Source organism: Cupressus sempervirens, chromosome 6 (genome assembly GCF_028749045.1).
Source record: "Cupressus sempervirens isolate cs-2001-9-10 chromosome 6, ASM2874904v1, whole genome shotgun sequence".
Taxonomy (NCBI): domain Eukaryota; kingdom Viridiplantae; phylum Streptophyta; class Pinopsida; order Cupressales; family Cupressaceae; genus Cupressus; species Cupressus sempervirens.
The window spans coordinates 668,100,900-668,389,257 of record NC_143123.1 but is presented as its reverse complement, the minus strand read 5'-3'; the positions used below and the strand labels follow the sequence as shown (position 1 = coordinate 668,389,257).

General features: G+C 36.3%; 1 protein-coding gene across 1 annotated transcript; it reads right to left on the bottom strand.

Annotated features, from left to right (window-relative positions):
• Positions 1-66,007: 66,007 nt before the first annotated feature.
• On the bottom strand, positions 66,008-260,005 carry LOC149553958 (DNAJ heat shock N-terminal domain-containing protein). Its single transcript, XM_089789292.1, has 12 exons — positions 259,854-260,005; positions 259,164-259,624; positions 210,593-210,951; positions 182,390-182,467; positions 182,148-182,250; positions 181,202-181,290; positions 179,163-179,274; positions 128,993-129,046; positions 128,797-128,845; positions 67,086-67,180; positions 66,852-66,964; positions 66,008-66,767 (listed from the first exon to the last, which is right to left on the bottom strand). Exons 2-12 carry the CDS (start codon positions 259,614-259,616, stop codon positions 66,413-66,415), a joined length of 1,860 nt encoding a protein of 619 aa, XP_089645418.1. The 5' UTR covers positions 259,617-259,624; positions 259,854-260,005; the 3' UTR covers positions 66,008-66,412.
• Between the last annotated feature and the right edge of the window lie 28,353 nt (positions 260,006-288,358).

Below are 288,358 nucleotides of genomic sequence, written 5' to 3'. Positions count from 1 at the left end.
CTTGAAAGAAATAAAAAATGTCATGACTTGCAACCTGTATGAAGATTCTAAACCTCACTTGCAGATAAAGACTAAGACACCAAATTAGGGATTCAAAAATAAATTGCAAGAGTATATTAGATCATTAGATTACACTGCAAAATGAACACAATAAGGGCCTTGAACTATTCTTTTATTTAAGCCTCCAAGGTAGTTCAACAATATTTTATCCAATAGTTACAAGTAATATACAAAAAAGTATGAAGGACTCCTAAGAGATCATGACAAGCTTATTTCCTACAAAAAATTGGAACCCCTAGAAAACATTTACAACTGCCTTTTATAGATTCTAGGCATAACTCAGATATTACATTGAGTTCAAATGCTAACTAGGTAGAGTTGAGATTGCAACTAATGAGTAGATGAGATCACAATTAGATGCATGTCTCCATACAAGAAGATTTGATATTTTATGTGTAGAACTGGTTTTGAATAATAGAAACAATGGCCATTACCACCTTGATTAGGTAGATGGATGAACCAGGTAGTTTGAGAAATGTCCTTTACACTTACCAGGCATGGAGAACATCAAAGAGTGGTTACAAGAGATCAAAGGATTGATTTACCATTAAAGAGTTACCTTTCTCATTCTTGACATGCCAAGTTAGTCATGTCATCACTTGAGTGCTCACCCTCATCACTTGGCCTTATATCATTGGAATACATCACCACCTTTCCTAGATCCTATCTTTATGTTGACTTGTGCCTTTTCCTCATTCGTAGCTTTGCAACTAATTTTCTTCACTAACTGTATGTCTTTGCAAAACTGCGACCTACCTTGTTTTATACTTATCGTTGCTTTACAAAATTTTATCTCTTTCACCCTTTAAACATTGAGATCATGTGAACATCATGAAATTGGCTTTTTTGCACTGTCATTTTGGTTTGGACTTAAGCATCCTCTAATTGTGAGAAAGTGCAAAACCTGTATCTTTGACCACATCACCCCATCAGAACTGCTAGCCATGGAGATTGTTTGGAACATGCAATGTTGCACCAACCACTAACTTAAATATTTCATGCCTTTGAATCTCAAAAATGTCACGACCAAAACTCAAAACCATGGAGGAAACCTTGCAAAGCTGCACCTAATCATAAACTACTTCAACATTTATATTCATAGCCTCACAACCCTATCTCTTAGTCAAGCATTTAACCCTATAAAAATGTGATCAAAGCATTTCACGTCATCGCTAGTTTAACCCAAGGTAAGCCTTAATAGTCTGTGATGATGCGATAAATTGAATTTGACTCTGACCTATTTGACTATCGCATCATCACAACTTGAAACATTGAACTATTATGGATTTAGTGATATCGATCAAATTAGTCTACTTTCATTTGATGAACAACTTCTTCAAAATTGACCCTTGTGATGATGCGATGAAGAGAAATCAAGTGCACCTAACCCACCATGACATGCATTGCATGCTCGTATTCCCACATTAGCTAAACATCAAGCATTTTCAAAATGTAGGGATATGCTAGATGTTGATCTATTGAGATATGATGGTAGCTATAAAATTGGAAAACCTTTGGCATAGTTAGCACCTTCGACCAATCAGACATCACCCCTCTGTGACTCGCTTTGACAGATCCTTCATTTTTTAGCCCACATATTGGATTTGGTCCCACAGGTCCACATGCATCTTTAGAAAGCATGAATACATCTATCGTTGATCCTGGAAGATTTGATGACCATGAAAATCATGGACCCGAGGTTGTTGATGCAAAACTTGATCTACGATCATGGGACAAACTACCTCCACATCTTTGCAACTTGAAGCTGGATGTTGGCATTAATAGCTGCAAAGCTATGTTGATGGTTAATTTGATTGCGTCACACCCTAACAACCCCTCTAATGGTTAAGCCATAAAATATAGTGACAAAGCGATAAAGGGCTGTCGCAAGGTCACAACTTGAAATATTCATAAGGGAATTTGTTGTAAAATAAGAAAATATTAAGACTTAGGGATATAATGGGAAGATGTGTGATCAATATTTTATGTGTCTCTCTCATGCTTGTATGACAATTATGAATAATTTAAAAGGCATGACTACCACCCTGGGTTCTATATAAGATTGGTCAACACCTTAGAAATGAAATCATTCACACTCTATCTCTCTTCACAGGCACCTAGCTAGGAACAACTGTCAATAGCTCCACCAATTTGCATAGGGAGATGAAAATTGGTAAGAACTATTTATAAGGGGAGAGACTATCTTCAAATTTTTATTCATAATATCAAATTAAAAATAAAAATAAATATTTTACATATTTAAATAAAAGAAGAGTCAAAATTATTTTATACACATTACTTTGTACATGATCATAATGTATTATGATCTTCTCTAAAAATGTTAGTAATATAGAAGTATCAATGTTTATCCATTGTACCTTGTTATTGAACTTGATCAACCTTGTATATGTTCTTTATTTTAAAAATAAAAGAGGATATTCATGTAGTTCCAAATGCATGACTATTGTCTTCAAATTATGTAAAAGTTTTGCTTTATTATTTATGAGTGATCATATAATACATGATATTGTAGTAAGTATTATGTAATCACATTATAAAATTTCATAAGAGTCGAGTTGAATGAGCAAGTAAATGGTAAATTTAAAAAATAGGCAATATTGCATATAGACTTGTAATGTGTATTATGTAGGTTCACTTAACAAGAATGAGTGCAAACTATATTATTGATTGGAAAAGTAATTCTATGGAACTTATTTGTGAAGAAGATAATAATTGAAAAAAATATAAAATTTTTAGGACTAGAATTATAAAAGTTAAATCAAATGGAGTTTGGACAATGCTAATGGGAAAAAAAATGCTTTACATATTTGTTTAACTAAAATTGTTTAATGTGTCTTAGATGCACAAACTCTTGATGCTTATGAAGGCATTAGCTAAATTACAAGAGGAATTGAAATTGTAATTAAAAAACCATAAAAATAAATATTATCATATTATGAAAGGGTGCGACTTTTTTAACCACCGCTAAAAGTAAATAGAGTAAATAGAGAGAAAATAGAATAATTATGAAGAGCACATGATCAAGTTCTCTAGTTGAAAGGAGGGGCACATAGGGTGTGTCCAACTAGGAGTCCAATGTATGCTAGGGAGAAGGCTATGCTTTCAAGATGTAAGGCATGCATTCCATGTTGTGTGAAGGAGGTTCTGTGTAAGAACAATATGTTTCTAGAATGCTTCTTGCTTCTAAGCTATGAAAGATCAAGATAACAACCTCTATAATTTACAAATATGTATAAATCTATTTTACTTAAATTCATTTATTATTATAGATTAATATTATTTAAGATCAATGCTTTATATTTTATTGTATAATTGTTATTATATTTTAAATTAGTATATTTGTAATAAATAATCATAATTAGTAGTCCCTCTTTTTAAATTTGACTATTCAACCAATCAACAAGAACTAAGTATTAATTTTTAATAATTGATTATTAATATTTAATTTTAAAAACTTTAAAAATATTTTTTCATTTATTTGAACAAGCAAATTTTTTTTTCCTAAAAACAAATTTCTAACGTCTCAAAAATTTTAATTTTTTTTAAAATTAAAAGTTAAAAAAATAAACACTAGAAATTTGCTTAAATTCAACAATAGTTTTCTTTACATGCTATGCAATTGAAAAAAAAACACTAAATAAACCCCGTTTAAATAAATTATACTTAGAACTTATTACAGGTAGATTAGAGATTACACCTTATGTAATGAAAACTATATATCATTTGGGAAGTGTATGTTTACTCATTCATTGAAAAAGAACTGGCATTGCAACTATGACACAATCATAAATATTCTATATTAATATGAAAACTAGTGTTTACTTGAATAGGTGAAAGCATTACAAGGTCCATTCTCCTTTCACTGTGATATGGAGAGCGTATCTTATCACCAACCACTAGATTATAGAAAGGCTCAACAAATTCAATAAAACCTATAATATTTAACAAGTTCCTACGATCCATAAAAGAACTAAAATATCTAATCAACTTTATTCCATCTCTATATTTGTAAATGTTGAAGAATGAAAACACAACTATGAAAAATAAGACACCAAAATTTATTTCAATTTACCACAATTATGGTTATGACCACACTGAACATAAGATTTATTTTGCTAAACAAATGTAAAGTTTACAATAAATAGTCACAACGTATATAAAGACAACCAATACATGTAATATGAAGAGACATCAATTTTGAAAGGAAGAAAGGTGTCTATTGGCCTTCAATTCAATAATCTCCAACCTGAAGCTCAATAGCTTCCGCAAGTAATCATTCAATCCCATGCTCTAATTGTTGTTTCACTCCTTAACAGGCCCAAGAGAAGACCTGGGACATTCAAACTTGTCTTTGAGAACAAATTTTATCAATATATCTATTAGATTGACTTTTGTGTCTATCTTTGCAACTTTTAATTTTCCTTCTTCAATCATATAACGAAAAAAGTGAGCATGCATGTCAATGTTCTTAGAACGATGCTAAGGAGGAATGGTTATTATTCATTAAAATGGTGTTGCGACTATCAAAAAATACATCATAGTTGCTTTGCTGACATTTCAAATCACTAAACAATTGTTGAAGTCAAATAATTTTCCGTGCACCTTTGGAAAGAGCCAAATACTCAACCTTGGTAGAAGAAAGAGCAATAGAATGTTGTATCCTTGAAGCCCAACTAATGATAGCCCCAACAAACATGAAAGCATAACCAATGGTAGATCTTTTTTCATCTAAGTTTCCAACAACATAAAAATCAATGAAACCTTGCAATTGAACATTATTGTCACCAAAACATAAAGCATAATCAGAATTTCCTTTGAGATATCTTACTATCCATTGTAATGTCCCCTTTTTAGCATTCATAGCATGATGTTGTTGTTAGCCTATTTCCCCACAGTCCCGTAGGCTAACCAAGACATTAAAGGGGCTTAGAGGCCATTTGGCCTAGATGGTTTCAGTTGCAGGTCTTTCTGAGGGGTTTTGAGGCAACTTTGGGCATACTTACTATTTATAGTAAGTCATCTTGAGCATGGGTGGACATCCAGTGGCAGCGGTATGTCGATGGTAATTGTTTAAAATTGGAAAGAAGACTTGTTTATCATTGATAAGATTTTTTTTGCATTGATAAAGCTATTTTATAAAGTTAAATTTAAATATTTAACTTTATTAATGCATAGACTATAGTCTGTGGGAAATATTAAAATTAAAAGAGTCCCCTTTATTTTATAACACATTGGAGACATAAGTTACACAAAGGGAGTTATGTTTTATCCCACATTGAGAAAACAAAGGATGGAGCTCTTGTGAGAACACTATAAAAGTAATGGAAGAGCTTCTTTTAAGCATGGTTGGAAATATCAAAGAAATTGGAGAATTTTCTGGAGGTTATGTCTCAATAGTTTGAAGGATGAAATCCCTTCAAGCTGAAAATCTTGACACCATTGAAAGATATGGTCTTGAGATTCAACAGGGTAGCAATCCGAAAAAGCAGAAACGAAAAAGCAGTCCAAAAAAGCGAAATTGAAAAAGCAGGCAGAAAAAGCGGAATCGAAAAAGAAAGCAGAAAAAGCGGAACTGAAAAAGTAGGCCGAAAAAGTGGAATCGAAAAAGCAAGCGAAAAAAGCGAAACCAAAAAAGTAGGCCAAAAAAGCAATTCGAAAAAGTAAAGCAAAAGGGGCAGCATTGAAGGAAAATTATTACAGCCATCTACAACTAGGTTCCCTTGTTAGTATTGTTTTTTTTAGGGTATTATAAGTTTCAGCTGTAAGTGTGCATTATACTAGCATTGTCATTTTGGTAATCCATGTAAATGCCAAAGTCTTGGCCATATTTCATGATCATTGTATTAGAAATTTGATTGCAATCAAAAAGATAATAGTTGCTGGTGTCATTTAAGCAATTCAATCTCATTATTTATCAGTTAGATAGTTTGCATACCAACTGTTTGCAAAAATGCCAGTTGGTTGTAGGTGTTCTTTTCTCATGCTTAGATCATAATATATGCACTGAATATTGTCAAAATTAGGAGCACACTCATATTAGGTCATTGTGTAGTTCATTGTAGTCTTCTATCACTAGATTCTCATTGATGCAAATTGGAAAAAGTCATTTAAAGCAAGCTGAAATACTATATCAGTCATATGTCTCTTGCATGTGAATTGTTTGACAAAATTCTTTGAGCCTTCAATCAGCATCTCTGAGAGCAGATTTGAGGAGGGTTATTACCATGGTATCAGAGCTTGCTTGCAAAGTGTTTGACAAAATGTCAAACAACTGAAGTATAAAGATTTTTTGGTGTTTGAAGAAATTATAACCTATTGGGTTTATTACATCCATTTAACTACTTCCAAAGGAGGCTTCCCAAGATGTCTTATGAAGCTACTGCATGAGAAATTTTGGGGCAAGTGGAAACCATGGCATACATAATGGTACCAAGTGTAGATTTATAAGGAATCATATCCATAAATTCATTTTCCTTGTGTTGTTGGACACAAACCAAAGGTTAAATAGAAATGAGTAGCAAGTGGACTATATATGCATCATCCATGCCAAACATGTCAACAACTTTTTCAATGTATGTTTTTTGTGACAACATGAATCCTCCTTTCTCCTATCTCTAGTGATTGTCATGCCAAGAATCTTCTTAGCTACCCCTAAGTCCTTTATAGAAATATTATTTATCAATTTCTCCTTTTAACTCATGAATAATCCTTGTCAACATGGCCACAACATAAAGGAGAAGTATTCTAAACTTGCCATTATGAATTTTCTTGAAATAAATGCATGGATCTGATTCACATTCACATAGCATGGGTGATGCTAGCTGAGAGACATCCAAGTCTTGTTGCTTGTAGGAAAAATGGGTTCAAGCATATGAGAATCCAAACGCATGAGTTCTTAAATCTTCTTGTGATTGGTGTACAATAGAGCGTGTAATGAGAATGGGATAAATATTCACATCATGAACTACTTAAGATGGATATGACTTAAACATCACACATCATGACTTTATTTCTAGATGAAGTTCTCAGTACACCGGTACCTTTAGGTTTTAGTTTATCCTCTCCCTTCTATCTTTCCTACATAGCTAAGGGGTCCATTAGTATTCAACACACAACTCTATTGTGGAAGGATAGTGCCTTTCATTTGAGTTCCTTTTTGTTGTTGAACGATAATGAGGTGGTATTATATTTTATTGCTAGCATTTTGATGTGTCATCAAGTAGCAGGGTAGAATGCAAAATGATTCCGTTCACTTTTTTTTGTAGAACCAACTACAATTCCAAAACCATCAATGGTTCCATAGTTGTTGGTAGATGAAACAAAGATGGTCTACAACCTTCCACTGGCGTGGGTGTTAAAGAGCCCATTGGAAGAGATAGAGGAGTTTTTTCATTAGTAAGAAATATATGTGTGTGCATGGGGGTTATTGCTTATATTGGTGGTGGTATTGGCATTTGAAGATGAAGAGATAGAGGAGGATGGAGATGAAATTGGAATAGGGATTAAAAATAGAGGTGGGTGAAGAAGACATTATAGACTAAGGAATTGCAACAGTATTTCCTTAGTAGGAGATAAGGAGAAAACCATTGTCATTGTTGACAATGTTTGATAAGGGAATGTTTTCTTTGACATATCCTTTCAAATATGGAAACATAGTCTCATTAAAAATTGCATTCTACTTTATATTATCTTCTTATTAGTTAAGCTCCAAAGTGTAAAGTGAAATTGATATTCTCTTTACCTAAGAAATATGAAAAGTTGTGATTTGGGATCCAACTCACTCCTTTTCTCTTTAAGAATATGAACAAAGGCTTGACAATCAAAATTTGAAGATGTGAATATGAAATTATTCTACCTAGCCATTCCTCCTTTGAAATTCCAAAATGAAAGCATGATATAGGACTCTGATTGATTAAATACACTATATTATTATAGGCTTCAACCTAGAGCTCTTTTCCTAAGGTAGCATTTGAAAGCATACCCTAAGCTTTCTCAATATTTTTTCTAGTGAGCCTTTTTGCTGTCCCATTTTCTTGAGGGGTGAAGGGGACAACTTTCACCCTTCAAATGTCATTATATACAAAAAATATATCAAACTCCAACAAATAAAATTCACCTTGGTTATCCATTTTCAAGAATTTAATTTTGTGACCACTTTGGTTTGAAACAAGAGCTTTGAAAACTTTGATTTTAGAAAATACTTCAAATTTTCTAGCCATCATATAAATCAAAACTTTCCTAGTATAGTCATCAAGGAAAGTAAGAAAGTAACTTGTACCTCCTTAAGTAGTTACCTCAATAGGACTAAAGACATCTGAGTGCATGAGTTTCAATGGAATGGTATTCATGTAATGTCCATTCTTTAAGAAGTTGACCTAACTCTGTTTTCCATATTTATAATGTTCACAAAACTCCAATTTTTTTGACTGAAGAACTAGTAGTTGATCTTTTTTAAGCATAACCTCAAGTCTTTTCTTTCTCATGTAGCCTAGGCCCCATGCAAAACTACCAACCATGACAATAATCATGAAATCTTCTATTAATTTCCAAGAATTCAAAAGAAAAGATGTATGGAAGACTTGTGTGAATAGTTGACTAACTAGAATCAAAATTTTCATTAATTTTGGAACATGGGGAACATCTTTTGACACCCATTGGCCTCCTCCTTCTAGCTACAAAATAACATCACCTTTTTCGACTACCTCACATGACTTGTTATCACCAAGAAACACTTTTCCAAACTGCCCTTCTTGTTAGTTTGTAAAATATTGCGTGGTCGAGGTAGAATTCAAAGAAGCTTCAAAATCTAATGCCCAAGAACCAAAAGAGGTGTCAAATGTCACAATGATTAAGAAAATATAAACCATGTCATAGGTTGTATGGGATTTTATATTCCACACTTTTTCTTGTGCTCTTTTATAAGGCCAATAATTCCTCCTAGAACATCTAGCCTTTCCACAAAACTAGCACATACCATTTCTACCTCTTGACTTCAATCTCTTTGAAAATTAGATCATCCTTGATTATGATTATTGTGTCTATCATGAGTTCTTCCCCTATTTTCAATTCTAACCATATAAAGAGAATCAATAGATGAAGGTTCTTGATATTTTCTCATCATGTCTTTTCTTAGAAGAGTTGCCACAATATCATCAAATTTCAGCTTAGTTGTAGTAGCCACCTTAGTACTTACCACCATCACAACTCCTCATCAATTGTTTGGTAACGAACACAACAATAGGATGACCTTTATCTCATCATCCCAATTGATACCCACCAAGTTTAGTTGATTAACTAAGGTATTGAACTCATTAAGGTGATTCGTAACATTTCCACCTTTCTAATTTTCAAATTGTATAGTATTTTCATACTAAAGACTTTATTGGATGTGGAAGATAATTTCTCACATAATTCTTTGGAAGTCTTTAGCTAAGATGTTGAACAAAATATTGTTGGACAATGAAAGAATGATTGTTTCTTTCACCTTCTTGTTTATCTTTACCCAATCTTCATCTGATGTCGTTGTTGACTTCTTTGCTTTGCCTTATAATGCAAGAGAAAAATATTGCTTAATCAATAGAGATTTCATTTGTACAATTGAAATTCTTCCCAAAAAATTTCTCTATTTTTTATTCTTCCATCTTCAAGAAACTCAATCACCGAATTCCCAACTAGCAACTCCTAACCTACTATGATACCAATTTTAAATGTTGAAGAAAAAAAATAAAATAGGGAAAAATACTATAAGTAATTTGCAAATAAATAAGACACCAAAATTTATTGTGACTCACTATAATTTTTGCTATCTCTATACAAAGAAGAGAATTTTATTGATTAAACTAAAGTTGAGTTTACAATGAATAGCTACAACGTATATATAGGCAACCAAATACATGTAATATGAAGAGACATAAATTTTGGAGAGAAGGAAGGTGCTTGTTGACCTTCAGTTCAACAATACCTAAAATCCACCTTGGGAAGGTAATCCACTGAAATTATTACTCTAATCCAACACTCATGTAAATATACACAAGAATAAACTCATACTTTTAGGACATTGATGAAAAGATTAAATTGTATTTTCTTGAGTGATAAGAAATACAAGAGATTTAGGAGGTGGGACAAAATACTAAACACAAAATGTGGCACTACAATAGATAAAACAATGTTTTGGGTTTAGACTGTGGCTATAATTTTTTCTTAAATCTTAGTTTCATTTTTCTTTCAATGCAAAATAAGATAGCGTAATATCCATGAAATCCTTGGAATTGAAAGTTCTCCACCCCCCATGAGATTCAATTTTTCTAGTTAATTGACAGTTTAAAAAAGTAGGATAGTGTTTGACCATGTTCAATCATACACAACTTAGTCTAATGTATTGCATTTAACATTCTTAATCTTAAAATTTATAAATTTAATGGCTATTCTATTTTTTGGTGGAAAAGTACAAAATTTCTTCATAAAATTTATTATTTTATTAGAAATTTGATATGTAGGAGATATTTCACATAAGTCAAATTGTGATCCATTTTCTATGAGCACTTGATCATTTAACAATGAAGTTTGTCAATCAAATTTATTGATTTATGTTTCATGAGTAGTTATTCACAAGATGGTATATTTCATGAAAATGAATAGAACAATTAGCATTCAATATGTTTAGGTGATGCTCACAAGGATATGTATCTGGCCTTCTTGGGAGGTCATCCTTTCACTATTGCTCCAACTCAAGCACACTTAATCATGGAGTTTCCTGCAAGGTTAAGTCCACTTTTCCTGCTATCCTATTTTCAAAAATTTCATTAAGTCTTGTACCTTATCAACCATTCAATATAGAGCCCTTTAGCTCATTAGTTGATAAGTGGAAGATATTTTCCTCAACAAGTTAAATTGTGAAATTACTATTAGAATTCAAGTGTGCAGTTTGCAAGTAAAATTGATTGTTTCAAACTACATAGTAAAATCCTAGTAGCAATATCACAAGAAATTTGATGTTTCAAAATATAAAGAAATCACATATGTTTTAGTACATCTTATCTAAGATATTATTAAACAATTCCCCAATTGTATGTTTTCAATATGTTATCTTACTCTTTAAACTGAAAGATAATTTATCAAACTTATTTTATTTTTACTATGATATTAATTTAGTTTAAGGTGATGAAAGTTATTTTTGTTTTTAAACTTACAATATCAATTTATCATTTGTAATCTAGGTGTTATTGGCACAATTCTATTTGCCTTACTCAACTCTTATTTTTACATTCTGGGTTGTCCCATTTGAAATCTTCACCATATCAAAGACAACTTTTAATGCATTATAAGGGTATCTCGTCGAAGATCAGTCAAGCATTAACATAAGAGAAGTAAAAAAATGTTTTATTTGTACATTTCTATGTTTAAATTATTATAATCTTAATTTTAATATTTGTGAGCGTTGTATTTACAAAAATAAAAATTGTGCTCAATTTTATTCAAAATTTCATAGTGGGTTGAATTCTATTTGTTTGTATTGATATATCTTTGTAATTTGATTTTTTATCATTTTAAAGAATTTAATGTAATGGTTGAGTTGCACATTAAAAAGGAAAATAAAATATTTGATGACTTATGATAGGTAAATGAATATTCATTATGGACCTTGAACAACACCTCTAAGCAGTCATGATAATATAGAAAAATAAAGTTGAACTTTACATATAAATTTGAATATTTTAATAATATAATTTAGAAATTATGCCTCTAAGTAGCAATGGAAATATAGAAAAACAAGATTGAGCAACTTTACATGAAAAATTGGATAGGTTATTAACATAGTTTGGAAAATATATAGGAATGGAATTTATAACAATCTTTTGTTTTAATATAAAAGTAGCAAAACAAAGGTGTTGTCCCTTACAAAACCATAGACTAAAAGTGTAAAAATGTCAAATATTTACAACAAGGTAAAGAAAAGACCATTGACAACAAGCTAACGCTAGAGCTAGTAAGCTACATCAAATGTGGATAAATAATTCACCCACACCATTATCAAAAGAATGCGGGAATGCATATTGATTTTTCCTTTTTCATCGAATAATTGTCTAGGCATTAATTTTAGAAGAGTTGTCATCACAAAGAGGAAACTGTGGGATTCCCTTGACAATGTTGAACCTCAATATCCATACGCTAGAGCAAACCAAGAGCAAACAATCAAAAAAGGGATCACACTACCAGAGGGGACCAAATTAGCAACAAGAGGTGACATGATTTCAATGGGGAGACTAAAACAAAAGGAGTGTCACCCTTGGGGGATACATTATCAACCTAAAGAGAATCATAAAAAGAATAGTTAGAGGCTTAGACATTAAAATGATCATCATTTGCATCCTTCTACCAAGTGGAAACATCTTTACAAGCTGAAAGATAATAATTTGAAATCATATGACTGGTAGAAAAGAACCTCCTACATCTAAATGGGAGGCTCTCAGAATCTAGCTATGAAAGAAAAAATGTGAGTAAATGTAGATTGACTCACCATATTTGTAGTCTTTTCCACATTTTAGAAGTGACCAATAAAGTTGTATAGGGCCTCAAAGCAAGAATTCTCCCAAAAATGTAGGGGAAGATTTGGGAGAGGAACCCACACCAAACACATGATGATTGGTTCAATAAGAGGGCTAAAGGAGATAATGCATGGTCTGATTGAGAGAGTGATCCCTCCAAATCCACAAGTTGCTTAATATCATATCACATTCTTCATTAGAAGTACAAACAATAATAAAAAAATCATTTGAACAAGGGAAGAACTTATTGTTACCCTTTGTAAAAAATCAAATGTTGTTCATAGGTTATTGGTTTCTTTATTAAAAAAAATTGGTCAAAACTTGAAATTGGAATGCACTAGTGCTATAATCTTTGAAAATAAAATATAGTTTTTCATGCATGGATGTGATGCTTTTTTTTGAAAAAGTGCAAGTAGTTATGATCAATTTTGATTTTTAAATTTTTTTTGAAAATAAGATATTGGCCACCCTAACTTGAAATGTAAATTCGAGTTTTTTCAATCTATAATTTGTGAAGCATAATATTTTGATGCAAAATTTAGATTTAAGAAATGTGAAATCCATTGACAGCTATACAAGTCTATCAAACAACATATCAATTTAGAATTTATATATAATTTATCTAGAAAATCAATAATAATTATATTAAATTCAAAATAGAGGATACCTTATATTGGTAGAGTGTTGACAATTCCTTGAATAAACTATTTTTCATTTTATTGAATTGGGATTAAAAATAGGTACTAGTTAGCATAAACAAAAAACACTTAAAAACCAAGGAAACTAGTTGACTTCTCAAATTTGATATCCCAAGCTAAATCCCAAAGTGTTTCCAAGACCATAACAAAGGCAATTATTTTATTGCAAAAAAGTGAATATTTACTTATAATGAACACATCTTTTTCCTTGAAAAATAGACATCTATTTTTAAATTTTAAAAATAAATATCATTTTTTAAAGAAAAAAAGGATATCTATTTGAGACAACTTGTATGCTCTTTACAATGCAAAATTTTGAATGTAGAAATAGTCACACAAAATCTAAGCTATGAGAAACTCAAAATACATAATAAATAATTTTCAAAGGATTGAAATAAAAAATATAAGCCTATAGGTTATATAAGCCAACATGAAAGATAAGACATATCCCCATTCAAACCAAACTCAATCCTTGAATTATCTCTAAGATTATTATAAAATCATTTAACATCAACATTTAATGAGTTTGAAGAAGTATGTACCCTTCTTTATCAATATATGTAAATCTTTAATAAAAAGTTTGTTGGCTTGCAAAAAATCTTGTAATCCTCTTTTTAATAATATTTAACCTATACTCATTTGGTTTGCAACCTCTACTATTTTTTCTTCCTACTCATGATTTTTGTAAGATCTTGTACCTTATATTTTTAAATTATTCCTGATGGTGATGAGTTTTCAAAAAGAATAATACCATGGTTCCTCGAGCTTTCTTATATTTTGTAAACATCCATATGACGTTGACAAGTTTTTAGCAACCATTACTTCATGACTCTTAAAACTTTACGTAATACCAAAACAAGAAAAAATAGTGTTAGAAAAAAAAGAAATTAGATGTTATTTAGAATAAGTTTTGGATGCAATTAATGAAGTTTGATAATGACTCTATATCAAGTGATGAAGTACAGTTACTAGGTCCACATCTATTGAAAAATGTGCTTTACATATTTAATCTACATATCAGTCTTTTTTTGTCTTTAGAGCACATTCTTCTCTATATTGAATAATATTACAAATTTAATGTTCATAACATAATAAGAAAGACTACAATGTATTGGAAAATGAGTTTCTCTATTGGTGTTGTGGTTTGCTTAGCAATTTCTCATATTATAGCCTTCCCTTCCAAATCTTCATGTTGAGTCTTAGAATCACTTTTAATGTCGGGTGAGATTGTATTTTTTTCTTGTTCTAAAGGCTTTTTAATCACTTCCTATGCTTCTTTTGAATATATATATCTTCCTCTTAGTAAGTTGTGCGCATAGGATTTTTTTCACTTTTGATTTGATCTTGAACAACTCAATTTAACCCCCTTGTTGAACCACTCAATGTACATCCATTTTGGGTCCATCTCCATAATATTCCCATCTAGTTTTGTGTGGCTTCTTCTTACAAGACCGTTGACAACTCTATTGGGTCTTTCTTAAAGGTTGATGATTCCATTTCTTCATGCGACATTCTACTTTTATGCACATTTTAGTTGATACCAATGCCTTAAAAATCCCTTCATAGGGAAGTGGTTTGAATGGTATAGGGTAGACTATAGACTTTGCCACTGGATTATGACTACGTCTCTATTCAATTTCGTCATTGCTTCTCAATTGGCCATTTGGCTATAGATTGTGCTCCCTCACATGAGAAAGGAGAAGTTATTGTTGGGATGATGCTAAAGGTGATCGCTTGAATGTCTAAGCTTTCAAATCTTCTTTTAATAACTTCCATGTTGATGATGAATCATCCTAAGATGATGTGGAGCCTCTTTTTTCTATTGTTTCCTCCTCTAGATGCATGGTAAATTGGAATTTTTCCTTATTATCTCCATGTTTCTTGTGCTAACAAGCCCTCAAAGGGGATTCACCCTCATTCTTCCCATTTCAGTGATGTTCTAAAAGATTATATTAATGGGATTTGCACATCCTTTTGTATAGGAAAGAAATCCTCTAAATATATGATTTGTTGTTAAAAACTCAACAAACATACATATAGACATCTAAAATATTGTAAAAGTTCAAATAATACTAAGAAACCTATAAAAAATCAAGTAAATGTTTAGTAAATATAACAACACTCTTCCTTAATGACAAACCTAGAAATTTTTCTCATTACAACAATTTTAACACACATATAGTCACTTCTTTGACAACTAGGACATACAAATAGTTCATTTTGATAAATCAATCCTAAAGCCCAAAGATTGCTTCTATAAATTTATCCTAAATCTTAAGATAGTTTACCTAATAATCTCTTCTTATGGACTCATCCTTAAGTCCTCAATTTGCATCATGTGTAGAATATCTTAAAAATAGACCCATAGTTAAACATGTCAAGCTTTTTAATGATCCCTTGAGCTTTCATCAAATCCAAACAACATATAATTTATCAAAATTCATGTGTTATCTTAGCATCAAGTTAGAATACGAGCACACCTTCCACCCTCTTACCTTCCCAGCGGTTCATGTTGTTATGTGGAGCCTGATCAAACTAGGTGGTTAATTTTTTTTTGCTTCTTTTGGTCTGTTTTCCCACCAAATTTTCCTATGAGGTTTTGGGGACAACACCCCCATGATGGGGTCAAGGGGAAATGCCCCCAAAAGAGTCTTGGGGTAGATCCCCAAGCATGCTCCATTTTGTGATATGAGGCAAGGTCAAGGGACAGTACCCTGCAAGGCCAAAAATGACTTCATTGTTGTAAAAGGCATTGGGAGTGATTTTTTTACTAGATGACAGATTCTAGCCCTAATTTTTTAAGCAACATAAGTCTTGTATAAAATGGCTTAGGGTTAGGGGTTCTTTATTATGTATGATGATTTAGTATCTTCTTGTAATGGTATTGAGTTGAAAGAGATCAAATATATTATTAGCAGGTTGAAATCATTGGATAATAATATTAGACTTGTTGTTTGGTGGACGTAGCCTAGGGATTGGGTGAACCACGTTATATATTTATGTATTTTTCGTTCTCTTGTGTGTTTTATTCCTTTTTATATTGGTTATATTCCCAAGTAATTGTTATTTGTGTATCTCTAATCTTAACAATTCATTCCACAAGTCTCGACTAACATTTGGTACAACACCTCTTATGTCCTACATTGTCCATGAAAATTGGTGAATGAATTTACAATAGACTTTGAATGAAATAATAGTTGGAAAAAAAAAATAAATAAGGCACTTATACACAACACTAATAATTTAAAATGCAAATTCCTCATCGAATATCTGAGGAACATCATCACCACCTTTATCATTGTCAAACTCTTCAATCTTCTTGGATGTAATCAATGTTTCCAACTTGAGCTTCTCATTCAACAAGTCATTAGCCCTTTGGAAAAATTTGATTTCAATATTGATCAATTTTTGGTTCAATATAAATGTGGGATTCTACTTTTACTATCAATATATTGGATTGGTTGACATTTTTTTGTTGAATTTGTGTCCCTTGAATTGAGTTGCAAAACTATTATTTGTCTAAAGTGAATGGAAAACTTCAACTTGCATATGTCTTATCTCTTTTTGCAGGAGAAAAGATGGCATTGTGTCAAAGTTAAGTATCTGAGCTTTTGCAGTCAAGTGCAATGATTCAAAAGAGGTACATAAGATAATGGCAACCCTTTAAGTACTATGTCATATCTTCATTGTCTACTTTTTTCGTCATGGACACTAATTGATCATGTGCATCCTTATGAAATTTAATATCATCTAAAACTAAACCTCTTTCATACAACTAAGAGGAGCACAATTTATTGTTCAATACAAATGGCATGTTTTCTTCCAAATCTTAGTACTTATCACGTAACATGGTCCACAAATCTGCAATAAGTTTTTCATTGCAAACTTCAATAACCAAGTCATCTCTAACTAACAACTTTAGTTTCAACAAGGCTTCATTTTGACACCTATAATAATCTTCATTGTTGGTCTTTGGTATGTCCTCTATTCAAAGTAAAATCTTTATGAGGTTCGTGCATTCACAAATCATCAGAATTTTACAACTCCAAATGTTGCATGTTTTCTGAATAATTTTTGTACTCTAGTAGCAACAAAGCCTGGATATTCTTTTTCATTGACAACTTTAAGTCTATATCAAGCTATCAACTACAAATACTTAAATTCATAAGTTGAACCTAAGGTTGATAGTATGGTGATTGAAGAGAGTGATGGCACTAAAAAATGCATTCCCCTTTTGATTACCATTCCAATTTTTGAGTCACTTTCAGCCCTATAAATGCATTTTCTTGCTTGTGTACCCAGATGTTGTATTAAGGCCTAAGATGTGTTTTATGTTTTTGACACCTTACATTCAACATGTCTACGTGCTTTATAATGATAAACTGACATTCTGAGTCATTTCGTGAAGTTCAATTTTGAGCAGTGTTTGTTTCTGCTATTTTGCTTAAGTATCAAATGGCAACAACAGGCCCTATTTGACTGATTATAACTTTCACCCAGTTGACCCTACTGAGAAAAATTCTTTTTTATTGCATTCTAGAGGTCACACACTTGCTACACTCCATATTTGAGCCTATGAAGAATCCATTTGATCAATTTTAAAACGTGATTTCAAATGCAATTTATAACTTTATACTAGTGTCATAAAGTGTAGATGGGTTAGTACCCTTATTCGTGATGTTATAACTTTAAATCTATGACTTCCTGGATCAAATGGTTTGTACCACTACTTTCTACTCCAAAAATACTTCAAGCATGTCATTTTTCAAGTCTTACAAATCCATCTGCATACTTATTCAGGCCCTTTCCATTTGCAAAAAAAACTTTTCTACTGATGTTCCTTGTTCTACAATTTTGAGTACCTCACTTCGCGCACTTGCCAGATGTGTCCAGTTATTCATCATGAGCTCAAATCATAGAATTACATTCTCCTCATGGCAATCAATTGTTTTCCCGATTTTCAAGCCTTTAAGTATCCATTTACCTAGTTTTTGAAGCTCAAATCAAATGCACTTTCTAGTTTTCTGACAAGTTTATCTACAGGCTATTTCGACTAGGCAACTTTGAATGTCAATATCTTTTGATTGAGTGGTCATCATGCGAAAAGATCTAGCAAGGTGCAACAATGCAGGACAAACTATCAACATATCAACTTTCAGAGCCTTGTTATATGTTTGGGTCAATTTTTAAAGTGAGCTGACAGGCCCTATTATTAGAAAATCATAGTTTGCAAAGAACAAAATAAATGAGTTGTTAATGATCAATCAGTGGTCAAATTTGATTTCAATCAATTTGAGATGATAAATGGATTAGTCTACATGTCAGTTGTTTGAAAATGAATTTTTTTTAGCCAGACCCGCTTTGGCCCCAATTGATTCCATTAGATCAACAACATGCTATGATCATTTTCATTAAATCAATGATCCAATGAGTATACAGAAATAATATAAAAGGATACAAAGATAAATACTATTGATACTTTAGGCCAATTAGATTTTGGGGGGAAGTGGAGATTGTTAAAATCTAGGAATGGATTCTTTGTTTTCCATCTATACTTAAGAAAATTATAATGCAATCAAATTTTTCCATTTTATTATGAATCTCTTTCCATCAACATGATCATGAGTTTTCAGTGTTAAAGTGGATTGTTTCATCATCTAAATCCATGTGGAAAATGAGGGAGACATTTTTTTGATTATAGAGCACCCATGTTTTGAGCTACATCCCATGCAAAGTGAAGAGTTCCAAAGCGTCCTTGGTGGCAAAAGAAAATGTGGAAGGTAATATGACCATGGTTGTAGCATTTGAATGAGGCCATCCATGTCCAACACGTGAATGAATTTGGAGCTCTGATAGATGGGAGAAAGGGTAGAACATCTCAGAGCAAATGATGCCCAAAGCAAGGTCCACATTCAATGAGGAAGCCACAACCAAAGGTGTTCATGACACACTTGAAGAGGAAACATTCATGGCATAGGGGATCACAGTCCATTTGCAAGGTAATGAGAGGGAAATAAGGAGTTCCACAATGGTCACAGGTAGGACAACCCATGGTGGGGTAATCACGTTAAATGTGGAGCTTCACGACATAAGGGTCAGTTGACTTTGCTTGAATGACTATTTTCCAAACATTACAATTTCTCCCTCCAAATTATGCTCCACAATGGCATGCAGTAAGGCATCATTTGAAAGAGGAAGCTCATGAAATTGGAGGCTTTGTAGCAATTTTTAGCACTAGAGGAATAAGGTCATAGTATAGTACAGAGGGAGCCATTTCCTTTTAATCCCCAATGGGGGACACGTAAGTTTCTTTGGCTATTTATAAGCCAACAAACACTAGTGTTAAGTGTCTTCAAGGACACATGTCTTATATGACGTTGATCTCATTTCTTGGAGGGCCCCATCGTGGCTAGTTGGATGATGAGGTCAACAAAATTTTGACTCAAACCAAAGAGATGGAGGATGTTGGGAGATCAAAGGAAGAAGTTAAGGGTGTCCCAATGTCTCAAGAGATCGTGAGTGATCAAATTGGGTTCTCCAATATTATGCCAAGGTAATATGGTCACTGGATAATTTTTGATGTGCTAGGATGCCACAGAATAAGTGAGAATCATAGGATTAGAAGGGTAAAAAATTCATGTGGAGATGTTATGACTATATCATGAGATCGAGATAATTTTTGATGTGCTAGGATGTCACGGAATAATTGAGAATCATAGGATTAGAAGGGTAAAAAATTCATGTGGAGATGTTATGACTATATCGTGAGATCAGGATAATTTTTGATGTGCTAGGATGTCACGGAATAAGTGAGAATCATAGGATTAGAAGGGTAAAAAAATTCATGTGGAGATGTTATGACTATATCGTGAGATCGGGAGTAAGAAATATAAAGCATACAATATTATAATTTCATAATGCATAAATTTCAAATTAAATATTTCAAATACATGAAAGATGTGGGGCCCTCACTGGCAATTGACCAACCATATTTTGACAAGTGTCATCCAGTGGCAAGGAGAAATGGAAAAGAGATAAAAAAAATTAAAATTCAAGGATATTTAATGAATGATTTTCAATTGATGAAAGTTTTAAATAATTTAAGATTTTATATAGTTCAGCTATGTAAAATTTTAAATTTTTCATTTTTAATGACTGTTCATGGCCCAGGGGCTGGAACTTTGAATTGATCTCACGGGCACAATTTTTGTCTAAAATGTGCAGTGTAATATACTGACAAAACTAGGAAGAGATGAATTTTCCATTTCTATAGTTAGTTTTTATATAGGTATTCACCAGATGTAGCTACAAGAGGTTTTGTGATTTTGGGGCATGCTTAGTAAAAAATGCAAATTTTATTGTTGTAGATGAAATTGAAATCAGATATAGCCAGATTTTCATCAGATTTGATTTCATTGATAGTTATGAGGGATCATTTGATTGCTTAAAAGGTAGTTGGAAATAATTAAGAGTTTGCTGACAGTACAATTGAATTTCACAGCAAAAGTAGAAGTGACAAGCCAAAATCATATTTGAAGCTCCAACACATTCTATGATGTATATATGATATTTCTTCAGAGGATATTTTGTTGATTGTTTCGAGGGATATATCATATATTTTATTACATCATTTATGGTTTTGATTGCAAGTAGACGAAGGAAGATCAGTTTCAACAACATCGGAATGAAGACATTTTTAGTGGGATACATGTTAGTTTCAGAGGGCAATTCTAGAAATTTCCTCTCCTCTATAAATTCTTCTTCTCTGCTCATTGTATAGGTTCTCGATTTTGGGCATTTTTCATTACTCTGTGACCACTCTGTTGTTTTCAGAGTTGGAGAATTTCTTGACTGCTATGATACCATTCTTAGTATTCCTTTGTTATAAATAGCAATAGTGTATTTTTTTTAAGCATTCTATACTACATAGTCATTCCTTCGTGTTATTTTTTAAGTTTTGACATACAGATGATTCATTTTTCTTAGTTTCATTTTGATTCTCATCTCCTTCCCTTTTTATCTACAATGTTTTATGTTTAAGAATGAAAAGCTTAAACTCAATTGTAATCCCTTAAAATTGCATGTTCGGATAGGTTTGCTATTGGAATGAAGAGCCAAGAAAATGCTTATTTACCTCAACAGGGTTGCAGGTTTCGCCAGGAGGATATTACCATAAGTACGAGAGTTTTTATGAAGATTGATGTCTATTTGAAAGCCATATAGTAGATTAGATGTCTATATATACGAGTATACTTTAGTTGTCCATGTGTGTGTTAAAGTTTAGTTGATGCCCAATGGATAAGGGACTGGTCAGCTTAGAGGTTACATGTTTTTACTGCTGCATAACTGGGTTATGTTGATGATTCAATTTTTAATTGAATATCTTTTCCCTTTATGTTTAAGGTTTCAAAGAGTTTCCTCACTTGGTTTATCAGGTTCATGTGCTCTATTATTAGCTATTTCATGACCATGAATGCTTCCATAAACATAGAAGATTAAGGGGTTTTATCTGTTATCTAGATTCAATTGTATGCTTTATACTGGTACCATATAAAGAATCTAAGGTCCACCTACCTAGGTCTTGCAAAGCCTAAAGAAGAAGAAGGAGAGTTAAACATCCTTATAGTTGGCCCAAGATTGCAGTCAAGTGCATCCATCATAGGAGTCTGCTAGCCTTACATGTATTGGTCTAGTTTATTGGCTATCTTTAATTTGTTAGATTAGGAACCAACAAAATGGCAACTCTACTAGGGAAATGATGGCAAATAAACCTTGTTAAAAGGACATGAATCTCTGGTGTGAATTGAATATTTTTATCCTTTTTTTTAGTATGGTTTTGCCCATCCGAATCACTAAAAAAATAGCGATTCTACTGGGGAGTATTGTAATTTGAAAGGTGATTGAATACAATTACAAGAAAGACATGTGCAAATTTTGTTATCAGCTACAAGGTCATGTTGAAGTTTCATGCCTCCCAGTAATGTTTTATCCAGGACAATAGTAGCTTTGAAGGTTGAATGAAAATTATATTGTCACTAGTCATTCCATCATCAGTTAGTTCAGCTGAGAAGTGTTTTCAAAATGCTATAGTGTTCAGAGTCAAGAATGAACAAGCACGGTTTGTTCTTTATTTTCAAGATTGTAAATCTATAAGAGTGGTTTGATGATTTGTATTTCTCCTACATTTGAAAGTCTGGTGCAAATTTTGTCAAGTAACAAATCTTGTTTTAGTCTCATGTTTATGAGTGGTGGCTCTATTTCTTGACCAGTGTATCCTAGTTGATTTCATGTTTAAAAGTTGAAGGACTTTTAGTTGTATGGGTAGATTTGAAGCTCTCGATAGTTTCTTGGGAAAGAAGTGTTTCTTGATTAAAGTTTAGTGGTGTTGCTTCTATTGTTATAGAAAATCAAAATGTTTGAAGGTGAATCACAACTGTGATTTATTGGTCCTCTTAAAGGAGGTGGCAACTTTACAAGGTTTTTATTAGTGTGTGAAAGAGTATCAATTCACACTTGTGCCAAAATCAGTAGAGGAAAGTTTTTACATCAGCACTTGAGGGATTTTATTTTTCATATTGTTTTTCTTGTCATGAAAGAAAGTGGTATACATATGTGTTCTCCATTAAGTGATTTTAAACACTAGGAGGAGGAGAATAGTGTGATAAGTTTTTACACTTTATTGTAGCATGTTTTAACTGCTTGTATAAAGTTTTTTGAAGTGTTTGAAGAGATTCATTGGTAGAAGGTTATAAGCTTACTGCAAATGAAAAATCAGAATTAGTGTTGATGACTGTCAAGGCTTTGAAGAATGACAAGTTTTCTTTCATCAAGTATGTAGATGGTTAGTGATGTTTGTAGATCTTTTTCTACCAAGAGATACATGCCATTATGCTTTGATGGTATCTACAGTTTCCCAAATGTCATTTCTAATGATATTAGGAAAAGTTTGACTAAATTTAATGGGAACCATATAGTTTTAGTTAGTCATCAAGTTCAATTTTTTAGTGACTTGATGGGTCACTATGAGATTGATCATGAGGATGTGCACATGAAATTATTTGTTCAAACTTTAGAAGGTGATGCTAGAGACCGATTTTCCTTTTTACCAGCATGTTATATTTCATCTTGAAGTGAGTTGCATTTAGCCTTGATGGAACAATTTGGAGAAAGGGTAAGCATATCTGGTTCATATAGTAATTTTTTAAGGATTTATATTGAGAATGGTGAACTTGTTCCTCAATTTAATAGTAGATTTGCAAGAACCTTGAATGAGATTCCTGAGAAATATAGATCCGATGATCAAGTGTGTTTAGTTGTTTAATTTGATGCATTTGACAAGAAAATGAACTATCTACTAAGGAATAAAGAAGCTCAAACATTATATTAGGCTTTTATGACCGTTATGGATATTGAAAACAATTTGAAGTATGGATTGATTAGAGGTAATTTTTCTATGAATGACTGCTGGTATAATGGTTATGAAAGAAAAGTTGAACATAGTGTTGACACTTTAATTTTGAATCAGAATATCAACACCCCTGCTATAATGTATAATCAAATTGAAATTTCAAATCAGAATGCGTGTGTAGAGAAGAATGAGTCTATTGCAAATGAAGACACATATGTTTGTGATGTTACAACAGTAAGATGTATTTCAAACTTTGATAGAAATGAGCAATGTGATGATATTATAGATCAAGGATTAACTACACCAATGAGTTCTTGTAGTGCTGATTATGTACATGATGATGATGCTAATGTTTATAGACATTAAGTTGCAGCATCTAGATCTTAGTCCTATGCAAGTGAGGAGGCTGAGAGTTATGTCTCTGATGATGAGTTTGATGTTGCTAATCCATTATTCCATGGAGAGGTAACACAAGATGAAGAATGTGAATCACATTTATCTTAGTCATAGTTAGAAGAACAGAATGCTGAAACTGATCATATAAGTGAGAATGATGAAGGAAGTAATGTTGAGATGTCTTCCTATAATTCAGATGCAACAGGAGAAAAAGAAAGCAATGATGGAAGTGAAAATTCATGTGAAAGTGAAGGTATGAATTCTTTTTCTAAATCTCAAAGTGAAAATGCATCTAAGTTTTTGCATTATACAAATTAGTTAATTGATGAAGAATTTGAGAGTGATTTGTCCTCAAGGTATGAAGATAAAGAAATGGTGAATCCAATTGATGCTAATGAATTTGAATATGAAGATCTCAAGGAAGGGTTGTCAACTGTTTTTACATTAGACAATAAAGTTATAGCATGTAGTGAAGGGTTTAGGAATGAGTCATGGTCTATCCATAATGGTAATCCTAAACAGGTTGATGAAGAGAATGCAATTATGGATACTATATGCTTGGTAGGAGAAATAGAAAGTGAGTCTTCATCTAGTTCTAATTTTTCTTCGTATGCCAAGAGTCTCCATGAAAATGAAATGGGTAGTGAGTTTAAAGCATATACTAATGCTTTAGATGATGAAGATTTTGATGATGATCAGCCCATCTTTTGTCAAAATTTTCAAAGAGGATCCTTACATGGAGTTATCAATCCATTGTTTGAAGAAGACAAGGAAGATTTAGATTTAGTTGAGCTAGATGCAAATGGTGACACACTATCATACTGCTATAATAAATTAGAATTTTGTTCTTCCATATGTGATAGTGAATATTCTAAGGATGTTGTATTTTGTGAGCTTGAAGATGAGGTGCTTGATGCAGTTTTCTTTGAAAATAAGTTGACACTTCATAGTAAGTTTTATGATGATTCATATCAGATAAAAACTAACCAGCATTTCAATTGTGATGATGATGGTGAGGTGTTAGATGAAATGGTTATTGAAAATTTGCTTGCACCTTGCAAGGAATTTTATGATGAATGCTTGCATAAACATAGAAGATTAAGGGGTTTTATTTGTTATCTAGATTCAATTGTATGCCTTTAAGTTGGTACCATATAAAGAATTTGAGGTCCACTTTCCTAGGTCTTGCAGATCCTGAAGAAGAAGGAAAGTTAAATAGCCTTATAGTTGGCCCAAGATTAGTAGTCAAGTGCATCCATCATAGGAATTTGCTAGCCTTAGATGTATTGGTTTGGTTTTTTGGTTATTTTTAAATATATTAAATCAGGAGCCAATATAGAGGATGTAGAATATTGCCTTCCTTCATTCTCACCTACCTACAAGAATTTTTCCACTTAGAAAATATGGCTTTGAGGCTAAATTTCATAATATTTCCTTGATGTGAACATGTCTTCTAAAAATTCTATGAGTGTTGGGTGTAATCAATCAAGCACTCCAATTATGATTCAAACAATTTATTTGTATTACTTTGACACTTTTTAAATTTTGATAGATATAATTTGGATTAATCTAAAGTAATAGGATTTCACATATTATTAATAACTTTATAACTAATAATGTGAATGTTTAACAAATATACCAACATGTCTTGCCTAGATTATTGTTAGACATCAAAAAATAGGCCAATTATTTTGATCTCGATGTTTTAATGCTCTTTTGTATTGGATTCAAGACCCCTCCCTACTTAATTAATTAAAAAAATTAAAATGGATTCATCCTTCATCAAAATCACATGACTTTATGATTTACAACTATGCTTCTATACTTATAAAATATGATAGTCAATTCAAATGCATGCATTTTCAACTCCCACCACATACAAATTTAGCCCTCTTTCTCCATCTTTTCCATTCTCTTGCTTCTGTGCATTTTTTTTTCAATACTTGACACAAAATACAAGGAAAGAACTAAGCCATTCCATAACACTTGTTTAGTCTACCGATGCTAGGTGATGCATATTATTCCTTTTCTTTTTAAAATAAACTAGACACTTAATATCTCATCAAAAAAATCCAACAAAGGTATAGGCTTGATGTTAAGCTTGAAGGCTGAGAAAAGATTACATGTATGAAAGAAATAGGCATACTAGGAATCTATCAAACCATTAATGTTACTGCAAGAATAATTGAAATAACATGGACACAAAGACTACATATGAAGAGAACTAGCAAATGACAAAGAACAATGTTGAGAAGCACATAAAGCACTTGATTAATAATTATTCAAAAATCTAGCTCCTAGTGTACATATCGGAAGAAGAGTCAAAGCAATCAAAAGCTCATTTGTGTCATTGTCCATGTCAGCTAATCAAATAGATCCTTCAACAACTCATGTTGATAAGTAGTAGGTATTTTGCATTGTAAGTCAAATTGTGATATTCCTATCAAAGTTAAACTATTTAGTTTTCAAGTCAAACTCATTGATACATGTGAATGTTAATTACACAAACCTTACTTTCTTAGTGTTTCTATTGCTAATGTAATCCATATTCATAGGCATTAGGTTTAAAAAAAATTAAATGCAATATTTAAGAAACATGCAACATCTTGTTCTCACTCACATCCACTACCTTATGTCCTATTTCAGCCAATCAACATAACATAATTTTTTCTATATTTGCATCCATGCTTGTGTCCTCTTTCATGCCAATAGGTATCCCTACTTAGGAAGGAAGTTTGAACTTCAAGGCCTTTGTGTTTTCTGGAACAACTACTCTACCCTCTATCCTTATTGATGTTATGGTTACTTCAATTATTGTAGTAGACTTTCCTACCACTATTTCTAATGAGTTGTGCCTACCACTTTTTCACCATGGACCCTCTTTTCGTGGGCTACTATCTATTCTACACCCTACTATTGGTGATTTGAAAGTTTCAACTACTAGTGGAAGGGTTACATAGACTCTTGTTGGTGGATGAAATTTTTCTTGCGTTACCAAATCTATTTGTAGAGTTTTCTTCAAAGGAGATATTGTGACCACTTTTCTATGTCAAGACATTCATTGTGGTGGTGTGATCTAGATATATATATAAATTATTCATGTTGCCAAATATGATGTAGCTATTACTTCAAAGGATAAATCATGATATATTGTTTGTGTCAAGACATTCCCTGTGGTGGTATGGTATGGATGTGGTGGAGAAAGTGGATTTCTACCAAGGTTGTGGGTTGGTTGATAGATTCATTGGTTTCTAGTCTTCACTTTTGGATATGTGTCATTGGATTTTCAATTCTTGGAGATCCTTTGTCTCTAGTAACATTGATATTTTTCATGTGAGGGGTTTTTATTGCTCTTTTCATTTCTTTGAAATATCGTGAGTTGGTTTTGACTTAATTGTGGAGTTGGGAGAATCACTCTCTCTCAACCAAACCATGGACAATCTTCTTTAACCTTTTTACTAAATGACTTAGTGTGCATCTAGTGTGGCGTTCATCTGCCAAATAATCCCCTTCAGTTTTGAAAGAATTCTTGCATTGAAGCCATTGGAAACATTATTGATTGTTTCTTAAAGGTGAATAAGGTTATGAAAATTATGGGCATCTCTACCTTTGCTTGCATTATAGTGAAAATTGACAACTCCCCAACCCTTCAAGGAATGGCATTCTCATGGTTGGGGGTAGATCTTGCATTCACTCGTTGCATTATGAGTGTCTCTCCTTTTAATGTTGTCATTTCTTTTCCACTAGTTATTTCACTACTAATTGTTCTCTCTCATACCATAAATGTGTTTACACTTAGTAAAAGTTGAAAATCATGAATATCATTTGACCACCCTAGCCTTTGATTCTTCCTACCTAATAATTCTTTGTTTTTTGATGATTACTCCCCTTAAGGTGATGTTCATGTTTTCTTGTCAGACTCATGGACCTAGCCAGACCTCTTCCTAGTAATGGTGTCAACTCTAACCATGTGGACCCTCCTTGGATGGTTGTACATGGTCTTCTTCAACATTTGGTTATGGAGGCACAATGTGAGTGCTAAAATCTTGGTGATAATTATTTTAAAAGAGGGTCCCACTGCCTCTCCTTGTTAATCACTAAGTCATATTGTCTATTAGTGTCAAAAAATTAGTCATTCACAAGGAAGGATTATTTGGTCATCAATGTGACTGAGTCATCATATATAGGTCGAGCAAAGGAATGAAGACTTGTAAATATTCTAAGTCAAATATTGAAAAATAGTTTATGTTAAGCATGCTAATGGTCATTGAGTACTGACATGATTGATGAGCTAATTAGAGATAACAATAGATGTGGTGTTAGTTAGAGTTTAGTAAAAGTTGAGAGTTATATATACTGAGTTGTATAGTTCATGCATAGTGCACAGTTAAGGCTGAGGGACAACATAAAGAAATAGTTTATGCCAAGTGCTAGTATGTTGTAAGTGTTGAGTAACACAGTTTTACATTTTTTCTTGACATGACATTGAAATCTATGTTAACTAGTTTTATTGAGATGGAAGCATGTTTCGAAGATTGAGGAGGTAATTGTTATCATTTCTTACACCCCACCAAGATTCAAATTTCAAATGTTTTACCACCAACAGCTAGTGTGCAGAGTTAATATTATTTTCAATACCTAATCAAACATTATAATATTTTCTATGGCCTGCAAGTCTTCCATCGTCAGATCTAAAGAATATCTACGGTTGGCACTATCTTGCCATGGGAAGTTGCATGATGAATATGTTAGCGACATAGCACCCTTCTGTCGCGTGTTCGGTGGGTCCCCTTTTCCTCAATTGTTTCTCTAGTGCCAGGTTTTTCCAATTCCACGATGGGCGCCATGGCGCTATCAAAAAATCTAAGCTTCTCGCCGTTAGTGACATAGCGCCCTTTTGTCGCGTGTCGATGGGGCCCAGGTGTGCCCCATCAAATATCAGTGAGGATTCATCAGATAGTTGGCATGTGGCCAGTTCCTATTGGCTATGCATTGAGAAGTCAGATCTATCTTGCTCGTCGTTAGATCAGTTTAGATCAACGATGGGCGCTATCTCGCTATGGAGAATTGCGAGAATTTTAACCATAGCAACATAGCGCCTCGGTGACACGTGGCATGTGGGTCCATTTTCGTCTTGTGGGCTGCAGGATGAATAGGTGCCTTGTCTTTCATGGCAGCTGTCAAACAGGTCAGAGTACATAGGCGGATCTTATTGGCCTATCCAATTAACCAGGTATGCAGTCCTGCAAAGAGTTTGAGCACCGTAGATGTGAATTTGATCCACAGTTGGCATCATGTCGCTATTGAGAGTTGCACGATAGATACCCATAGTGACATAACACCTCAGCAACACATGGCATAGATGATGTAATGGGCCCGCCCTTCTTCAAAGTGATAGTACATCTCATCCTCAGTGGCAGTTGTCAGATGGGTCAAAATACGATGGCATTTTTTTCATTAGTCCATTCAGCCAGCTCGAGTCACAGTTGTATAGTTTTTTAGATCACTGTAGATCTAAGGCAGATCTATGGCAGGCGCTATCACTCTATGGAGAACTACGAGAATTTTAACCATAGCGACATAGCGCCCTTTCACCACGTGGATCAGGGGGCCAGGTCTTGCCAAGGTATGTGTGCCAAGGATTGCCAAGTTTCATTTGAGTGTGGTGCAGTTGCCGAGATGGCACCAGGTATGATGGGCTCATGTAGGAACAAGCACAGTATTACGACAAGTCTTCACGATCGTCAAATTTTAGGAAGATCGATGGTTGGCGTTATCGCGCTATTGAAAGTTGCACACTATATACCATAATGACATAGCGCCTCAGTGACACATGCAAGGTGGGCCTGTGTTATCTTGTGAACCTCAAGGATGATGCTAGGTTGTGCTAGGTAGATACCAGGTGTGCTGACAGCATTTCACGAGCCCAGAAGTTGAAAAGCAAAGCACAAAACATTACAAGTCTCCACGATCGTCAGATTAAGAAAGATCAACGATGGACGCTATCTCGCTATGGAGAACTGTGAGAATTTTAACCATAGCGACATAGCGCCTTGGTGATACGTGTCTCGCGGGCCTAGCCAAGGTTGACAGTTAACGGCTAGCAGTTAGTGTAACCGTCGCAGCTGGAGTTTGAGGAGTTGGCACGGTTAGTGATGAAGAGATTGTCAACTATGTAGGACTGCCGCGAGGTGGCAAAATAAAAAGAGGCTGTTGGTCCATGTGGTCCATCCTGCTTATAGAAACATGTTGACTCGTTGACTCTGCTGATTCACAACCCAAAAAAAATGAAGGTAATCAGTTTTGTTGTGCAATCTGATCTACATGATCGATTCCAACTACCATGAAATGAATGCAGAACGAGAAGAACACACCACCACCCATCTTTTGATCCATCTACCGAGTCAAAGTGTAGTTATGGCATTGTTTTTGTCTTCTCAGGGCCCTATTCCAAATCATTGTGTCTGGATCCGCATCCAGATCAGATTTCCCCTTGATTGTTCTCTGCAGAACTTAATGGCAGGTAGCTGCAAAGTCACTTCAGCTAGAAGAGATCTCAGTAATGCCTGAACTATAAAGGAAACTTTTGTAGATTTTATTGAGGTTGGACCTCTCTCTGGCTTTTCTCTGCTGTTGCTCTGCAATTCTAGTGTAAATTCCCCTGTGCCTCTGAACTGTATGATTCTCTATTTTATCTCCTTCAGCCATTGGTATGAAAGTGCAAGAACTCTTTGCCTTCGCCATTGTTTCGTGAAAGTCTGTAATCTGCATGGTTGTATCTCTGTTGACTTTTGAATGGTATATAATTGAATCTCTCTTTCCTTGTGACATTCATCTTGATCATCTTGATCTACATGTGGTTATTTGATTAAAGCAAGTCTGAATGTGTATATCCTTAGTTTCATTCTAGTTCAATAGTGCATATATGGGCAGAGATTGGTCTGAACACTCTATTTTGGTGCATCGCCTCTTTAGATTAGGCTAGGTAGATTTGTTTCATGCTACCCTTCTCCCTTTTCCTTTTCAAGAGTAGTTAGGTGCACCCTGACAGTAAGAGGAAGCCAGCCTTCTCCGGAGACTCAACCTCACAGTTCAAGTCCCACAGCTTGGAGGTTGTTTCCATGTTTCACTAGGTTGTCCTCATGCATAGGCTTTGGACAAGGGTGCAAACCTAAGTGACAATAGTAATCAAGGAGGTGATTACACATTTTATTAAGGATCATTAGTCCCTAGGCAAGGGATTCAACCAATTAGAAATTGGAAGGTCGAAGTGGCAAAATGATTGATTCTAGATCATTGATTTGGATCTAGCAGGTTCACCTAATAGTCCATTTAAGAAGGGTTTATGACCTAAATCATGAGTTTGTTGTGTGCATGAGGAGTTGAAGGATTGGATGCATGTAAGATTGAGGGCGAATTAGACAAAGTGTAGAGACTAAGCAGTATAGTGAAGTGCACAGATACAGACATATCAAATTAGAGAGGTGATTAGTTAACGAACATAGGAGATTTTTTATTAGGATATTAGTACAAACTAAAGGATTAGGTACTGATACATTTTAACAGGTCTAGTCAAGGCTTAAATCTCTTAACAAAGTGGTCCTAATAGACCTTTGTAAGTCTCTTAACAGAGTGCTTACTTAGTTGTAAGGTTAAATCCTTTAATCAAGGTAGACTATATAAGTCTTGTAAGCTCTTAACAAGGTAAAGCCCTCACAAGGTAAATCATCAGAAGTGATCAAACTTGTAGCCCTAATAGGAGCACTGTATTTTTGTAGTAGTGAAGATTTGTGGGTGTCATCTCCACCATAATTTTACCTTCACCTTGGAGGGTTTCTACGTAACCAAATATTTGTGTTCATGTGTTATGAGTTACTTTACATGTTTGTGAGTTACTTATGCTATTAGATGCTAGATATGATTATGCATTGGAATAAATATTCATTTAATTTATGATATTGTTGAGATAAGGGTTTATGGTGAACTTATAAGATTTGATACTTGTTTGAAGTGTTAAATTTTAATAGATCTTGATTCTCCTGTCCTCTTAGTATCTCACTTTCTCTATTAGATTTTCAACAATTGGTATCAGAGAAGAGTTCTCTTATTAGAAGTTTAATCACTTGAGATAACAGACCTTGGAATTGGAAGCCTATAAGATTGGAAAGACTATTGAGAATAGAAAGCTTGATTTACAAATTCCCTTGGAACATGTTAAGGTTTTTAAAGAGGAACTAAGGAAGTCCTTAAATCAAAGGAAGGAGATGGAACTCAAACATAATGACACATAATACACGGAAGAAAGTATTGATGACATGTGTAATGAAGGTAGATCCAATGATATTGATAGAACAATAGCATATTTATTGGAAAGAAACAATAATCTAAATGAAGAAGTAAAAGAATTGAAGAGAGAACATGCAGTGATATCAGTAAGGCTATGTGAATCCATGGAGCAAAAAAGAAAGGCTAAGGATGAAAAAGTTTTGGCAAAAGAAAACAATAAACAATTGACTACAAGGCTGGATAGAAAGATCACTAAGGTACAAACCCTAACACACAATCAATTTAACACTGTAAATTGATTACTGAGTATTAAGGTCATTAATTGGCTATAAAGGATCTTGAGATTATAAGTCTGAAATCTAAAAAGGATTTCATGGAAAGGTTGAACAAACCTAAGAAGTCTATGAGATTTCTAACTGAATTGATCAATGCACCAAGGAGACCTAATGACACCTCTGAACTAGGCTATATTGAATTCCAATCAGGTGTCAAGCAAGGTGAATCATCAAATCAAGAAGAACAAAGGAATGCAAATACAAATCCAAAGAACAAGAAGAGTACATGCTATCACTATAGAAAACTAGGTCATACAACAAACATTTGTAGGAGCAAGATTGGAAAGTCAAACCCTAAACCCAAATACAATGGTTATTGCTTTAAGTGCAACAAAAAAGGTCATAAAGAACATGAATGTAGATGAAAGGTTAATATAGCACCAACCACTTCTATATTTGAAGTTTACTATTACACATTTCATAAGTATGGTCATAAGTCACAAGATTGTAGATCTAAGGCAAAGAACAACTGGACACCGAAAGGATAAGGCAAAGCACCTAAGAAAGGTAATACAATCAATTGAGATTACAATACATGGTACAACTATAACCTATGTTGTAAGTATAGACATATTGTAGCTAATTGTGTTAAAACACATTTCAGAGGTATATCCAAAAGTTGGATGAATGGTAGTGTAGTGTGTTATCACTATCATATGATTGGTTATTTGAGAAAAAATTGCAAGAACTAAGTACCAAAGTCTAACATTGAGCATAACAAAGGAAAAACAATAGTTGGAATTGAGAAAATGAGAAACCAAATGAATCAAACCTGGAGTGAGAAGAAAGAAGGAAGCAATAGTGCAACAAGTGATGTTGAGGTCACCTAATCCAATGGATCGGGTGATCACAATACTACAAACTAAGCATAAAGGGTATGTATGGAATTGTGTTTCAAGTTGTTAATCCTACACCAGTTCCTAGCATAAGATGTATTGAAGTCCATATCAACATAAGTGAAGATGCATAAGGATAGATGTTAATGTTTGAACTAAAGATGAACTAAAGTACCAAGTTGAAAATTTAGTTAAGATTAAATCTTAGTTTTGTATGTTAGTATGGACTGAGTCTTGATACTAAACAAGAAAAGTTGAAGGTGTTGGAATTCTTTAGAATAACTAAGAGGGGGTGGTGGGGTGGGGTGTTGAATCAATTATCCAAGGTTCAGATGTACAAATAAAAATTTTCATAGCTTAGTGAACCCATATCCATAAAACATTTTCATCATGCATGCATCCATTAGATTATGCAATCACTTAAACTTGTAGGTTACTATCAAATCAATTTACAAAAATGTAAATATGAAACATAATAGATTCAATAACACATTTGACACAATGATTTAATGTGGAAACCCAATTTGGGAAAAACCACCAGTAACATGCTACTCATTCTCACTCTTCTGAAGTGATGCATTGTGAAAGGCCAACCTTATTAAAGGTTACAATGCACATAGTTAAATGTGACCCAATTAAAGGATTTCAATCACCCTATTAGGAGTGAGCCTTGTTAGAGGACTTTAGATCATTCACTTGGAATGTCACCCAGTTAAAGGATTTACAAATGACTGTTAGGTCAACCTTAATCCAAAAGATTTACCTTAGACTGATACAATGATTGGAGAGTAACAGTAAGGCTTGATTTGATAACAACTTACAACTCCATTTACAAATTATAGATCTCTATTTCTGTTCTCCATTTTGGTTGGCTTTCACACTCGTCATCTCTGATAGCTTTTTCACCCTTCAAGCATCCATACCCTTAAGCCTTCTTACTTTTCTTGCCAATGCAGTTTCTTCTCTTAAGTCACTGAATGAAGTAGATACCCTAGACTCCTTGTCTTCCTTAGGTTCTCACACATGACAACCCTTGCTTATGACCAACCATCTCTATAAATAGAGGATTAAGATTTTTTTTCGTTCATCCTCGGTCATCCATTTTAGGGTTAGGTTGGATTAGGTAGGATTCAATGGATTTACCCCTCATTTCATTTCATTCCCTTCTAGAAATTTCTCCTTCAATCCTCTTTGAATTTTCCTCAAAATGGATTACCATGAATTTTGTGCCACTAGCTTATCAATCTTATCTTCCACATGGTTCATACAATTCAAGAAATCAAACTTGTCTACTCAGATTCATCAAATTCTTGATCTTTCTCATAATGTTGACACTTGACATTAACTATTTTTGGATGCTCAACACATATTGCATTGCTCGGTATCCTCTATTAAATCACTTGACACAAACTAAAGTTTACCGGTGCTCGGTATCAACTAAACTTTACTCAACTTACACTGTTTCAATCGACATAAAATAAAATTGACTTTGCTTGGCTCCAATTGATTTTTTGCTTGGCTTGTACTAAATTTTCTTAGCACCCACTATGCAGAATGTTAAGCTTGGCAGATAAACTTCATTTAACTTGTTCTTATGAACTTAATTAGTGTAACCAACATTTGCAATCTTAAGTAGATTATCAATGCACTATAATATCATTGTCTTAACTAATTCGTGTACTCCTTTTCATATCATAACTCAATCTTTCCTCTAGGTACTATTGTTAACTTATTTGATCCTCTTTATTAATCAAATAAATGATAGTACTTAAATCATATAAGCAATTGTCTTATCAACAACTAGCATGTTTGGCATCAGTGACAAAACAATGATTGAAACACATTTGTCATACTTGTATCAAGTTTTTTTCAACAATCTCCCTCTTTGGCATTGATAACAAACCAAAATGACCAAAATTAATCAATAAGACCAACAAAATACCAAAAAGAAAATAATTCCTTGTATTGAAATCTCTTCCTCTATCAACAATTTCATCTCCTAAATAGGTTACAAAATTCTATTCTAACCAACAGACAATCAATCAACTCATCCTTATGACTCCCTTTTGATTACTTTTGACATCTACCTCAACATTATCTCCCTATTACTAGGTAGATGTAATCTGCAGGTACACTTTCTCCCACTTTGACAACAATGTCAAAGACTTGTTATCTTCATATGCATATATGAACATTTTTAGTTTCTCCCTCTATCATCTTACTTGTGACTAATTTATAGCTCTTGCTCTTTGATTAATTTAAGCACCTCCTAAAGTAAGATCCATTGCATCAATGTGTAACATATGTCAATGCAAGGCACTCCTCATTCTTCTTAGATAGCCTTTAATAGGGGTATCACCCCTAGTTTACCTCTTAGATACTCATGTGCATCCTTAGGTAATGCTTTTGTGAAGATATCAACTATTTTCTCTTTTGTGTTAACATATTCTATCTTCACCTCTTCATCTTGAACTAATTCTTTCAAATAATGATACTTGATTGCAATGTGCTTAGTCTTTGTAAGCATCTCAACATTCTTTGATATATTTATATTACTTGTGTTATCTCAATAAAGTATCATAGGTTTAGTAATTTCTTCCTTCATACCTTTGAGTATCTATTTGATCCATATAATGTTTGTACAATTTATCGTAGTAGCAAAATATCTAGCTTCAACAATAGATTGAGAAATGTGGTTTTGTTTCTTGCTAGTCCATGCAACCAACCTTTTTCCTAAGAAAAATGATCCTCCATTGGTGCTCTTTCTGTCATCAATATTTCCAGCCCAATCAACATTAGTTTAAATTTCTAATTTTTGTTGTAGTATAGACCATAGTCTTCTATTCATTTCAGATATCTCATTATTCTCTTTACAACCATCAAATGATTCTACCTGGGATTAGTAGAGAATCTTGAAACTATCGCTACAAATAATGCAATATCAGGTCTTCTATGTACTACATATTGTAATTTTACAATCATAGACTTGTATAATGTTTGATTCACCTCAACTGAATCATTATTCTTTGAAAATTTATGTCCTATCACCATAAGTGTACTTACTGGCTTGGAATCCTCCAATCCAAAGTTTTTAGTATCTCCTTAACATACTTTGACTAAGTGATGTATATACCATATTTTATCTGATGTACTTGCATACCCATAAAGAACATGATCTCTCCAAACATAAACATCTAAAATTCTTGCTTCATTTCATTTCCAAAAGCCTTACATAAAGTATCTTGACCTCCAACTATGATATCATCAACAAAAAATTTAGATAACAAAATACCTTTGCCTTTCTCTGTCTTCAAGTACAAATTGTTGTTATCATCATTAGTCTCAAATTCAATCTTCACAAGATAATTATGTAGCCTCTCATACCATGCTCTTGGTGTTTTCTTCAAACCATATAAAGCTTTGTGTAGTCTACATACCATGTTTTTATTGTTAGCATCAAAAAATCCTTCTGGCTATTCTATATGAACCTCTTCCTCACATATACCATTAAGAAATGTAGACTTAACATCTATTTGATAAAATTTGAAACCTTTGTATGCAGAGTAAGCAAGCAGGGTTCTTACTCTTTCCAGTCTTGCAACAGGAGTGAATGTCTCTCCATAATCTATCCCTTCTTCTTGTGCATATCCTTTATAGACTAATCTTGCCTTTTTCTTTGTGACTTCACCATTTTCATCTAACTTGTTTTTGTATACTCCCTTGGTACCAATAACATTTTTGTGATATGGTCTAGGAACTAGAGTTCATGTCTTATTTTTCTCAATTTTTTCAATCTCTTCTTCCATGGCTTTACTCTAGTACACATCTTCTAAGGCATCTTTCACTATTTTCTGTTCTTCCATACTCAAAAAACATGTATCATTTCTCAACTTTTTCCATTTCATTGGTCTAACATCTTTATCTCCAATGATTTTTGTAGCAAGATGATGTCCCTTGACATACTTAGACAATCATAGTTCAACTTTGGCTTCTACGTTTGGTCTCTCAACTTCTGAATCACTATGTACATCTCTGCCAGGTAGTTTAGCATCTCTTTCATGTACATTAATCTTAGAATCAGGATGTGTGTCAACTTTATTTTGTAACTCGACACCTGAATGTAGCTTGGTTCCTGAATGCAACTCAACATTCATGGTATGTGACTCGACAATCAGTGAAACTTGTTGTTGGTTTGCATCTTGATTTACAACATCTTCTTCATCAAGCATACCTTCATAAAAGTATACAAATTATTTGTATTCTTTTGATTCCTTCATAGGTTTAGCCTCACATACTTCTATATATTCATCAAATTTCACATTTTCACTTTCCACAACTTTGTTAGTGTTAGTATTTGAACACTTATAAGCTTTACTTCTTGTGGAATAACCAAGAAATACATCTTCTTCACTTTTTGCATTTAGCTTACCATTCTTGAAATCTTTGAGACTATAACACTTGCTTCCAAATACCTTAAAATATTTTACATTGGGTGAATATCCATACCATATTTCAAGAGATGTTGAATGAGTACCTTTCTTGACTTGTACACACTTTAAGGTATGTGAGAATTTTGAGACCATTATGGATGGTTATTTTAAATATTTCAAGAGGAAGATGAAGAATAGGTCCATAATACCTAAGTCAATTGTTGATCAATACTATGATCATATATGTTTTCTTGTTGATACGGATTACACCTATATACAGGTAGTAATAATGAGATTTGCTTGGCTAAGGCTTATGCATTATGAAGTTAATGTTGATGAAGTGTCAACCTCCACCATAGCATTGTTAGCAGAAGAAATCAAGAGAAAAATTCCAAGCCATTCGAAACATATGAGATTGCTAAAATAAAGATGATGATGCAAAACAAATTCCCTAATTTGGACATAAAGAGAAAGAAGGTGATCCAAGACATGGAAGATAAACTTTGAGATACACCAGTGCATATTACTATGGGTTAAGGAAAAGATCTTAGTAGTGATGAAGGTGATGGTGAAGAAGATGAAGGAAAAGGGAAATAACTTGTTATTGTCAAGCCCAAGGAAACTAAAGGAAAATAAGTTGTAGTAGTTGAACCTAAGGTGAAGAGGAGCTTAAAGAAAGTGGCAACCTCGCCCACTTCTAGACTACAGAGAATCACTAGGAAAAGATCTAAGGCAACAAGTCATGTAACAATTGAGCCAGTAAGGAAAGGACTAGTAAAGATCACAAGGTCGGTCAAGGGAAGAAGTCTGAAGAAGAGGACATCAGAAGCTAAAGAGGCTGAGCAAGGCCAACAAAAGGAGAATCTTAGGAGAAAGCTATTTGTCAAACTAGATGACGATGACGATGATGAGACTAAGAGGATTGAGTAAGATGAGTTAAATAAGATTCCAATTGTGCCAAGGAGAGAACCTCAAGATATTGATAAGGTATGTGAAAATTTGAGGGATTCAACAGAGTTAGCTAGTTTTAAGCATATTAAGTATGAAACTTTAGAAAAAGGTAATAAAGAGAAAGTTGAATAGGTTGTTCTAGATATGATGGTGAACTTTAAATATACACTAATAGAGCTAGGTAAAGAGTTACCTAAAGAATTGTATAATAAAATTGATGCATAATGGAAATGGGCTTTGACCACAGAAAGGAAAATAAGATAGGCTAAATTAGCCCAAGTTATGCCCGATTTAGGCAAGGATCATATGAGAATGGCCATAAGAGATTATACAAATAAATTTGTGCCAGACAAAAGGGCATACAACATTTTGAGAAAGAAAATTGAGGATGTTGTATAGGAGAGTAAAATAGTATGGAAGAATGTTCTTGGATTAATGTCTGCAACTATAGAGGAAGAAGAAAAGGATGAAGGAAGAGTTGAGTTGGATAATAAACAAGACATCTATAATGATGCCAAGCAGTTGGTTGAAATAGTTAAGAAGATGGAACAAGAGAGTGTGTAGTAGGTAGAGATAGTTACCATTGAGGATGAACCCCTTGATACTCCATTGCCCAATGTGACTACATTTGAACAAGAGCCAACATCAAACAAGATAAAGAGTAGGGAGCTCCTAACTAATGTCCCAAACATAACATACTTTGTTGAATATAAACTTTATCAAATATAAAACATATAAAGAATTCAATACAAGTTTGACATTAGGATTTTACATGGAAACCCACTATGTGAAAAACCATTAGCAACATGTCACCACTTTTTCACTCTTTCAAAGTGAGCTCTGTTAGGAGCCAACCTTGTTAAAGGTTTACAATACACATTGTTAAATGTGACATGGTTAGAGGATTTAATCACCTTGGTAGGAGCGACCTTGTTAAAGGACTTTGATCATTCCATTTAGAATGTCACATTGTTAAAGGATTAACATAGATTGTTAAGTCCTTCGAATGATTTTTAGGTCAATCTATATTAAAAATATTACAATGCAAACTATTTACAATGATTACAAAGAATACGGTAGGGTTTTGATCGATATGATTACAACTCACTTTGCAAGTTCAAATCACTATTTGGTTCATGTATTGATTTATTGATAAGCTCTCCATTGCCATCTTTGTTCTTGATTTGCTTGGCAAGCCTTCAAGAAAACAATCTCACCTTACAAAAAAACTTAAGCCATCTGCTTAGATTCACTTATCAATATCAACAACATTTGTGCAAACAATCTCCTTTAGCTTCACATTCACTCTCACACACTTGTGCATCTCTAATCCACCTTTCTCTTTACGTGCCTCTCTATCTCCTCTTTTGTTTGGCTCTATACCTCTTTAAATAGGTAATTATTGCTTTTCCATTTTTCATGATCACTATAGATCTTAGGGTTTACGATAAGGTTCAACATGATTCATTGTATCTGTCCACCTTTTTGATCATCCTCTATAAACTTCTCTAAAATCCATCTATTAAGTCTTTACCTAATCCTGACCTTGAATTTAATAATCCAACTCATCAATCTTATCTTCAACACAATTTACATCTCCCAAGAAATCAACTAAGTCAGCTAGAAATTATGATTTCCTCAAATTCATTCTTAACACTGTTAGTCGGCAATCACTAAGTTTTGACACTCCATCACTGAAAAAATTCTAGCACAACATCGACTATCTTTCTCTGTCAATACTGATGCTTGGTGAATACTAGATTTTCTTGGCACTTACTATGGCTCGATTGACACTAGCATCACTTGGCATTCCCTAACTTTTTACTCTATTGCTCGGCTTAGCTTAACTTTCTTGATATAAACAATCACTTTGTCTTGTCAAAGTCTAACTAATCAAATGTCCATTGTAACCTCATTTTCATAACTCAACCTTTCCTTTAGGTACTATTATTAAGAGAAACTTCTCAAATCCTCTTCATCAATCAAATAGATATGACATTTAGATTAGGTAGCAATATGTCTTATCACTAGATTTGAAATCAATGAAAAATAACAATTATTCCAATTGTAAGTTTTCAACAATCTCCCTCTTTGGCATTGATGGAAATGTCTCAATATTAGCAACAAGTCAATATTTCAATGCATCTAACTTTGTTACCATACAATCCAAAATATTTCATTATCATGAGTGATCAATGTCCTTTATTTCATTCTGATTCTCTTTATTGATTTTCTCCCTCTGAAGTAATAGATCTCTTTCTTGTATATCTCTCCCTCTATTTATATTCTCCCTCTTTGTATATAGATCTTTAAATATTCTCCCTCTTGGACAACAATGTAAAGACACTTAGCTTTGTTGGCTTCAATCTCTTCATACATCTGAATTATGTAGATTTTGCATGTCTAGCTGATTTCTATCATCTGTCTATGACTGATCTATTATGATGTACTTGACTATCTATCTTTCCAAAAAATAGAAATATTTTGTATAAATGTGTAAGATATTTTGATTAACACATTTGATGCAATGCACCTTTTTCTTAAGTTGCTTTGTTTAAGGGAATCACCCCTAATTTACCTATAAGATATTCATAAGCATGCTTTAGTAAATATTTCAACAATTTGTTCTTTGGTGTGCACATATTCTAACTTCACTTCTTTGTCTTGAACTAATTCCCTCAAGTAGTGATAATTGATAGCAATGTGCTTGGTCTTGGTGTGCATCACCAAATTCTTTGAAATGTTAATAGCACTTGTGTTATCACAATAGATAACTACTGGATCTATAATTCCTTCTTTCATATCTTTCAATATTTGTTTTATCCACATAATTTTTGAATAATTCACTATAGCTTCCACATACTCAGCTTCAGTTGTTTGATTGGGAAATACAATTCTATTTTTTTTTTTTGCATGACACCAATCTCTTTTCTAGAAAGAATGCACCACCACTAGTGTTTTTTCTATCATCAATATTTCCTTCCCAATCCGAATCAGTGAATACCTTCAATTCAAATCTATCACTTCTCTTGTAATACAATCCATAGTCTTGTGTACCTCTCAGATATCTCATTATCCTTTTCACTGACATCATGTGAATCTCCTTAGTATTTGCTCAAAATCTAGCAACTATCCCAACTAGTAATTCAATATCATGTATGAACAACATATTGCAATTTTCCAATCATGGACCTCTATAATGTCTAGTTCATATTAGCAAGTTCATCATTCTGAGATAGCTTATGTCCTGTAGACATAGGTGTGCTCATTGGTCTTGAATCTTCCATTCCAAAAGTGTTTAGTATCTCCTTGATGTATTTTCATTGAGTAATGAAAATACCAACCTTTATTTGAGATATTTTTAATCCAGCAAAGAATTTGCTTTTACCAAACATAGAAATTTTAAATTCTTTCTTCATTTCACCAGCAAATGATTTGCACAATGCTTCTCTTACTCCAAATATAATTTCATCAACAAATATTTCAAATAGCAGTACTTCATTGTTCTTACCATTCTTCAACTATAGATTATTGTTATCATTTTTCCCTTCAAAACCAATCTTCACCAAATAATTGTGTAGTCTTTCATACCATGCTCTTGGGGCTTGCTTCAATCCATAAATGGCTTTGTTTAGTTTACATACCATATTCTTCTTGTCTAGATCTACAAATCCTTTAGATTGATGAATGTACACTTCTTCCTCAAGTATACCATTCAAAAATGCAGATTTGATATCTATTTTATATACCTTAAAATTCTTGTAGATTGAATATGCAAGCAAAGTTTTGACTCCTTCAAGTCTTGCAACAAGAACAAAAGTTTCTCCATAATCAAATTCTTCTTCTTGAGCATATCTTTTGCATACCAGACTTTCTTTGTTTCTTGTTACTTCACCATTTTCATTGAGTTTTTTTTTTTTCTAAAAACCCACTTTGTTCCAATAACATTTTTGTCTTTAGATCTTGGCACTAGAGTCCAAGTATTTTTTTTTCTTAATCTGTTCAATTTCCTCATTCGTTGCCTAAATCCAATCTTCATTGTTTAAAGCATCTTTTACTATTTTGGGCTCAAATTCACAAAGAAAGCACGTATCATATTTGAGTATTTCTCTTGTCATAACACTTGATTCAACATCACCAATGATTTCTTTAGGTTTGTGATGTCTTCTTACAAAATTTTCTAGCACATGTGATTTCCTTCTTTGTTTGTCTATAGGTTCATCTTGGAAAATAATTTGAAGCTCATTTTCTCTTTCTTGTTCAGGTTCTGGTTCATGTTCGACATGCTCACAATTTTCTATTTGATGATCGACATTGCTTGTATGTGACCTAGCATCTCTAGTCTATTGCTCGACACCTAGTAACTGTTGCTCGACAATTTGTTGTTGCACTACATAATTTCCTATCTACTAGGAAATTACAGCTTGATTTGCGTGTTCATTTAAAGTGTTCAGAGCATCATCATCCATATAGATGAATGTATTGTAATATTTAGGTTCTTTGCATACAATGTCACTTCTTTCTGCAATCTCGTCAACTTTCACATTTTCACTTTCCACAACTTTGTTAGTGTTAGAGTTCAAACACTTGTAAGCTTTCCTCTTGGTGAAATATCCTAATAATATACCTTCATCACTCTTTGCATCAATTTTTCCCTTCCTATTATCTTTAAGTATATACATCTACTTCCAAATATTTTAAAATATTTGACATTAGAAGCATACCCATACCATAGTTCAAAAGGTGTAGCATTTGTACCTTTCTTGACCTGTACTCTATTCAAGGCATAGACAATAGTACTAAAAACTTCTCTCCAATACTTCTTTGATACACTCTTCTCCATCAGCAATGTTCTTGCACAATCCATTATTGATATGTTTCTCCTTTCAGCTATCCCATTCTAAGGAGGGGTCCTTGGTGCTAACATCTATCTTTTAATTCCTCTATCATTACATAATGTATTGAATTCATTTGGAATGAATTCACCACCTCTGTTAGATCGCAAGCACTTTAGATCCTTCTTTGTTTCTTTTTCAACTCTAGCTAAATACCACTTGAATAACTGAAAAGCATCAGATTTAACTTTAAGGAACATCACAATTATCATCTTAAAGTAGTCATCAAAAAATAGAATGAAAATTTTATCTTCACAATAGATTTGAGCATCAATAGGTCCACATAGGTCAATATGAACCAATTCAAAAATATCATTAAAATTGTATGGTTTTCTCTTTTAACTAGACTTGGTCATTTTTCCCTATTGACATTGTTTACACATAGCATTGCCAAGCTTCTCCAGTTTAGGCAACCCTCTTACTTTCTTCATTTTATTGATATTCACCAAATTGTTAAAGTTTACATGACATAACCTCTTGTTCCATAAGAAAACATCTTCTTGTTGTGCAAACAAACATGTCTCATTAGATAAATCTACATAGAACAAGTTACCTCTTGTCTGATCACCACATCCAATCAGCTTACCATTAGCATCATTTATCTTGGCCTTCCTATTATGGAATTCAAATCTATAATCTGATTTTTTTAGCTATGAAATAATTAACATATTATAGTTAAGTCCTTCAATCCAATAAACATTGTCACATTTTATCTTGTTAGTCAGTTGAATAGTACCTTTACCTTTACAAAACATGGGATATCATTACCAAATTTAACACATCCACCATTGTATGAACCACTATCCTCAAAATTATCTTTATCACCAATTATATGGTTTGAAAATCCACTATCAATTATCTATCTTTCATTTTTTTTAACATATGAGATTAATGCAGTTTTCTCATCTTCATTAGAATCTTCTTTCATAACAACATATACAACTTCATCATCATTACTTTCAGATTCATTGTCAATTTCTTCTTTAGCAATATAACAAGATTTCTTATCTTTTTCATTTGTGTTTCTCTTGTAGTCTCTATCATCTATTCTTCCTTTGTACTTGATGTCCTTCTTGTCATCCTAATCCTCTCTGTCAGGACACCTATCAAATTTGTTGCATGAGAAACAAATAATAGGTAGTTTACATTTATATTTACCTTTTCCTCTTCCAAATCATTTTGCAATAAGGGCTTCAAGTTCATCAATCTCATCATCAAAACTATCATTGTCACTCTTCACATGTTTTCCTTTCCTTTTGCTAAGAACCAATTGTGAGTTAATGGAAAATTCAATAGTAGTAGGTGTGTAGTTATTGTTAGGATTAACCTCAGATAGAAATAACAATTACATGCAAATATAAACAATACCAAAAAATAATAAATCAAACAGAAGAAAAAAAAAAGACACCAAGAGTTAACATGGTTCACCCAAACCTTGGGCTATGTCCACGAAAGAGCAACTCCAATATTATTATGATCCAGTGATTACAACTTGATTACAATCCAAAATCCCTTACAACTCAATACCACTGCAAGAAGTAGTTTTTGCATCACATCTTATCAAAAAATCCCTAACCCTAAGCCCTTTTATACAAGTATTTCTATCGCTTTAGGGTTATAGTTAATTACAATATGTTGGCCCACAATTATCGATAAAATATTAGCCCAGAGAATTATGAAGCATGTACAATACTTCCTTGATCAGTTGCTACAAACTAACAATATCCCACTTGGGAACTAATCAGGCTCCACACTAGACAACAACCTCCCACTTAGAGACTGATCCTATAGCAATACCACTACCACATGGGGCTCCCACTGAATCAAACCACCCTAGACTTAACTATTCTTTTAATCTATTTAACCTAGAAGACCAACCAAAGTTGAAGAGGATTTTAATTTCTCCCTTGTCACTACCTTTGTAAACATATATGTTGGATTGTCATCTATATGTATCGTGTCCAGCTTTAACTATACATCATTCAAAAATAACCAAATGAAATAGTACCGCAACTGTATGTGTTTTGTCTTTGAATGTAGAGCTAAATTCTTTGCAAGATGAATAACACTCTGACTATCTGTAAATAAATAATTATCCTTCTAAGGGTGTCCCAATTCTTCCAAGAAGAACTAAAGCCATATCATCTTCTTGGCTACCTATGTAGCAACAAAGTACTCTGCATCTGTAGTGGATAAAGCGTTAACCTTCTACAACCAAGAAACCCAACACACTGTTGCTCCACCAACAGTAAATACATAACCTGTAGTATTCCTCCTGGTATCAATATCCCTTGCCAAATCTGAGTCAATATATCCCTGTAAATTAGTAGTAGAGCCCCCAAAGGGTAAACACTTACTGGATGTTTCTCTCAAATATCTGAAAATTCATTTGACTGTATTCCAATGCTCAATTCTTGGATGACTCATATACCTGCTAACGACTCCCACTACATGTACAATATCTAGCCTTGTACATACCATAACATACATCAAGCTTCCTAAAACTCAAGCATAAGGTACCTTGGAAATCATATATTCCTCTTCTTGTGTCTTTGGACACATCTTCTCGGTCAACTTCAAATGACCAGGTAAAGGTATGCTGACAACTTTAGCATTCTTCATAGAGAAACGTTGCAACACCTTTGCAATATAATCAGCCTAAGATAATGTAAGTTTCTTTTTCTTCCTATCTCTGCAAATCTTCATACCAAGGATTTTTTTTACTGCCCCCAAATCCTTCACAGAAAATGCATGTGCTAACTAGCCTTTCAACCCCTTAATGCGATCTATGTTAGACCTAGATACAAGTATATCATCAACATATAAACATAAAATAATGTAGTTGTCATCATCTAACCTCTTAAAATAAATACAATAATCTGAATGACACCTACTATATCCATGTTCATGCATAAAACTATCAAATTTTAGATACCATTGTCGAGGTGCTTCCTTTAAGCCATATAAATTTTTCTTCAATCTGCACATTAAGTTCTTCTTACCCTTGACCTCAAATCCTTGTTGTTGTGTCATGTATATCTCTTCATCCAAATCACCATGAAGGAAGGTTGTTTTAACATCAAGCTACTCCAAATGCAAATCTTCAGTAGCCACAATACATAAAATAGTATAGATAGAAGTCATTTTTACAACATGAGAGAATATCTTATCAAAATTAGTGTCTTTTTTCTTTGCAAATCCTTTGACTACTAGCTTGGCTTTAAATCTTTTCTTACCTCCATCCTCTTCTTTCAACCTATAAACCCATTTATTTTGTAAAGCCCATTTACTTGCAGGCAACTTGCATAAATCCCGTGTCTTATTTTTCAGCAATGAGTCCATTTCATCTACCATTGCAGACTCCCACTGAATCTTAGTATCCACCTGCATGGCTTCATCATAACATTCTAGTTCACCAGCATTAGTAAGTAAAATAAAATGCAAAGAGGGAGAAAATATTTATGGAGGTTTACTTAGCCTTGTTGACTGTCTAACATTCACTTGTGTCTATGGTATTTATTGTTGCAGTTGTTGCATATCATGAGAAAGTGTTGGGTAATCATCTTTTGGAGTATCATCCGACACTATATAATCATCTTCTTTCTTCTCATGTTGTTGCAACAAATCTTTATACAAGACTTTTTCATTGAATATGACATCCCTACATCTTACAATTTTATGATTTTCAAAATCTAAAAGCTTATAACCAAATTCGTCAATGTCATATCCAACAAATATACATTTATTTGACTTAGCTTCTAGCTTGGTTCTATTTTTAGAATCAACATGTGCAAATGCTTCACAACCAAAGGTTCTGAGAAAAGAATAACTCACCTTCTCAATAGTCCATGCTTCCTCCAGAATACCATAGCCTAAGGGAGTAGAGGGACCTCCATTAATCAAATATACAATAGTATTTATAGCCTCTGCCCACATGTTTAAAGGCAACACAACATGTAACCTCATGCTCCTTGCACACTCCATTATTGTCCTCTTCATGTGTTCAACCACTCCATTTTCCTGTGGAGTCTTTGGAACAACTTTTTGTCTACGAATACCATTAGTGGAACAATAATTTTCAAATTCATGACTGTAATATCACCACCACTATCAGATCTGAGACATTTTAATTTCTTACCAGTCTCATTTTCAACTAAACATTTCCAATTCTTAAAAGATTGAAATGCATCAAATTTCTGTCTAATGAAATAAATCCATACTTTTCTAGTTGCATCATCAATAAATGTAACATAATAATGAGAGTCGCCAAGGAAAGATACCTAAGATAGTTCTCATACATCTGTATGTACAAGCTCTAATCTCTCACCTTTATTTTTCTTCCTAGTCTTGACAAAACTCACTCTCTTTTGTTTTTTATACACACAACTTTCATAAAAATCCATATTAACACATTTCAGACCTGGTAAAACTTTCTTTGAACGAATTAATTTCATACATTTCTCACTCATGTGCCCAAGTCTATTGTGCCACAACTCTGTATCAAAATCTATAATAGCTAATTATTCTCCCTACTCAACTGCATCAATTGTTCTTGAACATTCATTTTTCTCTAAAACAATCAAAGTAGAAGGAATAGTATGACTTGTACAAAGATATAAGGTGGCTACTTTCACACATTTTGCTACTACAAGGGAACTTTTGAAACCTTCTAATTTTTATCATTAAAAGTAACTACAAAACCCTCATCAACGAGTCGCCCTGCTGAAATTAAATTCCTACTTAGCCTTGGAACATATCTTACCTCGTGTAGTAGTCAATGATTCCTATTCTGTAACTTAATCTTAACTTTTCCCTTTCTAAAAATTTGATAGGGTTCATTATCCCCCAAATAAACAAGCCCAAAATCCCCTTAGACATAATCAATGAAATAACCTCTATGAGGTGTAGCATGAAATGAAGCAACACAATATAAAACTCATGAATTATCAACACTTTCTAAAGACAGAAGAAAATCATCCTCTTCAAATTTTTTACTTACAATACTTGCCTCCTTGTTCCCTTTTGGTTTATCTCCTTCATTGTTTTGTTAAGTCCAACAATCTTTCTTCTTATGCCCTGGTTTTTCACAGTACCAACAATCTCTCGGTCCTATGGATTGAGATCTCTTCCCCTTCGAATTTCTTCTTGATTTCTCACGATTTTTGAAATTATTTCCTCTCTCAGTCATTCTGTCTCTTCTTTGTGCATTCAAAGCACTTCTTGATGTAGATCCACCTGAGGTTTTCCTATGAGTTTCCTCACTCAAAATAACACCAATCACATCATCATATTGTAGGGTATTAGATCCAAAGATAGAATTACTCATAGTCATTCTAGTTTTCAGGCAAAGAACACAAAATCAAAAGAGCCCTAATTTCTTCATCAAAATTAATACCCACAGAAGATAATTTACTAGTAACAATATTAAACTCATTTAAATGATCCACAACAGATCCACCTTCTGTCATTTCCATATTAAATAAATGTTTCATGATAAATATCTTATTTGAAGTGGAGGGCTTTTCATACAGTGTCGCTAGGGTTTTCATCAACTCTTTCGTCATCTTCACTTTTATAATGTTAAATGTCACTGATGGTGCCAAGAATAATCGAATGCTTCCAAGTGTTTTTATGTCTAAAAGATCATAGTCCTCACTTGTCATAGTTCCCTGGTTTTTGGTTTTTCCTTCCAACAGCTTCCATAAATCCTTCTGATAAAGATAATCCTTCATTTGCATTTTCCATAACTAAAAGTTCTGACCATTAAACTTGTCAACCTTCAACTTACCCTCATATGTCATTGCTCCCACTCAACCATGAGATTTTTCTGCAGAGGATAATTGGAAAAACAACCTCGTTCTAATACCACTTGTTAGGATTAACCTCAAACAGAAGTAACAATTACATGCAAATATAAACAATACTAGCTAATAATAAATCGCATAGAAGAGAACATAAGACACCAAGATTTAATGTGGTTCACCAAAACCTTGGGCTATGTCCACCAAACAAAAAGGCCAATATTATTATGATATAGTGATTACAACATGATTACAATCCATAATCCCTTACAAATCAGTACCGTCGCAAGAAGCAATTTTTGCATCACACCTTACAGAAAAATCCCTAACCCTAAGCCCCTTTTATACAAGTATTTTTGTCACTTTAGGGTTATAGTTAATTATAATATGTCAGCCGAAAATTACCGATAAAATATTACAATATGTCAGTGCAAAGAATTATGAAGTATGTACAGTACTTCCTTGATCAGTCACCACAAACTAACAGTTATCAAAGTTAGACATTTCAAAGGCAGTTTATCTACCAATTACACCTTCAAAGGTCAAAGTGTTACCTAGTGTGCATCTCAGTTCTTGAATTGCAGACACTCTAATGACATATATAGGAAGTAGGGTCCTCAATACCTTTCTTATTATTATTTCATCTTTGATTTCTCCATTTTCACTACGAATAGCAATAACAATTTCTTTGACTCTTGTGTAGTATTGCACTATATTCTCACCTTCCATCATTCTCATGTCAACAAATTTACCTCTTAGGCTCTTTGATTTGGCTCTCAAGACATTGTCATCACCTTCATATATGGTTTTCAATTTATTCCACATATTCTTTGCACTATCACAGTCTTTTAAGTCATCAAACTTGACATAGCTTAGGGCTAAGGCAATCTCCAACATTTTTTGATTGTGTTCTTACTTTTGTTTTAGTTGTTCAGCTGTCAAAGAAGTAGTTGTTACCTTCACATACTCATTATCCACAAATTTGATAACATCATCACTAATACTAGATATATGTAACCTCATCAAGGTTTATCATGCAGGAAAATTTTCCTTGTTCAACTTTGGTACATCTCTTTTGTGAGTCATGATATTTGGCTTTAAGTACCTTCAAACTTTTCTCTATAAGAACTAGGCTCTACTACTAATTGTTTGAAATGTTTAGAATAATAGAGAGGAGGGGGGAGGGAGGGGAGGGGTTGAAGTAGTTACTCAAGGTCCATAAGTACCATTTGAACAATTAAAGATAAAACACTCATTGTTCTGGTTATCTTGATGTTGCTCGATCTCTACTATATTGATAAAATTAATGTCCAAAACATAGTATACTTTGTTGAATATGAAATTTATCAAATGTAAAACATATATATCATTTAACACAATTTTGACACTAGGATTTTATGTGAAACCCAATTTGGAAAAACCACCAGCAACATGTCACCACTTTTTCATTCTTTCAAAGTGATCTCTGTTAGGAGAAAACCTTGTTAAAGGTTTACAATACACACTATTAAATGTGACCTAGTTAGAGGATTTAATCACCTTTTTAGGAGTGGCTTTGTCAAAGGACTTTGATCATTCCATTTAGAATGTCACCTTGTTAAAGGATTCACATAGACTATTAAGTCCTTCAAATGACTGTTAGGTCAACCTTTGTTAAAAGGATTTCAATACAAACTATTTACAATTATTAGAAAGAAAACAATAGGGTTTTGATATGTATGATTACAACTGACTTTGCAAGTTCAGATCATTTTTCAATTCATATGTTGATTTACTAATAAGCTCTCCATTTTCATTTTTGTTCTTAATTCACTTGGTGAGCCTTCAAGCAATCAATCTTTATCTTACAACAAAACTTAAGCCATCTGCTCAAATTCACTTATCATTATCAGCAACATTTGCACAAGCAATCTCCTTTACTTCGCATTCTCTCACACACTTGTGTGTCTTTGATCCACCTTTCTCTGTATGCACCTCTCCTTCCCCTATTAAGTTTTCCTCTATACCTCTTTAAATAGGTAATTATTTCTTTTTTTTTTTTCCATGATCACCATAGATCTTAGGGTTTACGATCAAGTTCAACACGATTCAATGCATCTGGCCACCTTCTTGATCATCCTCTAGAAACTTCTCTGGAATCCATCTATTAGGTCTTTACCTAATCCTCACCTTGAATTTAATGATCCAATTCATCAATCTTATCTTCAACACGGTTTACATCTCCCAAGAAATCAATTGAGTCGGCTAGAAATTATGATTTCCTCAAATTCATTCTCTACATTGTTACTCACCAATCACTATGTTCTAACACTCAGTCATCACTTAATCACTCGTTTACTAAATTTGTTTTAGCTCGGCATCGACTATCTTTCTTGGTCGATACAGATGCTTGATCAACACTAGATTTTCTCTACACTTACTATGGCTCAATTGACACTAGCATTACTCAAAATTCCTTAACTTTTTCCTCTATTGCTCGGCTTACCTTAACTTTCTTTATATATAAAATCACTTTGTCTTATCAAAGTCTAATTAATCAAATGTCCATTGTTACTTCCTTTTCATAACTCAACCTTTCTTCTAGGTGCTATTGTTATGATAAATTTCTCAAATCCTCTTTATCAATCAAATAGATATGACATTTAGATTAGGTAACAATATGTCCTATCAGTAGATTTGACATCAATGTCCAAAAGACAATTGTTCCAATTGTAAGTTTCCACCACAACAATCATCTCAATAGATAACAGTAAGTTTAATCGATACATCTGAAGTTATTGTTGAAAAAAATGTTCAAACTTTAGATGAGGTTGCAACTGTCAAGCAACATAGTAGGCTAGCACATGAGGAGACAAATGAGACAAAAAGCCAAACTGCATAAGTAGAGAAATCTATTATAAGCAATGAAAGGTTAAATGTCTTGGGACCTTTGAATGAGGGAGAAAAGGAGATAGTAAAACCAAGTTCCAATGGTGAACTTGTAGAGACCGAGGAACAAAGACCAACAAAGGAGCCAAAAGGTGTCGAAGGAACACTAGATATTGTCCAAAGACCCAGTCTAGAGATACAAACTCTGTGTAATTATCATTGCTGAGCTCTAGTACTCCATATTATAAGGGAACGTGAATCAAGAAGAAGAAAGTTGAGTCACCTAGAAAGCCAACGACACTGGATGAAGTTATTGTGATTCCAAATTGGGACACTAATAACTTGACATAGGAGAAGATGAAAATGTTGCAAGATCTATTGGCAAGGAAGACAAGACAAGAAGAGCTGAGAAGGGAGGAACAACAAAAAACAAGTTTTACATGAGATTAAGGGTATTTTCCTTGAATTTTTTGGAGTGGAAAACCTCCATGAGAAGGCCCCTATTATAGCTCAATCAGTTTATATTGTGGAGAAGGTCAAAATAATTCAGATGTTGACTCAAATGAGAATTTGATGCAATGGATTGCAAGGAAGTTTGAGAAGAAAGTTATAGAAAAGGTCTCCACTAAAATTGCATTAGGGAAAGTTCACCTATCAACCCTTGTAAATAATGTAGAAGAATTTCTGAAGAATGTTCATTCTTTGTACAAAACATTATGTTATGTTATATAATTTACTAAGAAAAATTAAGAGCTCATAGATAGATGACAAGAAGATTTAAAGTTAACAGGACATTGATTGAGCATGAACACAAGTTCAAGTTCATTTTATTTTAACATATTGACATTTGCCCAAGCTAGGTAAGCTCAGTTGATGGCTAATGATGGAAGAATAAGAGCTAAGCTTATCTCTATTCAAACAATGTTGATACCTCACTTAGAGGTTATGCAGAGAGAACTTCAATCAGAAAATAAGGTTGTACAAAAAGATCCAAATCTCTCTACTATTAATAGTTTGGTAGATCTAGCTGCTACGCTTGAAATAAAGGTTCAAGTTTTGGAGTCTGTGAGGACAAGTTGGGATCATGCTCTAGCCATGATATTACAGATTCACAAATCATTTTTAGACAAGTATGGCATTCCCATTACTCAAACCCAACTGCCATGAGTGACAAAAACAAGGAGGATAATGGAGATGATCAGATGAATAAAGGAAGTTTTTGCGAAGAAATTGGAAACACTTTTTGAAAATTTTCAAGTTCTGCATGTATATACTGAGTGGTAGAGTCAATGCATGTATAGTGGATACCAAGTAGGGGAAGTACTTGTGTTTCAATTTTGTATTGAATAGATTTTGATCATGAACAATTATTTTTCCACTAATGTCTAAGGAGGAGATTGTTAATCCTTGAATCATGTTGGTTATTAGTGTCAAACACTTAGTCATTTACAAGGTAGGATTTTTTGGTCATCACTACGACTGAGTCATCCTATATAGGTCGAGAAAAGGAATGAAGACCTTTAAATATTTTAAGTGTCGAGTAGTAGTTATTCCTGAGCGTGCTAATGGTCATCGAGTACTCACATGATTTTTGAGATATTCAAAGATAACAATGGATGCCAAGTTAGCCAGAGTTTAGTAGAAGCCGAGTTTTATATAGACTGAGTTATATAGTTCATGTCGAGCATAGTTAGGGTCGAGGGACAACATGAAGAAACAGTTCATGCCAAGCATAGTTAGGGTTGAGGGACAACATGAAGAAACAGTTCATGCCAAGCATAGTTAGGGTTGAGGGACAACATGAAGAAACAGTTCATGCCAAGCATAGTTAGGGTCAAGGGACAACATGAAGAAATAGTTTATGTCGAGTGCCGGCATGTTGTAAGTTCTGAGTTATACAGTTTTACATTTTTGTTCAGAATGACACTAAAATCTATGTTAACCATTTTTGTCTAGCTAGAAGCATGTTTTGAAGATTGAGGACATAATCAAGTAGGTGATTAAGCATTTTGTTAATGATCATTAATCCTAGGCAAGGGATTCCACCAATCAAAAAATTGGGAGGTCTAAATGGCAAACTGATTGATTCGAGATCATTGATTTGGATCTAGAAGGTTCACCCAATTATCTATTTAAGGAGGATTTGTGACCTAATTCATGAGGTTGTTGTGTGCACGAGAAGTGTCAAGGATTGGATGCATGCAAGGTTGAAGGCGAATCAGATAGAGTATAGAGATCGAGCATTACAATGAAGTGTAGAGATAGAGACATATCAAATCAGAGAGGTGATCAGTTAAAGAAAAGAAGAGATTTGTTATCAACATATTAGTGCAAACCCAAGGATCAAGTACTGATACATTTTAACAAGTGTAGTCCGGGTTTAAATCTCTTTACAGAGTGGTCCTAACAGACCTTTTTAAATCTATTAATAGAATACTTATTTTTAAGGTTAAATCCTTTAATCAAGGTAGACTATACAAGTCTTGTAAGCTCTAACAGGGAAGACCTCTCCTAGGGTAGATCATCAAAAGTGATCAAACTTGTAGCTATAATAGGAGAACTTTATTGGTGCAGTAGTGAAGATTTGTGGGTGTCATCCCCACTGCGGTTTTGCCTTCACCTTGGAGGGTTTCTGCATAACCAAATCTTTGTGTTCATGTGTTATGAGTTACTTTACATGTTTTTGAGTTATTCATGCTATTAGATGGTAGATCTGATTAAGCATTGCAGTCGATGTTCATTTAATTTATGATATTGTTGAGATAAGGGTTTATGGCGAAGCTATTAGATTTGATGCATGTTTGAAGTGTTAAAGTTTTATAGATCTTGATTCAACCCCCCACACCCCCCTTAATATCTCATTTTCCCTATTATATTTCCAACACTACCTACCAAAAGTAACACACATGACAATTGATCGTTGGTGAATGAAAAGTTGTCTGGCAGTCCCTTGTTCTCCTCTGTATCCAACTATTGTATAGCCCAATTTTATCTAAACAACATAAGATCATATTATCTACATCTGCATTCACATTCATGTTTGCTTTCATGCCAACGGGTATCCTTACCCAAGCCAATAAAAATTGAACTTTAAGGCCTTTGTGTTTGCTGGAACGATTACTCTACCCTCTAGTCCTAGAGGTGTTATGGCTACTTTAATTGTTGCAGACTTTCGTACAACTGTTTCTAATGGTTTGTGTGAGGCTTACCCTAGACCCTCTTTTCTCAAGATGGCATCTTTTATGCTCCCTATTGTTGGTGATTCGAGAGTTCTAACTACTAGTGTAAGGGTTCCATAGACTTCTGTTGGTAAATAAAGTTTGCTTGCGTTGCCAAATTTGATGTAGTTATTCCTGCAAGGAGAAATCATGACCTCTTGTCTATGTCAAGACATTCCCTATTGTTGTATGGTCTCGATGTGGTGGAGAAAGTGGATTTCTACCAAGGTTGTGGGTTTGTTGGTAGATTTTTTAGCTTCTAGCCTTCCCTTCTAAATCTACATCATTGGATTTTCAATTCCCAGAGATCCCTAAGTCTCTAGTAACATTGAGCTTTTCATGTGAAGGAGTTTTTTGTTACTCTTTTAATTTATTTTTAAAAATTGTGAGTTGGTACTAAGCAAGTTGTGGAGCTAGGAGAATAACTCTCTCTCGACCAAACCTTGAATAGTCTCCTTTAACTTTCTTATTGAACCACTTAGTGTACATTCGGTGTGGGTTCCTATCCCAAAAATATTCCCTTCATTTTTTAGAAAATTATTTCTTTGACGCCATTGGAAACTCCATTGCTAGTTCTTAAATGTGTATGAATTTAACAACTGTAGATTTCTCTACCTTTTGGTACAAGAGCGTCATGGATGATCTTGACCATTTCCCTTCATATTTTGGATGGGTGGTCATTAGGAAGATGCTTTAGATGTTTGAGAATGTTGGAATCATTTCATATTGAGTTGTGATCAGTTGTTCATGTTTTTTTAGAATAAGGCATTGTTTTCTCATTGGTCAAATAGGTCAATACTAGTCAAAGGTAAACTATGCATCAATTTTGGTCATTGGATGAGATTGCATGGCTTGATATGTTTCTTGTACCTTTTGATCACATTTGGATATATAGTAGTTGGGTTTGGTGCACAATTGTTGCATTTTTGCAAAAAAAAAACAGGTTGCAAAATGCAAATGCAACTTTTTGCGTTTTTGAAAAAGTTGAACAATCAAGTTCAGTTTTTGTCATGGAGATGCATCTTGGAAGCTCGAAAGCCATTTGCCACTTTGATATAAGACCCATGTAAGACATTTTGATTTGGTTAAAGAATTTTGTGCTTGGATTTAGTGTGCAATGTCAAAACTACGATATTCAATAAGTCTATTGTTTTACTACATTTCACTTCATACTAATTTATTTAACTTGGGTGAATGAACTGAGGATTCTTTGTATTGCATTTTATTCACATTGAATACATTGGTGGATACTTGTACTTGGTTTTAGAGCCTTGTCAAAAATTTGATTGTTCGCTAGCCCTATAAGGACTATGACTGGGGTTTTAACAAAAATGGGCTATCTCTCTTAATTTCATCATTGAAAAATGGAGATCTTTTGCAGAGAGGGAGGTAGCCTTGCATACAATAGGATTTTTTGATTTTGTTTTTATGCCACTCACCTTATCCTTGCAAGAAACATCTTGTTAGGTTAGGCATTCAAATGTGACTAACCTGGTATTGTGTAGTAGTATGTAGTAGCAAAAGTTATATGAAGTGTGGAACAAGATTGCAAGTGTGTGAAGGCGTGTATGAAGTAAACCTAACAAGGTTGTGAAGATTTACCAATTAGGCGTTAACCAAAATATTAAATTTGTATAAACCCGACTTGGTAGGCCTCAAACCCTTAATCCTATTGTATGGTTTGGTGATTAGCTATAACTAGGAGACATACAACTTTGGAATCCTAGAGAACTCCAAAATGGGTATCAGAATGTCAATTTTGTTTAGTGGGTACTTTCGAGAGATTTAATGTTATTTTCCAAAAACACAATAAGGAGGCCTACTTGAATTAAGTATGTTTTATGTCTAATTGATGGTTTCTCTTTGTGGGTGTTTGAATTGGAGCTTGAAACTTTAAGAATGGTTGAATCCATGTCGGTTGAGTTTCTTAATGCCCCTATTATGATTATGGGTTGCCTTGAAGGTGGTAGAGTTGAAAGATCTTGGGGGTGCTAGTGAGGATTGATAGTAAGGTGAAGAGTCATATTGGAGTTTGGTGAACCTTAGTGTGTGGGAGTAGGGATAGGTGAGATTGTGGTATTTGGTGGATGTGAGAGTACCATTACCCTCCTACCTAGTTGCCTGACCCATTGGGAAAATTGGGCATTTGCCTTCGTGTAGCTTACCTTGACCAAAGTGGACTAACCTTGTATCAACCTTACTTGCATCACCTTTGCTCACATTTTAATGGAGATTGACATCTCCACACCCCTTTAGCAGGATGTGGTTCTCATGGTTTGTGATAGGCCTTGCACTTGCTAGATTATGAGAGTTCCCCATTTCAATCTTGTCAATTCTTCTCTCCTAATCATTTTGCTACTAATTGTTCTCTCTCATGGCGTAAAAGTGTTTCCACTTGGTGGAAGAATGCAAATGTGTTAGAATATATAGTCCACTAATATAACTGAGAGGGGGGGTGAATCAGTTATCCAACTATTATCAAAATTATCAACCTTAAACAAACTTAACCATATGAGCAATATAAACAGAAACCAAAACAAGATACTCATACACAATAACACCATATATGTTAACTAAGGAAACCCTTGATCAAAGGGAAAACCTCGGTGCGAATGATACCCACAAGATGATATACTGATATAAATATTCTTTGTTAGAGGATGGACCTTGTTAGGAGTCTATGAATATATTTAGTACATATGAGTCCCTGTTAGGATACTTTGAATCCCTATTAGGAGATTCCAACCTATTAGGAGTTGTGGAAGATAGCTAGACCCACTGCCCAAACAGCTTCGAGGGCAAGACCAATGAACCCACTATCCAAATGATCTCTATATTATTCCTTGCAAAATAATAGAAATGAAATGTACTTCCTTCGTCTTCTTTTGTCATGTCAACCGAACCTCTACTCCTTCTGATCTAGTAACTAGATCATAACACTCATGTCTAGTAATCCATTGGATCGTTTACACACATTCTGTAAGCACTGTACTCCTTTTTCGAACTTTGCACTTCAATAGATTCTCCACACTTCATACTCTCTTCCACAAACAAGGAAAACATCTTTCCTTTATACCATATCTTCGTAATATTTCCTTGAGTTGGTCTCGAGGCTTTCCCAATTTATCATAATAAGATAATTAATTACAATTACAATAGCATTGTCGGCTCACAATCTATACAAAACTTCACATGTACGATACTAGGACTTGTGCACTCGCTGACATCACCAACTGACTATCTTCTATCACTATTTGACTACGCATCTCAGATGTAATGTAGCGAAAAAACATCAGGAACTGCTTTCCTAATACTCTGTCTCTGAACTGCTCTTTGTAAATTAGGTACAACTTTCATATGTCTTCGACTTAGGCTTTGCGCACTTGACTGTCATTAGGACACTGTGTAGAACATGTCCATGATTGCGCATCACTAGACAATTAAACCATTGTTTGTACCATTAAGATCTATGTCTCCTACTCAACCAATCTTTTATAAACCATGCTATGTTGACATCAATGACAAACACATTCATGAATGCAACTTGTCAATACTCTCTAATGTTTAGGATACTCCCCCAAAGTAGTATCATCAACATTCATGCTAATAGTCGCCCCCTTTGGCATTGATGGCAGCATAGATGAAAAATCATCTAAGTTCCAATAATACCAAACAATGTTTTTCTGCCGCTGTTGACTAGCATCAGTTGTCTGCACGCTAAAAAAAGTCTCAATACAACAAGTGCATACTCCTTAGACATCAATTGTTTACTTCACACTAAACAATTCAAAATACATCAGGTACATATTCATGTTTCCTCTTATGAATCTTTCTAAATCTCTCCAAAGAGATATCTCTCCTTTGTGCATATTTTCTCCCCCATACTTAGGAGTTGCTTTTCATTCATACTCTCCCCCATTGACATCAATGTCAAAGACCTCAATCTCAGTGTTACAATACCAATTGTTAAATAACAATTGTTAATATGTTGCTCCAAGCCTTTGACCAGCTCGAGTGTCCAAAGATACTATTAAAAACCAAAAACCAAGAGTCCTCAATAACTCTGCTAACACAGACACTCCCCCATACGAGAAGCATCAACATTCAATCCAGGCTAACAATAGTGCTTTGTACCATTGGATTGATGCACTCTCTACACCATCTACTCATAAATAGGCAGGTACATAACCCCAAGCATACCTCTCAAGTACTCACTTGTATCTTTAAACAAAGGCTTCATAATGATATCTGTAATCTGATCTTTAATACTCATGTACTATAATTCGATCTCCTTTTCTGATGCTTTCTCTCTCAGCGCATGATACTTAATAGATATATGCTTAGTCTTAGAATGCAATACATGATTCCTAGACATACTCATTGTACTTTTATTATCATAGTAAATGATAATAGGTCCTTCAAACTCAATTCTGATATCCTTCAGCATCTGCTTTATCCACATAACTTGATTATAGTTATTTGTTGTTACAACATACTCCGCCTCAACTGTACTTTGAGAAATGCAATCTTGCTTCTTGCTTAGCCACGAAACCAATCTTCCTCCAAGAAAGAATTCTCCACTACTTGTGCTTTTTTTGTCATCCTTATTGCCTGTCCAATCTACATCAGTATAAGCACATAGTCAGATGTTCCTTTCAAATATCTGAATATTCTCTTCGTTGTTGCAAAATGACACTCCTTAGGACTAGCTTGAAATCTAGCTACAATCCCAAATGAATTTTCTATATCTGGTCTTGTGTGAGTCAGATACTGCAAACCTCCAATCATGGATCTATACTTCTTCTACTCTACTGCATGTGTCATATTTGTTGGATAACTTGTGACTAGTTATCATAGGTGTACCAATAGGTTTACAACATTTTAAACCAAACCTTTTCAACAAGTCATTCAAGCATTTAGCTTGTGAAACATAAATACCATCACTGTTCTGTACAATCTGCAATCTTAGGAAAACTTCATTTCTCCTATTATGCTCATTTCAAACTCATTTTTCATTTCTTTAGCAAACTTATCACTTGCTTCATCATTACCTCCAAAAATGATGTCATCAACAAATATTACTATTACCAACAAACCATTCTCAACTTCTTTCAAATACAAGTTACTATCTGTCGTTCCTTTAGCAAATCCAAACTTTGTCAAATAATTGTCCAACCTTGCATACTAGGTTCTAGGTGCTTGTTTCAAACCATGTCTTTATCTTCTAATAAAGAAAACCATCAGGCTTCTCAATATATACATCTTCTTCAAGTTCTCCAATCAGGAAGGTTGATTTAACAACCATCTGATAAACTTTAAACTTCTTATTTGCTGCATAATTCAAGAACATCCTTACTACTTCCATTTTGGCTACACGTGCATATGTCTCCTCATAGTCTATGCCTTGTTGCTATGAATATCCCTTGCATACAAGTCTAGCCTTGCTCCTCACAACTTCGCCTTGCTCATTCATCTTGTTTTTGAATACCCATTTGGTTCCTATGACATTATTGTCTTTAGGTCTAGGAACTAACTCCCATGTATCATTCTTCATAATCTGATCTAATTCTTCCTTCATTGCTTGAATCAAATAAACATTTTTACATGCTTCATCTGCACTCTTAGGTCCAACTTGAGATATCAAACATATCTCCTCATTTACTTTGTTTCTTGTCATCACACCTTTGTCTTTGCTTCAAATTATCTGCTCAAGCGGATGATTCTTTGTCAAATTCCTGCTAGGGGTAGGAGTTAACATCTCAACTCTTATCTCTTCTCTATGTTCAGATCCTCGCTCTCCTCTTTGCTCAACAGTTAGCACATCATTCGACAAATCATTGTTAAGCAAAGAAAACTTTAGCATTCTGTCTAACAATTGCAGAATTATCTTCTCCTTCATTTGAATTATAACCTACCATCTTTTCCTTAGTTCCAAACTTTTCATCATTCCTTACATTTGTGCATTAAACTATTGTCTTAGTTTTATAGTTAAAACATCTAAATGCATTGGTTTTCAATGAATAACCAAGAAACATACCTTCATCACTTCTTGAATCAAACTTACCAATGTTATCATCTCTCTTAATATAACATTTGCTCCCAAATATCCTGAAATACTTAACTAATGGTGAATGACCAAAACCATAGTTCATAAGGTGTCTTGTTTATACTTTTTCTAATCTATACTCTGTTCAGAGTGTATACTTTTGTATTGACTGCTTCTCTCCAAAATGTCTTAGAAACATCATTTTCAAACGACATCGCTCTTGTTGCTTCTACAGCTGACTTATTCCTTCTTTCAGCAATCTCATTCTGCTCAGGTTTTCTAGGTGAAGATAGTTGTCTTTTGATTCCATTCTCTTCACAAAATATGTTTTACTCTCTAGAGGTGAATTCTCCTCCTCTATCTAATCTCAAACACTTCATCTTAACACCGGATACATTCTCAACTCTATTTTTAAATATCTTAAACTTCTCAAAAGCTTCAAATTTCTCCTTAAGAAATGCTAACCCACATCATTCTAATGAAATCATCAACAAAAATCATAAAGTACCTTTCACCATAGAATCCTCTTATTCTAGAAGAAATACTTAGATCTATGTGAACAATCTTCAACTTCTCTGTGGTAGTGAACTTCTTGCTAGGAAATGATACTTTCTTCTGTTTAACCAAAATACATTCTTTACATACAACATTAGTAGGTTTTGTAATCTTAGGCAAGTCTCTAGTTGTAAATGTGCTACTAACCTTCACAATATTATCAAAGTTTATGTCATAGAATCTTCTATGCCACAACCAACTGTTGTCCACTTTAGCTACCAAACATGACATTTTAGTAGGATTCAACTAAAATACATTACCTCTGGATCTTGTGTCTATTCCAATCAGTTTGCCATCTCTGTCTTTGATAATGCAGGTCTTCTCAAGGAACTGCAACTAATAACCCTTGTCCACCAACTGTCCAACACTCAAGTTATGCTTCAATCCATCAACAAAATAAACATCACCAGTGTTAGTTTTACCATCAAGAGTAATGGATCCAATTCTTGTTATATGACAGGCTGCATTGTTACTAACTCTAACAATACCTCCATCATGATTCTTGAACTTAACAAACATATTCATATCACCAGTCATGTGATGCGAACAACCACTATCAATTATCCAATCAAATTTCTTTTCCACTTGGAAAATTAGAGCTCTTTCTTCTCTAATTTCTCTGTCAAGATTATCTTCCTTGATAGCCACAAATCCCAATTTATCATCACCTTCACTTTGACCTTTCTCATCAGATTCTTCATCTTCATTTGCATACTAACAATTTCTATCTCTATCTCTTCTAGGCTTAAACTTTCCCTTATACTTTTTCTCTCTTTTAGAATATTTAGATGCATAATGACCAAATTCATCACAAGTTCAACATTTAAAGATTTTCTTACCATCTTTTTCTCTTCTCACAAGAAGGGTTATTCCTTCCTCAATCTTCTTGTCTTCATTAGATTTGCTCCTACCAACAAAATCTCCACATGTGCTTGCACTCCTTATCAAATTAGGTTGAATTTTCAAGGCACTGAAAGTTGTTTCGACTCTAGCTAGATTTTCAGACTGTCTCAAATCTACTTCTGCAAATTATAATCTTCCAAGCAACATTTCCTTTAATGAAATCTTTAGTGCAGGGCATTACTAGTTGAATCATTTGAGCTACTTGCTTGAATGGTGGTGTCAAGCTTTTCAAGATCTTCCATATTACTTCATCTTCCTCCTTGGTTCCACCATGAGACCGAATTCCTACAACATTTTCTAATATTTTACGAATATAATTCTTACAAATTCATCTTAGCATCTTGAAATACACATCCAATTCCGCAATCTCATTCGCTTTGCATGTGTATCACCTTCAAAAGTAGATTCTAATGCTTTCCAAATTCCATAAGATGTTTTAAGTGACTTTGCCTGACTGTATTCATTCTTTGGAAGAGCTGATAGTAGAGCTTCTCTTGCTCTCACATTACACATGAATAAATCTCTCTCGTCTTCACTCCATCCTTAAAGCTTTTCTTCTTCAAAGATTTTTTTCTTACTCTCTGTTAAGATCCAATAACCTGAACCCATGCACAACATATGAGTCTTCCTCTTCTCCTTCCAACTGTCATAGTTGGTCCCATCAAATCTAGGACTATCCTTTCTGAAAAGATTCACCACCAATCTCCCAAAGTTATTAAACTTATCCTTCAAGGATTTGATGCTTTGATACCAATTGTTAGAATATATAGTCCATTGATATAACTGAGAGGGTAGGGGGTGGTGAATCAGTTATCCAACTATTATCACAATTATCAACTTTAAACAAACTTAATCATATGAGCAATATAAACTGAAACCACAACAAGATACTCATACATAATAACATCAGATAAGTTAACTAGGGAAACCCTCAATTAGAGAGAAAACCCCGATGGGGATGGTACCCACAAGATGATGTACTAATATAAATAATCCGTGTTAGAGGATGGACCCTATTAGGAATCTATGAATACATTCAGTACATATGAGTCCCTATTAGAAGACTTTGAAACCTGGTTAGGAGTTGTGGAAGACAGATGGACCCACTACCCAAATAGCTTCAAGGGCAAGACCAATGAACCCACTGTCCAAATGATCTCTATATTATTCCTTTTAGAATAATAGAAATGAAATGTACTTCCTTACTCTTCTTTTGTCCTATCAACTAAACCTCTGCTCCTTTTGATCTTGTAACCAGATCACAACACTCGCATCTAACAATCCCTAGGATCATTTACACGCATTCAGTAAGCACTCTGCTCCTTTTCGCACTTCGCACTTCAATAGATTCTCCACACTTCATACTCTTCCACAAACAAGGAAAACATTTTTCCTTTATACCATATCTTCATAATAATTCTTTGAGTTAGCCTTGAGTCTGTCCCAATTAATTATAATAAAATAATTAATTAATTACAATTACAATAGCACTGTCGGCTCACAATCTATACAAAACTTCATACGTGCGATAATAGGGCTTGCACACTCGTTGACATCATCAACTATCTGTCTTATGTCACTTCCTGACTGCGCATCTTCTTACTGCATCTCAAATGTAATGTAGCGAACAATAATTAGGAACTGCTTTCCCAATACTCTCTAAACTACTCTCTATAAATCAAGTACAACTTCTGTATGTCTTTGACTTGGGTTCTGTGCACTTGACCATGTCATTAGGACACTGTGTAAAACATGTCCATGATTGCGAATCACCAAACAATCAAACCATTGTCTATACCATTAAGATCTTTGTCTTCTACTCAACTAGTCTTTACAAAGACTACGCTATGTTAATATCAATGACAAACACAATCATGAATGCAACATGTCAATACTCTTCAATGCTTAGGATACTCCCCCGAAGAAGTATCATCAACATTCATTCTAACAAAATGATGATTGTTTGGCCACCCTAGCCTTTGATTCTTCCTTCAATAATTCTTCACTGACTAATGATAACTCCCCTTAGGGTGATACTCTTGTTGTCTTGGCAGAACCGATGGACCCAACTCCACCTCTTGCTACTAGTGCGGTTCACTCTAGCCGCACGGATCCTCCTCTAACAATTGTTCCAAATCTTCTAGAACCTTTTGTTGTAGAGGAACAACATTGCCAATGCTCTATTCCTAGTGTTGTCTTGAGAATGGGGTTCCACCACCTTCCCCTACTGAAAGTATCACTACAAATTGATCATCGATGAAGGAAAAGTTAACATATGTCTTGTGATGTGAGTTACTTCTTGTGATGCTAGATTGTTGTTAATGGTTTTTTTCTAGACCTTGTTGTATTTAGTTGTTTTTATTTTTTCCTTAGAGCTGGTGTTAGGGACAGTGCCCTTATTTTGTTGCTTTTAATTATCAAAAACATGACCATCCTGAATTTTTTGAAGAATGTTTGTCAATAACCCAACAAAGTAGTCTTCTAGTGGTTATAACTGCAGAGTTAAGAGCATAGCCACACCTGAATAATAAAGAATAATGCTGTCAACGTAAATGAGCAAGGCACAAATATAATGTTTATAGAAGCTCTATTTGATTATGAAACTGATGTTAAGTGCTGTTTTTTCCCTCCAAAATTACAGATTTTAGGGAAAGTTCATTGATATTTTTTTGCAATGACAGAGCATCCACATGAGATGATAAATCCTGGCAAAATCAAACGTAGGGTACACAACTAATATGATCACAGACGTAACTTGAGAAAAACAAAATGCCCTTCCAAATCCTTTCAAAGGAATTGGTAGTTTTCCATATATTGATCCTCTTCAGAGTGAGCAAATTAAGATTACAGAATAATGGTCCTATTATTTTGAAGGACCAATATTGTGATACGGAAATCCATCATTTATATTTAATTAGGCACTCTATGATCTCAACGAATTGCTCGAACAAGTTGTTTTGACTGCGGAAAAGCTAAGAGCCAGCCCTGTTTGTTTCAGTGTATTCTATTCTAAATAGTATCCAAAAAGTTCTTTATTGCCCATACAGGATGCAGAGATCAAACATCAAACTGACCTGTCATCCAAATACAATCCAGAATCGTCTGAGACACATATGGATAGAAGAATTGTTCAAGGATTTGCTAAATATTTTAGCTTAATTTACAAGAAACTCCTCTCTATGTTTCCTGAAGAAAATCTTGAGCTTAATCCTTCAGCTGAAGTTTTAGCATCCAAGTTTACTGCCTGACGTCCAGCAGACAAATCAGTCTCTCGATCCCATGGCTTCCATGGGTGCTTGCCCGACCATTCTTCTTCGTGCTGTTTCTCTGATTGTTTAGCTTTCTTGGATCCTTTCTTCTTTTCTTGCTGGTGCTTCTCAACAAGCGACAATGAACGCTTTGACTTATTGTAATTATCCATCAATTCTGCTGCAGCAGAAGAACGTTTCTTTTCAAGGCAATCAATCCCATCGTCTCCTGCAGTAAGAGCTGCTTGTTTATATGCCTCAAGATAACTGCAAAACCAGTATTTCCAATTAGCATATTCAAGGGCATAACAGCTTATAAAACTCAACAAATTGAGGGTTTATAAACAGTACTGCATCTTTGCTTTCTCAGCCTTCTCCACTGGATTGTCGGTCCAAATACTTGTATCTCCTCTTTCAGCTTTCTCAGACTTGCTGAAGAAAGTCGAATGCATGCTCACACCAGGCTGAATATTTTGTGAAACTTAATTAAATAATATATCAAACTGGAGATTTATTTTGCATTTTTGTAGAAAAATTGAAGTGACAGATTTTGTACCCACGAAATCAACAAATAACCAAAACTACCTTCCTTTCAGGTGGGAGAGCTGTCATCCATTCATCTCGTTTGGGTGCACTATCACCGCTCCCTAACAACTCATCATCTCCTGATCTAGCCTCACCTGCAAAAAATCATCATCGTCATCATGAATACTCAATATTGGCAGCCATAAAAATATAAAAATCAAACATTATGCAAGCAAATTTGATTTTACTTTTAGATTTCTAACAATAGAAAGATCCCTACAACAATTATATATTACAATCTGTTCATATCCTCCAAAGCCTTAAGACTAAGCATTGCCATTATAGTAATTTTGTTTAATAGTTGATTTACCCTAGCAACATCTGCCCTGAGAATAGAGATTTATCAGTAATTAATGCCCTTTATACTTTCATCTATAAAAGGAACACTACAGGAAAGAGAAAACACTGAAGTCGCACGGACACAGATACGGTCCTACAAGAAACAGAATCAGATATGGATACACCCATTTTGAAGAGCTCGAATATGGATACGACCAGATGCATTCATAAGACAACACACAAATCTATATTGACCACAATTTTCTAATTCATTAGAGGAAACTTTCATTCCTTTAAAAATAACAGGCACATAGTTGCTACAGACAAAATTACAATTTAATTTAACAATTTACAATATATTCACTAACCAGAACGTATAATTAAATTAGCATAATGTCGATTAAATTTAAGCTAGGATATAACAAAATAAAATTTAAATACTAATTTAAAAAGAATATATATAAAGAGCGATATAAGCAATAATAATCTAAACATAAAAAATGAAATTTCACAACAAAAAAACACAAAAAAGAACATTGGATGAATGAATTTTTTCAAATTGTGTCAAAACTTTTTAAAATCAAATCACACAATATCCAACGCTGCTGGAAAATTAGTGTTTTTTAGTACAAGTGGATATAATATCCAACATGTATTCAAGCCATATACATATAGGATACAGCAATACATGCCCCCAAGGGGGGGTACAGGTATATCTGGCTACTCTGGAAAGCACCTATTGAAAACCAATAGTAGAGATTGAAATTGCAATGATTTCATCTCTAATGCAGCAAAAAAGTGCACTGTTGAAATATACATAATGAGTGCCACCAATGGTCAATCCGGAAACTTAAGTTGTCCTCCTCTACCTTGCTTGATCCTAAGACTAAAGGAACATGCGTTCCATTTCTTTTTTATATTATATCCACTCAGCCATTGATTATAGTGCAAAAGACAGCATTGCTAGCCAGTAAGTTTCTATACATAATCTCATCCCACTCCTGATTGATTCATCAGTTGTTCATGGAACCATTGAAATCTTCTTAAGCGAATTTGAGATTATATGCAAGAGGTATCTAAGAATTAATGAATGTCCCACTATCATGGCTAATCCTATTTTCGTGACAAAGCATAATGAATTAGGACGTATACTATGTGGCTGATAATTACTTTATAAAATGCGCACAGTGTACATGTCATGGCTATGTTGCTGGTTCAACCCCGTGAACCTGCATGTTCAGATCCGATCCATCTCAAATACAGTCCCAAATTTGGCTCGTGGTGATTCTTTTGGGTCCTGCAAGAATATTGTGGGGTCATCTGGGCTAAACCCAGCACAGATTGTCTGACATCTTCCTCTGCTGCAGCAACAAACCCACAGTCTTCAGCTGAAAATCCTGTAAATCATTTCCTTTGCTAGTTTAGTGAAGACTTTATTTGTGAATAATTCTGTTGAGGCTAGTGCTGAGATGGTGCAAGCCTGCAAAACCATGGTGCGGTATACAAGGTAGGTAGAAGAAGCGAGCATCAACTGATTTTTTTTTCTCTAATTTTGTTGGCAGATTCTGGATCTTAAAATTTTGTTGTTACCTTATACTTTTGGGCTTTTCCTATCTTCTTGACTAGGGAGCAAGGCTCTAGGAAATAAGTTACCTTAATATTAAGAATGATTTGACCTAAGTCAAGCAGATGAATACTTAATATTTAAAAGTTTAAATGGCCTATTTAAAATATTAAGTTAATTATTTTAATAATCAATATGAATGCTAAGAGTATTAATACAGGTTATAATTATATTAACATTCACAATAATATAATTTATATTAATGTATCTTTGTATTTTTTTAAATATATAATCATAGTACTTTGTTTTTTATTTCTCATTTAAATTTATATTAATGGTTACTAAATACATTATTCATTTACTATATTTATTTATTATTTATTAAAGAAAAGTCTTATATATGTAATTTTTATCTGTTTTTTTATAAACAAACCAAACCTCCAAATATTTATTGACCTAACCTATGAACCAAACAAACAAACCCAAATGCGAGCCAGCACCATAATAAGTAAAACTCGGGATCTTATGGAATGATAAACTTGACTATTTTGTTTTTATTTTAAATATTCAATCTTAGTTTACAGAAGATATCAGAGAGAGGGAATATTGCATTTTGAGGGGAAAAAACGATAGTAGCAGTGGTAAGAGAACTGCTCTAACAAACAGCTCGTGCCAGTCAAAAGAAAAAACAAAAGGAATTAAGGAACTTGCAATCACAAGGGGACAGAAAGAAAGTTAAACTTCATTATTAAGAACAAGTGGTGCCCACTTGAGACTATCCTAGATAGTAAAGTAACAGAGCACCAGTTGATTAATCCGGACATAATCAAAGGCCCACTAATCCATGCTGAATTGCCCCTTTATATAAATGTTTAACTTCCATTATTGTGTTCATTGTTCAAAATGTTGGTGGATCTGTGATGTGAAAATTCTTTGCATAATCCTTAGAAGATTGCACCAGTTCTTGCAAAGTTGTTGATCTTGGCAAAGCAGAGCACTTTGGTATTGGGGGTTTGTCCACTGAAGGACTATTTATTGATATCATTGCCCTTAGGAGAAAATTTAGATCCTTCCAACAATTTCCCCTTTAATTTCATATCATTTCAGTTGTGTCATTCAAAGAAAAAGCATCACAAAATTGCAATATCCAATGGAGGAGTTCCAGTCAACATTGCGCAAAAACTGAAGAATAATTGAAACATAAGTCACTTTGTGATACCAGCATATCACATCAACCATTTATATCTGCAAGTCAAGACCTGACAATAAAAAACTTGGAGTCACATGTATGATCTTTCACAATCTTAGTATACACAGTATTTTTCTCAAGAGAGGATAAGATACCTTGGTATTTTATTTTGTTGTTGATGTGGTTATAAAACACACATCGACACTACCCACATGGCTATCCAAGATATCATCTATCTCTTTTGTAGCTGAAGTAGGTGTTGGAATATGCCATTGTGCTTTTGCTATGTCATCTTCAATACTTTCTTCATGGCACTCTATCAAATCTGAGATATTAAACACTGGTGAAATATAAAGCTCACTGGGCAACTATAATTCATAAGCATTTCCTATTTTGCTTTTTCTAAATTTTTGCATTCTCCAACTTGATTTTGAAGCATTTCTAGGACTATTTCCATATACAATCTGGAATGGTGTTTTACTACTGCTCCTATTGACAGAATTATTATGTGCAAATTTTGTCTATGGTAAAAATTAGATCCCATCCCTTGGGTTTATCTTCTACTAAGCAACTCAATGGATTTTCCAAACTCCTATTCACTACTTTTGTCTACCCATCGGTTTGTGGATGGTGCATGGAGCTGAACTTTAAGTCAATGTTTAGCTTTTCCAACAATGTCCTCCAAAAGTACCCAAAAACATTTGAGTGTCCCAATCTTAAACTATGCTTTTTGGTAGATCATGTAATCTCACCACTTCTTTGAGAAAGCAATTTTGTCACACAAACAACATCATTAGTCTTCCTATAAGGATTGAAGTGTGTCACCTTCAAGAACATGTCCACTACCACCAAAATGGAATTAAGTCCTCTCTAACTCCTTGGTAGACCAAGAACAAAGCTCGTACTAATATCCTCCAAAGGCCTCTCTAGTACAGGTAATGGTTGATATATCATATAACCCTATATTCTACTTGAGTCTTTTTGTCATCTAACATATTCTACTTGATTCTTTTTTGCCATCTAACATATTCTACAACTTTGCACAAACTTCTTAACATCTTGCTGCAATTATGGCCAATAATAATTCTCATTGGTCCAAAGCAATGGTCTTACCTCGACCAAGATGTCCAATCAGTCCTCCAATATGCTTTTTTTATTTGGTTCTCCCTCATGGAACACTTTGGATGCACGGTTGGTTGTTGTAGACTTCTACATCATGGGCTTTAACACCTTTGATGCTCATTCTTCGGCGACGAGATCAAATTACCAACGAAGGCTAACAGGTGAACACATCCGAGTTTTAAGCCACTCCAATGAGGATGTTTCCCCCTCCAAGTTTCGCCAGCTCACCACATGTCCCCTAGGACACTCATGCTCAAAGCGACTCGCCAATATATAATATATATTCATGGAATATCCTCCCACGTGTAGACTTCCATGTGTAACAACGTTTTAGATAGTTGTTTCATTCACACCATTTCAATTGGCCCATGTAATCATGGTCATCTTTGATCAAGCCACCACAATTTTTCTTTCGACCCCAGTTGACAAGCATGTTGCAACTAGCAAATCAAAGAAATACATTTGCCAATAGCATAGGGAATCGAGTGATCCATTACAGATTCTTTGGCATGCTGATCCATTGTAATAGTAATCATGTCAATCACGAGTTGGTTTATAATGCCCCCAGGACATGTAAAAAGAAAGAGGTTGAGAGTATTAAACTTCTAGTCAATTTTTGTTTAATGTGTCCTATATTGAATTGTCATAGGTTTGATCCAATTTGTTGATTTGGGTGCAAATGTAGTCTATTTGTTTAGATGTACTTCTAAACATGACAGTTTCTCTCTCCTCATAATGCATCTAAAGTAGTGACTTATACCTTTTACAACTTGCTCCTTAGGAAGATTATATTTAGGAAGTGAGGTCTATTCTTTTGACCCTTATAAGTACCATTTATGTTTGTTGATAAATAGGGTGTCTATAAATGGTCTAGCTAAATCATCCTAAATTTCAATCAGGTGATCAAATAATATCAATTCAAGCTTATCTCAAGCATAATTGTGTAATTGAATTAGATCAATTTAATTACATAATTCATCAATCATCAAAGCATCAATGATCATATATAAAGGATCATTGTTGAGTTTCTTGGATTGTTTTTTGCAAATGTAATAGCACTGTCACCATATTGGTGTGTTCCAAATGCAGATTTGAATGACTTATAAATATGAGAGGAGGAGACATGTCTCTTTGGTTAATCATCACTAGATAATACAATATATATAAGTAGATATAAGAGTATTTGTCTAAATGGTGATTTACCAATAACCATAAAAGAATCATCTCTAGCTCAATTCAATCCAACTAAAGGTACAACCTTAACACTCCCTCTTAGCTAGGGAGGCTTGTAATAGAACACATTATGTTCTAAAGTATATGAAGAGATATCATCTCAATGTAATATTCCTGAAATGACATATTTAAGGATATCAACATATATCCATCAGCTTAAATGTTATCTTTCAATATAATCTAAAGAGTGATTTAACAAGAAATGTCAATCATATGATATTCATCATACTTATATTCTTTCGATATGTGCACTGGCATCAAATTCTTGATGCCTACCAAAAGAATATGTTATATCTTAGAAAGATATGTGTTATCTGATCTTTGGCACTCTAGGACAACAACTGAATATAGTTTGTCAGATAACAGGCATGATCACAAGGACAACAACTTAATGTAGTCCATCATGACAAGTATCATGACTTCCGACACACTCCAGGGCATCAACTTAATGTAGTTTGTCATGATATGTTCATTATCATGATCTCTAGCACATTCTAGGACAACAATTTAATGTAGTCTATCATGATAATAGAACAAGAACAACAAATATAGTATCATGATCTTTGGCACTCCAGGACAACAACTTAATGTAGTCTATCATGATACATTTGTTACCATGATATCCGACACTCAGGGACAACAACTAAATGTAGTCAATCGTGATAATAGGTCAAACCATTGTTAAGGTCATCACCTAACAATAGCAACCTCACAAACATATCAATGAAAGATTGTCACCTTTCATGACATAATCCACATATGTATAGTAGTAACTCTCATGATATCCAACATGAACCAAGTCAGAGGATAGATCCACCATATCTGCTCTTAGAGGGTGGAATAAGGACTTTCACCCAAACTTCTCTCTTAGAAAGAAGAATGAATTACAGAGAATTTCACTTCGAACTTTTCTTTTGTAGAGAAAAACTTATTATCAAGGAATTGCACCTCGAAATTCTCCTTCTGAAAAAAGATCCTAGGAAGTCAAGTCCTTTAGTTACTCCCTCTCTTCGCCAAACAATGATTGTTGGACTCCCTCTGAATCGGATATCAATCTTTTGACTTTTTCTTTGGTGATAAGTCGTTATTTCTTCATGATATACACAAGGGTAAGCCCATCAAAATCATGTAGCCACATACACATTTTTAGACTCCATCTGAGCATCAATCTTCTGAGCTCCCGCGTTGCCTATGAAGAAGTGTCAAACTCCCTCTTAATATAGAAGGATACTCATAATCTCAATCATCAAGGATATTTCTTCAAGGGCCTTACCTTATCCAGCTTGATCATTAGATGACTAATGAAATCTAGATCACAACTTCTTCGGAGCTACTATCATACGATTGAGTCTGCACAATATGCCTAATGTACCATTCTTCTTTTCCTGCAAGATCATCTTCAGATACAAAGGAAAAGATCAAGGAAAATAGCTCATATAGTACATATAGAGATACAAATAAGAGAGACTATAATGAGTAGATACTTGTAATACTTAAGAATAATAAATACTTATCTCTACATCAACATCATTGATGTTAATTGCTCCAATGAAGGTCCATATGCCTCCAATGGGAATGAAACATTGGACACAATGTAAAATTCCCACATACTTCATTTTTATAGAATTTTTAATCAATATCAAGTCTAATGAGAGACAATCGTTGATGAATGATATCGACCTCTAATTCTGTTAGTTATCAACATCTATGAAGAGACCATCACATTGATACCATTTATTTAATATTTGTTAGTTTAGACAATGTCATTTGGCCTTTCAAAATCCGATCTAATTTATGATTAGAGAGCCTATGTAATTGAAATTCAGGATCTCTAAGTCCATGTTTCTGCCATTTACAAGAGCACCAAAAAATTGGAGCGCAATTCCTTGTAGAATTTCCTTTCTCCTTCTCCATGCATTTGATCTGAAAACTAACTTGTGATGTTTTCCCATAATTTGGATTGTCGATTCAGAAACAGGTAGCTCACATTTATTGATCTTTACTATACATTCATTGTGGTAGACCAACAATTTTGTTCAATTCATGCATGTTATCATCGAGTTCTGTATGAATGAGATAGGGTACAGACTAAACTATCTTGACTATACAGTGGAAATGAGTTTGGTTGTTTGGCTTCCCTTGTATTTCAAATACTACTCCCATTTGCATACCGTATTAAATTCCATTCCTTACTTTACACATGAATGGGGCTTTTAAAAAATGTTTCTTTCTTTCCACATTACACAAGAACTATATTGCCAAATGCTTCTGATATAGTTCTCAAGGAGATGAGATGACGTTATCATATGTTGGAAGTTGTTCTTGGTCAACAAACTTCAATTACGTAATATCATGTGTTTTAGATAGCATTAATAACCACGACTTTTCTACATCTGTATTTTGACAATTTGCTTTATCTATGAGCAATCTAGTTGATTTCCATAATTGGATAAAAAATGAAAGTCTTGTTTATGGCTTGGAGTAGTGACTATCTCTTCAAGATTCTTTCACTGAATTCTTTTGCATTCTATCAAAACAATTGATACTCTTTAGCGTATTGTTGTCCTGCAGATCTGAGAATATATTTCAGACTCACAATAACAAAGATGTTTCTGTGTGAACTTATCATCAAACAGTTTGCAGTGTGAGGTGAATACTTCCGATGACATTATGAGGGTTTCTAGCCTTTTTTATAGATTAATGAGCCTGGAAGATGTAATATGTAACTACAGTTCAAGGTGTATATCAAATAACTCCAGTTCCACCTAGCCTCCACGACGCTTCAGTGCAAATGCAAGGTTCAGCGTCCTCTTATTAGGCCAGAAGAAAATCTGAATGAGATCTAGTCCTCCTGTCCAGTACATCTCTTGGACTGTTTATTCTTAGGAAAGTGGGACTATGCACAAAAGAAATGTCTCTGCCAGCTCTTTCATGTAAAACACCAAGCTCTTTTCAAAACAACAAGACACAACCATACACCATTCTTTTTTGCCCGATAATATGGAATTGGAGTGTCAACAACTGTGATTGATTATGAAAAACAGCCCTATGCAGTCCATCTGTGAAATAGAATCCCAAGTTTGTGCTCATTCAAATTCTCAAGGAGAGTTTCAAAGTTCAAACCAATAGGAAGACTCATTTATAATACATTTTTGTCCCAAAATAATGTATGCATTAATACTTGTAATGCCTTGATTATTCTGTAAAGTAAACCGATCCGTTCTGTAATTTACTCTTTTATAACAGTGGTACCTACGTGTCCCAAAATTCACAAAATCTTGCTCCTGAATCTCCAAGGGCCTGAAGTAGAATTCCCTCTTCCTAAAATAATTGATTATGCTTGTTCTTTTCCTATTGCCTGTACCAGTCAAAATCCTCTTGTGCTGTCATAGAATGGATGGTTGACTTATGCACCTAGGATGGGGGGTGGCGTCCCGTGTCCTCAGTGGCACCACCTGATGGAGCTCAAATTTTTTGCAAAATTTAGATCTCCATTTATGAAATAATGTTGAGAATTTGATAAAAGACTGGCAATGTATGAAGAAAATGAAGACTGGAAAGAATGTGCAAGATTTCAGGCACATATCAATTTGGCAAGAGCCCAGAATAATAAATTGTAAGCAGCTGGGCAGACAGAGAGATTACAATACACTAATCATAACAGGATGGATATGACTGATACTGCAAATAAAAATTTACGGAACCAGCCCAGGAAATACAAAAAGACAGTAAAATTGCTGGAGATCATGAAGTGTTTGCAACCAACGAACTTCCCGAGAGTATTGTAACACCACAAAATGTTCATGGTGCAGAATCAAGGAAAAACTTGGAACTTGATATTAAGGTGCAGGTGGAAAGATGCATGCAGAGTATAGGAAGGAGAGCAGCATTGCCGAACAAGCTCTTTCTTCTATTAGAACTGTGTATTCCTTTGTTGCTGAAAAGAAAGTTATAGCCAAGTTTGCATTTGCACTAGAAGTAAGCGTGAAACTTGAGATTAACCAGAAACCCAAGGCTGAAATATGCAGGCCTCCAATGTCATTTACTGAGAAGGCAAAGCTTAGGAAGAATCTTGAGGAGTTATCTGTTAACATGTCAGAACAAATGTATACTTTCCTAAAAAAGCATACAGGATTTACCCAATGTGATGATGAAGTTGAGGATTGATCTTGAGTGTTGCAATGACAATAACCTATGGGAGCTTCAGATTCTTGTGAGCAATTATCTGAGAGACAGAGGACTAGGAGCAAAATGTTTGCAAGTTTCAGAGCCTGTTAGGTTGCTTGCAGATTCCAAGGAAGTGACAGGTACCAGCATCAAATCCAATAGTTCCACCAGCAGCTCAAGCAGTGATTCTGAATCTTCATCTAATGATTCTGATTCTGAAAGACCACTCCAATTGAGACTTGAAGAATCCGGCATGAATAAAGACTCCTCTGTAAGACAGAAGGTGAATCTCAATAAGAGTTTGAAGACTTAATGGAGTGATAGCGAGTACAGTAGCGTTCACCATTTCCAGAACAATACCTGACTTTTCCCAGTACAGAGGGATGAACAATCATTGATAGAATCTGATAAAAAACCTTGCATTTCATTGTCTTTTCAATCTGGATTCAAGGCAAATGATATCATTTTCACAAAAGCAAATCAGTCATATTCACAACCAACAGGTTTCATTATGGAATGATATATCTGATTTCAATTATAAAGAATCTGCAACATCCTTCCAAGAGAAGGTTTGTCTATACTATCGAAGGAGCAGTAAAGTTGTTCATTTCAACTCTGTACAAGTGGCTGTTCATGTTTTACTACTTTTTGCATGTGGCTTGGTATTGAGGCAGAGTTATTGCAGTTTTGGAATCACAAATTTTGCAAGGATTGACGCAATGAGAAGTCTGCGAATGGATATCATGAAATATGCTTGCTTGTATGTGATTGTTTGCCACATCCATTTCTTGTTGAGGAATGTTGGAAAGAACTTCCGTCACCATCTTCTTTTGACTTCAACTGTGTTTTGAGTTTTTCCATGTCATATTACCTGTTCAGGTCACGAAGCTCTCCTAAGAACCATGTTTCAGAATCCTTGATAGCGCTAACAAAATACCAATGGATATGATATATATAAATGCCAATACATAATCATCAGAAGCCTTCCATCGCAGATACTCCATTAAACAATAATATGTTTGTGATCATAAGAGAGACCCGCGTCCGGAAAGAGTTGTCTTTCATGAGAAGTTGTTTCAAAATCATATACAGATATAAATCATACCATCTGCAACACGGTCTGATTCCCAGCTCAATTAAGAGATAAATGTATTGAAACGGCACTGGTGAAGCCGTAACAAATAGATATGCGTATATTTTTTGCAATAAACTGTCTGAGGAAATACGGCACCCAGATTTCAAATAGAATTCACGTTATGAGGACGGAACAACCAGACACGGTGCTTAAAAGGTCCAATCATATATGGCAACAATGTTTGATATGCCACAAAAACAGAAGCAGAGGAGCCGTCAAGTTCTGGAAAATGTACAGGAATTGCATAAAAGAGTGGTTTGGATGTTGACGGTATACGATGAAGTTCACAATGCATACAGAATATGACACCGATGATCTTCATAAGAGACAAAGGGCCATTCATATCGAGAATCACCAAATTGGAACGATTAAAAATTATCATCGGTTCCAGTGTGCGTCAACTGTGGAGTCCAAGAGACCGGAGCAATTTCTCAAAAAAGAATTAGTAATAATGTTTTAACTTACAGTATAAACGAATTAAAAGTTAAACAAATGAGAAGGTGTGATCTATATTATTTCAAATGATATGATACTTGACTTTGAAAAGTCATGTCCCCTCATGTGAACAAATATAAATAAGGAAGAATTCATTTCTCAATGGGGGAGATTCAAGACATATCCAGACAAATCCGAACATTTTATTCAATAGAAGAGAAGTATTTTATATTTATTGTATGGAGAGATAAGGGCAATATTATGATTTTGTAATAAAGTCTATTATTTTATTTTTAAATAAAATAAAAATGTCTTTTGTTTACCTTTAATGGCGTGGAGATTTAAACTGCAAGCGAATCGTCCTTCATAATTATATTTTAAAATTCTGTATATGATTTTGTTATCAGATAAGTGGACATGGCCAGTTAGCATTTTAAATTTGATCATCATAGGTGTCATGAAATATTTAATTGTTTCCGCAGCTGTGTCCAATTTGTCTCAGTGGAGTTAAAATTCAATCTGGACTAATTTAAGATTGCATTATAATTGGTTTGTCGCATCCAGATTATCAAAATTATTGGCAGTACAAGTGCATTGAACATTATGAAGTTGTATGTAAAAGTTCACCGAAGTTGACTCTATCGCCCAGATGAGCAAAGGCGCTAGTTTTTTTTTTGAAGTCAGAAAATCCATATATTCCTCCTGCAAGCATCAAATTTATTATTATTCAATTGTTCAAAACATTTAACCATTATCCAACATTTCAGTTTCATTCTAATCAAATTCAAGGACCTTGCCAGCCGAGGAACTCGCAAAGTTTAAATTCACTATAGAAAACCCTTGAATTGAGTGGTCAGTGTTCAAGGTGAAGGTTTACCCGCCTGGGTGTAGCGGAGCCCGAAGTGCAAGGGAATCTAAGCGATTTTTGTTCGTTGGCCAAAATTTGATTGAGAGATCCTACTGGAGAAGTGGCAGGCTCTTGGATTTCCAATCTGCGGTTTTGGGAACCAACACCACCAAATCATCATTGGGAGGGAGACGTCCCCGCGTCCCTAGACCCAGCTGGGGACAGCCGATCATCCCCCACTTTTTGGCATGAAAAAGTAAAAATTAAAATTAAAATTAAAAGGCTCTGTTATAATATTTTTTAATGTTTCCTAACCCTGGGGTATGTGGGGCCCATCTAAAAGTTGAAATCCCATTAAATCTCTTTGTTTTCTCATTTCTATTCATTCCATTGTTTTCTAATTTTTGCAACAGCAGCAAAAAGAAGAGTGAAGAACTCATAGAAGAGTGATTATTTGAGTGGAGAGTGTATAGAAGGCAAAAAGGAGTAAGATGGAGCAAGAAGAAGAGGAGAAGCTTGATTTTTTAATTTGTTCAAGGGATTTGTGAAGCTAAAGGTAGGGTTTTTCATGGTTTTTTACTTTTATTTTCTGATTTTTCACGTCAAGATCATTGTTTTTTTGTTTCTGATTTGTAGCTTTTAGTTCTTACTTGAATTTCATTTCTAGATTTTAATAGATGTTTATTATTTCATTTCCAATTTTTTGTTGCTAAAATTTTACTTTAAAAAATAGTTATTTTCAAGAAAGTCATAGGCTGAAAACATGTATTTATTTTATGTTTTTTTCATTTTGTGAGATGCAGTGTGAAAATGAGCTCCCAAGGTCATGACTCAAGTGGGTCAAATCACAGTGATGGTGAGATGGATTTAAAGGCCCATTCTCCTAGCAACCCAGAAGATTATAACCCTAAGGCTAAGCATGATGAAGAGAATGAAGAAACAAATTCAGAATCAATAGATAATTGTCCACCCGGTCCACCAGCTACAGATTGCCCCTCCACTCTTTCGGTAAAGTGGTCTTGGGGTAGTTATGACTCTAAATCTCCTCCTAGACCCAGCTGGGGATGGCCGATCATCCCCTGCTTTTTGGCATGAAAAAGTAAAAATTAAAATTAAAATTAAAAGGCTTTGTTATAATATTTTTTAATGTTTCCTAATCCTAGGGTATGTGGGGCGCGTCTAGAAGTTGAAATCCCATTAAATCTCTTTGTTTTCTTATTTCTATTCATTCCATGGTTTTCTAATTTTTGCAACAGCAGCAAGAAGAAGAGTGAAGAGCTCATAGAAGGGTGATTCTTTGAGTGGAGTGTATGGAAGGCAAAAAGGAGTAAGATGGAGCAAGAAGAAGAGGAGAAACAAGATCTTTTAGTTTGTTCAAGGGATTTGTGAAGCTAAAGGTAGGGTTTTTCATGGTTTTTTTTTTTTTTTTTTCTGATTTTTCAAGTCAAGATCATTGTTTTTTTGTTTCTGGTTTGTAGCTTTTAGTTCTTACTTGAATTTCATTTCTAGATTTTAATAGATGTTTCTTATTTCATTTCCAATTTTTTGTTGCTAAAATTTTACTTTAAAAAATAGTTATTTTCAAGAAAGTCATAGGCTGAAAACATGTATTTATTTTATTTTATTTTCATTTTGTGAGATGCAGTGTGAAAATGAGCTCCCAAGGTCATGACTCAAGTGGGTCAAATCACAGTGATGGTGAGATATATTTAAAGGCCCATTCTCCTAGCAACCCAGAAAATTATAACCATGAGGCTAAGCATGATGAAGAGAATGAAGAAACAGATTCATAATCAACAAATAATTGGCCACCCGGTCCACCAGCTACAGATTGCCCCTCCACTCTTTCGGCAAAGTGGGCTAGGGGTAGTTATGACTCTAAATCTCCTCTTAGACAATTTGCAACAAGGATAACTGCACAGACAGCTGCAGGTGGTGGTACAAGGAAGTGGAAATGTAACATTTGTAAGACAAAATGGTTAGGGAGCATCATTAGAGTGAATGCACGTTTCCTCTTTTGGATAGGAAAAGATGTGGGTGCATGCAAGTTCTTGATGAAATCAAAAAATTTGCATTCTAGAATTGAGTTCATCAATCTTTGGGGTTGCCCAGATGACTTGGGTGTTGAGGCACCTACCACCTTGATCGGTAGGCAACAGGTTTAGAATCTTCAACAGGCTTATGAGCAGGGGCGTCCACTTTTTTCTACTCTTAGTCCTAGGGGTAGACCACAACAAAGCCCTTTGGCTACATAATTTGTAGGGGCAGCCCCAGGTCCTCCTACATCTAGTGCTATGCCTGAAGCAAAGTCCAGCAAGGGGAAAAGAAAGGTGTCCTCTGAAAGTAACCCCACTGCTGATTTATTTAATGCCCACCTGAGAGATGAGCTAGAGGAGGCTATTGGTAGATTTCCTTTTTCCAATGGCATACCTCTTCATGTGACACAGTCTCCTTATTATAAGGAGATGATGCAGTTGGTGGCAAGGGGAGGAGGACTATCATTTGTGTCACTAGGTGAGCACAAATTGCGGACTACAATCTTGGATAAAGAGTATGTCAAGATTGCTTTAAAATAGAACTTGAGGCCTATTTGGGAGGAGTATGGTCACAGCATCATGGATGGGTTGGACGAAAATTAGGAACCATCCACTCATCAATAGCATCATTGCATGCATAGAGAGGCCATTTTCTCTCAGGGCTATTGATTGTTCAAGGCATCGAAAGGATGTTGATTTTCAGTTTCATATACTTTGAGATGCTATTGAGGAGGTTGGGCCACAAAGTGTGGTCCAACTAGTGACAGATGTGGCACCTGTGTGTAGAGCTGTAGGGAGACTTGTTGAGACAACTTACAAACATATTTGGTGGACTCCATGTTGTGTGCATGCCATGATCAATTCAGCAAAGGACATGGTGAAGATTCCCTAGATTAAGGGAGTAGTGAGTGATGCTAGAGATGTGTAGATGTTTATCTGCAATCACCACACATCACATGCCCTTTTTAGAAGCTTCGCAAGGAAGGAGTTCCTGAAACTAGTTGAGACCTAATATGCATCCTACTTCACTCTTTTGGAGAGAATGCTTGAGTTGCAGGAGTCATTGCAACTCATGGTCATGATGAATGAGTGGAATAGGTGGGATGGTTCCAGGACAGAGCAAGGGTTGAGGGTGAAGGAGATAGTGAAGAGCAATGCATTTTGGAGTGATGCAAAATACATTGTCTCTTTCATCACTCCAAATTTCCAGGTCATCAAATATGGGGATGTAGATGCAACTACTCTTGGAGAGGTGGAGGGACCCGAGTTTAGCATTTTACACTGAGCACATTCGGCCTATTATTCAACGTAGATGGGACAGCCTCAACACTCCCTTACATATGGCTGCTTATGCATTGAATCCGAAGTGGTACATGCCTAGGCCTGGGAGAGTTACACCACTGAATAATGATGAGGTAATCTATCATCAATTTCAAATTTAGTACACTTACACTTGAAAGTTAGAAGTTAATAAACTTGCACTTATGAATATTTAATTTGTTAATTTACTGATTTTAACATTTGAATTTTAGGTGAAGGATTCTTCAAGTGCATTGATAGGATGTATGATATTGAGACAGCAAGGAAGGTCCACACTAAGTGGACCAAATTTGCTACTCTTAGGAGCTATCTAGCTAGAGAAAAGGCTGACATACAAACAATGGCAGAAGAGGATCCTATTTTGTGGTGGAATTGTCATGGACCCAAATCAACAACTACCACACTAGCCGTTCGTCTCCTATCTTAGGTTTCATGTTCTTCAACTTTAGAACCTTTACTATTCACTTTCAAATTTCAATTTCACTTTTACTTCAGTCTTTTCACTTTTAGTCATGAATTTTAATTTCAAATTTTTGGTTCTCATACTAGTCATTTGATTAATGTGATGTTATCTTAGGTATCTAGTTCTTCAACTTCTGAAAGGAACTAGTCTACTTATAGCTTCATCCACTCTCTTAAGAGGAACAGACTTACCTCTAAGAAAGTAGAGAAGCTAGTGCTTGTACATTGTGCCTTGCATATCACAGATTGCAAGACACGTGTGGGAGAACCCTGCAACATTATGGGATGTAGAGCCATAAGAGCCCTCACAAGTTGATGACGATGCAAATACTTTTAATGCGGGGTTAGTTGGTGGTCCTCTCATGGCTCTTACCCTTAAAGATGCCAAGAGTTTGGAGGATGAGTTTATTGCGTGTGAGCCTCAGGTTGACAAGGATGATTAGGCAGCCTCTACTACATTTTGGCGTTCCTTGGGCCTTTAGTACTTGACATTTTGTCTTTTTATTTTGTAGTTTGTACTTGAGACTTGGATATTATCATATTTGTCATTTGAAGTTTGTAACATTGAATGTTGTGATTATATCATGGTCATTGCAATTTGATGTATTAAGTTTATGATGTCATTGAATGATTGATGAGATAATGATACTCATACTTTGATACCATTTGAATATTCAATCTTTGATTATTATAATTTAAGTTATTTGATAGAAGTTAGAAGTTAGAACTTAGATCTCTTTCATTGTTCATTGTTCAATGTTCAATACAATGTAAAACTACAATAGCAATAGTGGTCTTGATGAACTTATACTTCATATTTATATATTATATTGTTATATATCTTTTCATAATTAGCATTTAAGTATCATATGTATAGTATATACTATATAAACCCCGTCCCCAACCTCCCATCCCCCACCGCCATCCCCCCATCGTCCCCAAATTGAGGCCCCTTTGTCCCCCCATCCTTGAAACTTGCCCCTCATCCCCCTGTCCCCTGGGCTTGTGTAACTATGTTTCTATGTAACTTTCGTAATGTTCAATCTTAGACCAATCCATGCATTCCCATGGTTGATTAATTTAGGTTTCCATCTCCACTTCTATGCCTTACACTTCTTTGAATCTTACTCATAACTTATGTCTACAAGACTTTGCCGCTATCATTTTTCCCGAACCCTCTCCTCTGCTGATGCCTTCACTCTCTCCTTTTTCTGACCTCTGTAGTTGGTTGTTTGCCTGATACAAAACAAAACTCCAGATGTCGCCTATGGTAAATAACTAGACATCTATCCATCATTGTTAATAAGCGGTAATGTGTGAGTAGACACCATCTAGAGCATGTAACTTTGACATGAAGAATGATTTATGTTTGTTCCCTAGTATTATCATGCCAACATTCCCATTTGATGAGTCACCCGATAATTGATATCTTGCAGATGAGTCTGAACGTACAGACACCACTCGACAATCCATACCTTGCAGATGTACAAATAGAAGATAATACATATTTTGTAGATGGCTTCATAATATAGATGACTTCAAAAGATGACGGGAAGTGCTGTCATTATTTGTCATTGCTGCTGTAATTTGTACAACAATACACAAGTTTGATTTACGTCTTTAAGATGTCAAGAATTACCCTTAGTTCAACAATAATAATTCAAACAACAGCAAAAAGTTTTGTAGGTAGAAGGGAGTAAAATAGACAATGGATGGGATTAACTATAACATAAGGAAATGATGACTTTGTGAATCACACAACATAGGTGCCCATTGCAATATTCAAATGCCCATCACAATAATTTGCAGATTCTCCATTTCCTTATTTGATGCCACGCTGCATTTGACTCTCCCCTATGGGACATGCGGAAGACCCTCGTGTTTCTCATGTAATGGACACTACCCTCTTCATTGTATGTTGCGATCTTATATGTATATGTACTACAATCCTATATATATTGTGATTCCAATGTCAATTCATTTTGAAGGAAGCATTCCATGCCTTGCATTCTTACATTTGCAGCCTTGCTCTGATACCATGTTATATTTCTTGGATCGTTTTCTGCAAATGTAATAGCGCTGCCACCATATTGGTGTGTTCCAAATACAGATTTGAATGACTTATAAATATGAGAGGAGACATGCCTCTATGGTTAATCATCATTAGATAATATATTAACAATAGTATATATATAACTATATCTATAAATATTATATATATATTATATAATATAATATATATACATAAGTAGATATAAGAGTATTTGTCTAAATGATGATTTACCAATAACCATAAAAGAATTATCTCTAGGTCAATTTAATCCAACTGAAGCTACAACCTTAACAATCATTACTTAATTAATTATCCTAGTCATTAAATCAAATTAAACACAAAAATTCACATGGCTAGTGATAATAATTAAAGTGGATTAATTAATTGTCCTATTATTCACTCAACTCACAAAATGACAAACAAGTTAATTCCAGCTTTCCAAGAAGTGCACAAGCATAGCTATTTCCCTCTTGGAGATAGCGAATTTTGAGGTTTTGCCAGGTCGTAGGTATGCAATTTTATGTTGTGGCTGATATGCATCATGTTTTGATGCTAATAAGTCTATACCCAATGGACTGTTTCAAGGCCATTGCTCATATGCTTAGCAAGCAAGCATACCCCTTGAGTCACAAAAAACGTTGACATTGTTGCCCCCCTTTAGCCCATTACAAATAACCAATCAGAGACACCTCTCATGGGCTAAGTTTTGTTTGTTGTTGGCATGGGAAGTGTATTGTGTTCTCTTCTCAAGTGGTCAAAAACATTGTGTGTTTTTGCCATCGGTGTAGCTTGGCTTACCCAAGGAAGCTTTTTGAGACATTCTAATAGTGTATGTTATGCCGAAAGCTCTTGTCTTCTCAGGCAATCAAAAACATTGTGTTTTCATAATTGGCTAAAATGGCTTATCAAAGAAAGATTTTTGGCCCATCCAGACAAACAATGTTACTCGATAACTCCTATTGAGTAATATTTTATTTCATTTTCGACATATGCTCTTAGAGAAAACATTGTGTATTTTCGACATATGCTCTTAGAGAAAACATTGTGTATTTTCGACATGGTGGGTCACAGTCACTTTTTAAGGATTCAAATGGCGATCTTTTTTTTGAGATCAATGGCTCAAGTGAACCCATGCGAAAAGATGTTTGATGATTATTCATCACAGGATCACGCGATTCCGCCACATGTCCTCAACATGGAAAAGTAAGGAGCGTAGGGCCGAAAAGGTTATATGCTTTTAACATTTTGGTGAAAATGTTGTGTTTTTGCGCATGTGTAAATTTTTACCATTGATTTAGACATGACCCGAGAGCAGAACATTTATTGCTGAGCTACATTTTGAGGGTTCTACATACAACAGAAACACATTTACTTCCTATGTTGCCCACTTGCAGAGGATATGGATATGATTTTCTTGCCTACAGGGGCATTTATCGACCCATTTCCTATTACTTCATGAATCAAGTGTATACACAATCAAAATTTATCTGATATTTCTCAACTTGCAAGTTTTTAACTAAACTCCATTGAAGATGTAATGTCCCCTTTTTCTAGGACATTATAATTCAGTGGTGCCAACTTACTTCGCCTAGGTTTCGGGGGGCAACGAGGTTCTTTATGGGGTTCAGTTCGAGATTTGGCCTAGACATTTCCAGTTTCGGACCCATCAGAGCAATTTTGGCAGGTTGTCCGAATGCTTACTATTTTTAGTAAGTAAACTGAGCTCAGTATTCTTGATATCTCAGTGTTGGTTTGGAGACGTCTCACCCAGAGCTTTCCAATGAGCTATTGCACGTGCTTATCCGAGTTCATTTGGTCAGTTATTTTAATGACTGACGATTATATGGTTTACTGGCTAAGTGGCTTTTAAAGTTCATTTAACTTGTCACTTTATTTTAAAAAGGTACTATGTTCACTTAAGTGACTAAAGGACAAAAAGATGCTTTATTCCACGTTGCTTAAAAGAGCGTGCATCACATTGGGAAAAGTGATAAAGGTACAACAGGCACCATTTGGGATGATATGAAGATTATAATATTCAAAACAAATATTAATCTAGAAGCTGGAAACAGTTGTTGGTTATTTCTTCTAGGACACAAACCCTTGAAGAAGCATTTGAAGGTTGGACACAAACCTAACCTTCTTACAAGTTTCATCTACACTGCCAATTTGATTGTCATTTCTATTTATAAGATTGGATTACTTGAATTGTTGCACATTATTGTATTGCTGTTGTATAATACAATAACACATTTGTGGTTATTTGTGTTAATTCCTGGTTTTATATATGTACTTTTTGAATATTGGCGAAATAAAACAAAGTTTTCTGAGTTTACTTGTATGCAAATCTGCGAGTTACAAGTCAGATTAAGGTTTTGGAATTTGTATCAAATATTGGTTCATTGTTCGAATTTAAATCTACAAATATATATCACGGTTTTTGGTAAAATATCTGGAAGGGATATTACAGTGGTATCAGAGCCTAGTTCCTACCATCTTGTTGGGTATAGCCAAAAGGATGATCAAAACTTAGTCACAGATATTCAAATGGTATATGAGGTTACGCAGTTCGGAATTTTCTATTAGATATAGTTTTTGATGCAGGAGCATCTAGAGGTATAAGGGCAATCCTGTGTCACCCAAAAAAAATGTACTTAGACTTAGTTTTTGTTTCATGTCTTTTCATTTTTGGATACCCATTTGGGTCAAATAAAGGTTCCAACTCTCACAGTTCCACTATCAATGGGTTTAAAAATCCCGAAAAAATAGGAGCATGCAATTTGGCCATCATTTTGGTGACCTAGAAGGTGTGAATTAGCCAGATGAATGTAATTGTGAATTAGAGCATTCCAGAAAAAGAATCAGGTCAAAAGGCCCCACGGTTTGAAAGTTATTGCAATTTTTCGGGTTCTGGAGACCTCCTAAGAATGCTTCAAAGTCAGGTTAGGGGCATTAAATGACCTCGAAAAGGGTCGAAAAATGGGTGACGAGCGACGCTTGTCCATAGGGCTATAGAGCGCTTCGAGAGCTTTCCGAAAATGTAAACGGTTCGTCAATCGGAGCTACGGTTCAAAAGTTATGCCTCCCGGAAGTTCAGTTACCGTTTCTGGATTCTTCTAGATTTGCACCGACTTCTAATGCAGCTTCCGGAACCTTCTATTTGGTCGGTGGATGCCTACTAGCACTTTCTAGAATGTACTCCTAGTCCTTAACCCTCCAGGGTCTATTTAAGGAGATTTCTGGCATTGTAAAAGACAGTTCGGAGTGGAGTTTGAGAGGAGGTACCATAAGGAGAATTTATCTCCAGATTTATGCTATTGTAATCCCTTAGGGCATGTTTTGAAGTTTATTTTCCTGTACTATTTGTACTAGCTTATTTTCTCAGTTAATATAATTTCCCTTTTCTGTTGTTTCCATTCTGTTCTTGGGTTGTGTCCCCATCAGTTTTAGCATAAAGTGTTTATAGGAACATCAGATTCAGAGGACCTTTAGATCCAAGAGGCAAGGATCAAGCATTAAAAGCCAAGCTTCAATTTGTGGAATGTAAAAGAAGATGAACGCCTTCGTTTAGCTTCAGGTATAATCAGTCATCTTTCAATTTATCTACTTGGCAAAGCTACTAAAATAAAGACTTCTAATAGGAGTAAAAGACTATTCAGGAGCTATTGTCGAATCTGGATTTGTACTGAAAGCTAATGAAAATGATCTAGAGGCATTGTTGCTGTGTGGAAAGGCGTATTACTACCTTGCAGATCATAATGTTGCTATGCGGCACTATCAAAAAGGCTCGCATTTAGATCCAGAGCACAGTGAACTTACATTGCAGTATTCAGAGTATAAGGGTTTGGGCAATGAATATATATAAACTCAGTCATGAAGCCGTAGGCGAATAATTGCAGGTATCTGGACAAAGATCCTTACAGCTAGGTAACTCTATATTGGGTTGAGAAAGCAACTAACAGAATAGCCCTACCGTATATCTTCACGTGGTGGTTTTCCTTAGGCGAGTTCATTTATATATCGCATGATAGGTTGGGGTCATGGTTTTAACGTCCATTGATCTTGGAAACTCGGGCTGCTGCATATAATATAGGGACAGGTTTGTGACGTGAGGCTTCTACCACTCTCATTCGACAGTTTGAACACACGACAAGATTGTGGAGAAACAGTACGCAGTCGTCCGCCCTCCATACCATATCATGAACAGGTCATACCAGGCCATTGAGGCATCAACACTCACTCAAAATGACTGGAATATATTTGGCGTGGTTACCAATAGCATTGCCCAATCGGATATTACACAAGTCAACATGGAGGAGCTTACTATTGCCGTGGACTATCAGTATATACATTCACAGGCAGCCTGGTTTAGGATGGATAAAGCGTTTGGAGCAAATACTTGGTCAGAAGCACAAGCGTAATTTGCATGCTATTTATTGTCCCCATCCAACCCTTGGGTTGAAAGCTACAATTTTGGCCTTGCAACTGCTTGTGGACAAAGAGGTCTGGCAAAAGGTGGTGTATGTAGAAAGGCTTTTACAATTATTTAGATATGTGCCAAGAGAACAGTTGACTATTCCAAATTTTGTATTTCAGCATGATCTTGAGGTGAATGGAGGAAAGGGTCTTCTCGTTGACCCAAGAACAAAGTTTATAACCAACAGAATTACTGCCTCGTAGTGATCATATTGATATTTTGTATATTTTTCTGGTTAAGATCATCTTATGTTGCTGGTACATTTTGATTGCTAAATTTCAGTGGCCTTGCAAATATGTTCATTGAGTTGTATTTGGAGCCTTACAATAATCTGTTACAATTTTAGTCATGTCGTGACCAAGTCAGGATGCCTAATGGAAATTGCAGGCTTTGATTGGTGTTGTTTTAGTGCAGGTGCAAGGAGCTAAGTTTAGATTGTTGGATGAAGCTCCTAATATTTAACTTCAGCATTTTTCTTGGGCCGGGTAGAATACTGTAGTCATTGTTTCCTTGAGTTTTGTATACTGGATGCATGAGTTCTGAAATAAGCTACAATTTTCATGACAACTGTTTGTTATAAAGTCTTTATGCTTAGATTTAGTTAATTATTCAAAATTTGGAAGGTTACGCTCATTGGCTCCTAGTTTACAAATCACTAAATTGTGGTGTTTATTACTCTGAACATATATTGATTGTTGAGGTTATGAAGAAGTCTGGTAATGAAGAATATTGGGATTGATTGAAATTATTTGACGAAATTACCCAGTACAGTTTCAGAACTTTGTGATTAAAATTTTCCAAGAATATTACAGCTATACAGTTGAGTTTCCTGAAGATGTTAGGAAGCAGACATTTTTGGTGACAAGTCGAAGTATGGGAAGAAGTGAGGTGGAACCAGTCCGCCATTGAGATATTCTCCAGCTTGACTTTAAAGTTTCAAAATCGAACACAGAAATGAGACTATGTATTTCATTCAGAATATTTATAGTCTAGTTATTTCAAGTAGAGAACACTAGAGTACAAAACTTCGTGGTTAGAATTAGTAGAGTTATTACAATGGTAATATAACATTCTGAAAGTCTATAATTAGCTTCAAGGTGTAGTTTGCAAAGGTAAGACTACAAATAGAACTTATGAAACAGGATTGGGTTCATCTCAGGCACATGAAAAGCTATATGGCAAAGGCAGTGGGATGAGATTTCCAACTCAATATTAAAACTAAAGTAAGGAGAGTGTACGATGGTTATAAAATTTCCGTCACAGTTTCAAAAAGAATTTCCTTTCATTAATTACATGGACTTTCAGCTAGAGTTGCAAAACAAGATGGATATGATGTGAAACAAATATCATGCTTTGGCTAGAGATCTCCTTGCAGAGGACAATTACAGGAATTTGCATAGGGCCGATATCAATCAACTGGATAGTAGCACTAATAATGGCTCAAGTATACTAACAGGTAGTGGGGAGACAGAAATATCTTATGGAGTTGTTTACACTAGTCCTTCTGATGAGCATGTTGATGGCCCAAACAAGAGTTGACCAACCCGCTAACGTTGGCAACTCCCCATCCTATTTAGACATGGAAAACTCCAACATCTTATTTGGCGACATGAAAATTAGTTTGGATAAATTTTATGGTAATAATAGGCTGGAAATTATGTCAAATTTTGAGGAGCAAATGGCCTGCAATGTTGGCAGGATGGATGATATGGCATGCGTTGAGTTAGGACACATCTGAAAATGTTGTTCCCCTAGGTGATGAAAAATTAGAAAATTCTATGAAGAGCAGCTCACTTGTGTTTGAAGGAGATGGTCAAAAACCATTATCGCTCCTTGACTTATTGGATATGTTTTTGGTCAAAGAGGACAAGATTGTCCAAGTGTTGTCAAGAATGGATGATTCTTCCAAATTGGTTGAGGATCTCATGTGGAAGGTTGTGATAGAAGAGAGATATGGTAGTGTATGTGGTGTCACAAGTCCTATCCTACATACTATTTTTGAAACCTTGAAAATGATAAAATATGATTACTTGCAACTTGTTGATGCAAGTTTTGTATCACTTACATAACATATTAGGATTTGAATATTCGATATGGGATATCAAACATGCAACTCCTCTCTTGAAAAGTTAATGCTCATGAGACACGAGTATAACTCCAATGTTCCTTACACCATTGGATGCTCACTCAGTTTTATCGATGTGATTCGTTGGTAATCACGTTTCTGCCATACGCTGTTCATTCAAGGATGACTTGGGCTTTGGTGGAATGATGGTGATGGTGATGGGTTTTTGAAATATGCGGGTGGCAGATAATGTTGATGGTGGTGATGATGGAGGATGTGTTTGCCAATGATGATGTTGATGGAAAGTGGTGGTAGTGGAAGGTGAATGGATGTGTTCTGATACTTGACTTACTCCTCTAACTTCTTTCTCTAAACTTTGACTACCCAACTACTCACTATTCTACTCCTACTCCTATGAATGGAAGATTAGCAAATGGACGAAGATCGAACCTAATGAGAGCTGACTAGTGGCCTCGCTTCCACAGGTGCAATGATTCAAAGGAATAATAAACTAGTTTACCACACAAGGCTTCCCAACCAACCGCTAGGATGCTAGTGGTCTAGTATTGATCCCTATCAAACATTTACCAACGCTACCATACAACTATCCATCTACTTTATCGTTGCTTAAAAAACTTGAAATACAACCAATTTTAACAACTTGAAAGGAAATCTAACTATGTGGAAGTAGAAAACATGTAATAACACCCAATGTTCTTAATCACCATGCAAGTCACAACAATGAAGAAGAGAGCGATTTTGGTATTATCTTAGCAACAATTTCTCCAACACTTTACAAATGAGAGGAAATGCTCTTATATAGGGGCCAAAAATACAATGGACGGTGGAGATCAAAACAAGATCAACGATCCAGATTGGATCTTCAAAACTCTAATTAGGGTTGCCACCCCATCAGCCAATGAGAAGCTGCCACCTCATCAATGGGCCAATAAAAAAAGTGCAAAAAGTGGCAACCAATGAGAAGGCACCAAAATGGTGGCCAATAAAAAATAGACACTTGTCCGATTCTAGAAAAAAGAGAAATTGCCACTCGGGCTTACATCAAATGATCCTCTAATATAAATCTTCCCTTTCCTTTCATTTTCTTAGCTAAGGCAATGAACTTAGCTAGCCTTTCGTTAACTTCTTCCATAGGAGGACAAGGTGTGTGCTTTGCCATGAGTTCTGCTGACTTCGCCACACTACTTGCCGCTTGAAGTATCTTTTCATGATCCTTCTCATATTCTTTCGCAAATCCAATAAAAGCATTGAGAGAGGAAAGGGTGCTAGATGCTTCCTTTTGATAGCAACCTTTCCTAACTCATCCAACCTCAATCCAAAATCTGTCTCATTGATATCGTCTTTGCCAAGGGGGATTGTTCTTCCTTTAGTCGTCCTTCATCTGTATCATGTCCACTGCACCAATATTAGTGTCGGTTATTCGCTTCATTTTCAAGAAGGGGGGTGTTTTGGGCATCATATCCTCTTTGTCTTTCTTAGTGTTTGTTTGCTTGGGATTCTTACTTGCACTAACATACTCCATACTCATCACCCTATTACGGGATGGTAGAGTGGTGGACCAAAAGACAAGTGGAACCAAGGGAAGCAATCCTTAGACTAGAATGAAAGAAGGATGTCAACTTAAGGACCCATTTCAACTCTAAATGATTAAAATTCACCTTAACCAATAATCATACAGCGACTTTTTGGAATTAGGACTAGACCTCAAGAACTTCAAATCCACTTGCAAATCAAAAATTTATCATGTAATTCACCTCCAAATAAAATTACCCAACCTAGGGAAAAAATTGCAGCCCCTCTTGAAAATCAGAATTTTATCTTCTACGAATTTCGGCTCCCACAAATTTCGACCCCCACAAAATTCGGCAAGCAAGAAGAGTGCAGATTTGCACTTGCAGAATCGCCAACACCTCGAGAAGGAGAAGTGAGAAGTGAGGAGGAAATGGGAGAGAGGCCTCCTCTTATACCCAACTTTCCTACTCCCTCCAAGTTGGCCGACTTGGACCCTGAGAGCAAGAAAAACAATAATTAATGCAAAATTATGGTCCACAATTAAATACTTAACCAAAATTTAATTTTGCCAAAAGGAAAATTGCCTTTTAAAAATGCCAATTAGTTCTAAATTGCAAAAGGAAATTAAATGGTGTCTTGGAGATGTTAAATATTTCCATTTAATGAGGATTTAGTAATTAATACGTCATTAAAATTGGATTTTGGCTAACCAAAAGCCATTTTTCAAGATTAAATTACCAATTTCATTAAAAGTTTTCAAGGCAATTTTAATCTATTAAAGCCAATTTTTTTGCAATTTTCTCCAAATTGATTTTGCTAAGCAATTTTAGTTTTTTAATATAAATAAATCATTTCTCTTAGAGCCTAAAAATCGATTTTGCAATTTGATTTCATCATCACAAAATTAATCTCTCTTCACCAAAAAATTGAAGATTTTCCAAAGGACCAGATTTAACAAAACTTTCATTTTTTGAAAATTATCCAAATTTATACAATTATATCTAAATTTTCAAAAGAAAATGTCTAAGTACAAAATTCACAACTTTATCCTGCCAAATGTTGCCTGTTAAATTTTGTCCAGCCTAAGCATGAAATTGGTTGCTCCAGAAAATCAAGCTGAAACCGGGTGAAAATAAGCTAAGTCTCTCCCACTGGCCTAAAGGTGTTCAAGGTTCAAGATTCTCGAAAAATCGAAAAATTGTTGGACAATCCAAAAAATTTCCGAGGCGACTAAAAAAAGGAGGGTCCCCAAAATTTTTGGGGCGATGGTGTGAAAACCTCACAACACAATTATTAATGGATAGAGATCTAGCAGTAAAATTTGGAAGGGACAAGGAGAGTGAGGTAGATGAGTTATGCCTTCAATTGAGCTTAACACATTACTCCATCCACAAAGCTGAAAATCAAATGAGTGGAGCAGCCACTTATGAAGAAGATAATCGTGATTCAAGGGCACAAGAAATCACGCAAATCATTGAAGAAATTCATAGTGTGGGTAGATGTGAAGGCAAACAATGTAATTCAATCACGAATTTTTTGTTTGCGACTTTCCATGAGAAAATTTCTATGGACCAGCAAGTTGATGAGTCTGAAAATTTTGAATTTTATGACAACAGTTGTACATTTTCACATGAGCACATGGTTAGTGATACCACAAGTGAAGATAATTCAAAAATTTCAAGTAATGGTGAACCTTCCTTTTATGAAGACTTTGACATGAGTGAGAGTACTTATGGTGGAGTAGGAATTTCAGATTTATCATTAGCATGCTTTGAGGGATTTTTCAGCTTACCCAGAGTTTTATCACCCAGCTCATATGAGATGGCCATGGCCTACTTGTTGATTGGTGATTTTTCTTGTTGGTATATTCCAGCTATCAGTGATTTGCCTGTGTGTTGGTAATATATTTGCTGATTCTATTTGACCTTCAAGGGCCAATGAGTTATTTGCAGGAGAGTGGGGAGAACACACATTATCCTACGTTCCTCATGAGGTGTCTACATTTTTTATTCAGCAGTATCTTGAAGACAGTGTTAGCCTTCATGATATTGGTGATTCACCAACCACTCTTCCCTTTATCCAGGATCATGTAGATTGGGTGATCAGGTATCCAGGTGTTAATAGTATCTTACATCTGGTGGATTATGCCGTGTTGTTACATAGTCACAGGATTATGATCTGTGTTTCAGCCTTCTAACACATCAGAGTTCCAGAGATTAGGATTACTCCGTTGTCACCAGGGTGATATAGTGGTGGAGATAGATTGGTCGGATCTTGAAATGTTCCTTTGTTATGGTGTAATAGATGTCACACTGAAATCTCTGCGAATGTGCCCTAGGGTGAGACCCGTACGGTGTTTCAGACTGACCTGTGGTGGCCGTAAAGACCCAAACTGGAAGTGTTGTGGCAAATGGCAACCGTATGGTGGAGATAGGTGTTTGGCGTATAGTAGAAGGAAGGAATAGACCAGATGTTGTACGGTGTATAAGGCAACGAGAGGAGGGTTGCCATACGGAAAAGAAGGGGTAACCGTATGGTGATATAGAATAGGTCGTACAATGTCTAATACAAGCCGTACGGTGGTAGAACCAAAGTCCGTATGGAAGCTATGTTTGGATGTACGTGATTTCTTGTGAAGTGATGATGTCCCAATGCTGTACGGTGGGTAAGATGGAAGTATGAATGTCGTACACTATTTTGGAGGGATGCCAATGAGCCGTAGGTGATAATCCCAAGGTCGTACGGTGACGTAATGAATTAGAATGAAGGAGTTAGAAGCCATATGGTCAGACTATAATGCCTACAGTAATACTAGCAAAGAGTGACATACACAATTTGCATACGCAAAATCCATGAATTCATCAACAGGAACAGATATGCAATGAAATTCACAACTTGCCAAACACAGCAGCGACGAACACAAACGGAATAAGGTGAGGGTTGATTCCCACCGAAACCGTGGAAGCCAAATAGGGAAGGTCTTTCACTTCCGAAATGGCGAACAATGTCGAACTCCAACAGGAATCCGCAGTACAGAGATATAATCCAAAAAGCATGCCTACAACTTTCTATAAGCCGTACTTAAATACCCATCGGGAAAAACTTTCCGAGGGTGTACCAAGTTAGCCGACGACACAAACTACGAAAACTAAATAAAAATGGGCCCGAGATAAAATAAATCAATTGACCCGTTACAAAGATTAAATGAGTACATTTATATTATGACGGGGACATTACAGATCTGTCATTGTCATCAGTACAGATATTGCAAGAGTGGTACAGTGGTATAGTGGTGCAAATATTACAGGAGTTGGTCAGTGGTATCTCAGACAATGCATAAGTTCCCACTTGGGATCCAGGGGGAGCATCCCTATGTATTGCCTTTTATCAGGGAGCTAAGAGGAGAGTTCGGTCATTATCATCTTGGGGTAGATGTTGGTATATTGCCGAGCTCCTATCATTACTTAACAGTAGAGACTCGCAAGGTCACTCATGGAGTGAGGCATTCATCTGACTGAGGGTATTGGTACATAGGGCAGCAGCACATGGCAATTGGTGTCTCTTAATGGTGAGCCTTGGGATCTTGGTATTCAATTATTTGGCATATTGATTCCTATTGTACTGTTTCACCATTCTGAGTTTGGGAAGATGCATGTTGGGGTACATCAACTGAGGAGTAGAACCTCATTCTCGAGGTGAATATGGGATCCTGGCATTTGGTTTCTGTAGGTATGAGAGGTTTGCTTGAGGGCAAGCAATATTTGAGAAGGGATGCTTTGTAATGTCCCCTTTTTTTGGGACATTATAATTTCATGTTGCCGACTTACTTCGCCTAGGTTTTGGGGGGCGATAAGGTTCTTTACGGGGTTCAATTCGAGATTTGGCCTAGACATTTCTAGTTTAAGACCCATTAGAGTAGTTTTGGCAAGTTGTCCGGATGATTACTATTTTAAGAAAGTAAACTGAGCTCAGTATTCTTGATATCTCAGTGTTGGTTTGGAAGCATCTCGCTGAGAGCTTTCCAACGAGCTATTGCACATGCTTATTTGAGTTCGTTTGGTCAGTTATTTTAATGACTAATGATTATATGGTTTACTGGCTAAGTGACCTTTAAAGTTTATTTAACTTGTTACTTTATTTTAAAAAGGTACTATGTTCACTTAAGTGACTAAAAGACAAAGAGGGGGCTTTATCCCACATTGCTTAAAATAATATGCATCACATTGGGAAAAGTGATAAAGGTACAATAGGCCCCATTTGGGATGGTATAAAGATTATAATATTCAAAACAAATATTAATCTGGGAGTTGGAAAGATTATATAAACTTGTTCTTTTACAATGATTTGTAGACTACAACCTATTAGAGGCTCCAACCCCTAAGTTTATGAGCACCAACACATTGGAAGCTCCAACTACCACACTTTGCAGGCTCCGACCTATAGGAAGCTCCTGTTGTAACTAGACTAGAAAACTTAAATAATAACCATCTGCAGATATCCTGGGAAAAACCTTCTTCACTAAGGGAAACAACCCAGCCTCAAAGATGAATCCTTTATTGATGTAAAAAATTTCATTACAATATTTAGAGCTACTGCTCTCTGATCACATAAACAAAAGAGATAACTTTATCACCTCTGAATAATATCAGGTGAGACTCCATAATACTCCTTTTACAGCAAAAATATCGAATACAATATGTACGTCAATCATACACAGCAATTGAACGTTGGACTGATATAAATATATGAAGATACCCATAACTACTTGAATAAAAACGATTCAAAACAATCTAGCAAATAGTGCTCTCCCATTTGTCAAAAATTCGAATGGCAAGGAAAAGCCGTGAGCAATAATAATAATTTCATAACTGATGCCGAAAGATGTCATAAAATAATATTATGACTATCACCAATCCAAAAGACCATCGATGCAAGAAAATAAACACGTTGATAGATGTCCACGGTAACAACTAATGAATAATCTTCATTTAAGTACTTCAAGACAAACATGTAACCGACTGGAAGATGGCCGATGCAAGGAAGGTGAGCAGGTCCCAGAATAACATTTGAATTTGACATGTAATATATTTGTTGATACGAGTTTTGTATTACTTACATAACATATTAGCAATTGAATATTTGATACGGAGTATCAAACATACAATTCCTCTCTTGAAAAGTTATTGCTCATGGGATATGAGAATAACTCCAATGTTCCTTACTCTTGTGGATACTCGCTCAGTTTTATCGATGTGATTCGCTGGTAATCACGTAGGCAGCCTTACGCTATTCATTCAAGGATGACTTGGACTTTGGTGGAATGATGGTGATGGTGATGGGTTTGTGAAAAGCTAAATGATGTTGATGGAAAGTGATGGTGGTGGAGGGTGAATGGTTCTTTCGACTAGTGTTTTTCTAACTTTCTTCTCTTAAATTCTAAGTCCTAAATTATTTGCTATCCTACTCTACTCCTATGGATGGAAGACTAGCAAATGGACTGGGATCAAACCTAATGAGAGCTGACCAGCGGCCTCACTTCCACAGGTGCAATGATTCAAAACAATAATAAACTAGTTTACCACACAAAGCTTCCCAACTAGCTGCTAGGATGCTAGTGGTCTAGAATTGATCCCTATCAAACATTTACCAATGTTATCATGCAACTATCCATCTACTTTAACTTAAACAACTTCAAATGCAACCAACTTTAACAACTTGAAAGGAAATCTAACTAAGTGGAAGTAGAAAACATGCAATAATGCCCAATGTTCTTAATCAACATGCAAATTGCAACAATGAAAAAGAGAGCAATTTTGATATTATCTTCGCAACAATTTCTCCAACAACTTTACAAATGAGAGCAAATGCCCTTATATAGGGACCAAAAATACAACGGATGGTGGAGATCAAAACAAGATCAACGATCCAGATTGGATCCTCAAAACCCTAATTAGGGTTGCCACCCCATCGGCCAATGAGGAGCCGCCACCTCATCAATGGACCAATGAAAAAAGTGCAAAAAGTGGCAACCAATGAGAAGGCACCAAAATGGTGGCCAATCAGAAATAGACACTAGTCCTATTCTAAAAGAAAAAAGAAATTTGCCACTTGAGCTTAGATCAAATGATCTTCTAATATAACTCTTCCCTTTTCTGTCATTTTCTTAGCTAAGGCAATGAACTTAGCTAGCCTTTTGTTAACTTCTTCCATAGGAGGACAAGGTGTGTGCTTCGCCTTGAGTTCCACTAACTTCACCACGCTGCTAGATGCTTGTAGTATCCTTTCGTGATCCTTCCCATATTCCCTCGCAAATCCAATAAAAGCACTAAGAGAGGAAAGGGTGCCCAAATGCTTCTTCCTGATGGCAACCTTTTCTAGCTCATCCAATCTCGATCCAAGTCTTATCTCATTGATATCCTCTTCTCTGATGTCTTCAAAATCAAGGGCTGCTCCGTTGTCGCTCATCATGGTCATAATGGAAGTGTCGATGCCTGAGCTATGATGTGCAACTGCCTTTTGTATATCCTTTTATTGTACTGCCATTGGTATCGGTTATTCGCCTCATTTTCAAGAAGAAGGGTGTTTTGGGCATCATATCCTCTTTGTTTTTCTTAGTGTTTGTCCGCTTGGGATTCTTACTTGCACTAACATCCTCCATGCTCGTCACCCTATTACGGGATGGTAGAGTGGTGGACCAAAAGGCAAGTAAAATCAAGGGAGGCAATCCTTAGACTAGAACGAAAGAGAGAAATCCACTTAAGGACCCCTTTCAACTCTAAATGATTTGAAATTACCTTTATCAATAGCCAAGGGGGGTTGTCCTTCCTTTAGTCTGTCCTTCATCCGTATCATGTCCACTGCATCGATATTGGTGTCGATTATTCTCTTCATTTTCGAGAAGGGTGTTTTGGGCATCATATCCTCTTTGTCTTTCTTAGTGTTTGTCCACTTGGGATTCTTACTTGCACTAACATCCTCCATGCTCGTTGCCCTATTACAGGATGGTAGAGTGGTGGACCAGAAGACAAGTAGAACCAAGGGAGGCAATCCTTAGACTAAAACGAAAGAGAAAAATCCGCTTAAGGACCCCTTTCAACTCTAAATGATTTGAAATTACCTTTACCAATAGCCAAGGGGGATTGTCCTTCCTTTAGTCTATCCTTCATCCGTATCATGTCCACTGCATCGATATTGGTGTCGGTTATTCTCTTCATTTTCGAGAAAAAGGGTGTTTTGAGCATCATATCATCTTTGTCTTTCTTAGTGTTTGTCCGCTTGTGATTCTTACTTGCATTAACATCCTCCATGCTTGTCACCCTATTACGGGATGGTAGAGTGGTGGACCAGAAGGCAAGTAAAACCAAAGAAGCAATCCTTAGACTAGAACGAAAGAAGGATGTCAGCTTAAGGACCCCTTGCAACTCTAAATGATGAAAATTCACCTTAACCAATAATCATACAGCGACTTTTCGGAATTAGGACTAGACCTCACAAACTTCAAATCCACTTGCAAATAAGAAATTTATCATGTAATTCACCTCCAAATAAAATTATACAACCTAGGGCAAAAATCGTAGCTTCTTGCAAAAATCAGAATTTTATCTTCCACAAATTTCGGCTCTCACAAAATTCGCCTTCCACAAAATTTACCAAGCAAGAAGAGTGCAGATCTGCTCATGCAAAATCGCCAACACCTTGAGAAGGAGAAGTGAGAAGTAAGGAGAAAATGGGAGAGAGGCCTCCTCTTATACCCAACTTTCTTCCTCTCTCCAAGCTAGTCGACTTGGACCTTGGGAGAAAGAAAAACAAATAATTAATGCAAAATTATGGCCCACAATTAAATATTTAGTTAAATATTAATTTTGCTAAAATGAAAATTGTCAATTAGTTCTAAATTGCAAAAAAAAATTAAATGATGCCTTGGAGATGTTAAATATTTCCATTTAATGAGGATTAGTAATTAATACGTCATTAAAATTGGATTTTGGCTAACCAAAAGCCATTTTTCAATATTAAATTACCAATTTCATTAAAGGCAAAAGTTTTTCAAGGCAATTTTAATCCTATTAAAGCCAATTTTTGCAATTTTTTTTCCAAATCAATTTTGCTAAGCAATTTAGAAATTTTTTGACAAAAATAAAATAAAATTGCTTCAAGAGCCAAAAATCGATTTTTGCAACTACTAAATTAAAATTTTCACCTAAGAAAAAATTGAGATTTTCCAAAGCTCAAGTCTAACAATTTTTTTTTTCTTTTGAAAGATTATTCAAATTTACACAGTTATATCCGAATTTTCAAAAGAAAACGTCTAAGTACACATTTACAATTTTACCCTGCCAAATATTGCTCTTTAAAATTTTGTCCGGTCTAAGGATGAAATTGGTTGCTCTAAAAAATCAAGCAAAGCCAGGTGAAAATAAGCTAAGTCTCCCCAAATTTGGCCCAAAGGTGCCAAGGTGTGAAATTTTCAAAACTCAAAAAATTCTGGACAACCCAAAAATTTGCCAAGGCGATCAAAAGGGGGTCCCCAAAGAATTTGGGGTGATGGTGTGAGAACCTCACAACAATATCTTGCAAGCATATAAAATATAAACAAATATCTCCATCCAAATATTGCATCAATATTTAACATTGAATAATCATTTAATCGTAACTTATAGAATTACATATAAAGCTAATATATTTAACAGCTCCAACTCCCCATTGTTGTTTTCGTGAGCACCAACCCACTACACTTGAACTTCCTTTATACCTTGGCAATGTTGCTTAGTCAACTGATGATGGATATTTTGATTTCACAATTTCTCTCCTTTATTTTGAAAATTTGATGATGGATATTTTGATTTCACAATTTCTCTCCTTTATTTTGAAAATTATCTCTGTATAAGTTTTTCTTTCAGCACATACACACTCCTCTCGCTTCTAGAAGTCAGCTTTCAATATTGAAATATCTTGATTTACAAAATTCTCTTTTTATATTTGCAAAACTTTCTTGTAAACTCTCTTCTATTTCCTTATATATATATATATATATATATTTCTTAAATTCCCCCTTCTTTTTATTGTCATACTTCTTCACATATATCTTACTGATAAATATATATATCAGATTTAAAAAATCTGAATATATATTAATATTTTAGTCTTCCCTTTGCTTACTGCACTTCTTCTCTAACTCATACTTCTGACTTCATCTCTGCTTCTCCTCCTTTTCACATCTGTTCATTCTCTGCTACAATTAATTTCAATATTATTCACTATGTATTTATATCCTCCAAGCGATCATGTCTTTTGACAAAGAGACATGTTCAAATTTAATTGCACCTTTTAATTAAATTATTTTCTTTTAATATAATCATAAGTTCTGTGATTTATATTGTAATTTCCATTGTACTTCATTATGGAACTTAATCACACTCTTTAATAATGCATGATGACATCATTTTGTAATATTTCTTTTTACTAATGTTAAAATGCTCCTGACGCCATCACTATTTATTCTAAAATCTGTATACTGTCCATCTACAAAACAATGACACTCCATATTCTGCTCATCGTCATTTTATTGTTCTGATACACTGGCACCTTCGTTGCTAGGAATTCTTCCATCTCAACATTAAAGTGATATACATACAGCCTTCCTTATTATCGCTACAGACATGTCATTTGTTTAATTATTTTGTTTGTAATGTTCACGATACTGGGGACTTCACTTAATCGCTGTTTGAAAAAGACATCAGCCTGACTTGGCTCTTACAATAGGCTGACCTGTAGTCGATTTGAATCATTGTCTTTTTATATATGTATTTTTTTGCTAATATCATTCTTGGAAGTCTTTATGTTATCAGGCGCTCTTTTTCAATTTGTATCATTGCTGTTGACTCTGCATATGTCAAATGTTTCAAACGACTCATCTATAATCGCTGTCATGAGATTTCTCCTTCATCCTGACCCTTTTATTTTGCCATCAATATTCCAGGTTGTAATTTCAATGCCGCATCTTTGACGGTTTCTAGTATCTTCAACATGGCAGATAGTATATTGATGCCACCATTGCTTGCATAGTTCCATTTACATATTCAAATCTGCTGGTGCTGTTTCTCCATATACCATTGCTTGGTTCCTTCAGATACTGGCTTGAGCAATGCACACAATATGATAATCATTTATTTAATACAAGCATTACTTATCTTCCAATTTTCTCAGTTGCACACAACATACTAATTCCTTTACTCATTCCCCCAAATGTTCACTGATGACATTTGGCACATATTTACTCTGCAGACTCATCGTCCATTGGTTTCCAGTCATCATGGCTTCTACCATACGCTGTTTTGAGGAATTGCAGTCAACATACAACAAAAGATATTGTCATCCTGATAATCTTTGCTACATCTTTGTCACTGCTATATTTAGCGCTGCATACTTTTACTTGCTGATGCTTTGTCTAAGTTTCCTTTACTTGCTGATGTGGACGTGTGTGATTCGGTTACTGTAAACATTGAACATTATACTCTCTTTCATTAGCTGCTTGTTCTATAATTTCCTTTTGTATATTCAACTCATACATTGATCCCTTCTAAGATTCTATGCTTTATAGAAAGACTCGTTCATTATGGCTGACTATATATTTCATATATTGACTTCTTTAAGCATGTCACTGCCTTTAGTATACTTGCCACTGAAATAGGTATAGGTATTGTTGTGCCTAACATATACTTAATACATTAATATTTTCTCTTCTATATTGTAGTTAAATAATGCTTCTATAAAGAGCATACATTTGTCCTATATCAGGTTATATAGCATACATAATATCTTTGTATATGTATATATCTAAATCTGCATTATTCATGATAATCCATGATAATTTAATCTCTCAAATACCTTTGATATCAATGACAATCTTTGACATCAATGACAATATATCCATCACTTAGTTTGCATGCTCTATTTAATATGCTACTAAGTGTCGCATTGTGAAGATTTTCTTCCTTTTAGCATTTATTAGTTTCTAACCTACATATAAGTTCTTTGGAGATAGATTAGAGTTTAGAACTGTGTAGTTGGATATTTTATTGATGTTTAGTGCATCCATAGGGAAAGACAGTCACCATATTGCAATCAAATGCATCACATGTTTCTCTTTCAGCATCTTCCCCCTTTTTCCCTCAAAGCAGTACTTTAGGTGCATCACGATACTAAGGAAGCTGGCCTTCTCCGGAGAATCAGCTTCAAAGTGCAAGTCCCACACTTTGAGGTTGTTTCCGTGTTACACAGGGTTGCTTGAGGGTCAAACCTCAGGCATGGGTGCAAACTTTTGTGTCAACAATTTTTGGCACACCCATGAGACACAGATTCAACAACATAAGTCTATTGGATTGTCAGTACAAGATCTTTATTCACTAAGAATTTGGGTGTTATTCTCAGTTCCACCAGCCTTTGGTGGCATTTCAATCAAATGGCATGGCGACTATAACAACATCTACTGGTTTCAAACAAACCAAGAATTGATACAAATACGATGGTATTTGGTGTTTTCTTGTTCTTCAGGCTTTCTATCAAGTTGCTTGTTTACATTCTTTAAAATGGATTCCCTTCATAGAGATGCCTCTCATTTTCCCCCATATCATGAGATTTCTACCCCTTCCCCCTTATAGTTTCCATCCCAATCAAGGTTGCAACCTAGTGTTCCCCATGTTCCCCTGCTCAATCTTTTGGGTAACCACACAATGTTTTTGCCAACCTAGGAGTAAGAGAACTCCTTGATAGTATAGAGAATCTAGACCTTGGGTTTGCTAACCTAGGAAAACATTTTGATTATGTTTATACTCCATATCTGAGTACAGATAGTGGGGATTTTTCTTTCATAACACTCCTTATGACCAGCTAGTTCAAGGAGTTGTATGAAGACAAGGAGTATTGGAAACATGATCCGTAGATTTGTGAGATGTTATCTGAGGTATATAATATTTCCAATGAAGCTTACCAGGCCAATCTGAGGCCGTAGCAGGAAGAATAAATAAGACGGGCAATTTGAGGAGGACCTTGACAGAAGGATTGCTACTTCAAATGAAGAGACAAGGCTCAAGCTTGCTCAAATGCAAGCAACTGAAGCACGAGAGCCTTCAGACAAAGCAACCTTCTCCAGATTGCAATTTCAAGCTGCCCAAATCCTCAGCCTACACTTCAGACACCTCCCTATGTTGATGATTGTGAGCCTCTAAACAATTATTGTCCCTCCTTCATTAACCTTTAAGAAGTGGATATACTTTTGCCCACATCAGAGACAACACAAGAGCAGCTGTCAATTGAAGAACATGTGTTGCAGCAGGAGGTCAAAAAGGAAGAATGTCACAAGGACATCTCTATCCTTAAAGAGGAACAAATTGGTGTGCATGAAGTTGCTCCTCAACCCATGTGCAATGTCATAAAAGAGCAAACAGTTCAAGAAGAAGAGTTTCTTTTGTCTTTAAGCCGTCAGAGGGATTGCTGTGCATGGGGACATCATAGTGGATGAGGGATATTGATTTATATGAGCTTGAGGCCTCATGTTTATCCAGCAAGTCATCTTCCCGATATGAAGAAGATGTGTTGCAACAGCAACACAAAGAAAGAAAACTACTAGTTGTACCATTAGAGCCATCTCTTTTGGACCAACAAAATTCGAAGGTTGCAGAGCACAACAATGTGGTCAATGTTGATTGCTTAGATTCAAAACCATCAAGAGGATGCCACATAAGGCATCAAGCTCTGCAAGAAATCAGCATGTTGCCCCCAATCATGCTTGTTTCAAAGCATGAGGATGAAGGTTGTGAGGAAGTTTAAGTTTGTCTTGCTCAAAAGGATAATGTCCCAGTGTTGGAGAGTTTTTTTCTCAGCATTGGGAAGGTATTCCAAAGTGCAGAAGTATATCTGCCATGTTTTCCGCCCTATCTAGTTGACCACATGCATGATAGGAACAAGAAACTTGTAAGGAAGGGTAGCTACTTCAACAAGCTAGCTAATAGCTTCTTTTAAATTCCTTTGTTGTAAATGCATGTACATAGTAGGTTAGATGTTTCCAGTTTTCCAAGAAGTGCGCAAGCACAACTATTTCCCTCCTTGAGATAGAAAGTTTTGATGTTTTGCTTGGTCCTAGGATTGCAATTTTATTTTGTGACTAATATGCATCATATTTTGATGCTAACTATGCTCAATGGATTACTTCAAGGCCATTGATCATATGCTTAGCAGGCAAGCATCGTTCTTGAGTCACCAGAACTATTGACATTTTTTGCCCCCCTCTAGCCCATTATAGATAACCGATCATAGACACGTTTCATAGGCTAAATTATGTTTATTTTCAGCACAGGAAGTGTGTTGTGTTCTCACGTAGTTGAAAACATTGTGTGTATTCGCCATAGGTGTAACTTGGCTTATCGTTGGAAGCTTTTTTGAGACATTCCAATAGTGTATGTTATGCCAATAGTTCTTGTCTTCTTAGGTAGTCAAAAACATTATGTATTTTCGTCATCGGATAATATGGCTTATCCAAGGAAGAAATTTGGCCCATCCTAACAGACAATGTTACGTGATAACTCCTATTAAGTAATATTTTATTTCTTCTTTGACATATGCTCTTGGCGAAAACATTGTGTTTTCAACATGGTGGGTCCCAGTCACTTTTTAAGGATTTAAATGTCAATCCTTTTTTTTTGAGATCAATGGCTTGTGTGATCCCATGTTAAAAGATGCTCGATGATTAACCATCGCGGGATCATGCGATGCTATGCTGCCACGTGTCCTTGACATGGAAAAGTAAGGTGCAGGGGGCTGAAAAGGTTGTATGTTTTTTACCATTTTGGTAAAGAATATTGTGTTTTTAAGCATGTATTAATTTTTACTGATGATGGAGGTGCGATCCCAAGAGCAAAATATTTATTGCCGAGCTACATTTTTTGGGTTCAACACACGATTGAAACACGGTTCCTCTATTGCCCCTTGTAGAGGATACAGGCATGATTTTTTTCACTGTAGGGGCATTTATTAGCCTATTTCCTGTCATTTCATGAATCAAGTGAATACACAAAATCAGATTTTATTTGATATTTCTTGACTTGCAAGTTTGCAACTTAACTCCATTGAGGATGGAGTTTGAACTCAATTGGTGTAATCTGAGTTATGCCTAATCTCTTTCAAAAGCATTCTTGTACATATTTTGTTGGTTCTTCTCTATTTCATTTGCAGTAACATTATGCTCTGCAACTATAAATCCTTTTTCCTTTTATTAATGAAATACTCATTTTACATGTTCTTCCATTTAGCTTTCTTGTGCAAGTTTCTACCTTGTGTTGGATATTTCTTTTCTATGTTCTTAGTTTGCATGTTGTGTTTAATATGCTAGTAAGTGTCATGTTGTGAAGATTTTCTTTATGTCAGCTTTTTATTATTTTCTAACCTACATACAAGTTCTTTGGAGATATATAGTGTCTAGAATTGTGTAGTTGGGTGTTTTATTGATGTTTAGTGTATCCATTGTAATGTTCCCATCATAAAATAAATAATTAATCAAATATTTGTTAATGGGTCAATTGATTTAGTATATCTCGAACCCATTTTTATTGTTTCCGTAGGTAGGTGTGGCCATTGTCTATCTTTGTAAACCCTCGGAAAGTTTCCTCGACGGGTATTTAAGCACGGCATGTAGGTAGTAGTTGGTATGCAATTTGGATTATTCTTTGTACTCCGAATTCTCGTTGGGATTCTTTGTTGTTCACCATTTCGGAAGAGAAAGATCTTCCCTACTTGGTTCTCACGGTTTCGATGGAAATCAACCCTCACCCTATTCCACCCATTGTACATTTTTGCTTCAGATCTGGCAAATCCGAACACCATTCTTGTCTGGAATATATTTATCTGTCACTGTCTCAATATACTTTGGTGTCTTCTATACATTTTCCTTCAAGTTGTCAATTCCATTCTGGAAGTCTTAGCATTAGCGAATCGGAGAAGTAACACCATACTGCATCACTGTCGTCATCGTACGGCCTCTAACCCATCGCCATACAAACACTCCAACCACTGTATAGCCATGCCATAGCCACAATACGGCCCAATCCACACCATATGGGCATCCACACTAACCATACGGCCTTCAAGGCATTTGTCGTACGACCTCCATACAAGCATTTCCATAGAAACATTGTATGGCCTCCAAAGCATTTGTCATACGACCCCCCCACTACCATATAGCCAAACCTTCATCCATTGGTTGGTCTGTGCATCTTCCAATGCCCACCATACAGCTTATTCCAATTACTCCGTATAGCTTAGTGGACCTAGTGTACGCATTATTTGGAGTTGGATTCTAGTGCTTGCCAGACTCACACACAGGCAACCCAGTCTTTGAAGGTGGATCAGACTTCGGAACATTACAGTGGTATCAAAGCCAATCATCTTGCCAGCCTATGGACAATAAATGAGAGTTTATAGTCGGAAGAGAAGAAGATCCCATTCAATTGATAGAATGGCGGAACAAGAACCCACTACTGTCGCACTCATGGCAATACTAAGAGATTTTTCAAGGAATTAGGCGCAAATCAATGATACTCAGCGACTTATGGAAGAAACTCTCAAGAAATTGGTAGATAATATAATATCTGATGAACAAAATGGTCACAACGCGAACTCGATGTCGAGTAAGGCAAACCCTCATCCGGCACGCTCTCAACCTTCCATGTTTTTTTGCTCCACAAACTGAGGTACCACTTGGAGGAAAGCAGACAACTTTTGAGGACGTTCAAGGATAGTTGAGACAAGACTGGAAGAATGCAAATTTGGAGGAAGATATATCCTACAAAGATTATGCAGAACTGAGAATAAGATATTTTGGAGGCGGAAATCGACAATACTTTAACGATGATCTTAGAAGAAAGTTGAGTAAGCTAAATCTATCACCATTTGACGGATCCAGGACCATATTTGCTCAAGTATGGGTAACGAAGGCCAACACTTGCTTCCAACTTTATCCAATACTAGAAGAAGCAATCAAATTTGCAACACTACACTTGGAGGAGTGGTGCATGAATAGTGGCATCATAGCACCATCACACTAGGGCATGACCAAATAAATACTTATGCAGAATTCACTGAAAGATTGATAGATCGATTTGATGGAAAAGATTCAGAACTTAATTTCAAAGAGTCAACACAATTGAGGGAAACTAGATCGGTCGACCAATACATCACAGAATTTTAGAAACTCTTTGTTTTGGTCACAGACATTTCCAAAAGGAGACGGATTGTGCTCTTTGTGGACGAACTGATGGAACCATTGAGGGGTTGGGTAAAAGGTTTCAATCTTGCCACCCTTTTGGAGGCTATAAAAAAGGCACGGAGCATGGCATCATCATCATTGTCATCTTCTCGAGGTTATTCACTCCAAACCGCCAATATTTCCAAAGGACAAAGATAGCAAACCTCTGCCAAAGAAGCCTTCGCTGGACGAAGCTACCAGACAAGAGCTACGAAGGAAGAAATTATGCTTCAATTGCAAGGGACTGTGGGAGCCTGGGCACAGATGCCTTGGTAAAGGGAAAATACACTATATTGAAGTCATATCCGATGATGAGGATGATCAGGAGGATCTACCCACAAAAGAAAACCTTCTCCATGAGGACACCAAAATGGTTAATCTAAACCGTACGGAAAGAATTGTAGCATTGGTACAGTGTGGAGGAACCATCGCTTTAGCCAGGAGCCTGAGATGTACGGTATTTCGCGTACGGAGATGCATTCAAGGACAAAGAGTCATGGTGATGCTTGATAGCATAGCCACTCTAAACTTCATAAACTCATCTTTGGTGAAACAAAGAGGTCTACCTATAGAGACACACGCAGGATTCCAGGTCAAGGTCGCTGGAGGGACACTTCTGCCCTGTATACACCTTGTTCCCCAACTAAGTATCACCATGGCTAACCACACTGTGACAGAGGATTTCTTTAAAGTGGACCTAGATGATATTGAGGTTATTTTGGGCATACAGTGGATGGAGACACTTGATGAATACACTCAGAGCTTCAAACGGATGGACTTCACTTTTGTTGTCAATGGGAAGAAGGTTGTTCTCCGTGGAATGGCCAATGAGGGACCGAAGGAAGTTTCAGCATAGTGGATGGAGGCAATTTTTCGGCATGATGACATTACATAGGCTGGACATTGTTTCGTTCTAGCGGAACTATAAAAGGACAACAGACCTCTCAATGGGACAATGACCTTTAAAATATTTTGAGGGCCCATGATAAAAAATTTATAGACATTCCTCTTGGCATACCCCCCCATTGCAGGTTTGAACATACCATCAAGTTGGAAGCTGACGCCAAACCAGTTATCACCACACCTTATCGTCATCCCCAAAAATTCAAAGATGAGATCGAGAAAATGATTCAGGAATTGCTCAAGAAAGGATGGATCCGTCCTAGCTCTAACCCTTTTGCATCATCAATGGTTTTGGCAAAAAGGATGGGATGATGCGCATGTGTGTGGACTACTATGCACTGGATAAGAAGACAATAAAAAACAGATACCCTATTCCTAGGATTGATGAATTGTTGAATGGGCTACATGGGGCGATTTATTTTTCTAAAATAGATCTTCGTTCCAAGTACCATCAAATTCGCATGCAAGAAGAAGACATGAAGAAGACGGCTTTCCGTTGTCACTACGAGCATTATGAGTTTTTGGTCATGCCGCTCGGATTAACAAACATCCCAGCTACTTTTCAGTCTTGCATGAATCGCATTTTCAACAGACAACTGCGTAAGTACTTGTTGGTATTTTTTGATGATATCCTTATTTACAGCAAAACTTGGAAAGAACACCTAAAACACTTGAATGAAGTCCTAGGGATCATGAAGACTCTGTCCTTGTTCACCAAGCAATCCAAGTGTGAATTCGGAATGTCAGAAATATTATACCTAGGGCATGTTGTCAATAGATATAGAGTGCAGGTCCACCAAGAGAAGATTCAAGCTATCCTAGATTAGCCCCCACCAAAATCACTCTCTGAGTTGCGAGGGTTCTTAGGTCAGTGTAGTAACTATTGGAGGTTTGTAAGCGGTTTCTCTCAGCTCAATGCACCGTTAACAGATCTAACTAAGAAAGGTTCCTTTCAATGGAATGAAAGAGCGCAACGCACTTTTGATAAATTAAAAGAAGCAATGAGCACTTGTCTAGTTCTCACCTCACCCGATTTCACACAACCATTCATCCTAGAGTGTGATGCATCCGGAGAGGGAATTGGCACAATATTAATGCAAGATAGACACCTTATAGCCTATGAGAGTCGAAAGCTTACAAAAGCGGAGCATCTATATTCCATTTATGACAAAGAGATGTTGGCCATCGTGCATGCACTAACCAAATTCTGGTAGTATCTGGTAGGTGCCAAGTTTGTTCTTCGTACCAATCATAATAGTTTGAGATATTTTTTGGAGCAACGGGATCTAAACGAGAGGCAACAAAAATGGGTAAGTAAGATTCAGGCTTTTGATTTTGACATTGAATATGTGAAGGGGAAGAACAATGTGGTTGCAGATGCCCTGTCAAGAAAACAGGCCATCTATTTACTATCTCAAATCTCAGCTGACTAGAAAGCACACTTATTGGTGGAATATTCCAAAAACACATTTGCATGTAAGTTAATGGATGATGACACTCAGAATGACTAATACAAGGTGGTGGATGACATCATTTACTATAACATTGGATATACTTGGCGTCTGAATCCAAACTAAAGCAAAAAATCTTGAGGGAAATACATGACTCACCCTTGGCCAGGCACCCAGGGTTTCTCCATACCTATAGACAACTCAACGAGAGATTTTCATGGAAGGGACTCAAAGGAGATGTATTGCAGTATGTACGGGAATGTGTAGTCTGCCAATAAAACAAATCCGAACACACTTTACTTGTTGGGTTACTACAGCCCTTATCTATACCAAAACAGAAGTGGTAAAGCATCTCTATGGACTTCATCACTAGACTTCCTAAAGTAAATGAGAAGGATTGTATTTTTCTAGTGGTGGACAAGCTAACAAAGTATGCACACTCCTTCGCCATCCCCTCAGACTTTCAGGCCACGCAGGTAACAAACTTATTTTCAGAGAAGTCTTTCGCCTGCACGGGTTACCCCGAAGCATTGTCAATAACAGAGATGGGCGGTTTATCAATATTTTCTAGACATAATTGTTTCAGTTGGCAGGAACAGAATTGTCGCCAAGTACTAGCTACCACCCTCAAACAAACGGACAAATGAAGATTGTGAACAAGTGGTTAGAAGGCTACCTCCAGAACTACATTTTGGCACAACAATGGGCATGGGTCAATTTGATGTAGCTGGGGGAATACTGTTAGAATACCACTTATCACATGTTTGTCAGGATGGCACCCTTCAAAGCACTATACAAGTATGAACCCCTTTCATTTATCGATATGGTGTTGAGTGACGGTCACGCACCAAGGGCGAGGGACTAGCTTCAGGAAGGGCAAGACATCCTGAAATGCTTGAAAGAGAACTTACAAAGAGCGCAAAATCAAGAAAAGATGTACACCGACAGACACTAGATCAAGAGAAGTTTCGAAGTGGGAGACTTTGTCTATATCAGACTCTAGTCATATAGGCAACCTCATTGAATGCAAAAGGGAAAGAAAAATTGAAGCCACAGTTTTATGGCCCTTATCATGTAGCTCGCCACATCGATAAAGTTGCCTATGAGCTAGAACTTCCAAAAGGAAGCCACATTCATAACGTTTTTCATGTCTCCTGGTTGGAGAAAGCTACGGGACAAAACATCACAGTAACTGGGACCTTCCGCCGCTCAATGAAGAAGGGAAGCTCTTATTGGAACCGGCCGAGATCATTGATGTACGTGAGAAGACCTTGCGGAACCATACATTTAGGGTCTGTTTGGCTGCAGGAATAGGAATAGGGGAATAGGAATACGTATTCTGGAATAAAAAATGGGGCTACATATTCCTGTTTATTGTTTGGTTTAGCCAATATTTGATGGGAATTTGCGGACCCCAAAATTTATGTTTTCTAAAATAAAAAAAAGTGGAATAGGAATACGTATTCCAATAACACCTATTTGGGTGGAATTGCAAAACCCCATTTTTGGGCCAAAATTGGAATACGTATTCCTATTTTACTTCGTATTCCAATTCCATTTTGGTGCATCCAAACGAGGAATTCAAAAATTTTGGAATTTACATATGCCTATTCTGCTTGTATTCTGCTTGCCAAACAGGCCCTTAAGGAATACTTGGTACACTGGAAACAATTGTCATTGGACGACGCAACTTGGGAAGGTGAACACATTCTGCAGCATCCGGCATTGCATTTGCTTAAGGACAAGCAAAGTTTAGGACGAGAAGACTGTAATGTTCCCATCATAAAATAAATAATTAATCAAACCTTTGTTAATGGGCCAATTGATTTGGTATATCTCAGACCCATTTTTATTGTTTCTGTAGGTAGGTGTGGCCATCGGCTATCTTTGTAAACCCTTGAAAAGTTTCCCTGACGGGTATTTAAGCACGGCATGTAGGTAGTAGTTGGTATGCGATTTGGATTATTCTTTGTACTACGAATTCTCGTTGGGATTCTCTGTTGTTCACCATTTCAGAAGTGAAAGATCTACCCTACTTGGCTCTCGCGGTTTTGGTGTGAATCAACCCTCACCCTATTCCGTCCATTGTAGTTCTTTGCTTTTGGCAAATCCGAACACCATTCTTGTTTGGAATATATTTATCTGTTACTATCTCAATATACTTTGGTGTCTTCTATACATTTTCCTTCAAGTTGTCAATTCCATTCTAGAAGTCTTAGCATTAGTGAATCAAAGAAGTAACACAATACTACATCACTATTGTCACCGTATGGCCTCCAACCCATCATTGTACAGACACTCCAACCACCGTACGACCATGCCATAGCCACAATACGGCCCAATCCACACCATATGGGCATCCACACTAACCGTACGACCTTCAAGGCATTTGTCGTATGCCCCCTCCCCCACTACTGTATGGCTAGACCTTCATCCATCTGTTGGTCCGTGCATCTTCCAGTGCCCTCCATACGGCCTATTCCAGTTACTTTGTACAGCTTAAGGGACCCAGTGTACACATTATTTGGAGTTGGATGTTGCTGCTCGCCAGACTCACACACAGACAACCCAGTCTCTGAAGGTGAACCAAAATTCAGAACATTACATCCATAGGCAGCTAAACCATATTTCAATCTGATGCATCACCTTGTTTCCCTTTCAGCATTTTACTTGATACTCCTTCCTCCTTTTTTATGTCGAAGTAGTAGTTTAGGTGCATCTTGATTGTAAGAAAGGCGGCCTTTTCCGAAGATTTCGCCTTAAAGCGCAAGTCCCACACTTGGAGGTTGTTCCCATGTTACATAAGGTTGTTTGAGGATCATGCCTCAAGCATTGGTGCAAACTTTTGTATCAACTGTGATCTTGCTTGAGAACTAGTAATCTCTTAAACATCCAAAAATAATGAAAAATGTTCTGAATAAAACCAAAAAAAAGTCTTAAAATCTCTACAAATCCAAACAAACCAGAAAATCTAAAATCTGAAATTCACAAATCTTGGGCTTAGTTCTATATGTATTAGCAACATGATATCTTCCATTAGTCTTTATCCTCGTCACTTTACATATCTTGTATATCATTCATATCCTTGTACATATCTTAGTCTTTCTTGTATCTTGTTCTCATGGATTGGAGCTAGTCCACATATTGTCCTTAAGATAATCATCTCTAACTAGGGGCAAGTCCTACTCATTCTATGGAGTCAATTTCAAGTCAATCCAACCATCTTCCTAAGTGGAACCAATCACATGCGTTATGTCGCTTAATATTTGTGTTCCAAAACACATATCCAAACACACAATGGTGATTCTCGACACCCCGCACACTCAAGCAACTGTGTAACACTCATCAAATAAGAATTTATCGCAAAACATAAGCAATCAAACACAATCAATTAATGGTGCTTCTCAACACAGATACACAAATAGTCCACAAAGAGACATCAAAATACAACCTACGCAGAAACACGCTTGAACTAGGTTGATTGTATCTTTATGAGAAACTCAATAATGTCCACAAACTAGAGTAACAGGGATGAGAATATGAAATTTCTCTGTTTGTTGTCTATTATTATCGATTTTGATTATCTTGCTCTTCGAGTGACTTGAGGATGTTTGTAGGACTAGAGAAGCAAGGACAGGGGGCATGATCTTTTCTTTGATTGTTATTTGCAAGAATTGTGTTAGTGATCTTTAAATCTGAAATATTTGTTAGTGTTTGTGCATAAGTTCCTTCATATATCTCGTAAGCTATGTTCCCCCGAGTTTCTAGTACGGGGACGGCAAGGGAAGGGTTTTTGGGATGACAAATTTTTTTGGTGATTTTGGGGACGGGGGGGACGGTAAACAGGGACAGCTATATATATAGCTATATGGAAATTTTAAAATATACATTGAAATTTGCATATATACATGTCATTCATATGAAACTGAGCACAAAGCATGTCATTTAAACATTATAGAACCATAAGATACAACATTTGAATGCCATCTAGGAAACAATATCCGATTTCAATGCTCAATTATCAAATAACATATCAATATCAGTGAACAATATCATAATGATAAACATGGTAAATCTGAAAATCTAAATCTAAATATGCCCAAAGCTATACGCCCAAAGGCTAGAGGGTTGCCATAAAGTAATAAGTATCAATGTATCATAATCATGTTCAACATAAAAAACAAAACATAGTAAAATGAAGCAGACTATTGCTCCTATTTTGCCTCTTCTTGCAAAATGAAAACTCTAGCCAGCTGCAACACAAAATGAAAACCAAACAAATGACAAAACAACTAAACTATGGTGTCTTTAAACCTTTTAGGGCATTTGGAGGAAGGAGGGGCACTTGGGTGACCTAGTTAGGAGCCTTAAAATTATTTCCTTGCATAAAAAAAAAATTTAAAAATTTAAATTTAAAAAAAAAAAAAAAAACATTTGGGGATGGCTTGCCGTACCCAGTACAATCGAGGGATGTTTAGGTGCCCCCTTTCCGTACTGGGGACAGCCAGTTGTCCCCAAGTTTCGAGGGCATCCCCTGGTAATTTGCATCCTTTGGGGACGGTTGGGTGACGTCCCCTACCTGTCCCCTCGTCTCTGAGACGTCCCCATCTCAGAAACAAAGGTATTTTGGATGAGGATGCGTCCTCGGGGAACATAGCTCGTAAGCATCAAATTCTACAAAACTGCCACATAAGTGTTGGGATTATGACGAGCCACACATACCTCAACTCCATATATTTGTACACCAAGGTGAGGTTGGAACTCTTTCCTTGTCAATTTTTATCAAGTAATTTCTTAGTATTCTGCAATAACCGAAAAAATCTGCCCACATATATGAACAATAAAGGGTCATTGCAGGCACATCAAAAATATTTGGCCAAGCCTATAAACAAATGGATCATTTCGGACAACACAATCATTACACAAGAAAAGAAGGAACACAACCATGGATTCATGACTGTCATACTTTTCAATTTGTTGCATCTCCCTGCAAAGTGCTGCATAGAGTCATTATAACATTTGCATAGATGATTATTTGGTCAATCACTCCAGTCAGATTGTATATGGCCTCGTTATGGACATTTCCTCCAATTTATAGCAAAATCCAACAGTTACAATAAAAGTTATGCTTATTTTACCAAAACTTGGAGTAACTATCAAAAAAAAACTAGACAATTATAGTGTTACCCAAGCACGAGGGTGCGACAGTGCGAGGGGACATTGGGACAAGTTTCGAGTGCGGGAAACAAAAGGCCTCAATTTGGGGACGGTGGGGGGATAGCGAGGGCACAGAAAAGGGGGGGGGGGGGGGGGGGGGGAGGATGGGGTTGGGAGGTGGGGGAGTGAGGGCAATGGGGGGGCGGGGGTGAGAGGTGGTTACATAATATATAATATATATGACTGAAAATGCTAATTATGAAATGATACTTCAATATATTTTATAACATACCAAATATAGTTGAATAGAGAAAATTGAAATGTGATTCACAAACGATAAGTTCAAACTTGAAACTTGAAACTTCATAACCATTACCAATGAACATTTAACAAATTAACTTAGTTCAAGATACAAGATTCAAAATTCATTGTTCAAATATGAATATCATGTATGATATATCATAAAGATGCTCATGATGACAATGAGCCTCGAGTAGCATGAAACAGTGAAATGAAATAATATCGTAGCCATATCAAAGTGAGTACAATCAACAAAATGACAAAATGTCAATAATGAGAATGGAATCATCCCAAGTGCTCTCTAAGCATGCATAAAAATCAAATTAAAAAAGAAAAGAAAAAATTATATTTTTAAAATTTTTTTGGACCATTCAGCCAGCTGCACCCTGCGAGCACCCCCACACCCGAGCACCTGTGACGCACCCAAGCACCCGCGAACCACCCGAGTGCTTGACCGATACGGCCGAGGTGCGGCAACGCATTTTCGGCCAATGGGGTACTCGGGTGCATACGCGCACCGGGTGCTTCAAGTTTTTGACCTAGGTGCGCCCACCCGGGTTACACTAGACAATTATGACTATTAAAATTAACACTCCAAAACAAGGTAGAGCCTATGATCCAACAACCAGCATTTAAACCCACCCATTTCAATCGCCTAATACGAAAACAAATAGGATTTGTAGTCACAGACACAGAATATCAACAAATTGTTATACTAGCACTATCATTTCTCCATGAATACGAAACCATTTGTCATGAGAGAAAAACCAAATGAAATACCATTCAAAGTACTAACATATTCCAAAGTCATAATTTTTTTCAATGGTGGAACTTGCAGGAATAAACAAATCTATGTGAAATCCTTAGAAAGAGAGGTTTTTAAAACAGTTCTCACAATATTTGTTGGATCTCCCTCAATACTTAACGGCTAAACTTGAAACTTGGCTTGTTTGAAAGTAGATTCATCATAATTACTTCCCGAATCAGTTTCCAATCAAAATAAATCACTTTGAAAGAATGGCATGTGAATGAACGGTTGAATTTGTAGAAAAATAAGACTAAAATGGCAATATTTCATTGAAGTCCTTCCTCTCAACTCTCATGGTATGTTCCCTCAACCCAAAGAGGGACATTTAAAGCATTACAAGGTAGTTTTAACAATTACAACCATTTTTTTAACCAATGTACTCCCTAATTAGCAAGTTGTTTTGCAAAGTTGTCAAGCAACTTTGGTGCAACTTTTATTCTTTGCATCCAAATTGATGCTATGACCTCATGGACATGTAATTAATGCCTATTAGACCTTAGTTCCTTTTGATGTTTTGGTAGCTTTAGTAGGATAAACCTATGAGATCAAAGAGAAATTAATATAATTACAATTATTCGTGTGTGTGTGTATATTAAGTTTTCCATTATATTAATTATATTAATGAATAGATATGTCCCATGAAGGAAAATGTCTCTCTTTGGTTTATTCCTCATACAAATTTGAAGAGATCGATGCATTTGAAAAACACATACAATAAACAGGCAGTGCTATTACATTTGCAATCGCTCCTCAAAAAACAATATGGTATCAAAGTAGGTTCCCTACTTGCCTATGAGGCTTGAAGATTAATGAAAAAGAAGAGCTGGTAAAAATGAACAAAATGTATTAGCAGGTATCAATCCCTTAAATCCCCTGTTTGGGATGAGGTCGATGAAGAAATTGGAAATTTCCTTATGTATAGGTGTGGCACTACAATTTTCTATTTGTAGAGATGAAAGTAAATTCTTCTGGATCATGCGCAAACGATTCAATATTGGTGACTCTAAATCAATAGCTTAGATTTGTATTTGATGGATGGTTATGTTGAGACATTTATCTACTCAAGGATGCTATGATGGATTCTAGGCAGTTTGTGTCATACAGAAGGGGGATTATATTTATTATTATTTTTCATGCAAAGCGTGGATGAGTACTAAGTGTTTCCTATACATGTTGGGCATTTGCATTAGAAAATTCTTCATTTTAAATAATTCAATGACATTGATTATGACATACATTATTTGGCTAGATACAAATTGATATCCAACTTTTGAATCTCATTTCTAGTCTTTCAGTGGGTGCCTTCTTTTTCTAATTGATAAGGATGGGATTGTAGATAAACAATGTTGTAAAGTCATTGTCGATGAATAAGAAACAACTATGATTCATTATCCCCAGTTCATCTATAGACATTGTGATAGTTGATATGACGATGAACTGGTTGACTTGTGATCACTCACCCAAGAACTCTACAACAAGTCATGTTTCTCAAAGCCACCCTCCTTGTTGCAAACAACTTCAAGCCCCTTCCTATAGGCGACATATTTTTCAGTTGAATCACGACTTTGCATGGTCTTCAAAAGGCCTTCAAAAAATGTCTACTTGTGGATATCACCACATTTTTCAGCCTGCATCATCCTCTAAACAACATGTTGTAGAGGATATTCCATGGGTGACTTACCAATGCCTGTGTAATCTCTGAAACTTTCATTTAAAACATGAAGAAGCACTTCCTTAATAATGGTGTGTGGTCGGACAGGAATAGCAACATAGATACAATAGTGGACATCATTGGTGAGCGATCTCTTCAGAGAGCTTTAATGTTTTCATTTCAAGATATATTGGGAGACAATGAATCCAATTGGTAGCATGTGGAGCATGGATCCATTAGCGGGAAAACAAATAAAGCCTGAAAGAGGGGAGATAAATATGTTATTAATCGAAGCACACTGGTGTGGATATCCAATGTGGCAAAGGAAATTACAAATTTGATGCCAATGAAGATAATCAGTGCACCCTCTCTCTATGTTGGGCATGGAAGAATTTGTGGAAGCCACTCATTGACAAATGATCTCAGGCAACTACTCTTGCGGCCTATAAGGGCATCAGTAAAATTTATATGAATAGTTAAGGATAGAGTGTCTCATTGGTGAGAATAAGTATGTATGGAAAAATTAAATCAATATTAGAGTGGGGCATCAGTATTGAATATTTAATACAATCGCCAAAACAAATTTGAAGTTTGGTTGCACGTTCATGATGTTGGGTTAAGACAGACTCTATTCAAAGTAAGGAGTCTAATAACCACGAAGATATCGATGTTGGAGAAGTCCAAAGGCGGGGACCCGCTATTGATATCAAAAGGAAGGAATAGAGGTAAAGTTCACCTAGTAGGATATAAGAGAGGTAAGGTTAAGAATTTATTTCATTTTTATGAATTTATGGTAAAATTCACGTGGAAGGATATAAGAGGTAAGTTTATGAATTTATTTCCTTTTATATGAATTTATATTATAGACTTTTGTATATAAAACTATAATTTATTCATTTATATATAGAGATGTAAATGTTCATACATAATTTTAACAGGATAGTATGTAAATATATGTATATATGGTGAATTATATATGTATATAAAGTAAATATATTTTCTGAACAATTTCTTATGAATATAGGTGATTATAGACTGGGAAATTGATCACCATAGAAAATAATGTGTTATATATATATATATATATATATATATATATATATATATATATATATATATTAAGATATATACTTTGAAGATTGAATATATATACGCATATATGTTCAAAGTAGATATTTAATTTAGATTTTTTGGAATGGTCTTATATTATTTGAATATTATTAGTCTCTCTTATTATTTCAATACGTACTATAAGAGTTATTTTCCTTGTGTGATAACCCCAACCAGTTATAACTTCGAAAAACACCAAATTGTTCAACTTATTCTAAAATAAACTTTGAATACACAACTTCAATTGATATCAGAATAATGATACACAATTAAATGAGCAGATCCTCTTTATTCATTGCATAAATAGTACTTTTTAACACCCATATAATGAGATGTAAAAATGTAACAATGAACTTGGCAAAGTATCAAACTTCTCCACCAATCACAGCCTAAAATGTAATGCTACAGCAGTCTCAAAATGATGCCCAATAGCAGAAGATCAAGTGTTCATTGGATGCAGATTTAACAGATCACAGAAGCAGACCAAAGTCGCTCCATATAGCAGGGCACTGAAGCGTCCAACAGGGCTGAAATACCAAACCCAAATTCAGATCCCAGTACCACCCAAACCAAGGAAATGTGTACAGCCCGATAGGTCAATCCTGTTCACCTTATATATGCAGATCGAACCACACTGAAAGCTTGAGCAAATTTGCAGAAATTTGACAATTAGTAGCAAGGATTTGATTGCCAAACATAGGACAGAAATCCCGCCAATCAGAAAGGATAATAGGCATTTGTAATTGCAGATATCATTAATCATTAATGCTATCCAAGGATGATGGATGTCAAACTTCAGTGAGATCAAACTCCCAAATGCAAATAAGAATTATCACAAACTTTCAGCACAGCAGTTGTCTTTCAAGCTACAGCAGGAGCAGAAATGGAAGACTCCCAAATTAATTCACAAGACTCAAATTCCAAACTACGATACCTCAGCAGTAGGTTGGAAAGCTCCAACAACCAATCTTCTCCTTAGCCACAGTAAAACAATAGGAGAAATGGCCAATTGTATACCTCAGCACAATCGCCAATGCAAACTCAAAGCAAAATCTCATATTTGAATCTCCAATAGTCCAATTGTAGATCCAACGGAACAACTCAGAATTCAGACCTTATACTTTAGCAAGGGCACACTATCCAGAAATCTCAGAAAAAGCCACAAAGGCAACAAAAGAAAATAAATTATCCAAGCGTGCCTTTCTCAACAAATGGGCTTGTGTTTATAACCTCCAGATGCCCTTTTTGTTGCCAAAATGTAACTTCACTCAAGAAGCTTCACCACACAACATTAATTAGAAGCTTCCATTAAATTCTTTCACTTGACTTGGCTTAACTAATTGATAAATGGCTCTTTCCAATGATAACTCAACCCTCAACTTAAGTGAAATTATAAAGTTAAATTATAACTTTATGATAAGCCATTTAATAATTTAATAATAATTTGACCACTAAAAAATATAACAACTCCCAAAATACTCATCATTTAAATATGTCATTTGAAATAGGAGTCATACCTATTATTTCTCCATTTGACCAAATGCACTTTCTAAAAATATTAAGGGTCTATCTCAATCAATACCCAACTTACCACAAATAGTAAGTACACAAAACTAAGCCCAAATAAAGTCCAATCTGAGCCAAATGAAGACCAACCTGTAGCTTATTGAATTGTGGAGAAGATAAGATCCTCCCAAGCCAAGCCACTACCTCAGAAGACCCTCTATCTACAACAATTAGCCTACGAGGATCACAATAATAAGCTAATCCCTGAAACTTTGATGCTGGCAAAATTGGGGACATTACACCTTGATATTTTTTGACAATGTTCTCAATGGAAAAGGAGGGAGATTGAGATTCAGAGGAAGCTTGGCATTTCATTAGAGGCAACCTTGAAATGAAAGAAGCAGATAGAGGATATGATTCAGTCAACCTTCGATGATCTCAATCATATTGATCAAAGGGAATAAACTATTTTGAGATGGATTCTCCAATGATCAATAAATTGTAGTAGTCAAGAGGGTTGTGATTCATGAAACCTCATGACTATGTCATTTTAATGGGCCTACCTCCTATGTACATCATGGGGAAGTAACAACTTCCAAATGATGTCACTTGTATTTGCAGAAGTTATTGAAAGGTGACGATCTTACAATAACTTAATTTTCTATTATGATGGATATCTTATGATGTCTATGCAAATCATGATAGATTATACTTTGTATGGTGGAGTTTATATGGTAAGCATTATGAGAATGCAAGTGCACATACCTTATAAACATTTTTCTGAGAACATCGTGAATGTTATGCAAATTGATGTTCTGGAGGGCCACTGCACAAAGTACTTGGTGAACATCATGCGACTTGATGTTCTAGAAGACCATTACTCACAATACTTGGTGAACATTTTGCATATCAACATTGTGGAAGGCCATTACTCAAAGAGTATTTGGTGAATATCATTGATATTTGGGGAGACCAATACTCATGATTTTAGATGTGATATCAAATGTGTTTGAGTATTTGGTGAATATCATGTATTCTAGAAGAACAATACTCATGATATCAAATGTGATAGCAAAACTTTTTTAGTACTTGGTGAATATCAAATGTCGATATTCTAGGAGACCAATACTCATGATATCAAATGTGATATCAAAATGGTGGATATCTTCTGATCAAAGATATCTTTAAAATTTGTCATATCTAATATTACCAATGGCGTAACATGTGTCATGTGTTTATCCTCCTTAGCTAAGAGGGAGTGTTGATGTTTTGGTAGCTTTAGTAGGATAAACCTATGAGATCAAAGAGAAATTAATATAATTACAATGATATATATAATTAAGATTGTCATTATATTAATTATATTAATGAACAGACATGTCTCATGAAGGGACATGTCTCTTCTTGGTTTATTCCTCATACAAATTCAAAGAGATCAATGCATTTGAAAAACACATACCATAAACAAGCAGTGCTATTACATTTGCAATCACTCCTTAGAAAAACAACAGTTCCATGGTCTTACCCCTGTTGACCAATTTGACTAGTTTGACCAACCTAGGGCCTTATAGGTCAAATAGTTACATAATGGATCATAGACCTTACATTTGAGATCCAAAAGATGAAAAGACATTAACTAACTATGAAAATGACATGGATGGCCTTAAAATGGCCTTATTACAAAAGTTTGACCATTTATGGCCATAGTTGCATTGGTGCACTTGTACCACTCTTCAAGTCCACTTAAACTCTTTTTTATCACCCCACATTGTGTTAGTTATGAGTATTGAAATTTTTGATAAATTTTCTGTAAAAGCTAGCCAAGCCATGAAAAGACCTCACCTTAGTAGCACTCATTTGAGTAGATCATTCAAGGATAGCCTTCACTTTCTTTGGCTCAATTTAAAGACCATCTACCGAGACAACAAATCCTAGATACACTAACTCCTTCATAGGACAACATTTCTTCAAATTAATCAACAACTTATCTTGCCTTAACTTCTCAAAGACCCTATGAATATGCATAATATGCTCTTCCAATGTCTTACTAAAGACCACTATATCATCCAAGTAAACAATAACAAACTCAAAAATGCTTTCAATACCTCGGTCATGTGTTGTGTAAATGTGCTCAGCACATTAGTTAGCCCAAAAGGCATGACTAACCACTCGTACAAGCCCTCCTTTGTCTTGAAGCTTATCTTCCATTCATCTCCTCTAATCTGGATTTGGTCATGTCCACTCTTCACGTCTATCTTTGTGAAGTACTCAACTCCACATAAACAATCCATAATGTCATCCATCGCAAGGGAAACATATACTTGATAGTAATCTTATTGATAGCCCAAGAATGTGTACACATCCTCCATTGTCCATATTTCCTTGGTGCTAGTATTGTTGGCACAACACATGGACTCAAACTCTCTCAAAGCAACCCATTCTGCAATAACTGTGAACTTGTTCTCTATGTGCTAACTAATTTGGAAAATTAGCTCTAAGATTCAAGTCCATTCAACGACTAAACTTTCTTATTGATGGCAATCCATTAGGTACATTATCAGATACAACATCTTGAAACTCACCAAATAAATATACGACTTCAACATCTTGAAACTCGTCAAATAAATATGCAACTTCCACAAGTACATCTACTTGTTTATCAACTCTTGGAATTAAAATAAAACACTCATGCACATACTTCATGCCTTCTAGAAACTTCAATCAACTAAACATATTCTTGCATTACCACTTTCATTTTCTTATGTTTTCTTCAATGGCTTCAGCTTGTGTGGAACTCTATGCTTCGTCAAAGAATAGGAATTTGCATATCCATCATGCACTACACAACAATCAAATTGACATGGTCTCCTAACAATCGATGATAAACATCCATAGGCATAATATCACATAATACCTCATCATAGTACTTTCCAATTTTGAACTTTACCAGAGATTGTCCACCTTGAGAGCCTTCAACAATCAAGCAATCTAGTAGGGATTTGGATGCTTATTTCTCTCTAAATGTAGTATAATAACCATTTCCTCTAAAACAAGTTTAGCAATGCTACCACTTGTTGATGTGTGCTTGACCCCGCTAACAACATAATGAAATACCAAGGTATCTTTTCTTTTCTTGAGCAAAATCCCATGTACGCTAAGATTGGGAAAGATTATACAGGTGACTCCAAGATTCTTTACTATCACATCTTGACATGTGGATAAGGTCAATGGTTGATGTGATATGTTGGTATCATTGGTATCACAAAGGGACTCACGTTTGAATCTTTCTTCAGTTCTTCTGCAATGTTAACTGGAACTCCTTCATCGGACATTGCAATCTCGTGATGCTTCTTCTTTGAATGACACAACTGAAATGAACTAAAATTAAAAGGAAAAGTGTTAGAAGTAGCATAACAGGACTTGACGAGTCTGGCAAGGACTCGGCGAGTCCTGAGGGAAGCCCTAGTCGAGTCTTAGCCAAGTCTTGGCTAACTCGTTGAGGGAGGTGACTCGTCGAGTCCTGTTGGTCGGACTCTATCATCAGCCAACAAAAAATAATAGTTTTTGAGCTCAGGGGCAGGAGGATTTATACAAATATAACATTTAAGTATAAGTTGCATTTATTTTCTTTCTTATACTTTGAGTTACATTTGTAGAGATACTGTCAGGATGTTTGAGATAGGTTTCAGGTTCATAGGAGTTGAAATGCAGATTCTAGATTTTGGGGGTTTTCGAAAAATTCCAAGCTTAGCCAAATTTCAGGATTCAGCATGCCTTCCACAGTGTTATCTCACACAACTTGTCTTGGCTATTTGAGGTCAAATTGAAGTTGGAAGTTGATGATCTTGTCTTTGGTGATTAAAACTTGGAGTGGGTTGATCAGGTGGATTGAAAGGCAAAAGCAGTGGCAGTGGAGGAGGCTAGAGCATGAGGAGACCTAGTGCAGGACCCTAAGGTAGAGAGTGATGGATTCGACTCTGATGATGAGGATTATGAGGATGAGGAGGATGAGCATGATAAGCATGTCACTGAGGTTCAACTTCACACACAGTGAGAGATGATGGGTCTAGAGTTTTCCATGACCTATCTTAGGCGTAGTCGTAGGAGGGCATAGGCTACTATGAGCCTTTATTTTGATATATGTTTTGAACTTTTGATTCAATGGATTGCATATTCCATGAATATTATAGACATTGGACACTATATTTCTATTATCTTATTTAGTTTAACTTTAAGTAACTTCTTTCAAAAATTCGCATTTACACTTACGTGATCTAGGAAGAGTTGTGGATGTGTACAAAGTAGCTTCTATTTATATCAATTATTGTGTATTTGATGATAATTGGTTAAATGAGACATGAAAAAAACTTAAAATCTTTAAATTTCATATGTTTTTAATTGCAGAGTCCATGCCAAGTCCTTGCCAAGTCCAACCGCCAAGCCCGAATCTGAGCCTGATTTGGGCTTGATCAAGACTGAGCCGAGTCCGAGGCTGGTAATATTGGTTAGAAGGATCTTAATTTACTCCTAAGGGCAATGATATGAATTGAAGGGGCTATGTGTCAAGGCAAAATTTGGAGGCTCAAGTGGTAGGGCAGAAATGGGGCAGTCAAGTGGTAGGGCGGAACATAAAATATAACATTTAAGAATCAGTCCTTTATGTAATATTTTATGTATATATTGTCGTGAAGTATGAGAGTGGCTTCAGATCTCTAGGACTTAAAATGGAGATTCTAGATTTTTGGAGATCCAAAAAACTTACAAACAAAACCAAATTTTGGGAATCAACATACTTCCATCAATATTCTTCTCCATCACTTTTCTTAACTTTGTAAGATAAATTTGTTACTCGAACAAAGAATTTCCAAGAGTTTTCTTGACTTCATTTCCACATACTTGAATAGCTTGGCTCAATTCTCACTTATATCCTTGATTGACTTGATACCCTAGCGAGCTAAAGTTTCTCAAACTCATCTCTTAAACTCAAAGGCTTGAAAATTGCCACTAAACTAAGACTGCTAGGAAAACAAAGTGGAAAGAGGGGGTTCCCATTTGGGGGGGTGGTGTTGAAACCTCACAACAGATGGTTGGGTGTCTACGTGCATGGGCATGTGCATTGTGTGTGTGTGTGTGTGTGTGTGTGTGTGTGTGTGTGTGTGTGTGTGTGAGAGAGAGAGAGAGAGAGAGAGAGTATCAAATAGTAGATGGCGAGAAATGTGAGCAAGACACTTCCTACAAGTCTCTATACCCATTTCATATCTCAATCTTTTGAGACACATCTTCTTGCAACCTTAGTTATAATATTCAATTAAAACATTAAATAGAAAGAATGAAGAATACTATGTTACCAAAAAGGTTGAGAGTGAAACTGAAAGGAGAACTTACAATAGATAGAGTTATTTCTTTAAATTTTGCAAATTAAATGCAAAACTAAACAATTTTTAGAAGCCAACCAAAATAATGAAAAACGATACTTTGAGTGGAAACTCAAATGTTTCATAGCGTAATTGTAAACTATATAATTATTGCAAGCGTCCTTGACAAAGCCTAATCGTGTGTGTGCAAGTGTGAGTGCAAGTGTGTGTGTGTGCGTATGGACGTCTGCGTGTGCATGCGTGCGAGAGAAAGAGAGATATCACCTAGTAGATGGCAAGAAATATGGGCAAAACACCCCTGCAACAAGAAAAGTTTCTATATCTATTTCCAATATGGGATACACATCTCAATCTTTGAAAGGCATCTTCTTGCAACCTTACAATATTCAATCACAACATTAAATGGCAAGAATGAAGAATGCTATGCTACAAGAAAGCTTGAGGGTGAAACTTGAACAAGAACTTAAAATAGATTGAGTTATTTCTATAATTTTTGCAAACGAAATACAAAACCCAGCAAATTTAAAGGCCCAAATAAAACAACGAAAATTGAAACTTTGAGTAGAACCTCAAATGTTATATAGTGTAACCCATAAAAAAAATGCAAGTGTCATGTTATACCTAGAAATGACAAAAGGTTGTCAATATGATAAGATAGTTCAAGCAATAACAACAGAAAACTGAAGACAAAAACCCAGCACTAAAAGAGAGATTACAAGCTAAAAGAACCAATATAATTATCGTCAACCAAGGTTAGTAAGCCTAAAAATGAGCAGACCCTAATGATTTCCTCTTGCCAATACTAAATACATGAACGTACATAATTAACTATAGTCCTCATATACCAAGGATCAGTTCTTTGTTCCAAACAAAAGGGAGAAAGACACTCATACAAGAACCTAACCAATGTGCAAGAGCAACATAAGTATGTCATCAAAAGCCAGAGAAGAAGCATGGCAGGAATGCTCCGATACCTTAAGGCAAAATAAAACCATACCAACCACTCATAATTGTTATATCAATGGCTACACATTATCTTCTTAATTTACTTATGAAAAGATACTTGTGAGTTCATACGACAAGTTTGTAGAGAAAATAATAAGAGTTACACTTTCTGCATAGATTTCTTAAATGATTGCTTGCAAGTGTCCACCTCACCTGCTCCCCTTTCCCTTCCCCCCAATCTACACTAGAAAGTTTGCTTGGCTTTCTTTATTTAGTGTTGAAGAATCATACCTCGTAAACGCCTCCATTGTGCAGCTTCCCGAGATGCCTTCAATTCAGCCTGAGGAAATTTCAAACAGCTAGGAACAAATTAGAAAGAATAACGTTGATTAGAATTACGGAGCTTGAAAATGTAAACAGCAATATCTTTGGGCCATCAGGAAACATAGAATGCAATAGCATACTGGAAAAGAGGGATGGATCCAACCTCGAATTCTTCTTTTTCTTCTCTCTGTATTATCTTATCATCAATCGCAGCTCGCTGCAAAAGGATGGATCAAGTTTCAAGATGTGGAAACGAGATACAGAACATTTTAAGAGAAAATTTTGACCTAAAACAATTATTATATTGGGCAACCCTTTCTAATTAGTGTTATTACAATGTGGAAATATTAAAAATATATCACACCCTAAATCTCACATCACTGAGAGAAGTAAACTATTTGAGCCAAATGTCATTTTGGATTTCCAACTTAGGAAAAAAAAACAGAGAATTTTTATACAGTGCATCTTCAAAAACATACCACACTTGAAGTAACTGAATCCATTTGATAAAGATCAGAAAAATCTTATACAATATCAACAAAAGGTTGCAGTCACAAAATAGTAATACAAAACGAAAAAGGAAATGCAGAACTACTGACCATGATTTGTTCACTTCCATAAAGAAACCACGGAGAAAACTATTGTCCAAAACATCGCACCTTTGATAACCCTATTTATATTTTTCAATGTTACATGAGAACGCATCCCCCTGTTTTTGGCCTTCTCGGAAAGATTCCAAAAATAAATTCCCCGTAGACCCCCCTCCCTGTCCCTAAAACATTGTGGAATATTTTAAAAACCAACACAAGTCAATGTTTTTTTAAGACAGAAAAGTTATAAATCCAAGTTACAAAGTCAATGGGTATCTATGTCTCTAAGCTGGCACTAAGTTGAATCTATGTTTCAAACATGCATCAAAGTGTTGTAGGCTTGTTTTGTGTCTTAGACAAGACATTTTCTGATTTCACCATTAATGTTGTCATTAAAAGTTATATAAACATAAAAAATCATATACTATATTAATATGTTTTTAAAATACACACACACATGCACACACTGTTGTCTGTTGTCAGTTTGTAGCTACACGAGCTATCTGTTATACCTGTGATAGCCTTCTCTGTCTGAGTTAACCATTCCAGAATTGAGTTTGCTGATTCTGCATTATTTGTGCCATATATGATATCAATCTCATCTTTTCATTCTTTTGCCAGTGATTCTTTCTTCATATGTTTTGTCAGTCAAAGGTATTGTATAGATGCTTCATATTTCATGTGATGGAGTATTTGAATAGACTCGGTGGATTCGTTGAGAAGTCACAGCAAACAAAAATGGAAGGCATCATCTTGTGTATGACATGGAGATGGTTGTTATTATGATGGATATTTTCCAACACTCACAGGTTATGAACAGGTCTTCTTGTTTTGGTCATCATCATTCAGATTGAGGATCATTTGTAATAACCCGTCCATAATAAATATAATATATCAAATAAATATTGATAACTGATTTTTTATTTTTTTATTTTGATCAGTAAAATATTGATAACTGATTATTAATTGAACAATAATTTATATTTAATCATCAATTAATAAATATGTAATATTCAACAAAGTTTGTTATCATTTTCATTAATTAATAAATATATGAATTAATGAACATAGTCACAGCATTTCCATCAAGTATATTATTATTAAGTGGTTATCACATTGAGATGTTACAATGATAATAAGTTACACTATGGTAACATTCGTAAGCAGTGATTTTTATATTTGGATGGGCCACATAGACTTCCACATGAGCAGGTCATATATTACGGATGAGTGCAAGTAATGAATAAGGTTAAACGAAAAAAAAGCATGTGTTGATCTAATGGAAGGATATGACAAAGGAGACATGTTCTCAGGGGTTGCACCCCATCACTCCGACTAAGACAATATATATTGCCATTTAAGAAGACTTCCAAAGACACACAAGAAAAACAGACATTCAATCTAGAAATGGCAGACGGCAGGAAACAGAAAAGAATATAAAAAAAGAAGTATCAGTCTGAGAAATAAGACAGAAGAAAAAAAGAAAAAAGAGAAAAAAAAAAAATATATATATATATATAGCTCTCTACTGTCTATCACCAGCGAATAACAAAGAACAATAGAGTAATTTGTAACTCTATGCTGTGATCACTAATATCAGAATACGCTAACACATAATATTGTTATTGCCTTATTATATATCTGTACAAAATCATTTTTTATTTAAATATATATGTGTGAGTATATATGCAACAACAAATAAGTCCATACACTGCTAATAGTAAAGCAACAGAGCAAAGTACACCACCATATCTATGTTTCAGTTCAATAGGATATTAATTGCATCATTTTGCCATACATACAACATGATACACTTTGCTTGGTCACATGCATGGAATATGTTTTCCAGATCAAGGGAGCAGTTTGAGAATGAAAGGAATCGTCAGAGATAAGTGAAGTAACATGAATTTTTTTTTGTATTTGTTAGAAAATTTCTAAAGCCAAACCAAAAGTTAAGATTCAAACTTTCAAGCCCTAGATTCAAAGGTATCATAGCTTTTTTGAAGAAATTCCTCTATAATCATGAATTTGGATTTCAACTATTGTCAATTTGGATTTCCATTATAAACAAGTTTTCTTTAATCCACATATGACATATAAACCATCTTTTTGGCCTTTTTAGTGGTCAATTTTAGGGTTGAAAAGTCAAATAGACCAAATTAGGCAAAAAGCACTTCAAAAAACTCAAAAATAATTGTTTAAAGACCAAATTCATCCTGAGATCAGCCACTGGGCAGCAAATTCTTTGAAATTTGCTCCAAATTCTGATCGGTTTCCTCTGACAGGATTTGCAGCAAATTTATGGCTTTGTAAAATGAATTTGGAGCGAATTTGACAAGGACCACAGTTTATACAGAATCAAACCAGATTTTGAGGGTTGCTGGAGAGAATCTAGTAACTTAATGTTCCTGAACAGAAATAAATGTATTTAATTATTTTTGTGTAACGGGCCGATTGTTTAACTTAACTCAGACGCAAATTTAATTTTGTCATAGTAGTTTGTGTCGCCGTCGGCTAATCTTTGTACACCCTCGGAAAGCTTTTCCCGATGGGTATTTAAGCACGGCTCGTAGTAGTCGATAGGTATGTTTTTGGATCATATTTTCTCTATACTGCGGATTCCTGTTGGAGTTCGGAATTTGTTCGCCATTTCGGAAGTGAAAGACCTTCCCTATTTGGTTCGCTCGATTTCGGTGGGACTCAGCCCTCACCCTATTCCGTTGGTGTACATCTCTATGTATCTGGCAAATCGGAGTATTATCTTCTGGTGGAAATCAATATTCACATTCGACTCTATTTCCTATTGTGTAGCTTAATCAATATTCTGTGTATGTACATGCAACATTGTGTTCCTATCATTGTGTGTGGTGTTCTACTCCACTCTCCATCTGTCCTGACTTCCCTCATCTTCCATCCATCTGTACGTCTCTGAAATCTCAATTAAGTCACCGTACAACTTCCTACTCTAACTGTACGGCTGATCTAAGCCACCATATGGCTTACCTTGCTTCTGAAACACACCCCGTACAGACTGCTCACCGTACGCCCAGCTTCATACCATGACCGTACGGTCTGCTAGCATATCGTACAGATTGCCACCATCATCGTACAGCAGTTGTGTTGCCATCGTACGGACCTACCTTCCTTCATCGTACATCTACTAAGTCATTCACCGTACGCCTTCTTCAACACATCCGTACATTAATCTCCACCGTACGGACTTGCTAAGGATTGCTCTGTGCGGCTCAAGACATACCATACGCCATCTGTAATCAGCCATACGGCCAGTCTTCTGCCCTCCTGTGTGCCTAACATCCATATTCTGGTGATCTTCCGTGAAATTTCAACATTTTTGAATACAGAGAGACATAGGAACATTATAGTGGTATCAAAGCAATCGATCCTGCCAGCCTGTGATCGATCAATGCGAGTTTATAGCCGGAAGCGAAGGACGCATTCTGTTGATCGAATGGCTAAAGAACAGGAACGAGAACGGGAACTGACAGGTGCTGAACTCATTGCACTTCTGAGGGATATTGCGCAGAACCAGGCACAGATCACTGATACTTAGCGGCTTATGGAAGAAACTCTCAAAAAGTTGGCGGAAAACAAAATTTCTAGAGAACCGAATGGACATAGCGCAGATTCGGTAGCAGTCAAATCACACCCTCACACTGCACACTCTCGACCATCCATGCCGACTTTCCCACCACGGACTGAGACACATCACGGAGAGAGACTTCCAACCTTCGACGAAATACGAGAGGATTGGCGGAATGCAAATCTTGAAGAAGACATCTCCTACAAGGATTACGCAGATCTAAGAATGAGATACGCAGGAGGTGGAAACAAAGGAGGATATTTTAACGATGACTTAAGGAGAAAATTGAGTAAGGTGAACCTGTCTCCATTTGACGGTTCAAGCTCCATTTCAGCGCAGGCATGGGTAATGAAAGCCGACACCTACTTCCAGCTAAATCCTATGCCCGAAGAAGAAGCAATTAAATTCACCGCGTTACACTTGGAGGGCATTGCGCACAAATGGTGGCACCACGACACTATCGCTCTTGGGCATGATCAAATAAAGACTTATGCTGAGTTCATGAAGAGACTAATTGAACGATTTGATGAAAAAGACCCCGAGCTCAATTTCAAAGATCTGGCACAGCTGAGGCAAACAAGATCAGTAGATCAGTTCATCGCAGAGTTTCAGAGACTTTTTGTGTTGGTGACAGACATTTCTAAATGAAGGCGAGTCGTTCTCTTTATGGATGGACTGGCAGAACCACTGAAAGGTTGGGTGAAAGGATTCAACCCGTCAACCTTGACAGAAGCAATCAGTATGGCACGAAGCATGGTGTTGTTGTCAGCATCATCCTCATCCTCTCGGATTCATTCACATCTGAAACCGCCGAGATTCCCAAGGGACAAACCTCCACCCAAGAGGCCATCACTGGATGAAGCATCCCGACAAGAACTCCGAAGAAAGAAGTTATGTTTTAATTGCAAGGGGCCTTGGGAACCTGGCCACCGATGTCTCGGGAAAGGGAAAATTCATTACATCGAAGTGATGTCCAATGAAGAAGCTGAGCAGGATTGAGAGGAAACGTCAGTAGAAGACATCCAACCTAGCGATGACATTGACATGGCCAACTTCAACCATACGGAGAGGATTGCTGCTTTAATAAAACGTGGAGGATCCATTGCCTTGGCTGGCAGTCCGAGGTGCACAGTTTTCCGTGTGCGAGGTACCCTTCAAGGACAAAGGATTACAGTGATGCTGGATAGCGGAGCTACATTGAATTTCATAAATTCATCTTTAGTACAGCGAAGAAATCTTCCAATGGAAGCACACGTGGGCTTTTAGGTCAAAGTTGCCGGAGGGACTTTCCTGCCCTGCATGCACCTAGTTCCTCAGCTGAGCATCACGATGGCAAATCACACGATGACAAAGGACTTTTTCATAGTGGATCTGGCCGACATGGAGGTCATCCTCGGCATACAATGGATGGAGACGCTTGATGAATACACTCAGAGTTTCAAGCGAATGGACTTCACTTTCGTGGCTGATGGGAAGAAGGTGGTCCCCCGAGGGATGGCAAATGAAGGACCAAAGGAAGTGTCTGCGCATCGGATGGAGGCAATCTTACGGCATGATGATGTTGCGTGGGTTGCACAATGTTTCATCTCAGAGGAACCTATTAAGGGGCACCGAACACCTCCACAGGATAAAGAGCTTCAGGATGTTTTAAGTAAGCATGAAAGGGTTTTCATAGATATTCCTCCTGGCATACTGCCGCATCAAGGATTTGAACATACAATAGAGTTGGAACCAAGAGCGAAACCTGTTATAACCACACTGTACTGCCACCCGAAAAAGTTCAAAGATGAAATCGAATGGACGATCCAAGAGTTACTTGATAAGGGATGGATCCGTCCCAGTTCTAGCCTGTTCACATCATTAGTGGTGTTGGTCAAGAAGGACGGAACGTTGCGTATGTGTGTGGACTATCGTGCACTAAACAAGAGAACAATAAAGAACAGGTATCCCATTCCGAGGATAGATGAGCTGCTAGATGAACTATATGGTGCGGTCTATTTCTCAAAAATAGATCTCCGTTCCGGATACCATCAGATCCGAATGAGGGAAGAGGATGTGGAGAAAAAGGGGATGTGGAGAAAAAGGCCTTCCGTTCCCATTACGGACACTGAGTTCCTGGTCATGCCGTTCGGGCTGACCAACGCGCCTGCTACATTCCAGTCATGCATGAACTGCATCTTTAACAAGCAGTTGCGTAAGTATTTGTTGGTGTTCTTTGATGATCTTCTCATTTATAGCAGAACATGGGAGGAACACCTGAAACATTTGAACGAGGTTTTGAGTATCATGGAAGAACAATCCTTGTTCGCCAAACAATCCAAATGTGAGTTCGGAATGACGGAGATATTGTACTTGGGGCATGTTGTCAGTCAATATGGGGTTCAAGTGCATCAATAGAAGATCCAAGCTATCCTCGATTGGCCTCCCCCGAAATCACTCACAGATTTGCGAGGGTTCTTCGGATTGTGCAGCTACTACAGGAGATTTGTCAAGGGTTTTTCTCAGCTCAGCGCACCTTTAACAAATCTAACGAAGAAAGGGCCTTTCCAGTGGAATGAAGAAGCGCAACTCACATTTGATAGGTTAAAAGAGGCCATGATCACTTGTCCAGTGTTGGCATTGCCCAACTTCACCCGACCATTCATTTTGGAATGCGACGCGTTAGGGGAAGGCATTGGAGCAGTTTTGATGCAGGACAGACACCCCATCGCCTATGAGAGCAGGAAGCTTACACCAGCCGAGTGCCTGTATTCCATCTATGATAAAGAAATGTTGGCCATTGTTCACACACTGACCAAGTTTTGGCAGTACCTAGTTGGTGCCAAGTTTGTTGTCCGTACGGATCACAACAGTTTGAAATATTTCCTGGAGCAGCGGGATCTGAACGAACGGCAACAAAAATGGGTAAGCAACGTTCAATCTTTTGATTTTGATATTGAATATGTGAAGGGGAAAAACAATGTTGTTGCAGATGCCTTGTCCCGAAGACCAAACATTTGCTCACTAGAGCAAATCTCAGTTGATTGGAAGGCACAATTGCTGGTGGAATATTCCAAGAATACTTTTGCTTGTGAGATAATGGATGGTCACATCCACGATGATTGTTATAAGGTGGTGAATGATATCATTTATTATAAGGATCGGATCTACCTAGTGCCTGAATCAAAGTTGAAGAAAAAGATCCTGAAGCACGTGCACGACTCCCCTCTAGCTGGTCATCCCAGCTTCCTAAAAACTTACAGAAGTATGCGAGAGAGATTCTCATGGAAGGGATTGAAAGGGGATGTATTGCAGCATGTCAGAGCATGTATTGTTTGCCAACAAAACAAATCCGAACACACTCTTCCTGTTGCACTGCTACAACCTCTGCCAATTCCCGAACATAAGTGGGAAAGTATATCAATGGATTTCATAACAGGTCTTCCCAAGGTGAATGGACGGGATTGCATCTTCATGGTAGTTGACCGATTGAGAAAGTACGCTCACTTCTTCGCCATCCCTTCGGACCTTCAGGCTGCACAGATCGCCAATCTGTTTTTCAAAGAAGTCTTCCGCCTACACGGGTTACCCCGAAACATCGTTAGCGACTGGGTTAGACACTTCATCAGTATCTTCTGGACAGAACTGTTTCAGATGGCAGGAACTGAACTATCACCGAGCACAAGTTACCACCCACAAACAGATGGCCAAACTGAAATTGTGAACAAATGGCTCGAAGGTTATCTACAGAACTATGTCTCGGCACAACAATGCGCGTGGGTGAAATGGATTCACCTCGGAGAATACTGCTACAATACCACTTATCACATGTCGATCGGAATGACGCCGTTCAAGGCTCTGTACGGGCACGAACCACTCTCCTTCCTCGATATAGTGTTGAGCGACAGTCGCGCTCCAAAGGCGAAGGATTGGCTTTAGGAAGGACAAGACATTCTGAAGAGTTTGAAAGAAAACTTGCAGCAGGCACAAAACCGACAAAAGGTATATGTTGACAGACATCGATTAGAGAGGAGTTTTGAAGTGGGAGATTTGGTCTATCTCCAACTACAGCCTTATCGACAGTCCTCACTGAAGGGAACAGGGAAGGAGAAACTAAAGCCCCGATTTTATGGTCCCTACCGCGTGATCCGTCGCATTGGTGAGGTAGCATACGAACTGGAGCTTCCCGAAGGTAGTCACATTCATAATGTCTTCTACGTTTCTTGTCTGAAGAAGGCTATCGGGCAAAACATCTCCGTCACTACAGATCTTCCACCACTCAATGAGGAGGGGAAACTCATCTTGGAACCTACTGAGATTCTCGAAGTACGCGAAAAATTCTTGCGTAACCGAACGGTGAGAGAATACTTGGTACGTTGGCGATATCTATCGCTAGACGATGCAACGTGGGAAGGCGAACACATCTGACACTACATTTGCTTGAGGACAAGCAAATTTCGAGACGGGAGGACTGTAATGTTCTCGAACAGAAATAAATGTATTTAATTATTTTTGTGTAACGGGCTGATTGTTTAATTTAACTCGGACCCAAATTTAATTTTGTCATAGTAGTTTGTGTCGCCGTCGGCTAATCTTTGTACACCCTCGAAAAGCTTTTCCTGATGGGTATTTAAACACGGCTCATAGTAGTCGATAGGTATGTTTTTGGATCATATTTTCTCTGTACTGCGGATTCCTGTTGGAGTTCGGAATTTGTTCGCCATTTCGGAAGTGAAAGACCTTCCCTATTTGGCTCGCTCGGTTTCGGTGGGACTCAGCCCTCACCCTATTTCGTTGGTGTTCATCTCTCTGTATCTGGCAAATCGGAGTATTATCTTCTGGTGGAAATCAATATTCGCATTCGACTCTCTTTCCTGTTGTGTAGCTTAATCAATATTCTGTGTATGTACATGCAACATTGTGTTCCTATCATTGTGTGTTCTGCTCCACTCTCCATCCGTCCTGACTTCCCTCATCTTCCATCCATCCGTACGTCTCTGAAATCTCAATTAAGTCACCGTACAGCTTCCTACTCTAACCATACAGCTGATCTAAGCCATCGTACGACTTACCTTGCTTCTGAAACACACCCCGTACGGACTGCTCACTGTACGCCCAGCTCATACCAAGACCGTACGGATTGCCACCATCATCATACGACAGTTGTGTTGCCACCGTACAAACCTACCTTCCTTCACCGTAAGGCTACTAAGTCATTCACCGTACGCCTTCTTCAACATAATCGTACATTAATCTCCACCGTACAGACTTGCTAAGGATTGCTCTGTACGGCTCAAGACATACCATATGCCATCTATAATCAGTCGTACGGCCAGTCTTCTACCCTCCTGTGCGCCTAACATCCATATTCAGGTGATCTTCCATGAAATTTCAACATTTTTTAATACAGAGAGACATAGGAACATTATAGTAACTTAGAATATATATAAAGTACCTCTAACCTAAGTCACAAGTTTTGAGTTGGAGTTTGACAACAATAAATTTTGGATGAAGTTTGACAAAGTTTTTTTTTAAATTAGAAAAAAAAAATCAACATTAAATTTGCCTCGCAAATTTGAATTAAAAAGTATATAAACATTAGATCCATTAAATTGTCAAAATATGTTATCAATACTATAAATTTAAATTATATTATAAAATTAAATAATCAAATATATTCTTTATTAAAATAAAATAAGACTGCATTAAAATTTTAAATATACTAATTAAATAAAATTATTGCAACAGAACAGTATTATTAAATCTCAATACAGTATAAAAAACTTAAACATATTATACTATTGATTTGCTAGTATATGAATAATCAATCTCCCTCTCTCATTGGCACTTTGAGTTCATGCAAGTAAACAAGTAACACTTCCGAAGAAATGTTTCTCTTTTCTGCCCAGCAAGGAATCAATGATTCAATGCGTCAAACCAGACAGGTGTCCTGCAATGGTTGTTCAACATAGGATGCATTCACCTACATGGACGATGGCTATTCGTTTACCATTCAAACCTCTGAAAGCCCTCTGACAAAATTAATGGAATCCAGTTGATTATGAAAAACATTGATGGCGAAGCATGATTCATTTTGTTATGTAATACATTTTAATAATAATGTCCTAGTCTGGTTCCATGTGAATTGTAAGGCAAATTCGAACAAACTTTTTAGATTTTATAAGAATTCGGCAAATTTCAAACTTCATACACGAAGTTCGCCGAATCCTGTGACACAACCTGTGACTATTTGTATTACATTTAGCACCATTCATGAATTTAAATATTTCTGAAATGAAAGATTGAAAAAAATATACAATAAAAGGGTTAGAATATATAAGGATCAGACGGAAAGTCTAAGACCAAGAAGCAATTGAACTGTCATTTCAGAATCCACTCCATCAACAGGTATGTATTCCTTTTCTAAGGTGGGGATACCATGTAAGACATAGGATTCTAGCTATGTTTGAATTTGAAATATTAGAGGTTGAGAATAGTTTATATATATATATATATATATATATATATATAGAGAGAGAGAGAGAGAGAGAGAGAGAGCTTTATTATTACCTTAGTGATGAAAAAGGAAGATTGATGCAACTCAAGGAATGGTAGTCTAAATCCTAAAAGGATAGATCCCAAAATAGGGTGGGGATATGCAAACCTCTAATCCTTGACAACAAATGTCCAAGAGAAGGCTTAAATCTATAAACTTTGTGAGAATCTATCAAGTGGTCTCTGAGCACCTTGAATTGTATTCAGACCTACTCTTTCTTTATGACAAAGCAATAACATATCATGCCTAACAACAAGAAATATACATAGCATACGAACATAAATTACTTAATATGCGATAGAAATGACGATTGTCCCTACTTGTATCAAACATTTATAAGGAATCATTGTGCTCTCCTATCAATTCAACTTAGAAAAAAGCATTGAGATTAATTTAAATAATAATTGACGGTACATTACCAGGGGACATTACAATTGGTATTAGAGCCTCCGTCCCGACACCCTGTGGAAAATACTTATTGCAAACTAGTCAATGAGCTCAAAGGGTATCGGAAAGAGAAAGGAGGAAACCAGTAACAAAATCAAACCCAAAATCAAACAATACAATGGGTGAACCAATCAGCAAAGAGATGAGGACATTGATGGAAATAACAACCAAAACATTAATTGAACCAAATGAAAAAGTGCAAGTCCTCATGGAAGCCTTGAAAAATGTGAATGCTCCAATCAATGATCTTATAGATCACATCCTAGTGAAAGGACATCAATACAAATCATTCGAAAAAATAACAATAAGACATCCACACCAAGAATTAAAAACCTACCCTTCGTACCAAGAAGGAATACACTGAGAGAGGAAGAAGGGAACAATCACCTCCTTAGCAGTACAAAAGAATTAAAATTAAGTCCTACAAAAAGGAGAAGTGTATATTTTAGAGATTGTTGTGAAACAAAGAGATCGGAAGCTCCTACGAGAGAAAGGTTACAACCTAACAAGGACTTGAAACACAAGGCAAATGAGGTCACCATTCCAAATTTTGATGGATTTGGCAAAATCACAGCCCTTGGATGGTTATAAAAATTGAACACTTACTTGATCCTCAATCCCATGACAAAAGATGTAATTTAATTTGGCATCCTTAACTTGGAAGAAGCATTCCATGATTGGTGGCACAATGGTGTCCGCAACCAAGGATACAAAAACATAACCTCTTATAAGGAATTCTCATAGAAATTAATTAAAAGGTTCGACCGTAAACATCCCCAAAATGATTTCAAAATATTAACTAAACAAAAGCAAATAGGGGCAGTGGATAAATACATTTGTAGGCTCCAAAGAATTTCAACAGAAGTCACAAGGTTAGAGAAGGAAAACCGAACCTATATGTTTGCAGATGGATTAAAAGAATCAATAAAGGGATTGGTGGTTGCTTTCAAACCAACTATGTTGGATGGTGCAATAGAAACAACCCTAAATGTAGAAATATCATCCCCTAATAACAAAGGCCTGAATGATCATACAAGTGGTGCCCATGAGAAGAATGATCTAGATTGCAAAGACAAACTAATGAGAAAGAATTTATGCTTCACATGTTAAGAGTCATGGGAAAAAGGACATCACTTCCCTAAGAAAAGAACACATTCTAGATGCAAGGAAACAAGAGAACCTAGCCATAAATGTAAAAGCCAAGCCCAACAATTAGAAGTAGCTTCTAAGGAGGTGAATTAAGAAAATCCAAAAAAGAAGGCTAAGGGGAATAAGACCATTTTTAATTTCTAATAAAATGGAAAGGCCTACCGAAATAAGACACAAGCTAGGAACAAGCAAAAAGTTTTGAACTCTGAAACCTTAAATTGCTTGAGGACTAGAAAATTTAGGAGAGAGGGACTGTAATAACCCATATATATATATATATATATATATATATATATATATCAATTAAACATTGATAATTGATTATTCATTGGATAATAATTTATATACAATCATCAATTAATAAAATTTAATATTTAACAAAGTTAATTATCATTCTTGATTAATTAATTAAAAACACTAATCTATGAATTAATGAACATACTCACAGCATTCCATCTAGCATATTACTCATTAAGTGGTTATCCCATTGAGATGTTGTGATAATAATAAATTACGCTAAGGTAACATTAGTGAGCAGCAATTTTTATATTTGGATGAACCATCTAGACTTCTACGTGAGCATGTCATATATTATGGATGAGTCTATTATGGGTGAACACAAGTAATAAACAAGGTTAAACAACAAACGAATGTGTTGATCTAATGGAAGAGTGCGACAGAGGAGACATGTTCTAGGGCATTGCACTCCATCACTCCACCTATGAGAATGTATATTGTCATTTAAGAAGATTTCCAAAGACGCGCAAGAAAAAGAGGCATTCAATCTAGAAATATAAAACGTCAAGAAATAGAAAGGAATATTAAAAATAAGAATTGATCTGAAAAATAAGAAAGAGGAATCGGTTCCAGATTATAAATATGTATATGGTTATCTACAGTTTATCACTAATGAATAAGAAAGAACAATAAAGCAATTTGTAACTCTAGGCTGCGATCACTGATACGAGAATACACTAATACATAATATTGTAATTGCTTCGTTTATATATATAGTACCTGTGACTATTTGTATTACATATAACATCACTCGTGAATTAACATATTTCTGAAATGGAAGGCTGAAAAGAATATAAGATAGAAGGGTTAGAACATATAAGGATCGGATGGTTATTTCATAATCGATTCCATCGACAAGTATGTATTCTTGTCACAATTTTGTAAGGTGGGGATACCACTATGTAAGACATTAGGATTCTAGCTATGTTTAAATCTATAATATTAGAGACTAAGGATAGTTATATTGATTAATATATGTGTGTCTATAGAAGTATGACTTTGTTATTACCTTAGTGATGAAAAGAGAAGGCTAAAGCAACTCAAGGAATGACAATCTAAATCCCAAAAGTATTGTTCCCAAAATAGGGTGGGGCTCAACGACCCTCTAAGCCTTGACAACAAAAGTCCCAAGAGAGGGCTTGGATATGTAAACTTTAAGAGAATCTATCAAGTGTTCTAAGCGCCTTGAATTGTATGTAGACTCCCTCTTTCCTCATCAAAAAGTAATAGCAGATCATGCTTAACAACAAGAAATATAGATAGCATACGAGCTTAAATTAATTAATATGCAATACAAATGATGATTGTTGGGCTACTTGTATCAAATATTTATAAGGAATCAATGCATTTCATGTCAAATCAACTTAGGATACAACCATTGAGATTAATTTAAATAATAATTGAATGTACATTACCAGGGGACATTACATCATTGACATTCGATGTTTACAGTAAGTGTTCTTTATGGAGACGTTTGTTGGTATTCATTGATGTGATTATTGTATGCATGCAAGGCAATGATTATCATAGGAAAGTTGAACAATGATTACTGTATGTATACTAGGCAGTGATTGTTGCATGTGTTTAGCAGTGACCATTGTATAGCTTTTGCATTGTGTTTATTGAGTGTATTTTGTACTATTTTTATCGTGTGCATTCTATGTGAAACTATGTTCCCTGGGGACATGTTCCCCGCCCCCCCCCCCCCTCTAAGGAAAACACTATGTTTCAGAAACGGGGGCGTCCCTGGGATGGAGGGACACCCACATCCCTAATTTCCCAAAAAAGCCAAGAGATGTCCTCGAAACCCAGGGACTTCTAGTGGAAAAAAGAGGGGCACACAAGCATCCCCAGTATGGAAGGGGACACCACAAACATCCCTTGTCCATTCTGAGGACAATCCTCCATCCCCTTTCTTTTGTGCAGCCAAACCCAAAAAAAAAAGCAAAAACCATAAATTGTTGTACATATGCTTGGGCATCCAATAGGTCCCATCTCCCCAATAGCCCTAAAAGGTCAAAAATGACCACATGAGGCTGTTTTTGACATTTGTTTTGTTTTGCGTGTGAAGTTTGAGTTTATAGCAGTAGGCTAAGGTTTTCATTTTGCAAAAAGAGGAGGTGAATTTTTGGCTTCCAAGAGTTCCTCAAATCAACCGAGACAAGGTATGTCAATTTCTATTATAGTTTAGTTTGCTATAAGTTTATTTTCATTTACAATTGTTACAAACTTACATGTGATATGTTTAATGTTTGACTTTATTTTGATTTATAATTGTCTGAAATATCTATAGGTATTGCACATACTTCATCTTGATAGAGAGGATGATTGAGGTGCATGAGGCCCTCCAATTGATGGTGGCAAATCCAAAGTGGGCACGATGGTCCAATTTTAAGTCCTCTGAAAGAAAAGTGGTGAAGCAACGGATCCTTGATAACAAGTGGTGGCCCATAATGAAGTAAGTTGCTGATTTTTAAATTAAAGTTAGTTTCTTGCTTGCTGATTTTCAAACTAACTTAAAATTTCTAATTCTGATTTTAATTTTTGTTTGCATCTTGTAGATACAATTGTTCTGTCACAGCACCTATTGTAGATGAAGAAAATTGTTGCAGCAAAAGATCCTACATTGGGATTTTATGAGAAGCATATTAGGCCTATTGTGATGCGGAGGTGGAACATAATAAATACCCCTCTTCATATCGTAGCCTTTGCTCTAAATCTCAAGTGGTATGTAGAGTTGAGTGGAAGGGGCCTCCCATGTGATGATCCTGAGGTATTGGATGGCTTCACAAGAGCCATTTATAAAATGTATTCGGCTCAAGAGGCCTCTACTCTTCATGCACACTTCCTTGATTTCACCAACCTTCATGGCCCAAACTTGAGTAAGACACAAGCGAGGTTGGATAGAGTGGTTTTGGCACAAAAAGATCCTATTGGATGTTGTACTTGGCATGGGAGAGATACACCAGAGTTGAAAATACTTGTCACTCCTTGCTTCCTTGCACAAGTTGCTAGTTCCTCGGCTACAGAGAGGGATTGATCAACATATTCATTATTCCACTCCATCAAGAGGAGTAGACTTACCTCTAAATGTGCTGAGAAGCTAGTGGCAATGCATCATGCTCTTCGACTTGCGGGTCGTCAAACTATAGAGTATAGGCAGACTCCAACTTTGTGATGGGATGTTGAGCCTAAGGATGTGGCTCAAATAGATGAGGATGGACAGCACTAGGATTGGTTGGGGTTCCATTGGATGAGACTACACTGTTAGATTAGGTGAAAAACTAATCTTCCAAGAACACTTGCATGCATAATCCTGTCACATAGAAAAAGCAAAGAACAGAAGCAAGAAAAAATTATGGACGCCAAAAGGCCAGAGACATCTTATGGACATGCAAAGAGCAATCTCTATTATGATCCAATAAGTGAATGAAAAAATACAAAGAGGTGAATCATTATAAAAGGAATCACGAAACCCTAAAAAGGAAACCCTAAGGAAAGAAAACTAGGTTTGCGCATTATAATTAATATAAAATATTAATTATATGCACCTAAAAGCAAGCTTAAGAACTAGAGTAATAAACCACTTAATTAACTAAATCAAGATGATCTAATTAATAAGTGAAACAAAATAATTACTCTAACACCCCCCCTTAAGCGAAGCTCGGGAGGAAGTTAACCTAGCAAAGCTATGAAAGTAGGAAAATAGGTCCCAGCAACAAGGCCTGATCAGGTACCGAATACAAGGAAATCTCTATAAACCAGAGACAAAGGAGAAAACCCAATGGGAAAAACCCCTCTCAAAAAAGAGATAGCAAAGAAAGGAACAAGAAAGAGCATAAAGCATCTCTGAAGCATGAAGCTACAAACACTGTCAGAAGAAACTGTTGGAACCCCCACTAAAATAGTGCATGACCAGGTAGAGAAGACAAATTCTGAAGAGCTAATCAATCGAAGAGGTGACCTCCAAAAGTAGGAATGAATCAGTGTCTATATAGTAGATGAACCATCTCACCGAAATGCATAGGTGCCTAGCCATTGCATCCACCTAGTACATAGGAACAAAAACTGAATACGTAGATCACTCAATCGAACCAAGGAAGCAATAGAGCCAACAGGTGAACCCCCCCCATAATGCTGAACAAGGGGAGGGGTGACAGGAACACTAAAATGCAATGCCAAAAACATCTGCAAAAAGAAGAATCAGGAACACCAACAATTCAATAGAAGTACAAGCACAAGATAAAGGGTGGTGTCACCGACACACAGCATGGGCTAATGTCGTGGAAGAAACATTCACTTGATAAAGGTGGATGAGCACAAAATAGCAAAACATCATGACCCCCCATGGCACTTTATAACTGAGTGCGAGTACAAACACAAGGTGTACAAGATCCCAGATATGCTAAAGCAGGCACTTTATCTCAGTGCGTTTATAGAAAAAACAATGCAATAGAAGAGAAGCATGCAATGCTCAGAAGTCAAAAGGAAGAGTGAGCCAAAAGAACAGAAGAAGAGATCCCAAGACCTGTAGAATCCAAGTAATCTGCTAGAGTGTGAAAGTGCAAAACTCGGAAAAGAAAGAACCTGGAGCAGAATCTGGATAAAGGACCTCTGCAACTGAATAACTCACAGAACCAGCTTTCCAACAATATTTGGCGAGCCCAAAAAGGAGTCCGGATGAACGAAAAATGGCTCCCGAAAGGAAAAAAAAAAAAATCACCGTTGACAGCAAAAAACACTGTCAAAAATAGTAGAGCCAAAAACCCTAACCTCCATAATCAAAAAGAGCTCGGAAAGAGCTTTCTGACGATGTAAAGAAGTCTAAAAAAGACCCCCGTATGCTCCAGATAGAGCAAAAACAGTGCAGGAGGGTTAGAAAGTGCTTAAAAAAATGGAGCCTTTGGGCGTATGGCGTGTGCAAGGGGCTGGATCCGGGGCTCCCAGTCACCCATGTGACCGCCGCGGGGCTTAAAAACCCACCGGGCCAACAGGGCGGAGCAGAGCGAGACCGGGAGGTGGTGCACAGTGGCCGGCGGAGCGCGGGCCGTGATGGGTGGCGTGCGGGGCAGCGGATGCCGGAGGAGGCCAGCGGAGAGCTCTGCAGCGAAGCGGAGCGGAGGCCACGATCGGCGTAGCAGCAACAGGCAGCGGCGGGCGATGGCGAGTCTGCTGCAATGGCGGGCAGAGCGCGGGCACACTGGAGGCGCTGCCGGTGGCGCCTTTCAAAATACACTGTTTGCGTTTAGAAAAACAAAAATCATTAAAAAAATGATTTTTTTTAAAAAAAATTCTCGATTTTCGTGCTTGTACAGCACTGAAAACCAAAAAAAAATTGCCTCAGAGCCACGGTATCCAAAATAGACAAATTTTATATGGATTCTGGGGTTTTTGGGCTCTCTGAATGCAACGGTGATGTCCGTTTGAGCCCAGAGTGACCAGAAACAAAGGTCCCTCCTAAATCCACATAAAAAGCTTCTGAAACCCTTGAAAACCTCCTGCTTCTAAAACACTTCAACAAAACACGAACAGCAAGATGTCTTTGATACCATGTTAGATTAGGTGAAAAACTAATCTCCCAAGAACACTTGCATGCATAATCCTGTCACATGGAAAAAGCAAAGAACAAAAGCAAGAAAAAATTATGGAGGCCAAAAGACCAGAGACATCTTATGGACATGGAAAGAGCAATCTCTATAATGATCCAATAAGTGAATGAAAAAATACAAAGAGGTGAATCCTTATAAAAGGAATCACGAAACCCTAAAAAGGAAACCCTAAGGAAAGAAAACTAGGTTTGCGCATTATAATTAATATAAAATATTAACTATATACACCTAAAAGCAAGCTTAATAAATAGAGTAATAAACCACTAAATTAACTAAATCAAGATGATCTAATTAAAAAGTGAAACAAAATAATTACTCTAACATACACTTCCTGTAGCAGAACAGAATAGGAGCAATTAGAACAAGAAGATTTCTACAATCCATATGAAACTGCTCAATTATGCTTCTGGATTTGATTGTGTGAGTATTTTTGCATCAACGTTTCGAATCACACTCTGTTGATGCAAAAAATACTCACACAATCAAATCCAAAAGCATAATTGAGCAATTTCATATGGATTGTATAAATCTTCTTGTTCTTATTGAGACCCTTCATGAGAGGGAAATTCAGTCCAAATGCAAGTATAGGAGCAATTGTCTACTTCATTTTTCTATATATTGTTTTTTATGTTGAACTTAAACATGAAGATGAAACTTTATGACATCCCTCTAGCCTTTGGGCATGTATAGTTTTCCAGATTTCTATGATATTGCTCACTACTAAACTTATATTTTTGTTCACATATTGATATGCATTGGCAATTGAGTACTGAGTCAATTATTATTTCCTAGATGGCATTCAAATGGTGTATGTTGAGATTCTATAATGTTTAAATGACATGCTTTGTGCTTAGTTCATATGAATGACATATATATTTGCAAATTTCAGTGTGTATTTTAAAATTGCACTATTATTATATTATTTAATAAAGTATTCTTTTCAGTGTGGCTGGGTTTTTCCTCCAAAATTGGAGGGTTGTCCCAAGGTAAATTTTTTATCTTGTATTTGTTAATATCTACACTTTGTATTGCACTATTTCTGCTATAAAATCTGTTACAAAAGACAGGGTTGTCGTTGCACCAAAAAATCAACCTATCAATGCCCAATACAACCAATAGTCTTATAGAACCACAAGAGGTCATTAAGCCATGTCGCAAACACTGCGAGGGACACTGGCCCACTGTTAACAATCCCCCTCCTAGCGTCACTCGTCGTAGCTTGCAGGATTCAAACCTGTGACCAAGCTCTGATACCAATTGTTAGAAAGGATAGGGTTGTCGTTACACCAAAAGATCGACTTATCAATACCCAATACAACCAATAGTTTATAGAACAACAGGAGGCGATTAAGCCATGTCACAAACCTTGTAAGGGACATTGGCCCACTGCCAACAAAATCAACATGGTATCAAAGCATATATGACCTAAGAAGAGTAGGGGTAAATAATAATGGAGCCTCATCGAACTCTTTAGAAGTTGATTGAAGGCTGGACATAAACCTGACTTTGGTGAGAGGTGGATCTACATGAGAATTCACCATTGAACCCATTATTAAAGTTTGGATCTATAAATTGATTTATTTGCAATTGTCAAGAAAGAAAAGGCAACCATTCTTGTGGGTGTTTTATTATATAAGTATGTCTAGTTAATTATTATATTCCAAGGACTTGTTTTGTCCTGAGTATATTGGCCATGAAAGGATGGATTAAATATTAGCATTGTTGAGGAAATCTCTCTTAAAATTTATAATGAAGAATGCATTACTAAGTGGCGATTATAATATATAGCCAAGGTTGGGGTTTTATTAAGTGTGGGACCCAATTTATAATTGGCAATTTTGACTAAGGATGGCATCTTAGTATTTCATTGACTCTCATATAATATCGGCTATTTGAGGGGATTGAAATAATATGTCCGTGCACAGAGTATGGAGGTTAAACATTTTGTATAAATACTCTATTTCTAATGTTTTGTGAGAATTAATGAGCAATAATTTGCATTTGTCATTTATGAAGGAAATTGTTGTAAATGTGATTCAAATAAATATTTCATTCTTTCAATTGTCTCGATAATGTATATAATTTGTAGGTTGTGGAAGACAAATAGGTGCCTTATTTAATTTCTGTATTTCATGGACGTGAGAAAATTGCAGAGAAATACAAACATGGTGTTATCTGAAACCCAAGAAGGATGACTATCAGGATTTGAGACAAACTCAAATGGCATGGACTGCTAAAAGTTATTAATGTTTTGTTCAAACTTTGGGCATATCAAGAGTTTCTTGGTATTGTGTAATGGACACCCTAGAAATGCCCAAAAACTGAACCAACTGATGATAGGAATTGAGTCAAATAATTTGCATCCAACTCTTAATTTCTCCATTAAATGTTTAAACCCTTTTATGGCGCTAGAAATAAAATGTTTGTTTGTTTTTTATGTCTTTGCATAGATTTGAAACCACAAATACATGAACAAGAAGGAATTTCTAATAATATGCAAACTAAAGATTGAACTACTAATGAAATAATATTAATTTTCAAACTAATAAAATCAAATACATAGAAAACTTTTCAACTCACTAATTACTCCAGCATTATCACATAGTATTCCAGTAATGACTTCCCATCTTGCTGCTGCAGTAATATGAAGTGTCGTGCTACAGTGTTGATACAGTAAAATTTGTCTTCAATTAGTCCAAGACCCTCATAAAATCATCCCTTCACAATGGCATAAGCATCAGACAAGAAGTGAGAATGATATGAGCAAACACCCAATCCACCTATAGCTGGAAATGCACCCAATCTGCTTGTCATTGAAGCTGATAGCAATGAATTCCAAAGGCCAAACCCCAAGGGAATGACATCTAGAATGTCACAAGAGAAGATAGACGTGCTCTAATACCAAGAACGGATCTGCAACTCACACATCAATTTTTTTCTCATATTCAACCTACCGAATGAAACCACTGACGCTCCCTTTTATTCTTTCTCCAAGGGTCCATTCCACTCACATGAGCAATGTGGGATAAAAGATGTGTGATATAAAACATGTTAAAATAATCACTTATGTCTCCCTAGGCGCCCCTTTTGATTTGCACACATTCCCATAAAATTTAATATTAAAGTAACACCTTAATATTTTACAACTAAATGAATTGTTACTTTAATAATACTTCAAACATAAAAATATATTAGCTATCGGACTTCGAATAGCACGAGTAATAGCTTGTTGGAAAGCTCTCACCGTGGAGTATCAAATTCAGTCACCAAAACTAGCCTCCCTTGTGTCCTGCTAACTTACTAAAAATAGTAAGTATGCCAGAAACTAAGTAAATCAACTCCGTTTTGGCCCAAACTAGAGATGACTAGGCCAAAACACTCTAAGATCCCTTTAAACCCTTCGTTAGCTCTCGGGACCATGTAGAACTAGGCTAATGCACACAAACTTGTTCGACTGCTAAAGTGGGGACATTACAGTTTGCCCCCTTGAAATTGCTCGTCCTCAAGCGCGTGTTGAATAACTTATTCTCTCCCATGCAGCATCCTCCTCCGACAAGTCTTCCCATTTGACCAAATACTCCTTCACTATCCTAGTTCTGAGTTTACTCTCTCAGGTGTCCAGAATAGCCTCAGGTACTAACACGAGCTTCCCCTCCTCATCCAAAGGGGGTAAATTTGTAGAAGGAACTACACTCTGACCAATGGCTTTCTTAAGCATCGACACATGAAATACATTGTGCACCCGACTGCCCTCTGGAAGCTCAAGCTCATAGACGACTTCTCCCACTCTGTGAATCACCCTGTAGGGACCATAAAACCTAGGCTTCAGCTTCTCTACTCTGCTCCTCTTGAGCGATGACTGCCTATACAGCTATAGCCTCAAATATACCATATCCTACCTCGAAACTACGCTCTACACTATGCTGATCAGCATACAACTTTTGCTGATTTTGAGCCTGTTGTATGTTCTCCTTGGGTGCTCTTAGGATATCTTGACTATCCTGCAACAGGTCTTTGGCTTTGGGCACTCGGTTGTTCCCCAAAACTAAATCCATAAAGTTGGGTGCTTCATACCCATACAATGCCATAAATGGAGTCATCTTGATGGTCATGTGATGTGGTATTGTAACAATACTCCCCCATGTATAACCACTTGACCCACGCTCTCCGTTGTGCAATCATATAGTTCCACATATAGCCTTCCACCCATTTATTTACTATTTCCATCTGCCAATCTGTCTAAGGGTGGTAACTCGTACTACGTGTAAGATTTGTACTGCACAACTTGAACAACTCCTGCCAAAAGGCGCTCATGAACTTGCTATCCCTATCACTAACAATTTTTGTTGGTATCCCATGCAACCTAAAGAACTCTCTGAAGAATAAATCTACAACCTGTGTTGCTTTATAAGTAGAAGGAATAGTGGAGAAGTGAGCTAACTTTGTTTATCTGTCTACCACCACATAAATACAATCTCTTCCCTGCACTCGTGGTAAATTAGTGATGTATTCCATACAAATACTTTCTCATTTCCTATCCGGAATGGGCAAGAGCTGTAGTAAACCTGCAAGAAATGTGTGCTCTCCCATAATCTGCTGACAAACTGCACACTCCCTGACATACTTTTGAACATCATTCTTGAGCCATCTCCATGAGAACTGCTCTTGGATCTGCCTATAGGTCTTAAAGACCCCTAGATGCCCAGCTACAGGTGCATCATGAAACGCCCTTAGAATCTCCTCTCTAGACTGTGATGTAGGGATCAAATAAACCCTATCTTGAAATCTAATCAATCCATCCAACACCGCATACTTGTCATCCTGAATAGTGCCCATAACTATCCCAGAAGCCCAATCATCTCTTGCATACTCCGCTACAATTCGATCTCCCCAATCTCCTGAAACCTCTGTTAGAGCACATAAGTGAGGTCTCTGAGATAAAGCATCAGCCACCACATTTTTCTTACCTTTGACAAACTCTATATCAAAGTCATAAGCCTGCAATTTAGTAACCCATTTTTGTTGTCGATCATTAAGATCATGCTGGCTCATGAAGTATTTAATACTATTGCGATCAGTTTTGATCACAAAATGCCCACCTACCAAATATGATTGGAATTTGACCAATGCATGCATTATGGCCAACATTTCCCTATCGTAGATAGAATAACTCCTCTCAACTCTTCGGAGCTTCCTACTCTCGAATGCAATGGGGTGTCTCTCCTGTATCAATACTGCTCCTATCTTGTCTCCTGAAGCATCACATTGAAGCTCAAATGGCTTTGTGAAATCAGGTAGAGCTAGAACTGGACAAGATGACATCACCTGTTTGAAGTGGTCAAAACATCCCTGCGCTGCCTCTGTCCATGTGAAGGCTCCTTTCTTGGTAAGATTTGTCAAAGGTGCGGAAATCTGTGAGAATCCCCTAACAAACCTCCTATAAAAACCACATAAACTAAAGAAAACCTTAAGCTGTGTGAGGTTTGTGGGAGTAGGCCAATCCACAATAGCTCTAATCTTTTCAGGATCAACCCAAACACCATCGGCACTAATGATATGCCCAAGGTAAAGGAGCTCGATCATGCCAAACACGTATTTTGATTCCTTGGCATACAATGACTCTCTATCCAAAATAGATAACACCTCCTCCACATGCTGCAAGTGCTCCTCCTAGGTCTTACTGAAGACCAAGATGTCATCCAAGAAGACCAAGATGAATCTCCTCAATTGCCCCCTAAACACCAAGTTCATACAACTTTGAAATGTGGCAGGTGCATTGGTTAGCCCAAATGGCATAACCATAAACTCAAAGTGACCATAGTGACATCGGAAGGCTTTCTTCTCGATGTCCTTTGCTCTCATCCTGATCTGTTGGTATTCGGATCATAAATCAATTTTGGTGAAGAAGCGTGCACCGTGCAACTCATCAATCAGCTCATCAATCCAAGGAATGGGATACCTGCTTTTAATTGTTTTTTTTTAATTTAGTGCCCTATAATCGATGCACATGTGCATCATCCCATCCTTCTTCTTCACTATAACTACTACTGAAGCAAAAGGGCTTTTGCTAGACCTAATGTGCCCCATCTCCAATAGCTCCTTAGTTGCCTTCTCTATCTCATCCTTGTGCTTCTTAGAATGACAACAGGGGGTAATCATGACCGGTTTGGCTCCCTTGTCGAGCTCAATAACGTGCTCTATTCCCTTGTCAGGAGGAACCCTGTGTGGAATATCACCAAATACTTTGGCATGCTTGTCAAGTATCTCTAGGATATCCAATGGATGACTCTTTAAGTATGGCTCCTGTAGGGTTGGCATGATGAAACACTCTGCTGCCCACTCTATGTCATTATGCTGAAAAAGTCTCTACATTCTCCTTAGGGAGACTACTCTGCAACTCCCATATGAAAGTCCTCTTAAGTACAACAATTCTTCCCTCATGCTGGAATCTCATCTCTAGTTTTGCTAGGTTGAGTGTGAACTCAACTAGCAAGGCCATCCATGTTATGCCGAGTATGACATCATAGTCTCCCATGTCTACTATGCAGAACTCATCCTCCAACTAATAGCCATCTCCAAACCTAATGTGAAAGTTAGATATCTTCCAAGTGCATAATAATTTGTCACCATCAGCTACCATGACTCTAAACCCAGCATGCTCCTCAGTTTGTAAACTTCTCGTGGCTACTAACCATGCATCTTTGAAGTTATGTATAGCCCCAGTGTCAATGAGAGAGATCACTTTCTGCCCCTAGATAGTACCCCTGACCCTAAATGTGATCGCCTTTTGAACCCCTATCAATCGTGCCAACGACCTATCATCCTTAGGAATGATGTTCTCCTCTAGAGTGCTACTCTCATCTGAATCAGAGTGTTGATCCTCCCCCTCTGACTATGACTCCTCCGCTGAAAAATACTCTATTTGATTTGCCTTAGCCTTGAGAGGGCACTTATGAGATAAGTCCCAAGGCTCTCTACAATGAAAACACAACTTCTTCCCCCTCAGCTCATTCAAGGTGTCATTATCCAACTTCCTATTATCCCCTTTTGGTTGTGCATCCTGGTAAAAAGGTTTTTTGTCCTTATCCTTATCCTTCTTCGTATGTGAATCCCTAGACTGAAATCTGCTTTTAACAAAAGGTGCTAAGTCACAAGCCTTCTTAGTGGCCTCCTATAATGTAGCCGGGTCATGCCCCTTGACCCAACCCCTCAAGGGATTTGAGAGTCCATCCATAAATAGCACTACTAATCTCCTTTCTGAAATATCTGTAACCAACACAACTAACCTTTGAAATTCATTGATGTATGTCTCAATTGATCCCCACTGCTTGAGTTGTGCCAACTCTTTAAAATGTAACTCAGGATCTATGGTATCAAATCTCTCTATGAGTCTCCCAGTGAACTCCTTGTAAAATGTGATCTGATTATGTCCCAAGGTTACCATGTCATGGTGCCACCATTCATGCACTGGGCCATCCAAATGAATAGATGCATACTTGATAGCTTCCTCCTCAGGCATCAGATTCAGCTAGAAGTATGTATCTACCTTCTGCACCCAAGCTCATGCACTCATCTTCCCTGAGGCATCATAATAAGGTAAAGAAAACTTTCCAACTTCTTTCTCAGCTCAGTTTTGATTTCTCCCTCCTGCTCTAAGCATGTCTCATCCTCAAGTCCATAAAATCTCTGAGGGAAATATCCGCCTGAAACTCCGGTCCACCGGCCTCCCAATCCCTCCTGAACTGATGTTGTAACTCAGTAATTTGCGGTTCGTTTACTAATTGGACCAGATCTCTGGGTGTGAAGGTGGGTAGAAGAGGTCTCAAGCTCACTGTCCAAGCTGGGCGTGTAACATGTCTAAAGCTATCAGCCTCATTCCCATTGTTGCCATGTCCATTATTATTACCATTAATGTTATCCTTAGGACCATTGTTATTGCCTCAGCCTCCATTATTATCATTGCCCCCATTTGCATTGTTTGCATCACCTAGATTAAATTGACGCCCATCTGTCTACCCATAAGTTGCAACATCATATCCATTCGCCTATTCTGCTCCTGTTGCATACACTACCCCTCCTTTAACATGCCCAGTAACCGTCTGAACAATAACTCCTAATCTGGACCGGCATTCCTGCCTCCTCCTAGTCCTGTATTCCTATCATCTCGGTCACCCATAATGTTGTCTTGTTCAAAGAATATTTCCTCTGTGTTTGTATGACTAGATTCTATGTCCACCTGCACGAATGAATTAGATTGCTCGCTCTGTGAGTCTAAATCTTTGGTAAATTGCTCTAGTACGGTAGAAGTTAATGGCCTCTGTTGCATGCTCAAACATACATTCTAAACCTATTTTATTTCTGATTTTAGTGTTTTGACATTTCATCAAACACTTTTCCCTTTATCCGGCTGTTCCAAATTCCCTGTAAGGCTTCCATAGGATGGTAGGACTTAAAGCTTTGATACCACTGTAATGGACACACTAGAAATGCCCAAAAACTGAACCAACTGTTGGTAGGCATCTAACTCTTAATTTCTCTATTAAATCTTTAAACCCCTTTATGGCTCCAGAAATAAAATGTTTGTTTTTTATGTCTTTGCATAGATTTGAAACTACATAACATGAACAAGAAAGAATTTATAATAATATGCAAACTGAAGATTGAACCATAGTTTAAAAATTCGATATCAGCAATATCTCGGCCAGCTAAAAAAATTTGAAAAACTCGGAATTGGCAAAAACTCGGTGAAAAATTCGGCAATAAATCGGCACTTTTATTGAACATTTGAAAATATAAAATTTCTTAAAATATTCTTATAAACGCATACATACACACCAAATTTGTAGAATATATAATAATAATTTGAGATATCTACCATATATCAATCAAAGTTTTTAGTCAAACAATAATTCATAGCAAGTAGAACTCAGTAGATTAACATAGTGCTACTAAAGTCTTAGCAATTCTTAGCAATTATTATAAATTTATTTATATCTATTATAAATCTACTAATATATTATATATTTAATATAAATCTATTAATTAATAATTATCAGTTCTTAAAAATGAAAATAAAACAATATTAATGTATATTTTAAATTTAAAATACAGTAAACTTAAATTACTTTTGTCTTTAAAATTGTAAATACTTTAAATTTACTGTATTTACTATTTTAAATTTAAATAGATACATTAAAGTTACTATATTTATAACTTTATAAAAAATGAATTTAATGTAAATCTTTTAATTTTTTAATTTTTAATAATACTATATTGTAAATTTTAATCTTTTATCGAAACAAATAAATTATTTTTTTAACAAAATTTATTGATCAAATTAAAATATATAATTATATTCAAATTCACATAAAACTATAATCAAATTTACATAAGATTTTACCAAAAAACAATGAACATCAACATACCTTATAATCCAACTGGAAGTCTGGAAAAAACAAAAAAGTTTGAATGTCGTGACTGGAAAGCTGAGTGCACAGATTCGAGCACATCAAAAACAATGTTGTGACTGGAAGCCCTAAGTGCACTTTGAATGTTTTAACTCGATGGTTGTGTGCAGAGATGATGCAAAGAGTCCAGACAATGCAAAGACCCAAGCCCATCCATCTACAAAAAACCCTTCACCCAGACTCAACCTGTTGCGTTTGCAATAAAAGCTCCGCCCAAACTCAGTAGTCGTGCTTGCAAACAAGGGAAATTCCGCAGCATTTGATTGTCATAAAACCTAAAACACGAATGGAATTTTTTTTATATATAAATTTGACCCAAAAAAATCAATGTTTTTCCCCCCCAAAATCCGCACGATAATGGCGATTTTTGGACTAAAAATCGCTGTGTTTTTGATGAAATCTTGGGGCCGATATTTTTGGCATTTATATCGCCCGCCTTGCTGTTTCACGAAATATCGTGTTTTTTGCGATTAATCGCCAGTATTTTAAACTATGGATTGAACTACTACTAAAATAATATTAATTCTCAAACTAATAAAATCAAATACATAGCAGACTTTTCAACTCACTAATTACTCCAACATTATAAGATAATATTCTAGTAATGACTTCCCATCTTGCTGCTGCAGTAATATGAATAGTGTTGCTCCAATAAAATCAAATCTGCCTTCAATCAGTCCAAGACCCTCATAAAATTAGCCCTTCACAATGGCATACGCATGGGACAAGAAGCGAGAATGATATGAGCAAACACCCAATCCGCGTAGCTGGAAATGCACCCAATCTATTTGTTAATGAAGCTGATAGCAATGAATTCCAAAGGCCAAACTCCAAGGGAATGACATCTAGAATGTCACAAGAGAGGATAGACGTCCTCTAATGCCAAGAATGGATCTGCAACTCACACATCAATTTTCTTCTCATATTCAGCTTGCCTAATGAAGCCACTAACACTCCTTTTTATTCTTTCTCCAAGGGTCCATTCCACTCACATGAGCAATGTGGGATAAAAGATGTGCGATATCAAACATGTTAAAATAATCACTTATGTCTCCCCAGGCACCCCTTTTGATTTGCACACATTCCCATAAAATTTAATATTAAAGTAACACTTTAATATTTTACAACTAAATTAATTGTTACTTTAATAATACTTGAGGCATAAAAATATATTAGCTATCGAACTCTGAATAGCATGAGAAATAGCTCGTCGAAAAGCTCTCGCTGCGGAGTATCAAATTCAATCACCAAAACTAGTCTCCCCTGTGTCTTGCTGACTTACTAAAAATAGTAAATAAAAATAGTATGTCGGAAACTAAGTAAATCAGCTCCGTTTTGGCCCAAAATGGAGATGACTAGGCCAAGACACTCTAAGATCCCTTTAAGCCCTTCGTTAGCCCTTGGGACCATGTAGAACTAGGCTAACGGTCACACACTTGGTCGACTGCTAAAGTGGGGACATTACATATTGTTCTTATCAGGTCAAATACCTGTAGCTTTGGAGCAGCCATATCTTCCAAGTTCGGATATAATTCTACAAAATATTGTTGGTGGTTTGGAACAGACATACAGTCGTGGTAGACACAGACATATCCAAGGCCTGCTTGTCCGGTATGAGGAAAGGGTTATTAATCTACAACTCTAAGTTCCAAATCAGATTTGTTCTCTTCAAGTGTAATACAAATTGGATTCTGCAAACGACCAAGATAAATAAAAAATCGCCAAACTAATGTTGGGAGACAAAGGAAGAAGAGAAATTGAAATGAAACTAAAAGCACGATTTTGAGTAAGAATCGCCAAACCTTTTTGCAAATGAGCACTATGCCTCAATACTTATTACAACATTCCACGATTCATCAAGAACTTTTGTAGACTCGTCCATTATAAGCCCTTGTGTGGGCTATAGAAAAACAAACCTTCATCATAAGAGCTTGAAAAAATGGCTCCTATCCATAGAAAGAAATTTGGAAGTCACACAAAGAAAACCCTTCACAAACTTAGCCGCATGTACAAAACTTCTGAAAACATGGGAAAAAACGTAAAAAATGGCACCAAATAGATGAAAAACCCTTCAAAAAGAAAACCCATTGTGACTCCAAACAAAAATGTGTCACACAAACTAGGAATAGAAAAAAACACACATGTTTTAAGTGGTTACTAGTATGAAATAGGGGAAACAACTTGCACACTAAAGAAAAGACTAGAATCCGCCCTTGCAAACAACTTAGAACCAACAAATAGGCAAAAACAAAAAACAACACGTGGGTTTTGGAGAAAATGCAATAAAGGTTATTGTGATGTTGCGAAGATCGCCAATGCTTGAAAACCCTCGGAAATGAACCACAAAAATTTCAAAAGAAATACTTCCAACGAATTTTTCATTTTCATAAAAAATCAAAAAACAAATTTCTAGGACAAAATCCAAATCAGAAGTCATATTTTTTGAAATCCCATCGATCCGCTATGATACCATGAAAATTGAAGCTGCATGATTGAATTAATAGATTCAAAGATACATATAGCAATTTAAAAAAGCTTCAAATAGAAGCTAAAGTCTTCTAAGAATGGAAAACTAAAATAAAATAATAAATAAATCACTGAAATGGCCATTAATAGAAGATTATTCAAAGCTAGCTAAAAATAGCAAAAGATACTAAATATTCTAATAGTATATTGATCCAAGATAGATCATTCTTCAAAAAAGTTAACCTTGACCTTGATATGATCGCCAACCAATACAAGGTTTGAGGTTGTGAGTCTTTCAACTTTGAATGATGGTGAGGCTCAAAGTTGCACAACACACATGATTCTTGAATATCGTCCAGCAGAAAAATAAACAACTTCCATTCTCAAGTCAACTAAAGAATAATGTTCATGAAGATTCAACGTTCTATTCATTGCACCATTGTGTATTTTCTTTATGCAAACTTCAAATAAACTCTAGAAAAAAATAACGTCTTGTCGGCTATGGTTCTTATTCCTCTTTGTGAATAAAAATTGCATAATTGAATTAATAGATTCAAAGATGCATATAGCAATTTAAAAGAGCTTCAAATAGAAGCTAAAGTCTTCTAAAAATAGAAAACTAAAATAAAATAATAAATAAATCACTGAAATGGCCATTAATAGAAGATTCTACAAAGCGAGCTAAAAATAGCAAAAGATACTACATATTCTATTAATATATTGATTTGAGACAGATCATTCTTCAAAAAAGTTAACCCTGACCTTGATATGACCGCCACCCTATACAAGGTTCGACACTATGAGACTTTCAACTTTGAATGATGGTGAGGCTGAAAGTTGCACAACATACTCACAATTCTTGAATCTTGTCCAGCAGCAAAATAAACAACTTCCAATCACAAGTCAACTAAAGAATAATGTTCATGAAGATTCAACGTTCTATTCATTGCACCATTGTGTATTTTCTTTACGCAAACTTAAAATGAACTCCAGAAATAAATAACATCTTGTCGACTATGGTTCTTATTCCTCTTTGTGAATAAAATTGCTATTGGTCAAAGAAACTTTCAGCAATATATGATAAGTGGACATGATGAATATCTCTGCATTAAAAAACAATACATAACCCAATATTCGGATGTATTAGAGCTGGTAAAATGCTTGTTGCCTTTCCAATAACCACAACCCTTCTCCAAAATATGATAGCATGATCAATGAATCTTATTACAGCATGTATATGAATAAATCAACCATGCTACAATCAATGTCTTCCTAGTACAACAAAGGTGGATAAACAAATCACAAAGGCAATATTTGAAGACACTATTGCTGCACTACTTTAGAACCAAGAGTGTGCCTCTCAACAATTGAATCAACCCACTACTAACTCTATTAAGAAGGCATACCGTAATAACTCCTCTATTAACCCAAATGGAGAATCTAAATAATCCTCCCAGCTCAACCATTTAGACCAAATGTTTCACGACCAAAAACGATATTCCCTAGGAATAGTGTTGGAGCAAAATATTTGAGAAATCCTCAAAGAAGAAATATTCCAATGATGATTGCTCCAGTCTATAAGTCCATTTAATAATGTTATATTTCATGTTAAGCAATTCTATCAATTATTGTTTATATAACTTTATTCAGTCTAATTAATCAACGATTTAATATTCTAATTAATATTAAATAATTACTTTATTTTCTTTCCTTTTTACTTTTTACACTACACTTGGGCTAGAAGACATTACACAACTCGTCATTCTCCACCATCACACTAAGAGCAATGAGTTGATCTTGTAGCTGAATAGTCTTCATAAGATGGCTATTCATTGTGTCAATAGCTGTAATGGGCACCCCTGAATGTCCCAAAAAACTAAACCAAATTGCTGAAAGGAATTATGTCAAACAGTTTGCATTCAACTTCTTATTTCTCCGTTTAATGTTTTAAACCCCTTATAACTCCGGAAATCAAAAGTTTATTTGTTTGTTGTGTTTTGTGCATGGAATTGGTATCATACAACATAAACAAGAAAGAAACTACAATAATATGCAAAGTGAAAATGAACTGCTGCCAATAAAATGTTATTTTCAGAATTCATAAAACCAAATACATGGCAGATTTATCAACTCACTAATTACTTCAGCATTATTGACATAATACTCCAGCCCATGCTTTCGAACTTGCTGCTACAGTGCCGCGTGAATAGTGTTGCGTGAATAGTGCCGCGTGAATAGTGTTGCGTGAATAGTGCCGCATGAACAGTGTTACTACAGTACTTTGTCCTTCAATCAGTCCACTACCTTCGTAATATCATTCCCTCAAAGTGGCATAAGCGTCGGACAAGTAGTGAAGAAGATATGAGCAAAATACCAAATCTGCCTATAGCTGGAAATGCAACTAAACTACTTGATAATGAAGCCGATAACAAAGAATTCCAAAGGCCAAACCCCAAGGGAATGACGTTTAGAATGTTACAAGAGAGGATAAACGTCCTCAAATGCCAAGAACGGAGCTGCAACTCACACACCAATTTCTTCTCATATTCAACCTGTCTAATGAAGCCACAAATGCTTCCTTTTATTCTATTTCCAAGGGTCCACTCAACTCATATGGGCAATGTGGGATAAAAGATGTGTAATATATAAAACATATATTAAAATACCCCTTATGTCTCACTTGGGTACACATCCCCATAAAATAAATATTAAAGTAACACTTTAATATTTTACAATTAAATTAGATGTTACTTTAATAAAACTTCAGGCATTAAAATGTATTAGCAATCGGACTCCGAATAATGCGAGTGATAGCTCATCGGAAAGCTCTCACCGAGGAGTATCAAATCCAATCACCAAAATTGACCTGCACTGTGTCCTGCTGACTTACTAAAAATAGTAAGTATGCCTGAAACTGAGTAAATCAACTTCGTTTTGGCCCAAACTGGAAATGATTAGGCCAAAACACTCCAGGATCCCATTAAACCCTTCGTTAGCCCTCGGGACCATGTAGAACAAGGCTAACGCACACACACTTGGTCAACTGCTAAAATGGGGACATTACAGTCCACCCCCCTTGAAATTGCTTGTCCTCAAGCAATCTCAGTCCAGCCTACTGAATAACCTGCTCACTCTCCCATGTAGAATCTTCCTCCGGCAGGTCTTTCCATATGACCAAATACTCCTTCACTATCCTATTTCTAAGCTTCCTCTCTCTAGTGTCCAGAATAGCCTTGGGTACTAACACAAGCTTCCCCTCCTCATCCAAAGGGGGTAAATCTGCAGAAGGCACTACACTCTGACCAATGGCTTTCTTAAGCCTAGACACATGAAACACATTGTGCACTCGATTGCCCTCTGGAAGCTCAAGCTCATAGGCGACTTTGCCCACTTTGCAAATCACCCTGTAGGGACCATAAAATCTAGGTTTCAACTTTTCAGCTCCGCTCTTCTTGAGCGATGACTGTCTATATGGTTGTAGCCTCAAGTAAACCATATCCCCTACCTCGAAGCTACGCTCTATTTGGTGTTGATCAGCATACAATTTCTGTTGATTTTGGGCCTGATGTATATTCTCTTTGAGCACTTTCAGGATGTCTTGACTATCCTGCAATAAGTTTTTGGCTTTGGGCACTCTACTGTCCTCCAAAATTAAATCTATGAAGCTAGGTGCTTCATAACCATAGAGTGCCATGAAAGGAGTCATCTTGATGGACATATGATAAGTGGTGTTATAACAATACTCTCCCATATTCAACCATCTGATCCAAGCCTTTTGTTGTGCAGTTACATAGTTCCTCAAATATCCTTCCACCCATTTATTCACAATGTCTGTTTGCCAATCTGTTTGCCGATGATAACTAGTCCTAGGTGTAAGATTTGTACCACACAACCTAAACAACTCTTGCCAAAAAACACTCATAAACTTACTATCCCAGTCGCTGACAATGAATCTGGGCAGCCCATGTAACTTGAATATCTCTCTAAAGAAAAGATCTGCCACCTGTGTTGCTGTGTAAGTGGACAAAATAGCAAAGAAGTGAGCAAACTTCGTCAAGCAGTCCACCACCACATAGATGCAATCCCTTCCCTGCACTCGTGGTAAACCAGTGATGAAGTCCATCGAAATACTTTCCCATTTCCTATTAGGAATGGGCAAGCGCTATAATAAACCTACGAGAAATGTGTGCTCTCCCTTATTCTATTGACAAACCACACACTCCCTAACATACCTATGAACATCATCCTTGAGCCCTTTCCATGAAAACTTCTCTCGGATCTGCTTGTAGGTCTTGAAGACCCCCGGATGTCCAGTTGTGGGTGCATCATGAAATGCCTTCAGTATCGCCTCTCTCAAATGTGATGACGGAATCAAATAAACCCTGTCCTGAACTCTGATCAATCCATCTATCACCTCATAGCGATCATCCTGTATGGTACCTGAAATCAATCCAGAAGCCCAAGCATCTCCGACATACTCTGCTATAATCCGATCTCTCCAATCTCCTGAAATCTCTGCCAGAGCACATAAGTGAGGTCTCCGAGATAAGGCATCAGCCACCACATTTTTTCTTACTTTTGACAAACTCTATGTCAAAGTCATAAGCCTGCAATTTAGTCACCCATTTTTGTTGCCGGTCATTAAGATCATGCTGGCTCATTAAGTATTTAATACTGTTGTGATCAGTCTTGATCACAAAACGTCCACCTACCAAATATGATCGAAATTTGGCCAATGCATGCATTATGGCCAACATCTCCCGGTCATAGACAGAATAACTCTTCGCAACTCCCCAGAGCTTCCTACTCTCGAATGCAATGGGATGCTTCTCTTGCATCAATACTGCTCCAATCCCATCACCTGATGCATCATAATGAAGCTCAAAAGGCTTCGTGAAATCCGGTAGAGCTAGAACTGGACATGAAGACATCACCTACTTGAAATGCTCAAAACACCTCTATGCTGCCCCTGTCCGCACGAAGGCTCCTATCCTGATAAGATTTGTCAAGGGTGTAGCAATCTGTGAGAATCCCTTAACAAACCTCCTATAAAAACCACATAAACCAAAGAATCCCTTAAGTTGTGTAAGGTTTGTGGGAGTAGGCCACTCTACAATAGCTCTAATCTTTTCGGGATCAACCCGAACGTCATCTGCACTAATGATATGCCCAAGGTAAAGGAGCTCAGTCATACCAAACTCACATTTAGATTCCTTGGCATACAATGACTCTCTCTCCAGAATAGATAACACCTCCTCCAAATGATGTAAGTGCTCCTCCCAGGTCTTACTAAAGACCAAGATGTCATCAAAGAAGATCAAGAAAAATCTCCTCAACTGCTTCCTGAATACCTGGTTCATACAACTTTGAAATGTAGCAGGTGCATTGGTTACACCAAATGGCATAACCATGAACTCAAAATGGCCATAGTGACATCGGAAGGTTGTTTTCTCAATGTCCTTTGCTCTCATCCTGATCTGATGGTATCTGGATTGCAAATCAATTTTGGTGAAGAAGCATGCCCCATGCAACTCATCAATCACCTCATTGATCCTAGGAATGGGATACCTGTTTTTAATTGTTTTTTTATTCAGTGCCCTATAATCGATGCACATGCGCATCATCCCATCCTTCTTCTTTACCAATACTACTGCTGAAGCAAAGGGGCTCTTACTGGTCTTGATATGCCCCATCTCCAACAATTCCTTAATCGCCTTCTCTATCTCATCCTTGTGTTTCTTAGGATGACGATAGGGAGTAATCATAACTAGTTTGGCTCCCTCCTCGAGCTCAATAACATGTTCCATCCCTCTGTCAAGAGGAACCCCATGAGGAATATCGCTAAATACTTTAGCGTGTCTATCAAGTATCTTCTGGATGTCTAGTGGATGACTCTTTTCTTGTCGCTCTGGTGAAGTTGGCATAATGTAGCACTCTGTCGCCCACTCTATGTCATCATGACGAAAAAGTCTTTGCATTCTCCTCAAGGACACTACTCTGCAACCTCCATCTGAAAGTCCTCTAAGTACCACAGTTCTGCCCTCATGCTGGAATCTCATCTCCAATTTCGCTAGGTTGAGTGTGAACTCAACTAGTGAAGCCATCCATGTCATGCCGAGGATGACATCATAATCTCCCATGTCCACAACATAGAACTCATCCTCCAACTCGTAGCCATCTCCAAACCTGATGCGAAGATTAGATATCTTTCGAGTGCATAATAATTTATCACCGTTAGCCACCATGACTCTAAACCCATCATGCTCCTCTGTCTGTAACCCTCTCCTGGCTACCAATTGTGCATCTATGAAGTTATGTATAGCCCCAATGTCAATAAGAGATATCACTTTCTGCCCCTGGATAGTACCCCTGACCTTAAATGTGATTGCCTTTTGGGACCCTGTCAAGCGTGCCAACGATCTATCATCCTTAGGAATGTTGCTCTCCTCTATAGTGTTACCCTCATCTAAATCGGAGTGCTGATCCTCCCCCTCTGACTCTGACTCTTCTACTGAAAAATACTCCATTTGATTTGCCTTAGCCTTGAGAGAACATTTATGAGAAGTCCCAAGGCTCTCTACAATGGAAGCACAGCTTCTTCTTTTGAAGTTCATTCAAGGTTTCATTGTCTAGTCCTTTTGATCCTTCTTTGGGTTTGCTATACTCTTTCTGAAACGGTTTTTTGTCTTTGTCCTTGCGGTAGGAAGAATCTGTTGAATGGTTTTTTCCTTTGTATACTGAAGGGGCTAAATCTCGTGCCTTTTTAGTTGCTTCAGCTAAGGTGAGTGGATCATGTCCCTTCACCCAACCTCGTAATGGATCAGCAAGACCATCACAAAATAACACCACCAATCTCCTAGGAGAGATATCAATAACAAGTACAGACAAGCGCTGAAACTCGGCAATGTAAGCATCCACAGAATCTGATTGTTTTGACTGTGCTAGCTCCTTGAAATGTAACTCGGGATCCCTAGTGTCAAATCTCTCAATCAATGTTTCGGTGAATTCCTCATAGGATGTAATCTAATTATGCCCCAAAGTCACCATGCCATGATGCCACCATTCATGTGCAACGCCATCCAAGTGCATAGCCGCATACTTGATAGCCTCCTCCTCAGGCATAGGATTTAGCTGCAAGTATGTATCTACCTTCTGCACCCAAGCTCGTGCAGTCATCTTCCCTGAAGCATCATAATAAGGTAAAGAAAGTTTTCCAACTTTCTTTCTCAACTCAAAGTTTTGATTCCTCCCTCCTGCTCTAGGCATGTGTCTCATCCTCAAGTCCATATAATCTCTGAGGGAAATATCCGCTTGAAACTCTGGTCCACTAGCCTCCTAGTCCCTCCTAAACTGATCCTGTAACTCGGTAATCTGTGGTTCGTTTACTGGTTGAACCGGATCTCTGGGTGGGAAAGTGGGTAGAAGAGGTCTCGAGCTCGCAGTCTGCGCTGGGCGTGCAACGTGTCTAAAGTTATCAGCCTCATTCCCATTGTTGCCATGTCCATTATTACCATTAATGTTATTCTCAGGACCATTGTTGTTGCCTTGGCCTCCATGGTTATTGTTTCCCCCATTGTTATTGTTTCCCTCATTGTTATTGTTTCTGTTGTTGGCATCACCTGGGTTAATATTGACACCCATCTGTCTAGCCATGAGCTACAACATCATGTCCATTCGCCTATTCTGCTCCTGCTGCATACGCTGCCCCTGCTCTAGTGTATCCAATAACTATCTGAACATTACCTCCCCCTGATCTGGACCGGCATTCCCGCCTCCGCCTAATCCTGTATTCCTGTCATCTCGATCACCCATATTGTTGTCCTGATCAAAGAATATCTCCTCTGTGTCTGTATGGCTAGATTCAATGTCCACCTGCACGGATGCACTAGACTGTTTGCTTTGCAAGTCTGAAATCCTATTTTGTCTTGCTCTAGTATTGCAGAAATTATAAGGCCCCTGTCGCATGCTCAAACATAAATGCTTAGCCTGTGTTTTTTTTTTTTTTTCTGATTTTAGTGTTTTGACATTTTGTCAAACACTTTTCCCTCTGTCCGGCTGTTCCAAATTCCCTATAAGACCTCCACAGGATGGCAGGACTTATAGCTCTGATACCACTATAATGGGCACCCCTGAATGTCCCAAAAAACTAAACCAAATTGCTGAAAGGAATTATGTCAAACAGTTTGTATTCAACTTCTTATTTCTCCGTTTAATGTTTTAAACCCCTTATAACTCCGGAAATCAAACGTTTATTTGTTTGTTGTGTTTTGTGCATGGAATTGGTATCATACAACATAAACAAGAAAAACTAAAATAATATGCAAAGTGAAAATGAACTGCTGCCAATAAAATGTTATTTTCAGAATTCATAAAACCAAATACATGGCAGATTTATCAACTCACTAATTACTTCAGCATTATTGACATAATACTCCAGCCCATGCTTTCAAACTTGCTGCTACAGTGCCGCATGAATAGTGTCGCGTGAATAGTGCCGCGTAAATAGTGTTGCGTGAACAGTGCCGCATGAACAATGTTGCTACAGTACTTTGTCGTTCAATCAGTCCACTACCTTCGTAATATCATTCCCTCAAAGCGGCATAAGCGTCGGACAAGTAGTGACGAAGCTATGAGCAAAATACCAAATCTGCCTGTAGCTGGAAATGCAACTAAACTGCCTAATAATGAAGCCAATAACAAAGAATTTCAAAGGCCAAACCCCAAGGGAATGACGTCTAGAATGTTACAAGAGAGGATAAACGTCCTCAAATGCCAAGAACGGAGCTGCAACTCACACACCAATTTCTTCTCATATTCAACCTGTCTAATGAAGCCACAAATGCTTCATTTTTTTCTATTTCCAAGGGTCCGCTCAACTCATATGGGCAATGTGGGATAAAAGATGTGTAATATATAAAACATATATTAAAATACCCCTTATGTCTCCCTTGGGTACACATCCCCATAAAATAAATATTAAAGTAACACTTTAATATTTTACAATTAAATTAGACATTACTTTAATAAAACTTCAGGCATTAAAATGTATTAGCAATCGGACTCTGAATAATGCGAGTGATAGCTCATCGGAAAGCTCTCACCGAGGAGTATCAAATCCAATCACCAAAATTGACCTGCACTGTGTCCTGTCGACTTACTAAAAATAGTAAGTATGCCTAAAACTGAGTAAATCAACTTCGTTTTGGCGCAAAGTGGAAATGACTAGGCCAAAACACTCCAGGATCCCATTAAACCCTTCGTTAGCCCTCAGAACCATGTAGAACAAGGCTAACGCACACATACTTGGTCAACTGCTAAAATGGGGACATTACAATAGCACTCATGTGTGGCACTAACTTAATTCTGTCGTAGGTAAATATTGTGTAGCCGACAAGATGTATGTCGTCAGTAGATATTGTGTAGCCGATGGGTCCCTTCGCGAAGGTTCTTGTTATGTAGCCGACGGGCCCTTCAGTAGTTGTCATGTAGCCGACAGACCCCTTCGGGAAGATTCTTTGGAAAGTATTTATACACCCTCTTGCGTCATTATAAACCCTTTGTATGTAAAGTCTTTGGCATATGCAAATAATACGAGGAGTTCTGCTGTTCTGATCCATTGTCTGTATGCGTTTATTCATTTACCCAGTACGGTAAACATTTGGCGCCATTGCCCGATGGCCCTGGTACACAAGCAGATGGATGAAGACTAAATGCCAAATCAGTTGAACAAAAATGAGAATACGCTGAAGGAAAAGGACAAAATATGCACTGCGCAAGAAAATTTAATTTTGGCACAACAGGCTGAATGTAAACGAAGATTTCAGCAAGTTACCGACGGACATAGAAGCACTGAAAAATTGTTGGAAGAGACTCGACAGCGGCTCGATTTGGTGGAAGAAGCCAGGGAGGAGTTTCTGAACCTGCATATGCCGAGGGAAGAGAATCCAGACGGAAGGGGATCGACTCACACGGCTCGGAGTGTTGAGGGAGCACGAGCGTGGAGTGAACTCTTCGTTCGAGATATACTTCCAGAACAGACAGCTTCGGTTGACGAAAATCCTTCTTCACCAAATAGCGCGATTGTCGAAAACAGCGCGGGTGTGCAGAAAAGTGCCAGTATTCAAAATAGCGCGGGTGTGCAAAACAACGCGGGAGTGCAGAACAGCACAGGTACACAACAAAACCCATGATATCCAGTAATAATGGCATGACCAAAAGAAAAGTTGCCTAAATTTGATGGTGATGGAGCCGCCGATCCAATTCGCCATTGTAAAACATGTGAAATGATCTGGAGCGCAAATGGCATGACAGATACGAACTAATGGACCTAACAGTTTTCGGCCACCCTATGGGGTGTTGCAATTGATTGGTTCACTGATACAGATCCCCGGAAGTTAAACAATTGAGATGACATTAAGGAGTTTATCGCAGAATTTCAACTCTTGCACGATGATAATGAGATTGTAGCAGAGATATTCAATACTAAGCAGGGGAAGAATGAAACAGTCGTAGTCTTTGTTAGGAAGTTGAAAAACTTCATCAATAAGATGGAGAATAAGCCAGCTGATGGGCTACAGAAAAGATGGTTCATTGAAGGCCTTCAACCGAAGCTACGAAAGAAGATGAAGATCGTGTTGCCATCGTCACACACTGAAGCGTACAATCAGGCAATGAACCTTGAGAGTGAGCAGAAGACAAAGAAGCAGAAGAAGAAGAGTAGCTCGTCCGATTCAGATGACAATGAACCTTCAGGAGAAGATAGCGGCGATGATGAAGGTAGTAGCAAGAAAGTCCGCACTCTTCAAAAGGACATGATTCAGATGATGAAAGATTTCAAGAACATGCAGAAGGAGACCAAGGGAAACGAGCTATGGTGCACCGAGTGCAAGAAAGAAGGCCATACAAAGGGATTCTGTTCGAAAGATCAATTTTGCGAGATTTGCTAGATCATGGGACATTCGATAAAGGAATTCCCTTTCGATTTGAAAACAAAAGGACCTCAGCAAGTGTTTCTGACCCAGGAGGCTTCCACATCAGGAGGGAACGGGAACAGGAACACCAGTACGGAAGGTGCCATATCGGGAGAGTACAGAAACAATCGGCGAGGACAAAACAACAACAGCAGCGGCAACAACAATAATGGCGGGAGGAGTCGAATTCAGTACGATGCGAATGGACGGCCGATCGTTCAATGCCACGCATGCAATTTCTGGGGCCATTTTTCCCAAGACTGTACAACGGCAAGCGGGCCAAAATTATTATGCAGATGGTGCGGACCCGACGATCACGAAGATGCCAAGTGCCCGAAGTCGGGAGTAAATTTGATCACCATCGAGACGGACGAGGAGGTTTTGGCCATCACACGGAAGCAAGCGAAGGTGTACCCCAACCCAACAAAAGAAAAGAAGAGACTGGAGGAAGCGCGAGCAAAAATCCAGAAAGAAATGCAAGCAGAGAAGGCACACCTAAAGGACACTACTGGTACCTCCGCATAGAACTACGCAGAACAGAACATTGTACGGAAAATACTACAAACCGAGGTACCCGTCAGGATAAATGATATGTTGCTTACTATGCCTCAACTTCGTATGGCACTCACAAATATAGCTCCAACTGTTAAGCTACCAGCAGAACAAGGAAAGGAAAAAGAAGGTGGCGCAAGTGCAGAAGATCTAATGCTATTAGCCCTCTCATCCGGACGCTATCCGGCAGTTGTTGAAATGGGAATTCTCAGGACTGTGTTGACGGACACGATTGTGGACGGAGGGTCTGGGGTCAATGTGTTACCAGAAGATACCTAGAAAAGATTGGGACAGTCGACATTATGGCCACCTACATTTCAGTTGCTAACGATCGATCAACAAGGAATCAAACTATTGGGAGTCCTGACAGCACAACCAGTAACGATTGGAACACAACCATTCTTGCTTGACTTCGTTGTGATCCCGCTGAAGAGGAGAGGATATGACACTATTCTGGGCCATGGATGGCTCGTGCAAGCGAAGGCCAAGCATGACTGGAAGAAAAATACATTATCACTGGAAAGAAAAGGGAGGAAATTCATTATTGATCTACACATGCAAATGGTAGGGGAAGAAGCTCTGTCATCAGATTTTGAAGAAGAGGATGAAGGGAGGCAGCGTATGGAATAGGATCAGGAGGGAGTCCTGCGGTTGGAAAGAGGTTCAACGGACGACGATCTAGATTCGGTGAACGGTCTTTACCACTAGCAGATAAAGGACTACGAACTCTTTCCGAGCTATAATATGTTAAGAGTGGACGAAGGTGAGAAAGAAGAGGAAAATGACTGTCTGAAGGAATACAGAGAAGCGAAAGAAGGAAAAGCGATTACGGCTGAAGCTAAGTGGAAGAACATACAGTACGAACCTAGAAAAAGGAAAGATCCCATCAGACGACTACGCAGAAAGAAAATGTTACGTCAAACCATGGATATAACAGAAAGGTGCCAGTAGCACAGAAGACACATCATATGGTCTGCACAGGAAACAAAGAGGAAGGGTTTAATAAAAGTTGCAGCAGTACGGAGTGGAGGTGTTATTGACGACAAGAAGGGGTAGCTGGCAGAGTCCATGGTATCGAGCTTTGGGAACAAACTAGGCGATATGGAAAACCGGAGGGAGAGATCATGTACCTTAAATAAACTTGATGAGCGACAATTGCAAGTACAATGGGCCACGGAGGTGACCCAGAATAGGTGCAAAGCATGGCATGATAGACACTTGAAATTGAACAAGTTCCAACCGGGACAGTTGGTGTTGAAGTATGACGGATGGAACGAGATCAAACCAGGCAAGTTTCAAGTGAAATGGGTCGGGTCGTACCAAATTCAGGAAGTGGGTGATAACGGAGCAATAAAACTATGGATGCTAGAAGGAAAGAAAGTGGCCGACGCAGTGAATAGGTCGAAGTTGAATGTCTACCATGAAAGAAATAACGCACCTTCGTAGATGAACAATTGAGAAAAGGACAACTAAAAATACTATATATATGTAAATATTGTACATATGTGAGATAAGTAAGGACAGATGAAAAATAAAAAATAAAATTAAAAGAGAGAAAGAGTCACCGTACAGTGACTTAAGTTGTGTTGGAGGGCACTGTACGGAAATTGCTAAGTATTGTATGGCGGATTTTAATATAAAAATTTGTAAAGCACCGTACGGCCAATTTGAAGGAGGAATATAGCGTACGGATTTGAAGAATATAGTGACTATTACCACCATACGGAATTGAGAATTGAGCCTCCAGTTTGCTATCATATGGACTTGATTAAGAAACTTTCTGATTGCAACCCGTATGGATTTAGAAGTTCCAGTTTGGCGTACAGATTTCAAAGTTTGAGTTCCAGTTTGGCATATGGATTTAGAAGTTCCCAGGTTGGCATACGGATTTGTAGAATAAAGTGCATGTACGGATTTGACGTATAAGGTACCTGATCACCACCGTACGGATTTTAGAAATTGGCTTCTCTAATTGGGGGCCGTATGACAGTTGGAGGTTTAACTTCATTTTTGCTACCGTACAGATTTTGAAGATCTTCTGTTAGGCTCGTACAAATTCTGCAGGAACTCCTTTGTTGGCCACCGTACAGATTTGGAAGGAGAAATTGTATATGAATTTGGAAGGTTGCTTCAATATGGATTTGGAGGAGAAGCTTCCTGTTTGCTGCCGTACAAGGTTGAAGATTTATGTGTGCTGCTGCACGGATTCAAGGAATAAATCCTCTGTGGGCACCGTACGGTCTTTTAAAAAGACCCCCATACCCGTACAGAGTAGGCAGCAATAATTTTTGTTATGTTGCTTATGCATTTTTCCTGTACTGTACGGCATTTGAGGAGTCTGAAGGAGATTGTCTTGGACGGTAACTTATTGAAGGAAGGTTTGGTACAGATTGTCGCCAAGGGTTGGATTTACAGAGTTCTAGAGAAATAGAGAGAGGAGCAAAAAAAAAATGACAGATTGAAACAGTTCGGAATGAGTAACGCACGATGCCAAAGGGAAGGGTAGACATAAGTAGTTGCCATAAAGAGTGTGGAATCAGATAAAAATGATAGAAATAGTGTGTTCCATGCAGTTTTCTGTGGGTTTCAAAGTGCTAATTTGGTCTTGGCGGCGAGGGGCACTGCCCTCGCCCCGCCTTGTACTGCCCCAAGGCCCCACGAGGGTGCTGCCCCTTGACTCCGTTGGGGGCGATGCCCCCTAGACCCCCCAGTCGTTGCGGTTATCAGTCGTGGGAAGTGTGACCAGTTGATGAGACCTGGAGCTACTGCGGGCATGGAGTGTTTGTGTACCAGAGGCACTTGGAGTAGGCGTTGGACGTGAGGCTGTCTTGGTGGATGCATAGAGAACTCGAGAGGAGTTGATCATCCAATTGGAGGCAGTACAATGACACTTGGCTTAGGGTACCCAGGAGTTGGAACTAGAGAAAGCAGCACAGGTGGCTATCAAGGTTAGCTAAGGAGACAGTATTGTGTGGTTTGGAGACCAGTTGGTGCAGGCACCAGACAAATGTGAGAGTGATGTGACAAAAGCAATTTTATCTTGTTGTACTTAGTCAGTTAATGAATTTTGTTTGTTAATTGTCTTGGATATTTTGTAATTGTCGTCCGAAGATGACTTTTTCTTTTGGGGGGGATGATGTCGTAGGTAAATATTGTGTAGCCAACAAGATGTATGTCGTCGATAGATATTGTGTAGCTGATGGGTCCCTTCGAGAAGGTTCTTGTTATGTAGTCGACAGGCCCTTTGGTAGTTGTCATGTAGCCAATAGACCCCTTTGGGAAAATTCTTCGGAAAGTATTTATACACCCTCTTGGCTCAGTGTAAATCATCTGTATGTAAAGTCTTTGGCATATGCAAATAATACAAGGAGTTTTGTTGTTCTTATCTATTTTTTTAGTATGCATTAACTTCTTTACCCAATACGGTAAACAAATTCTTTACCAACATTTGTCTAAATTGTTCACACTTCAATACAAAGTGGTCAAGTCATCATACATCTCCTCCAATTATGTCTTTTGTGTTGTTAGGATAAAATAGTCCTTCACTAAATCTAGATTGGTTCACTCCATCTTCGCTAATTTTTTGTTATGTTCAACCAATTGAAAAAAATGAATAGGAGATGCCACCTCCACAAATATCCAAAGATCAACCTTCAATAACATTTGCAATCTATGTTTCCAAGGCGTAAAGTTGGAAGCACCCTCTTGACAATCTCTAAGATAAAGATTTGTCATACTTGCAAGTCTAGGGGCATCCTAAAACCAAACAAATCAACCAAGAATAACTATAGCCAGCAATTTATCACAATTGTATAGGCATCCTATGATTCCTATCTTACAACCTCTCAAAAGTTCAAATTTATTCAATCACTAAAGCAAGGGCATCACATCTACTAAAATTTTTAAAACTCTCTCCTAGGTAGCAGCACCCTCCATACAGAGATCTAGAAGGGTTCATATTGCATCCTCTGTTAAAAATGTTGTCATTATTATAAGCTAGGGTTTTCGTTGCACCCAAAGATCAACATGCCAATGCTCGATACAACCACTACTTATAGAATCCACGGGAGGTGATTAAGCCATGTCACGAACCCCGCGAGTGATGTCAGCCCACTGCCAACAATCCCCCTCCCAGCGTCAATCATTGTAGCTTGCATCGATTCAAACCTGTGACCAAGCTCTGATACCACTTGTTACAAGCTAGGATTGTCGTTGCACCAAAAGACTGACTTGTCAATGCCCTATACAACCACTAAACTTATAGAATCCAAAGGAGGTGGTTAAGCCATGTTGCGAACCCCGTGAGGGGTGTTGGCCCACTACCAATAGTCATTGATATCAAAGGAGAAAGAAGTGTGATCAGTGTCAAAGAAAAATTCATCACAACCAAATGAAGTTGACCCAAGTCTAGAACAGAGCTATAATCATTAGAAATATTCATTTTATGCAAGTCAATTTTAATAAAATGCATCACCAAGGAACCCATGAGAGCAACATAGAATTAATATAAACATAGCAAAAATATTAACTTTAAGTATAACATTTATATGAGATCATGATAAAACATAAAAGAACATCACAATATCAAGACCACGTCCTCTTAGGTTACCCAACATCACTACTTAGCAATGCATTAACAAATTAACAATTCTAAACATAAAATGGAAAGATCATATTTATAATGCTAAACTCATAAATCCATATGAGACTAATCTATTACATAAAGATAATAATCAAATGCATGACTAGTCAACTCAATTATAATATTACATGTCAATGATCATCAATACATATCTATAGCATGTTTACAATCATTTATAATTGCATATTTTACATCATTTGATACAAATTACAACAATTATCATCTATCAAGAAACTTGTATGAAGGTACAATGAAGACACCAAAATGCTACATAGTTTATCCAAAAGCCAGAAAAACAATGAACCTTGATGGAAAAATATTTTCCACCCAACCACATAGAGCCCTAAGGCCCACTCCCACAAGCCAAGAGATAAAACAAGGCTCCAAACCATGCAACAAAGCACAATGAATTATACGAAAGCATAAGAATAACAAACATCATTTGGCATATGCCTAAATAATATAGATGACATATCACAAAGATACACATGAAATAACACAAGACGCCAAACTGCACCAGAAGTGAACTACAAGGATAGTCTAAGGGAATGTAGGAGAGTGTCATCACACAGCCCTCCACTATACTAGGTTATCCTAAATGTCTCTCTGAACCCTAGCCTCCAAGTGAGAGCTTATGAGGAACCGACAACTTTTCATGAGGACAAGGAAGTCAATTTGTCAAATCAGCACCCATGGATAGCTAAATCATTCCAACATATCCACAGTCCACACAGGGTAACTTATCGCAATGGGTGGGGAAACTTAATATTCTTGATTAATGTGTAACCCAGCCTAGTTCATTTTAATTATGATTTCACTTGATTAAAACTCTAGGATGAGTTACCCTAGACAAAGCATTTTAGACCCCGAGCTCCATTGCAAGCTACTCTCCTAGAAATGCTCCTAGAAAACCCTCTGCTATATTCCAAACCAGAACAAAAAAACAAAGAACGTAAACAATAATCATCAAGAAATCTCAAAGATTCAACAAATTCTAGCAAACCTCAAAAGAAGGATTTTGAGCATAATATACAAAATCATCAATAGGATCCACATTTGTCCAACCTCTATATGGACATCCAACAAAAATCATATATGTATGGAGATGAGAATCTGATAGAAAGCTCTCTAGGTTCCAAAACATATCCCAAAATCCAAATACAACATAACTCATGCATGTCCTTTTTGGATCCATTCCATTACATTAGATCTCCTTACACCATCAATTGCATGATTAGGCTCCAACAGAACCAACAAACCGTGAGGCAATAAAATTTCACAAAGTCCAAAAGAACCACATCATTTTCAACTTGACATTAAAAATGGTACCAATAGTACGAAAACATAATTAGGACCTTCATGTGACCTCAATTACACATTTTAGGGCAAAACAAACATACAGCAATAGAAATTCACATGAAAACATCAAACTGATATTAGAAATCAATGACCATGAGAACATACATTGAAGCATCAGTTAACAATATACAAAGCTCAAATATCAAAACACCTTGAGCCTCTACTATACACGGATTACACCCAACCTCAAACAACACTTCCTTCAGCAAATAAAGAATTAAGCCATGTCTATATAACTAAGCAAGTCAAACACATAATGAAAACCAAACCACCAATATATACAAGGATCCTAACTTCCAAAATATGCCCAAAAATAATACAAGACCAATATATAACATCATCCAAGATTAAGGACAATAAGATTGGCTACAAACACAAAACTAATGCGCAAATCATGACAAACCCCCATCAACTAAGTTGTCACTTCCTTACAAAAGAATGTAATAATGATAGTAATATTATTAAATTCATAATTCATACATGAGCAACTTTCTATAGATCTTGCACTAAAATTTTAATTATAAAATCAAATGCTACATTAATACAAGGGTCAAAGTTAGAAATGAAATCACAAACCCAAACTTGGCAACTTCCTTAAATTGATTTGTTTAAAAAATGGTTAAATGCAAAGAATAGCCATCAAGGGAGAGCTAAATATCCTCCACAAAATACATAATAAATCCAATCACTTCAATGAGAGAGAAGATGACATAATTATAGACTCTTCCAACCACATGGAACCCTGAGGTCCACTCCCCCAAGATAAGAAATAGCATAAGGCTCCACACCATGGAAGCAAGCATAATGAATCACAACACATGAATGCACAAGAAGACCAAACATCACATGACATAAGCCCAAATAATATATACAGCATATTACAAAGATACACAAGGGATACCACATAATACCACACTATACTAGAGGCGAACCACAGGGGTAACCGAATGGAATCCTAAGACATAGGAATCAAAACTACTATTGTGTTTGAATGGAGGCCGGCCCTACAAATAATTATTGGATTTTAATGAAGGCTGACCCCCTTCATTTTGTAGCACCATTTTGATCAATATTATTAATTTGTGGTAACTCAAATAAAAAGGCCGACCCTCCATGACCCCTTTCATGAAGCCTCTCTCCATGAAATGGCATTAAGGTATATAATTGGAATATGGTTTGTTAATGGGATAAACTGTGAAAAAATGTAATATCATTCAGTGGCATAGATTTCTTACCAGATCTAATAAAGGAAGCAAATTTTGTAAGGGGAAATGAAGATATAGAAAGTGCGGAGATAAGAGATGTGGTATTGAAGGAGGGAAAATAAAAAATGAGTCTACTTAAAAGTAGATTTCTGAGCATTTAGCAGCAGATTTATGGATGTACTGAAAATATGATAAGCAGATTTATGAAGGGAAGCATATGCAGATTTCAGAAGCAAAGTATATAAAATGATTGCATCCAATTTGTGAAGAGTGTACCATCGACAAGAAGATCCTTTTGAAGGCAAATCAAATGATTATTATACATTGAAGAGGCAACATTCAAGAAGACAAAATCTTGGTTTGTTTGGATGTCAGTGCTTCCTAAAGAAGAGACTGGTGTCTCTTGCTAAAATGGTGTTTAGCAATGGGGGTAGGATTCTCCAATACATTGGTGCCTACAAAATGTTAACGACAAGGATTGTTGTCTCCAATGGATTAGTGCTGACAAATTCTTTTGCAAGAAACATTTTATATTTATGACTAAATTTGGGCAGTATATCCCAGCAGACTTTTCATCCCGGTAATCTCCCAACAGGCTTTCCACATAATCTTGCGTCTCTCAATTGTTAAATCTTGTGTGAATGTTCTGATTATAGATATTAAGTTATAATAAGTGAAAGATTAACTTATAACAATTCACTACCCCACCCCCATCTCGATATAAGCTTGTCATAATTATCATCTACTGCCATATTAAATTTTCAAATCAAGGTAAGCAGATTATATATTAAGAAAACTAACCCCAGTGGCAGAATAGCCTTAGAAACTCCAACCAAAACAGCAGATCTGAGCACTCTAATCTACAAATAGACAATGCTGAGAATATGAACAGAAAATACTCACATATCTGAAAACTCAATACTACATCAATCTTCTATTAAAAATGAATGGTATTGCATTGCTATAGCTCAACACTCAAACATGTTCTCTCTATTTATTTCAGTGGTGTTCCCTAGGATGCTTCTATAGAACAAAAGCTGTAGGATTTACAATAAAAATCCACATCTCAATGTAGTGCCTAGGCAAAGACAAAAGTAGAGCTGAAATAACCTTGTTTTAGAATACACAGCCATTTCTCACAGAATTTAGAAACCAATCTGAATATAAAATAACCAACTATTGTCATGCTAAAAGATAAACAAAATGTGCCTGGCCAAAAATAACAGGAAAAGAGAAAAAATAAATCTGAATGCTACCATGAAATGAGTGTCCCTGCATAAGGTGAATGACGGCCAAGCAAAAGGCACATAAAACTAACATATAATGCATGTTTTATATTCATGAATATAATATTAGATGAAAAACAATTTAGAAATCATAATATGAAGCACATTAAGTAATTACAATTTTCATTAAAAATGAATCAGGGAAAACAAGTCCTCACTTTGCTCGGATCTTGCAAATCTTTGAAAGCCTGATTCAGTCTTGTGAAAGCCTGGTGTGCCTCAGGATGAGAGCACTTATCTGGATGTACAAGGAGAGAAAGCTTCCAATACCTATCACATGAGAGAAACATGTTCACAATGCAGTTCATGTTGAAGCTTTCAAATTTTTGAGATGTATTATTAAAGCAGAAAAGACATGAATGCAATATCATTTTCTGTAAAAGGCACACAATAAATATAAGGAAAAATCAATAGTTATTGATAAGACGAGTATCCATCACCTATATTCCATTGAAGGAATCAGATCATACTACAGAATATGAATTAAAATTCATCCCCCAGGCCTATAATGTTCATGATCAGTATTAATTCATGCCAACACGTGGTTTTGTGGCTTTGGCCATGCTAAAATGGTAGCCCAACACCTTCCGTCCCATTCAATATATATTATAAATCCATGATAGGTATTCAAAATAGTTCTTTCTCGAGAAAAATGATCTCTGTCACATCATGCAGTCATCAGTGAGCAGAAGAGGGTATTTCACCATTGAAAATCAACTGTAGACACAGAATCAGACAATGTCACAGAATGTCCACATTAAGAAGCATACCCAAGGTATCAGTATTAATACATACATCCAGTCATGTAATTTGGCCACATTACAAAGATATCCTGCCGTGCATGCATGCCATCAGTATAAGTACCTCCAAGAAATGTCCAAAATCAATATGTCTTGTGAAAAATGAGCTGTCACAATCTCTAAGTCAACAGTGAGCAGAAACGGATTTTCTGTGTCAATGACTCTAAAAAAGATATCAGACCACATCACTTCATATGTATGTTGAAAATCATTCCTAAAGCCTTTAAAGTTTATGATGAGTGTATATATATATATATATATATATATATATATCTTTTGGAGACAACAGAATCAGACAATGAATCAGACAATGTCACAGAATGTCCACATTAAGAAGCATACCCCAGGTATCAGTATTAATACATACATCCAGTCATGTAATTTGGCCACATTACAAAGATATCCTGCTGTGCATGCATGTCGCATGCCACCAGTATAAGTACCTCCAATAAATGTTCAAAACAATTATGTCTTGTGAACAATGACCTGTCACAATCTCTAAGTCAACAATGACCAGAAACGGATTTTCTGTGTCAATGACTCTAAAAAAGATATCAGACCACGTCACTTCATTTGTATGTTGAAAATCATTCCTAAAGCCTTTAAAGGCTATGATCAGTATATATATCTCTTTTGGAGACAACAAGCCATAGCCAAACAATTATGGAGAGCTTAAAAAACTGTCCTGGTCACAAAGGGGGGTGTAGCTCAATTTAGAGCAATCAAGCATGTACTTGAGAGATCTTAGGTTCAATTACTAGATGCTCCATGGATAATATCATAATAAAATAGTATCAAAGCCAAACTTGGAGCCACAAGCACCAAAGTGTGGCTCAAGCGAGGCTGTCAAAGATGAGCCACATCCACACTGTAATAAGGAACCTACTAAAAAACGGTAAACCTTAACCACTAAAAAGGCCAGCTGCTCATTTGTAAGGCAACCCCACATGTATATGGGATGCTCTTAATTCAAAAGTCCTAGCTATGTGGTAATACACCAAGGAGCATACACTGTTATAAGAAATCTCAAAACCAGTGAGTAAGGGCTTCATAATTCAAAATTCATCCTGTAGAATGTTCTTAACTTCCACTCACCATGCTATTAATATGACTTTAAAAATAAAAAAGCATTCATTTATTTCTCTCTTTATTTTTAATTTTCTGTGTTTTTTGGGTTCAAATCATTTTCCCAAGTTAATCCCAATAAATTGAAAACACCTTTTTCCTTTGGCTTTTGCTGAGAAATTCCTGAGAGAAAATTTTGCTTCTCTGATTCACACAGCAAAGGCTCAAGGTAAGGTAATCCTATATGCTTCGGTTTAACTTTTCTATTTAATTCATTATTTGAAGCTACACTAGATTCATCCAAAGAAAAAAATCAAAAAGAAAATTGTCACCTCTTCTTCAAGCTTTCCGCAGGCATGGTTCTGTTCAAGCCTAATATCTCATATGGGTTACTTGCATCCAAAGCGATGATCCTTGTCACCTGGTTAAAATGACTTCAATCAGGAAATATAGTATCCTAGCTCAGAAAATAAATTAAAAATGCCGACGACAAGGAATAGATCATATACAGTAATAAGATCATAGTAAAGTTATGCAAATTTTACAGAAAGCAGAAATTTAGGAGAATATATTATATGGTCCTATTAAGGTTTTTTTTTTTTTAAGCAAAAGTTTCATCTGGAAATTTTTAAAATAGAAATTATTAGTTAGCTAGAACATTGGAAGAATCTGTAGGGTAATTGGAAACCTAATTGAAGTGATTTGCATAAGGCTACTTGCATGATGAAGGATTTTAACTAAAGATGGCTTTTAAGTTTTTAACAGAACACACTGCCTTACAATTATTACTCTAATGGCAAGAAGCTAAGAACCATTTAAGCACACAAGCTAGGGACCCCAGAACTCAAACACAAACGAAAATTTGACTCACCTAGCAGAAAAAAGGAATAGGACATGAATTAATTTCATGACATTAAGATGGAAATGAAACAGAAGTGACTAAGAATCAACAAATTTCTCTACTATAACAAGATGCACTTTCTTTTACCATATCATAACATCAAATAAAGAATTCTGACAGTCATGCACATACCAAAAAGGAAGGTTACTTTCAATTTCCGCATACCACAAGTCAGTGCCAGCTAAGAATTTCAAATCTAGTATTTTATTCACCAGGAAACATGCTATTGTTATTCCCTTGTGAGAAAGAAGAATCAATGAGGTCTATTCAATCAAAGTGTTCTACACAAGACAACAATTTTGAATCTAATAATATATTGACTAAGTTATGAGTTACTCAGGTTGTCTTGTTGCAATCACTGACAAAACTAAACCTACCTCTTCAAAGCGCTCTGCATCATTTGCTGATTCTGCTTCAGCAACAGCAGATGGTGGAGGGGGGCCTATGAGGACACCCTTCTCCAGTTCCTCCTCAGCTTCCCTGAAAATTTTAAATAGGAGAGCTTCTTCAGTACAATGAAATCCTATTTCGTTGCTATGAGCTGTAGCATAACTATAAGATCTACTATATCATCATAACCTGATAATACAAAATAATTTAAAGATTTGCAAACAGAAACCTTAAAGCTGCTTCTGCCTCAGTTAATTTTGCAGCAGCTGCTAACATTTCTGCTGATGGCATGGTTGGACCAATCATCCTGGGAGAAAGTCCACAAAGCATAAAAAACAAATCATAAGAACAAGAAATCAGCACATCACATACAGAAATGTGATATTTGATATAATAATTCCTCATCTAAATTGGATCAATAAATATTAGTAAAATAAATTAAGTAGGCCATTATCTCAAAAAATATAAGTATGTAACTTGGAACACTTCCACAAACTACTTTACAATGAGTTGCAACAGGCACTTCATGGGTTTGGTGCTCTGTTACACCATCCACCCAGTATCACCCAATCTGGGTCCAGCTCAAATTGGATCCATAGTTGTGTCTGGTTCCCTTGAGGATTCAAGAAGGCTGCTGCCGTAGAGAGTTGAGTTCATCCAGGACAAACAAAGGAAGGATCGGGACAGATCCCAGTGCACCTGCAAAGAACTTTTCAAATTTTTGACAAGAAAATAGGGTTTTTATTCCGATTTTGTCAACAAGTTTTTATACAGTTTCCTAGCAAGCTTTTGATGGTTTTCAGCAAGAAATCATTGAGCTCTTAGCAAGTTTGAGCCCTTGCCTCACATTGGCATAGAAAATGTGTATTAAATACTCCAAACCATATGGCTTTTTGGCTATACAAGCACTGTTTTTTGCATCTTGAGAAATTATGAAAATAGTGTGCTGCCCCCAAAGATGACAAAGTTTTGAGATAAGGAGCTAGAGCAAACTGACTTGAATGCTTCCACTTTCCAACATAGTGTACTTGAGGAGTCTGAAAGTGAACGCACTTTTTTAGTGTACTGGTAATGGCACTGATTGCATTTCTTCAGTTCCTGCATCATCTAATGTCGATGCTGATGTTGATGGGTTTAAAAATTTCACAATACAAAAAATTGACAATTGAAGTTAATATTATTATTTTAATATTAACTTGTGTAGCATCGTAAATTGTATCTCTAAATTTTCACTCTGATTTGGGGCTCACTTTGATGTTTTTCCCTCATGTCCCTGATTTTTGACTAACTGAGCTTAATCAGTGGTCAAATCTGGAAGTTCAGCATAATACCATGCTCATTAACCTTCAACGCAGGCCAAAATGCTAGGATTATGGTGCCTGGCACTGTAGACCTCTTGGACTATCGCACCTAGCACCTAATCTAGCTATTCTGGCCCCATTTTGTGTTAGTTTATAGCTGCGATAGAAATCTTTCTCTGGGCGTTAATTCCATTATGATCACCTTCACCTGAAAAGGACATTTATGATAAATTGTAATATTAAATAAAGATGTGTCATTCAACATGCATTAAGGCATGGAAATTCGAAGAGTTGTTATTGTAATAAAGAGTTACGTTTTAAGAAATTGAAGAGACCTTCTATTGGAATGTAAAGAGTCACTCTTTAAGTTATATATATCGCATCAAGTGATAGGCATTGTACACTTGAATTTTATTATCAATAAAATGATCTTTTGTTGTGTGGCTGGGTTTTTCCCTCATTCTCGAAGGGCTTTCCCAAGGTATCTTCTAGTGTTTGCTTTAGTATTATGTTTCCCTTACTGTTTATCTATGTCTTTGGGTTTGGGTTATATCTAACATTGTATTAGAGCTAAGTTATTACAGCAATATAGAATTTTTGAGGATTGAGACTTTTTGTGTTTCTAGTGCATGCTTTTGTGTCATTATTTAAGATTTGTATTGTCCCTTTTAGCTGAGTTTACTCTCTTCTTGCATCAAATATTGAAACCCAACTTCAAATTGCTCGGATAGTCTATTATGCAATGATCCGTTTTTGTCTTTATGGAGGGAGTTTTCAGATCTGTCAGAATCAAGATAAAAAATTTCGTGATCAGTTTTTTTGTCATCATTTTGTTTAATGTGTATCGGGATTTTTAATATTATCCTTGTAACCACCTTCTTCTTTGATCTCGTGCGATGAATTTGGCATCCTATGTGTAATGCAAACAGCATGTGATTACATAGGAAAGAGTTTTTCGTTGCATGATTCTATCTGCAAGACTCTCTTCACTTGGAGTTATCCCTGGTCCCGTATGATCTGGTTTTATATGTTTTCAACCTAAGCTTCAGTCATTTGTCTGTATTGTACTTTGTTTTGTTGGCTTCTAGATATCGTCTGAGATTATCGCATTCATATCTCCGCTTTTATTCTTTCATTAAGTACCGTCATTCTTTTCTATGAATAGTTTGAGGATTGCCAAAACGATTCAATAGTTGATCCTCCCTATTCTCATGCAGTTTGCAATGTCGTTTGCTTGCACCCGAATTTGATGTGGTCTTCTCATCACTTGGCATGAAACTTTTCATTGACGATGGTTTCATCTTCTTCTTCTGACCATTTTTGTGGTATCTTTTATGTATGTTTGGGTGGCATGTTCTCTCATTTTTTTGGCATCTTCTGATTCCTATTTGAATCGCCTTCCTTTCTCATCAATGTTCCCTTTCATATGCTTTGTGGTATAGGATCGTTCTGTCATACTTGGCCAACTGTCATACTTGTTTGGCCACATTAAAATAAAAAAAGATCATGTAGATGTTTAACTAATAATGGAAAATTTGTATCGACAATTTAGCAAAGTATCACAGACTCAAAACAAGGCGTGAGGTATCTTTCTAGAGCAAGCATCATCAAAATTTCTATCTTAGAAGGCATACACCCAAAGAAACGATTTCTCTGAATATAGTAAAGGATCGGCAAAAGTCTCATGCAAGGCAGTCGGATGCATATCTGTTTTGGAGTCTGAAGCACGATGAAGAAGCTGCATGATCGAGTTTGTTTTTTCTCCACTATGGGAGCATTATTGTTTGACAACAATTAGTCTTTGTGGAGTATTGTGAGAAAAGAAAAGCATCGAGACTTCAATCTAGCGTGATATGCATGATTGTTCACATGTCCACTATGTATTGAGTCATATCTGGAAAATCTGTGCAGTATGTGATACAAATATCACAACCTAGAGTACGACGATTAGCAGAGTTGAAGTTGCCTACAAGTTTGTTCTTTTTCTTCATCATGAGCGTGTGCTTCCAATGTGGAGTATTGTGCCTGTTCATAAACATACTTTAGTCTATAATATTTAGCAGAAGTGTCTTCATGTTTTGAGTAGTGAATCCTGTTGGTTCCCAAAACCACAGATTGGAATCCTACGAGTCTTGCCAACTCGATGCTGGGATATCCAACCGGTTATGGCTGGGATATCCAACCGGTTATGGCCAACTTGACGGAGCTAAACAATGTGGTCTGAGTTCCTTGCACTTCTGGCTCTGCAAAACCAAGGCGAGTGTACCTAATCCTAGACAACAACCTTAAATCCAAGATGCTTAAAGGAGATTGGTTAGAACACAAATACAACGAAAGTTTTCCAAATGGCAAGAATTATGAAAAACCTCAAACTTGCAGATTGTGAATTAAGAATAATAAATGAATATATGAGAGTTTTTTAAATAAAAGTGATTATTACAGATGATTGCAACAAATGAATATATTAATTCTTCAAAGGAAAGATATGAAATAATTGTCGGCATATGGATTGTGAATTATGAAAAATATAAAGACTAGTGCCGAAGGGTGATAGAGTTAGTATTATAAGTTTAAAACATACAACTTTATAAAATTCTACGCACATAAATTATAAACAATTTAGTAATCAAGATGCAGTAGATCAAATATATGGACGCAATTTCAAAACAATCTGGAATGTGTTTTAACTCCTGTGGTTTGGAGACAAAACAAATATAGATTTAGATATAATTAAATATTTCTCAATATCTATGATGTTCAATTTTAAAATGTTATAATTAATCCTATCCACTTATAAATTATTTATAAAATTAAAAATAATAATTATAAAGGACGAAACTATATAATATTTTAACTCTAAAGCTTAATGCAAATAAAATAAATATTTCTTACTGATCATGCCAGAAATAAAATTGCATTGGAAATACTCTTTATGGATGATCCATCCAATTCAATTTGACTCCAGAATCGCATATAAATTTATTCAACAATCCACAATTCACAAGCTTTGCTCAATCATTCAGTCTTTTCCAAAAAAGGAATATAATATATCAAAGTGCATAAGACTTAGGTATGTAAAAATTTTATATGAATATGTATTGTATTGTTTGATTTTCATCATATATTTATAAATGATGAAAGGGTGCGAGGCCTTCTTCAAAACAATATGTCCACTCAAAACTAATACCTAATCCAACTCATATACAAATTTTACTAAGATACCATCGGAATATTGAATTGGTTAATTTGTGGGAGATAATATGATTAACCATGAATATATATCTTCTTCAAAACCATCCGTGTGTGTGCAGTATTTGAAAACTTTTACATCATGGGTGTCTCCTTCGCCATGTGCAATGTAGGAAATTTCTCTTTAGTGTACACACAGAACACATCTACATTCTTGTTTGCCTCCTGTGACATATGTGATTTTCTCAAAGTATCAGCCATCGAACGTCACTGTGCCTCTGCACTTGGCTTGTTTGTCACTCCAGGCTTTCTTCTGCTTTCCTTCTAATTTGTCATTCATCTGCGAAGACACTCCTCCCATGTCCGTACTCACACTTTGCCCACGGGTTTTACATACCTGCCACAAATATAGAGTGCTGTAAATAAAATATATAGATAATAATTGATAGGAAAAAATACCCAAAAATCCCCGTGGAAAACGCTAATGCTAAGGAGAACAAAAACGCTTCAATTAATGGCTCGCTTATTCATTTGCCATCTTTGCATGATGAAAAACATTCCTTCTGCGATTGGGAGACGAATCCAAGAGCTTGATTATATGGAGTCCATTTTCAAACTTTTGATGCCCAATAACATCTCAGGCAATCATCCTTAATACACATCATAGACTGATCGTTTGATGAATCAGATAACCATAGATTTTCATTGCTGGTTCAGGAAACATGATAAATTTCATTGAGTATCTACTGTTTGACGTCCATATTGTATTGCCCTTCATTTCAGACTGTGGTTGCAGTATCCTTTACTACCCTTGCCGAGTATCATTAGGATCAATTAGCGCTGTGCTATTAAGGTTATGTGTTCGCTGTAAGAAAACAATCTGTTCATGATCTTAGGTCTTTTGACAGTAATCATGCATAATGAATCATAGAACCTAAGCATCCTGTGCACATCAGACCATCTCTAATAAGTTCGCTGAACGCTTTCAAGCACTCCACTGTCATAATGAGACTTATATTCTTTGCTTTGATCTCAACATATATAATCATGTACTGTTCCTCTGTATAAGGCTGTGCATATTTCTTCTTTTTCATCATTGTTGTACTTGTATTTTCGTATGTATTCTGAATTGTGTTGTATCTTCTAATACCTGCGATAGACACAGAATCTTCTTCACACAATGCTTAGAAACATTTTTGGACTACTTAATATGAATTAATAACTTCTATTTTATGATGAATGTCTAATATGTTACTTACAGCAACCAATTCTCCAGGCACGGATTATAAATACTTGCACTTGTATGGCTTCAGCAGTGATAGAGTTACTATTTCTTATGTGGTTATATAATACTTATCTGCTGCTCTCAATAATATATCTGTGACTATATCCTTTAATAATTCTGCTAAACAATTTCATATACTCGACAGGGAGCCATGGGCTGGGATACTGATGCTCTTCAAATTATCCATGTGCCTCTTCCTTTGTATACATGACCCCGTATATGTCTGCCAGGAATGTGATTTGTAATTAAAATGCTAAATGTTTTGTCAGTCCAAACAAGCATTTGATTAGGACTTGGTCAGAAATCCTTGGGACAAGATATTTCCTTGAAGAGAACATATATTTCACCGACTGAGTAAATCATATCTCCAATATGCTTACATCTATATGCTGTAGAATATTTTACCATTTGCTGAGTGTATCCATGTATCACTATTACTGTGTAGACATTATGCAAGCTGCAGATGCTTTACTTACCTTTGCCAATAGTATTATTTCAATTTATATTCATAGTATTTCAACAAGTCTGGCAAATTGAAGGTAATTTCCACTTCATTCAAACAGTGAGTTTGGCTCCTCGTACTTTTAATATTGGTAATGGTTACCTTAGCAATCTTGTGTATGCTTATAAATCCTTTGATATCATCAATTTTCAACCTTATGTCACTAATGGAGACCTAATTTTTAGGCTCCATCAAATCTGATCATGTTTTATTGCAATAGAGACTTCACATACTCCGGATGATTATGTGTGTTTAACCAGTATTAAAAGGAGATAAATTCTTATGAAGTTGCAAAAGCATGGACTGCTGCTGGTATTAAAATAGAGATAAGTACTCTATATTTTATATAGTTGGTAATAGTGTTTTCTTTTAGTATTCATTTCCTTATATGATAGATTGGATTACTGATTTCTCTCCGTTGTTGGATGCAACAAGAAAAGCAATAATTAAGAGGTAGATGTTTTCGTTTCAGAGGGAGGCTTCATAATTAAGAGGGAGTGCTTATGGAAACCTGATCGTTCTCATATATGCTTGTAATGCTTGTGGCATTTGTAAAATTTAAGACTTGAATGGAAGTCTTGTTTTTGTTATGCCTATTTCTATTCTTGTGTGAATAAATAAGGTTTTAAGAATCAGCTATGATAACTCTTTCACTCTGGGAGTGATCATTATGTGGAGTGAATCCATGATGACATCATGTGGAGAGAATCCGTGATCGGAGTTGGATGTCATGTTGAGTTACTCCATGACAGTTCACGTGGAGAGTATTTGTGATTAAAGGCTTCACTGAGATTCTTACAAGTTTATCATGTTCAGTGATTCCATGGTTGTGAGTAATTGTATATTGTTAACAGCTGGTATACTGTTCTCTTAGTGTCATGAGAGAATCTGACTGTGTTTCTTGCAGGATTTTCATGTTGAGTGATTCCGTGAAATTTTATAGGATCTATCTTATCAGATTTTATCATTGACATTTTGGTTGCAGCTTTGTGACTGTTCAGCTAAAGATTTCTCTCTCACAAAGAGGGAATGTTAAAGTTTATAGCTGCGATAGGTATCTTTATCTCTGGGCTTTAATTCTGTTATGGTCACCTTCAGCTACAAAGGACATTTATGATAAATTGTAAAATTAAATAAAGACATGTCATTCAACATGCAGTAAGGCATGGAAATTCGAAGAGTTGTAATTGTAATAAAAAGTTACGTTTTGGGAAATTGAAGAGACTTTCTTGTTGGAATGTGAAGAGTCTTTCTTTAAGTTAGTTATATATATATATATATATATATATATATATATATATATATATATATATATATATATATATATATATATATATATATATATATTGCATCAAGCAATAGGCATTGTACAATTGAATTTTATTATTAATAAAATGATCTTTTGTTGTGTGGTCAGGTTTTTCCCTTCATTCTCGAAGGGTCTTCACAAGGTATCATCTGCTGTTTGCTATAGTATTATGTTTCCCTTATTATTGTTTATCTATGTGTCTGGGTTATATCTAACATTTTGAACATCTAGCATTCGAGAAGTTGTTCAGCGGGAAAGTTTTTCCCGATGTCAGCCTTCTTCTAATTTTCAACACCAAATGTGTGAAGTTGCATATAAATATGGCACTCACCCCCTCATTTGAGCATCTCTCAACAAGTATTCAATTCCAACTCACACTTCAATTGAGCAAAGCAATCAGGCATCTCCACAGTGAACTCAAACATTCACATGAGCAAAATAACCAAGTTTATGTGTTTCCTCCGTGAATGAAAGCATGCACTTACTCCTATTAAGAAGCACCAACCTTTTATGAGGCTTTAAGGCAAGAAGATCATAGAAAAGGTATCATCTTTCATTTTTGCATTTCCCTAAGGTTCTCAGACTCTGTCCTATGACGGGTAAACTCTCTTTTCTAAACATCATTGCTGCAGTCAAGGTTAACTTCTACCCTGCGTTTGAACTAGCAAGCCCCTAATACAACACAACACTTTTCCCTTTTCTATGTGCGGGTTCTAGAACAGATGGCTGCAGAGACTGGATTGAGAAATACAGTTCTAGATTTTGAACAGGCAGAAATTTGTGGTATAAGGAGTGCTGCTCCATAGACCGACACTTTTTCACTAAAATTTTGGGCCAATAATCTACAAAGCATCCTGGTCTGGAGCCTGAATACAAAAGTTGATGAAAACACCCCCGGGTCTATGTTGCCTAGCTCCATTTACCGGCACTTTCAGGCCCAGATTTCAGTGACAGGTTCTTTTCAGTATCTCATTTCTGAATATGAGTTCATACTTTCCGTTTCAATTTTGTATCTTTTTGTTTACTTGATTCTTATCCAGTGCCTAGCTTAACCATCATTTCTAATTCCAACCATATCAACTCAAAAAGAGAACAATCATCCACAATGCCCAGCTCTCCTAAGGGACTGAAATTGGACCTCATGAACTATTCTCCAATGAATGATGGGATTGGAAATGACTCCTAGTTTGCATGTTTAGACTGGTGAACACCTAATCACTTCCTTTTCTTTTTTGGTGAACTCAACATGGCTGGCATAATTTCCAATTTGGATGGTCAGATTTGAATTTAATAGCATCATATTCTCAGATTTAGAGACATCAATTTATAAAATTCATCTTTTATGTGCTTGCATTGAAGCAGAATTGAAAGTTTGGAAGGAGCAAGTTACAAACTACGAGCAGAGCTGAACAAGCTTAGGGCACAGACGGCCACTACACCAAGGATGCATCCCTCTTCTTAGTATCTAAACATAGATGTAATTAATTGTCTTAGTGAAATTTGAGTTTTGTTGTCTTTATTTTGTCGTCCAGAGATGACTTTACTTTTGGGGGGGGGGGGGGGGGGGGGGATGATTTTGTTGATAAATTCTATATTGTATCCAACGGGTAGAATAGTATCTGAAAGGGAGCATGACGGTTGAGTCACCCCTTCGGGAGAGTATATGTACACCATCCAGAAGGGACTTTGGAACATCATTGTAATCATCATAATCATATTGTAAGCATTGGAGTGCATATTGCATATATGAATAAAATAAAGTATCTATTATGTGTTATATCTTACTGAACTACATGCAATAAGTATCCTTTTACCCTGTACGTTAAACATGCATTATTGATTAATCATCGTTTTATTTAGCTCATTTTTTGTTTAAATAGGTGATTAATTGATCATTTCAATGCTATATTGCATTGTTTGATCACTTATTTCATTGCTAAATTTGTATATCATTTGTTGCTTGCATGTTCACTAACAATTGTATAAAAGGCATTGAAAGCATATTCCAATTCCTAATGGCACACATCGTGATTCATCACTAACCCTAGAGATAGTTCCATCTACTGAACTAGTTGTGGCTCCTTTGGCATTTTGTCCACCATCTCTAAATGATGCTGCGCAAGATTGGAAGGTGGTTTTTTTTCACTAGATTAGTTCACTCGTACAGTGTATTCCTTTATGTGTTTTGTTGCATGTAATGTGATGCTCGATGTGTCTTTGGATTTATTAAACTCTTTTCGGATCACCTTTATTGCTCCATTGGTACAAGGTCTACCAAAGGGACCAACCCTGTTGTAACATACTTCAATTTATATGATCATTATTCTATATGTTGTTTGGTTGCAAATAATGGAAAGCATTGAGATCTTTCCGATTTCTCCCATGTATACACAAAATGACTTGTTGTTCATCTTACGTGATGCTCTTCTTCCATGTCCTTATATTCAATCTCAGACATAGACAAGTATTTGGTTACTAAGTTAATTGAATATTTGCCTATGGTATCAACAATATGAATATGAACGACAAAAATCTATTTTCTACAATTCATGGGTTAAACTCATTTTATTATATTTCTATATCTATATGCTATGGAATCACCCTTAGAAAATAGTTCTCTTTTGCTACAATTTTATTTTTTTTGAACTCGTTTTTCCCAATTTTTTTCCCACTTTTTAAAAAGAACTTAATACTTTTGGTTTGTCAATTTTTCCCCAAATGATTTTTGCTTCTATGATATTTAGTATGATTCTTATGAATTGACCTCATCCCCATAGGTAGTGCAATTATAAGGACAATGGAAGAAGTAACTAAGATCAGTATTATCAATCCTTTTAAAATGGTGGTCACCAAATAGTTGTCAAAGTCTGAGATCAAATATTATTTAAGTCTACGAATTTATGAAGTAAATAAGATCAAAAACTTTCAAACTGTAATATCCCTTTCCAGATATTTTATCAAAAACTAGAGATATATACTTGCAGATCTAAATCCGAACAGTAAACCAATATCCAATATAAATTCCAGAATTTAAATCGATTTCTAATCAACAGATTTACATACAATAAAACTCAAAAAATGCTTGTTTATTCCTCCAATGTTCAGAAAGTGCATATATAAACCAGGAGTTAACTCAGATAACCATCAAATGCGTTACTATATTTTACAACAGCAATACAATAACATGCAAATATCCAAATGATACAATCTTTCAAACAGTAAAAACAATCAGATTGGCAAATGTAGATAAAACCTGTAGGAAGTCTAGGTTTGCATCCAACCTCCAAAGCTTCTTCAAGGGTTTGCGTCCTCAAAGAAATAACTAGCAACTGTTTCCAGCTCCCAGATTAATATTTATTTTTTAAATATTATATCTTCATTGCTTCCCATGTGGAACTTGTTGTACCTTTATCACTTTTCCCAATGTGATGCACGCTCTTTTAAGCAATGTGGGATAAAGAAGTTTTTTGTCCTTTAGTCTCTTAAGTGAACATAGTACATTTTTAAAAATAAAGTGACAAGTTAAATCAACTTTAATAGTCACTTAGTCGGTAAACCATATAATCATCAAACATTAAAATAACTGATCAAACAAACTCCGATAAGCATGTACAATAGCTCGTTGGAAAGCTCTCGGCAAGACGCTTCCAAACCAACACAGGGATATCAAGAATACTGAGCTCTGTTTACTTACTAAAAATAGTAAGCATCCGAACAACTTGCCAAAACTATTCTGATGAGTCTGAAACTGGAAATGCCTAGGCCAAACCTCACACTGAACTCCGTAAAGAATCTTTTCGCCCCCAAAACATAGGCAAAGTGATCCGGCACACAGAATTATAATGTCCTAGAAAAAGGGGACATTACAAATCCTTCCTCCTTACAGATTGCTTGCCCTCAAGCAATCCGCTCATACCTGCAGAAACCAAATGCTAAGATCCCATACTCGCCTCGAAAATGAGGTTCTACTCCTCAGCCGATGTACCTCGGCATGCATCTTCCCAAACTCAGAAGGGTGAAACAGTACAATAGGAATCAATGTGCCAAATAACTGAATGTCAGGATCCCAAGTCTCACCATAAAGGGACACCAACTACCATGTATTGCTACCCTGTGTGCCAATACCATCGATCAGAATGAATGCCTCACTCCATGAGTGACCCTGCAAGTCTGTACTGTCAAGTGAAAATGGGAGCTCAACAATATAACCATATCCACCCCAAGATGATAGCAACCAAACTCTCCTCCTAGCTCCCCAATAAAAGGCAATACGTAGGGATGCTCCCCCTAGATCCCAAGTGAGAACTCATGCGCTGTCTAAGATACCATTGACCTGCTCCTGTACTAACTGTACCACTGTACCACTTCTGCAATCAGTGAACTAATAACAATGACAGATTCCGGCCAATCTGACTCAATCACTATATCACTCCGATGAAAATGAAGTAATCCTAACCGCTGGAACTCTGATATGTCAAAAGGCTGAAAAACACAAATCATAATCCTGTGATTGTGTAACAACACAGCATAATCCACCAGATGTAAGATACTATTAGCACCTGGATTCCCGATCACCCAATCAACATGATCCTAGATAAAGGAAGGAGTGGTTGGTGAATCACCAACATCATGAATACTCCCACTATTTTCAATATACTACTGGATAAAGAATGAAGACACCTCATGTGGAACGTAGGGTGGTGTATGTTCTCCCCACTCATCTGCAAATAACTCAATGACCCCTACAGGCCAAAGAGAATTAGCGAATATACTACTAACATACACAGGAAAATCACTGATAGCTGGAATATACCACCAAGAAAAAACACCAATCAACAAGTAGGTTGTGGCCATCTCATAAGAAATAGGTGATAAAACTCTGGGCAAGCTGAAGATTCCCTCAGAACATGCTAAAGATCAATTTGAACTTCCTACTCCACCATAAGTACTCTCGCTTATGTCAAAGTCTTTATAAAAGGATGGTTCACCATTAGCTGAAAACTCTAAATTATCCTCACTTGTTGTATCACTAACCATGTCCTCCTGTGAAAATGTACAGCTGCTGTCATAAAAATCAGAATTTTCAGACTTATCAACTTGTTGATCCATAAAAAATTTCTCACCATAGAAAGTCTAAAACAGAAAACATGTGATTGAATCACATTGCTTGCCTTCACATCTACCCACTTTATGAATTCCTTCAATGATTTGCATGATTTCTTGTGCCCTTGAACCACTGTCATCTTCTTCATAAGTGGCTGCCCCACTTGTTTGATTTTCAACTTTGTGGATGGTATGATGTGTTAAGCTCAATTGAAGACATAGCTCATCTACCTCGCTCTCATTGTCCCTTCCAAATTTTATTGCTAGATCTCTATCCATTAATAGTTGCAAGTACTCATATTTTATCATTTTCAAAGTTTCAAAAATAGTATGTAAAAGAGGACTTGTGATACCGCAAACATTCTCATGCCTCTCTTCTATCACAATATTCTCCATGAGATCCTCAATCAAATTGAAAGAATCATCCAACCTCGTCAACACTTGGACAATCTTGTCCTCTTTGACCAAAAGCATATCTAATAAGTCAAAAAGTGATAATGGTTTTTGACCATCTCCTTCAAACACAAATGGGCTGTTCTCCATAGAGTTTTCTGATTTTTCATCACCTAGGGAAACAACATTTTCATATATATCCTCTAGCTCAATGTGTGCTAGATCATCTATCTTGCCAACATTGCGGTCCATTTTCTCCTCCTCAAAACTTGACATAATTTCCAGCCTAGTATCATCATATAATTCATCCAAGTTAATTTCCATGTCACCAAATAAGATGTTGGAGTTGCCAACGTTGGCGGTTTGATCAACTCTACTACATGGGCCATTAACCTACTCATCAGAAGGACTAGTGTAAACAGCTCCATAAGATACTTTTGTCTCCCAATTACCTATTAGTATACTTGTGCCATTATTAGTACTACTGTCAGGTTGATTGATATCTTCCTTATGCAATTCTCTATAACTGTCCTCTGCAAGGAGACCTCAAGCCAAATCATAGTATTTGTTTCTTATCATAGCCGTCTTGTTGTGCAGCTCTAGCTAAAAGTCAACATAGTCCGTGAAAGGTAATTCTTTCTGAATCTGTGGAGGAAATTTGTGGTAATCATCATATATGCCCATTATTTCAGCCCTCATATCAGATTGGAAATTTTGGGCTAACTATTGTTGCAATTTATAGCCAGGTATTTTCCCCATTTTAATCCTGTTAAGCAGTTTGCAAGCTTGCTGATACGATGTTTCAGTTTGTGCAGTGATAATGTATGTTGTTGTTTGGACTGCTAGGAATAATCATGACAGAATGGAGTTAATGGATGTGCCTTAACAACTCAATCTTTGAACATAACTTCCTGTGCTTGCAGTCGATGATGGTGAATATGCAAATTTTTGCAATGAGTATGAGTTGAAGACTCCTTCAAAACTGGAGACTATTTCGACACCAACCCACTCTTAGCTGACAACGAAAATTCTCGGATGACTAATGACAATCTAACAAACAGTTTGGTGCTCAGCATTAAACAAAGTTCAGATATCTCTGATAATTATGTTCAACTATTCCTCCTTTTATATTTGGTGCATTTTGTTAAACAATTGGTGTGTCATTAGATGCCTTGAGTAAGAAAATGATTGTCTCCAATTTACTATTGCATTGAAATTTTCTTGAGAACGAAACAATTAATCTGACAGAATATTATATATTTGCTACTTGTTGATTCTCGAAATCAAGGTAACTGTAACTAATGCTTCAATTATTGCGAGCATCACCCTCAACATTCGTGTCCTGCCCTTAAATGCAATTTGCAACCTGCAATGTGCTGAACCCGTCCATGATTTTCTGTGTGCTCTTACTCACATAAGGGCCTTCAATACCCAATTGAACTTGCACTCTAACCTTCTCGTGATACTGGAGAATGCTACCCAGTGTTGGAAACAAAATCTTCTTTCAATGCAAGACCAATACAGATGCCGTGAATTTGGAATACACTCAACCCATATGAGACTGTTCTCCTGTTGCGGATATCTATAATGTACTGCTACTATTGAGAGCATGACTCGTTACCAAATGCCTAAGCTCATACTATGGTGCCTTCCTTGCTATGGAATGACTGGTCTTAAGATCACTTTCCATAAACTCAAAAACAATATGTAAATTCCGCTTGTGTGGATAAGCATCCATCAACTGTATTATGTTTGGATCCTTCAGCTCCTTTAACAATTTTATTTCTCGCAAGGTAGTCACATGAATACCTTCCTTTGAATTCCCAAGAAATTTTCTTTACTGCAACAGTTTTGTTTGTATCTAGAACTCACAAAACTGCTGAACTTGCACCAACACCTAATCCTTTAAAGCTCTGACAGATTAAAAGAAATATGAAACGAAATAGTTCCCTATCAACTTAGGTTGTGTCGTTAATGGTTACCCTGACTGTGATGGTGGATGTATTAGACCCGCGCAAGAATGGATACCACGCGGTTAGGAATGTGGCAATGCCTCCTTCAGATGCAATTGTCGTTGGCCCACCATGTGTAACAGGAGCTGCTCCCTATACGTCTGTTCACCACCCACGTGGATTGATATTCCAGCTCCTTCCAGATGCTATGAGGTTCCGACTTTATACAGTCTATACTGCTGACAGGAGGACTGGGTTATTCCACCGATGCTTAAAGCAAGGACCCCGTAAATGACAGTTCCACCTACTGAAGATTGCGTCCAACTGTGTCTGCTCTCCTTCCGCAGTCACGTCCACTACTCACGTTAGTTATTTGAGAGCCTAAATCCCGACTTCCCTCATGCTGTCTAAAACGTGGAATAGAACCCGACTAATACCACTTTAAATGTCGCTAAGGATAGCTTCCAGCTGAGTGTTAATTCCTTCCTACAACATTAACGTTTTTTTCCAGCCTACGGTATTCTCGACAGACACCAACTCCTGTAAGCAAACAGCTCTACTACTGTATTTTTAAAACATGGGATTCAAACTATAGTCTGCTATCTTGCTCAAATATTGCTTAATCATGTCCAAGTTTAGCTTTGACTCGGCTCCCAAACCATTTGCGAAAAAGTAACGATTTTGTGGCACTGATTCTGTAGTTTGAATTATTCCCCTCTGCAATGCAACTTAAAGCTTCATTCATGCTTCTATCATAACATACCAAGTCCTGCATAAACAACACGCTTTTGGTTGTGTTGGAGACCAAGGTTTCAAATCTTGCATAGTTTTATATATGTCCAAAAGTGGTGACTGAGAATTTATGTAGTCAAGTGAACTTGTGACAATCCAAATATCATACACTGGGAATCCATTTTCAGTCACAACTGCATAGTCATGCTGGTGGGAGCTCGTAATTTATTTGCTGATAAAATTTCACAGGCTGGCAAGAAAACCAACTCTGATACCACTATAATATCCCTTTCCGAATATTTTACCAAAAACCCAAAATATATACTTGCAGATCTAAATCCGAATAGTAAACCAATATCCAATATAAATTCCAGAATTTAAATCGATTTCTAGTCAGCAAATTTACATACAATAAAACTCAGAAAATGCTTGTTTATTCCTCCAATATTCAAAAAGTGCATATATAAACCAGGAGTTAACTTAGATAACCATCAAATGTGTTACTATATTTTACAACAGCAATACAATAACATGCAAATATCCAAATGATCCAATCTTTCAAATAGTAAAAACAGTCAAATTGGCAAATGTAGATAAACCTGTAAGAAGGCTAGGTTTGCGTCCAACCTCCAAAGCTTCTTCAAGGGTTTGCGTCCTCAAAGAAATAACCAGCAACTATTTCCAGCTCCCAGATTAATATTTGTTTTTTAAATATTATATCTTCATTGCTTCCCATGTGGAACTTGTTGTACCTTTATCACTTTTCCCAATGTGATGCATGCTCTTTTAAGCAATGTGGGATAAAGAAGTTTTTTGTCTATTAGTCACTTAAGTGAACATAGTACCTTTTTAAAAATAAAGTGACAAGTAAAATGAGCTTTAATAGGCACTTAGTCAGTAAACCATATAATCATCAAACATTAAAATAGCTAATCAAACGAACTCGAATAAGAACGTGCAATAGCTCGTTGGAAAGCTCTCAGCGAGACGCTTCCAAACCAACACTAGGATATCAAGAATACTGAGCTTTGTTTATTTACTAAAAATAGTATCCGAACAACCTGCCAAAACTACTTTAATGGGTCTAAAACTGGAAATGTCTAGGCCAAACCTCACACTGAACCCCATAAAGAATCTTTTCGCCCCGAAACCTAGGCGAAGTGATCCGGCACACAGAATTATAATGTCCCAAAAAAAGGGGACATTACACAAACAATGATCTAGCTACTGTTAGGAATTTAGTAAACGGGGAGGTTGTAATGTTCCCATCATAAAATAAATAAATAATCAAAGCATTGTTTATTGGCTGATTGATTTAGTATATTTCGGACCCATTTTTATTGTTTTTGTAGGTGTTACCGTCCGCTATCTTTGTAAACCCTCACGAGTTCCTCCAAAGGGTATTTAAGCACAACATGTAGGTAGTAGTTGTCATTCGATTTGGATTATTTTCTTTGTACTGCGAATTCCTGTGGGAATTCTCTGTTGTTCACCATCTTGGAAGTGAAAGATCTTCCCTACTTGGCAAGTTCGGTCTTGGCGAGACTCAACCCTCACCTTATTCTGATTCTTTGTATTACTTTGCTTCAGGTCTGGCACATCTGGAGCACCATCCTTGTCTCCTAATATATATTTACATGATTTAGATTGCCCATTTTTTTGTTGATTTATGTCTGTTATTGATTGGATTCAGCATCGTGGAAGGCACACACACACTCCACTATTCCTTGGCGCAGATCTATCTCCATCCGTATGGACTAGCAACCGTACGATGCACCAACAACCATCACCCTGCCGTACACCATGACCATAACTTTACCATACGCCAACATCTCACATTCCCTAGCCGTATGGTCATCCTTCCACATTATCGTACAACACCTAGCCAACATCACTGTACGGTCACATTACCTCCACCATACAAACTTGCACTCCACTCAATCTTTCCGTCGTACGGAAATATCATTCCAACTTCACTGTACATACAACTTGCTATCACCGTACATCACTCGTTGGTCTTGGCTACCGTACGAACAAGGAAAAACCCAGTTGATTCGTTGCATGCAGGGAACTATATACATTCTTTAACCAGAAATCTAAGGCCAAAAATCTAAGGCCAATGGGCATAGGAACATTACAAGGCAATTTTGAAGCGCTCCAAGAATTTCATTGTGATTGAGGGAAGGAGTTTTGTAGGAGTAGTTCAATATTGAGAAAGCTTATCATATCATATTTGTAAGAATAAGAACCCCAACTAGTTCTAACTCTAACAAATCATCAACTGCTTCACTTTTTAGATGTTTGACATTTAGTCAAACACTTCGAATGCAAACTCTCGCTGTACTTTGTTTTCAGATTGTGTTTCCTTGTTTGGAATGGTTTTGAATGAAATTAGAATGCTTGCAAAAGTTTACCAAGAAGTCTAGAAAAAGAACTAAGTTACAATGCAATCCTTTTAACCTTTTGAAATGCATACATATGATTTCTACATGTGAAAGTGCAACTACAGCCAGTAGACATTAATGCAAACAATCAGCATGAAACCAAAATATCAATGAGGCAGCTCTTGATGAAGACCAAACAAATAATTATAACTCTCAATTAAATTTCAATTATAATTAGAGAACCAGTGAATAACTGCTATATGGATCAACTTGCAGCAGATAAATTGATGAGGACAACATACAACAGTGTGCTCTTCCAGCCCAATGCCAAACACTGCTATGCATATGATAGACACAGCCTTCCAAGGTAACGCCAAGCTCCAGTAATGCACGTCAAAGCTGCCAATAGAAGGCCACAACAGTAATGCAGACCCACACCAACAACATGAGGTATTTGCGGTAAACAAATGCCTTTAATGACGTCCAAATAATAGAGGTTTGACTGGCATAATGAATGCCCAATCACACACTATATGCATATTTAAATCGCTTCCCAGCTATGTATCATTATCAAATAAAATTCAATGCCCCGCTGTGTACAATGGACGCTAATTTGCAGCATTGTCGCCTTCCAAAAAACAAAGTAATAACAGTAGAAGAAGATAACAATAATTTTCAGAATTTAATCCACAATACCTCAGTTATGGATTAAATGCATAACTCAACTTCAAACCCTAATACCTCAGCAAGGGCACAGAAAATCAGAACTTCACAAAAATGTCACAAAGATGACAAAGCAAAATAAGATAATCAAATGATCAAATGAGTTTCTCATCAAATGGGTTCATATTTATAATCTCCAAATGGTACAAGTTTCCCAAATGAACTCCACTTAAGAAGCTTCCTCATCACAACATTAAAATATAACAAGGTATCATTATAATATAATCTATTAATTGCTTTTGGCTCCCAAAAATGAACTTTTTTACTATAACATAATATTCTAACTCACAAGGCCACTGTTTCTTGTGCCCACGATTTAAAACTTTTCAATGGTTCCAACGACCTATGATACTAAGGTGACTAACATACAACACTAACAAAAATAGCAACCTCAACATATTTAGATGAATAATAATAATTCACTCATCTTGCAAAAACAATTGAAGAGCCATCAGAATCGAAATCTGACTTACTATAAATAGACACTCCCTCCAAGATTCTCGGAGCCCGAACTAGAAGCCTGAAATAAAAATTGAGAGCATCACTCAATTGAGCTCATCGGAACCAATAGTTTGACTCTTGAATGCTAGATACTAGGCTAGATAGAGTAGGGAATGTATCTCTATTCAAGAGAAGGAAACTATGGCGCACATAAAAAAGTAACATACTCAAGAAAGTGATAGTAACTCTACATATTAGAGTACTCAAGTGAGTGAGTTGAAACACCCCATAGTTTGAAAATGGTTGTGTGAAGAAAATGGTTGGGTGTGGTTGGATGTGAGCACAATTGATCCATATTCGAGCATATCCACTTGAAAAGGCGAAATAGCTTGTTTGTGCAGAGGTTGAATGAGTCTTTGTTCATTACAACCTCCGTCCTAGGACCAGAGAAATTTTGGACCTTGACTCCTCTCTGATCACCCTAGAGGAGATTGATCTAGAGTCAGAGTGGTACACTAAGGCTAGCAATCTAGTCTTCACTGAGGCGAACCTTGACTGGGTTGACCAAGAAGATATAGTGGCTGAGGTTGTGGCTATGACAGAGGAGGATAGAGCATGTTCTGATAGACGCGCAAGAACACACACAGACACATGCCCTGTTGATGTTGTTCATGAATCCACCTCACATGCGAAGGCTATGGCTACTCAGGCCTCTAGGACCACCTTTGTAGCAGGCACACAGGACACTCAGAGGCTAAGGTTGAGGTTGCGAACGAGCTTGAGGATGATGATGAGGATGAGGATGAGGCTTGTTCTAGAGCTTGAGCAGATAGACTTGTTTTTTGTTTACACTTTACAATTACACATACGTTTCATCATCGTGGATCTTACATTCATTTATGATTTGATGTCATTGATTTTATGGATCTTACATACTTCTATGATTTGACAACATTTATAATTCTATATATCTATGTCATATGATCCTATGTCTTCTATTTACTTCAGCTACAATTTACATTTTACGTATGTGATGGATTTATCATTTATGTTTCTTGTTTATGTATGTTAGCTTCTATTTTTTGATGTTATAGTGTTTATAAGTTATATTCAATAAAGGATGCATGAAATAAGTTTTAAATAGTTAAAATTGATGGCCTGATTTTTTGTTCACCCAATTTATGTAAAATTCTTTGAAAAATCAGGAAGAAGTGTGTTGAGAATAAGCTAAGGCTTATTAATTTTGTGTTAGCCCTTAAGAAAAATCCTAGGTCAAAATTTTTTCAATCTTTGTGATCAATAGAAAACCCTTTTTGAAACAATTGCTTCTACAAGTCAAAGTAAGGATATGCAATTTTCAAGGTATATCTATATCCTTATTTCCCACATCAAACCTTCACATTGATTAATTTTGACTTGCTCTATGATTAAGTCGCGATGTTGCATAGCCTTCATTAACGCAACATCACACCTCTTTTCCACTAACTGATTCAAAGGTAACGAGGGAGCGAAATTGCTTGTTTTAAGCTCTTCGCGGCTTCGTGGTAGTCAGTGGCAGCTGTTGTTTTTAAGTTGCGAACAAGCAAAATGGAATATAAGTGCAAGATCACAGGTCTTCTTTACTACAGTTATTTTTTAAGTGGCAACCATGCGAACAAAGAACATTGTGAAGGCACATCCTTGCAACTGAGTTAGGATAACCAAAGGTTAATGGAGCGAAACAACAAAAAGCCTCAGATTGCATCATCATTGAGTTACATGTTGAGTTAAGTTTGTTAGTGGCAACGATGCGAAGCAGGGTGAAACAGTCAATTGAAGAGAATCGCATGATCACATGGTTAAGTGGCTAAGACAGTTTTTGTACAGCAAGGTCGCGAAGGAGGTATACACAGTTAAAAGAAATGTTTATTGCCGCTTCGCAAAGGTTCAAGCATAGTTAAGATTTGAAGTTGTGATGAGGCGATCATAGTCATCATGCGGTCAAACTTTACACTATTGCATTATCGGTAGATTTAGTTTCCAACTCATGGAGGAGGTAGCAAAGTGGTGAATGCAGTTCATTGTGTTGTCGCAACTTCTAACCCCAGTTAATGAGTTGATGTTGTGAATGAGCGAAGGAAATAAAATGGGTAAGGATATAATGCATCGCATGGTTACAAAGATTTGTGTAACAGGTAAACTTTAAGTTGCGATGTTGCGATGAGGGAATAGCAACTAGATGAAAGAATAAACGCAGCATCGCATGGTTAACATTGATGTCTTGCTAAACTTTGTGAAGGGGCAATAATATTAAAATATGAAGTAGCGCAACATCGCAAGCTTTTAAAGGTATTAAGTGATGAATGGAGCGAAGCTGCAAAGTACTAATAAGTGAATCCCTAATCGCATAGTCGTGGATGTGAACCAGAAAAGAAGAGATGTTGGTGTGAAATGGAAAAGTAGTCTTGTTCGCAATGTCGCACCTATGAGTTTTAAGGCATAAAATGGCTTTTCAACAAAGTCTAAGCTGGATAAAGGTGGGATGAGCTAGATGAACGAAAATTTGAAACAGTGTAGATTGGCCTGTTTTTCGAGAATTGATAGGTTTCCATGTGTGCCACCCTTAAATGCCAATTAAAGCCACGCTCCCATCACAGAAGTTGATAAAGCCTGGAAAGAGATAGGTTTTCATTACCGTTTTTTTAATTGTTTGAATTTTCTGAGCAATTTTACGAGCCTAAGTGATATCTGAGTGATATTTTCATGTTCAAACATACAAGATTAATCATTCTTTTTGCAGAAAATGGCTCAGAGAGAGGGAGAGTTAATCGCACAAGCAGTAATTGAACAACCAAATGCCCCACCAAAGGTTCCAAGTACATTTGTAGAGGAATGGATTCATATTTTGCCTAGTTAAACTAACGCACAGAAAACAGATGATTTGGCATTCAAAGACCCATATGTGTTGTGTAGATATGCAGAGGTGCCTGATAGAAATGGGTATGAATTGTTTTGGTTCTTCTACAAGAACAGAGCTGCAGAAGTTCCAGTATGTAACCCGTGGGTGAGAAATTTGTGCAAGCTGATTATGCCGAAAGTCTTCGTGGACACAGACACGATAAAAGCCTTAATCAAGTGTTATAATCCTATTAGTAAGACATTCCATAGAAAGGATAGAAGTGTTTTCTTATGCCTAGATAAAGAGAAATTTATAGAAGCTTTTGAGTTGGGAGGACCTATGCCAATGCCCATAGCAGTTGAGAAATTAACTGAGAATTTCAAGACTCATAAAAACTTGTACATGGGTCGAAATATGACCAGACATATTCCACCTTCAAAGAAGAATGTGAGAGAAATACCAAAGAAAAAGAATTTGGACGAACCCATGCCATTGGAATATTTCCAAAGATATTTTCAAAACAGTGTTTGGGATCAATAAATTTCTAGGGTCAGATGGAGCTATGGAAGCATTACGAGGATATTATATTATGGCCTTGAGTATTCAAGACCCAAACCATAATCTAGGTTATGATTTTGTGGATTACATCATTGAGGGTATCCATAAGGAGATCACTACTGCTCAACAAGGAGACTTGGCGAATTTCACATTCCACCTTTACTCTACTCATGCACCTGATCTTGTTCAAGAATTTAGACATATTTGATCAGAGTTTCTTTGAGTCTACACAAGAATGGAGAGAGAGATTGCCAGTGCAAAGATGGACAAGGGTATGGAAAATGTTCCACCCATATTCCAATGTCATTTCTTTTTATAATGATTTTGTTTATCCTGTGATAAAAATGATAGGGTTGGCAGTTGAAAGAATCCCTAGGATCATTAAAAAGGTTGTTAAACCTCATATGTGTTTTGATGCGGGAAAACAATTAACTCATGATTGGGGTAGTGTCTTTTTATTTAATGAGTACACTATTATTAGGGTTTTTAGATGCCCTCAGCCACCACACATTTTACCCAAATATGTACCTGAAAGATTAGGGCTTGTGGAAGTGTTTTGGCAACTAATTTCTTTAAACAGAGAGTACTTAGGTAAAGATGTTAAGAAAGGAAGCTTCCTTTGTAGATGTACAAAAGTGGGAGATTTTGAGATTGGCAAGAATGTCATTGAAGGAACAAATGAATTCTTAAGAAAGTATAAATTGCCAACTAGGCCAGCTAGGACCTATGACCCTTTCAATGTAATCAGACATGCCTTGAAAAACATGAGAGGATATACCTTGCCTCCTACAAAACCCATGTGGGAAGAGGATGCAATTGCTAATAGGCTAAATTAAAGTAAATGTAGAGAGAGAATGATTAAAAAAAGAGATATTGTCAACTTTGAATATGAGATGAAGAAGGCAGACTCAAGTTTCAAAGGTTTTTATCCAAATGAGGATTATTGGTTAAGATTGGAAAAGTGTGTAACAAATTTTGATGAACTAGCAACCCAAGTTCTAGAGGCAATCAGGAAAAGGATTGACCCTGAGTACTCAGATGACGAGATTATTGTTGAAGTCTTTGATGAGGAAGATCAAGATGATAAAGAAGAAGCTGAAGAAGATGTTCCTAAAAGTTCTGAGTGGGCAGAACACAGAAATAAAAGACAGAAAATGGTTGAATTACCTTAGAAAGTCCAACCGAAAGCCCTTCAGATCCTACCAAGAGGCAGCAAATATTTTGATGACATAAGGAGGAGAAATTTAATATCTCAGGCCTTCGAAGATGAGCAAAGGGAGAAGAAGTTGCAATTGGAAGCCCAAATGGTAGATGACAGAATTATAGAGGCTCAGAATTCATAAAAGATGATAATTTCATAAAATTTGATGAGTTCAAGAATTTTCTATTTAAAATAAAACAAAATGAGCTTTCCTTACAAATGAAACCAGGGGATTCTGAGGAAGTAGTTGTTGGATTGGTAAAGAAGTTACAAGAATATGACCCTACAAGTGAAAGTCTCACTATTGAGGAAGCGAGAGACCTAGTAACATGAAGCGGTATGATTATTTTTCTAGGATGGGATCTCAATTCTTCCTTTTTATTGGATCAGATGAGAAGACAAGAAAGAACCATCTCATTTGAAGATGAGAATCAATATGGAGAATTGAGAGGGTCAGGCTATAACATAGATGCTCAAACAATGGCAATTTGGAGTCTAGCTCCTAAGCATGATAAGCCTACTCTGATGGAAATCAAGGAATCCCCTAGGGGAAATGTTGTTTTCTGGCATATTCAATCCACCTCCAGTGATAAAATTTTTGGATTGCATACTTCAGTTGGATTAATGACTAAAAACAAGATGGACACCCTCCAAGCTCAAGGAACAGACATATGAGAAATATCTGGGAACCAAAAGGAGCCATGAAGAGGAAATGAAAAAGACATGTTTTGGAACAGAGGACCATCAAACTTGAAATAGAAGAAGGATCGTTAAGGAGAAATGCTAGAACTACCACAGAAGTTCATGACAATGTGTGTAAACAAAGGGCCAAACTTTTGAAATAAGGGAAACATCAGGCCAAGATATGGAAATTGATCAAGAAAAGCTAGAAGCCAGCAAAGATGTAGAGATCAGGGCTATGAAGAATTTGTTAATTCACAAGATTAATGCATTGAAAACAATTTCTCAGAATGTACATGGCAGTTACATAGCATTAGGAGTGGAATACAAGTGTGCGGAAGCAATCACTCTATTATCTCCACTGTTCAACACATGGGGCCCTTACATTCATTTCTCTGATAGTATTATTACTGTACTTCGCCAGAGAAAGGATGTGCCAAAGGCAACCATTGTGAGCACAAGGAAAGCAATTCATGAAGTAAGAGATCTAAATGGTTTCTTTGGAGGGAAGATGCAACTAATTCAAAACAAGATGAAAACAATTGCTGCAGGTACACTAAATTTTGTACCTACAATTTTGGATAGTGAGGGAAAAATAAAGGACTGGGTCAAATGGTCATCATCTTTTGAGAATATTCTTGATCATCCTAGGTTTTTATCTTTTTGTAATAATGAAGTAAGTGCCACTGGTGTTTATGATATGGTACATATACTTTATAAGCTAAGGGCAGAGATGTCTAAGGTGGTTGTAGAGGTCAAGGCCATAACTGATGCCAAGTGGACCAAGTGCCAAGAAGATCTGGATACAATTAGAAATGTTACCTGAGCTGATATTGATACAAACATCACCATATGGGAGCTTATTGCAGATATCAAGGCATTGCCATTTGGTGATAGTGATTAGATGCAGTTCAAAAGTAGAAAAACAAAGAAAAAGCATGGATGGTGACAGGGACTAAAGACAAATTGAATTTGCTGAGATATTTGCTGACAAATGCCACCTGCCAGTTTTGTAATTGCATCTTAGTTTTTGGGCCAAGTAAAAAGAATATTTTGTTTGTAACCATAGTTACGAGACGTAGACTCACCTCTAACTCGGAAAGTCAAAATCTGACTTTGACTCGGACTCGAACTTGGTGACCAGACTCAGCAAGGACTCGAAAAATTGAAAAATTCACAAAATTCAAAGATTTTTAAGGATTTAAAGATTTTTTCATGCATCATTTAGTAAATTAACATCAAATACACAATAATTGAAATAAAAAGAAGCTACTTAACACTCATACACAATTTTGCATAGATCACATAAGTATAATAGTGAATTTCTTAAGGAAAACAACTGAATAACATAATATAAAGTTAAACATAGTGTCACTGTCAAATGTCAACAATATATGAAATCCATGGAATCAAAAGTTGAAAATATATATCAAAATATCAGCTAGAGTGTAGAAGACTAAAGTTCATAGTAGCCTATGCCCTCCTACGAATACGCCTAAGATAAGTCATGGAAGACTCAGATATTGAGAAATATGTTTGTTACAGCTTATGTGTGCATTGTAGAAAATAATAGGGCTCTCAAGTATGTCTATCAATTTGCTTGGTGAAACACAACCTTTAACGGTAAAATTCTTTTAATAACAATTATAGTTGGCTTACAAAGTTTTGCCAAGAAAATGATCAAGGACATAGCCAGCAACACATATACACATTAGTCTGAAATTTTATAACCTTATGTACAACACTAGAGAGTTCTAACATTCATGAACACGTAAGTCAAAAAAAAAAACCTCATATACATCATTATAGAATTCTAACACAAATATATGTAAATCTGAAAATTTCTGTACAACATTACTGAACTCTACAATGCTGAAAGCGACTTCTTCATAATGAAACCCAGATAGTAACCAATATTGGCAGTGAGCCCCACAACATCATTTTCAGAATTAATATACACTGAAAAAAACACCTTCCAGAAATCTATATTTAAAAATAATAATAATAGAAAAAAATTTAAGGAAAAAAAAAATCAGGAGAGTCCTGGGCTCGGGACTCGGCGAGTCCTTGGACTCTGCCAGGACTCGACCGAGTCCAATTCTAGCAGCCATTTGACTCAGAAAGGCCACCTCTGCCTCGGACTTGCCGAGTCCTACTCGGACTCACAAAGTCCCGAAACACTGTTTGTAATAGAATAGGAATATCTTTGTATTTGTTTTTTATTAAGATTTTGACAACCGTCCTCCCATCTGAAGCTTGTTGCAATCTTTTCTATAAAAGGATTTCCAACATGTGGAGTAGAGGTCCGAATTTTTTGTAATTTTGATAATTATGCTATTGTTGCATTCAGTCCCTTGAGTCTTTTGTAAAACTTTATGATGTATTCTCTTATAAATCTGAGAATACAAGTGAATATTGAAGAATATGCTGTTCTATCTTGAAGCTTTTGTAGTTTTACAAGCATTATGCAATTTTCAATGAAAATTAATACGAAGGAGGAAGTTCTGCCATGTTGTTGTCTCTGATTTCTGTCTCCATTGTTGTGTATTGGTTATCTTGGGATTGTGTAAGCAAGTTTTATACAATGTAATGCAACTAGGATAGGTTGTATATCAATTTGTTGTTGCTTTTAATTCAAGGAATTAAGGAAATGCTCCAATAAATTGATAGGGTTTCTAGTTATATAGCAAGGATATTCATAAGAATGGATTTAGGGACAATTGCTGATAAAATTAATTATAATGCAATTAGTTAGTTCAAAAATATTTTGCTGGGTAGACTCTGAATCCCAATGGATAGGGAACTGATCATACATTCAATTACATGTTGAAGAAGTCATAGGGTTGCATTAGGCATAAATATAAAATCAAATTAATTTTACTTTACTATATGAATAGTTAAACAGCTGGTCAAAACTTATTTGCAGTAATCCCCTGAATGTCATTGTTAGCTTATAAAGTATAGAAGATATATGACCATTATCTGCTTTAACGGGATAGATCTAGAAAAGAGAAGTATAAGTTGAATGAATTGTGAGAAAATTGTCAAATAATCAATCATATAACCATTCTATCCCTAAGTTGCACCCGCCTAAGCTTTGTAGAGCTTGAAGAGTAGAGAATCTTGGTGATTCTGTTGAAGTTGGAACCAGATCTGAAGTTTTCTTAGTTAAACATAGAAAGTAGCTAGCCCTTAGACTGAGATAAAACCTCTGAATCCTGATATCAGACCTTGTTCTGCCTGGTAGTCTAAAAAAACACCAACAAAAATCTCCAAAATTCAAGGATTTTCTCATTTTGCCAAGTCATAACCAAGTCACGAGCTGAGTCTGAGCCAAGTCCGAGTTTGGGAACTATGGTATATCTATATCATGTACAAATAAAAAGAAGACAAAAGTATTTGTATTTCTTATATTGTGTACTTCAATTTAAGGTTTGTTAATTAAGCAAATTTTTAAAACGGTAAACTCTGTACCACTTGAACAAATATAGTATTATGTGACTAACATATATGATACACATGTGCAGTATTAGAACACTACCGACTTGGACAAATTCAGAGGATCAAAGAGAAAATCTGTACAAAAAATCTGGTTTTTTACAGTAACCAGACTATCATACTCCAGAATAATCTAATCTTATGCAACGTGAACAATACTAAAATAATCGTAACCAAAAATGTAGCTATAGAAAAATGGTTTCTATCCGCTGTTGCAATTGCAGAACATGGAAAAGATCTCACCAAAAAAAGAGACAAGAAAGATGTTGCTAAATACAAAATATTGTGCCTAGAAACTGCACCTGCGTTTGTTCGACAAGGGGGAATCAACTTTTGGTCCAGGTACTTCAACATGGCTGGCCTCATTTCCATCAGTATCTTTGTCTTCACCCACTTGAAGGTCACAATTTTTATTTTCCTTATCCTGCAGACAATCTTCCTGAAGCTTGCATTTAATTTCTGGTGCAATGCGAGAATCACACTCAATCATGGAACCCACAGCTTCCAAACAAGGAGAAGCACCTTTAGGCAGTACATAAATCCCTTTCCCAGTCTTCTTAAGATTCAGGGATTGAAAAAGTTTCTTCAGAAATCTTAGCAAAGATTTGCTAGAGATACCTTGGACGTCTACTGCTTGTCCGTCATCCAGCATTTTTAAGAGCTGCAAATATCCAAAACTCTCAGCTTTCCAGCAGATGGAAAAAGCTGCTTTATACATTTGATATCCACAATTGGTAATATTTGCCATAAATTGGACATAAAAGATAATGCTAGAATACATGAACATTATATGCACCTTGTGAATAGTACATAGCACAAAAACATTGGCTGGTGTAACTTCATATGAAACAAGGTGAATTTGGAAATCTACAAGGCTAGCTAACATTTCTATATTTCTTACTTTCCATTACTCAAAATTTTTTATTTACCAAAAATGATCTTAGTAACATTCAAGGCCAAAGCCAACTTTCTAACCAAGAAATATCCCTTGACAATCAAAATGTTCGAAACCCGATCTTTCTTTTGACAATGTAAAGAACCAGCATAAAGGAACGATCCAGTCACATGAAAATGAACAAGAATAGACAACTACAATGTGCATTTTCAGCCATAATGCAATTGCACATTGTTAGGATGAAACAGTAGAACATGGCATTACCCACTGGACCACAGAAAACAAATTTGTTGACCTTCTATTTCCAATATTATATACTAATGAACACTCAACTAACTCTCCTACAAAGAAAAGTATGGTTGTTTCCTTTCTGGAGTGGGCATAAAAAAAATTCAGCCAATTTTAGAGCCATACGAGATCATAACCAGTCTTTCCAAGACATTTAGATCTTGCATCTTTTCAAGAGTTTATGGAACTTGACACAGGCTCATTTTAAAATTGGCAGACACTTTTTGTCATGATGGTAGAGCGTGCAACAAAGAAACTGAATCGAAATTAGGACCATTTGAGATTACAAGCAACCTTGCAAAAAAAATCAAGTATTGCACAATTTCAAGCCACTCAATCTGACTTGATCACGAAACAATGTTCATTTCTAGAGCATATGTCAACATGCACTTACGAGTACATGTTTGGCATGATGTCCTTTTCTAGTGTTCAAGAAATCCAAAGCATGTATTCTATGACAGGTAGAACAGATAGCCATCAGTTTTTTCCTTTACACTCGAAAAAATATTAATCAGTTATTAAAATATATAGAATTGCACATTTTCTGTTGCGTGTAGAATTGGAGTAAACTGTTTGTCATAATTGTCAAGCACTCAACAAAGAAACTGAATTACAATTGTGCCATATGAGATTACAAGCAGCCTTGAAAACACAATTAAGTGTTGCACAATTTCAAACCTTTCAATCTGACTCCAGAAGCAAAGTTGTGTATGTAGACACCTAAAAACCTTTAGAAAATAAAGTATTTTTATTTTCTGAAAAATTTCTAATGACATCATCATTTATTAATTAATTATTTATTTAATTTATTTATTTATTTTTATGCCATTAAATCCCTTTATCTTAATTAAAAATATTCAATTAAGGAATCCCTCCCAACATTTCCTTATTTATTAATTATTTAATTAATAAATTGACCAAAAAACCCAAAATAAATAAATAAATTTTTTTTGCTCAAAACTTGGCCAATTTCCTTAAGACCACTAACCTCTTCTAAAATCTTTTAATCCTTCTTTAATTTTGATTAAAGGCTAATCCCATCATTTCCTACCCTTAATCCCAAGTCAAAATATTTAATTAAGATTAAATATTAATCCTCATGTTTATTAAAAAAGTTTTAATAAATATCTTCTCAACCCAAACCCTTGAAATAAATAAAACTTTATTTATTTCCTAAAAATCTAATTTATCCTCATCCTAAGAAGTTCTAGACTCTTCTAGAAAGTCTTCATCCTCATCCTAGGAAGTTCTAGACTATTCTAGAAAGTCTTTATCCTCATCCAAAGTCTAGACTCTTCTAGAAGATGTCTTTAAACCTAATCCTAATCCCCTCCTAACCTTGTCACATTCCTTAAAAATGGGTTAAGACTTACTAACCCAAGCCAAAGTTAACAAATATCTCCTCCTTCACCCACCCTCATTAAATGCCATCCACTTGCCTATCCCTAAGCTAATCCTAAACCATCCTAATCCATCCTCTAATCATTTGCACAATCCTAAGCAAGCTTAAAACATTCCTAATCAAGCCCAAGTCGAAATTCCTCTCATCTCCTTCAAAATATCCCAACCATAAAACTTTATGAAGCCCACTAGGCCATAAATGACTTTTCCAAGCCCTTTTATTGCTCTTACAAGCCATTATGAGGGTCTTTATGAAGATTTTATCCCTTCAGCCTCCTTTGTTGACTCATCCTTCCCCTTTCCTCCATCCTCTCACCTTGTGACATGTGTCACTCCCTGATTGGCTGTAAGGAAGCACAATCCATGTGCTCTCCTCTCATGCAATCTGAGCCCTCCATGAGCTTTTTCCCATCCTTGCATCTTAGCCCTCAATCCCTCAAGCCTCTTGCCTATAAATTGGATCCTTCCCCTTTGAAAAACAACACAATCCATGAAGTAAAGTCATAATGCCATTTTAAGAAGCCATTTTACATCAAAACCATACACTCACACCCAAATTCCAACTCCATTTGAAGCCCTTTTTGAAGCATAAGTTTGAGCATACATCCTATCTATTTAGACAAAGCCACTCAACAAGAGAGCTTCTCATTGAGAGAGTCCATTAATGGCTCATATTCTCAATTGAGAGTTCATCTTAGTCTATCTTGAAGTTTATGAATTTTGTTTAGTTTGTAGAAGCTTTATTTAAATTTGGTTTCTATTAGCATACTAACATTGCTCATATACAGTGTAGATATGTATACATGCACTTAGGAGTACACATTTGGCACGATAATCTTTTCCAATGTTAAAGAAATATTAAGCATCTAGTCTATGATAGGTAACCGTAGAACAGATAGCCATTATTTCTTTCCTTTATACTCATAAAAAACTGAATCAGATGAATGATTGCTCATTTTCTGTTGCATGTAAAATTGGAGGAAAATGTTTTCCATTATGGTCAAGTACTCAACAAAGAAAATGAACAGAATTAGGGCCATACAAGATACAAGCAGACTTGAAAACACATTTAAGTCTTGCACAATTTCAGGCCATTCAATCTGACTGGATCAAGAAGCAATGTTCACTTCTTGTACATATGTCAATGTGCACTTATGAGTACATGTTTTGGCATAAAGTCCTTTTCCAGTGTTAGAGAAATCTGTAGCATCTAGTCTATGATAGGTAGGACAGATAGCCATCATATGTCTGGTCTTACTAATACAAAAGTTTGCATATATAATAAGTTGCTCAACTACAACCTACTAACATGCAGAAAATCCAAGGTGAAGATAAAAGACACAATCACATATTCCTGCAGACTGAGGATCAACAAGATGCTGCAACAGAAATTATCGTTGAGGAACAACATGGGGCAACATTTGAAAAAACAACGTGAGAAAAATGAGGATGATTGTGAGGACCTGTTGATGCAAGTTTCATTCCACTACAACATACAGAATCGAATACTTAGTATTTCAAAATGAAACACCAAATCTCCCATCTCTTGAATAAGGATGATCATATGCTAAACAATATATCTGTATTGTGTGATTAAATGAGACAACCTCAAGGTTCCTTCTTATTGTGGACTTTCACTCAATTTTATAATGTGATACGTTGATCATCACAAAGGAACTTACACTATTCACTCAGTGGATATCAACTTGACTTTAACTTCTTTCAACTGCTCCCAACCAAACAAACTGCTAAGAGATAAAAGTTATCTAAGAATGTAAGACAATGTTGAAGATGGGTGAGCCTATAACAAGTCCTTGCTTGGCCATGTCAATTAGGTATAAGAAGGTGCTATCTCCTACATATGCCAGAATGGTTTTTACATTGTCAATATTCATCCAAAAGTCATGATCAAGGAAGTAAATCTACTAGGAGGCAATATAGGCAGCAGTATACACCTGGAATTGAGTACAAAACAAAGAGAATCTCGGAAAAACATCATATAAGATATGGTATGTAACTCCTATAAAAGGCTTTAGAGTATTTGGATGCAAATGTTACATTAGAAAGATGAGAATCTAGGAAAATTTGACACCAAAGTAGATGAAGGCATATTTTCTGGGTACTCTACAAAGAGTAAAGCTCGCAAATGCTATAACAAAAGGCTGAGAAGAATAGTTGACAGCACAAATGTGAAAGTTGGTTAGGACATTCCAAAAACAATAGAAATAGAAGTTGGAAATGAATCAGATGAATCTACTGAAAAAAGGAACTAAGAGAAGGTTGTAGAGAATGAAGAACAAAGTGATGAAGAGGTTGCTCCAGCAACCACTCTAAAAACTCCCACATATGTACAGAGGAATCATTCAAGAAATCAGATAAATGGAGACCAGAACAAAGAAGTGTTGACAAAAAAAAGAGTTGCAGAAGAATAGGTAACTTGTTCTTAATTTCAGAAGTTGAACCAAAGATTGTAAAAGAGGCATACAATGATCAAAATTGGATGAAGGCTATAAAAGAAGAGTTGGATTAGATTGAGAAGAACATGACTTAAGAATTGGTTCCAAGACTAGCAAACAAAAATGTATTTGGAACAAGATGGGTGTTCCGAAACAAACTGCATGAAGAAGGTAACATCGTGAGGAACAAAGCAGAAGTAGTATGCGGGGGATACACACAAGTGAAAGGAATTGATTTTGAGGAGATCTATGGTCCTGTGGCAAGAATGGAAGCTGCCATAATGTTAATAGCTTTTGTTGCACATAAAGACTTCAAAGTGTTGAAGATTGTAGCTGCAATAGAGATCTCTATCTCTAAAAATATGGGAGTTATTATCGTTATGTACACCTTTAGCTGAAAAAAACATTTATAATAAAATGTAATATTAAATATAAAGACATGTGTCATACAACATGCATTGAGGCATGGAAATATGAAGAATTGCATTTGAAAATAGAGAGTCATGTATTGGAAAATCGAAGACACCTTCAATTATAATGTGAAGAGTCTCTCTATGTGTTACATATATCCAATCAAACGAAAGGCATTGTACACTAGAACATTTTATTATCAATAAAGTGACATTTTTGGTTGTGTGGTTGGGTTTTTCCCTTCATTTTGAAGGGTTTTCCCAAAATAATTCTAATTTCTGAGTTGCATCTATTTTGCTCTCCCTTATTTTTGTTTATCTTTATTTTTTGGGCTCAAAATCCAACATGGTATTAGAGCCAAGCTAGACAACAGCATTTATAGAAGTTTTCTTGAGTATTCTTTGAGATAGGGAATAAGCCAAATCTAGTGGTCTAAGTTCAAGTTTCAATTGCTACTATTAGTATGCCTACCTTCTAGTACGATGATATGGCATTGAGAAATCTTTGGGCTATCTTTTGTGCCCTTTCTTCAAGTGTTTTGGGAGTCATCTGTATGGTCTTATTTAATGATCCCATTTTGATCATTCTACGAGTCCAAGTTTATGTTGGTTTCGGTCTTTCTTCCTCGTAGCGTCTGTTACTTAAAACGCCCTTTTACCGTGGCATCATGGTCTATTGTCAATTTATGTCATCAGTTTATGCTTTGGAGGTGTTGTTGATTCATGAGATGAAATTGTTGGTTCAGAGAGGATGTCATTTGGGCATAGTAATGGTTGTCCTCTTAACTTCCATGAAAATCTCTCATAGTCTCATAGTGGTGTAATTGACTCTTCAGGGAAAATATGACATGAATTCTTTATACACAAGCTAGAACCCTTCTCGCTCACCTTTGAGCGCACATTGAGAATGAGGTCTGCAGGCAACTACGATCAATGCAATGGCAATGTGTAGTGTTGAATTCAGTATTCATCTCCAAGACTCAAATATAACGACCATCAGACCCTAAATTTTTTCTCTGCTTTCCTCATGAGGAAAGAGATTCCCATGGACACCAATGGACAGTCGCCGACATAGCCACTGCGGATGAGGCATGGTCTTAGCTATAGGTGTCAATCTATAGTGCTAAGTTATTTTTCATGATTCTGCAAATCATGGGCCACAAGTAATGCTAGGCCTATTGTTGGATTCTTGCAAGGATTAATGGCCATTCTAGTTTATGTGTCAATGGAAGCATATAGGAGATGCATAAAAAAAAGTAGTAGTATTAAAGCGACCAAATCATCTTTGGATTCTGACAATGTCTATCAACTTAAGTTCTACCAGGTCGGAGATATTTACGAAGAGGATGGTTACGATGCTTTGTGCCTTACTGCTATCAAACACATCTTTACTGCCTATACAACAGCTTGACAAGTCATCTTTCATTTCTCTGTTTTCTTTCTCCGTGACAGTCGAGTGACTCTGCTTAATGGCATGTTTGTTCCATGTGAGCATGGAATATTGAAGAGGCATCAAGCGCTCGATCTAAGTAATAGTGATTTTGGTTGAAATATAGGTAAAAAGATTTCATTGGAAGTAACAAAAAGGGAGGAGAAGATATCTTCGGCAGCCCTATTAGAAGAGAAGGAAAGTAATAACGTAATCAGAAGGCTTCTTGTGTTGCTTTATCGACCTGCTTTCGAGTGACCAAATTAATGTGTGCTTACGAAGAATAACGGATGACCAGCAAAGAGCGAGCGTTTATTTTTCAAGAAGGATTATATGCACCGATAGACTTAGCGTACGCACTGCTTGTTGAGATCGTTGTTTAGTTTTTTTTGTTCAAAAATTAACAGTGGATGTTACATCCCAATTTTTGACCTAGTTTAAAATATAGCCGTTGAGGTTCACATGAAGTCAGTTGATAGTTAAATTTGTTATAATCCTACGAAATGGTAAGATGGTTAGTCGTTATAATTATTTATCACGAATTCATGAAATTGAATAGGCGGTTAGCCGTTATGATTATTTATAACTTGTTATGATAATATGATTTAACTGCAGAGAATTTCCTTGTAGGAAGCACGTCGAAGGGGTGGAAGCATTGTCAGAAAAGCATTAGGCACAGGAGCATCACCATCACTAGGCAAATGTGTTGAAGACCTAGCGACTTGAACACAGGATACATTTGTGGGACCCGGATGAGCTCTTAAAAAAATAATCTAGGAAAACATAAAATAATCTAATTAAAATATAAAACGTACCTCAAAGGATTTTAATTGATCTTTCATCACATTATTATAATAAATATTTATATACGTGCATATAAATATTAAAATGAAATGGCACCATTATATTATATTATAATAACTTAATATAATGATGTCACCCTATTGATATACTTACATGAACGTATGCAGGTATATATTATAATAATAATATTCAAGATATAATAACATTCGAATTATAATAATATTCGAATTATAATCTTCCAACTCTAATCTTTCCATTTTTATATTCTTTGCTTTTAACCGATTAACACTTGGCATGATAAATCGATTTATTACTTGGAAATTCAAATGGCATGTAATCTTTCTTTTAACTGATGGGAGCCAAGAAGTCACGGCTTGTTCCTTTTATGTGAACCGAGAAAGGAATCGGATTCTTACTATCCCTACCACCTTTAGCACCCAGTTACACACCATTCTGTGAGCCGAGAGTCCCCTCTATTTACCAGATTTAAGCATCCATTGCAAGTGGCAGCTTTGCCATTTATATCAGCCATCGAGGAATAAGCCATTTGCATTGGATACGTCTGTTGTAACTACAACTAGATTATACTCTGCAAGTAACGTCTCAACATAATTGGAGAGGACAAATCTGAGTTTGGATTCATCAGAACAATATCAATTACTCATCAAGTCATGCTATTTCAATATCATTTTATAATAACCAGTTAGGCTCACAAGATTCTCTCTTTTCCAAATTTATTTCAAAGCTACAATATGAGTTTGCTGCATACTCCATGCCCTTTGTTAACAGTCCTCTTCTTTTAACTTTCATAATAAATTAGATAGAACCCTTATGGAAGCATTTTTCCAAATGCATTAAAGTCTGGAATGAAATATACTATCCAATAATATTTTCCAAATAGTCTCAAGAACATAATCTTCTAGTCACAGTTGTGATAAGCATACTAAGTAGCGAATCTATGCATAGAACAGATTGCAGCAAGTTTCAATATTTATCATGATGATATCTTGTTTGATATCTTGTTTGAATTTACAGATTGAACTTCTTTAATTTAGCCTTGTTCATGGCAGGTGATAAATTAAAATTAAACAATCAATTCTGATATCTTTAAAGAATATAACCTCTCAATCACAAATTGTGATAAACTGGAATAAATGTTAATTATGAAATAGTTGAGAATCAACAGAAAGAACCGGTTGTTCTGAGAAATCAAACACCTGGGATTCACCCGGCTATGATGAAGAGGTGAGAGAGAGATCTACAATAACAAGAAAACAGAATCAGATGTGATATAACAATGTTTATTATTTTTAGAAGGAATCATTTGATAGCTCATGCATGACCATGTTTATTGTATTCTCTTGCTATCAAGTCGAGTGGTGTGTTTAGATATCAAGATGCTCAATGGATGACAAGATGTTCCATGTCTATTTCGGGTAGGGAGGGCTTTTCTCGTTAGAGATTGTGTGAGGATAAGTTTGGTCCAAGGTAGGGTGGTTTAGCCCCTGACAATGATTCACCTCTCCCCAAGTTGTTGAACGTACAACAAACAAAGATAAGTTACACATTCAATTGTTTGTTGGAAACAAACATTATCACTTTTATGATGTATATGCAAGACTAAGGTAAGATTATTTGAGTTATATCATCGTTACAATTATTTTACATTTAGTTGCGAGAGATAAGATTATCTGATGGATTGTTATATCAGTCTTTCATTTATATGAATAATAAATATGAGCAAATCTTCTAATCTTATGTTATTGCCTCAATAAAGCAATCGGAAGGAAAGAAATGGTACAATGGTATCTGGAGCCCTAAATGATATAGTGGTATCTAAAGCCCTAATTGATTCAATAGTATTTGGAGCCCTAAATGATTCAGTGGTATCTAAAGCCCTAATTGATACAGTGGTATCCGATGCCCTAAATGATCCAATGGTAATTGAAGCCCTAAGTGATACAGTGGTATCTGAAGCCCTAAATGATTCAATAGTGATTGATGCCCTAATTGATACAGTGGTATGTGATGCCCTAACTGACATAGTGATATTTAATGGTAATCGTCATTTGATTCTGATATAGTGGTATTGGATGGTAGTTGTTATTCGATATTGTTATACTGGTATTTGTGGACTACCTGGGTGGTTGTAGAAGCATCCTACAATGATTTCTTGGTTCAAATTCCAAGGTATGTGGATTTTAATTTCCATAGTAAATTCATTGATGGTGTTTTTCAATCCTTAATTTAAGAAATTTTGTTTAACTGTTTATCTTGTTCATATGAACGAAACTGATATAATTGTCTTCCTATGTAAATGAAGTAATAACTATATTTCTTTGAATATGTTAGTTGTTAATTAAGACCCGGGAAAACAAGTTGTTACAATGGATAATATCATGATCGCACTAGGTCTCTGTTAGTTGCAACACCTCCTCAGACTTTACATCAAGCATATGGTGTGCCCCATTCTCTACTTTGGCATTAGTTGCTAAGAAAATCGAGTAACATTTTTCCAAGAATAGCCTCAAAAGTTATGAGTGAACCTACAGCTTTCTGGTGGATCCTAAGGCGTCAAATTATTGTTATTATGTCACCATGATTACTATTATAGCAACAAAGCATTTTATTTCCTTATATTTTATGTTGTAATTTATCAACCATAAGAAACCTTCACATTTAGTCATATGTTGGTTTCACGGCCTTGAAGATTGCCCTCGTCAAAAGCTGCAGATCGGCTAGTGATTCCCTACTCCAAGTAGAGAGATGGACAAATTAAGTGTGTTGGTTGCATGATTATGGTGCAACCAAAGAAAGATATGGAAATCAAATCTAAAAAGAAAATCACGAGATTAGTTTTCACTTCTTTAAAAATTGATTCTTAATTTATGTTTTGATAATCTTAGAGCCATTCATTCTTCTAATTTCTTCATATGCTTTATATTGGTATTTAAATCATTTGATATTGTAAATCTATGAAAATTTGTGATTGGCATCTAGCTGCAAAGTGACACCTGTGTGCTTGTTTTCAGTTGCATGGTCCATAAATAAGCTCTTGGACTTGATGAGAGAAGGATATATTGGAAACCTTCAAATTGAATGGAATTTCAATTTTTGGGTGGGATATTTTTAAGAGATCTAAATTTTATTTTTGAGTATTGATCATGAATTTGTGCATGATTATTGATTTCTATCTTGTTTGCAAGATGCAACAAGAACTAATAAGATGGAAATGTTGCTTTGTTGTTACATATTAAGAGGGAGATTCTCAACCTCAGAGGGAGGTCGCATCCTCTTTCTTATTGTTGTGATCAAAATAATTCTTGATTAAAAGGGAGTATTTATGGAATCCTTGCCAATTTTATACATGTTATTGTAAAATTTGAAACTCTTGTTGGAAAAGAGTTTCCTCTGTGATTTTCTTTCTTGTTGATTGAGTTTTATTTATGGGATATTATTAAAGTTGTAAAGTTAACTCGATAACTCTTTGACTTATGAGAGATTCATAGTGAACATCATGTAGAGAGAGTCCATGACGTCATCGCATTGAGAGATTCCATGATAGGAGTTGGAAGTCATGTTGATAGAGTCCATAACTGTATCACATTGGGAGAGTCTGTGATATAATGTTGGTTGTAAACCTTACTAACTTGTTATGTTGAGAGATTTCATGACATTGTCACATTGAGAGAGTTTGTGGTTGTGATTCTTGCAAGACTGTCATGTTGAGAGATTTCACGATAACATCACATTAAGTGAGTCTATGATGAAAGTTGATTGTGATATTTTTTGCAGTTTCGTCATGTTGAGAAATTCCATGACAGCATCACACTGAGTGAATCTCTAATGAAAGTTAAATGTCATTTTTGCAAGCTTTTCATGTTGAATGATTCCATGATTATTAATTATGAATGAATATTTTAATCTATCATGTTGAGTAATACCATGATTATTAACAATGAGTAAATTGTTCTCTTAGTGTCATGTTGAGAGATTCCATGACAACACCATGTTGAGAGAATCTATGGTAAGTTGGTTGTGATTCTTGTCTTTTTTAATGTTGAGTGATTCCATGAATTGTGTTTAGAATCTATGTGATTAGAATTTATCGTTGAAATTTTTTGTTGCAGCCTTGTGTGACTAATTAGCTAAAGATCTCTCTCTCACTAAGAGGCAGTGTTGAAGATTGTAGCTGCGATAGAGATCTTTATCTCTAAAAATATGGGCGTTATTATCATTATGGTCACCTTCACCTGAAAAGGACATTTAAAATAAATTATAATATTAAATATAAAGACATGTCATACAACACATTAAAGGCATTGAAATACGAAGAGTTGTATCTAAAATAAAGTCATGTTTTGGGAAATTAAAGAGACCTTCGGTTGCAATGTGAAGAGTCTCTCTATATGTTATATATCGCATCAAGTGAAAGACATTGCACACTGGGACATTTTATTATCAATAAAGTAACATTATTTGTTGTGTGGCTGGATTTTTCCCTTCATCTTTAACAGTTTTCCCAGGATAATTTTGAGCTTTTCTTGCATCTATTTTGCTCTCCCTAATTGTTGTTTACCTTTATTTTCTGAGCTCAAAATCCAACACAAAGTATATTAGATGCATGTGAAATCTGCATTACTGAATAAAGAACGAATAGAAGTGTGCATAGAACAACCGGAGGTCTTCAAGTTTCTAAAGATCCAAACACTATTTGCAAATTTAAAAACTGTATGGGTTGAAGCAAGCTCCCATCGCAAGGTATGTGAGGCTTGAAAGGTTTTTGTTGAGGCATGGATTTCAAAAAGGTATTGTTGATAGTAAACTCTATTTTACAATTAAATCAAATGATATCTTAGTTGTGTTGAGAGGTTTTCACACCATCGCCCCAAAAAATTTTAGGGACCCACTTTTCGGGCAAGCCTTGGCAATTTTCGCGGATTTTGGGAATTTTTTGGTTGCCTTGGCAAAATTTGGAGTTGTCCTGAGGTTTTTGAATTGGTAATTTTACGCCTTGGATGCCTTCGGGACAGGAGGGATTTGATTTGTTTTCACCCGATGCGAAACTTGATTTTCGGGAACATGAAATTTTATCCTTAGGCCAAACAACAACATTTTTTCAACAATTAAAAAGATACCTGGCAGGATAAAATTGCAAATTTTTGGATTCAGATGTTTTTTTGAAAATTTGAAATAATTGTATAAACTTGAGCATTTTCAAAATGAATTGGTTAGATCTAGTCGTTTTGGAAAATCTTGAAATTTTTTTGTGAAAAGAAATTTTTTATGGTGAAATTTAATTTAGACTTTGAATTTCGATTGCCAAAAAACGGATTTATTTTGTCAAAAATTTTGAAATTGTATTGCAAAATTGAAATTGGATTAAATTGCAAAATCACATTAATTTGGTTGAAATTTTTGCCTAGAAGATTTTAGAAATATTAAAGGAAATTGGTGATTTGGAATTGAAAATTGATTTTGGCTTGCTAGATTCAATTTTAATGATATTTTAATTGCCAATGTTGTTAAATGAAAATGTTGACATCTCCTAGACTTACCTTGTTTCTATTTTGCAATTCTGGATCAAATTGGCAATTAAAAGGGCCAATTTCACTATGGGGCTTGGTTATTTTCACGTTTTATTTAAAATTGAGTCATCTTTGGAGGTTTAATTTAATTTTTTGTTTCCCTCCAGGCAAGTTGGCCCACTCTGGAGATCAACTGGAGGATATAAGACGGGGCTTCCCCCTCTTATTTCCTCATTCATTCCATCTCCTCTTGCTTAGTTGTGCGAATTTTTCCTCCGGCTGGGTGAATTCCTCCTTGGCAACGATTTTTTGAGGATCTGATTTTGCATTTTGGCAGCAATTTCTTCTTCCTTGAATGGGCGATTTCTGCCCTAGGTCAAATTTGTGAGGAAAAGCCTATTTTTGCGAGATTGGCAACGATTTTGGGGTCCGATTTTTCCTCCTAGGGCTGCGATTTTCTTCTTCCAGTTATGGCGATTTTATTTGGTGAAGAGGCAAAAACATTTAAGGTATAATTTTTTGCATTTGAGGGCAATTTGGGAAGTCAAAATTCTGATTTAGAGCAGATTTTTCTGCCCTAGGGCAGCAATTTCATTCAAATTGGGCGATTTTGGCAAGGAGGTCAAAATTCAGAGGCATGAGCAGATTTTTACAGGCAATTCATTGGCTGGGGCATCACATTTTGGAGAGGGGCTAAATTTTCTGAGAGCAGATCTGAACTTGAAGACTAAATTTTCTGAGAGCAGATCTGAACTTGAAGAGGCCCGATTATTGGTAAAGGCAGATTTAAGGTAAAATTCTGTTCATTTTTAGAGGTGAAAATTGGTTTTAAAGGCGGATTCTATTCCTTGTTCTTTCTTAGTTCATTTCCCTTATCTTCTTCTTGCACTATTTATCCACCACTTCATCATTTTCATTGATAGGCTGAAGTTGGGAGATATAAGTGTAGATTTCATGATAGAACACTTGGAGAGGCAGAAATAAGCTAGACCACCCTAGGATTGAAATTGAGAGATATAAGTGTAGTCCATTCTAAGGTAACGAAGAGACAGAAATAAGTGGCTATCTCACTCTAGGATTGAAGTTTGGAGATCGATAAGTGTAGAGATAGGATTTGGAGAGGCAGAAATAAGCTAGATTCCATCGATAGAAAGAAGTTTGAAGATTGATAAGTGTAGTCCATATAATTTAGAATGAAGAGGCAAAAATAAGTGTTTAAGATGGTGGATGTTAGTGCAAGCAAGAACCCAAAGGGAACGAATACCAAAAAAGAAAAGGAAGACATGATGCCTAAGACCACCTTCTTCTCGAAAGTGAGGTGAATAAGTGATACCAATATCGGCACGGTGAACATGGTATAGTTGAAGGATAGATTGAAGGAAGGACAATCCCCCATGGTGAAGAAGATCTACAAGAGCAGAATTGTACACGTGGCGGCTTTCCCTCCTACCTTGCCTTGTTCGGAATTGGTAATGGAGTGTGCATCCCAATTTGATATTTTGACCAAGTCCATCATTTTCGATGAAGGGAAGAGAGTGTTGGCTAACATCAACACACAAATGGTCAAAGAAGTATTTAATATTCCCCAGTATAAAGGCATGACAATGGTAATGATGGATCAGGCAGCCAAGTTATTTCAGGATAATTAGGAAGCCTACTTCATTCATCTAAATTAAAATTGGTTATGCGAAGGCAAGCAGGGAGTTACCAGGTTGTCAAGGCTCACCAAGTCAAATTTCAAATCAAAGTATGCCGACATTATTGTGTTTCTCAGTCAAATCATGGGCATGGCTCAAGGTATGCAATTCGAGAACTAAATATACTATTTTATTGATGAAATTGAAAATGGAAAGAGAAAATTTGATTGGGCTAGAATCATAAGTGAAAATTTAGAGTTGCAACTTAGGATAGTGCAAAATCAAACGCAATCCTATATGAGATCCTATCTTTTCTATCTGATTGCGAGACTATATGAAAATCCTAGACATAAGGCCTTAAGAGTGATTGGCAATGGGCTGAGACAATGTTTCGTGCATGAGTGCTATCCACAGCTTCATTTGCACAACACCAAAGATTATAAGATGTTTTATGTCGCCTTTGCCATGAAGACAGTAAGGATATAACAAGGGACACCTGCTAGAGGGCTCTCATTGGAAGCGGAAGCAAAAGCTAAGAAATATGGGAGTTGGTTCATCCAATTTCCGCAATTTACATATATTAGAGTAGCAGGAAGTACAATTTGTCCCAAGAGACTTCTAAGGTACCCACCTAACAAGATAGTTTTGATGGAGTTGGCTAGGCAACTTGAGCATTATGACAAAATGATGAAACTCAAAGTTGAGATAGGGATTACCTTCTTATTTGGAATACTCAATGATACTTGCCCCAATCCTATCGCCTTTGCAGTTGCGGAGGAGTTAGAATGGTATCGTCTAGGATGGTATAGAGCAAGACAAGGATTCGATCCTAATGGTCTTATCAAGGCATCTCATGAAAATGCATTCAAACATATTACTACAATAGAAGATTTTTGGGCCAATGCACAGGATGACTTTCATGTGAAAAAGCTAGCTTTCTCAAGATTGTCAATGGGCATGATGAGGGCAATCAGATGGAGAGGCCTTGATATTCCCGATCATGTGGAAGCTAATGAAAATCTGCTAAGAGAGGATTATGATCCAATGGATGGAACAAAATTGGGTCCAGTGGATTGGGATGATCATCAAGATCCCTCCTTAGAGGCAGTTACAAGGACAGTTGATCTACACACTGAGTCATGGTACAATGAGAAGTTAAGGCAATTACAAAGTAAGAAGTTGCACCTTACTTATGAGAAGATGAAATCGGAGGAAGAAGGTCCAGCGGAGTCAGTCAGACAAAAAGGTGGAGGCAATAGCCAGCAACAAAGATCAGTTAGGAGTAAGTAGAGAAATTTGGAGTTGAGAAAAGTAAAAAACATTAGAAGCCTCCAGCAAAGAGTCAAAACGCGCATCATCAAGGGGGACCATAATTGAGGCTAGGAGCCGAGAGGTTAATACAAGTGGACAAAGGGTCTCGATAGAGGTGAGTTATGATTCTGAATCAAGTGGTTACAATGACGAGAACAAATACTCTTCTCTCTCGGAGAACCAACATGGAGATGATATGATAGTCACTAGTAAAGAAGAGGATAGGCCAATTGATATTAAGGAAGTAAGTCAGGCGCCTGGGGCCATTGGTGATGCTTTGCTAATCGAACCAAATTCAAATTTGGGGAGATGCACTACACCACTATGGTTAAGACAAATGTTTATGCCAAGAGGCGAGGTGGTGACTGTCCGAACAGTTAAAGATATGCAAGGGTTAGTGGAAAAGGAAGATAGTGAGAAACAGAAACAAATTGCAAAAACGGTGGCAAAGGTAATCAGGAGCGATGATGAGGGTCATCGAAAAGTTCAGATTGCTATACCAAAGGTTAGCAAGGCAGCGAATGAAATTGTAGCCCAAGAGTATGAGATAGTAGAGCACAAATTGGGAAGAATCACGGATGACATGGAATGTGAGGAGATCCAGGAAGTCATGGTTTCAATTAGAGAAAGGTTGAGGAAGGCAAACAAAAGGATTGTAAAGTTGGAGGCCGGAAACAAGTATTGGAGAGATTGCCAGCCTATCCAATAGTTGCATCAAGTAGCCCTTCCGCAAGACAGTGGGAGCAACATAGAAGAGATATCGGCTCAACTGCACAAAATCAAAGATTGGATTGGTGATATAATTCAAAATGGGCAAAAAATTTTGCCTTCTTTTATCTTGACATTCAGGTCATTAGTGACTATTAGAGACAAACTCAAAACATTTGAAGGGGAGTGGAAGGATTTCCTTCCAATCAAGGACTTAGCCATTCCTAAGCTACAAGCATTTATTGAGCTATCGGAGAGATATTTGGAAAGAACCAAGTTGGCGGATGAAGGAGGAATGAGTACGGTGGAGTCTTGGTATGTTGCCTTGGCCATCAGATTGAGGATTCTTGAGGAGATACAAAATGAGATTGCACAACATAGCCTAGGCGTTGACACTTCCATTTCAACCATGTTGGGCGATGTTGGGGTTGCACTTGATTTTGAAGATATCAAAGAGGAAAGTGTCAATGAGACAAAGTTTGGATCGAGATTGGATGAGTTGGGGAAGGTTGTCATCAAAAAGAAACATTTGGGCACCCTTGCCTCCCTCGATGCCTTTATCAGATATGCGAAAGAATATGAGAAGGATCATGAGAGGACACTTCAAGTGGCAAGCAACGTGATGAATTCAGCTGAGCTTAGGATGAAGCACACACCTTGCCCTCCCATGAAGGAAGTTAACGACAAGCTACCCAAGTTCATTGCCTTGGCTAAGAAGATGAAAGAAAAGGGTAGAATTATATTAAAGGATAATTTGATGTAAGCCCAAGTGGCAAATTTTTCTTTCTTCTTGGGTAAGATAGGTGTCTGATTCTGATTGGCTATCATTTTGGTGTCTTCTCATTGGTTGCCACTTTTTCTTTTTTTTTGGTCCATTGATGAGGTGATATCTTCTCATTGGCCGATGGGGTGGCAGCCCTAATTAGGGTTTCTGGGATTTGATTTGGATCATTGATTTTGCCTCTTAATCTCTACCGTTGGTTGTAATTTCAGCCTCTATATAAGGCCATTTGCTCTCATTTGTAAAGGGTTGAAGAAAATTGTTGCTTAGATAATACCAAAATTGTTTCTTTATCATTGTTGTGTCATGCATGGTGATTAAGAATACTTGGTGTTATTGCATGGTTTCTACTTCCAAGGGTTGAAGAAAATTGTTGCTTAAGATAATACCAAAATTGCTTCTCTTATCATTGTTATGACTTGCATGGTGATAAGAACACTTGGTGTCATTGCATGGTTTCTACTTCAAATAGTAGAGTTAAATTCCATTAAAGTTGTTAAAATAGATTTCATTTCAAAAAAGTTGTTAAGAGTAAGAGTAGATGGATAGTTGCATGGCGATATTAGTGGATGTTTGATAGGGATTCATAAACTAGGCCACTAGCATCCTAGCAGCTTGTTAGGAAGCCTTGCATGGTAATCTAGTCTTTTTTTCCTTGAATCATTGCATCTATGGAGGTAGCGTCGTTGAGCTTTCATCGGATTTGATCCCTATCCATTTGCTAATCTTTCCATTCATAGAAGTAGAAGTAAAGCAGCAAGTAGTTCAGTAGTTGGAGTTAATTCAAGAAGAAAGTTATAAAGTTGGGAGCGTTATTGGTACACATACCCTCCATCATCATCACCATCAACATTATTTGGCGCTCATATACTTTACAAAGCCAAGCATCATCACGATCACAACAAGAGTTCGACAATCCTTAAATGAACAACATAAGGCCGCCTACGTGATTAACCAACAAATCACATTAATTTAACCAAGTTATTATCTACAAGTGTAAGGAACATTGGAGTTTTTCTAATGTCCTCATGAGTATTTACTTTTCAAGAGAGGGTTGAGTGTTTAATATTCCGTATCAAGTATTCAATTCCTATATGTTATGTAGTAGTACAAAACTGACATCAACAAATTGTACTCTTTATGTTGGTGCTATAATCTTTGGAGGCAATGATGGTATGTGTAAGAAAATTGTTGAGGAAACACAAAAGGAATTTGAAATGTCCACAATTGGGGAAATGAACCTCTTTTGGAGCTTATAAGTTAATCAAGAAAGTGAATGTAATGTCCCCACTGGCTTGTGACAAAAATACCTACAAAACCATTGTTAAAAAGTTTATATAATAACAAATTAGATTTCACTAATCTACCCTCTATTCTAACCCCAACATTAAAGACATCTTCACATCAGGATTGATAACCCTCTCGAGGATTCACAGGTCCTCGGTTACTTCTCCGTACTCTATGAAGTCCTCCCTTTAAGATCCTTCCTAGAATAGATATTCTCTATTTTAGGGCCCTTATTACATATGCATATGTTAACCACAACAGAATATTCTAGCCATACAATCATATATTAAGATCACTCTCTTCCTAGCGGGACTCTCTTGATCTTAAGTTATTAAGATCACTCTCTTCCCAAAAGTACTCTCTTGATCTTAACAATTAATCATTTTTCTTAATACATTATATTTGCATATATGTAAAGATTATGAAATATACCTTCATGTCTTACTTAATAAATCCTTCATTGTAATGTTCCCAGCTATGGGTTTCAAACTTTTACACAAAAAAACCAACGACTATGTGCTCAAAATAGGTTCCCTACGGATGTGAGGAAGTGCCTAGAGTGACCGTATGAACGTGCACAGGAGAAATGAAGGGGGTAACCATACGGTGATGGCTGTACGGTGGCTTGAAGCAACCCATACGGTGGCCTGGAGTGTGACGTACGGTGATTGCAAGTTAGTGTATGGTGTTAAGTGAGGACCTGTATGGTGAGATAGAGAAAACTGTACGCTAATGGGTAACAGGGCCGTATGGTGTCAATAAAGGCCGTACGGTGTCAATAAAGCCCATACGGTGATGAAAAGGGGTCATACATTAACTATGCCACAATATGGATATGCGAATTAATGGATACAGAGGACTAGCCGTATGGAGGTGAAGAGGAGGTGTATGAATGAGGTGGTACGAACAACACACAGAGGATAATGTTGTGTAAATGCCAACACAAGATGTTAATTGGATTAATAATCATGCAACAAATTGTATACACAGAGTCCACAGAATTCACCAACAGGAATAGATATGCAATTAAGTCCACAAGTTGTGCCCAATACAAACCAAGAATACCACTAGAATAAGGTGAGGGTTGATTCCCACCGAAACCATGCAAGCCAAATAGGGAAGGTCTTTCACTTCCGAAATGGCGAACAATGCCGAACTCCAGCAGGAATCCACAATGCAGAGAAATGAAATCCAAAAGCATGCCTACCAACTGACTACAAGCCATGCTTAAATACCCATCACGAAAAGCTTTCCGAGAGTGTACAAATTTAGCCGATGGCTATACAAACTATGGAAACTAAATAAAAATGGGTTTGAGATAAAATAAATCAATCGGCCCATTACAAAGATTAAATGAGTACATTTATTTTATGACAGGAACATTACATTCATACCTTAATTAAACATTCATATCTCAAAAATGATATTCTGCCTTTAATAAATAATATAAACAATGTTCATTCCTCACTATCCTTTACCAAAACTTGTACCTCAAATTTGTACTACCCTAACTGTTGAGCATGACTTATGACTAGGATGCTTCGGTGGTTTAATTAGTGTTTGACTTCAAAAATCTTTGATGGTTACAATATTCCAATCGTTGTCTATGCCTTGAACATTGTTCTTTTCCACATTTGGTGGGGGCACGGTCTTCTCTAGGCTCGGTTCTCAAAACTCGACAGTTAGTGTTTTAACTCCTCAGCGAATGACTTTTAAAGCAAGTGAATAAGATGTCCTTTCTTCCCTAACATCCACATCCCTTATTGACGATCCTTGGGGTTGCACCAACCGGCATGGCCTCTAATTAGACCACAGGATACACATTTGTTTGGAGGGTTACATGGCTCGTTTAATGGAATGGGCAGATATGTTGGTGATTAGACCTTGCTTTACCTTTTTGTTGCTAGTTATGTGGTATTATAATTGTGAAGAATGTTTATTTGGGATTTGGGATTTATTTGGTGATTTAGTAAATTCAAGATTTAATTTGTCAGTGGCTTCTCATATGAAATAAGATTAAATAAGAATATATCAAACTAATATTACAAAATGTTATATACCATAAATTTAATTCTTATGATTGAATTCAAATTATAATGGATATTGATGAGTAGATTTTATTAATTGAAATAAATGAGCAAATATTCTAGTAATATCAATAATAAAATTATATTGGTCCAAAGTCTTGATTCAATACATAATTTAATCAAGGTTCATTGCAGTCCTTCTGTCCCGAATTTGCTTTTCCTCAAGCAACTCAAGGATTGCTTCTTTCTCCGAGGTGGCATCTCTTTCTGGTAGATTTTTCCATTTGGTTAGGAATTCGATAATGGTTTTGTTCCATTTTTTTTTCTCTCTTTTATAGAATAACTTTAGTTACTAGTGTGAGTTGACCTTCATCATCCCGAGGGGTAGCTCTTCACAGGTAGTCACTACTTGTCCTAGGACCTTTTTGAGTCGAGAAACATGGAATACATTAAGTATCTTACTATCTTTGGGAAGATCAAGTTCATAGGCCACTCTCCAACTCTTCTTAGTATCTTATACGGTCCATAGAATCAAGGCTTTAGTTTTTCTGTGCCAGTTTTCTTAATTGATGATTGCTTATATGGTTGTAATCATAAAAATACTAAATCTCCAACTAAAAAGACTCATTTTGTTCGCTTCTTATGTGCATATATTTTTTGTTGATTTTGGGCTTGATGCAAATTTTCCTTCAATGTTTTGATGATGTCCATACTTTGTTTTACAAAATCTTATGCTCCTAGCACTATACTCTCTTTGGTGATTAGATTTCCAAAAGATGTAGCTTCATATACATAGAGTGCTTTAAACGAGCTCATCCCTATTGACATATCATGAGCAGTATTATAACAATGTTGTCCCAAATGTAGCCACTTAATCCATGCATTTTTTTGTCTTGTAACATAGTTCCTTAGATATCCTTCCAAACACTTGTTGACCACTTCTGTCTAACAATCCATTTGAGGGTGATAACTTGTGCTAGGGGTTAAGGTTGTACCTGCTAAGCGGAAGAGTTCTTGCCAAAACTTGCTGAGGAATTTCCTAACTCTATCAGTTACAATATTTTTAGGGAGCTCATGGAGTCGAAAAACCTCTTTAAAGAATAATTCAGCCATCTAGTGTGCCTTGTATTATATTGAGATGGCAAAGAAGTGTGCATAATATGTAAGTCTATCTGCCACCACAAATATGATATCTTCCCTTGGATTTTTGGAAGTCCTGTAATAAAATCTATTTATATGCTTTCCCATTTTTGGTTTGGAATGGGTAATGATTTTAGTAACCCTGCGGGGTTTTTCAATTCTACCTTATTTCATTGATGCGTGATGCATTCTTGTACATATTTTAATAAATCCTTCTTTAATCCTCTCTACGAGTATTTCTCTCTAATGTGCCTATATGTTTTGTGTTGGAAATATAGGATAGACTAGGTTACTGAGAGGGAAGGGGTGAGTCAAGAACCAATAAAACTTATTCTTAATTTACCAATTCATCCTTTATATGCATCCTAATCTAATTGCATATATGAAAGACTGAAAGCATTAAAACATTCATAACACTTTAACACAAGATATGGTGACCAAGAAACCTTCCAAATAGAAAGTAAAACTGGGGTGGAAATGATACCCACAAGTTTTAGTACTGCAGTATAAAATTGACTTGTTAAGGCTTACAATTGATCACTTTAATGATCTGCCATGTTAGGAGCAATGAGGACTACTAGGTCCACCTTGTGAAAGGATTTACAAAACATACAATGAAGTATGCACTCGGTAAAGAGATTTGCAAAAGACTATTAAGTCTACCTTGTGAAAGGATTTAATTGTTCCACCTATTAGGATGAACCAGTGGCTGATCTATGATCTACAACTCTGATTTGTTGGCTGAGATTCCTTTCGAGTGTAATAATCACCTTCCTGTGATTGATAAATCTTTGCTGCTCCTTATACTGCTTGTAGCCTTCTTACTTCGCACTTCTACTCTTATTATATTCGCATCATATATTCTTTCTTACTTACATTTGGATGTGATACAATACATTACATATATACCAATCCAAATCTTAATTCATCAAAGTCGGTTACAATACAAGTTTCACCAAAATACACAAAGTCAGCCCAACTATTGTTACTCAGGTTCTGAAGACAAACTCGGTGAGGTTTTGATACTCGGCAACCATTGTCAACACTCGGCATCGTCATGCTCTCGGTAGATGTAGAATCTCGGTTCATACTAATCACTTCCAAGTAGTATGAACTCAGTCAGCATTGGTGACTTGGTGAACATTGCAAAACTCGGCATATAAACTGAATCACTTAGTTGACATTGCACAGCTCATTCAACACTAACACTGCAAGCTCGGTATAAACTAAATCACTTGGTTGACACAGTAAACTGCAAGATGAGCTTGGTAGTTGCTAACCTTTTGACTAAGTGTGAGACACTAATAAACAAACTTGACCATAATGTCAACAATCTCCCCCTTTAGCATTAGTAACAAAAACACTTATCAAATAAAACTAAATTCTCAAAATTTCGAGTTCAAAACAATCTTCAGTCTCCATTTTGCATCTTCAACTTGGTAACATACTCTGTTTTTGAGATTTTTCAAAATTGCTTTTGTAAGAGATTTTCCTAATTATCTATACATGTATATGTATAATATTATGCTACTCCCCCATACATAAATACATTTTACTTACTATATACATTACTCAAATCTTATTTTCTCCCTTTTATATTACATCTTCTCCCCCTTTATATATCACATCTTATATTCCATCTTCTCTCCCTTTTTGACATAGATGCCAAAGGTGTATACTACATGGCAATGCCAAAATGTGAGGAAGTCAGAATGTACCTTCAAAATCAATACCATTGTCTTGTCCCAATTTTCCTATAACACCTTGCTTGCATGTAATGCAATCTGTACTTCTGCTGATAACTCCATCTTGTGATCAGCTATGGAGAAGTTATTATCATGGATGAGAGTTTTGGCATGTGCAATGTGTTTTTGCAATGCATCCATGTTTGGAAGAATCATGCCTTGAATGTCTATAAGTGTGGCCCTAATCCTGGCTTCTTCCCTTAATAATTTTGCTTGCATATTAGTCAGAAGTTTGATCTTTGAGTAGTGAGTAGAACTGCAGCTCGGGTCAAGTGACAACTGGTGTGCACTTGCCTTCAAGTCTTCATCTATCTTGATAGTTTATCTTTGATCTCCTAAGTGAAGATAGATGTATTACATAACTTGCTGAATAATGAAGTAACATTATTTGCAAAGGTTTCCAATGAGCTGAGAATAGTAGATAGTTCTACTTGATAAATTGCAATTTTTTGTGCAACTTGCCCCAAAACTTTGTTCTCAAATTTCTTCTCTGCTCTTTGTAGCAACTTTTCTTGCCCATTCAGATCTTCATTGAATTTCTGAACAACTTCTACTAACTAAACAAAAATAGGTTGTGTACTATCAACCTTGGTACTGAGTGCATCTATAAGTATGTTCTTCACATCTTCAAGCACTTGGTTTTCTTTGCTTTTCTCTTCTCTAAGCCTCTATTGCTTAGCTTTCTTCTGCAATAGGTCACCTACGATGTTCATTTGATAAGGATTCAGAGTAGAGATATCCCAATTCGGGATAACTATATCCTCATCAAAATCAATGTCTTCTTCTTTACCTTTGTCCTTGCTTGAAACTTTAGTACTCGGTTGAGGCTTGCTCTCAACTATCTTTGTACTTACTATTTGCATACTGGGAATAGTAACAATAGTAGAAATAGAAGGGCTAGCAACAAAAGTAGATATTGCATTGATAGTAGAAATATCTAGTTGTTGTGTAGCCAAATTTGATGATGGAAAAAGCACTAGCTGCTCGGTAGATGGAGTATTGATCACTTCAGTCAATATAGTACTCAGCTAAATAGGTGCAGAGAATGGTTGGATGCATGGAGTTGCAGTGGCTGCCACAACCAACTTGGCAGAAGCTTTCTTTGAGCTTGATGGTATTAAAGCTTTGCTCGGAGAGTGAGGGAATGAGGCCATAACTGCTGCTGCAATCTTCTCTGGGTTAGTTTCCTCAATACTCAGTAGCTTCCTATTCTTGTTCCTCATCATCCAAATTTACATCATTTGTTTCTATATCTTCTTCATCATTAATGCCCTTTTCTTCCTTGTCATCTTCATCATCTATATCACTAACATAAACAACAAAATCACTCTTTTGATAAAGATTGAAGATATCCTTCCATGTAGTTGTAGATGTCTTCACCACATGTTCAATGTCATTAACCAATATCATACAAGTGTTAAATTTCAAAGTGAGTTTCTCTTCATTTTTCTTCATGGATTCTTTCACTTCTTTATCACTAAGACTTGGCATGAGCTGCCTCAGAGTCTATTCAAATATATCTCTTGCAGTTTTCTTAGCATTTTCCCATCTAGGCTTGATTCTTTCCATAAGCTCATTGGGAATTTGTTGTGCAAGTTGATCAGGTGAGTATTTCCATTTACCTAGTTTGGACATTATCATGTCTTCAACTTGCTTCTTCTCATCTGCATTCCTAGTTTCATATCTGAGAGATTTGAAATTTGTCATGCTAGCTCCTACATCAATCTCTTTTAATTTTTTTGGAAATATAGGTGGAGATCTTTTGAAAATAATATCCTCTGCGTCATCTTGACCTAATTTCAATTTCTTTCTAGATTTGGATGCTCTTCTTGTGAATACTACAGTAGATGACTTGGTAGTTCTGGTTATGATAACCTTACCTTTCTTCCTAATTGGTTCTTCTTCTTCTAATTTAGTTTCTTCTGCCTCATCTTCTGCATCATCTTCTTCCACATCATCTCCTTTTCCTTCTGTTAATAGAAGAGTAGAACTTGCTTGCCTCAGTTTTGTTATCCTCTTCTTTCCTTTGCTAACTACTTGAGGAAGCTTAATTTCAAGGTCTATTCTTGCTTTGGTTTCATTATAAGTACCAAAACATGTGGCCTTGGGATCCACAAGTTCATTCAACAGTGCCTCAATGATATCCTTGGTGTCATCAATGTTAACCTCATAGCTTAGAGGCTTAACCCAGACCACTCAAGGTTTGACTGCTTGAATATATACTTTGTCACAGTCTACCATGAAACAAACATCATCCTTGTAATCTTCTACAAGTTTCTTAGGAATTATGAATCTATTATTCATCTTTTCCTTGAATAAATCAAAATAATTATCCATGATACTGACAAAATTCTCACCCATCTCTGCTATATACTCATTAATCTGCTATAGTACTGGTACATCTTTTCTCCATATGACTGAAACTTTTGAAGGGAAAAACTTTTGCACAAAGAAGAATAAACAGGTTAAGAGTGAACCAGACTTACACGGGTTATTCTTTGAAGTCCTGATGCTCTCCATGTTCTTGTTGAATTGAATCAGCATCAGCTCGGCTAGGTCGAAGGACATGTTGTTCTTTACCACCTTGAAAGCCAGATCAACTGCCTCACATGACACGTTGTTGAAGCGACTGTAGCTATAGATCTTATGTGCTATCACATGAATATCAAATTTCAGCTCCATGTCGGTCACACTGCTGATCTTCATGCCTCTTTCATCCCACTCGGCAAGAGTTTTGCTTTCAATTTCTACCCGACTTAGGGTTTTGGTAGTCTTTGCCTTGTTCAACATTGGGAGTCTTGTGATTCGATGAATCATTTTCTTCGTTATTTGAATAGGCTGCTCCAACCATAGCTGTCCGTCGTGTACACAACTAGGGATAAACCTTATCCATTTTATCTAAAAGTCTTGAGGCATATGCAAAATGTGTGTTAAACCCTTGGCTTCCAAGTGTTGATGCTCAGCTTTCAACATATCATTCACACAACTTTTCCAGAGCCTCATCCATCTCTAGGGTTCCAATGTCTTGTATCAAACAGCAAAAATGCGAACAAATATCGTCAACAAGTAGTACCTTTTGTGGAATCCACGACTAAGCTCTGGATGGATCAAGCGCTTCTATGATTGTCGGACTCAACTTGAAGTCTAGTGCCTTCGAATCGACTCCTTGAACCAACATCTCAAATCCTTTCTTGCTTTTGCTGCTGAAGGATGCCATGCTTGGTAGTGTTTATGAAAACACGAAAATCTTCAACAACAAACACACAGATCGCTTGGAAGCACAAAAATCGCTCTCAGCAAATAGCTCTTCGAAAATTCACGGTGATAAATGAATTTGATTCCATTCCTTTTAACAATTTTCATTTTTCAATCGCCATAAATGCTTGGTACGATCGCTAGTTCGGTGACAAACTATCTTCCACTCAGTTCGACCTTAGTGCTTGGCAAAGTCATTCATAACTCAATGTCCACACAATGATTTATTATATCCCGACCTTGCTCAGCAGGGTCTTGTAACCCGACCTAGCTCGGTAAGGTCTAGATTTTTCTTAGACACTCAGTGATCTCTTTGCATCTTGAATGCTGATATGGATCGTTCCTTCTGGCTGACTGGAACTTATTAAAATAATAGATAAGTCGTCTATTATTAGTTAATGGTTATCTATTGTAAATATCTAGTTAGCTTAGGTTAGCTTTAGCTTTTTTAGCTTTATCTGTTAGAATAGAATATTTCTATTCTTTTTTATAGTTTCATAAGGAAACATCACTTTATTCTTTTGTATAAATTGACCTTTTGGTCTCTGTCAATAACAAGCAAGTATTTACCAATTACTTCCATAATATGGTATCAGAGCCTAGACTTCAAAATTTTCTGAATTTTTTATAGTTTCTTTTGAAATTATCTGCTTCAAAAAAAAAAATCGAAATTGTTTTTGTAGTCTTTTACGTACTTCGTAATACCTAGTCACGGCTAGGGTTTCAGAGACAAATCTACGAATTCGTTTGGAAAAAAGGCATTTGCTTGGGCGTTTTTTCTAAAAATCGCAATCTACAAATCAGTGATTTCTCGGGCATTATTTTTTCTTGGGCGTTTTGGTCTATGCAGTCCCTACAAAAATGCCTCTGTTCTAGAACAAATCAGGCATCTTTTTGCCTGAAAACGTCCTTTTTCTGCCATTCTTACCTCCATGGCTACCGACTGTATTTTTTTCGAAACCCTAATTTCTGAGCTCAAAAAAATGTTTTGATTTCAAATTCTTGGTGGGTTTTTCGAGAGCTCAACTAGGTTGTCATCCATTTTTTCTAGGTGCCTCAATTTTTGTGTCTTGATTTTCGAGCCAGCAGATCCAGAAAACAACAGCATATTCCTTTTGGATTTTTCGAGCTCTCTTTTGGGTCCTTCTCTGATTTTTCTAGGTGTTCCGTTTTTTTGCCTCGAAGAATGCGTCTTCACAAATTTTCACAGTTTTTAATTGAAAAACGTGCCATGGCATCTCTGACAAACATGCTGCTCGAGCATAACTCCAAATTTAATGGTCGAAATTATGACACCCGGAAGCAGCGGATCATCACAATTTTTGAATATCAAAACACCAATCAACTTGTTCTGGGTGTTACGAAGCGTCTGACTTCTCTAGGTCCTGATCAAGATACATGGGATCTGAATAATCGAGAGGCAGTGATGCTTCTCAAATTATCCGTGGCTGATGATCAACTTTCTTAGATTCCATCCGGCAAGACAGCTGCCGAGATCTGGACACATCTCAAAGGTCTTCATGAGACATCTGACAAAAGCAGAGCATTCTTTCTGAAAAACACTCTATTTTCTATTGTCATGGATGAGCACACCTTGCTCCTAGCACACCTAAATCAGATTCAGGAGATCTGTGATCAGTTACTTGTCATCGGTCGCAAGAGGGAGGAAGAGGATATTGTGATTATCACTCTTTGGAGTTTACAAAAATCCTATGACCATTTTATCGAGACTCTCAACATCACATCTTCTGATGTTCATTTGAAGTTCATTGATCTTTGCACACTGCTGCTTCAACAAGATCAGTGGAAACAACAGTTCGGTAGCAGCTCTAGTTCCACCTCCATAGAGCAAGCCTTTGCTGCAAAACCTTTCAGAAGGATAAAAGCAAGTTGCAGCAGTCATCTTAGCAAAAGTCTTCTGCTCCAGCATCAGATGGTTCTCCAAAAAAGAACATTCATTGCAACTAATGCCACAAGTTTGGACACATGAAGGTTGAATGTCAGAACACTTAGCTGCACAGTCTAAGCAATCAGGTTTGCAACCCAAAGCGAACAGTGCAGAGCACACTAAGCAGGCAGAGTCTGCCTTTTATGCCTTCATGGCTAAAAGAACTGCAGATCATGTGAAGTCGTCTGCCTAGTACATTGATTCAGGTGCCTCTGTCATTTCACTCGCCACAGAGACTAGTTTACTAACTACCAGCCTTATTCAGACTATTTTTTTGGTGGCGGAAAAAAGTACACAGTTGTCGGTAAAGGCAACATTCAGATTCAATCTGTTGGGAGGAATCTCACATTCCTTGATGTGTACTACATTCCAAGGATGGAACTAAATCTACTCTCAGTGAGTCAATTGTTGTGACATTCTCCACACTTAGCAGTGACCTTCAGTTCACATCAATGCACCATCACTGATCGGGCGACTAAGTCTACTGTTGCAATGGGTCTTGAGGATCATGGTCTTTTCAGACTTACTAATTCTGGTGATTCTCAGGACTTAGCTATGGCTGCTCGACGGTCTTCTGTTAGCGCACTTTGACATCAGCGATATTGGCACTTAAATGTGCATTATCTCTCACAGCTTGCTCAGGATGAGCTTGTTCTTGGATTGCCAGAGATTCAGACCCAACAGCTTAGAGTTTGTGACACATGCTAGGCTGGGAAGCAACATCGCACACCTTTTACTAGTGGCGACTCATGGCGAGCTTCTCAAGCACTTCAACTTGTACATGCCAATATCTACAGCCCTATGGCCACTCCTTTTGTTCTTGAGTCCAGGTATTTTCTATTGTTTGTTGATGATTTCAGTAGAAAAATGTGGGTGTATTTCCTTAAAAAGAAATCAAATGCATTTCTTGTATTTCAAAAGTTTAAACTTTCAGTTGAAAAAGAGTCTAGGAAATCTACTATTACTCTTAGATCAGACAATGGGGGGGAATTTTGTTTAATGTTTTCTCCAGCTTCTTGGATACACATGGCATCAAACGTCAGTTAACCACACCTTACATGCCACAATAGAACAATGTCGTTGAACATCAGAACAGGACAATCATCGAGATGGTTCGATCCATGCTCAAACACAGACATGTTCCGAAGCAGTTTTGGGTAGAAGTAGTTAACACTGCAGTTTATTTGTTCAAACGGTCACTCACAGTGGCGGTCAAAGGCAAAACTCCGGAAGAGGCCTGGTCAGGTCACAAGCCCAGAATCAATCACCTGAAGGTTTTTAGCTCCCTTGCTTTCGTTTGGATCCCTAATGCTTCACACACCAAGTTGGATGCCAAGAGTCAGAAACTCATGCTTGTTGGATATAGTAGCCTTTACAAAGCCTACCGCCTAATCGATGTTGAGACATCTCATCTCATTTACAATCGTTATGTAGTATTTGATGAGCAGCAAGGACCTTTCATGCTTGTTTCTCCTATTCCTGATCCAATAGACCAGCCTATGCAAGCTCATGCTTTGGGAGTTCAACTTCCATTAGGTCCACTTGATGGGAGGGCTCCAGAAGCTCCTGCAGCTCCAGTTATACCAATGATACCTATACAGACACCTCTAGCTTCTCTTGCAGGATCACCTCGCTTTGTAGATGCTTCACCTGAGTTTGATCCAGATTCTTCTGATAAGGATCCTGCTAATCAAGCATCTCTTGATACTAATGTTGGTCATTCTCCTATCTGGCCTAAGTGGTGAGCTAAGACACATGTTGATCTTCGTGATGATGAGCTCATTGATGGGAGAATTGCTCGGAAAAAGAGTAAAATTACAAATTCTGTTAACTTTGCTCTCATGACCAACATTCACAGTGTGTTTGAACCTCAAACATATTTTGAGGCTAAAGGAATTCCAAAGTGGGAATAGGCCATGACATCTGAACACCAGAGCCTGTTAAAGAACAACACCTAGGTCCTTTCTGATATTCCACCAGGAAAGAAACCCATTGGTTGCAAATGGGTCTACAAAATCAAATACAAATCAGATGGTACTTTGGATAAATACAAAGCTTGTTTAGTGGCGAAAGGCTTTTCTCAGCGTCAAGGCATTGATTATGAGGAGACCTTTGCTCCTACTACAAAGATGAGCACCATCAGATTAGTCCTAGCCATAGCAGCACAGTTTGGCTGGAAGGTCCATCAGATGAACGTCAAGAGTGCTTTCTTGAATGGTGATCTCCATGAAGAGGTCTACATGACGCAGCCTCCTAGTTTCAAGGTTGCTGGTAAAGACCATTAGGTTCTTAGATTGGTAAAAGCTCTCTATGGCTTGAAGCAGGCCCCTCGGGTATGGTACCTAAAAATTGATAAGTACCTCACTGATCAAGGCTTCAAGAGGAGTTCTTCAGACTCAAATCTGTACATCAAGACTACTAATAGTGACATCATCCTTTGTCGTCGGTAAAATTGTGTGTATCAGCCGACGGGTCCCTTTGGGAAGGTTCTTTTTATGTAGCCGACGGGCCCTTTGGTAATTGTCATGTAGCTGACGAACCCCTTCGAGAAGGTTCTTTTTATGTGGCCAACGAGCCCTTCGATAATTGTCATGTAGCCAATGAACCCCTTCGGGAAGGTTCTTCGGAAAGTATTTATACACCCTCTTGGGTCATTGTAAAGCATCTAATCATCTATATGTAATCTCTTGGCATATGCGAATAATACAAGGATTTTTGCTATTGTCATCTATTACCTGTATGCATTGATTGCTTTACCCAGTACAGTAAACATTTGGCGTCATTGCCCGATGGACCTGGTACGAAGGCAGACGGATGAAGACTAAATGCCGAATCAACTAAACAAGAATAAGCTGAAGGAAAAGGACGAAATACAGACCGCGCAGGAAAACTTAATTTTGGCACAGCAGGCCGAATGCAGACAAAAGTTTCAGCAAATTACTAACGGACACCGTAGCACCGAAAAATTGTTGGAAGAGACTCGAGAGCGGGTGGTATTGGTGGAAGAAGCAAGGGAGGAGTTTCTAGACCTACATATGCCAAGGGAAGAGAATCTAGACGAAAGAGGATTGACTCGCACAGCTCGGAGTACCGAGAGAGCACGAGCGTGGAGTGAACTCTTCGTCCGAAATACACTTCCGAAATGGACAGCTCCGGTTGAGGAAAACCCTTTTTCACCAAATAGCATGACTGTTACAAACAGCACGGGTGTACAAAGCAGCGTAGGTGTTCACAACAGTGCAGGTGTCCAAAACAACGTGGGTGTGCACAACAGCGCAGGAGCATAGAACAGCACAAGAGTACAAAACAACTCGGGTACCCAACAAAACCCACAACATCCAATAATAATGACAGGACCAAAGGAGAAGTTGCCTAAATTCGATGGTGATGGAGCAGCCGATCCGATCCGACATTGTAAAACATGCGAAACAATTTGGAGAGTGAATGGCATATCAGATACAGACGAATGGGTCCGGCAGTTTTCGACCACCCTACGAGGTGTTGCAATTGATTGGTTCGTCGATACAAATCCCCAAAAACTAACCACTTGGGACAACCTTAAGGAGTTTACTGCGGAATTTCAATTGTTGAACGACAACAACAAAATCGTAGCGAAGATATACAACACAAAACAAGGAAAGAATGAAACAGTTTGAATCTACGCTAGGAAGTTAAAGGACTTGCTCGATAAAATGGAGAATAAGCCGGTTGATGGGCTGCAAAAAAGATGGTTCATTGAAGGCCTGCACCCGAAGTTGCGGAAGAAGATGAAGATTGCGTCGCCATCGTCATACACTGAAGCGTACAATCGAGCAATGAACCTGGAAAGTGAGCAAAAGATGAAAAAAAAGAGTAGCTCGTCTGATTCAGATGACGACGCATCTTCAAAAGAAGAGAGCAGTGAGGACGAAAAGGACAACAAGAAGGTCTGCGCTCTCCAAAAGGATATGATTCGGATGATGAAAGAATTCAAAAACATGCAGAAGGAGACCAAGGGAAATGAGCTATGCTGCACCGAGTGCAAGAAAGAAGGCCATACAAAGGGATCATGTCCAAAGGACCAATTTTGTGAGATTTGCCAGATTATGGGACATTCCACAAAGGAATGCCCTTTCAATCTAAAAACACGAGGTCCTCAGCAAGTGTTTCTGACACAGGAGGCTTCCACGTCAAGAGGGAGCAAAAACACTAGTACAAAAGGTGCCACGTTGGGAGTGTACAGAAATAATCGGCGAGGTCAAAACAACAACGGCAACAACAATAATGGCAGCAGGAGTTGAATTCAGTACGATGCGAACGGTCGGCCCATAGTTCAATGCCGAGCATGTAATTTGTGGGGCCACTTTGCCCGTGACTGTACAATGGCAAATGCACCGAAATTATTATGCAAATGGTGCGGACCCGACGATCATGAAGATACTAAGTGCCCAAAGTCGGGAGTAAATTTGATCACCATCGGGATAGACGAAGAGGAGGTTTTGGCCATCACACAAAAGCAAGCGAAAGTGTACCCCGACCCGACGGAAGAAAAGAAGCAACTAGAGGAAGCACAGGCAAAGATCCAGAAAGCAACGCAAGTAGAGAAAGCACACCTGAAGGACACTGCCGGTACCTCAGTAAGAAACTGCGCAAAACAGAACATCATACGGCAGATATTACAAACCGAGGTACCAGTCAAAATAAATGATCTGCTGCTCACTATGCCTCAACTTCGTACAGCACTCACGAACATCGCCCCAACTGCCAAGTTACCAGCAAAACAAGGGAGAAAGAAGGTGGCACAAGTGTGGAAGATCCGATGCTGCTAGCCCTCTCATCCGGACGGCATCCGACGATTGTCGAGATGGGGATTCTCGGAAGCGTGTTGACAAACACAATTGTCGACGAAGGGTCCAACGTGAATGTTCTACCCGAGGATACCTGGAAGAGATTGGGACAACCAATGTTGTCGCCACCTACATTCCAGTTGCTAACAGCAAACCAGCACGGAATCAAACCATTGGGAGTCCTGATGGCACAGCCCGTAACTATCAAAACGCAGTCGTTCCTACTGGATTTCATCGTGATCCTGCTCAAGAGGAAAGGATACGATGCCATTCTGGGCTGAGGATGGCTAATACAAGCCAGAGTTAAAACACAATTGGAAGAAAAACACTATCATTTGAAAGCAAAGGGCAAAAATACATCATTAATTTACACACCCAAATGGTCGGGGAAGAAAGCCCTATCATTAGATTCCGAAGAAGAGGATGAAGGGAGGTAGCGTATGGAACCAGATCAAGAGGGAGTCCTGCGGTTGGAAGGAGGCGACGATTTGGATTCGGTGAACAGTCTTTACCACTGGCAGATAGAGGACTATGAACTGTTTTAGAGTTGCAACATGCTGACGATAGGACACAGCGATGATGGATTTCCAAGGGAATTCATGGAAGTAAAAGAGGGGGATGCACTGCTTGATGAAACACCCGCCCATGCATTCACTGCGGGGAAGCCCATCAAATACAACGAAGCTACACTACAAACAATGAATTTGGGGGATGAAGCAGAACCAAAGAACATACTAGTGGGAGATAATTGGGATCCAGTACTCAAAGCAGAGGCATTCACGATATTTTTGGAATACAAAGACGTGTTTGCGTGGACATACAAAGATCTAAAAGAAGTATCACCAGAGTTGTGCATACACTGCATCCCGTTGGTCAAAGGAGTAGTTCCCGTACGAAAGCGACCATATCGGATGAACAAGAACTATGTAGCACGGGTTACAGAATAGATCAACCGGATGCTAGAAGCCAGTATTATTTTCAAGGTGCAGAACAGTGAATGGGTGTCACCCATAGTAATCTCACTGAAGAAGGACACCACCTAAATTCGGATATTCGTTGATTTCAGATGCCTGAATGCAGTCACAATCAAGGATCCGTTTCCAATTCCATTTACAGACAGCATCTTGGAGGAGGTAGCCAGACATGAGATTTACTCATTCATGGATGGATTTCAATCGCAGTGGAGGATAAACTAAAGATGACATTTGTCGTAGAAGATGGAGTGTACACATATAACCGGATGTCGTTCGGCCTGTACAATGCACCTGCCACATTCGAGCGGATCATATTGCACATCTTTGACAAAATGTCTATTGGCAACTTCAAGGCGTTCCTAGATGATTGGTTGGTATTCAACGCTGAGGACAAACACCTGGCAGCATTGGGCGAATGTATGGAAAGGTGTCGAGGGTGGGACAAGCCCTGAATCCAAAGAAATGTAGATTCATGGTTCCGTAGGGAAGACTGCTCAGACACGTAGTCTGTAAGGAGGGACTGAAAACAAATTCGGACAAAGTCAGAGTTATATTGGAAATGCAGCTGTCCACCAACGTAACGAAGGTAAAATCTTTCCTAGGACACAGGCTATTACAGAAGGTTCATTAAAAATTTTGCCAAAGTATCATACCCGAAGGACAGGCTAACGTGCAAAGGAGAATGGTTCAGATGGGAAAAAGAACAAGATGAGGCATTCGAAGGGCTCAAGGTACGACTGGCTACGACACCCATCTTAGCATACCCGGATTGGAACAAGGAGTTTCATGTTCATGTCGATGCATCCAACTATGCGATCGGAGCAACCTTGGCACAGACAGGTAGCCACGGGTTGGATCACCCAATATACTTTGCCAACCGACTATTATCAAAAGCTAAGCAGAACTAGTACAACAGAACGGGAAGCATCGAGAATGGTCTACGTCGTGTAGAAGTTTCGTCACTACTTGTTGGCGACGCCATTCGTGTTCTATGTTGACCATCAGGCTCTGCTATATATGATCAATAAACCTGTCATTCAAGGCAGAATCAGCAAGTGGTTGCTTCTGTTGCAGGAGTTCACCTTTGAAATCATTGTACGGCCTGGAAAGAAACATGTCAGCATAGACCACCTGTCGAGAATCAAAACAGGGGCACTGGCAGACGGAGTGAACGATGATTTTCCTGATGCACAGTTGTTTCAGATTGCAGTACTACTGCAATGGTACACAAGCATTGAAGAATATCTCTTGACAGGTCAATTCTCGAGTGAGATGCCACCAAGTGAAAGCCGCAAATTAATAATCAGGAGCCGTACCTTCCAGTTGATCAACGGATTACTCTACAAGATGGGGCCTAATCATATCCTTTGACAGTGTGTGTTAGAGGAAGAAATACCACGAGTGTTGAAGGAAGCACATGAGGGTCCAGCAAGGAGGACACATGGGACCTGATACAACAACATAGAAAATATTACTGGTAGGATTGTGGTGGCCGACAATGTACAACGACGCGCAGGAATGGGTTGTCGAGTGTGACACTTGCCAACGGGTCAAAAAGCCGCTAAAGAGAGACTTCATGCCGCTTAACCCCTCCCACACCCAGGAACTTTTTGAAAAATGGGTACTGGATTTCATCGGACCCCTGAAGGCAAGCAAAACTAGAAGATGCTGATACATCATCGTAGCGACGGAGTAACTGACCAAATGGGTAGAGGCATGTGCACTACCAAATAACTCGACAGTAAGCACAGCAAAATTTATTTATGAGCAAATTATTACCAGGTATGGGATTCCATTGCAGTTAACAATTGATAGGGGTGGACATTTTGTCAACCATGTTATCCGACTGCTCACCACTGAATTCAAGATTTACCACTCATTATTGAGCTCGTACTACCCAAGAGCAAACGGATAGGCCGAGGCTACAAACAAAATCCTGGTATCAATTATATATAAGTCTTGTGCGGTTGAAGGTGAGGATTGGGAGGAAAAATTACCCTCTGCGCTTTGGGCATACCACACAGCATACAAGGTGACAACGAGGCACACACCATTTCAATTGATGTTCGGACAGTAGGCAGAGGTACCAGCGGAGTTCATGGTACCAAGTCTGAGGATTGCGTTGGAAAACAAGTTGGGCAACATGGCAAGCCTGAGGGAGAGGCTACATAATTTGAACAAGCTCGAGGAAAAGCGATTATTGGCACAGCGAGTCACGGAGGTAACACAGAACAGGCGCAAGGTGTGGCATGATAAACACCTGAAGCTGAACAGGTTCCAACCCAGACAGTGGGTATTGAAGTATGACAAAAGGAACAAAGTCAAACCAAGCAAATTCAAAGTCAGATGGGCTGGGCTGTACCAGATTCGAGAGGTAGGCAACAATGGAGCAATAAAATTGTGGACTATAGATGGACAAGAAGTGCCACAGGCAGTGAACGGGTCGAAGCTGAAGATGTATCATGCCAGAAAGACCCCCTCGTCGTCACAGAATGAAGTCCAAACAACTCCATCGTCACAGAATGATAAAGTCCCAAAGGTAAATTGAATTCGTTATATAAAGAAAAGAAAAAATAAAAGCATTGGAAAAGTCACCGTACGGCTTTCTAAAGCCTCACACCGTACAGCCTTTTAAAAAGTCTATTAACCGTACGGAGGATTTTACCATGAGAAATTGCAAACCACTGTACGGAAATTTAAAGGATGCATTGTACAGATTTGAAAACAAGTTTGCAATTGTCTGTGCCCATCGTACGGATTGCAATAAGGAGTAACTTGCAATTTTAAGTCTCTCTGGTCACATCGGCGTACAGATTTGCCTTCCAGACTTGGCATACGGATTACTCAAACAAAGCTTGCTGTACGGATTTGCCTTCCAAACCTGCCATACGGATTGCATGAATATGATTTGCTATGCAGTTGTCGTACGAACTTTGAGATAGTTGTCTTTGACATTGAATCACTGTTCATTACCGTACGGATTCACAAGATTAGACATACAGTACGGATTTTACATGTCATGCTATATGGTTTTTGCATAATGCGGGGTACGGTTTTTGCATAATGCGGGATACGATTTTTTCATAATATGGCGTACAGATTTTTTCGGGATTTGGCATGATCTTGCATTTCAATTTTGAAGAACGTTGCAGGATATTGAAGACGGAATTGGCGTACGGACTTTAACGGTAGAGAGTAAGCTTGCAGGTGAATTTTGAAGAATAAGTTGCTTGATATGGGTTTGTACGGATTTAAGGCATAAGTGTTAGTTTGCTAAGGACGGGTTTCCTATGCTGCTGTACGGATTGTTTGAAATATTGATTAAAGGCATCAAGTTTGAGGGATACTTGATACGTCCATAGTTGGAAAACTCGCCAAATCCAAAAACTCGCCGAGCCCCCCCAAAGTTCAATCGGGAAAAACTCGGCCATTTAAAAAAAAAACTCGGAAAAACTCGGGAACCTAAAAAAACCGCTAAAATTTAATTCAAAATACCTTTTTTTGCAAATTTCAATGAGAAGATGCATCTAATGAGTTCATTATAGAGAACACAAAAGAAAGAAGCAGGAGTTTAGATATATATAAATGCATAGTGGGTACAAAATCACATTCTCATGCTGAATGCTAATGGCGGGAAGCATAATAGTAAATAAATTGTGTCAAACTAGAAGTAAAAACATCATTACAATCACATTTTCCTCTTCCTAGCTCTACTAGCATATTGTAACTCTCTATCTTACATAATATATATAGGCTTTTTGCCTTTTGTTTTTAACAAAAAATAAAAAATAAAAAATTTAAATTTTAAAAAAAAAAAATTTAAAAGATTTTTTCTGAAAAACTCGCCGATTTTTTGCAAAAATTCGACGATTAGTCGGCGATTTTTTCTTGCGATTAAATTTGGGAAAAACTCGCCAGTCCCAAAAACTCGGCGATTAGTAGAAACTCGCCGATTATTCGGTGATTATGCCAACTATGGATACGTCCAACTTCTCTTGTAGCCTGGTAGCTGTATGAACCCTGCAACCAACAAAGAAAATATACATCAGTACGGCAAACTAAAATCCGTACAGAAATAGGAGTCATTTGCAAACCATTCAAGAAGGGGTCGTACAGATCTGAATGGTCATTAGGAAAGGACAAGGAAATAACTGACCTAACAATAAATGGAGTCTGCAGGCAAAAGGAAGTGGAAAAAGCAACCGGAACAATCTGAAGCTGAGAAGGGCATGAAAATGTCGAATCAGAATGAAGGCACCAACAGTAACAACAAGCCGAAGCGTAAGCCTCCGCCACCTGCAACAGCAGAAATCACACCACAAACTATAGCATTTGAAGGGTTAAGGGGAATGGACTGCAGAAAGTGGTGGCAAGAAACCCCGAATGACCATGCAGTAAAAGCAAGCATCAGAAGGGCACAGGTGGAATGGGCAATTCGGATGCCTTTTTTTGCATTCGAGATTATGAGGGCTTTCTGCGCGCCATGATCAAGACATATGGAAGAGGTTCCCGGAAGAGCACATTTCAATACTTAGGCACAAACCTGGTGGTTTAATTCAAGGCAGCGGATTTCACACAAGTGTTTGGCATACCAAGGTCGCAGGGCAAGAAGGTTCAGCCTAAGAAAATTTCTAAAGAGGTAAAGTTGTTTTTGATAAGGCCAGTATGTGGAGATATGGCTAAAGCAGAGCAGGAAGCATTGGTTGAGACATCAAAAGGAAGGGGTTTAAAGAAAACCGACATCCAAGAGGGACCATGGCGATCCCTAATGGACTTAGTCAAGAGCAAGCTTATGGGATCATCGAGGGCATCCGATATCTCATTTTCGAAGGTGTCTATGATGAATGGAACAATGAACGGGAAGGCGTATGATTAGGCGTCTGTGCTGGCTGAGCGTATGCATGAATTTATGACCCTCCAGCATAAGACATTCTATATGCCACACTACATCATTGGTCTCTTCCTCAATGCAACAACACGGATGATTCCAGAAGACAAGTTGTAGGCGAAACCTGGTCCACTTGCTCCTACGGAACCTCCTATCATGCAGTGGAAGCACTTGGATTCAACCACTGGGAAAAAGGGCTCGACAAGACAAAAGAGACCTCGGATGGATACAGGAGGTGATACGGACAGCGGCTAACAGGAAACATCTTCTGAGGAGAACAGTGTGGGGGACGAAGAAGGGGAAGAAGATGACGAAGAGGTGCAGATTGTCACAGCCACCCCCTTGCTATTTCCCCGAACTACACTATCCGCCACTTCCTGTTTGGTCCCAGCGGGTCTGCACATGGCTCACATACCAGGGTTTGGACAGACACGACAACCAATAGTAATGACTGCAGCACCCCAGCAGGCAGTTACAGTAGCAGCACCATGGCAGCACGAGGTGAGGCCTCCTCCAGTTCGACCAGGAGTTGGGTTTGTCGTAGGGTTTGCATGAGTGGCACCACCCGTCAACCGAGAGCGTATGCCAGCTCCTGCCCATGCACTTCCCATAGCAGAATCTGTGGCACAGCCAGCAGGAGAAGTTGTCGAAGCACAGCCAACAGCAGCAGTTGAGGCACCTACAGTAGAGAGTGTACCAGAAGGTGGAGAGGATACTGCCATGGAGGTACCCGACCTTCCCATACTGAAGATAGCAGAGAGTCAGAGTATGCCTGGTGTGCACTTGGATGTCGTAGGGTCTGACACAATGGTTACGATAGATGCCGCAATTTTAGCATCACCAGAGCATGATAGGGAGAGTAGAGCTCGAAGGGTGAGTACTTTTCTGAGTATGCAATTCCACCATACTCCGGCTCCTTGGATGGCCTATGTGCAGACTCCTACGCGAGATGATATTCCGAAGGTAGACACTCAGGAGGCACAAGTAGCAGAGCCAGTTCAAGACATTGGACCGTCGCACAGTATCGTTGAGCATATGGCAGAAATCGTGGAGACGGCCATGGGTGTGCAGCAGGAACACCGACTAGCGCAAGGGACAGGAATGAGAGAGGCATTTCTTGCTGATTTCGCAGCTCTAGCATCTCAGGCTCGCCAGGTGTTGGATTCGACGGAGACTCAGGCATTGGACTTAGTCGTGAAGGAGTTGGAGGGAGTCATCTCATTTATGCGATTGGGTTGCCCAGCTACCTTCACGGTCTATTTTGAGCGGGGATGGCCGAATGTGGAGACTGATGAGATGCTTCAGGATTAGGCCACTACAGCAGATTTTGGTGTGGAGAGCCACTCTGAGGCTCTAATTCATGAGATAGTGAAGTTACACAGGGAGGTGTACTACACTCTTCGGAGGAGTCAAGCGGATTAGGTAGCAGCTGAGAGAGCTCGGGAGGAGTCAACAGCCAGGATAGCTTCAGAGAGGGCAGCCTGGGAATCCAAGAGGGAAGCCCTGTTAGTCCAGCAAAGTCAGTTGGTAGTAGAGGAGCAACTGACAGTAGAGAAAGAGCAGGCGGCAGCTGAGAAGGAGAAAGAGCTAGGAGAAGCTGGAGAGATGATGCTGTCAGCTCTGGAGCTTCAGATGGAAGCGGAGGCTGAGTTGAGGGTTCAGAAAGAACAAGTCTACAAGCTACAGGCGGAGCTGAACAAGTTGAAAGCGTAGACCACTGTGCCAGGGATCCATCCTATTGTTTAGTATTAACATATTGATGTACTTGTTATTTTGAGTTTTGTTGTATTGTCATCTGGAGACGACTTTTCTTTTTGGGGGGGATGATGTCGTCGGTAAAATTGTGTGTATCAGTTGACGGGTCCCTTCGGGAAGGTTCTTTTTATGTAACTGACGGGCCCTTCGGTAATTGTCATGTAGCCAACGGACCCCTTCAAGAAAGTTCTTTTTACGTGGCCGACGGACCCTTCGATAATTGTCATGTAGCTGACGAACCCCTTCGGAAAGGTTCTTCGGAAAGTATTTATACACCCTCTTGGGTCATTGTAAAGCATCTAATCATCTGTATGTAATCTCTTGGCGTATGCGAATAATACAAGGAGTTTTGCTATTATTATCTATTACCTGTATGCGTTGATTGTTTTACCTAGTACGATAAACATCCTTCTGGATATTTATGTGGATGATCTGATCATCACTGGCAATTTGACATCTTTGATTCAGGGAATCAAACAAAATTTATGCCAATCTTTTGATATGATTGACCTTGGGTTTATGCATTATTGCCTAGGTGTTGAAGTTTGGTAATAGTCTTCTACTATATTCATCTCTCAGTCCAAATATGCCAAGGCCCTATTAGACAAATTCTATATGCAGGATTGCGAACCTGCATCTACACCTATGGAGAAAGGTCTCAAGTTATCAACAAAGTCTGATTTTCTTTCTATTGATGATACTACATACAAGCAACTAGTAGGCAGCCTCATCTACCTCTCTGCTACTAGGCCTGATATCAGCTTCGCAGTTAACTATATTTCACGCTTTATGACAGGTCCTAAGGTTGATCATTGAATGGCAGCAAAGCATGTGCTTCGCTATGTGAAGGGCACTTCAGATTATGGACTTTTGTACTCTCAAAGTTCTAATCCTAAACTCAGTGGGTTCACAGATTCATATTGAGCAAGCTCTGTTGATGATAAAAAGTCAACCTTTGGATGTGTTCAATTTGGGATCTGGTGCAGTCGCATGGACCAGTAAGAAGCAGCAGGTAGTTTCTCTCTCCTCTAGAGAGGCCGAATACAGAGGGACCGTTAAGGCAGGATGTGAAGTTGTTTGGCTTCGTTGGATGCTTGGGGATATGCAGATGTCACTAGCAAGACCGACTACTCTGTTTGTTGATAACGAAGGCTTTATCAAGCTAGCACAAAATACAGTCTTCCATAAACGAACCAAGCATGTGGATGTTCACTGTCATTACATACAACAGTTGGTTGAATATGGGACTATAGATTTGCAGTATGTTCCTACCACAGATCAGATTGCAAACATTCTCACCAAGCCTCTTGGTCCTAATAAGTTTGTCAAATTTAAAGGACAGCTTGGTGTTCTAGATAGATTATCCATTACGGGAGGGTATTACAATAATAGATAAGTCATCTATTATTAATTAATGGTTATCTATTGTAAATATCTAGTTACCTTTAGTTAGCTTTCACTTTTTTAGCGTTATTTGTTAGAATAGAATATTTCTATTCTTTTTTATAGTTTCCTAAGGAAACATCGTTTTATTCTTTTGTATAAATTGACCTTTCAGTTTCTATTAATAACAAGCGAGTATTTACCAATTACTTCCGTAATAGAACTGATATAAGATGTCTGCTTCAGAGTCTTAGTTCCAATTATCCCTATGGGAGATCAAGTAGAAATGCTTGAGTCACCCAATTCTTGAGTGACGTGCTTCATGCTCGGACTTGCATTCTCAGAAGATTTTGGAATCCATTGCTGCTTCATCTACTTTCTAATGTTGTCAGCCTTGGCTTTCTTTTCATCTTCAATCCTTCTAGTGTTCATACAGTTCTTGGCAAGGTGTCCAAGTTCTGTACAAATAAAACATCTTCTAGTGGTGTCTCTTGTCCTCATGTGATGCTTCACACAATTTGCTCCAATGTGTCCAAATTCTCCACAATAGTGGCATCTACACCATGTGTTGTAGTCCCAACCAAATACAACTTTCACAATTTGTTCTGCTGGGTTCAATATCTTGGTTTTGCATTCAAAAGACTTGTGCCCATGTTTCTTGCATTTGTGACATTTGCCTTCAAATTTGGGTTTCTCTTTGCATTCATTAGCTCTATGAACATGTTTATTGCAATTGTAACACTTTTTATTAAATTTAGCTTTACCATTACTCCAACATTTGTTTGATGTATGACCTAACTTACCACAATGATTGCAAGTAGGCCTTTGATTCTTTTGAGCTCCTTGATTGGATGATTCACCTTCTTCTATATATCATATTCTTGCTTTGCTTTTCTGTCTATATTGACTTTGCTCATTCAACTGATTCATGTTTGCTTGAGATTTCATCATCCTCTCATTGGTTTGTTTTTCATTGTTTAGATCATTTTGCAATCTTTCATTCTTTGATCTTAGATTCATGAGTTCTTCATTTGCATTACTAAGCTTATCAATGAAGTCTGCCTGATGAAGGGATCATTTGCATTAGTAAGCTTATCAATGAAGTCTGCCTATTGAAGGGATAGATGCTGAATTTCATTATTCTTACCTTCTATCTCTTGTTTGGCCTTATCTTTTTCTGCCATGACTTCACACAATCTTACTGACTGAATTTCTTGTTCTCTTTTCAGCTTTCTAACTTCTTCTTGAAGATTACAATTATTTTCCAATAGTTCTTTGATTGCCGCATTAGCTTCATCTGAATTTCTTTCTGAATAGATATCTTCAATTATTTCTTCAATATAGAGTTTGTCATTCATTTGTACTACAAGACCTTTTCTTTTTTTCAAGGATTGAGAGAGTTGCTCCTTTGTTTTCTTAAGTTGTCCAATACCCAATTCCACATCCAGCTTTTCATTGTCAATAGCCTTATCTAGTCTAAATACCTTCATTGCCTCTGATTTTTGCTCAAGTTGTTAAACTTCTTCTCTGAGAACCACAAAGCTCTGATACCAATTGTTGGAAATATAGGATAGACTAGGTCACTGAGAGAGGAGGGGTGAATCAAGAACCAATAAAACTTATTCTTAATTCACCAATTAATCCTTCATATGTATTCTGATCTAATCGCATGTATGAAAGACTGAAAGCATTAAAACATTCATAACACTTTAACACAAGATATAGTGACCTAGAAACCTTCCAAATAGAAAGTAAAATTGGGGTAGGGATGATACCCACAAGCTTTAGTACTGCAGTATAAAGTTGGCCTATTAAGGCTTACAATCGATCACTTCTAATGCTCTGCCCTATTAAGAGCAATTAGGATTGCTAGATCACCTTATAAAAGGATTTACAAAACATACAATGAAATATGCACTCGGTAAAGAGATTTGCAAAAGATCGTTAAGTCTACCTTGTGAAAGGATTTAACTATTCCACCTGTTCGGATGAACCAGTGGTTGATATTTGATCTGCAACTCTGATTTGCTGGTTGAGATTCCTTTGGAGTGTAATAATCACCTTCCTATGATAGATAAATCTTTGTTGCTCCTTATACTACTTGTAGCCTTCTTACTTCGCACTTCTACTCTTATTATATTTGCATCATATATTCGTTCTTATTTACATTTGGATGTGATGCAATAAATTACATATATACCAATCCAAATCTTAATTCATCGAAGTTAGCTACAATACAAGTTTCACCAAAATACACAAAGTCGGCCCAATTGCTGGTACTCGGGTTCTGAAGACAAACTCAGTGAGGTTGTGATACTCGGCAACCATTGTTAACACTCGGCATCATCATGCTCTCGGTTGACGTAGAAGCTCGGTTCATACTAATCACTTCCAAGTAGTTTGAACTCGGTCAGCACAAGTGACTCGGTGAACACTACGAAACTCGGCATATAAACTGAATCACTTCATTGACACTGCACAGCTCGGTCAACACTAACACTGCGAGCTCAGTATAAACAGAATTACTTGGTTGACACAGAGAACTTCAAGATGAGCTCAGTGGTTGCTAACCTTTTGACTAAGTGTGTGTCACTAATAAACAAACTTGACCATAATGTCAACAGTTTTGTAGTATCCTTGATGGCTTGCTAATGGATTGTCATGATATTCCTTAAATATTTTGCCTTTAGTTTTTGATTGTGTGGTTAAATATACTCTTCCCTTGTAAAGGATTAGGTCATCCCATATGTTGAACTCTCTATTGGGTAAGTTTCCTTCTAATAAGGCATGTGTTTGGGGATCCTTGTCGTACTCGGCTATGATGTCTCCTTTCCAATCCTTGGAGAGGCTTGTAATATTATTAATATGGGGCCTTCTTGAGAGAGCATCTGCAACCGCATTATTAACTCCTTTAACATATTCTATATCAAAATCGTAAGACTAGTTTCGGCTTACCCACTTTTTTTGCCTATCATTAAGATCTTTTTGAATTAAGAAGAATCTTAAGTTGTTATGATTTGTCTTCACAATGAATCTTCCACAAACTAAATATTGTCAGAACTTTGCTAAGGCATGCATGATAGCTAACATTTCTTTATCATATATTGAGTAATGTTTCTCCACTTTTGTGAGTTTATGACTTTCAAACGCTATTGGGTGCCTCGCTTGCATGAGTATTGCTTTGACTCCTTTTGATGCATCACATTGTAGTTCAAAAAGTTTGGTGAAATCTGGAATAGCTAGAACGGGACAAGAGCACATGGTTTCTTTAAGATTTTCAAAAGCTTTTTGGGATACTTCATTCCATGAAAAGGCTCGTTTCTTTGTTAAATATGTGAGAGGGGATGCTATTTTAGAGAACCTTTTTACAAAACATTGATAGTAGCTACATAAACCAATGAATCCCCTGAGCTGGGCTAGGGTTTTGGGTCTTGTCCATTCTCTGATAGTTTTGATCTTTTCCTCATCCACGCTTACCCCTTTTGCACTTATTTTGTGTCCTCAATATATAATCTCCTCTGACCGGAATTCACAATTTGACATTTTGGCATATAATGATTATGTTTCCAAGATTCTTAAAACTTTTTCAATATGTTGCAGATGTTCTTTCCATGTTTTACTGTAAATAACTATATCATCAAAGAATATAAGGAGAAATTTTCGTAGTTGTTTTTGGAATATGTAGTTCATAAAAGATTGGAAAGTGGTCGAGGCATTAGTGAGACCAAATGGAAGAACTAGAAATTCAAAATATACATAGTGACATCTAAAAGCAATTTTTGGATTATCTTCCTGCCTCATTCTTATCTGATGGTATCTGGATCGCAAAGCAATTTTTGAAGAGTAGCATGCTTTGTGTAACTCATCCATTAATTCATCAATCCTTGGGATAGGATACCTCTTTTTTATAGTCTTCTTATTTGGGGCTCTATAATCAATACACACCCTCATGGTATCATCTTTCTTTTTTGACCAATGTTAGAGTAAAGTGTTAATTTGATTTCATTTATTAAATTACCTTTACTCCCTTCTTAAGATTTCCCTTTATGCACTTGCAATACCATTTAATAATTTATTAGTAATTATTAAATGTCATTTACCTCTTAGGGTTTCCCTTTTAGGTTTTTCGATCTCCTTCTATAAGGATTGATCTTTTGTAAATATCTCTCATTCTTTTAGTCTGATAATATAATTTGCATATTCTCAGAGCAAAGCCTTTGCCTCTTCTTTGTTTTTTCTTCTCTGTGACAGGTTCTTGCATGCAGGTGTTCTTCGGGTTTTGTGGATTTGTATTACTCAAATCCGTCATGGTATCAGATCCTGACCTGCTGTAGCTTATTCTTATTTCGAGAACAAGAACGAGGGTTTGACAAAACAAATCTAGGTTTTTGCAAGTATTTTTTGTAAAAATAGGAGGGTCTCTGAAATTCGGAGCACTTCGTGGCCAAACAAACATCGCAGTTGGATTCAGAAAATGTCAAAACCCCTATTTTCATATAAAATTTGTTGATTTTGGACAATGTTGACTGGGGAAGCAAAAAAAATTTGCATACCAGAGTTGTACAGCCTCTCACTTACAAGGCACACACGTGCAATTTTTTAAAAAATATATATAATTAGAGGTTTGAAGACATGCAATATGAGCCCTTGATGTTGAGTTAATCTCCACTATTAATTTTGTAAGCCTTCTCTATAAAAGCTAGTGTTCTCTCCTTTACAATGTTAGTAATAGTAATTAGTACTTGTAGAAGGAGTACTTCATGACAGAAATTGTCATTATCAGCATTCGAAGTTGATTCAAGCAGACCACTGAAGCATGGTGTCTTTCTTGTGCTTCTTTGATGTTGGCATGGTTTGTATTCTTCAATGTTAGTTAAAATTCAGTCATTTTGATGGTAAAATGTGAAGATATTGAAGGATTTCCAATTCAAACCATTTGTATATACTGTTTTGCTGATTGTAAATTGCAGAATATGGTTAAATTGAACCTAATTTCAGTATTGTTTAATTATGAATGCATGTTTGAGTTGTGCCTATGTTGGATACTTGAATGAATGTTTATAGTCTAAAAATTCTTTGTTTCTTTTGAAGATTGCACTATTTCTATGGCATTGTGATTAATCTGGTTCAACACAAATCAATTTATAGGATCAATTTATGTGAAGCACCATCCAATACTGTCATACAATCATTGTCCTTAGGTTTCCTTAGTCTAATCTCTTTCTAAACCCTGACTTTTGAAACTTATTTTAAAGTGTTGTGAAAAACCTTCTTTTTTAAGTGTTCTAATAGCTTCCAGAAGTCTGAAGATATTGCAAAACTGAAAAAATCTAGTATCCAAATTTGAGAACGCCTAAAAAGAAGCATTTTCAGAGATGAAAGTATAGTTCCACAAACATTTATGTAAGTCACTTCGTGATTACCCGAAAAATCACATCATTTCAACTAAGTTTATCGAGGTACAGACAAGACCAGACATAGGAACCTTGGGGTTGTCTCATCTGATCATATCCAATACCTTTTTCAAAAGAACATAGGATATACCCAATACATTGTATTCTATATTGGTGAAGTATAGACCCCTCATCGACAAAGTGCAATTCACAGTCATGTAAAAAGCGGAGAAGTTACGATTTTCTGGAATCAATCATGCACTATATAAGTTTTCTTAAAGCAAAATACTCCAGCAAACTTTAACAAGTCACCAAGAAACAAGATAACAAAACAATAATACACGAAGCATTAGTGTCCATTCCGAATACGAATCCATCCAAAACGTGTGTGTGTGTGTGTATATATATATATATATGCATGTTTCTAGACTTGCAAAGAAAATAAAGGGAACAAAATTAAAAAGTTCTCCGGAATCAACTGCGTAGAATTTAAATTTGTAAGCCGTACATTGAGCAGCAAACTGCAAAATGATGCTCAAAAACATTCACAAATTAAACTAAGAAGGGCTTAAAGACGTCCTCACAGACACAAAAGAAACGCTACCTGTTTCAATTCTAACTTGACAGAAGGAAATTTTCTGAGAATGTGTTGAACAAGCTTCTGCGCAGTATCAACTTTCCTATCCTGCCCATCGACGTCGGTATTCGAAGATGATCCCGAGTCTTCACTCGAATCAGACTCTGCATACTTTTTCTTCCTGTCAAGTTTAATTCCCTTTCTTTCATGTTTTTCCCTTTTCCTCTTATTTCTCCTTTTCCTCTCTCTGCGCCTCTCGTATTCCAAATCCTCCTCAGAATCCTCTTCTGACCTGTAATCAAGCTTTCTTGACTTATGAGGCTTCCTGTGACTCCGCTTCCTCCTCGACCTCTTTGTTTCTTCTTCTGATTCAGAAATCGAAAAGTCGGAGCTCGCATCTGCATCATTGCCTTTACTTCTCCGTTTTCTAGAATTTTTCTTTTTGTTTCTTCTCTCGCTCTCGCCTCCCATCCCTTTCATGTGTAAGCCTAAGATTTGAAGGAATATTCAAACCCTTAAATTCATATTTTTCGCAATATGCTAGTAGTAAAATTTGATGCAATAAAAACCTGAAATCGCCCTTCAAGTTTCAATTTAACTTATCTTCAATCTATTTTTACGGCAATAAGCTCAAATTTAGAAGCCAACTGACGGGAAAACTCTTCAAAATGAAAACAACTTGTAATGAACGCTTGAAGTAAGCAAAATCCGCCTGACCTTGTGCATCAGCTCTGAGTCTTCGAAAAGGAATCGCCAAGAGTGAAGGCAATATGTCCAGTGTGATTTATGACAGAGGAAGTTAAAATTAGGATGTTTACAATGCCTTGGAGTTCCTGAATCTGGTCAGGATCAAATTATAGCACTTGTTCAATTCAAATAGAGTTTTATATCGATATTTATTTATTTATTTATTTATTTTCATTTTATCATAGACTATCCAATTATTTTGTTAACACTTCTCTTTTAATCACGAAAATATCCACTTATCTTGTCATTCATGTCTCAAAAATATTGCAACATTATTATAGTTTTAAAATTGTTTTTATTTTTATAGATTTTAAATTATAATTTAGTTTTAAAATTGTTTTTATTTTTAATAGATTTTAAATTATAATTTAGTTTTTCTATTGATTGGATTTATATAAGTTTTGGAAACTAATGTTGTTATTAGTTCGCTAGCATTAGTTTCCATAGCAAAATAAAATGTGAGAAGCTAGAGTTTGAGTTTGTATTTTTTAATTCAATTATAACAATCAAATTTCTGCGATATTGCTATTAGGATTTAACTGTGTAATTTTAAGTCAAACTCATTGACCCATGTTTCATGAGTAGTGATTCAACATGAATCCATCTCTCATGAGAATAAATGGAACACTTAGCAGTCATTGGATCTAGGTGATGCTCACAAGGGTGAAGCACTGGGACTTCCTGGGAGGTCATCCATCCCAGTACTACTCCAACCTAAGCGCACTTAACTACAGAGTTTCCTCCATGGTTAATCCCAAAGCTTGCAACCCTATTTGCAAAACCTTCACCAAGTGTTGTGCCTTATGAAGCATTCATTAGAAAGCCCCTTAAGCTCATCAATTGGTAAGTAGGAGATAATTTCCATAGCAAGTCAAATTGTGATATTGCTATCAGGATTTAACTATGTGATTTTGAGTCAAACTCATTGACCCATGTTTCATGAGTAGTGATTCAACATGAATCCATCTCTCATGAGAATAAATGGAACACTTAGCACTCATTGGATCTAGGTGATGCTCACAAGGGTGAAGCACCGAGACTTCCCAGGAGGTCACCCATCCCAGTACTACTCCAGCCTGAGTGCGCTTAACTACGGAGTTTCCTCCATGTTTAATGAGTCTAACTCAAAATCACATAGTTAAATCCTGATAGCAATATCACAACTTGACTTGCTATGGAAATTATCTCCTACTTAACAATTGATGAGCTTAAGGGGCTTTCTAATGAATGGTTCATAAAGCACAACACTTGGTGAAGGTTTTGCAAATGGGGTTGCAAGCTTTGGGTTTAACCATGGAGGAAACTTCATAGTTAAGCGCACTCAGGCTGGAGTAGTACTGGGATGGGTGACCTCCCAAGAAGTCCCGGTGTTTCACCCTTGTGAGCATCACCTAGATCCAATGAGTTAAGTGTTCCATTTATTCTCATGAGAGATGAATTCATGTTGAATCACTACTCATGAAACATGGGTCAATGAGTTTGACTCAAAATCACACTGTTAAATCATGATAGCAATATCACAATTTGACTTGCTATAGAAATTATCTCCTACTTACCAAATCAAATTTCTGAATTTTGAGTGGTAGACACCAGTTTTTTCTCGCATAAAATTTGTTTTCCCACATTGAAAAAAGAAAAAGATAAGATTGTATTTAATATTTGTCAAAATGTATTTAATATTTGTTAGTCTTTGATAATGTGTCAAAAGCTTCAGAAGGAAAAAGTTGAAAAAGAGAGTCCTTTGTTTGTGCAAGGTCAAGAGAAAAAGTTGGACGCAAAGCATTTGCAAAAAATAGAGGTAGTGGCCCAATTTATTGCCTAGAGGGTTAGTTTTCTCTCTTGTGATTGTTTTCAAGAACTAATTTTCTACGTAATTTGTGCTAGTTCTTACCATTTTCAAGGGGTTTTTTTTGCATGTCAAGAAGGAGCAAGAAATGGGTTTTTAGATTATTATTGCTAAAATTTAACTTTGTTCTCAACACATAAAATTGCACATTCCCTTATTCATGCTCCATTTTAACCCTAATGTTTATCATATTGTGTCCATGTTCTTGTCAATGAATAAAGGTTTCTTTAGTGGTTTTCTTTTGTCTTCGGTTAGAGTTGGCCAAGGCAGTGTTTTCTGTTGTAGTTTCTTTCTTCATTAATGGCTCTTTGACTGGCACAAAATCCATTGTGTGTCTTGTAAGTATAATTTCCCAAAAATATCCTCCTTTTCATTGCTTACATCAATTTCAATCATTTTATAAGACTCCTTTTCAACACTTGTACCTAACTTTGCAGATTTTTTGTAGGTTGTATTGGCTTTGTCTAGATATATTCTCAACAATATTATGTATTTGTTTGCAGGCTTTTTTTTGTATAGGTTCATCCAATCTCTACTTTGAAAGTAGTCAATGTGAAATCTTGCTTGAAAGCTCACTAGAAAACGAATCTATGTTGCTTTTCCTAGAGGAAGTCAATAGTTCTTATAGCTTTATTTGATTAAACTGCATTGAATAAGCATTAATAGGCTTTCATACATCACTTGAGTTGTTTTTTGTTTAGAATCAACTTTGCAACATCTTTCTCACCATGCACATGTTTCCACTATTTATGCTTTTACAACCATTATTGTGGCTATATGGTGTGAAATGTTTAGATTTTCTTTAGCTCCCATCTCATTCAACTATCTTCAAATATTTTAGTATAATTGAGAGTTTGTCTTGTTTTATCAGTATATTTACCCCATAGTTCTGTATTTCTCTTCCTCAATTTCTCACATGTCACAACAAGGTCAAAGATAATGGAAACCTTGTGAGTGTATGAATCTATAACATACCTTATATATGACCCTTAATTTCAACAGTGTGTTATCAACCATGGAAAAAAAACTAAATCCGATTTCATTTGTAATTGTTGCCTATAGCCTCAACATTTTTTTTTAAAAATAGATAGCCTTGAGTCATATTATAGAGACTATCAATGAAGTATTCTATATTACATACCTTTTTACACTTCAATAATTTCTTGAAATAAGAGATTTATTGAGTTCCCAAAGCCATGCACCTCTGAGATTGGGTTTTCCATTAGTTACTCTATTATTTGCCTTCTTTCCAAAAAATGGCATGTCTTCAAATTTTTTAAGACTCCTGACTATTGTATAAGTTACTAAAAGATCAGAGGCATGGATGAACCAAAACACTATATATACAAAGTTGTTATATGTGTGTTATTGAATAAATTAACTATGGGTGTATTCCTCTATTTTACTTTGACCACTATTTATAGAGTACAATAAGCCAGCTTCTCAAATCATATCATGTCTCTGACACAAGAGGTCAATTATACCATATGCACTAGTTCAATGTAAAATTTGCTAGTTATGTTGATTATATCTATCTCATTAATTTGTTTTAGCATTAGTTTCTTCTAAAAAAATTAACACAAATACACATCTACTTGAAAGATAATGTCTCATATTTACACATCAAACAATATTGAAAAGAAAAAGTTATATTGCAATCTAAAATTGATTGTAATTTATACTTACAAATATAATATTCTAATCTTGAGAGCTTCTTAAATGGATAATATTTCAAAAGAACAAATAAATAAACATCTAGTACAAAGATCTATTATGACTTAATCACACTAGTTATCAATTCTAAGTTTACCAATAAGCTTTAGTTGCAAAAATATTATGCCTATAGTTAACATCATGTAATGAAGTAAAACCCATTGTACAACCAATTCCAAACCCATTGTACATCCAATTCCACTTTGATATAGAATTTGCACCCTTATATAAATATCATAGTACTAACAATTTACCTGAAAAATGGAAATTTACATGGGTATTAGCAATATCATAATAAGCATGTTTATAATTGTGTATTATTAGCTAAATGGATTGTTGCAAGATTGTTGGAACCATGAATATTGATGATATTCCTATGGGGGAGTATTGTAGATATGTTACTATGATGAAATGTTACATTCATGACTAAGTTTGTCATTGATGTCAACATAGTAGTTTTTTATGGTATCTAATAGAAGAACAGTGAAAAGATCAAGTTGGTACGAATGACTAGTTGAGTATTCTAACTATCTGAGGTTATGGGAGATACTTCTGAGTATCTAGTATATGTAGTTGACATCAGAAGAAGAAATGATAAGTCTAGAAGAAGTTATGTAAGTTTTGTTGATGTTTGTTCTGAGATAGAGTTTACAGAGGCATGTTCTAGTAAACTTGTTATGTCTCTTAGCAAAGTTGTTATTTTGAGAATCGAAGTTGAGATTTTTAAGAAGACATGTTGGTGATGACGTTGCTAAGATCACTCGTCATAATATTGTGTGTACAAAAAGATATTCAAGTTGTAAGGTAGAAGATTAATGTTATCGCTAAGTGTAATGTGTTCTTAATGCGGTCCTATAATGATTAATTGAGAAGGTCTAACAGCCGACTCAAGGAATTGTTTTATGGACTTGGTATAAAGGAAGGACAATTTTCTTTATCATATAACATGTTGATGATTGATGATAAGCAGCAGTAAGAGTGGAATGTGAAGTTGAGCAGAGTAGTGTGGAAGTGAAAGAAACTTTATTGCTGAGGTTTTGCTAAGTGATTTGAGGTTTGGTATTTGGATCTGAGGTTCATGACCTGGTCTACAGGGTCTGATAGTGATTGGTTCAATTGACAGAACAAAGGAAAGAACATAACAGTAAACTGCATATTTGAGTAGTGAGCTCTTCTTGTAATTAAAATTGCATGTTTGGGCAGTGGGCTCTTCTTGCATACATTGTACTACAACTCCTAATAGGGTTGGCACAACTCCTAATAGGGTTGGAATCTCCTAATAGGGATTCAAAGTCTCCTAACGGGGACTCTATGTACTAAATGTTGTAATAGACTCCTAATAGGGTCCATCCTCTAACAAGGAATATTTATATTAGTACATCATCTTGTGGCATCACTCCCATTGGGGTTTTCCCTCTGATCAAGGGTTTCCCTAGTCAACATATCTAGTGTAATTGTCTATGTGCAACTTATTATGGTTGATGTTTACTTTGGTTGAATGGTTAAGTTTGTTTAATGAAGATAAATGTATTAATTATTGGATAACTAATTCACCCCCCTCCCTTGCCCCTCAATTATCTTGGTGGACTATTGTTTCTAACAATTGGTATCAGAGCAATAGGGCCTTGAAGATAAAGTTTAACAAATTTGGGAGATCCATGGTGAGCATGTTCAGGAAAGATAGTCTGAAGTTTGATGGAACAAATTATGATAGCTGGAAGGAAAAGATGAAGATATGTCTGTTGTGCATGGGTCCAGGATATTGGATCTTGTCAAAATTAGCAAAGATAATCATTGCTAAAAAGAATTTGGAAAATTGTGTCATAGATGAAAGAGATCTTTTTATGTGCAACAGGAGAGCCAGAGAAGCAATATTGACTGCACTTCTTGAAATTGAATACAATCATGTAAAATCACTTGCTACTTCACATTTGATTTGGAAAGCTTTCAAAAATAGTTTTGAAGGTGATGCACATTCTAAGAAGTTGAGGCTACAAAGTTGGATTTGTGCATTTCAAGATGCTAAAATGATGGGAGATGAATCTATAAGAACATATATAGGCAGGATATCAAAAATTACTGCAAGTATTAAATCTCAAGGAGGAACCAAAGAAGATGATGAGGTTATACGGAAGATATTGGAGACTCTAACACCACCATTTAAGTCAGCAATTCAGATGATATAGTTGTTGATATCTTGTACCAAAGATTTTATAAAGGAGTCATTGCTTGGAAGATTTGAATCAGTTGAGAATGAGCTTAGACAATTCAGAGAATTGACTGGAATAGAGACAACTTTCAGTGCTTTGAACATTCGACCTAATTTACCAAGGAGCACAAGTGCTAGAGGAGATTTTGCTACCAACAACAAATCTAAGGAAGACAAAAAGATTGAAGAAGGAATAGCCCTTCTAGTAAAAAGAGAAAAAGGAGGTAAAAAAATCTTTAAATGTTGGGCTTGTGATGAATATGGTCATTATGCATCTAAGTGTCATAAAAAGAAAGAGAAAGTATAAGGGAAATTACAAAATTGGAAGAGATAGAGAGTGTTTGTATGCAAATGAAGATAATGATTCTGATGAACAAGCATTAAGTGCTAGTGATGATGAAATTGGATTTGTGGCAATCAAAGAAGAAAGTCCAGAGAAAGTAGCTTTGGTGTCACAAGTTGAGAAGAAATCTAATTTGATAATTGATAGTGATTGTTCACATCATATGATTGGTGATATGAACGAGTTTTTTGACTTCAAAAGTTAGGATGGAGGAATTGTCAAAGTTGGAAACAATGCAACATGCCAAGTTAAAGGTATTGGATCTATAAATCTTGATGGTAAAACTAACATTGAGGATGTATATTTTGTTGATGGTTTAAAGCACAATCTTTTGAGTGTTGGACAACTAGTGGACAAAGGTTATTAGTTGTAGTTCATAGAGAAAATATGCATGATCAGAGATAAAGATGGAAAGGTAATTGGAAGAGGAATCAGATCTAGAGATAATGTATTTCAATTGAATCCTACTGAAATGATATGTTTGGTTGCAAAGGTAGATGACAGTTGGTTATGGCACAAGAGATTTTGTCATATAGACTTTGATAGTATTGTGAAGACTAGTAATATGTTTGCAGTTAGAGATTTGGCCAAGATTGTAAAGCCTACTAACACAATTTGCAAGGAATGTGTGTTGGCAAAACATAACAGAACTTCTTTCTCTTGCAAAAAGTTTACTACTACAACAAAATTGGAGATTGTACACACAGATCCCAGTGGTCCTACAAAGACTAAAAGATTCTATGGTGAAAGATGTTTTATGATTCTAGTTGATGACTTTTCTAGAATGATGTGGGTTGCATTTCTTAAAGAGAAATCTGAGGCATTTGATAAGTTTAAGATATTCAAGAATAGAGTAGAGAATGAATTTGATATGTAGATTAAATGTTTAAGATCAGATAGAGGAGGAGAATTTACTTCAAATGAATTTAACATATTTTGTGAAGAAAATGGAATCAAAAGACAGTTATCAGCTCCAATAAACCCTAAACATAATGGTATTGTGGAGAGAAGGAATAGGTCAGTTATAGAAGCTAAAAAAGTTATGTTAGCTGAGAATGAGGTATCCAAGACATTTTGGAGAGAAGTTATGAATACAGCAGTCTACACTATGAACAAAGTGCAAGTCAGGAAAGACACAAACAAGACCCCTTATGAACTATGTTTTGGTCACTCACCTATAGTTAAGTATTTCAGAATTTTTAGGAGTGAGTTTTATATCAAAAGAGATGATGATATTGGTAAGTTTGATGCTAGAAGTGATGAAGGTATGTTTCTTTGTTATTCATTGAAAATCAAGGCATATAGATGTTATAATCTAGAACTAAGACTATTATGAAAAGTGAAAATGTAAGAATTGATGAGAAAATTCAAAATACAAGAGAGAATAGTTGATTACAATTCAGATGATGATGTTGTTACTAAGCCAAAGAATGATGAAGTATTTCTTGAGACTAACAATGATTTGCAGAATGAAGGAGAGTGAAGGCAGGAACAAAGCTCAGAACCTTCAGTAGAGCCAAGAGTTGAGATAGCAACTCCTACTTCAGGAAAGAATATGATAAAGAATCACCCATCTGAGTAGGTCATTAGAAGCAAAGATAAAGGTGTGATGACAAGAAGTAGAGTCAATGAAGAACTATGTTTGATATCTCAAGTTGAACCTAAGAATGCAGATGAAGCATGTAAAGATGATTATTGGAAACAAGCTATGAAAGAGGAATTGGATTAGATAGTAAAGAATGAGACATGGGAATTAGTTCCCAGACTTGCAAACAAGAATGTGATAGGAACTAAATGGGTATTCAAGAACAAGATGAATGAACAAGGTAAAGTTTTAAGGAACAAGCAAGGTTGGTATGTAAAGGTTACTCACAACAAGAAGGAATAGATTATGAGGAGACCTATGCTCCAATGGCTAGAATAGAAGCAGTAAGATTATTCTTAACCTATGCAGCACAAAAAAAATCCAATGTGTACCAAATGGATGTCAAATCAACATTTCTAAATGGAGAACTTGAAGAAGAAGTGTACATTGAGTAGCCTGAAGGTTTTCCTTTGACAAATGACAAGGACATAGTATGCAGATTGAGGAAAGCATTATATGGCTTGAAGCAAGCACCCAGAACCTAGTATGCAAGGTTGGACAAGCATTTGACAAAACTTGGATATAGAAAAGGTATGGTAGACAATAATCTCTATTGGAAAGAAATTGATGATGGTTTGATGATTTTGGTAATATTTGTTGATGATATCATATTTGGAGGAAATGATGAAGAAAGTGAGAAGTTTGCAAAAGAGACAAAGAAAGAATTTGAAATGAGTATGATAGGAGAAATGAAATACTTTTAAGGTTTACAGATTGTACATGATAAAGAAGGAATCTTTATTTCTCAAACTAAGCACTTGAAGGATTTACTAAAAAGGTTTGATTTGGAAACATGCAAACGGAACACCCATGGTAACTAGACACAAGTTATCTACTAAGGATGAGACACCTACTATTGAGCAAAAGAAGTACAAATCTATGATTGGAGGATTGCAATACTTGACTCACACAAGGTGGATATAGCAAATGTATTCGAATTCTTGCAAGATTCCAAGCTGATCCCAAAGAAGCAGATTATGCAGTAGTTAAAAGGATAGTTAGATATCTGAAGGGAACATCTGAGTTTAGATTGTGGTATGACAAATCTAATTATTTTACTCTAAGTGCTTATATTGATGCTGATTGGGTAGGCAATATGGATGATAGAAAGAACACCGATGGTGGAACCTTCTTTCTTGGAGGAAGATTGGTTTCTTGGTTAAGCAAGAAGTAGGATTGTACATCACAAAGTATAGCAGAAGCAGAATATGTTGTAGTAGCAAACAATTGCAATCAAGTTATTTGGATGAAGTAGATGTTGAAGGATTTAAGGATAAAAATCAGTGAACTTGTTGTCATACATTGTGACAACAAAAGCACAGTAAATATGTCTAAGAATCCAGTGTTGCATTTGAGGACTAAGCACATTTCTATTAAGTATCACATGTTGAGAGGGAAAGTTGCAGAAAAGGAAATCAGATTAGAGTATGCAAGCACTAAAGAGAAAATTATAGATATATTCACTAAGCCTCTTCTCAAAGTGACTTTTGAGTATTTGCGAGGTATACTTGGGGTTATGCCCCTTCCTACATCAGAATAAAAGATGCAAGAGTGCATCAGTCCAGTGTAATAGAGCACCATTGTTGTCTAGACTGAATGTTGATGCTTCCTGTATGGAGGAGTATCTATGATAGATAGAGTCATCTAGGACTCTTGTTGGGTTTTTTTTGAATAGTGTCTTTTGACACTTGAGCTAAGACAGAATCAGTTGTTGCAGAGTTTGATGAACTAAAGTTGGTTGTTGAAACCCTTGACATTGATGCCAATGCGGGAGAAGTTTTACATGAAAAACAACATGTACAACATGATAGTTGGAGAAGTTTGGAATGAGTACAATAAGTCTAGAAGAAGCACATCATGGAATGATAGTTTGACATAAAGCACATTGAGGTATATCAATAGGGGAGAATGATTGATGAAGATAATTTGAAAAGTAAGATGAACGGTTTTTTTTTTTTGGTATTCTTGGAACTAGATATTTTTCCATCTATGTTGCCATCAATGCCAAAGGGGGAGATTATTGCAAGATTGTTGGAAGCAAGAATGTTGGTGATATTCCTATGGGGGAGTATTATAGATATGTTACTATGATGATATGTTACATTCATGACTGATTTCATCATTGATGTCAACATAGTAGTTTTTTGTGGTATCTAACAAAAGAACAACAAAAAGATCAAGTTGGTACAGATGACTAGTTGAGTATTCTAACTATCCAAGATTATGGGAGATACTTCTAAGTATCTAGTATATGCAGTTAACATCAGAAGAAGAAATGATAAGTTTGGAAGAAGTTATGTAAGTTTTGGTGATGTTTGTTCTAAGATAGAGTCTATAGAGGCATGTTCTAGTAAACTTGTTATATCTCTTAGCAAAGTTGTATTCTAAGGATTGAGGTTGAAGATTTGAAAAGACATGTTGGTGATGATGCAACTAAGATAAATCGTCATAATAGTGCATGTACAAAAATATATTCAAGTTGCAAGGCAAAAAATTAATGTTATCGCTAAGTGTAATGTGTTCTTAATGTGGTCCTATAATGATTAATTGAGAAGGTCTAACAGCTGACTCAGGGAATTGTTTTACAGACTCAGTATAAAGGAAGGATATTTTCCTTTATTAGATGACATGGTTGATGATTGATGATAAGTAATAGTAAGATTGGAATGTGAAGTTGAGCAGAGCAGAGTAGAAGTGAAGGAAACTTCATTATCAAGGTTTTGCACTTGGATCTGAGGTTTGGTACTTGGATCTAAGGTTTGCGACCCAGTGTACAAGGTCTGACAGTGATTAGTTTGGTTGACAGAACAAAGGAAAGAAGAACATAACAATAAACTACATGTTTGAGTAGTAAGCTCTTCTTGTAGTTGAAATCACATGTTTGGGCAGTGGGCTCTTCTTGCATACATTGTACTACAACTCCTAACAAGGTCAAAGTCTTCTAACAGGGACTCTATGTACTAAATATTATAATAGACTCCTAACAAGGTCCATCATCTAACAAGGAATATTTATATTAGTACATCATCTTATGGGCATCACTCCCACTGGGGTTTTTCCTCTAATCAAGGGTTTCCCTCATCAACATATCTAGTGTAATTGTCTATGTGCAACTTATTATGGTTGTTTTTTAGTTTGGTTGAATGGTTAAGTTTGTTTAATGAAGATAAATGTATTAATTGTTGGATAATTTATTCACACCCCCCCCCACCCCCGGCCCCGTCCCCCCTCCCACCTCCCAGTTATCTTGGTGGACTATTGTTTCTAACATGGACTGCACTAAATGTTTATGAAGTGTAGTTGTGCATTTACCATAAAAGTAGTGAATATCAACCCCATTACATTCAAAGTTCTAGCTTCAGTTCTAGTCAAAATATACTTAGCATTTGTAAGTTTAAATGCTCAATTTTTAGTCCAAATATGCTAATGTTCACATTAGTCCATGACTCAAGTCTCAATGAATGAAATAAGTTATGAGCCAAAGATTTTGAATATCTATTATTAAATTTAATTATAAACTAGATTTTTCTTTTTAGAAAAGTAATAATGATACATATTAAGTTGTTATACACCTCTTATTGAATAAGCTAATAGCATCCCATTGGGTCTTCTTTGTAGACTATTACTTCCAGAGTACAATCAGCCAACTTTTCAACTCATACCTTGATGACATGAAAGATCATTTGTGCAATATCAACTACTTCAAACACAAAATCAAATATAGAATTTCCCATTTCTATTGATTACATTTGCATGAGTGATTAACCTCGTACCAATATTTATTGCAAAGAAAAACCTCATAGTTACAATATAAAGCTAGCTTGTATTGAGTATTGGTATACATCATATTTTCCATTTACCATATTATAGCTCTTGCTTCTAAAAATGAAAGTGAGAATTATCAAAACAAGTCAACTATGATACAAAAAATGACTATAGTATATGCATAAAACTTGGTCAATGATAGTTTCCTAAATTTGTTAACAACAAATTTTGTCACTGCATAAAACTAAATACCTCACATGAAATAGTTTATGTTCTTTGCAAATTCCATTGCATTTGTTCATGTTTCAGATCTTACAGTCTTTCTTCCCTCAACTATAATATTAAATTTCACATCTACATTTACTTTCACTTGAACCTTTAAATTTGACATCCACATGTAATGCAGGTCCACCAAATCAATCTTCTACAATTGCACATCTTGTTAAAGAAATTGAACATTGTTTTGCAAAATTGCCTCAACAAATTTTCAACTCATATAATGTTTATGTCTTATATCATAGAAATATTTTTTGTCTAAAGTAAACTACAATTTCCAAATATCTTTATTAGGTCACCAATGAAGGCTATGTAAATAGATTATCAAAACATGTTACCAATCTTATGCAAACTGAACATTGCCAAATTGTTGCATGTTTTGTTTAACCTTCTACAAAAAAATATGTGTGATTGTATGGTTTACTACAACATTCAAAATATAATACCCATGGTTTGTGTCTAAAGAATTGTGTTAGTCTAAAGTAAACTATAGTTATCAACAAACTTTATCAGTTCACCAATTAAAGTTATATAAATAGATTATCAAAACATGTACTTTTATGATTGTGCAATATCCTACAACATGAAATAGAATACCTAAAATTTTTAGCCATTATCTCCTTATGCCTCCAATTCTATGTTTTTGGCTTTATACAAATGTTGTATGTTTCCTCTCTTGCATACAATAAATTGTTTTTCTGACATTAATCCTTTCTCATTATTCCCCACCCTTCATAAGGTAGGGGCTCCAACTTGACTAGAGCCCTATTTTAAAATTTATTTTAAAAAATAATTAGTTCATAGCATGGACACGATTTTCACCTTTTGAAACCCCACTAAATGATCAACTATCTAGAACTTTATAGTTGATTGTGGACCAATTATTATGGAACATATTACATGGCAGATTGAAGTTGGCAAGAAGGCAAAATTTTGGGATGACTCATGGGATGGTTTCCCAATATTAGCAGCCAATGATCAACTTTTGCATCTGAAGTTACTCTTGACACAACTATACATTGTAGTATAATTAGGGACTGTCTTCAGTATTATAAATGAGCAAATGATAAAGGAATGAGATTGAAAAGATGTATGTTAGGAAAATATTTTAATAGATCAACAAAGATTATTGAAGGAGATTTTTTTCTAGGAGAATCATTTTGATTTTAGTTGATGAGGACAAGGTGGTGTTGTGTAGAGCCTCTGATGGGAAATATTTTGTTAAATTAGATTATCAACTTCTTAAGGTGGTTGTTTTAAGGAGAGATTTATTTCCTACTTGATGGTTCTAATTATTCATAGTTAAAATAAAATTAAAAAATCACACTGAGATAATAATTTAGTCTTAAGAATCTACAATCTTGACTCATAGTGTGCATTATCTTGATCATAAGTTTTACTTATAGAAATTTGTGGTAAATTCACTGTTATGATCTATAAAAACCTACTTTCCTAAGTGATGTGAATGCTCATGAGCTTTAGAACTCAAGATTTTTATCCTATACATAGAGAACTTCACTAAATATGAATTATGTATAGCTCGTCCTATAAATGTGTGATTCTTCTTTCCACCCAAATACATGTCTCTAATTGTTTAAGAGTACAAACAAGTCAATAACAATATCTTTTTCATAACCAAATAAGTTGGGTTTCACTGCTTGGAAAGAGAGCACTTAATTTTCCACAAATCATTAGAAACCTAATTTTTTTTCTATATAATTATATGCTTAAGGTTTATCACTAAGTGGAAAACCTAGAGAAATCCTTTCATTGTATTATTGAATGAGAAAGTCTAATTTACAAGCAAATAATTTCACCTTTTCTTTTGTGTCAAAGGCCTATTAAGAGATTAGATCTCTCCAAGATGGTAGGGGAATCCATAATAATTTTTTTTAAAGTGAGTTTTTTTTTTTGGTGTGCGTATTGTAGTCATAGATATTTATGAGAAATGTCAAAGTGTAGAGATCCATGCCAAGTATTTGAATATATGCCCAAAACAAATGTAGTCATATGCACTTCATTTATTGTTGAGTTCATTTAGAATAACTGTGTAAATGAGGGGTTATTGATATTTCATCAAGTGTAATTGGAAGGTGTGAATCCCAATTCAATGTCAATGGCAAGTGCAATATTGGAATGTGATAGAAAAGACAAATATTTGTGTATGTAGCTATCAAATTAATATACAAACAAATGAATGTGATAACTGTGAAATTTGACGATGTGTGTGGTTTCAATTTTCTTTCACACCCCTTCTACAGTGTGAATTGTTGATTTATGATGAAGGGTACCCTCCTTAATACTACAAACTCATAACATAAATAGAGGCAATAACAAAAAATGGGCTTCTTACTATCTCCAAAAGTATGTAATTACAAATTTTAGAAATACAACAAGTGAAGTGACATGGGCATTTTCCTTACAACATTTTGTAAGCTAGAGCCACTAATAACCACCCAAAATTTTCACAGAGAACCCTATGGACCTTCTTTATATAGGCAATTTTCCATCACCCAAGAAGGTTTTGGAAATTTATCCCTAACCCTTGAGGCCAACTAACCCTAAATTATTAATATTTTTTATATTTTATGACATTAGAGTCAGCCCAAATAATTTCTTTTTTATATTTTCAAGTAGCCCTATTGGTGAGTTGGCTAAGGTGAGTATTGGGATATTTTCATTTATAGAAATACTATTCATGGTTGAGTTCACTTATATTGAATTTACAATTTTGATATGATAAAGTGAAGAAATTACTGAAGTATGATAGAGGAAAACATGGTATAGATAGATTATGTTCATTGATGAGCTTTATAGGAAGCAGATACAGGGTTGTAAATCTATAATATGATAAAATAGGAAGAACACATATTATATCTATGTTATCTTAAGTTAGTATGATGGTTATTATATATTTTTCATGAATAATTAGAAGATAATCTGTTACCACAAAAGTAGAGCACATAGGAAAAAATTGTTATTTTGGCTAAGGCATTGAATTGACTTGTCGATTCGAGGACTTAGGAATATAGGGACAACATCATAGATGTTAACCCTCACTTAGAAAATTTTAATAATATGGTTCGTAAATGTGTAAGCTATTTATTCTGACCAACTGAACAAAGAATTGAAGAAAAGAGTATAAAGGAAGGATTTTTTTATTAGCGAAGACACCAATGATTATGATATACTTTGGTTGTGATATGTGAGCTTTATTTATGCTGGTTAGATTATGTTTTGATGATAAAAGTAGTGCACGGGTTTATGGGAATGATCAAATGCAAGGAACAATAAAGGACTAATTAGATATTGATGATACTATAATATAGTCATCTTTTGTTATTTCTCTATGATACTTGTAAAGTTGTATATTGTTGTAGAGTTGTGAGCTAATTTTTTAATACAACTCTTAACACTATTGGGGCCTTTAACAAGGTTAAAGTACTCTAACAAGGAGGATTTCTAGGTAATCATATCTATGTTTCTGGGTAATAATATCTAGTGTTATGTGTGTGAATGCTTACATGGTTATATGATATAGATCCATATGCTTGACATGTTGATTCAATTTACTCATTGAATGCATGAGGTAGATGTATGGTGAAATTTTTATGGGTCCAAGTTTAAATTATTGATTCACGCCCCCTCTTAGAAATTTACCTTTCCTATTGTAATTCCAACAATTCTATCAGTATAGGGTAAATCCTTTGGATGAAGTTTGACCTAACAACCATTTGTAAAATCCTTTAACCAGGTGACATTCCAAGTGAATGGCCTAAAGTCCTCTAACAAGGTTCACTCCTAATAGGGTGATTGAAATCCTTTAATAGGGTCACATTTAACAATGTGTATTGTAACCTTTAATATGATTGGCCTTTCAGAGGGCATCACTTCAGAAGAGTGAAAAAGAGTAGCATGTTGCTAGTGGTTTTTCCCAAATTGGGTTTCTACATAAATCATTGTGTCAAGTGCATTGTTGAATCTGTTATGTTTCATGTTTATATTTCTGCAAATTGATTTAATAGTAACCTACAAGTTTTAAGTTATTGCATAATCTTATGGATGGATGCATAATGATAAATGTTTTATGGGTTCACTAAGCTGTGAAAAGTTTTATCTATACATCTAGACCTTGGATAATTGATTCACCCCCCTCTTAGTTATTCTAACAAATTTCAATAAGTGGTATCAGAGCTCTCTGCTTAAGAGGACTAGTTTGAAGGTACTAGAAGCATAAAGATCAAGATGTCAAAAAGAGAAGTACCCAAGCTTAATAGAGATAACTTTCCTACATGGAAAAGTCTAATGAAGCTACACCTTGGAGGACTTGGAGATAATGCACAATCTACCATCACTACTGAGCATGTTGATCTTGCTAGAGCCCTAACTATTGAGGATATGAAAAAGAAGAATGAACATAACCAGACAATATTGGACATTGCCTCTACCCTAAGCTACATTGAATTTGATGATATCAAGAATCTTGATAGTGAAAAGAAAATGTGAGATGCTTTAACCACTATTTATGGAGGAGACACCAATGTTCTAAGAGCTAAAGCTAAAAGTCTCAGAGGTAAGTTTGATGATACGAGAATGCAAGAAGGTGAAAATATTACTCAATATTGCTCAAGGATAAAATATGTTGTTAATGAAATAAGAGGAGCTAATGGTAAAATAGATGATGATACTCTACTAAGAAAAGTTTTAAGAACACTACTGTCTATATATGTTGTTATAGTTTCTACAATACAAGAACCGAGATATATCCCAGGGAATAATCTATCTCTTGAAGGTCTGGTAGGTAGGCTCACTGCTTTTGAGCTATCTAACTTTGATAATTACAAACTTGAGAATGTTGAATTTTCTTTCAAAGCTAAGTTGTCATTGAAGGAACCTAATGAGAAGAAGAAGGAGAAAAAGATAACTTGTCCAGTGATAGTGATATAGCTGAGGAGGATGTAAATCAACTTAAAGCACTACTGGCAAGAAGATTCCACAGAGGTAAAGGTAAGTTCAAAGGTAAATTACCTATCATTTGTTTCAATTGTAATGAGTTTGGTCTTATTGCTGCTAGATGTCTAGAGAAGAAGAACTACAGAGGTGGTGACAGGTACAAAAGTAGAAGATATGAAGACAATAAGGATTACAATGAAAAAGGCAAGAAGTCTTGCTACATTGCTAAAGAGGAAACAAGAGATGAATCTGATGAACATGATGATGAAGTGGTGTATGTTGCAATGAAGGATGAATCTGATGAAGATGAGGCAACTGCAAATGTGACTTTGTGAACAAGAATGTCAAGTGGATCATTGACATTGGGTGTTCACATTAAATGGCTGGAGATAAAAGTAAGTTCATTACCTTGAAGTGTTATGATGGAAATAGTGTACGATTTGGTAATGATGTACCATGCTTGACAAAAGGAAAAAGGTTCCATCAAACTCACAGATAAGATTTTATGTGACAATGCATACTATGTTGAAGGACTTAACTATAATTTATCAAGTGTGTCACAATTGAATAATTTAGGATGTAAGGTTGAGTTTGAAAATAAGATTTCTAAAATGTATGATACTCATGGAAAATTGATTAGAAAGGGTGATCAAACTAGGAGTAATCTATTCTACCTTGACATAGAGGATGCTACTTGATTAGCTGTAAAATTTGATGATGTGTGGCTATGGCACAAAAGGTTATGTCATGTTAATTTTGATAACTTGTTTAGTATCAATAACATGAGAAAAGTTAGAGGCTTGCTGATTATTCTAGAATGATGACAGTTATGTTTCTAAAATAGAAATCTAATGTTTTCCAAATGTTTAAGTGGTACTTAGCAAGAGTTGAGAAGGAAACAGGTAAAATTCTGAAATGTTTGAGATCTGACAGAAGAGGAGAATTTACATCAAATGGGTTTGAGATGTTCTATAATGACAAAGGTATCAAAAGATAGACATTTACTCCTAGAACCCTTCCACAAAATGGAATTTTTGAAAGGACTAGGAATAGGTTTGTAGTGGACTGTGCTAGGACACTCATGATGGAGAAAAATGTTTCTTTGAAATATTGGAGAGAAGCTGTGAGTATAGCTTTCTATATCTTGAACTATGGACAAGTCAAGAAAGGTACTCATTCAACACCTTTTAAACTATGGTATGGATACTCACCCAATGTAAAATATTTTAAGGTGTTTGGAAGCAAATGCTATATTCTCAAAGACTTCAAGAATGGTAAACTAGATGCAAAAAGTGAAGAAGATATATTCCTAGGCTATTCTACAAGAAGTAAAGCTTACAAGTGTTTGAATACTAACACTAAGTTGTGGAAAGTGCAAATGTAAACTTTGATGAATATACAAAAGTATGTGAGGCTGAACCTATGAAAGAACCAGAAGAATAAAAATCATTTGTATACTTTTATGAAGGTATGCCTTCTGAAGAAGTTGCTACAAACTAATTACAAGTCTCAGTGACTGTTGAGTCACATATTATGAATGTCGAGTTGCATTCAGGAACTAAGTCACATTTAGATGCCAAGTTACATAATGAAGTTGGGGTACATTCTGATTTTGATATTAGTGTACATAGGAGAGATGCTAAGCTACTTGATAGAGATGCACATAGTGACTCTGAAGTTGAAAGACCAAATGAAGAAACTAGAGCTGAACCAAGATTGTCCAAATATGTCAAGAGACATCATCCTACTATATAAATTATAGGAGATAAAACTGCTAGACCAATGATAAGGAACAAATTGAAAAATGACACATGTTTGATGAGCATAAAAGAACCTAGAATAGTGAAAGATGCCTTGGTAGATGTGGACTAGAGTAAATCCATTGAAGAAGAGATTGAACAAATTGAGAAAAACAAAACATGGACTCTAGTTCCTAGACTAGAAGACAAAAATGTGATTGACACCAAGTGGGTATTCAGAAACAAGCTATATGAAAATGCTGAAGTCACAAGGAACAAGGCAAGATTAGTCTGTAAAGGTTATGCACAAGAAGGAATTGACTATGGAGAAACTTTTGCTCTTGTTGCTAGGTTGGAAGGAGTAAGAACTTTGCTTGCTTATTCTACATACAAAGGTTTTAAAGTTTATCAAATGGATGTTAAATCTGCATTTCTGAATGGCATATTAGAGGAAGAAGTTTACATAGAGAAGCTAGAAGGATTTGTTGATGTCAACAATAGGAATATGGTATGTAGATTAGACAAAGCTCTATATGGTTTGAAACAAGTACCAAGAGCATGGTATGAGAGACTTCATAAGTATCTAGTGAAGATTGGATTTGAAAGGACTAATGATAACAACAATCTGCACATGAATACAAAGAAAGGCAAAGGTATTTTGTTATCTAAAATTTTTGTTGATGATATCATATTTGGAGGTCAAGATGCTTTATGTAAGGCTTTTGCAAATGAAATGAAGCAAGAATTTGAAATGTCTATGTTTGGTGAGATCAAATTCTTTGTGGGTTTGGAAGTATATCAGATGAAATATGGTATATACATCACTTAGTCAAAGTATGTCAAGGAGATACTAAAATATTTTAGATTAGAGGATTCCAAACTAGTAAGTACACCTATGGTGACAAGACTTAAATTGTCAAAGAATGATGATTGAGATGAGGTAAATCAAACATTCTATAGATCTATGATTGGAAAATTATAATATGTAGTACATAGCAGACCTGACATTGCATTATCTATAGGGATAGTTGCAAGATTATCTACTAATCCCAGGGAGAATCATTTGATGGCTGTAAAGAGAATAATGAGATATTTGAAAGGAACAAAGGAATATGGTCTATACTATAAGAAAAATGAGAAATTTGAATTAAGAGCCTATATTGATGTTGATTGGGCTGGAAACATTGATAACAAAAAAAACACTAGTGGAGGATCATTTTTCTTAAGCAAGAGGCTAGTTACATGGACCAGCAAGAAACAAAACTACACTTCACAATCTACTATAGAAACTAAATATGTTGTTGTTGCTATTGTAAATTGTACAAACATAGACCAACCTTTTACTCAAAGGGGATTGGATTTCATAGGCCCTATCAATCCTCCTTCCAGCTCTGGTCACAAATGGATTCTAGATGCTACAAATTAATTTACTAGATAAACAGAGGCAATAGCATTGAAGGATGCCATTGAATCTTCAGTTGTTGAATTCTTTGATGGAATTGTTACCAAATTTGGTGCCCCTTCAACCATTATTTCAGCTAATACAAAATCTTTTATAGGAGCTCAGATTTGTGCATGGGCAGTTGATCATAATATCTATTTAAGCACATCCTCAAACTATTATCCTCAAGGTAATGGATTGGCTGAATCATCTAACAAGAACCTAATCAAGATTATGAAAAGGACTATAGAGGATAATTAGAGGTGTTCCCATCAAAAGTTGAAGACAACACTATGGGCTAATAGAATAATACCTAAGAGGGCAATATGAAATTCACCCTTTGTGTTGGTATATGGCAGGGAAGTAAGGCTTCCAATTTCATTGGAATTCCCATCTCTAGAACTAGCTCATCATTTGGAGCTAATGGAATGTGATGCCATGTCGTTAAGAATGACAAAGCTGATGGATTTGGAAAGGAAAAGAAAATGGGTTGTACAAACCCTAGAGGCACATTATAAGCAAATGAAAAAGAACTTTGATAGGAAGGCCAGGGTCAGAATCTTCAGAGAAGGTGATCTGGTATTAAAATGGGATGCAAATAGGGAAAAAATAGGGAGGCACTCAAAATTTTATGCACTATGGAGTGGTGCATATGTGGTTATTAGTTGCAAACATGCCAATGCTTTCCAATTAAGCAGGCCTAACGGTGAAATTTTGACTATTCTAGTTTATAGAATATATCTTAAATTTTGCTTTTGATAAAAGATAGCATTTCATGTATAAAATTAGGTTAGTTTCCTTCCTATGGTTTCCTATTTTTTAAGAAGTACATGAGCACATGTATTTTGTAGAGGCTGTAGAGGATTTTGGTTCCTAGTTGTTGTTGCAGAATTATTGTTTTACAGTTAGAGGCAAAATTTTTAAAGTTTTGTTGTTATGAAGGTAGGGTTAGGATTTAAATAATACACATGATCCACATTCTTATGACTCTATAGCCCAATGGATGTACAAGCTATTGGTCAATGCATAGTTGGCTTGCATTCCCCTTGAGTCACCATAATTGTTGGCCAAATTTTCCTTCCCACCAAAATTGCCATATTTGAAATCAAATATTAAATTATCATGCCCCACATTTTATATTAAACAATGCCATGGAAATACAAAATAAATTAAATAAAAAGCCTTATAATATTTCTATGTTTTCCTAAGTTATTTTTGGCCCTCACAAGTTTCTGTTCACTGTTAGATCTCCCAGGATTAATGGTGGGTGCTTTCTCACTTTATCAAGATGCAAGGTTTTTATGAATGCAAGGAAGCGGCCCTTTTCCATGCGTCCAGGGTGGGACCTCACTTCTTGTTTGTAGGTTGTCTTTTGACAGTGCTAACAAGCTAGTGTTTTTTGGTATTTTGATTAGCCATTGCTTTTTCACATTTTGTATTTTATTAGAGTTTTTGACATTTCAAGGAAGCAACTTTTTGACATGTGGACATGTGGGTTTGTTCTTCCATGTGGGCTGCCAGGGTTAAAAGATATTGCTAATTGGATGCTAGGTCATGCTAGGTTAGATTTTCTTCTAGTTGCTTCATGTTGATTCACCATGAAGGGTGATGTGTTGTCATGCTGGATGTTGAGTAGTCTGTGGGCCTAGAAGTTTTAAGAGAAGTGCAGTAATAACTAGTGTCTTTCATGATCATTGATCATTTGGTGATCAACAATTGTCACTTGCCTGAATTATGGAATTACAAGGACTTTAAGCATTGTAGGAAAGTGCCAAATGGCCATATGTCCTAGTGGGCCTAGTTAAGGAAATAACATTGTAGTTGCAATGACAGTTAAGTTGACGATTTCATAAAGCCATCGTGGTAAAGTTAAGAAGGTGGCACAATTAGTTGGCCAATAGGGTAGTCAAACTTATGAAGACCTTGTGAGGTGGCAAAAAGAAATAATTTTATTGGTCCAGATGGCTCATCTTGGTTGTAGGGCTTTGTTTGACTACTAACCTTGCTGATTTGTAAGCCAAAAAAAAAAAGGATAATTGGGTTTTTTTGCACAATCCAATCTTTTTGATCAATCCCAACCACTCCAAGTTAATGCTAAGTTTTAATGATGTAAAAGACATTTTTCCCATTGTCTGATCATCCATTTTGAGGAGTTTTAACATTGATTGGCACCATTTCCATCACTTTAGGGTTTGCTGCAGTCAGGGTTTCCTTAATTTTCATGCCTTTTCAAGTGTACCAAATCAAATCTACTATTTTGGTTGACTTGATTGTTCTCTAAGAATTTAATAATAGTGGTTGTGGAGTAACTTTAGTTAGAAATATCTCAGTTATGCATGAGCTATAAAGGCAAATTTTGAAATCTTTATAAGGGTTGATCTTTCTTTGATTCTCTAGTATTGCTTCTATGCATACTACTATAATTTCTCATGCCTTTGAACCATTGTAACCCTCTATCGAGTCTCTTTTAGCCATTAACACACTGTGCAAGATTTCTTTACCCTGTAGTTAATGTTTTTTGTCCATATTCTGCAACTTGCATGGTTGTATCTACTTTTGACATTTGAATGATATTAAGTGAAGAATATTCCTATAAAATTCTTTTGTTGTCTAATTTACATGTAGTTGTTGAATTAAGAAAGGTCTGAATATGTATTCTTTGAGGTTATAACTAGTTAACCATGCATTTATGGGTAGAGATAAGGTCAAACACTCTATTTTGGTGCATCACCCCTTAGGTTAGAGTAGGTAGATTTGCTTTCATGCATTCCTTCTCCCTTTTCTTCTCCAAGTGTAGTTAGGTGCATCCTAATAGCAAAGGAAGCCAACATTCTCTGGAGACTAAACCTCACAGTTCAAGTCCCATAGCTTGGAGGTTGTTTCCATGTTTCACAAGGTTGTCCTTAGGTAAAAACTTTGGACAAAGGTGCAAACTTTTGTAACATCAATTACTATATTATATTTAATAATAATAATCATAATAATAATTATATATATTACTATATTATATTTAATGAAATACTAATATATAATAATGTACAATTTTCTTCACATTGCCCACACTTGCCAAATTTTGACTTCCCTCTAGAATTTAGGTGTCCATTTTGGATGCCTGATATCATATCAGATACTCGATGTGGGATGGGGTACCCAAAATACTAACATACTTTTTCCAAAATATTTAGTCACTGTGGACTCAAAAATCACATTTTTAGGGGCCATTTTCATGGGTTTGGAGAAAAATGATTTATTAGGGCCCATACAATCGAGAAAGTTGCTATAATGTATGATTAGGTGTTTGATATTATTGTTTGAATGGGGAGTAGTAGTCGTCGAAAGGCTAAACACAAAAGAAAGGTATTGAATGAAGATATTGTGGCATATAGGGAAAAGGAAAAGGTAAATCACTGAAGGAAGAGACAAGGTATGTTAAATATGAATCAAGTTGATAATGTATTGATTGAAGGTGAAATCATAGAGTTAGATAATGAATACATACAATTGGGGAATGCAAATGTACCAATTGATAATGATAATGCTAGGATTGAAAATTTAGAGAATGAAAATTTGGATAATGAAAATTTACCTGTTCATAATGTAAATTTCATGATTGTTCATGTTGAAAATGAAAATACATCGGAACGTTACATATCTCCTAATTATAATTGACATGAAGGTCCTAGGACACCAAAATGGATAATTGAAATTGATAAAACAATTATTACCAATTTGGAAGGAAAAAATCACAAAGAACCATTCGGTTATGGGCTTCAAGACTATATAAGATGTTTTTCAACAAGAAGATAGTGGTGGAGCAATGTCAACTTTTTATGCACTTATTAAAGATGCAAAAGATGAGACCTATGCTTTTCAAATTGAAGACTCGTGTCAATAAAAAATTAGAAAGAAATGCCATTATTGTGAAGAACCTTTTCAGTGCTCTCAATAGCATTGAGAAAAATAGTAGGGAGAAGGATAAGAGAGCTACTCAAAGGGTTATTACAACCTCTTTGGTAAGTCATCATTTGAGAAAGGGTAGATATATGAGACAAACTTGTATTGACTTGAACCTATATTAGACTACTTTAAGAAGAGCACTTAGTAGACAAGAGATAATTGATGATCCTCTTCAAAATGAAACATGGGATTTTGATGCGAGACTTAAATATTTTAATAAGAAGCTATCTGATGATATGAAGGAAGAAATTACACAGTTTTGGCACTCTAGCTCAAGAGTATCACCCTATGCTAAAGACATGTCAAAGTTGAGAATTGGCATTAGAGACCACAAACCACATCCTAAACATTATTTGGAGGTTAGTCAAACTATGTTGTCAATGTCATTTAGAGAGAGTCATCCAATATTTCATATATCACAAAGGGCTTTTGAATCTTTGAAGCCATTTTATTATGTGCCACTTAAAATTTGAAATACATGTTGTTGCAAATATCATGTCAAGTTTTCTATGCACCATGAACTATTATGCTCCATCCATTCTACTTTGTATATTAAAGAAATGTTGGACAATTGTGTTGCTAGTGGGCTTCCAAAATAATCAAGAGACTTGCTAGATCAATTTTTATGTCCTAGAGTTGATGGTTGTTTCTTTTATAGAAATGGTTTCTTAAATGAGAAGTGTTCAGAATGTGGTGTCTTATCCAAGTTTGACACATGTTTCAATGAGGGGTGCAAACAAGATCTTGGGAGGAAAATAGTAAAAAAAAATGGTATGTGAAATGGTGAAATACACATTGAAGAGTGGGGGTGAGGGCTCTAGATGTGAATTGGTTGCAAAAGAAATTAGTGTGGCTAGTTTTATTTCAGATTTCAAGACAAATCTTTTCTACAAGTATGCAAGGCATAGTCATAGGTCTCAGTGGTTGGATCAAAAATTTAGAATATGTAAGGATACTTTTCCCATTGAAATTATTATATCATTTTTTGAATTTGTAGAGAACTACACATTGTAGCCTCAAAATGAGACACAATCTTAGTATTACAACTCCATTCAGATTGCTATCTTTGTCTACATAACATATAGACATGCCCCTTATATTGCATAAAATAATTGAAAGATTATTAGAGGGTACCATTTTTAGATGAGTGATGATAGATCTCACTCTCACAAGTTTGTGCAACATTGTTTCGACAATTATTTTGATTTCTTATAGGAGCATGTCATTGCTATTGATAGACATATCATTTGGTTAGATAGTTGCATAGTCAAGAATGCTTGTATGTTTTATTGGTTGTGTAGGATGCATGTAGAGAGGGGGGTGACTCATATTTGGATTTTTTTGAGTCTAACCATGGGAAAGGGAAACATGATGGAGTAGGGGAATGTGTGAAGAGAGCTCTAGTTAAGGAGCAATTGAAGATTTTAGGAGCAGAGCTTCTTGATGCTTGTAGCATTCTTGATTGGTGTAGTTCAACATTATCACAGGAGGGACTCTTGATTTAGTAGTATGCAAGCTCTTTTGGTTGGTTAAGGAAGGGTCCACAGGTGATAGATTAGATTGTGCTACAATTAGAGATTCATAAAAAAAAACATTCATTCTAGAGCTCTAATTCTAGTACATGGACCATTTGGACACGACAACTAGCTTTCTTTTATCCTAGTTGTTTTCAATGTGATTGGGAACACTATGAGTCAAGTGAATGGATGGACACATTGACTCCACATTATCTTACTCCATTATCTACCATAACCTCTATAAAAATGATGACATGGAAGGTTCACTTGAGCATAACTATCTATTGAATCTTCTTCAACCAAGACATGTCTTTGCATTGGTTGCACCATAGGGGAATGATGAGAAATCAAATTATTGGTTAGCACATTATGTAAGAGGTAAACAAAATCTTACACAACCGATCACATATGAAGATGGATTCACATATCCTATTGGTTCAGTTGTTGTTTTAGGAACATGGCTATGAACATACATGCTTAGAAGGAATGGAATTCCTACATTCAAAGACTATCAGAAGCACAAAATGATTCTCATATATTCACACCTTATTATAGCAACAAATGTAAAGTTGTTGAAGCATCATGGAAGACCAAATTTAAAAGAATTTTTTACTATTACTAATGATGATCATGAAGCACTATTGAAGACCCTAAAATAAAGAGAGGACCCTATAGGAACACTAGACTAGGTATATTTACTTCTTGTGTTCTTTTGTTCATAATGATTTAGTGACTCCATGATTATCTTGTTTAATACAATAACTTACTAATATTTTTTATGATATTGGAGATACATCATAAAGAGTAGCCATGCATGAAGATAAAAGACTAAATAAGGAGTAAAATGAAGCAAAATCCATTATATTTTTGACACTACAATTTTTGACACTACTATTTTTGACACTACGATTTTTGATAGTTGTATATTGATGTAATAATGATGAAACAAAGATGTTTTTAGTTAATGCAATTTATGTGGAGGGACCTAAAAAATGATGATTTTAATACATACTAACACCAAATTTGCACTGTGCCCAATGCCAAAAACTTGAGAGAGGTAAATAATAATGTTTTTACTTAATACTAACCCTAGTGACACCCTTGTTTTGGTTGCAAAGAGCCTCCATCATTCGTAACCACCCTGTATCGAAGAGTCTCCAAGGTGCTCTAAGTGCATTTCGAGGTTGATCTTCTGGGGGTTGTAACTTGGAGCTCATGGGGGATACTGATGAAATTTTGAATGCTATAAGATGGTCATGTCGAGGCCTAGAATAAATTATCTCATTTTTGAGATATCACATTCCATTTGGATTCGACACAATAATCTCTCTCAATGCTAAAACTCAAAGTGTGCCTCAGTTCATTGGTGCATCATTGTGTAACTTTGAAACCGCTAATCTTGGCATCAAATCATCAATTCCATTAGCTTTATATGGATGGGTGAACCCAAGTGACAACATTTTCTAGCCATGGCGAGCTTCCATCATTCATGACCACCCCGTACTAAAGAGTCTCCAAGTTGCTCTAAGTGCATTTTGAAGTTGATCTTCCAAGGGTCATAACTAAGAGTTCATGGGGGATATCAATGAAATGTAAAAATGGAATAGGACTATCATTCTAAGGCCTAAAATAACCTATCTCATTTTTGAGAGATCACATTCTATTTGGATTCAGTACAATGATCTTGCTCGATGCCAAAACTTGCAGTGTGCCTTAGTTCATAGGTGCATCACTGTGTAAATTTGAAATTTCTGATCTTGGCATCGAATCATTAGTGCCATTAGCTCCAAATGGGTGGGTGAACCCTATTGACTCCCTTGCTCTAGCCACGGAGAGTCACCATCATTCGCCGCCACCTTGTATCGAAGAGTCTCCAAGGTGCTCTAAGTGCATTTTGAGGTTGATCTTCTAAGGGTTATAACTTAGAGCTCATGGGGGGTATTAATGAAACACAAAATGTTACAAGATATTCATGGCAAGGCCTAAAATAACCTATCTCATTTCAAGAGATCACATTCTATTTGGATTCGACACAATGATCACACTTGATGCCAAAACTCATAGTGTGCCTTAGTTCATAGGTGCATTAGTGCATTACTTTGAAACTAATGATATTGGCATCAAATAATTAGTGCCAATAGCTTTAGATGGGTAGGTGAACCCTAGTGAAACCATTTTTTTGGCCATGGAAAGCCTCCATCATTTGTGTTCACCTCGTACTAAAGAGTCTCCAAGTTGCTCTAAGTGCATTTCAAGGTCAATCTTCCAAGGGTTGTAACTCAAAGATCATGTCCAGGATATTGATGAAATGCCAAATGCTATAGGATGGTCATACCAAGGCCTACAATAACCTATCTCAATTTTGAGAGATCCTATTCTATTTGGACTTGGCACAACGATCTCGTTCAATGCCAAAACTTGCAATGTGCCTCAGTTCATAGGTGCATCACTACATAACTTTGAAACTACTGATCTTGGCATCAAATCATCAGTGCCATTAGCTCTAGATGGGTAGGTGAACCCTACTAACACCCTTGCTTTGGTCATGGAGAGCTTCCATCATTCATGACCACGTCGTATCGAAGAGTCTCCAAGGTGCTCTAAGTGCATTTTGAGCTTGATCTTTTGAGGGTCATAACTCAAATCTCGTGGGGGCTATTGATGAAAAGTTGAATGGTAAAAGATGGTCATGCCAAGGCCTACAATAAAATATCTCATTTTTGAGAGAACATATTCTGTTCGAATTTGGCACAATGATCTCGCTCGATACCAAAACTCATAGTGTGCCTCAGTTCATAGGTACATCACTATGTAACTTTGAAACTATCAATCTTGGCATCAAATCATTAGTGTCATTAGCTTTGGATGGGCAAGTGAACCCTAGTGACATCCTTGTTCCATCCATGGAGAATATTTTTCATTTGTGGCTACACCATATCAAAGAGTCTCCAAGGTGCTCTAAGTTCATTTCAAGGTTGATCTTCTGAGGGTCATAACTTGGAGCTCGTGGGAGCTATCTTTGAAATGTCAAATGCTAAAAGACATTCATGCTAAGTCCTACAATGACCTAT

What these genes read in the sequence shown, in the direction of transcription:
- LOC149553958 (XM_089789292.1), bottom strand. Translation starts at nt 259,616, where the DNA reads ATGAAAGGGATGGGAGGCGAGAGCGAGAGAAGAAACAAAAAGAAAAAT. An exon ending in GCGGAAAGCTTGAAGAAGAG is followed by an intron (nt 179,275 to 181,201) that starts GTGACAATTTTC and finishes CTCATGTGATAG; the next exon opens with GTATTGGAAGCTTTCTCTCC. An exon ending in AAGAAAAAGAAGAATTCGAG is followed by an intron (nt 128,846 to 128,992) that starts GTTGGATCCATC and finishes AAATTTCCTCAG; the next exon opens with GCTGAATTGAAGGCATCTCG.